Source organism: Pleurodeles waltl, chromosome 1_1, assembly GCF_031143425.1.
Source record: "Pleurodeles waltl isolate 20211129_DDA chromosome 1_1, aPleWal1.hap1.20221129, whole genome shotgun sequence".
Lineage (NCBI taxonomy): Eukaryota > Metazoa > Chordata > Amphibia > Caudata > Salamandridae > Pleurodeles > Pleurodeles waltl.
In genome coordinates this window covers 99,045,413-99,333,770 of record NC_090436.1, presented here as the reverse complement: position 1 = coordinate 99,333,770, position 288,358 = coordinate 99,045,413, and positions in this window count along the sequence as shown.

Here is a 288,358-nt window from a genome sequence, read left to right as displayed (position 1 = left end):
TGAATGATGCAAAAATAAGAGCACCTGCTCGGTTTCCAGGAGTAAATAGTACTAAAACACTCTAAATTACACTGATGACTCCATATGAAGAAATAACATCTCTATAATAAAAGGGGCTTCTCAAGCACACTACATGCTTGATCACTCTGAAAGCAGGCTATGAAAATTATAGTCTTCTATCCAAGTGATAAGGATCAGCAAACATTTAAGATCATATAATGTCACTGCAGGTCTGGGGTGTGCCCTATTATTGGGCAAACAGGTCACTAAGACAATATATACATTTAAAAGTTAGAAAGTGAGAGCCGTCGAAAGATCTACTTACGCAAAAAAACGTATGCCTGAGAACAGTAGTACCAAAAAGGGTCTATCTCATCTTTAAATTCTCAATATTCCTTTAAAAAGTTGCTGCCAAAAGTCAACTGAACTAGAAACCATGATCAAAACATTAGCAAATAAAATCAAATATTTCAACACCTAAACAAGGAGCCAATACAAATTAATGCCTACCTGCTTCTGTCTAGCACTGAATTTGCTACGTTCCTGTCTAATCTACAAGACTCTGGAGTGTTTTGTATGCAAAGTCGCTAAACACATATAACTGTTAGCCTTTCAGATTTATTGCAAATCAATGATCAACCTTTTCACTGCTAAAGTGAAAACTTTAAAGATTTCTACCTCATACTTCCTCACATGTTTTGCCATCCTGTGACCCAGCCCAGTCCTTCCTGGCTCACATCTTTCTCTCTAGATTTCTCTTGTCTTGCAAGTTATCTTTCTGCCCAGTCTCCAGGGTGAAAAACTATTTTCTGCCTCTCTCCTAGTCCTAAAATTACACATTGATCTCAACTCAAATCCAATTCAGAAAGAGCACACTTCAATACAAATCAAATAACAGACAAGTCCAGAAATGTCAGCTAAAATCCTTCTTCTCATGTTTTTTCACTCTTGTGCATTTGTGACTGATATCATACTGGGTATGCTGCACTTACAGCTTTATTATTACATGAATGGATATACAAAGAGATTTGGTTACATATGAACACTATTGATAGTTGAACACGTCGTACTGCACTTGCACCCTGAAGAAGTTCCATAATGTTAAAGGAAATGCTAAAGAAACAAAACACATTGGAAATTATGCTCGTTATGAGAAGAAAAATAAAGATGAAGGATTTTAAATGACACGTTTGGACTTATTTCTTATTTGATTTTCATTTAATGTGTGTTCTTTGTCAATTGTCTGTGTGGATAGGTTTAATTTACGGATAGGTTTGCAGCAGTGCTCTTGGCAGATGAGCACCAGGACAATGAGCAGCTGATTTTGGGATTTACAAAAAGACTGGTGTGTGCTGGGTGCCTCCTTTTGCCACAACTGTTTGCATTGCGTATACATTGAACTCAGCTGTTTAGCAGCTTCTTATAATGTGATTTCTGACCTCATAGCTTCATGTCTACCATATCTGTTTATGAATGTCTTTTCTCCTGTAAGGCCATTGACAGACACATTTTTAGGTGGCATGTGCATTACCTCAATATGCCTAGCCTCTAAAAACTTTTGATTGAGCCTTTCTGTTAATCAAATGGCCACCCACACATTTAACTCAATAACTTTAATGTACCAGAGCAATCTCAGATCCATTCTTAACTTCATCTCCATGGCTTTCTTGACTCAGATGAACATAGCCCAGTCCTCAATGTATAATGTAAGCATCCTGGCCTTATCTGGCTATCTTTACTACTAGAAAACTTATCAGAAGGACTTGTCTTGCACTTCCCCTTTACTTCCTCTACAGAACATTTGCCAGAGATGACAGCATCTTTCTGTTTCTCTTACAGACGCCTTTATTGTTCATGATATTTAAACCCTGCTGACTCTTTCCACTATCCCCAAGATAGCTATTCCCTGTCTTTATTTTGCCTTCTTACTCTACTCAAATCATTGTAATCATGTCCGCATCTTTCCACATGATTCAGTTTTTCCTACAGTATTACAATCTACAGTCTGCTCAGTTGAGTCGTCAAGATGCATGGTCCAAGGCAATGGAAATTAAATGATTGTAATCTCTGAGAACTGCCATGGGTTGACTCAGACCCAAGGCCTGAACTTTGGCTTGAACCTCAAATCTTCACTACCAATAAAGCAATAAACTCAGTGCTCAATAGTATTAGTAACTAACAATAAGAGATTTGAATTGTGTTTCCTTCCTTCGATCCATTTATTGATTGGGAGTGAGCTAAAGAAATATCATCCCCCAGTGCCTCAGAAATCCCATATGCTAGTTACTTTGAGGTTGGAATCAGTCAGCCCCTAGTCAAGGTGGAAATCAGTCAGCCCCTCTAACATACACCCCATCTTGAAAGCAATCTTCCACCGTCCTGTGGAATTCTCGGTTAAATGTATGGTCCTCTAGTTCATAAATTATTCAAACTGAAGCAAAATCTTAAAATATATCTGCAGAGACTGGTTGGAGAATATGGTGCACATTTAAAGTGGCCTCATAATTCTGATTTTGGAAGAAAAAAAAGAGTATCCACTCATATCAGTATTACAGATGATGTGCTGTTTTCACATGTGGCCTTGGGTACAAAAATTGATGCTATTTTGTCAACGGGAAAAAACGAATCTCTGATCAAATAACTCTAAATAGGAGGTCAAAGTTGAAGAAGTTGACAAAAAGGGGGAGGGCATATAAAAGGCATATAAAAGGCATGCGAAAAGAAAGAAAGAAATATAGCATAAGAACTTGCAAAACAAATGTAGGCGGTGTGAGAATGCCACCCTCATCCAGAAATATCCCTCAGGTTCACAGTGACCCTAGAGAGGCAAGAAAAAGCATCAAAACTGATGGACAGACTACCAACTAATACCCACCCTCTCCTTCAGGTCTCCAGACATTCTGGAATACATGGCAAACCAGTGCTCTCCAAAGCAGTGAATTTGAAAATTATTTTTTAATTGATCTATAATAACAGCAGTGAAATCATGGACCTAATTTTGACTTTTCTTAAGTGTGAGCAGTGAACAGCTGCTTTGGAATCTGATGTTTTCTGTCTACCAAGTAATATGTATGTCTGCACGTCTGTTTGATTAGGGTATGAATGACAATGGAAAACTGTACATAGTGGGATACTTGCATTAAATACTGGAAGAAGGTTGTATGAAAAGGTAACGTAATGCATATGACAATGATTATATCTTAAACTTAAAGGCAGCAGTATATGTATTATTAATGACAGAATGGTACTATTGCAGTGCATGGGAATTTTCTCATTTCAGAAAGGTATTGTTTATTGTAGAAGAAGGTGGGAATACTTTGTCACAAACGTGACAGATATTCTGCCTGCCATATCACCATCCCCATAGGATATAATGGGATCATAATATGGCGGATGGGATATCTGTCACGTTTGTGATGGAGTATCAGTGATGTAACAAGCCCCGTGGTGGGGGTGCAGAGGAGGGGAACATCCAGGGGGTCTCCTCAGCAGAATAGACTGTGCACAAGCATCAGGCCTTTGAATGAGTCCAGGGAGGAGGGGGCTCCCTCCTGGTACTTTGCAGGGGCCCTACTAAATGTTGTTACTCCAGTATGGAGTTTTCTCTTTACCAACATCTAAATCAGGCCCATTGCCTTTGCCACAATGTTGGGCTCAATGTTACAAAAAATTGTTGGAAAGCTGGAGCAGCTTTAGTTTATCACCTTAGACAGTGCTTTCAAGAGGAACTTTCAAGGCATGTGCTGCTTATAGTTGGAAATATAGCAGCCTTTGACTATAAGACTATACCATACACCAAGCAACATAGCAATAGAATTAAAACACGGCAGGGCACAACGCAGCCAGAGTCGAAACAGAGCACAACAAAACAAACACACAGCACCATCACATTGCAATAACAGAGCACAAAACAACAACCACAGTACAACACAGCAGCATCACAATTCAATAATTTGTCACATAACTGAATAGAACAAAACATCAACAGATCACATCACCACCACAACAAAATATCACACAACAATTGGGCACCAACACTCTTGACACACATTCCCCTCTCCAAAAAATGTATTTCATAATACTGTGGTAAAAAGTGTTTCCACCAAGCACTATCTTAGCTTACCGCCAAGAACATGAAATAACATCAGGCAAAAATATTTTGTGATTCATCCCCTAGATGAGTATTTGGGGACTCACACTTCGTTACTGCTCCGTTACTGCTGACGTTTGCAACAACATTGGTCGTGACGAAGAAGAAGTAATTCAACGCTGTGCACATGGTCAGGCGTGATAGGCTGCAAAATTAACAGGCAAGAATGTTGCATGAATGTTTGTGAGTTTGCGCTACACTCTAGTTCAACACTCACACAAATGGTGCTCTCAGCCTCTGTAGACTTATGCTCGGTTATAAAAAGGCAGGGGTAGTCGACTCGTCAGATAGCAAAATACTGCCTGGATTGAGGAATATTAAAAAACAGCTATTAATCTCATCGAATTTCAATATGCATAAACTGCCCTTATAAGTATTAATTCTGGGTTCTCCGGAACTGGATTAAGGTACTAGTGTTGGAGTGTGACCTTTTATAATCAATATTAACATGAAAAGTTTGCAAATTAATGTATAATGAAGCTGCATAGAAACATGTTAGAATAATATTAATGCACACGTTTGAAATGTGCCCACGGGGTGTGGCCAACAATGTATACGATGACTAATGAAAGTGACTAATAATGAATTAATAATGTACTCATGTATGATTTTGCATTAGCATTAAGAGTTATTTATTAAGGTCTTGCTAAATTAATCACTAGGCCTTAGTTAGCCAGGGTTCATGCCTAGCTGCTTGTTCTCATATTAACTGTGTTTTCTAAAGTGCAATGTGCTGTTTCCTGAAGGACACGAAGCTGTACTTTTCCAGAAGCTAGAGAAATGTGTGTGTAACCGTAGCCATTTCTTTCTCATGGGACCCGACTTGCTCAAGGAGACATTCTTACCGAATGCAACAGTGTAATTCGCAACAGGTACAGGGTCGCCTAAACCAAGTGAAGACAATAGAACTACTGACTGGAGTGACTAGTGTAACTTTTGCTACCTGACATTCTACCCGCTGAAGACGTCAATCACAGGAGCCAATAAACTGCATGCAACCTGTCTTAGATGAAAATTCTAGTAATGTGAGCGACGGATTATTGGACAAAGATAACAATGCACCAAATATTGCCCAATGGGAATTTAGAGACTTGTTCGACAACTTTAATATAACGATGCGACACAAGGAGAATTCAGCCATTACTGGACATTCACAAGACCCGTTACCTTGCCATCCTTTGCCCTTCTAAAAGACTTTGGGGGTCATTACAACATTGGCGGTAAATGCCGCTTACTGCCATGCAGAAGACTGCCAACACACCGCCGCGGCCACGGAATTCCGCCACAGCTATTACAACCCACAGCTCGGAATCCGCCAAAATCTAGACACCCACACAAGTCCGCCACACCATAGGTCAATGATAAACTGGTGATAACAAAACCTCCACCGTCACGCCAACAGGAATACGCCCACACTATCACGACCCACGAATCCACGCGGCGGTATTTCAACCGCGGTATTCCATTGGCTACCACATTGGACAAATCGAAATACACACACCTGATACACATACACACACCACTCCCACACACCCAATACAATATAAAACACACACCCACATTACCCACAAACGCTTACTACCACAATTGCGACTGAAGGCCAGAGAGAGACACAAATAAGCATCAACAGGCACTCGATACCATCACTCACATAACATCCACACACAAAACACCACACACCCCTAAACATCACCCCACACATCACCCACACCACCCCATGGCACTGCAAAGACACCCCAAGTTTTCTGAGGAGGAGCTCAGGGTCATGGTGGAGGAAATCATCCGGGTAGAGCCACAGCTATTTGGAGCACAGGAGCAGCACACCACAATAGCTAGGAAGATGGAGCTATGGCGCAGAATCGTGGACAGGGTCAGCGCAGTGGGACAGCACCCAAGAACACAAGATGACATCAGGAAGAGGTGGAACGACCTACTGGGGAAGGTACGTTCCGTGGTCTCAAGACACCAGATTGCAGTTCAGAGGACTGGCGGTGGACCCCCACCTCCTCCCCCAGAACTAACAACATGGGAGGAGCAGGTCTTGGCTGTACTGCATCCTGAGGGCCTCGCAGGATTAGCTGGAGGAATGGACTCTGGTAAGGCAAAGCTTTCACTACTTCATCCCCCACCCTACCTGCATGCTATCACATACCCCCACCCTCGCCCTCACCCCCATCACTCCACCTCCTCACATATGTCCCCCCTATCACAAACCACACGTCCCAACACCAAGCCCTGCATGCAACAACAGAGCATGGACACCCATCACCAATGCATGGCCACTGCACATACCCACACACACCCCTAAATATTTAGCACACAAGGTCCTACACAAGAATGCAAGCACTGGGGTACAGGGTCACCCTCCCATTGCACACCATGGCACACACAGATGCAATAATCATGCCTTTACACCCCTGCAGGACCCCTACCCAACGTCACCGGACAGGAGGGTCCAGACATGTCCACTCCACCCACAGAAGAGGCCCACAGTGATGACAGCTGCTGTGTCCAACTGGATCTAGATGACCAGCCCGGCCCATCTGGGACCTCGAGACAGTCGGTTCCCCTCACACTGGCATAAGCCACAACAGAGCCTCCCCCCTCTGGAAACACCAGCACAGCACCCATCCAGCGGACCCATACCTTCGTCCCCAGGACACGTCAAGCAGCAGTGTGTCCACCACTACAGGGAACCCAGGCTAACGCACCACCCCAACCTCACCAGGGACCTGGGGCAGTGGCAGTGGGCACACGGTTCAGGGGACAGAGGCACAGGAACACAGGGGAACTGGGAGGGCTGCTGTGCGACAGGGGGAGGACAGGCCCAGGGAACCCACTCTCCACGAGGGAGCCTACCACCATTCCCAGGAGATGATGGCAACGGTACTGGCCAAGTTTCAGGAGACCCAGCGGCTGCAGGAGGAACAGTATTTGGAGTTCAGGGAGGAACTCAAAAACATCAATACCACCCTGGGCACCATTGTAGGGATGCTGAAGGAACTCGTCAACACCAGGAGGGACACTGTGGCACAACAAGGGGCCCCTGACACTAGCCTGGATGATGAACTGCCCACCACCTCCGCTGGCGCTAGTGGACAGGAGGCACCACCACAGGACCACAACACCAGCACCCCACCCCCTGCAGATGGAGAACCACCCCGCAAACGGTCCCTGAGATCCAGGGCAAAGACAGAGAACAATGCCAAGACCCCTGCCAAGAAATGAGACCACCCTGATTTTCATCCTTTTGTCCCACTTTGTCACCCTGTCCATCCATCAACTGCCCCAGCTCCACTTCCTATGCCCCTTTGGACAATGCACCTGTGAAACAAATAGACTGGACTCTGCCATGGACATTCCTCCACCATCACCCCTGACCATTTTAAAACACCCTCCAATATTTTGCACTTAAATAAACTACCTTAAATCACAAAACAATGTCAGTCTGTGCTTTCAAAAATATGTATTTACAATAACTGTGGAAAACTGCTATATTCATTGTATTGTCAACATACCTATGTCACACAGCTCTAGTCCATGAGGAAACAAAGCAGATGTCACACAGTGGGACCCACATCTGTGAAATGGAAAGGTAAAATGACAACTCAGTGACCATACAATGGGTGAAAGTGACAGACAGATGAGAGGTAGAACAAGGGTATCATATGCAGCATGCAGTGATGTCTTCTGACCTGTGTCTCACTGGAAGTATTGATGAATCACGTGTTTCTGTTGTCGATATCCTCTTCTTCTGGCTCCTGTTCTTCACTGTCCACAGGCTCCACAGCTGCCACAACACCTCCATCTGGACCATCCTCCTGCAGAAAAGGCACCTGTCGTCGCAAAGCCAAGTTGTGAAGCATACAGCAGGCCACGATGATCTGGCACACCTTCTTTGGTGAGTAGAATAGGGAACCACCTGTCTTACGGAGGCACTGGAACCTGGCCATCAGGAGGCCGAAGGTCCTCTCTATAACCCTAATAGTTCACCCATGGGCCTCATGTAGTGTTCCCCTGCCCTTGTCCTGGGATTCCTCTCTGGGGTAAGTAGCCATGACAGGTTGAAATAACCAGAGTCACCTGCAAATGTCGAGGGACAACTGTTAGACACACACTAACTCTTAGGGATATCCCCAGACCCAGAAACCTAGTCACACTGTATAGGGTCCATGTCCTCACCTAATGGCCACACACGGTGCCTCTGGAGTTGCCCCATCACATAAGGGATGCTACTATTCCTCAGAATGTAAGCGTCATGCACAGAGCCAGCAAACTTGGCATTCATATGGGAGATGTACTGGTCGGCCAAACACTTCATCGAATGGTAACTCTTCCGGTTTCTGTACTCCTGTGGGGGGGACCAAGGCCACATGTGTCCCATCAATGGCACCAATGATGTTGGGGATATGTCCCAGGGCATAGAAGTCACCTTTCAGTGTAGGCAAATCCTCCACCTGAGGGAAAACAATGTAGCTGCGCATGTGTTTCAGCAGGGCAGACAACACTCTGGACAACACGTTGGAGAACATAGGCTGGGACACTGTAGCTTGAAAAGACCCACTTGCCAGGAAAGCTGACAGCACCTGCACTAGAGGGGGGAATTCCTGTGGGATGGCGGATAGCTGACATCACGTCTGGCTCCAACTGGGTACACAGTTCATGGATTGTGGCACGGTCCAGTCTGTATGTGACAATTACACGTCGCTCTTCCATTGTCGACAGGTCCACCAGCGGTCTGTACACCGGAGGATGCCGCCATCTCCTCACCTGCCCCAGCGGACGTGCTCTATGGAGGAGAACAGCGAACAGAGTCAGCCAACATTGAGGTACGAAAACACAACTTAATTTAAAAAAAAAAAAAATCTGCTATGTGCCTGCATTAGTTTGTATGCAAGGCCTAGATATGTGTGACACATTTAAAATAAATGCCATGTGGCCCCCTGAAATGGCGGCTGGCTGACCTGTAATGTGGGACAAGGGGATATGAGGTAATTGCGCTGGCGTTGTACACCGTCGCAGTAGGCGGTCGAAGACCGCGGTGCAATCCTGCATTGGTTAACATTGGACCCTATGGGTCCCAGGAGCCAATGACGATGTACGCCGTCGGTGACGGTACACACCGCCGCGTACCTGACCGCCATTTTCTATCTGTTCACTCACTTCATACCTGATCTTCGACAGGAGAGGACCTACACTGTAAGTGCTGCTGTGACCTCAGTCTGGAAGAGACAATGGCTCATGTGCCTGGGGAAAGGGCCCCTGCTTTGAGCACAGAGGAGTTGGAGAAACTAGTGGATGGGGTCCTCCCCCAGTACACTGTGAGCATGCTGAATGGGCAATGCCTGTGTGGAGTGGTGTGGATGGAAGATGGGGGGGGGAATGAGGCGTGCATGAAACGACGGTGAGTGCATGTGCGTCATGGCAAGGGTAGGGATGCAGGCCAATGACTGTGACGGTTCGGAGGGTTATATCTTCTCCTTTTCCCCTGTACTATTCCTGTAGGTCAGCGCCCACCAGAAGAAGGATGTTTGGTGTGCCATCGCCAAGGAAGTCCGGACCCTGGGGGTCCACCACAGAGGGAGCACCCACTGCCGGAAAAGATGGGAGGAAATTCACTGTTGGAGCAAGAAGACGGCAGAGGCCGAGCTGGGGATGGCGTCCCAACGTGGGTCGCACCATGACCCTCCTGATGTTCTGGATCCTGGCGGTGGCGTATCCGGAGTTGGATGGGCGCTTGAGGGCATCACAGCAGCCACAAGGGGGTGAGTACACTCTCATTCAGCTGATTCTGAGCACATTGGAGGTGTCTGGGTGGGGGAGGTGGGCTGTAGGTTCCCCTAGGCCAGGGCGAGGCCGAGCTGGGGATGGCGTCCCAACGTGGGTCGCACCATGACCCTCCTGATGTTCCGGATCCTGGCGGTGGCGTATCCGGAGTTGGATGGGCGCTTGAGGGTATCACAGCAGCCACAAGGGGGTGAGTACACTCTCATTCAGCTGATTCTGAGCACATTGGAGGTGTCTGGGTGGGGGAGGTGGGCTGTAGGTTCCCCTAGGCCAGGCGAGTTTAGTAGGCAAGATCCCTTCGTAAGGCAGGCCATGTGGCACCCCACCCCACCTGTGTTCAGAGCCAACTACACCTACACAGTCTCCTGTGACTTCCATGTGTGCAGCAATCGGGCATAGACCTTGTAACACATGTCACTGTGATTAATTAGGGAACTCAAAGTGCATGGCGTAGTGCAGGGGGCTTCTGTGTCTGTAGTGTCCGCCAACGGTAGCGGTATTGCATGCACTCAACATGTCTTTCTTCTTTCCCCCCCCCCTTTTTTCTGGTCTCCCTGTTCTTGTGTGCATTAGCATCATCAGGCGGAGGAGCAGTGGCACCGAAGCAGGAAGGAGCTGCATCCCACATGGCCCTTGAGGGTGACACAACTGAGTCTGAAGCCACCAGTGGGACTGAGGGCGAGGGGAGCTCCACGGCGGGCACAGGAGCTGAGACCAGCGACACTGACTCCTCCTCTGATGGGAGCTCCCTTGCGGTGGCGGGCCCCTCTGTGCCCCTGCATCTACAGGTACAGCCGCCACCCCCCCTACCAGCACAGCCCTCCCAGCAGCCCCTCACCGTGTGCCCCGTGGCCGCTCACCCAGTAGGGTGGGCATCTCCTTCGCCCCAGGCACCTCAGCCCTGCTGCCCTCAGTGAGGAGGCCATTGACCTCCTAAGGTCCCTCACTGTTGGGCAGTCTACCATTTTGAATGCCATCCAGGGTGTAGGGAGGCAGTTGCAACAGACAAATGCATGCAAGCTTTTCAGACTCTGGCCTCAGCACTGATGGCAGCCATTGTCCCTGTGTCCAGCCTCCCCCCTCCAACTTCCTCCACCCAGACCCAAACACCTGTACCTCAGCCTATCCGAAGCACACCCTCAGACCAGCATGCACACACCTCAACACACAAGGGAAGCTCTGGCAAACCTAAGCACCACACATCCCACAGGCACTCACACAAGCATCATACCCATGCAGATATACCAACAGCCCCTCCTCCTTATCTCCCTCCTCCCTCCCTGTTTCGTCTCCACTCACACCTGCATGCACTACATCTACAGCCACTATGTCCATCACCGGCACACCCATCACCACACCCCACTCATGTGCACTCACCACCCCCACTACCATTCACACATCCCCTGTGTCCTCTCCCAGTGTGTCTGTGAGCCCACCTCCCAAGGTACACAAATGCAGCCACACACCCACCCAACAGCCATCCACCTCACGACAGCCTCCAGCCCATGCACCTTCACCCAAAGTCAGCAAATGTACACCTCCTACAACCACTACCTCTTCCTCCACTCCCAAACCCCCTCCATCTACCCGTCCCAGTGTGTCCCAAAAACTTTTCCTGTCCAACCTTGACCTCTTCCCCTCACCTTCCCCACCCCTTCAGTCCCCTAGGGCCCGCCTTTCCAGGTCCCAACCCAGCATCTCAGCCACCACATCAGCGGGAACAGTGGTGCCATCTGTAACCGGCTTCTTGAGTGCGCCAAGCAGCAGGGCAGCCAGTGTGCCAAGGAGCCAGACCACGGACAGTCCCCCACCTCAGAAGCATAAAAAGTTGGCCACTGCCCGGCGGGAGAAAGGCAAAACCTCTGTCACCAAAGGCTCTCCCAGGAGTACAGTTGGGAGTGGGAAGACAGCTGCACCACCATCCAAGGTGGGGAAGGGGCACAGAAAGAAAGGCAAGTCACCGCAAACCTGCACGGCGGACAAGACCGCCACCAGCACCGCTGCCAAGGACACCACCGCCACAAGCACCGCTTCAGACAACACCGCCGCCACAAGCACCGCTGCCAAGGACACCACCACCACAAGCACCGCTTCAGAGGACACCGCCACCACAAGCACCGCAGGCCAATGAGCGCTGAACGCTCCGATGCTACTGAGGCCACCACAAGCAGGATGAAGCACTCTGGGCACAAAGCCCCCTCCAGAACAAGTGGAGAAAGGCATCCACTACCTCAGTCCTTGGCAGGATGAAGCACTCGGGGCACAAAGCCCCCTCCAGAACCAGTGGAGAAAGGGATCCACTACCTCAGTCCTTGGCAGGATGAAGCACTCTGGGCACAAAGCCCCCTCCAGAACCAGTGGAGAAAGGCATCCACTACCTCAGTCCTTGGCAGGATGAAGCACTCTGGACACAAAGCCCCCTCCAGAACCAGTGGAGATAGGCATCCACTACCTCAGTCCTTGGCAGGATGAAGCACTCTGGGCACAAAACCCCCTCCAGAACCAGTGGAGAAAAGCATCCACTACCTCAGTCCTTGGCAGGATGAAGCACTCTGGGCACAAAGCCCCCTCCAGAACCAGTGGAGAAATGCATCCACTACCTCAGTCCTTGGCAGGATGAAGAACTCTGGGCACAAAGCCCCCACCAGAACCAGTGGAGAAAGGCATCCATTACCTCAGTCTTTGGCAGGATGAAGCACACTGGGCACAAAGCCCCCTCCAGAACCAGTGGAGAAATGCATCCACTACCTCAGTCCTTGGCAGGATGAAGAACTCTGGGCACAAAGCCCCCACCAGAACCAGTGGAGAAAGGCATCCATTACCTCAGTCCTTGGCAGGATGAAGCACTCTGGGCACAAAGCCCCCTCCAGAACCAGTGGAGACTTATCCACTTGAGAGACTGTGGCCTTGCACTCCCCAGGATACAGCAGTGGGCAAACCACCCACTGGAGAGACTTGTGAGACTGTGGCTTTTGTGGCTTTGCACTCCCCAGGTTACAGCAGTGGGCAAACCACCCACTGGAGAGACTTGTGAGACTGTGTATATATTTGTTTATAGTGTATATATATTTTTGAGTACTGGATTTTAATAGCTTACAAATGTTCAAATAATTTCCTTTTGTCTTTGCATTCTTATGGGGGGGTTAGGGTGTGTAACTGTAATGTTACATGATGTATTAGTGTGTGTGTTGTAGTGGGTGAGGGTGGGGGTTGGGGTTTTGTGTGTTGCGTGTGTGTGTCACTTTCTTTTCCCTCCCCCCTCCCCTGTGTCGTAGGTGCAGTACTCACCATGGTCTTCGCCACCGGCATTCGTGCTCCTGGTAGAGGAGCAGGGAGACAAAGGCAGGGAGTATCTGGGTTCCGGTTCCATGTCATCCTGGTTCCTCATGGGGTGTGTAGAGGTGAGCGTTTTCCCTTTCAAGTCCTGTTTCCGCCGTGTTTTTGTTCACGGTGAATCCGCTCCGGAAAAGGTGGTGGATTGGCCTGTTGTTTTACTGTGGGCGGTACATTGTTCTCCGCCTGTCTGTTGGCGGTTACTGCCGTGGTGTTTGTTTGTACCGCCGTGACGGTCAGAGTGTTAAAGTGGCTGTCTATGTTGGCAGTTTCCGCCACGGTCGTGATTCCTTTTTTTTTACCGCCGGCCTGTTGGCGGTTTTACCTCCGCTTTAACACCGACCGCCAGGGTTGTAATGACCACCTTTGTCTTTTACTCTTAACCATCATCGCCGTACCCCTTGCCTGATTTGTACTTCTCCTCTTTATGAGGGAAGAGCCCTTTGCTATACCTTGCTGAGCCTTACCTTGCTTATCCTGGCTGATGGCGAATCGACTGCTGTCCTGTTGAGGAAGACTGTCACTGTATGCCGCCCCATTTGGATCGGTAACTATCTGATGATGAATTGTAATTGTCTGTTTGCCTTCTCTTACTAGGTACCAACTGCTCTTTTGACAGAGGCCATAGTTAGATGCTTTCTAAATTCATGTTACTAAATTGTTTTGCATGAAGCCCAACATGCTGATGCTAATTAGTGGTTAGTTAAGGAGGTCACTAAAATTGGGTGCAAATAGACAAATGACTGAATCTTTGCTTTGTGGAATAATGTACTATTAATACTTTGCTAAAGTTTGATTCATGTTGACTTCCTGCTTTGTTCTAATGTTCATGATCTTTGCTTTGATAAAGTCTTACTCGAGTTGCCATATTGTAGTTTTGTTGAAATGCTTATTGGTAGTGAGACTAATGAATATGCTAGTAGGTTGTAACTAATAGGGAATAAATATCCAAAATTTTACTAGATTTGTGTGGTTATTCAATGCCCGAAAGGTCATGGCGTGTTCCGTTCTTATTGAATGTTGATGATTAGTGTCATCGATTAGTTATTGTGAATATCAATTTGATTATTCATATATCAAGAGGATGTTAAATAGATATCTCATCCTGAGGAGTCTCCAATCAGGGTCAAAGGATTCATTGGCCTAAAACGAGTCCCATTTTAAGTAGATTATCAAAGCTAGTTGCTCAGTCAGTAAGGTCAAAGCTTCATATCACTTGAAATTGTACGAGAAGACGAACTCTCCAGATTCAAACGAAAACTACACTTTTGCATTATTAGTTTACCAACGTTATGAGGTCTCGTTCCTAAAACACACAGCATGCGTCATCAGTAAGGCGAATATTCAGTCTCTGTCACATGATTTCATTGGTCATCAAACAAAGGTCTGGCCTTGTGCTAACGAATCATATTTGTTTCTACACTTAAACACGTTCTCCCTTCATCTTCGATTCCAGAAGTTTTCTCATCCCGTTCCACTTGTCCGACTGATGCGAATGCATTTTGACATCAGCAGGACACTGAGACCAGGGTCACTTCCCTTGGCTTTTTCAATTACACAACTTGCTGTGAGGGGCTGATTCAAGCATGAAAGGCATCCTGCTCTTGATGTCTAGATGTGCTCTTTGCCCGGCCCATGGCATTTAAGCATCTTAAATTATGAATGCCCTGGCAGTCACCAACTCTGCTCGGAGCCCTTTTTGATGAAACAGAGAATCACACGTGGAATTAAGGTTGCAAGATAATATACCAAATTTTAATCAAAGGGAATGTAGGTACAGTTACCCAAATGTGTAGACGGAACCAAACAAAACAAATTATCATTCCTTTTTTAAAGTTATCTCTATGTACAAATGCTAACTATTACCTGTAAATCGGTTGAATGCAACATTAACGTTAAATAGCTTACACAACAGTAAAAGTAATATGAAACACAATTGAAAAAGCAAACAATTCATTCAAGAGGCAGACTAGATGTGGAATGTTAAGGTATTCGGTGGAAATAACCATGATCTTTTAAAAGCGAACTTTAAAGTGTATTTGTTAAACGCTTTAAAAAATATCACCATTTAAGAAAAATAAAGCCAGGTGAGGGAAATGCACTTCATGCCACACTTGTAATCTCAGATTCCCTTTACTGTTTGTTTGTAATCATACAACTCGTACAAAACGTTTACACTAAAAATGATCAATATTAACACATTGTTTATTTATTTATTACATCTGTTCCAGAGACTAAATCGTACCCGTGCATGAGAGACATCACAGCACAGAGACAGCAGAAATCCAGGAATTAGTGGCGGGGGAATCAGCTTTTTAACAATTTCCTAGAGACTCAAAAAATTAATGTCCTGCAGCCGGAGTAGAAATTAGTCAGGGCCACATGTATAATTATTTTGAATAGCGATTACCTAATTGCGATTTTCTGGCTCGCAAATCGTCCTACCTCATTAAGGGCCAGATGTAGCAAACTTTTTGCGACTCCGCAAAATCGGAAATGGGATGCAAAAATCCTATTTCCGACTCGCAAAATGCGATGCGAGCAGTTACCGACTCGTAAAATTTGCGACCCCATTTTGCGACCCGCAAATAGGAAGTCGCAATTTGCGAGTCGCAAACCATATGCAATAGCAACTCGCAAATTGCGACTAGTCGCAAAAAGCCCATTTTGCACTTCCAATTTACCACTAACTCAGAGCAGGTGGTAACCATAACCAAAGTATAAAAGGAGACCCAGAAGGCATCTGGGTTACTCAAAATGGCGGAGATATACCTGATAGCAGTGAGGAGGAGAGCCCACGCCGCACAGCAGAGGAGGAGCAGGAGCCAGAGACAGGAGAAGATATACAGAACAAGGCAGTCACTCTTCCAGCAAACTAAGGAGGAAATTTATGACAAATATAGACTTAGCAAAGCAGCTATACTAGATTTAATAGATTTACTCAAACCACAGCTACAACGCCAGACTGTGCGCCGCTGCGCCATTCCTACACATGTGCAAGTGCTATGCTCACTCCACCTCTTGGCCTCGGGTAGCTATCAGGGGGTCATTGCTGTGGCAGGTGGGGTATCCTAAAGTGCACTATCACGGTTCTTTAGGGCATTCCTAGACGCCTTACTCACACACATGTCCCGATACATATACCTACCCAGGAATGAGGCAGAAATCAACAGTACAAGTTGTAATTTTACCGGATTGCCAACTTCCCCCATGTCATAGGGTGTGTAGATGGGACACATATTCAGATATGCCCTCCTGCAAACCTGGAATATCTGTTCCGCAATAGGAAGTGAACCCACTCACTCAATATTCAGGTGGTATGTGACGCTCATTATATCATCACTGACATGGTTCCCAAATTACCAGGCAGTACCCATGACTCCTACATATTTAGGCACAGTGGGATACACCAACGCCTGGAGCGTGGGGAGTTTGGAGACGGATACCTCCTAGGTAGAGCTGAATACACCTTGTAGACATGCACACAGGTCAATGTGCAAAACACACATGCCTTGCTAGCAGTGTACGTTTTGTGCCCAACAGGTGACAGTGCAGATGCACTACGTCCATGGATACTGACTCCGTACTTAACACCCAGCAATGATTACGAGAGGCGATACAACAGTGCACATAAGAGGACCAGGAACATCATCGAACGCACCTTTGTACTGCTGAAAGCAAGGTTCAGATGCCTCCACCGAAGTGGAGATGCCCTCCAGTATACCCCAATGACGGCATTCAAAATAGTTGTTGCATGCGCTATCCTGCACAACATTGCCACCAGACGTGGGCTACCTCTCACCCCTGAAGACCCAGATTCTGAGGATGAAGAGCAAGAGCAACCACATAGCTATCATGGGGATAGGAGCATCGCAAATCAAGGCAGACTGAGACGGGAACACATTGCAAACCAATACTTTGGAAGGTACGTGCCAACTTCTACCATACTCACCAATATAACAAAGAGTCCATGTGTTAAGTGGAAAGAACAAATTATTTAATAAGTGCAAATACCAAACTATGTACATGAGAAACAGTTCAGGGGCTTCAATAGTCCACCTGGCATGGGACACATTGACATCATGTGCCCCAACCCCCGGGACAGTGTGGAGCTCGCACCCTACGGCGGCCTCGGCCAGCCTGGCTGGTACTAGGTGGGTCAGCAGTGCTCTGCCTTGTGCTTCCACTACGTAGCACCCTGGTGTCAATGGCAGAGACACTGCTGACAGTGGAGCCCTCCTCACTGTCCTGTGGCGTGTCGCCTGTGCCCCTGGCCACCTGCCGTGCCTCCATGAGGTCTATTGCATGGTTGATCCAGCCCAGTCCCCGTGCCACATCACCCGCAAAGTGGCCCATGTCTACCTGGAGGCTGACTGTGCGCCTAGACAGCCCAGTTGTGTTGACAGCCAGTCTAACTATAGAGGAGGCCATCCTGTCCAGGCGTTGCAGCAGCTGGCGGTCCCTGCGCCGTGCACTGTCACTCTGCGTTAGCAGTCCTGCCACCAGTTCGCGCATAGACAGTGCAAGGTCACCCGTGTTGCTACCGATAACCTGCAATTCCGAATGCACCTGCTGCATACTGATGGCATGATTTCTTTCAAAGCGCTGCAACACCCCACTAATCCTCCTTAATTGTTGATTTTGCAGGCGCTGACCCCGTAGCTGTCACTCCGCGGCTCCCGCGGCTGCAGGCTCGGGTCGCTGCTGCGCGGCATTCTGTTCATACAGCGGCCTGTGTGGGGGCCGCGGGAGAAGTCGCGGCTTGCACACAGGCCGCAGGAGAAGCCGCGGCTTGCGCACAAGCCGCGGGAAAAGCCACAAGCCTGGTCAGGGGTCGCGGCACTCGCCGCGCCCCCTTCTTTCAGTTCTGCCGCAAAGGCACACGCGGCAGGGCTTGTGACCCCAAGTGGGTTTCAGGCCTGACCGCGCATAGCGCCTTTAGTGAGCTTTACATTTCAGACTAATTATTATAAACATCTGCTCACCACTTACCAGTGTCTACAGGCAAAAGCCGAATACCTGCACATGGTGGTGTTTTTATGCCTGCCTTTTCCCTTTCCCAGCATGCTGCCCACTTCCTCTCTTCCCAGCTTGCATTGTTTCTCTTTGTTTGGACGCATGTACTTTATTCACTATTATACTCTTTTCCTCAATCCAAGATGGTGGTGTTTCTACTTCCTGTTTCCTACTTCCTGTCTAGGGTTATATAAGGGGAATTCAGCTGCTTGTTTATTGCGTTGCAACACTCCTTTGGTGGTAGTCACGCTCCGGCTGGTTTCTTCTTGTGAATCCAGTATTTCCTGACCTGTCTTCGTCTCCAGTCTTCCTGTACCCTCGGATCTTCAGCTCTAACGCCTTGGTGTCCTCCTTCTGTTTCAGGGAGTTCCTGTTGGAGGTTTTTTACCCTATTGGGGTTTTTCCTCTGGGACTCCTTCTGGAGGGCATGGACTGTAGTGGCTTGCTATTGTCAAACAGCGCCGTGGCTACCGGAAGGGGTCACCCCTACCTCGGCCAGAGCAGAACCTGCCGGAACCGGGGGCGTTCCCCAACCCTCATCAACTTCAACGGTAAGCCCATTGAAAACCGTGACACATTGCAACGCCCAAATATCCAGTTGCAGTCCAGAACCATGGATAATCCAGTGGCAAATACGGAACCCACTAGTCAGACCCTGCGCATGACAATACAACAACAGGCTCAAGAACTCCAACAGCTACGTACTGAAAATACCGTCTATCGACAAGCATTTGCATCCAGGACTACTGACGTCCCCTCAGTATCTGCCACTACACACCCGTTTCTCCGGGGAGCCTAACAAATTGAGAGAATTCCTGGATGCTTTGACGGTTTACTTTGCCTTTCGCCCCTCGCAATTTGTGCAAGACAAGACCAAGGTGGGGTATTTGATTAGCACCTTATCAGGGCCAGCCTTGGCTTGGGCCACTCCTTTAGTGACAAGAAATGATCCCTGCCTGTCTAATTATTCCACCTTTGTCACTACCTTTAAACAGATGTTTGTGCGTCCTGGACTCGAGGCTTCAGCAGAAGAAGCTCTTTGTGATATCCAACAAGGGAATCAAGATGTATTACAATACATCACCCGTTTCAGACAATTAGCAGCAGAAACATCCTGGGTGGAACGTACCTTGGTGACACTGTTCCGTAGAGGTCTCAGAGAGGACATTAAGGACGAACTGGTGCACTCTGCTAGAATAGAGAACCTTAAAGGATTGATGGATCAGACTCTGACTATAGAATATCGCTTGAATGAACGAAGAATGGAGAAAAGGAAGAGTCGTTTGCCATCACACTCAGTGACATCTCAAACCTTCTCTCATCGTACTGAGGAAGTCCGTCCTGAACCCAAGGGAGCCACCGAAGAAGAGCCAATGCAAATTGATACGGCTCGAGGACCTTTATCAGTTAGTGAAAGAGAAAACAGACGAAGAAAGGGACTTTGTCTATATTGTGGTGCAGCTGGTCACCTAATTCGCACCTGTCCCATTCGTCCCACCAAGCCTTTGGGAAACGCCAACTCCCGTCCTCAGTGAGGAGGGTGAGGATGGGATATCGTGAAATACCTTCCATTTGTTCTTCCAGGGATGAAGGAACTGCTCTTTTTCTTTTACCAGTTATCCTTCACTTGACTGATGGCAGAGAAGAAAGAACCCTGGCTTTATTAGACTGCGGAGCCGTTGGCATCTATTTAGATGAAGCATGGGCTAAAGAACGACAGATAGCACATCTACCTAAGGAAGTACCAGAACAAGTACACACGGTGGATGGGTCACTCTTGGCCTCAGGACCCGTACAATATACCACCCCTACTTTCTGCCTACAGTTCGGAAACACCAAGAAAACCTTTCATTTGATTTAATTTCATCACCACACCACGTCATGATCCTGGGCATTCCATGGCTCACACGACACAACCCTTACATCAACTGGGAAACAAGAACTATTTCTTTATCCTCTCACTTTTGCCAGCACCACTGCTACCTAGCAGGAGATTATTGGTCCCCAAAAGGTCTTCTAACCGCACCCCCTAAGGTGGGATGCTCTATTAACGTTCTACAGGGAGTTCCCAAGCAATATCAGGAATATGCCGACATATTCCAGAAGCCAGAAAAGCCTGAACTGCCACCCCATTGAGAATACGATTGCTCCATTCCTTTAGAACCAAATACAGTGGTCCCTTTCGGGCGGATGTACTCTCTCACAGAACCTGAGAAGCAGATTCTTAAGGAGTACCTTGATGAGAACCTACAGAGCGGGTTGATTGTTCCCTCCTCTTCACCTGCAGGGGCCCCTCTCTTCTTTGTTCCTAAGAAGACTAAAGATTTGGGTCCTTGTATTGATTTTAGAGGATTAAACAGAATCACTATTAAGGATCGGTACCCGTTACCCTTCATTAAGGACATCCTAGAAGCAGTCAGAGGGGAAAAAAGATTCACCAAGCTGGATCTCAGAGGAGCCTATCATCTTTTAAGAATTAAAGAAGGTGATGACTGGAAGACCGCTTTTAGAACACCTTTTGGTCATTACGAATATCGAGTAATGCCATTCGGACTCACCAATGCACCTTCCATTTTTCAAAGGTTTATGGATTCTATCTTTTTGGATCTTTTACAACAAACAGTGGTGGTTTATCTCGACGATATTTTAATTTTTTCTGTTCACCCAGAGGAACACTCTAAACATGTTCGCCAAGTTCTAGAGCGACTCCGACAACACCATCTATTCTGCAAACCGGAAAAGTGCGAGTTTGATCAGACGGAAGTAAAATACTTGGGGTATTGCATTAACCAAACCGGAGTCGCCATGGATTCAGACAAGGTGCAAGCTATATTGAATTGGCCATCTCCTTCTTCCATCAAGGAGACTCAGGGGGTCATTCCGACCCTGGCGGTCCATGACCGCCAGGGCCGGGGACAGCGGAAGCACCGCCAACAGGCTGGCAGTGCTTCCAGGGCCATTCTGACCGCGGCGGTAAAGCCGCGGTCAGAAAAGGGCAACCGGCGGTTTCCCGCCGGTTTACCCCTGGCCCAAGGAATCCGCCATGGCGGCGCTGCTTGCAGCACCGCCATGGGGATTCCGACCCCCTTCCCGCCATCCTGGTCCCCTATTGGGGAACAGGATGGCGGGAACGGGTGTCGTGGGGCCCCTGGGGGCCCCTGCACTGCCCATGCCACTGGCATGGGCAGTGCAGGGGCCCCCTCACAGGGCCCCATAATGATTTTCAGTGTCTGCAAAGCAGACACTGAAAATCACGACGGGTGCCACTGCACCCGTCGCACACCAGCAACTCCGCCGGCTCCATTCGGAGCCGGCTTCATCGTTGCTGGGGCTTTCCCGCTGGGCCGGCGGGCGGCCTTTTGGCGGTCGCCCGCCGGCCCAGCGGGAAAGCCAGAATGGCCGCTGCGGTCTTTTGAGCGCGGTGCGGTCATTCGCCGGCGGTGACCGCCTCAGTGTTTTTGGGGATTAGCCAATTTTTATCGACAATTTATAACAGACTTTGCACAGAGAACCAGTTATATTACTTAAACCCTCAAGAAAGACCATCTAAGAAAGGGCTTTTGTTGGACACCAGAGGCAGAGTTAGCCTTTCAAGACTTAAAGAAAGCCTTTATCCAAGCCCCTATTCTACGGCACCCAGACACCAGAAAGCAATTCATTGTGGTCGCAGACGCATCCGAAAGAACCATTGGGGCTGCCTTACTGCAAAGACAAGACGATGATGATTTAAAGCACCCAGTATTCTACCTTTCCCATATCCTATCCGACTCAGAACGGAACTATTCCGTGCTAGAACGTGAATTACTCGCCTTAAAGACCGCATGCACAGAATGGAGACACTTTCTGATGGGCTCGAAAGAACCTTTTGAAGCCCGGACAGACCACAGAAATCTACAGTGCCTAAGAAACTTTCAGTGTCAGAATAGCCGGCAGGCTCGATGGGCCTTCTTTTTTAGCCAATATGACTTTTATATCACATACATTCCTGGTTCTCAGAAAATCCTGGCGGATGCCTTGTCCCAACGTTACCCTGAGTGCAGTGATTCTCCGGTTCAGAACCTATTTGATAATAACAAAATCATTGGTTTTGTACAGACCTTTTTAGACCAAGTCAGGTCTGAATACGCCCGTCTAGAATACACAGAATTGAATAAGTTGCCGCCGCAACTTCATGTAGAGCAAGGGTATTACTATCATGATAAGGCCCTGTTCTTACCCCCTAAACGAGTACAGATTGAAGCCTTACGTATGTGCCATGATTCCCTCATCGCAGGTCATCGAGGAATGAAAGCTACACAAGAACTTCTGATTCGCTCCTTCTGGTGGCCAACTCTCAAGTCAGATACGGAAGAATATGTATCATCCTGTCCTACATGTGCTCAAGCCAAGACACCCCGTACTAGACCAGTAGGGTTACTTCGCCCACTACCAGTTCCCCCAGGTCCATGGCACACCATCTCCACAGATTTCATGTGCTCATTACCCTCTTCAATGGGAAATCACGTAATAATGGTGACCGTGGACTCTTTCACTAAAATGGCTCACTTCACGGCCTTAAGAAAGTTGCCAACAGCAAAAGATTTAGGTCAAATCTTTACACAAGAAATCTTTCGACTTCATGGATTACCTCAGGTCATTATATCGGATAGAGATCCTCAATACATCTCCCGATTCTGGAATCAATTCTGTAAGACATTGGGAATCAAAGTGGCCTTATCATCAGGGTTCCATCCTCAAACCAACGGACAGACGGAACGACTCAATCAAGGTCTCGAACAATATTTACGTAGCTTCTGCAATGCTACGCAGAGTAATTGGGCTACCTATTTACCGCTTGCAGAATTCTCCTATAACAACTCCATACACATCGCCTCGAAGCTATGGCTCCTACGGTTTCCATCCCAAGGCCTTTCCAACTCCCCTGAGAGATAATTCCAATCTTCCTGCCATTTCCTCCTATGTTCGACAGCTACGGGGTGTCCAACATGTTATCCATTCCAACCTTGTGGCCACTAAGTCCCGCATGAAAAGGATAGCAGATAAGAGACGTTGTGCGGCTCCTCAATACAAGGTCCATGATAAAGTCTGGCTCTCCTCTAGATTCCTACCTCTCTGACTCACTCAGAACAAATTCAAACCCCGTTTTTATGGTCCCTTCCTGATTCTCAAAAAGATTAACCCAGTATCTGTGCGTCTTCACCTGCCCCGGACGTGGAAAATTCACCCTGTGTTCCATGTCTCTCAACTTAAACCTTACATTCCTGATCCTTTTCACAGACAATTTTCCTGTCCCCCTCCTCTGTTGGTTGATAATGTGCCCGAGTACGAGGTCCAGGAAATCTGTGACTCTCGGTTTTTCCATGGGCGCCTCCAATATCTTATTCATTGGAAAGGCTACCCTATGAGTGAGTGTTCCTGGGAGGATGCCCCTTCAGTTCATGCCCCTCTTTTGGCTGTCGCTTTTTTCGACTCTTCCCTCACAAACCTGGGGCCTCGGGGGGGGACCTACTGTCACGCCGCGGCTCCCGTGGTGGCCGCGGCCGCAGGCTCGGGTCGCCGCGGCACGGCATTCTGTTCATACCGCGGCCTGTGTGCGGGCCAGAAGTCGCGGCTTGCACACAGGCCGCAGGAGAAGCCGCGGCTTGCGCACAAGCCGCAGGAGAAGCCGCGGCTTGCGCACAAGCCGCAGGAAAAGCCGCAAGCCTGGTCAGGGGTCGCGGCACTCGCCGCGCCCCCTTGTTTCAGTTCTGCCGCAAAGGCAGACGCGGCAGGGCTTGAGACCCCGAGTGGGTTTCAGGCCTGACCGCGCATAGCGCATTTAGTGCGCTTTACATTACAGACTAATTATTATAAACATCTGCCCACCACTTACCAGCGTCTACAGGCAAAAGCCGAATACCTGCACATGGTGGTGTTTTTATGCCTGCCTTTTCCCTTTCCCAGCATGCTGCCCACTTCTTCTCTTCTCAGCATGCATTGTTTCTCTTTGTTTGGACGCATGTACTTTATTCACTATTATACTCTTTTCCCCAATCCAAGATGGTGGTGTTTCTACTTCCTGTTTCCTACTTCCTGCCTAGGGGTATATAAGGGGAATTCAGCTGCTTGTTCATTGCGTTGCAACACTCCTTTGGTGGTAGTCATGCTCCGGCTGGTTTCTTCTTGTGAATCCAGTATTTCCTGACCCGTCTTCCTGTACCCTCGTATCTTCAGCTCTAACGACTTGGTGTCCTCCTTCTGTTTCAGGGAGTTCCTGTTGGAGGTTTTTTACCCTATTGGGGTTTTTCCTCTGGGACTCCTTCTGGAGGGCACGGACTGTAGTGGCTTGCTATTGTCAAACTGCACCGTGGCTACCGGAAGGGGTCACCCCTACCTCGGCCAGAGCAGAACCGTCCGGAACCGGGGTCGTTCCACAACCCTCATCAACTTCGACGGTAAGCCCATTGAACACCGTGACAGTAGCAGTTGGGCCTCTGTTGGTGTTGTGAAAGCATGCCCTGACTCTGCCTGCTGCTCTGCTGTTGCCATCCTACGTCGCCTGTGCAGCGGTGGAGGCCCTGTATTGTCTGCCGTGGCACTCTGGCTTGTACCTGGTGCAGGCTCGCACACCACTGTTGCAACCGGTGTTTCCAGAGAGGGCATGGTGTTGGTGGTTCAGGTAGCAGTGGTGGCTGGTCCTGTTGTCTGCTGTGTGTGCTGGCTGACCATTGGCCCCTGGCTGCTTGGGCTGGTGGGGGTGTCTTGTGGGAGACCTGTGGGACACAGGGAACACACTGTCAGTGTCTACTATCTGTTAAAAACTTCCTAATAAACTATTGCCTATGAACTGCCTACTTGACTACATTGCCCATAATGCATCATTCTGGTGTTTGCTACTCTGAAATGGAGCTATCTTGGTTGTGCATGCCCCTGTGTACAAGGTGGGTGGGGGTATGGCATTGATAGGGGTACATGCATGCCACATGGTACTCACCGGTTGATGGTCCTGGCTCAGAGGTGTCCAGATCTCCCATTTCACTCAGGCTCAAGGGTCTCCTCTACCCTTTCCTCCAGGGGTGTGGGTGGTGGTACCGTTGATGGTCCCCCTCCTGTGCCTCTCATCTCCCAGAGCCGCTCTGCCACCCTCTCCTTGGTCCGGGAGCGCAGGTCATACCACCTTTTCTTAAGTTCTTCCACACTCCGGTGGCTGACCCCCAGGGAGTTGACCTTGTCCTGCTTTTCCTGCCAAATTCTTTTCTTTTCTGTGCCTGGCACAGTGAGGGCTGCCCTGCCAAACAGCTCGTCATGGTGCTGACAGCACTCATCTGTTAGCACCTCCAACTCCTTCTCTGCAAACTTTAGCTTCCTTTTCCTAGGAGTGTCAGCCATGGTTGCAGGAGCTCTGTTTGTTAGCTGTGCTGAAGTTGAAAAGGGTGTGGTCCTCCCTCCTCCCAGGTGTATTTGTAAACTTCCTGGCTGTGATGTCATCATCATGTGCCAGGAAGTGTTTTCCTGAGTGTTCTGCAGCACCTGCTTTCAATTTTCAGCAAAGTCGCTATTTGCGACACCCACTCGCAAATTGTGAGTCCGTTTATTGCGCGGTCGCAAAAAGTGACCTCGCAAACAGCGGACTCGCTATCTGCGGTGCGACTCCGTGTGCGAGTCGCAAATTGTCCTCGCACTTTCTACTTGCATTGCAGGTAGCGACTCGCAAATTGCGACTCGCACATACTCGCAATTTGCGAGTCGCTATTTTTTCCCTACCTACATCTGGCCCTAATATTCTTGACCACCATGTCTGTGATTGTTTTTAAATAAATAAATCTTTTTTTTTTAATGCTGACATTTTTCTTTAAGGAAAACAGGATGCATTTAAAAAAGAAAAAGAAAAAGTCAGTGGGACCACTGGCTGCTCTTAAGAAAAGTGTTTGCATGCATTCATGTTTGCAAATGGGTTACCACCTACTCTAGGTGGTAAAACGCGAATGTTTTGCAACTGCATTTGGGTCACACAACATTACCTACATACTGCTACGATTCGGTATTAGGAAGGGACGCCCTTTGCACGCCCCTTCATAATACCGAATCAGTATGTATGCACAATTCCAAATTGTTACTGAATTGCAAATTGGAATTCATACATATCAAAATCCATTTTTGCGGTCTCACATGGGCTGTTTACGACCACAAAAATGAATAAAACATATGGCCATAAGTCTTCATACTGAGAATGTCGTGTCTTCTTAAGAACTGCAATTGCTTGTTTCTTCACTATCATACATCTATACCCTTGCTTTACTGTTAAATCTTGAATGGTCTTGGCTGGGTGGATCTTTACTGGTGATTCAATAGCCACCATGAGTCAGAGATGTGTCCTTTCTGTAGGTAATTGTCTCTATTCGTGGAGCTGTTGCTATGTTCTCCCGACCTCTAGCTGGTTCATCTCTGGCTGTCTTTGATTCACTCGAGTGAATATATATACATATGCATACATGCATACATATATATAAATAAATATATATAGAGAGTCCATGTTATCCTGATTGGGTTAATGGGATGCTGCAAAATGTGCTTACCCTTTTGACCCTGTGTTTGCTGCGATATATACATATATATGTATATATCAGGATAACATGGACTCTGGCCAACTGTGCTCACCAAACCAATTTTATTGTAACTTCGTAGTGACAGCAACAAACAGAACCTTTATTCACTATCCTATCTAGGGCGAAGAACCTTAGAAGATCCCTGTTACTCTGACGTACAAGTTCAAAATGATATGCTGCTGGATATTGCTTATCTTAAAATTGTATAGCCTTCATGTGTACCAGCACTTGTTTTTTAACTGGGAATATTGTGATGCCAACATAGATTCTTTCACATGGACAGATAGGTGCATATACACAAAATTCTGAGGTGTATGTTAGATGTTTTTTAATGCATTTGTACATATTACTCATGGCATAGGACCACATTTATTTCATGGATTTATTTGTACGAATAAAGGATACACTGAAGATTATAATCTAATTCTGAGGGTATATTGTGTGACTATAGGTGGACATTAATGATTGGATTCATATTCTGATATAATTATTTTGTTTATATTTTCAGGATTTGGCCATTTAATAATTTGAACTATAATTGTTTCATTATCCTCATACATGAGGGAAAGCCAATCTAAAATGGCCACCACACTACAGCCACCCCTGCATTGTTTACACTAAGTTGTCTGTCTTTTACTATTATGTATAGTTTCACTCTTTGTATAGCATTTGAAAGAGGACTAGCCCACCCATGATCAAGGCAATGTTTTTTGCCGAAAAACGTTGGCTTTTTGCAAGAGTATGCCTGAATACATTTTTATTACCTTTCATTGATTTTATTAGTGAGGAGATGTAATTTTTGTCCATTGGACTGTGAGACGCTTTGAATACGAAGAACAAGGAAGCTGTGGTGTGGATATATATATATAAATAAGAGAAGGGGAGAAATAAAAAGATCAGGAGAGGTGGTATGTCAGCAAGAAAGAGAGAAATTGGATGGCAAAAATACACAACAGAACAGAGAAAGAGATAATCAGTGACAGTAAATTGACTATTGTCAATATCTCATCTCACCCATTATCTCAGGACGAACGAACAGTATTGGAATTAGGTTTATCCTTCTGCCCGACAGCCAATTTCAACTATACCAAGACACAAATTGATATTTTCCACTTTATCAGGAAATTAAAGTTAATGAAACTTTTTGCGCAACAGAAAGACCAACCCACAATACAGAACGAAAATGTGGATGATTTAGATGTTTCAGAATTGACCATTAGTGATATAGACAGTCTAGCTGCTCTAAGAGAATTGGAAGTAGGGGAAAGAACTTGGGCAACAGAAACTGAGTTATTGGATGATTTGGGTTTGAAGACAGGAAGTATGAGTGGTAGCAAATTTAAATTTAAATCAAGATGTAATCCAATTTTACCACATGATAACATTGATGCTTTTCATGAAGCCGTGACCTTTGATAGTCAGATTATGGAGGAAGGCTGAAGATGTTTTTGCACAAAACCTTACTCCAGGTCAACGATCAGCTTTAGTGTCTTTGAACAAAGCAACTTCATTTGTAATTAAGCCAGCTGATAAAGGGGGGGTAACGTGGTGCTGTGGGATTTACAGAAATAACAACAGGAAGCGAGAGGACAATTGATGTATTCGAATTGTTATGAGGAATGTTAACGAGAATCAATAACTAGGTTTCATGATTTACTCTCTGAAAGTTTAGACAGAGGTTTGATGAGATTTAGTTTTTACTGGTGAGGAAACCATTGGCACCTTGCTTTTATATGTTACCCAAGATCCATAAGGATATCCACAACCCCCCAGGACGACCCATAGTATCAGCGAGAGGGAGTCTCTTGGAAAATGCCTCTATTTTTTGGATAATTTCTTATGCCCATATGTATTTAGTTTGACCTCATACTGCAGAGACACTACAGATTTTTTTATGAAAATATATGATATTCCGTGGCAAACTCACTACATTATGGCAACTATAGATGTTGTATCATTATATACTTGTATCCCACATGAAATGGGAATTCAGGCTTGCAGGCATTTTTTCAGGGACAAACCTATAAGACTTTTAGATCATTCTGAGTTGCTTTTGAAAATGTTAAGATTTTGATGGGAAAATAATTTTTCCACGTATGAAGATCATTGGTACAACCGGGACTGCGATGGGGAGTTGCTTCGCCCCAAGTTATGCCTGTCTGTTCATGGGATGGTGGGAAACGCAGTTTGTGATGGTGGATGAGAATGCTAAGTGGTTTCATCATATCATTTTCTGGACAAGGTATATCCATGATATATTCATCATTTAGGATGGTCCTGAACCTTTGTTACATGATTTTTTGAATTGGTTACCGAAAAAAAGTTTGAATCTAAACTTCACATACAAAATACACAAACAGGTTATGGAATTTTTAGATGTAGAGGTCAGGGTTGAAGCAGGTTCTTTACATACTAGATTGTTCAGAACACCTACGGCTGGGAACAGTATTTTACATGCCCAGAGTCACTATCCACCCAGTGTGAAATGGAGTACACCATACAGGGAATTACTGAGGGCGAAGAGAAACTGCAGCACACCGCAGAGTTTTGAAAGGGAACAAGAAACAATGATTCAAGGGTTTAGATCCAGGGGAAATCCAAATAAGATTTTTAAGGATGCTTGCCGTAAGGTAGAGGAAGTTCAGAGAGCCACTTTGCTAGTTCCAAAAAACAAGGGGACTGACACAAATACCTTGAGATTTGTGACTACTTTTAATGCGTATTCGTTGGAAGTTAAAAAGATCTTGACCAAATATTGGCATTTGATTAAGACAGATAAGGTGATTGGTCAGCTAGTTAGTCCTCTTCCTATGATAACTTAGAAGAAAAGCAGTTCACTGAGGGATATCCTGGTACACAGTTATGCACTTAAAAAGAGAGGAGCCTTCTTGGACAAACAAGAAGGGTTTTATAAATGTGCCAAGAGCAAAGCACGTAGACACAGTACAAATCGCAAAGATTATGTGCTACCCACTGGGAAAAAAGAGAGCATTAAGAAATTTTTGAGTTGCACCTCAGATTTTGCCATCTACGTTATTGTGTGCCCTTTCGGGCTACAATATGTGGGAACACTATTTTCCCCCTAAAAAAACGGATTCCTGAACATTGGAGAGCAATCATAAACAAGGATGCGACGTACCCGGTAGCTCACCACTGCAATTTGGTACATGGAGGGATGGTGGAAAAAATGACATTTTTTGGAAATGATAGAGTGTTGGGTACCCCGAGGGGGGATGACAGAAAGAGGCAACTAAGAAAGTTGGAATCCGAATACATTATTTGACTAAATAGCTGACATCCTTGGGGATTGAACAAGGATGAGGAACTTTATGTTCATATTGGTTAGTTAAGGCAGCAGATACAAGGTAGTGTTTAGCTGTTCAGGGCTTATTTCAATTTGAATTCTAATTTTAATTTTAATTTGTTAGTATTGTCCATGTGGCCATCCAATCAGCCAAATAAGTAATGTTGTGGGTATGTTGTTATTTTTGTCATTGGGACACATGAAATCAGAAAAAAAAAAAAAAAAGATTTCTTCTATGTTCATGATTTGCAAGAGTTGTCATATTGGAAATAGGAGGGGCCACATGGTTTGTGCATTTTTTCCTTTGTGGGCCAATGAAGAAGACCGTGATGGTTGAAACGCGTAGCCCCATTCTTGTTTTTGGAAAAAGGTGAATATTTTGACATGATATGGATTTTTTGGTCTGAATAAATCATTTCTTTTGCATGGAGTGCCAGCGTTTGAATCGTGTGTGGCGGAACTTATTAAATGGGTCCTGCGCCCATATTGGAGCACCAACCTCGCCAGGCGAGCGCAGGAAGAACAGCAGGACTTTTTCTCAGTGATATATATATATATATCTATATATAGATATATATATATATATATATATATATATATATATATATATATATATATATATATATATATATATGTGGACTGCCACCTTCCCAGGGCTTTCATGTGATAGGTGGGGAAGGCCCTCTGTCCCCCGCTGATCTGGGGGGATCCACCACCTCTCGGGATGTTGAGGTAATTTTATGCTGGGAGGGGCCTGTGGGATTCCTGCGTCCCTGGGACCACCACCATGGGGGCAAAATGCTTTGTATTTGTCCGGGGGCAGAATGGCTCCCCTCTGCTGCCCCGGGAACCACCACCCCCAGGGTAAATGTTTAAAAAAAAGAAGGGACCCCCAAACCCAGGGGACCACCAATCCCTGAGGCTTCTATATGCCCTCGCACTCCGGGGACCACCGCCCTTCCAGGACAAACAATAAAAAATTGAATGGGGTTCGCTTTCAGACCCCCGTTCCCCAGGGACCACCACCTCCTGAGCTATTCTCGTTGAAGGGGGGCCCCCCTCATGGAGCCACATGGTCCCCCTGGTTTAGCCACAGATGGCCCTGGCCATCCCCCAGGGCCAGCTCCTGCTATGTCCCGGGGGAGGGCACCCTGAGGACATAGCTGTTTGCTGTGGCTTGGCTGCAGCACTGCAGCTACAGCCAAGCCACAGCAAACACTCTGCCAGTGTTTGACAGGTCCTGCTGTCAAACAGCAGAGCTTTCATCTCTTTCCCCTGCACACTTGCAGGGGACAGAGATGAAACTCTTCAGCAAGCACAGAGCTGCAGTGTCAGGTTGCCCTTATATAGGGCATTTTATTAAAAAATGTTTTTAAATAATATAAAAATAAATAAGGAGGGACTGCGAGGGAGCCCTGAAGGTTTCCCTCATGGTCCCAGGTGCCTGCCAAGGGCATTTTAGGTACTTTCTTTTTTTAATAAATAAGTTCATGAAAAGGGACCATGTCAGTCCCAGATAGCCCATAAAGGGCCAAAAAAAAAAAAAGTCATAGCTCAGTGTGAAAGTCTGTGACCTTCACACTGACCTTAAAGGGTTGAGTCCAGCTGGACTCATTCAAAAAAAAAAAATATTATAAAAACTATTATATTTAACAAAAAAATTACCTTTTTGGTTTTACATTGGAAACAAATTACTCTTTCTATGTTTGTCAGACATCAAAGACTAAAACACTCTATCTTTCTCCCTCTCACTTTCTTTTGCTCTCTTTGTCTCTCTTTCAATTAATTCTACCACTCACACACCCATTCAGACACTTACAAACCCACTCACAGACCCCCTCAGACATTCACGCACAGACTTGCAGCCCCACTCAGATCCTCATGCACTCACTCACAGCCCCAGTCAGACCCTCACGCACACACTCAGACCCAGGCAGTTATGCACCCACTCACCCACCCACTCAGACTGTCACACATCCACTCACAGACCCACTGACACCCTTATGCACCCACTCACAGACCCGCGCACACACTGACACACCTACTGATGTAGGCACTCTCACACCCAGACAGTCAATCCGACAGCAACTCTTAGGGTGCAAGCTTGGATGCTTTTAGGGGGTAAGCCTCAGGGCCTGGTTGCAGGGGCGGTGGTTGGTTTAATATATGGTAACTAAAATTACTATATGTTAAAAAAACATAGAAATTCACTGAAAAAAACAAAGGTTACAGGGATGTTATAGTATAAATTCACTTATAGTTAGAGTTACGTCAAGTGACTATAACTTGTTCCCTAAGGTAACTATAACTTGCATCAATGAATGTTAGAAAGTGGATTACTGGTCAGTGCAGGCATGAATTTTTAAAGCTTTTATGTGTTCTAGCACATAGAAACTAAAAGTGCCAATCTGGTCATCTGGTTGCACTTGAGCAGGGCAAAATTTGAGGACAACCATGATGGATCCTTGCTTGGCTACAGCAAGCGAGAGGCCTCGGTCATAAATGTACCTTTGGACTTAGGGGTATGTTTAAGGAAAGTGGCGCTGCGGTCAGTGATCAGTGATCACTGTTCGAAAAGCCAAGTTTTTATGTCCCTTCCTGAAGAGAAGGAGGTCTTGGGTCTTGCGGAGGTGGGTGGGGAGGGAGTTCCAGGCTTTGGGGCCCAGATAGGAGAAAGATCTGCCTCCAGTGGTGGTGTGTTTCATGCGGGGGACTGTGGCGAGAAAGAGGTCGGCGGAGCGGAGGTGGCGTGTGGGGTTGTGGAAGGTCACTCTTTCGTTATTGTAGGATGGGCCGGTGTTGTGGAGGGATTTGAGTGCGTGGATGAGGAACCTAAAGGTGATCCTTTTGTCTATGGGGAGACAGTGGTTGGATTTGAGGTGTGGGGAGATGTGTTCATGGCGGGGGAGGTCGAGGATGAGTCGTGCTGCTGAGTTCTGGATTCGCTGTAGTTTGCACTTGAGTTTGAGTGTGGTGCAGGCGTAGAGTGCGTTGCCGTAGTCTAGCCTGCTGCTGATGAGTGCATGGGTGACTGTCTTTCTGGTCTCTGTGGGGATCCATTTGAATGTTTTTTTCAGTGTGCGGAGTGTGTTAAAACATGAGGAGGTGATGGCGTTGATTTGTTGGGTCATTGAGAGGGAGGGATCCAGGATAATGACGAGGTTGCGTGCGTGGTTTTCGGGGTTGGCTGCGGGGCCTAACATGGTGGGCCACCAGGAGGAGTCCCAAGCGTTTTTGTGTGGGCCAAAAATGATTATCTCGGTTTTGTTGGAGTTGAGTTTGAGGTGGTTGGCTGTCATCCAGGCAGCGGTGTCAAGGAGTGCAGCGTGTAGGTTGGTTTTGGCGGTGGTGGCGTTGCGGGTGAGGGAGAAGATGAGTTGTGTGTCATCAGCGTATGAGAGGATGGTGATACCGTAAGGTTTGAGGGTGTTGGCTAGTGGGGCCATGCAGATGTTGAAGAGTGTGGGGCTGAGGGAGGAGCCTTGTGGGACTCTGCAGGTGATTTAGGTGGCGGAGGATTGGAAGGGTCGGAGATGGACTTTTTGGGTTCTGTCGGTGAGGAAGGAGGTGAGCCAGTCAAGGGCTTTTTGGCAGATCCCAGCGTTGTGAAGGCGTGTGCGGAGTGTGTGGTGGCAGACAGTGTCAAGGGCTGCGGAGAGGTCCAGGAGTATGAGTGCAACGGTCTCGCCCACGTCGACTCTGGATCTGATTTTGACGGTGACTGCGATGAGAGCAGTTTCGGTGCTGTGGTTCTTGCAGAACCCAGAATGGGATGGGTCGAGTGTGTGGTTAGCCTCGAGGAAGTGGAATAGGCGGGAGTTGACTAGTTTTTCTGTGACCTTGGCTGGGAAAGGGAGGAGGGAGATGGGGCGGTAGTTGGAGAGGTCATCAGGGTCGGCTTTGTTTTTTTTTTAGGAGAGCGGTGACTTCCGCGTATTTCCAGGAGTCTGGGAAGGTGGCGGTTTCGAATGAGCTGTTGATTATGGCACGGAGTTTGGGGGCGATGGTGGGGCTGGCTTTGTTATATATTCGATGGGGGCAGGGGTCGGAGGGGGAGCCAGAGTGAATGGAGTTCATTGTCTTTTCAGTTTCTTCATCAGTGGTGGGGGTCCAGGTGGTGAGTAGGTTGGGGTGTGTGTGTGGTGGAATTGTGTTGGGCGGGTGGAGGTTGTGTGTGGAGGGTGTGTGTGGTATGAAGCTGTTGTGTATGTCCTGGATTTTGTGGTGAAAATGATTTGAGAGGGAGTTGCAGAGGGTTTGTGTGTGTGGGGGGTCTAGGTTGCTGGCTTTGGGTTTGGAGAGCTCTTTGATGATGGTAAAGAGTTCTTTGCTGTTTTGGGAGTTGTTCTCAGTAGTGTGCTCTTTTGGTGGTGCATATGAGTTGGTGGTGGTTGCGTGTGGTGGTTTTGAGGGCGGAGAAGTTTGTGGTGGAAGGTTCTTGCTTCCACGTTTTCTCTGCTTTGCGGCATTTGCGTTTGGATTCTTGGAGTTCAGTGGTGAACCATGGGGCGGGTGGTGATGTTTTTTCTGAGGGGCGCAAGAGAGTCTGCACAGGTGGTGATCTATTTGTTGAGGTTGCATGCGGCGGTGTTGGGGGGTGTTGTGACAGTTGGGATTTCAAGCGCTCTGTGGGGATCTTGTCCCACATGCGGTAGGGAGTGGAGTGTTGGTGGTGGTGTGTGGGTGGTTTGTTGTAGGAGAGGTGGACGCAGTGGTGGTCCATCCATTGGAGTTTGGTGGTGTGGGTGTGGGTGTAGGTGATGTGTTTGCTTGAGGTGAAAATTGCGTCGAGTGTGTGTCCAGCCGAGTGGGTGGGGGTTGTGACCAGTTGTTTGAGTCCAAGGTTGGTGAGGTTGTCTAGGAGGGAGGAGGAGTTGTGGTCGTGAGGGTTTTCCAGGTGAAAGTTGAAGTCGCCGAGGAGTATGTAGTCTGTGGAGATGAGAGCGTGCGTGCTGATGGTGTCAGCGATGGTGTCACAGAAGGAAGGGCGTGGTCCTGGGGGCCTGTATACAAGTGTGCCTCTGAGGGTGGTGGTGTTGTTGATGTGGATAAGGAAGTGCATGTGTTCTGCGTTGTTGAGGGTGTCGAGGGTGTTGGTGGTGACCTTGATGGTGTCTCTGTGAATGATGGCGATGCTGCCTCCTGGTTTGTTAAGGCGGTATTTGCGCTGGAGTTTGTAGCCCTCCGGGGTGGCTGTGGCTACATCTGGCTCGGATGAGAGGTTTGTCCAGGTTTCTGTGAGGAAGACGATGTCCGGTGAGTGTGATGTGATGAGGTCCCAGATTTCAATGGCATGTTTGTGTAGTGACCGGGTGTTTAGTAACAGGCAGCTGAGATGGTTGCGAGTGGTGTGGTTGTTGTGATGTGTGATTGTGTTGGCGGGGGTGCTTGAGGTTTTGCTGTGGTTTGAGGTGGTATTGGCGTGGGGCGTGTGCAAGTTATGGGGTTTTTTGGTGGGTGCGGATGTTGTTGTGTGGGGGTTGTTGCATAGGGTCTCGGTGTGGGGTGCATGGGAGGTGGAGCAGGAGAATAGGCAGGTGCGGCAGGAGAAGGGGCCTTGTGTGTGTGTGTGTGTGTGTGGGGCTGGTTTGAATGCAGGTGGGGCGGGCTCAGGGGTTGAGGGATTGGAGGGAGTGGGGCTGGTAGTGTTGTCTGGGGGGAGTTTGGCTAGGAGGGCTAGGGGGCGCAGTGACCGCCATTAAGAGGGGGAGGTGGGAGGGAGGAGCAGCTGGGAGGCGGGAGGCGGGCGGGAACAGGAGAGCGAATGGGGGCAGGTGGGGGGTGGGGCCGCAGGGACGCAGGGACAAGGGTCAAAATGGCCCAAGATAACGGCAAAACAGGGGGAAATGGCTACGGTGACCAAAACAAAAACAGTGAGAGGCGCAAAAACACAATGCGGTAAGAGAGACTGATGGTTTGTCTCCTTAAGAGCTTGCCGTACATGACCATTATGAAGTGCCGGTGTTAACAGAGAATAGCAGCAGGATTGAAGGTCCCAGAGTGGGTAGCAGAATTCATTATTTTTGAGATTTGGATTCTGTTTTTCAATTATGATAATTGGAAAGAAAATGATGTTACCTTAAGTCCAGAAATGACTTTCCCAGATCCTGGATCCTGCTAATGGTTGTTTGAGGATGTTCCCTGTGTTCTAGTGACAGGGTGAATGAAATAGGTTGCGCTTGCCCAGTGTTAGAAATGCGATCTTTGGTTGGCAGTCAGTTTACCCCCTGTCCAAGCAGGGGCCCTCACTCCAGTCAGGGTTAGTCACACACAATTAAAATTATCCTGTGCCCACCCTCTGGTAGCTTGGCGCTGAGCAGTCAGGCTTAACTTAGAAGGCAATGTGTAAAGTATTTGTGAAATAGATCATACAATAACACCATATAGCACCACAAGAATACCCCACACAGTGTTTAGAAAAATAAATAATATTTATCTGATAAGTTGCAGGACAAAATTATTAAAATGCAATCAGTATATGTTGAGATATCACTGTAAAAGTGATATAAAGGGGGTTATTACAACTTTGGAGGAGGTGTTAATCCGTCCCAAAAGTGACGGTAAAGTGACGGATATACCACCAGCCGTATTACGAGTTCCATAGGATATAATGGACTCGTAATACGGCTGGTGGTAAATTCGTCACTTTACCGTCACTTTTGGGACAGATTAACACCTCCTCCAAAGTTGTAATAACCCCCAAAGTGTCTTAAGTCTTTAAAAAGCAATCAAAGTCTCTTTCAAGCAGAAAGAAACTGGTTCACGTGAAAAATCTCTGCAAAGAACCGCAGAGGAGGAGAAGCATGGAAACAAAGGGGTGTGCATCGAATTCTCGGGCCGCACACAGCTATGCGTTGTTTAGTTTTCACACAGGGACGGCTGTGCGTCAATTTCCGGTGCTGGGTCGTGGATCCTCTTCGGGTTGCACGGTTTTCGATTGCCCCGTGGATTTCCTACGCTGGCAGGACGAAGTCACAGGAGCTGCGTCGATTCAGTGGGCTTTGGGTCATATTTTCTACCGCACGACAGGAGCTGCGTCGATTCCTCTCTGGAAGTCAGGCTGCGTCGTTCCGGCTCGGCGTCGATCCGGTGGTCCGTATATTAAATTTCCACTCACTACGCTGGCGCTGCGTCGATCTTCTCGATGCGAAGTCGGGCTGCATCATTCCAGTTCAGCGTGCAGTGAAATTTTCACCGCAGTGCAGGCTTCGCGTAATTTCTGCAGGCTGTGCTTCGAACTTCACATAACAAGGAATCCTTCTTTTTTAGATAAAGGGGGTCATTCTGACCTCGGCAGTAAAAGGCTCTTACCGCCGGTCAGAAGACCGCCATCATACCGCCGCGGCCGCGGTAAACCGCCACGGTCATTCTGACTCACAACTGCCAAATCGCCAAAAACCCGACATCCACTGAAGGCCGTCTCATCAGCGGTCAGCGATAAACTGGAGATGACCAAACCTCCACCGTCACGCCAACACAAACACGCCCATGCCATTACGACGCACAAATCCACGCGGCGGTCTTTCAACCGCGGTATCCCATTGGCGGTACACACCGCCGCGGTCAAAATACACACACATTTACAAAACACAACCACATTGGACAATTCGAAATACACACACCTGATACACATACATACACAACTCCCACACACCCATCACTATATAAAACACACACCCACATCACCCACAAACCCCCACAACTCGAAATTCAGAGACAAGGTGCAAAACACAGAGAGAGAGCACAGGGAACGCAAAGCACAACACACACAGGAACCCAACATCATCACCCACACCACATCTACGCACAAAACACCACACACCACCGCACTCATCACCACAAACACCACCCCACACCTCATCCACACCACCCCATGGCACCCCAAAGACACCCCAGGTTCTCGGACCAAGAACTCAGGGTCATGGTGGAGGAAATAATGAGGGTAGAGCCCCAGCTCTTCGCCACACAGGTGCAGCACACCCCAATAGCCAGGAAGGCGGAGCTATGGCAAAGGATCGTCGACAGGGTCAACACTGTGGGGCAGCATCCCAGAAATCGGGAAGACATCCGAAAGCGCTGGAACGACCTACGGGAGAAGGTGCGGTCGATGGTGTCAAAACACAACATCGCTGTGCAGAAGACTGGCGGCGGACCCCCACCCACTCCACCCGAATTCACAGCATGGGAGCAAGAGGTCTTGAACATCCTGCATCCTGAGGGCCTCGCTGGAGTAGGGGGAGGAATGGACTCTGGTAAGTCTAATCTCAACTACTTCACCCCCCCCACCCACCAGCATGTCAACCCACACCCCCACCCTCACCCCCAACCCCCCAGCACACATCCTCCCTGTTAATGTCTCACCAGCACAACCCACCCAACCCAACACCAACCCCTGAATGGCGAACACAAACCATGGACACCCATCACCTAAGCATGACCACTGCACATACCCATCCCCCCCCCCAAACCACCCTCACAACTCCTCCCACAAGGGACTGCCAGCACTGGGGGACAAGGGCACCCACAAATCGCACGCCATGGCACACACAAAAGCAATAACCATACTCTTTTACCCCTGCAGGGCCCGAACGCCAACACACCGGCCAGGAGGGTCCAGATTTGTCCATCCCACCCCCAGAACAGGCCCCCAGTGATGACAGCAGCTCTGTCGACCTAGAACCTGATGAGCAGCCCGGACCATCGGGGACCTCTGGACAGTCGGTTACCCTCAGTCAGCCACAGGCCACAGCAGACCTACCCCCCTCTGGAAACACCAGCACAGCACCCACCCATCGGGCCCATGCTTCTGTCTCCAGGACAGGTCAAGCAGCGGTGTGTCTACCAGTACAGGGCACCCAGGGTAACCCACAACCCCAACAACAACAGGGACCTGGGGGCACTGGTAGTGGGCACACCGTCCAGGGGACAGAGGCCCAGGAACAAAGGGGAACTGGGAGGGCTGCTGTGCGACAGAGGGAGGACAGGCCTAGGGAACCCACTGTCCAAGAGGCCCTCACCACCATCATGGGAGCGTACCACCACTCCCAAGAGACGATGGCGACGGTCCTGGCCAGGTTCCAGGAGATCCAGGCCATGCAGGAGGGCCAGTACATGGGGTTCCGGGAAGAACTGCGCAGCATCAGTTCCGCAATGGGTACAATCGTGGTGGCACTCAACCAGATTGTCACCACATTGCGGGACCATGTGGCCCCCAAAGGGCCCCTGCCACTAGCATGGAGGAAGAACAGCCCACCACCTCCGCCGGCGCTAGTGGTCAGGAGGCCCCGACACAACAGCAACGGCCCACCCGGACCCCACCCCCTGCAGAACAAGAACCACCCCGCAAGAAAGGCCTGAGATCTAGGAAGAAGACAGAGTAGGATGTCAAGACCCCCCCCATGCACGGAATCCCCCGGATGTCATCCCACTGTCCCACTTGTTCACCCTGTCCAACCTTGAACTGCCCCTGCTCCACCTTCCACAGGCATATGGACAATGGACCTGTAGGAACAACAGTCTGGACACTGCCATGGACATGCCTCCACCATCACCCATCACCCTTTTAGAACTATACACCTATTTGAAAACTACAATAAACACATTTTTTGCACAAAAACAAACTGGATTCTGCTATCTATTTATTTAAACCAAATGTATTTGAGATAACCAACAAAACTATTCTATTAACATTGTGATGACAACATACCAGTGTCACACAGCGGTAGTACATGGGGAAAAAAACCAGAGGGCACTCCGTGGGGATCAGATCACTGAAATAGGAAGTGAAATACACAACTAAGTTACCCTACATTGGGGTGAAAGGTCAGACAGTAGAGAGCCTCTACAGTTACAGATATAATACAATGCAGGAGTAGATTCTTACCTGTGTGTCACTGGAAATACTGCAGTATCACTCTGTCCCTGTTGTCTGTGTCATCCTCTTCGTCTTCCTCCTCTTCACTCTCCTCAGGCTCCACAGCGGCCACAACACCACCATCTGGACCATCCTCCTGCAGGAAAGGCACCTGGCGTCGCAAAGCCAGGTTGTGAAGCATGCAGCAGGCCACGATGATATGACACACCTTCTTTGGTGAGTACATTAGGGATCCACCTGTCATATGCAGGCACCTAAACCTGGCCTTCAGGAGGCCGAAGGTACGCTCAATCACCCTCCTAGTACGCCTATGGGCCTCATTGTACCGTTCCTCTGCCCTGGTCCTGGGATTCCTCACTGGGGTCAATAGCCAAAGCAGGTTGGGGTAACCAGAGTCACCAATTAGCCACACACGGTGTCTCTGTAGCTGTTCCATCACATAAGGGATGCTGCTATTTCGCATGATGTACGCGACCCTGGGAACTTGGCATTTAAATGGGAGATGTACTGGTCAGCCAAACAGACCACCTGAACATTCATCGAATGATAATTTTTTCGGTTCCTGTACACCTGTTCATCGTCTTTTGGGGGAACCAAAGCCACATGGGTACCATCAATGGCACCAATGATATTGGGAATGTGTCCAAGGGCATAGAAATCACCCTTCACTGTAGGCAAGTCACCCACCTCAGGGAAAATGATGCAGCTCCGCATATATTTCATCAGGGCAGACAACACTCTGGACAACACCTTTGAAAACATAGGCTGAGACATCCCAGATGAAATGGCCACTGTAGTTTGAAATGATCCACTGGCAAAAAAATGCAGTACTGACAGCACCTGCACTAGAGGCGGAATCCCTGTGGGTTGGCGGATGGGTGACATCAGGTCTGGCTCCAGCTGGGCACACAGTTCCTGTATAGTGGCACGGTTGAGTCTGTAGGTGAGTATGACGTGTCTTTCTTCCATTGTCGACAGGTCCACCAGCGGTCTGTACACGGGAGGATTCCTCCATCTAATCGCAAGTCCCAGCGGACGGTGCCTAGGAAGGACAACATGGAGCACCGAGTTAAGCAACCCACAGGTAAGTGCCCACAGCATGCACAGTACACGAATCTCTCGGTATTGAATGGCTAGTATGAATGTCGGTGCAAGGCCTAGCCATGTGTGACGCAGTAGGAATTAAGCCATTTGAGCCCTGGAAATGGCGGCTGCCTGACCTGTGAAGTGTGACAATGTGAAGTGAGGTAATTGCGCAAGCGTGGCACACCGTGGCGGTAGGCGGTCGCAGTCCGCGGCGCAAAGCCGCATTGGACAACATTTAACCCTATGGGTTTCAGGAGCCAATGGCGGTGAGCGCCGGCGGTCGTGGTACGCACCGCCGCGGTACGCACCGCCGCGGTACGCACCGCCGCGGCCGTAACCGCCATTTTCTCTATGCTTATTCACACGAGACCTGATCATCCACAGGAGAGGACCTATACTGCAAGTGCTGCTGTGACCTCGGTCTGGAAGTGACAATGGCTTCTGCGACTGGGGAAAGGGCCCCCGCCTTCAGTTCCGAGGAGTTGGAGAAGCTCGTGGACGGGGTCCTCCCCCAGTATGCGCTACTCTACGGGCCTCCAGACCAACAGGTGAGTACACGGGGGCAATGCATAGTGCCCAATGCCTGGGTTGAGTGGGGAGGATGTACGATGGAGGCGAGGGCAGCGAATGACGAATGCATGGCACGACAGATGAGAGCATGTGCCACATGGCAAGGTTGGGGAGGTGGGGCCACTCACATCGAGCATGCAGAAAAGTGATGATGTTTCTCTTCCCCCCTGTACATGTCACATAGGTCAGCACCCTTCAGAAGATCGACATTTGGCGTGCCATCGCCAAGGACGTCCGGGCCCTGGGGGTCCACAACAGAAGGTGCACCCACTGCCGCAAGAGGTGGGAGGACATCCGCCGCGGGAGCAGGAAGACCGCGGAGGCTCTGCTGGGGATGGCCTCCCAACCTAGGAGGGGTGCCAGTTGTACCTTGACCCCCCTGATGTTCCGGATCCTGGCGGTGGCCTACCCCGATTTAGATGGGCGCTTGAGGACATCACAGCAGACACAAGGGGGTGAGTACCAGCACATTCGGCTATTTAGCGCGCAGTGGAGGTGCCTGGGGGGGAGGAGGGCTGTGGGTATCCCTAGGCCAGGGCGATTTCTGTAGGATAGGCCCGTCCGTGAGGTATGGTCCTGTGCCCCCGCCCCCCACCTCTGTAGGGTGCCTAGTAATGCGATTCATGGACCAGTGTATACTGTGTGAGCAGTTGTCGCCCATAGGCTTGTAGGGCATGTCCCAGTGAATGAGTAGTGTACCCCAAGTGCGCAGCGTAGTGCAGGGGGCTTCTGTGTCTGTCCTCTCCGCCAACGGTGTCCCCAATGCATGCACTCAACTTGTCTTTATGTTTCCCACCCCCCCCCATTTTCTTTGTTTTTCTGTGAATGTGTGCATTAGCATCATCAGGCGGAGGAGGAGTGGCATCGGCGCAAGAGGGAGCTGCATCTCACATGGCCCCGGAGGGCCATGCAACTGACTCCGACATGACCAGTGAGACGGAGGGCGAGGGGGGCTCCACCACGGGGACCCGTGGAGACGTCATCGACACCGACACGTCCTCGGAAGGGAGCTCCCTTGCGGTGGCGGCAACATCCGTGCCCGCCGATCCTACAGGTACAGCCGCCACCCAGCGCACCAGCTCCGCCCTCCCAGCAGCCCCTCGGCCTTCGGCCTTCGGCCCGTGCCCGCAAGGCCAGGAAGCCGGCCATCTCCTTCGCCCCAGGCACCTCAGGCCCTGCCCCAGTCACCCCTGCTGCCCTCAGTGAGGAGGTCATTGACCTCCTGAGGACCATCATTGTTGGGCAGTCTACCCTTTTGAATGCCATCCAGGGTGTGGAGAGGGAGGTGCATCAAAGCAATGCATACCTGGAGGGCCTTCATTCGGGTCAGGCTGCCCATCAACGATCGTTCAACGCTCTGGCCTCAGCACTGACGGCAGCGATTGTCCCTGTCTCCAGCCTCCCTCTTCTGACTCCCTCCACCCAGTCCCACTCCCCTGTTCCTCTGCCTATCCCATCCACACCTACAGACCAGCCTGCAAACACCTCAACACCCAAGGGCAGCTCATCCAAACATAAGCACCACAGAACACACAAGCATTCACCCAAGCAACATCCAGATGCAGACATGCCAACAGTCACTACCTCCTCTGTGTCCCCCACCTCCTCGTCTCCCTCCTCCTTCCCTGTGACGTCTCCACACACACCTGCAAGCACACCACCATCAGCCATTGCACCCATCACCAGCACACCCTCCAGTACAGTCCGCACACGTGCAGTCACCACCCCCACTGCCATGTACACATCCCCTGTGTCCTCTCCCAGTGTGTCTGTCACCCCCGCTTCCCAACCACACAAACGCAGGCAGGCACCCAAACAACAGACATCCACCTCACGTCAGCCTCCAGCCCAAGCACCTGCACCCAAAGACAGCACACTTGACTCTCCTACAACCACATCCTCTTCCTCCACTCCCATACCCACTCCAGCTACCCTTCCCATGGCTCCAAAGAAACTTTTCCTCTCTAAACATGACCTCTTTTCCTCACCTGACCCACCCCCTCCATCCCGTAAGAGTTCCACAAACACCTCAGCCACCACCAGCCCAGCAACTCCCAAGAACGTCGTGCCTGGTTTTTGGAGTCCGCCCTTTCCTTGGACAGAGACATCGTCCAGCAGCAAAGGCACAGCCAGCCCCCCCCTGGGAAGAGGAGCAAAAAACTCAAGGGCAGGCGCGACAGGCCTGATACACCTGCCCCCAAGGAGGGTAGCCTTACACCGTCACCTGCCACATCGGGTAAGGGAGCCAAGGGCCACGGACAGTCTGCCAAGGAGGGCAAGGGCAGCAAGGAGCAAAAGGCAGGGAGCAGCCGACCTGGCCATGAGGGCCCCACCAGCCCCATTCCGGGGGTATCGGAGGAGACACAGGGCCCGAGGGCTCTATCACAGGAGGGCCCCGCAACGGAGAGGTCCGATGCAGACTGAGCGGCAAGTATTGGCCAGGTGTGGTTCACTGGAAACACAAGACAGGCACCGCTGAACAGGGCACCGCCGTCTCAAGCACTGCTGAACAGGGCCCCGCTGTCTCAAGCACCGCTGAACAGGGCCCCGCCGTGAGAAGCACCGCTGAACTGGGCCCTTCCTGTCAAGCACCGCTGAACTGGGCCCTTCCTGTCAAGCACCGCTCCGCTAGGCCCTTCCTGTCAAGCACCGCTCCGCTGGGCCCTTCCTGTCAAGCACCGCTCCGCTGGGCCCTTCCTGTCAAGCACCGCTGAACTGGGCCCCGCCGTCTCAAGCACCGCTGAACAGGGCCCCGCCGTCTCAAGCACTGCTGAACTGGGCCCTTCCTGTCAAGCACCGCTCCGCTGGGCCCTTCCTGTCAAGCACCGCTCCGCTGGGCCCTTCCTGTCAAGCACCGCTGAACTGGGCCCCACCGTCTCAAGCACAGCTGAACAGGGCCCCGCCGTCTCAAGCACTGCTGAACTGGGCCCTTCCTGTCAAGCACCGCTCCGCTGGGCCCTTCCTGTCAAGCACCGCTCCGCTGGGCCCTTCCTGTCAAGCACCGCTGAACTGGGCCCCGCCGTCTCAAGCACCGCTGAACAGGGCCCCGCCATCTCAAGCACCGGTGAACTGGGCCCTTCCTGTCAAGCACCGCTCCGCTGGGCCCTTCCTGTCAAGCACCGCTCCGCTGGGCCCTTCCTGTCAAGCACCGCTGAACTGGGCCCGCCATCTCAAGCACCGCTGAACAGGGCCCCGCCGTCTCAAGCACCGCTGAACTGGGACCTTCCTGTCAAGCACCGCTCCGCTGGGCCCTTCCTGTCAAGCACCGCTCCGCTGGGCCCTTCCTGTCAAGCACCACTGAACTGGGCCCCGCCGTCTCAAGCACCGCTCCGCTGGGCCCTTCCTGTCAAGCACTGCTCCGCTGGGCCCTTCCTGTCAAGCACCGCTGGCCCATTGGCAGTCCCGGTTCTGTGTCGGGCAGGCCTTCACGACGCACTCTGCCCACCATGCCTCCTCCATGACCAGTGGTCTCTGTAATCCACCTGATGGACTGTGGCTTTGCACTCCCCAGGATGTAACAGTGGGCAATCCACCCACTGTAGAGACTTGAGAGACTGTGGCTTTGCACTCCCCAGGATGGCACAGTGGGCAATCCACCCACTGTAGAGACTTGAGAGACTGTGGCTTTGCACTCCCCAGGATGGCACAGTGGGCATGGAGGCCCTTCATGGATCTGGCGTCGTGGACTCATGTGGCTGAGGTGTCCCCCCTTCCCTTCCCCCTGAAGTGCCTGTTTTATCTTTTTGTGATGCCCCAGCAGTGTTCTCTCCAATGGACTCGTTCTCGTGTGTGGGCTTTGCCCATGTGTTGCTGCACATTGGCCCACGGACATTTGGACTTTGAAAGACTGGGCCGGACTTTTGCTACTTGTATGTATATAGTTCTAGATGTGTATTTATTATTCATATATTGCTAAGATCGCTATACTTTATTGTTGCAATAATATAGTTCTACTTTTACATTCATTGCCTTTTGTCTTAGCTTTTTGGGGGGGGTTTGGGGGTGTCACTCTGACTTTTTATATGCATAGGTGTGTAGGTATTTCGGTCGGGGTGAGGGTGGGGGTGGGTGTGTCGCGTATGTGTGTGCCCGTAACCTTTCCTCCTCCCCCCTCCACTGTGTCGTAGGTGCAGTACTCACCGTTGTCGTCTGCGGCGAGGTTCGTGATCCTGGAAGAAGAGCAGGAAGGCAATGGCTGGGAGGATGTGGAGTTCGGGTTCCATGCTGTTCCGATTCCTCGTGGAGTGTGTCGAGGTAAGCGTTTTCCTTTAGAAATGTCTGTTTCTGCCGTGTTTTTATCGGCGGGGCTCCCGCCCCGGAAAAGGTGGCGGATTGGTGAGTCGTGATAGGGTGGGCGGTACATTGTCTGCCGCCTGCCTGTTGGCAGTGACCGCCGCGCTGTTTGTTTGTACCGCCGTGGCGGTCGGAGTGTTAATGCGGCGGCCTGTGTTGGCGGTTCCCGCCAGGGTCAGAATTCAATATTTTTGCCCGCCAGCCTGTTGGCGGGTTGGCCGCTGCTTTAACACTGACCGCCAGGGTCAGAATGACCCCCAAAGTCTTTTTTGTCCTGAGACTTCAGGGAACAGGAGGCAAGCTCTATCCAAGCCCTTGGAGAGCACTTCTTCACGACAGACAGAGAGCAGCAAGGCAGCAGGGCAACAGCAGGGCAACAGGAAGGCAGCAGTCCATCACAGAAAGCAGACAGGTGAGTCCTTTGGGCAGCCAGGCAGTTTTTCTTGGCAGGATGTAGGTTCTGGTTCAAGTTTCTTCTCCAGGAAGTGTCTTAGTTGGTAGGGGCAAAGGCCCTGTTTAAATAACCAAGTGTGCCTTTGAGGTGGGGGAGACTTCAAAGAGTGGCTTAGAAGTGCACAAGTTCCCATTTCAGTTCAATCCTGTCTGCCAGGGTCCCAGTAGGGGGTGTGGCAGTCCTTTGTGTGAGGGCAGGCTACTGTCCTTTGACATGCAAGTGTCAGGCCCTCCACCCTCCCGGCCCAGGAAGACCCATTCAAAATGAAGATGTATGCAAGTGAGGCTGAGTATCCTGTGTTTGGGGCATGTCTGAGTGAATGCACAAGGAAGCTGTCAACTAAACCCGGCCAGACGTGGATTGTAAGGCACAGAAAGATTTAAGTGCAGAGAAATGCTCACTTTCTAAAAGTGACATTTCTAAAATAGTAATATTAAATCCAACTTCAAGAGTCAGCAGGATTTTATATCAGCATTCTGGCCATACTAAATGTGACCTTCCTACTCCTTTCAGATCAGCAGATACATCTCAAACAATGTATGAGGGCAGCCCCAATGTTAGTCTATGAAGGGAGCAGGCCTCACAGCAGTGTAAAAACAAATGTAGAAGTTTTACACTACCAGGACATGTAAACTACATAGGTACATGTCCTGCCTCTTGCCTGCACAGCACCCTTCCCTATTGGTTACCTATGAGTTACCTAGGGCATACCTTAGGGGTGTCTTATATGTAGAAAAAGGGGAGTTTTAGGCTTGGCAATTACTTTTAAATGCCAAGTCGAATTGGCAGTGAAACTGCACACACAGGCGTTGCAATGGCAGGCCTGAGACAACGCTAAGGAGCTACTTAAGTGGGTGGCACTATCAGTGCTGCAGGACGACTAGTAGCATTTAATCTACAGGCCCTGGTCACATATAGGAACTTATAAGTAAATAAAATAGTCCAATTGGGTATGATTTAATGTTACCATGTTTAAATGGAGATAGCATATGCACTTTAGCACTGTTTGGCAGTGGTAAATTGCGCAGTCTAAAAACCAGCAAAAACAGTATCTAAAAAGTGGAGGGACCAGGCAAAAAGTTAGGGGTGACCACCCTAAGGCTGTCAGGTCTAACACCCAGCTTATGCAAATCGTAGGTGAATTGTGAGGTTTGTGAGGGTTTTAGGGAGTTTGCGTACTCTAAATGAAGTTGTAGAATGAGTGCATACTCCGCAGTGTGAGAGTTGGGAAGTCATCAAACTTCATATGAGTGTGCTGTTTTGTGCTAAAAAAAATTGCACATGGGTGTTGATGTATGGACTCGGGAATATATTGAAAAGTGTACAAGACATTTGGTTTTATGTTGGAATCTGTTTGGTTTAGTAGGTTGATCAGGCATGGTCAACAAGTCAGTTCATGAATTGAAATTAGGGAAAGAAATTTTGACTGAGATTTGTTGAGTCCTATGTGCACCAGGACAGTCGCATTGCTCAGTTGAGATTAAAATTTGCAGGTTGAATTTTGCTTGCGAATCTGGGAGACCGAGAAAGAAGGAGTAGCTGTAAGTGCAGGAAGAGCCATCAGTGAAAAATCTGCAATTGTGTTAACCTTTGCTGTAGTAAACCAGCAGATTTGTTTTAATTTTTTTGTTTTTTGATTAGTGCTCACAATATTTTGCATTAGATTGTGTGAATTGGAGAGAAGGAGGACAAACAGCACGACTTTGTCAGCCACAGTATGTTTGAGTGTGACACAACAAAAATAATGGGGATGAGGAGGATTAAAGGTCCAGTGTATACCCTCCAATACATGTGACTTATAAAGTAATACACTGTTCCTAAGAGGTCAGGGTGAGCTAAGGAAAGTACTCTAGGATCCTAATAAATAGGAGCAAGAGTCCTCACACACCCAAATGGGTGTCATGCTTCATCATCGGACAAGCTCCTCGTCAGACCGGCGCTGCAATGTCTGACGGGCACCACCCATAGGGGGGCTCTTTGCCGGAGATCTTTTTTCGATGATGCCTCACTGTCCCGCAAATGATTAGGGAGGAAGAAAAGGGGAGAGTTCAAAAAGATGAAAAGATAGAAATAAAATTGGCTCAGGACCCTTGATAAATGCTGATTTTATTCTATTTGTGTAGGGTGAAGGCCAAGGTTAAAATAACAGAGAAAGTGAGGTAGAGGTAATGCTCAACCACTTTCAACCTATGTGTCTAATGGTAGGAGGGTCAGGACACTGCGAGACCCTACCTCAAAATAGGGTCGACATGTTTTGCGTCCCGGTGGTCCAGGATGGATCCAGTGACGCTTCTTCAGGATCTAGTGTAAAAGAACTTCTCCAATTTTAAAGCTAAGTTTAGCTGTTACGTAGTGTTGCTAATAGTCAAAAGAAGTAATCGTCAGTCACTTACACAAGTCTATTGTGACCAAGTGTATAGTTCCTAATCGTCACCCCTCCCAGATTGAGTAGGGGCTTCATGGGATCACGTGGGCCATAAGCCAGATCAGCACAACATACTTTGTTTATGGATCTGGTGGAGGGCGGCTCGACCTACCCCATGGACGCGCTCCCGGATGTGTTTGAGTGTGACGTCATTGGAGCTGCACTGGGATAGGTTGGTTATTGAGAAGGGTCGCACACGGATTGGCAGCTGTCCGTGAGAGACAATTGGTTGAGAAACGTAGGTGAAATGAATCTTGGGATTAAAAGTCAATTCCTGATCTGATTTTTATTAAATAATAAAAGGTAGAAAAGATGCAATTTTTCAAAGTGTTAAAAAAGTGCCCTAAGGTGAGATACGTATATTATAATGAGTGTGGACGAGGCTGCACCAGCAGAAGGTACATCAGCGTACATTGTAATGGAAGAGAAGGGTGTCACGCCATGTCTTTGGCTAAAGCAATGGTGCAAATTTACAGAAAAAGATGGGAACTTAGGCCCGTATTTATACTTTTTTAGCGCCCCATTTGCGCCGCTTTTTGACGCAAAAGCGGCGCAAACCTACAAAATAACATTGTCTTTTGTGAGTTTGCGCCGCTTTTGCGTTAAAACATGACGCAAATGCGGCGCTTAAAATGTATACATACGGGTGTTAGTGTTTCCTACATTTGGGACATTCAATTTGTGGGTTTTTGGAGCATTTACAGATGGTGCTATGTGAGTTGAAACCCCTTCTGAGACCAAGACAGTTTGAGGCATTAGCGATTTGGGGGCAAGTAGCCAGACAGCAATAGCAACCGAAATTCCAGAGGAGGATGAGAAAGGCAGAAAAGACTCTAGCGGAGGCTAGATGGGACTGTGTTCAGAAAGCAAGGAGAATGGTGACTTTGCAAGGAATACAGGGCCAGATGTAGGAAGGCTTTTGCGCCTCGCAAACGATGAAAAACGCCGTTTGCGAGGTGCAAAAGCCCTCACGCAATGCAGAAACACATTTTGCGAGTCGGTACCGACTCGCAAAATGTGTTTCCTACTCGCAAATAGGAAGGGGTGTTCCCTTCCTATTTGTGATTTGCACCGCAATGTAGAATTGATTTGTGACTGCGAAAGTTGAAGTGGATGGTAACTCATTCGCAAACGGGAAGTGGTCCCCATGGGACCCCTTCCCCTTTGTGAATGCTCACAAAATAATTTTTTCAGAGCAGGCAGAGGTCCTATGGACCACTGCTTACTCTGAAAAAAACCGTTATTTTTTCTATTTGCAGCTCGTTTTCCTTTAAGGAAAACGGGCTGCAAAGAGAAAAAAAAAACTGCTTTATTTAAAAGCAGTCACAGACATGGTGGTCTGCTGTCTCCAGGAGGCCACCATCCCCGTGAGTGCCTAGACTCGCTATAGGGTCGCAAACTGCGACCCACCTCATAAATATTTATGAGGTGGGACCCCATAGCGAGTCGCAGAAGGTGTCTGAGACACCATTCTGCATTTCCTTTTGCGAGTTGCAAATTGCGAGTCGCTGGGACTCACAATTTGCAACTCGCAAAAGGAAATCTACCTACATCTGGCCCTAAGTTGTTTCCGGCAATTACGCAGGAGAATGAGAAGGAAGGAAAGAAAGCTACTAGGATAACTGGTAAAAGTCCATCCGAGAGTAAGGAGGCTAGAAAGTCTTCAAACAAAGAGGATGACTCGGACTATGAGGAGTTTATTACATAGTTATTGAGAGATCGACCACCACCCTATACAGTACATGAGAGTGGTCCAAGTACCAGTGTTAATCCGACACAGGTTAATGGGACAATGAGTCTGGTGCAGGTTAATGCTAGCCTGACACAGAATGCGATGCAAAGTGGTCTTAATGTGCCTACCACTCCTGTAGTACAGACCCAGATGCAACCACCACAGGTGCAAAGAATTGATCCTGATGTGCCCATTATGGAAATGACTTCGAACTTAGTGGTGCCAATGGAACAGGCCTTTCTGAGACCGATACTGGTTCAAACTGAGCCGACTCCGATTTTATTACCCCAAGTGCCGCCGCAGGTAATGCCAAGATATACTCCAGTGACAGGGACATTTTCAGATATGACTCTGATGATGAATCAAAATATGAGAGTTACTCTCCCATGGAGCGTAAGTGCCAGAGCAGCACTGGATCTTACATTGCTACCTATTACTGTTGGTCCAGCGGTACCATTATTTGCACAGAAGAAGCTGACTGTAGGTGAACAGGGAACAATGTCCCAGAACCTACTGAGGGGAGGACATAATGAAAATGCTTGAATAGTCTCTCCTGTGGGACAGACTTTTAATGGATTAAGATCATTGCCAGACCATAGTCCATTTGTTGCACTTCCAGATACGGTGACAGGGCCAAACGTTAGCCAGAGCTTGAAGTTATTGACACCACAGAATGTAGTTGCACAGCAGGTGACACAAATCCAAGCTAGTAACATTTAATTTCAAGGTTTGACAGTTTAACAATTACCTGAATGGTTAGACAAGCTGAATACCCCACAGAGTGCCCTAAAAGAGAGAAGCTTTGAATTATACTAGGCTACGCATGGAAGCGGGTGAACTCATTGAGGGAACGATGGAGGTCAATAGGTTGGAATCCTACACTGAGGCAGAATTGAGTTATCTGTGCCCAAAGATTATGAGAGAGTTGATCAATGTGCACCAGAGATTAGCAGACTTGGCAGAGAAGTGCTCAGACCTGGGGACCATTAGACGAATGTAAAGGCAGATGGGTAAAGAAAAGAGATAATAGAAAAAGGGATTCTTTGGAGCTGACTAAAAATGTGCAGCAGGATAAGGATCCAGTAAAGATTCTACCAATGAGATAGATACCAGGGGGTAATTTTGTTCATGTAGCAGAAGTAACATTCTGTCGTTTACAAATGATTATCCAAAATTGAGAGAAAAGCTAGTAGAATGGTATTAGCAGACAGATTTGTAAAACGTGCAAAGTGTTTGTGGGAGGACTTGAACACATTACTAGAGATACTGGTCCCACTGACTTGTAGATCGAGTGTAAGAGGAGTGTAGACTGGCCAACAAGTGAACCGGAGAGAGACAAGAATACAGGTGCACCATCTCCTGAGGTAATTAAACATTACTATAAGGTGATTGGGTTTCTGAAATTGAGAATTTAGCCCAAGAATATTGATTGGCAGAGGATTGACAGGACAGCTCAGGAAGCAAAGGAGTCAATACATGCGTATTATGAGAGACTGTTGCAGGCATTCAAGCATTACAGTTGTACAGAGTCAATTGAGGTGAAAGGCATGCTTTATTTTGTGTTCAGATTTGTGGAAGGATTGAGACCTGAAATTAGCCAGATGATTAAGAGTCATTTGTTTTGCTGGCTGGCAAAGCCGATTGATGAGGTGTTGTAGTATGCAAAATACTGTAGTGACGAGATTGAGTTGAAGCAGAAAAAGCTAAAAGAGAAGGCGATGGTGATGCAGATTAAGGCCACTCAAACAGGAGTGCAAGGGTCCAGATTTGAATACTGTAGTAGTTCAGAATGATGTACAGGGAATGAAGAAGCTACTGCCATGTCACATTTGCGGAGCCATTGGACATTGGAAATGGGAGGTTCCCATAATGGTGCAGGAAGATGTTGTTCAGCAGAGTAATGACATCAATTTGTTCCAGAATGTGTGAGGACCGAGAGTGAGATGTCCTACTCCAAATTTTCAGAATAATGTGAGTCAAATGGAGAATTTCCAGCCCATGCAGCAGGTGCAAATGTCCTTAGAAGTAGATCAAAGAGGACCCTATGTGAAGGGAAAGGTTATTGGTCACAAGGTTTCATTCTTGGTTGACACAGGAGCTACACGCTCTACAGTGGAAAGTGCAGAAATTCAAAATGTGCCCCTTTCAGGTAGAACAGTTCAAGTCATGGGAGTAGCAAACCAGTATTTGACAAACCCAATTACAGATCCAGTTCAAGTTGAGATTGGCAACTTTCAGGGATTGCATACATTTGTAATCTGCAATTCGAGTCTGGTATCCCTACTGGGAAGAGACTTGTTGTGTAAAATAAGGTGTTTGATTACTTGCTCAAATGATGGAATTGAGATTCAGAGGAATAGTATTAATGAAGGAAAACAAGCCCTAGAGATAGAGGGGGTCATTCCGACCCTGGCGGTCCATGACCGCCAGGGCAGAGGGCAGCGGAAGCACCGCCAACAGGCTGGCGGTGATTCCTGGGCTATTCTGACCGCGGCGGTAAAGCCGCTGTCAGAAAAGGGGAACTGGCGGTTTCCCGCCGGTTTTCCCCTGGCCCAGGGAATCCTCCACGGGGATTCCGACCCCCTTCCCGCCAGCCTGTTTCTGGCGGTCTTCACCGCCAGAACCAGGATGGTGGGAACGAGTGTCGTGGGGCCCCTGGGGGCCCCTGCACTGCCCATGTCACTGGCATGGGCAGTGCAGGGGCCCCCTCACAGGGCCCCATACAGATTTTCACTGTCTGCTTAGCAGACAGTGAAAATTGCGACAGGTGCCACTGCACCCGTCGCACCCCTGCAACTCCGCCGGCTCCATTCGGAGCCGGCTTCCTCGTTGCAGGGGCTTTCCCGCTGGGCGGGCGGACGGCCTTTTGGCGGTCGCCCGCCGGCCCAGCAGGAAAGTTGGAATGACCGCCGCGGTCTTTTGACCGCGGGGCGGTCATTCGGCGGTAACCGCATGGCGGGCGGCGACCACCGCCCGCCTCGGTCAGAATGACTGCCAGAGTGTGAAACTACAAATGAGGAGTACCCTTTGATTGAATTTTTGCCGATGTTCACACTGAAAGAGCTTCATCCTGATTTGCAGGGAACAGTTAAGGAGAAAGTGTGGGATTTGGCAGGAAAAGAAGTATGTTTGATAAAGGGAGTGGAGCCAGTCAAACTTACTGTGAAGCTGAACGCAGTTTTTTCTCAGCTTCCAAAATACCACATGCCGCAAGATGTCCTTATGAAAGTAGCTCAAATAATTGCAGACTTTGTAAAGCAAGGGGTTCTGAAAGAAGTATTGAGCAGTCCATGTAACTCACCAATAATGGGTTTGAAGAAGCCCTGTGGCATGTTTTGAATTGTTCAGGATTTGAGAAAAATAAATGAGATTGTAGTCAAATGTTGTCCTGTGGTGCCAAATCCAGCTGTGATAATGTTCCAGATTTCATGTGATTCTGAGTGGTTCACTGTCATCGACTTGTCAAAAGCATTCTTTTCTGTGCCTCTTCATGAGGATAATCAATTTCCTTTCTGTTTCAAATTCCTGGATCAAGTTTATTGCTGGTGCAGAATTCCTCAAGGGTTTTCAGAGTCACCCTCCATATTCAATCAGATTTTGAAAAATAATTTGGAGTCACTGGAATGGCCATTCCAATCCACCTTGGTGCAGTACATTGATGACTTACTGATTGCGTCCAGAACAAGGGATGAGTGCCAATATGATACGATTGCCCTGTTGGACAATTTGGGGAAAAATGGTCACAAAGTGTCTCCGCTTAAATTACAGTATTGTCAGAAAGTAGTTAAATATTTGGGTCACAAGATTGAGAAGGGTTCAAGAAAGATATCAATCAATCAATCACAATATTTATAAAGCGCGCTACGTACCCGTTAGGGTTTCAAGGCGCTGGGGGGGGGCTGCTATTGGTCGAAGAGCCAGGTCTTGAGGCGTCTCCTGAAGGTGAGAAGGTCCTGGGTCTGGCGCAGGGGGGTCGGGATGGAGTTCCAGGTCTTGGCGGCGAGGTAGGAGAAGGATCTGCTGCCGGAAGTCTTACGTTGGAAGCGGGGAACGATGGCGAGGGAGAGGTTGGCAGAGCCGAGTTGTCGGGAGGGGACGTAGAAGTTAAGTCTGTTGTTCAGGTAGGCACGTCCGGCGTTGTGGAGTGCTTTGTGTGCGTGGGTGAGGAGCTTAAAGGTGATCCTCTTGTCCACGGGGAGCCAGTGGAGGTCCTTCCGGTGGTGGGAGATGTGGCATCGGCGGGGTACGTCGAGGACCAAGCGGGCAGAGGCGTTTTGGATGCGTTGGAGTCGTTGGATGTCTTTTGCTGGGATGCCTGTGTAGAGTGCGTTGCCGTAGTCAAGTCTGCTACTGACGAGGGCCTGGGTCACCGTTTTTCTAGTTTCCGTCGGGATCCATTTGTAGATTCTACGGAGCATGCGGAGGGTGTTGTAGCAGGAGGAGGAAACTGCGTTGACCTGTTTGGACATGGTGAGGGCGGAGTCGAGGATGAAGCCGAGGTTGCGCGCATGGTTGGCTGGTGTTGGGGGGGGTCCCAGCGCGGTGGGCCACCAGGAGTCATCCCAGGCCGAGGGGGTGCGTCCGAGGATGAGGACCTCCGTCTTGTCGGAGTTCAATTTCAGGCGACTGTTCCTCATCCACTCGGCGATGGATTTCAATCCCTCATGGAGGTTGGCTTTGGCGGTGTGTGGATCTTTAGTGAGGGAGAGGATGATCTGGGTGTCGTCAGCGTAGGAGAGAATGCTGAGATTGTGCTGGCGGGCCAGTTGTGCGAGGGGTGCCATGTAGACGTTGAACAGCATCAGGCTTAGCGAGGAGCCTTGGGGGACGCCGCAGATGAGGTTAGTGGCTTCGGAGTGGAAGGGTGAGAGTTGGACTCTCTGGGTTCTTGCGGAGAGAAATGCGATGATCCAGTTGAGGGCTTTGTCTTGTATTCCGGCTTCGTGGAGGCGTGTTAGTAGGGTGCGGAGGCAGACTGCGTCGAAGGCAGCGGAAAGGTCCAGAAGGATGAGGGCTGAAGTTTCGCCGTTGTCCATCTGCAGTCTGATGTCATCTGTGGCGGCGAGGAGAGCAGTCTCGGTGCTGTGGTTGCGTCTGAAGCCGGACTGGGAGGGGTCTAGGATGGAATTGTCCTCGAGGTAGTGGGTGAGCTGGGTGTTGACGATCTTGACGATCTTCTCGATGACCTTCGCTGAGAAGGGGAGGAGGGAGATCGGGCGGAAGTTTTTGAGGTCGTTGGGGTCGGCCTTGGGTTTCATGAGGAGGGCTTGGATATCGGCGTGCTTCCAGCTGTCCGGGAAAGTCACGGTTTCGAAGGATAGGTTGATGATCTTTCGAAGTTGGAGGGCGATGGTGGAGTCGGCTTTGTTGTAGACGTGATGTGGGCAAGGGTCTGAAGGGGATCCTGAATGGATGGAGTTCATGACCTTGCGAGTTTCGGCGTCGTTTACGTGGGTCCAGGTGGTGAGGCGGTTGGCGTGGGAGGAGTTGTCAGGGGTGGGGTCTGGCGGAGGAGTGGTGTTGAGGCTGTCGTGGATGACAGCGATCTTCTGATAGAAGAAGGTGGAGAGTGCGTCGCAGAGATTCTGTGATGGTGGGACGTCGTAGACGTTGGCGCTGGGGTTGGAGAGCTCCTTCACGATGCAGAAGAGCTCCTTGCTGTCGTGTGCGTTGTTGTTTAGGCGTTCTGTGAAGTGGGAACGTTTGGCGAGTCGGATTAGTTGGTGGTGCTTGCGGGTGGCATCCTTGTGGGTTGTCAGGCTGTCGGGTGTGTGTTCGAGAAGCCAATTCTTCTTAAGTTTCTGGCAGGTGCGTTTGGAGGTGATGAGTTCTTCTGTGAACCAGGCTGCTTTTTTTTTTCTTGGTTGACGGTGGGCCTCTTGAGTGGTGCGAGGGTGTTTGCGCAGTTGAGGATCCACTGTTGGAGGTTGATGGCGGCGGTGTCCGGGTCGGTAGGGTCGGTAGGCGGGTTCTGGGCGAGGGTGCTGGTTAGTTGGTCTTCGTGACTTTGCTCCAGCGGCGGTGAGGAGGTAGTGGGGTGCGGTGGTGCTTGGTGTGTTTCTTGAATGTGAAGTGGACGCAGTGGTGGTCGGTCCAGTGGAGTTCGGTGGTGTGGCTGAAGGAGACGTGGTTGCTTGCGGAGAAGATTGGGTCGAGCGTGTGGCCGGCGATGTGGGTGGGTGTGTTTACCAGTTGTCTGAGTCCGAGGTTGGAGAGGGTGTTGGTTAGTGATGCAGTGTTGGCGTTATTGTTGTTCTCCAGGTGGAAGTTGAGGTCTCCAAGGAGGATGTAGTCCGTAGAGGCGAGGGCGTGGGTGCTTGCGAGGTCGACAATGGTGTCACTGAAGGGGGCTCTTGGTCCTGGTGGTCGGTAGATGAGTGCTCCTCTGAGGGTGGTGTTGGGGTTCGTGTGGATCCGGAAGTGAAGGTGTTCAGCTGTCTTGAGGGTGTCGTCCGCGTGGGTGTGGATCTTTAGGGTGGATTTGTGGACGATGGCTATTCCTCCTCCGATTCCGTTGGTGCGGTCTCTTCTGGTGATCTTGTAGCCGTCAGGGATGGCGATGGCGATGTCAGCGGCCGAGGAGTCGTTCCACCAGGTTTCGGTCAGGAATGCTACGTCTGGGGCGGTGGTGTCGAGCAGGTCCCAGAGCTCGATGGCGTACTTTCGAGCGGAGCGAGTGTTGAGGAATACGCAGTGGAGGTGGTTTGTGCTGGTTGTAGCAGGTTTCCTTGTTCTGTTGCATGTGAAGTTGCAGGCGAGGCAGGCGAAGGGTCCTTTGGTGTTCTTTGGTGTGGCCTGGAAGCAGGCTTTGGAGGAGCCGGGGTTGAGGGCGAGGAGTTCGCTGGTTGAGTAATGAAGTCTGGTGGTGCGTGGGTGCGCAGGCCAGGGGGAGAGGCACAAGTCAAAACAGTCACAAATACGGTAAATGGCACAAAGTACAAGCAGAATACAGCAATCAGAAGGGGCACAAATGGGGGCAAGAGCACAGGGAGGCAAGGTGCTGAAAAGTAAAAACACTTACAGATACGGCGAAAGCGGCACAGTGCACACGGGTCTAGCGAAGCTTAATAGAGCCCACTAGACACCAGGGATGAGGCGCAGGAGGATGCCTGCGAGTGGAGGAGGGCTTCGAACAAGCTAGCAGCAGCGTGGGCGGGGGTCAGGGACACGAGACAGCAAGGTGGTGCTGCGGACGTGGGGGGCGAGCTCTAGACCAAAAACAGATCAGAGGTCGCTCACCCTCGATGCGCAGAGCCAGCCATTAAGAAGGGAGGGGGGAGCAGCTGGGAGGCGGGAGGCGGGAGGGAGCGGCGAATGGGGGCGCGAGGGGGTGGGGCCGCGGGGAGGCAGCGGCAGGGGAAGCAGCAAGGGGGAGCGCCTAAGGAGCGAAAACCAAGCTGAAAAAGGCACAAAAGTGAGAAATAGAGCACAAGTCAAAACAGTCACAAATACGGTAAATGGCACAAAGTACAAGCGGAATACAGCAATCAGAAGGGGCACAAATGGGGGGAAGAGCGCAAGGAGGCAAGGCGCTGAAAAGTAAAAACACTTACAGATACGGCGAAAGCAGCACAGTGCACACGAGTCTAGCGAAGCTTATCAGAGCTCACTAGACACCCGGGATGAGGCGCAGGAGGATGCCTGCGGGTGGAGGACGGCCTCGAACACGCTAGCAGCAGCGTGGGCGGGGGTCAGGGACACGACACAGCAAGGTGGTGCTGCGGACGTGGGGGGCGAGCTCTAGACCAAAAACTGGTCAGAGGTCGCTCACCCTCGACGCGCAGCGCCAGCCATTAAGAAGGGAGGGAGGGAGGGAGGAGCAGCTGGGAGGCGGGATGCAGGAGGGAGCGGCGAATGGGGGCGTGAGGGGGGCGCGCCGCAGGGAGGCAGTGGCAGGGGTAGCGGCAAGGGGGAGCGCCTAAGGGGCGAAAACCAGGCTGAAAAAGGCACAAAAGTGAGAAATAAAGCACAAGTCAAAACAGTCACAAATACGGTAAATGGCACAAAGTACAAGCGGAATAAAGCAATCAGAAGGTGCACAAATGGGGGCAAGAGCACGAGGAGGCAAGGCGCTGAAAAGTGAAAACACTTACAGATACGGCGAAAGCGGCACAGTGAACACGGGTCTAGCGAAGCTTATCAGAGCCCACTAGACACCAGGGATGAGGTGCAGGACGATGCCTGCGTGTGGAGGAGGGCCTCGAACACGCTAGCAGCAGCGTGGGCGGGGGTCAGGGACACGAGGCAGCAAGGTGGTGCTGCGGACGTGGGGGGCGAGCTCTAGACCAAAAACAGGACAGAGGTCGCTCACCTTCGATGCGCAGCGCCAGCCATTAAGAAGGGAGGGGGGAGGGAGGAGCAGCTGGGAGGCGGGAGGCAGGAGGGAGCGGTGAATGGGGGGGGGCGAGGCCGCAGGGAGGCAGCGGCAGGGAAAGCAGCAAGGGGGATCGCCTAAGGGGCGAAAACCAAGCTGAAAAAGGCACAAAAGTGAGAAATAAAGCACAAGTCAAAACAGTCACAAATACGGTAAATGGCAAAAAGTACAAGCGGAATACAGCAATCAGAAGGGGTACAAATGGGGGCAAGAGAGCAAGGAGGCAAGGCGCTGAAAAGTAAAAACACTTACAGATACGGCGAAAGCGGCACAGTGCACACAGGTCTAGCGAAGCTTATCAGAGCCCACTAGACACCAGGGATGAGGCGCAGGAGGATGCCTACGGGTGGAGGAGGGCCTCGAACATGCTAGCAGCAGCGTGGGCGTGGGTCAGGGACACGAGACAGCAAGCTGGTGCTGCGGACGTGGGGGGGCGCGCTCTAGACCAAAAACAGGTCAGAGGTCACTCACCCTCGACGCGCAGCGCCAGCCATTAAGAAGGGAGGGGGGAGGGAGGAGCAGCTGGGAGGCGGGAGGCGGGAGGCGGGAGGGAGCGGCGAATGGGGGCGCGATGGTGGCGAGGCCGCAGGGAGGCAGCGGCAGGGGAAGCGGCAAGGGGGAGCGCCTAACGGGCAAAAACCAGGCTGAAAAATGCACAAAAGTGAGAAATAAAGAACAAGTCAAAACAGTCACAAATACGGTAAATGGCACAAAGTACAAGCGAAATACAGCAATCAGAAGGGGCACAAATGGGAGCAAGAGCGCAAGGAGGTAAGGCGCTGAAAAGTAAAAACACTTACAGATACGGCGAAAGCGGCGCAGTGCATACGGGTCTAGGGAATCTAATCAGAGCCCACTAGACACCAGGGATGAGGCGCAGGAGGATGCCTGCGGGTGGAGGAGGGCCTCGAACATGCTAGCAGCAGCGTGGGCGGGGGTCAGGGACACGAGACAGCAAGGTGGTTCTGCGGACGTGGGGGGCGAGCTCTAGACCAAAAACAGGTCAAAGGTCGCTCACCCCCGATGCGCAGCGCCAGCCATTAAGAAGGGAGGGAGGAGCAGCTGGGAGGCGGGAGGCGGGAGGGAGCGGCGAATGGGGGCGTGAGGGGGGCGGGCCGCAGGGAGGCAGCAGCAGGGGAAGCGGCAAGGGGGAGCGCCTAAGTGGCGAAAACCAGGCTGAAAAAGGCACAAAAGTTAGAAATAAAGCACAAGTCAAAACAGTCACAAATACGGTAAATGGCACAAAGTACAAGCAGAATACAGCAATCAGAAGGGGCACAAATGGGGGCAAGAGCACAGGGAGGCAAGGCGCTGAAAAGTAAAAACACTTACAGATACAGCGAAAGCGGCACAGTGCACACGGGTCTAGCGAAGCTTAGTAGAGCCCACTAGACACCAGGGATGAGGCGCAGGAGGATGCCTGCGGGTGGAGGACGGCTTCGAACACGCTAGCAGCAGCGTGGGCGGGGGTCAGGCACACAAGACAGCAAGCTGGTGCTGCGGACGTGGGGGGGGCGAGCTCTAGACCAAAAACAGGTCAGAGGTCGCTCACCCTCGACGTGCAGCGCCAGCCATTAAGAAGGGAGGGGGAGGGAGGAGCAGCTGGGAGGCGGGAGGCGGGAGGGAGCGGCAAATGGGGGCGTGATGGGGGCGAGGCCGCAGGGAGGCAGCAGCAGGGGAAGCGGCAAGGGGGAGCGCCTAACGGGCGAAAACCAGGCGGAAAAATGCACAAAAGTGAGAAATAAAGCACAAGTCAAAACAGTCACAAATACGGTAAATGGCACAAAGTACAAGCGGAATACAGCAATCAGAAGGGGCACAAATGGGGGCAAGAGCGCAAGGAGGTAAGGCGCTGAAAAGTAAAACCACTTACAGATACGGCGAAAGCGGCGCAGTGCATACGGGTCTAGGGAAGCTTATCAGAGCCCACTAGACACCAGGGATGAGGCGCAGGAGGATGCCTGCGGGTGGAGGAGGGCCTCGAACACGCTAGCAGCAGCGTGGGCGGGGGTCAGGGACACGAGACAGCAAGGTGGTTCTGCGGACGTGGGGGGCGAGCTCTAGACCAAAAACAGGTCAAAGGTCGCTCACCCCCGACGCGCAGCGCCAGCCATTAAGAAGGGAGGGGGGAGGGAGGAGCAGCTGGGAATCGGGAGGCGGGAGGGAGCGGCGAATGGGGGCGCGAGGGGGGCGGGCTGCAGGGAGGCAGCGGCAGGGGAAGTGGCAAGGGGGAGCGCCTAAGGGGCGAAAACCAGGCTGAAAAAGGCACAAAAGTTAGAAATAAAGCACAAGTCAAAACAGTCACAAATACGGTAAATGGCACAAAGTACAAGCAGAATACAGCAATCAGAAGGGGCACAAATGGGGGAAAGAGCACAGGGAGGCAAGGCGCTGAAAAGTAAAAACACTTACAGATACGGCGAAAGCGGCACAGTGCACACGGGTCTAGCGAAGCTTAATAGAGCCCACTAGACACCAGGGATGAGGCGCAGGAGGATGCCTGCGGGTGGAGGACGGCTTCGAACATGCTAGCAGCAGCGTGGGCGGGGGTCAGGGACACGAGACAGCAAGGTGGTGCTGCGGACGTGGGGGGTGAGCTCTAGACCAAAAACAGGTCAGAGGTCGCTCACCCTCAATGCGCAGAGCCAGCCATTAAGAAGGGAGGGGGGAGGGAGGAGCAGCTGGGAGGCGGGAGGCGGGAGGGAGCGGCGAATGGGGGCGCGAGGGGGGGCGGGGTCGCAGGGAGGCAGCGGCAGGGGAAGCAGCAAGGGGGAGCACCTAAGGGGCGAAAACCAGGCTGAAAAAGGCACAAAAGTGAGAAATAAAGCACAAGTCAAAACAGTCACAAATACGGTAAATGGCACAAAGTACAAGCGGAATACAGCAATCAGAAGGGGCACAAATGGGGGCAAGAGCGCAAGGAGGGAAGGCGCTGAAAAGTAAAAACACTTACAGATACTGCGAAAGCGGCACAGTGCACACGTGTGAGAAAACAGGGCTGATTGCAGAGGCCCCATAACTTTTTGCCCCCATTTTCCTCTTTTTGCTGGTGTTTTCCTGACTTTGTTGGTGCCCTGGGCACTGCTAACCAGTCCCAGGGCCTGTGCTCTGTGTAAAATGGATATGCAAATTAGGCTAATTATAATTGGCTAAGTTAACCTACCTATAAGTCCCTAGTATATGAGTATATGGTAGGGCATGTAGGTTTAGGGACCACAGCATAGGTGGTGCACACCTAGGTGCACTGCTGAGGTGCCCAGTGTCATTTTAAAAGCAAGCCTGCCTTGCTGGCTGCTTTTCAAATTAAAGTTATATGCAAATTCGACTTTGGAATTAAAGGTACTTCCAAAGTCTTAAACTACCTTATTTGTACATATAAGTCACCCCTAAGGTGTGCCCTATGTGCCCCTAGGGCTGGGTGCCATGTAACTATAAGCAGGGACTTTATAAAAATAGATTTATAAGCCCTGGTGAGGTAAAAACAGCCAAATTCGTTTTTCCCTCATTGAAGTAAATGGCCTTCATAGGCTAGAATGGGCAGACTTTATTTTAAATTTTAAAGTCTCCTTAAATGTTACATACCGAGAATTTGGTATCAAATTAATTGTTGTAATAAATCCCACAACTTCCAGTTGTTGGATTTAATATAACTTGTTCAGGTAAAAAGTTTTGACTTTACCTAAAAAGTTGCCAATTTCAGCTCTGCATTGTTTTTGCTGCTGTGCTCTGATTGGCCAGCCTGCAGCAGCTTCTGCCAGGCTGCCTTGATGAGGTGTGAAGTGGCCTGGCTTCACACAAAGGAATGTGCTTGGGGGAGAGAATCTCCCCTCAGCAGATGGTGAGGCAGGAAGGGGGAGGGCTGCCAAACTGGTCTTCAAAGGCAGAGAAGGACATTTGCAGCACCCAGCAACACCCCCACATCCTGCAACCCCAGACAATTAGGTGCCCCCTTGATTAGATTAGGAGAGGGCAGGAGAGGGGTGTGTTTATGATTTTTAGCCACACCAGTGGGTGGGCTCAGCCAGATGTAACCTCCAAAAATCAGATTCATCCATGTTGGATTTTTAGAGACTGTTGCCTTCTGGGATGGATTTTTGCCACACTTTCCAGGAAGTGGTCATCACAGGGGGACAACCCTGTCCCTGATTGGAGAACCAGGGCCCCCCTGCTTTTCACCCAGGAGCAAGGATAAAACTGGCAGACCTGCACCCACGCCTCAGATCCCCTCCAGAATTCAACAAGAAAGGAACTAAAGAAGAAGAAGGACTGCCCTGCTGGACCCCTGGCCTGCACCTGGACCCTGCACTCAGAAGGACTGCACCAGCTGCACACATGGGCTTCACCACAAGAAGGACTTTGCCAGGCTTCAACTGGTTCAAGGAGGGACTCCCTGTTTGCTACAGGTGAAAAATTGCTAAACCAGAGTCCCCTGCACCAACTCCTGAAGAAAGCGACCAGCTGACCACTGTCCAGTGGCCAAAAAGGAGTTTGTGCCAGGTGCATTCTGGGAGTTGAAGTCCGCACCCCCCAAGGACCATCACAGAACTTCTGGACCCTTGGGGTGAGCTGTGGACCCCAAAAGAACCTTAAAAGAACATCTGGGTGAAGCCCCAGAAGTTTGGAAAAGATTTGAGAATTTTTGGAAAAAAGCTCCAGAGAGGGACCGACCCACCGCGGAAATTCTAGCCGGCTTGCCTCAACCGCGACCCGGCCTGACTTCGTGGTTCGTCCCGGTAAAGAAAAACATCCAAAAAAGAGACTAAGTCCGAAGGTAAAAAGTTGACCGGGACCTCCCGGCCATCGTATCCGAGAAGGGCTCCATGGACGTCGGATCAAGATCCAGGTTTACCCCGGTCGAAGGATTTTCATCTCGAAAAAACGACTAAGTCCGAAGGTAAAAGTCTCCACCGAGGAAACCCACATCGCGTATCCGGACAAGGGCTCCAGGAGGTCGGATTCAACTGGCAGGTTCGTTCCGGTGAAGAAAAACTTCAAAATAAAGACGAAGTCAGAAGGTAACTTTTTAACCGAGGCCTCCCGCGACCTGTAGCCGAGCAGGGCTCCATCGCGGTCGGACTGAAACTTTGACTTTGCCCCGGTCCTGGTGCAACCAGATGACCCGATTGGCGCTTTTTGTTTCTAAGCGCTAGAAAAATAGTAATTCTTTAAAAATTCATATCTCCGGTTCCCCTGAACCGATTTTAATCGTTTTTGTGTCATTTTAAAGATAAAAATATAAACTATTTTAATAAATTGGTTTTGGATTTTTAAACTGTTTCCTGTGTTTTATTTGATTACTGTTTTGTGATATTTGAATGCTTTACACTTTGTCTCCTAAATTAAGCCTTGACGCTCGTTGCCAAGCTACCAAGGGTTGAGCTGGGATTAATTTACTGAGACCTAACTGTACCCAGGTGGAGGTTAGTGGCTTGTTGCTAGGTGTAGGTACCTACCTTCCCTTACCAATAACCCATTTTCCAACATAATTGGAAGCAGCGACGGGATCCTGTACTTGTGTTCAATATCACATTACAGTTTTAGGTAAAACAAATTAAAAATCCTTTAAATTGTCCTAGTGCAAAAATTGTTTTTAATTTTTAATTTGGATTAATTTCAATTATTGAATTTTTGTAATTTTTCTAAATTCTTGTTTCCAATTTTTGCAAAAAGTTTTTGTTGACACAAAACTAGGGAACCATGGAGCTTGATCTGGCTAGCCTACCCACACTGACAGTAGTCCAGCTTAGGGGGTTGTGTATTGAAAGAGGGTTGCCTGCAACCACTGATCTCAGGAAGCAAATCCTGATCACATCCCTGACAGCATGGGCTGAGGCCCAAGAGGTAGAGTCAGAAGAAGCTCCAGAGGAGGGAGAAAGAAGGGAGGATGCAAGCTCTAACCACTTAGGGGAGGGAAGGCATCTGAGCCCAAGTGAGGACGAGGAAGAACGGTCCTCAGTAAATACAGTCACTAGGGGCAGATCCAAAGCTAGTGGTGGGAAGGGGGTCCTTTCAGGAGGAGAGAACCCATCCATCAGAGAAAGAGAGCTGGAGGCCCAGCTAGCATACATAGCTTTGGAAGCAGAGAAGCTGGCCCTAGAAAAGAAAAAGTGGGCATACAAAGAGAAAAGAGATGGAGGCAGCGATAAAGAAGCTGAGGTGTCCATGGGTGGGGGAGTTTGCCCCAGATTACCCAAGGGGGTGGTTCCTGCTTATGTAGAGGGGGATGACATAGATAAGTGGCTGGGGGCCTTTGAGAGGGCACTCCAAATGAGAAGGGTTAGGCCTCAATACTGGGGTTCCCTTTTGTGGAAGTTGGTCCCCAACTCAGGGAGGGATAGGCTTCTGACCTTAAGGGGGGAGGAGGCAGATTCATACCCTAGTATGAAGAGGTGCTTAGCCAAGAAGTTTGGTCTGACCCCAGAGCAATATAGAATGAAGTTCAGGGACACCCAGAAGGTCAGTACCCAGTCTTGGGTTGACTTTGTGGACATTTCACTAAAGGCACTAGAGGGCTGGATTATTGGTAACAAAGTAGATACTTATGAGGGGTTATACAATCTGATCATGAGAGAGCACATCTTGACCAATTGTACCCAAGAAAGGTTACGCCAGCATCTAGTGGACTCTAAGCAGACCAACCCTAGAGAGCTAGGGGAGGCAGCTGATGAGTGGTTTAGAACCAGGGGGGTTGTCAAGTCCCAGGGGGGAGACTCCAAGAAGGGGGGGACAGGTCCCCAAAAACCTAAGGAGGGAGGTGGTAAGCCCACCACAGAGACTCCCTCTGTACCCCAGAACCCTAAGAAGGAGGAGAGTAAATCCCACTCTGACCAGCAGAGACAGTTAGACCCAGGGTTAAAAAAGCTCTTGGACAGTAGGGCTTGCTTTGACTGTCAGCAGACAGGTCACTTCAGAGGAGATGCAGCCTGTCCAAAGAAGGTGGTTAGCACTGGGCTGTCCAGTGTAGCCATAGAGGAGGATTCCTCAGATGATGAAGTCCTCCTAGCATTGTGCTGGGAGACAGGACCAGATGGTAATCTGGTGATCCCTGAGGGTGGGAGTAGGCACTTCCACCACATTCAAGTGAATGGGATCCCTACCACTGGCCTGAGAGACACCTGTGCCAGTCACACAATAGTGAGTGACCGGTTAGTGACCCCAGACATGTATGTCCCAGGAAAGACAAAGAAAGTCAGGATAGCCACAGGGGAGGTCACCTCCAAACCTGTAGCCATAGTGCCCCTAGAGAGGGAGGGTATCCTTGACTGGATTAGGGTGGTAGTCAGTGCTGACCTTCCCCTAGATTGTATCCTGGGCAATGACCTCCCAGAGGTGAGTCTGGTCACAGATGGGGTGGTCGCCCAGGGCGCCCCCCCAACCCAAAGTCCTGGGGAGTCAGTCCCTACAGTTAGGAGACAGGGGTCCCCAAGAAAAGGAAAGAAGAAAAGGAAGGGTAGGCCACTCTTAAAGAGAGTTCCAGGGAGCCAAGGGCCTACTGCCCCAGTAAGGGGGGAGCCCAGAGTTGGCACTGGTGAGGCCTCACCTGACCCCAAGGAAGTCCTGAGTAGTCAGGCAGCTGTCCAGATGCAAAGTGTTGCCCCTGCACTGACAGAAGGGAGAGTGGAAGGAGGGTGTCTGCCACAGGAGGTGGTAGCCCCCCACTCTAGACAGCAAGAGGGGTGCCAGGACCCCAAAGATGCCCCTAAAGCAGCTCAGCCACCTGTCAGTGGAGAGCTTAGGGTGTGGTTCTGGGTACTGACAGCTGTCAGTAGCCTCTGCTGGGTGCTAGCCTTCCTGGCAGCAATATACTTGGCCTGGGAGGCAGACCCCAGGGCCAATAGCAAAGTAGGCCCCCTGACCCTATTGGTCATGGTGGGGTTGCTCAAGTGTTGGGTGACCTCTTTGGGTAAGCTAGGTGTTGCCCTAGCAAAGTTTGGAGTAGGGGAGGTGGGCACCTCACTACCCAAGTTGGCAGAGAGAAAGGAGGAAGACCCCCCTAGAGGAAAGTTTCAGTTTGAGTTGGGTCCTTTTACTGTTGGGATGGCTTCACTACCCATAGGGAGTGACCCTAACAGGAGGATATAAGGCAGAGTAGGCCCTGCAAAGGGAGAGACAGTTTTCTTCACTGTCTTCCTCGCCTAACAAGCCAGGAAGACTCTCCCAGGGTTGGGCTGTCTCTCCTGGGCGTGTGGGCTGGGGGGGGGTTGTGTGAGAAAACAGGGCTGATTGCAGAGGCCCCATAACTTTTTGCCCCCATTTTCCTCTTTTTGCTGGTGTTTTCCTGACTTTGTTGGTGCCCTGGGTACTGCTAACCAGTCCCAGGGCCTGTGCTCTGTGTAAAATGGATATGCAAATTAGGCTAATTATAATTGGCTAAGTTAACCTACCTATAAGTCCCTAGTATATGGTAGGGCATGTAGGTTTAGGGACCACAGCATAGGTGGTGCACACCTAGGTGCACTTCTGAGGTAACCAGTGTCATTTTAAAAGCAAGCCTGCCTTGCTGGCTGCTTTTAAATTAAAGTTATATGCAAATTCGAATTTGGAATTAAAGGTACTTCCAAAGTCTTAAACTACCTTATTTTTACATATAAGTCACCCCTAAGGTGTGCCCTATGTGCCCCTAGGGCTGGGTGCCATGTAACTATAAGCAGGGACTTTATAAAATTAGATTTATAAGCCCTGGTGAGGTAAAAACAGCCAAATTTGTTTTTCCCTCATTGAAGTAAATGGCCTTCATAGGCTAGAATGGGCAGACTTTATTTTAAATTTTAAAGTCTCCTTAAATGTTACATACCGAGAATTTGGTATCAAATTAATTGTTGTAATAAATCCCACAACTTCCAGTTGTGGGATTTAATATAACTTGGTCAGGTAAAAAGTTTAGACTTTACCTAAAAAGTTGCCAATTTCAGCTCTGCATTGTTTTTGCTGCTGTGCTCTGATTGGCCAGCCTGCAGCAGCTTCTGCCAGGCTGCCTTGATGAGGTGTGAAGTGGCCTGGCTTCACACAAAGGAATGTGCTTGGGGGAGAGAATCTCCCCTCAGCAGATGGTGAGGCAGGAAGGGGGAGGGCTGCCAAACTGGTCTTCAAAGGCAGAGAAGGACATTTGCAGCACCCAGCAACACCCCCACATCCTGCAACCCCAGACAATTAGGTGCCCCCTTGATTAGATTAGGAGAGGGCAGGAGAGGGGTGTGTTTATGATTTTTAGCCACACCAGTGGGTGGGCTCAGCCAGATGTAACCTCCAAAAATCAGATTCATCCATGTTGGATTTTTAGAGACTGTTGCCTTCTGGGATGGATTTTTGCCACACTTCCCAGGAAGTGGTCATCACAGGGGGACGACCCAGTCCCTGATTGGAGAACCAGGGCCCCCCTGCTTTTCACCCAGGAGCAAGGATAAAACTGGCAGACCTGCACCCACGCCTCAGATCCCCTCCGGAATTCAACAAGAAAGGAACTAAAGAAGAAGAAGGACTGCCCTGCTGGACCCCTGGCCTGCACCTGGACCCTGCACTCAGAAGGACTGCACCAGCTGCACACTTGGGCTTCACCACAAGAAGGACTTTGCCTGGCTTCAACTGGTTCAAGGAGGGACTCCCTGTTTGCTACAGGTGAAAAATTGCTAAACCAGAGTCCCCTGCACCAACTCCTGAAGAAAGCGACCAGCTGACCACTGTCCAGTGGCCAAAAAGGAGTTTGCGCCAGGTGCATTCTGGGAGTTGAAGTCCGCACCCCCCAAGGACCATCACAGAACTTCTGGACCCTTGGGGTGAGCTGTGGACCCCAAAAGAACCTTAAAAGAACATCTGGGTGAAGCCCCAGAAGTTTGGAAAAGATTTGAGAATTTTTGGAAAAAGCTCCAGAGAGGGACCGACCCGCCACGGAAATTCTAGCCGGCTTGCCTCAACCGCGACCCGGCCTGACTTCGTGGTTCGTCCCGGTAAAGAAAAACATCCAAAAAAGAGACTAAGTCCGAAGGTAAAAAGTTGACCGGGACCTCCCAGCCATCGTATCCGAGAAGGGCTCCATGGACGTCGGATCAAGATCCAGGTTTACCCCGGTCGAAGGATTTTCATCTCGAAAAAACGACTAAGTCCGAAGGTAAAAGTCTCCACCGAGGAAACCCACATCGCGTATCCGGACAAGGGCTCCAGGAGGTCGGATTCAACTGGCAGGTTCATCCCGGTGAAGAAAAACTTCAAAATAAAGACTAAGTCAGAAGGTAACTTTTTAACCGAGGCCTCCCGCGACCTGTAGCCGAGCAGGGCTCCATCGCGGTCGAACTGAAACTTTGACTTTGCCCCGGTCCTGGTGCAACCAGATGACCCGATTGGCGCTTTTTGTTTCTAAGCGCTAGAAAAATAGTAATTCTTTAAAAATTCATATCTCCGGTTCCCCTGAACCGATTTTAATCGTTTTTGTGTCATTTTAAAGATAAAAATATAAACTATTTTTATAAATTGGTTTTGGATTTTTAAACTGTTTCCTGTGTTTTATTTGATTACTGTTTTGTGATATTTGAATGCTTTACACTTTGGGGGTCATTCTGACTCCCGCCGGGCGCGGTCACCGCGCGCCCGGCGGGAGCCGCCAAAATACCGTACCGCGGTCGGAAGACCGCAGTGGGTATTTTGAGGTTTCCCCTGGGCTGGCGGGCGGCCTCCAAAAGGCCGCCCGCCAGCCCAGGGGAAACCGTCCTTCCCACGATGAAGCCGGCTCGTAATCGAGCCGGCGGAGTGGGAAGGTGCGACGGGTGCTGTTGCACCCGTCGCGTATTTCACTGTCTGCCAAGCAGACTGTGAAATACTCGTAGGGGCCCTCTTACGGGGGCCCCTGCAGTGCCCATGCCAGTGGCATGGGCACTGCAGGGGCCCCCAGGGGCCCCGCGACCCCCCCTACCGCCATCCGGTTCCCGGCGGGCGGACCGCCGGGAACTGGATGGCGGTAGGGGGGGTCGGAATCCCCTCGGCGGCGCAGCTAGCTGCGCCGCCTTGGAGGATTCAAACGGGCGGCGGCACACTGGCGGGAGACCGCCAGTGTTGCCGGTCTGACCGCGGCTTTACCGCCGCGGTCAGAATGCCCTGCGGGGCACCGCCGGCCTGTCGGCGGTGCTCCCGCCGACCCTGGCCCCGGCGGTCTAAGACCGCCGGGGTCAGAATGAACCCGTTTGTCTCCTAAGTTAAACCTTGACGCTCGTTGCCAAGCTACCAAGGGTTGAGCTGGGATTAATTTACTGAGACCTAACTGTACCCAGGTGGAGGTTAGTGGCTTGTTGCTAGGTGTAGGTACCTACCTGCCCTTACCAATAACCCATTTTCCAACAACACGGGTCTAGCAAAGCTTATCAGAGCCCACTAGACACCAGGGATGAGGTGCAGGAGGATGCCTGTGGGTGGAGGAGGGCCTCGAACAGGCTAGCAGCAGCGTGGGCGGGGGTCAGGGACACGAGACAGCAAGGTGGTGCTGCGGACGTGGGGGGCGAGCTCTAGACCAAAAACAGGTCAGAGGTCGCTCACCCTTGACGCGCAGCGCCAGCCATTAAGAAGGGAGGGGGGAGGGAGGCTCAACTGGGAGGCGGGAGGCGGGAGGGAGCGGCGAATGGGGGTGCGAGGGGGGCGGGGCCGCAGGGAGGCAGCGGCAGGGGAAGTGCCAACGGGGAGCGCCTAAGGGGCGAAGACCAGGCTGAAAAAGGTACAAAAGTGAGAAATAAATCACAAGTCAAAACATTCACAAATACGGTAAATGGCACAAAGTACAAGCGGAATACAGCAATCAGAAGGGGCACAAATGGGGGCAAGAGCGCAAGGAGGCAAGGCGCTGAAAAGTAAAAACATTTACAGATACGGCGAAAGCGGCACAGTGCACACGGGTCTAGCGAAGCTTATCAGAGCCCACTAGACACCAGGGATGAGGCGCAGGAGGATGCCTGCGGGTGGAGGAGGGCCTCGAACACGCTAGCAGCAGCCTGGGCGGGGGTCTGGGACACGAGACAGGAAGGTGGTGCTGCAGACGTGGGGGCGAGCTCTAGACCAAAAAAAGGTCAGAGGTTGCTCACCCTTGACGCGCAGTGCCAGCCATTAAGAAGGGAGGGGGGATGGAGGAGCAGCTGGGAGGCGGGAAGCGGGAGGCGGGAGGGAGCGGAGAATTGGGGTGCGAGAGGGGCGGGGCCGCAGGGAGGCAGCGGCAGGGGAAACGGCAAGGGGGAGCGCCTAAAGGCTGAAAACCAGGCTGAAAAAGGCACAAAAGTGAGAAATAAAGCACAAGTCAAAACAGTCACAAATACGGTAAATGGCACAAAGTACAAGCGGAATACAGCAATCAGAAGGGGCACAAATGGGGGCAAGAGCGCAAGGAGGCAAGGCGCTGAAAAGTAAAAACACTTACAGATACGGCAAAAGCGGCACAGTGCACACGGGTCTAGCGAAGCTTATCAGAGCCCACTAGACACCAGGGATGAGGCGCAGGAGGATGCCTGCGGGTGGAGGAGGGCCGCGAACACGCTAGCAGCAGCGTGGGTGAGGGTCAGGGACACGAGACAGCAAGGTTGTGCTGCGGACGTGGGGGGCGAGCTCTAGACCAAAAACAGGTCAGAGGTCGCTCACCCTCGACGCGCAGCGCCAGCCATTAAGAAGGGAGGGGGGGAGCGAGGAGCAGCTGGGAGGTGGGAGGCGGGATGGAGCTTGGAATGGGGGCACGAGGGGGGCGGGGCCGCAGGGAGGCAGCGGCAGGGGAAGCGGCAAGGGGGAGCGCCTAAGGGGCGAAAACCAGGCTGAAAAAGGCACAAAAGTGAGAAATAAAGCACAATTAAATACAGTCACAAATACGGTAAATGGCACAAAGTACAAGCGGAATACAGCAATCAGAAGGGGCACAAATGGGGGCAAGAGCGCAATGAGGCAAGGCGCTGAAAAGTAAAAACACTTACAGATACGGCGAAAGCGGCACAGTGCACACGGGTCTAGCGAAGCTTCTCAGAGCCCACTAGACACCAGGGATGAGGCGCAGGAGGATGCCTGTGGGTGGAGGAGGGCCTCGAACACGCTAGCAGCAGCGTGAGCTGGGGTCAGGGACACGAGACAGCAAGGTGGTGCTGCGGACGTGGGGGGCGAGCTCTAGACCAAAAACAGGTCAGAGGTCGCTCACCCTCGACGCGCAGCGCCAGCCATTAAGAAGGGAGGGGGGAGGGAGGAGCAGCTGGGAGGCGGGAGGCGGGAGGGAGCGGCGAATGGGGGCGCGAGGGTGGCGGCCAGCAGGGAGACAGCGGCAGTGGAAGCGGCAAGGGGGAGTGCCTAAGGGGCGAAAACTAGGCTGAAAAAGGCACAAAACTGAGAAATAAAGCACAAGTCAAAACAGTCACAAATACGGTAAATGGCACAAAGTACAAGCGGAATACAGCAATCAGAAGGGGCACAAATGGGGGAAAGAGCACAGGGAGGCAAGGCGCTGAAAAGTAAAAACACTTACAGATACGGCGAAAGCGGCACAGTGCACACAGGCCTAGCGAAGCTTAATAGAGCCCACTAGACACCAGGGATGAGGCGCAGGAGGATGCCTGCGGGTGGAGGACGGCTTCGAACACGCTAGCAGCAGCGTGGGCGGGGGTCAGGGACACGAGACAGCAAGGTGGTGCTGCGGACATGGGGGGCGAGCTCTAGACCAAAAACAGGTCAGAGGTCGCTCACCCTCGATGCGCAGAGCCAGACATTAAGAAGGGAGGGGGGAGGGAGGAGCAGCAGGGAGGCGGGAGGCGGGAGGCGGGAGGGAGCGGCGAATGGGGGCGCGAGGGGGGTGGGCCGCGGGGAGGCAGCGGCAGGGGAAGCAGCAAGGGGGAGCGCATAAGGGGCGAAAACCAAGCTGAAAAAGGCACAAAAGTGAGAAATAAAGCACAAGTCAAAACAGTCACAAATACGGTAAATGGCACAAAGTACAAGCAGAATACAGCAATCAGAAGGGGCACAAATGGGGGCAAGAGCGCAAGGAGGGAGGGCGCTGAAAAGTAAAAACACTTACAGATACGGCGAAAGCAGCGTAGTGCATACGGGTCTAGTGAAGCTTATCGGAGCCCACTAGACACCAGGGATGAGGCGCAGGAGGATGCCTGCGGGTGGAGGAGGGCCTCGAACATGCTAGCAGCAGCGTGGGCGGGGGTCAGGGACACGAGACAGCAAGCTGGTGCTGCGGACGTGGGGGGTGAGCTCTAGACCAAAAACAGGTCAGAGGTCGCTCACCCTCGATGCGCAGCGCCAGCCATTAAGAAGGGAGGGGGGAGGGAGGAGCAGCTGGGAGGCGGGAGGCGGGAGGGAGCGGCGAATGGGGGGGCGAGGCCGCAGGGAGGCAGCGGCAGGGGAAGCAGCAAGGGGGAGCGCCTAAGGGGCGAAAACTAGGCTGAAAAAGGCACAAAAGTGAGAAATAAAGCACAAGTCAAAACTGTCACAAATACGGTAAATGGCTCAAAGTACAAGCGGAATACAGCAATCGGAAGGGGCACAAATGGGGGCAATAGCACAAGGAGGCAAGGCGCTGAAAAGTAAAAACAATTACAGATACGGCGAAAGCGGCACAGTGCACACGGGTCTAGCGAAGCTTATCAGAGCCCACTAGACACCAGGGATGAGGCGCAGGAGGATGCCTGCGGGTGGAGGAGGGCCTCGAACACGCTAGCAGCAGTGTGGGCGGGGGTCAGGGACACGACACAGCAAGGTGGTGCTGCGGACGAGGGGGGGCGATCTCTAGACCAAAAACAGGTCAGAGGTCGCTCACCCTCGACGCACAGCGCCAGCCATTAAGAAGGGAGGGGGGAGGGAGGAGCAGCTGGGAGGCGGGATGCGGGAGGGAGTGGCGAATGGGGGAGTGAGGGGGGAGGGGCCGCAGGGAGGCAGTGGCAGGGGTAGCGGCAAGGGGGAGCACCTAAGGGGCGAAAACCAGGCTGAAAAAGGCATAAAAGTGAGAAATAAAGCACAAGTCAAAACAGTCACAAATACGGTAAATGGCACAAAGTACAAGCGGAATACAGCAATCAGAAGGGGCACAAATGGGGGCAAGAGCGCAAGGAGGGAAGGCGCTGAAAAGTAAAAACACTTACAGATACGGCGAAAGCGGCGCAGTGCATACCGGTCTAGCGAAGCTTATCGGAGCCCACTAGACACCAGAGATGAGGCGCAGGAGGATGCCTGCGGGTGGAGGAGGGCCTCGAACACGCTAGCAGCAGCGTGGGTGGGGGTCAGGGACACGAGACAGCAAGGTGGTGCTGCGGACGTGGGGGGTGAGCTCAAGACCAAAAATAGTTCAGAGGTCGCTCACCCTGGACGCGCAGCGCCAGCCATTAAGAAAGGAGGGGGAGGGAGGAGCAGCTGGGAGGCGAGAGGCGGGAGGGAGCAGTGAATGGGGGTGCAAGGGGGGTGGGCCGCGGGGAGGCAGCGGCAGGGGAAGCGGCAAGGGGGAGCCCCTAAGGGGCGAAAACCAGGCTGAAAAAGGCACAAAAGTGAGAAATAAAGCACAAGTCAAAACAGTCACAAATACGGTAAATGGCACAAAGTAAAAGCGGAATAAAGCAATCAGAAGGTGCACAAATGGGGGCAAGAGCACAAGGAGGCAAGGCGCTGAAAAGTGAAAACACTTACAGATACGGCGAAAGCGGCACAGTGCACACGGGTCTAGCGAAGCTTATCAGAGCCCACTAGACACCCAGGATGAGGCGCAGGAGGATGCCTGCGGGTGGAGGAGGGCCTCGAACATGCTAGCAGCAGCGTGGGCGGGGGTCAGGGACACGAGACCGCAAGCTGGTGCTGCGGACGTGGGGGGCGACCTCTAGACCAAAAACAGGTCAGAGGTTGCTCACCCTCGACGCGCAGCGCCAGCCATTAAGAAGGGAGGGGGGAGGGAGGCTCAGCTGGGAGGCGGGAGGCGGGAGGGAGCGGCGAATGGGGGCGCGAGGGGGGCGGGGTCGCAGGGAGGCAGCGGCAGGGGAAGCAGCAAGGTGGAGCGCCTAAAGGCTGAAAACCAGGCTGAAAAAGGCACAAAAGTGAGAAATAAAGCACAAGTCAAAACAGTCACAAATACGGTAAATGGCACAAAGTACAAGCGGAATACAGCAATCAGAAGGGGCACAAATGGGGGCAAGAGCGCAAGGAGGCAAGGCGCTGAAAAGTAAAAACACTTACAGATACGGCGAAAGCAGCACAGTGCACACGGGTCTAGCGAAGCTTATCAGAGCCCACTAGACACCCAGGATGAGGCGCAGGAGGATGCCTGCGGGTGGAGGAGGGCCTCGAACATGCTAGCAGCAGCGTGGGCGGGGGTCAGGGACACGAGACCGCAAGCTGGTGCTGCGGACGTGGGGGGCGACCTCTAGACCAAAAACAGGTCAGAGGTTGCTCACCCTCGACGCGCAGCGCCAGCCATTAAGAAGGGAGGGGGGAGGGAGGCTCAGCTGGGAGGCGGGAGGCGGGAGGGAGCGGCGAATGGGGGCGCGAGGGGGCGGGGCCGCAGGGAGGCAGCGGCAGGGGAAGTGCCAAGGGGGAGCGCCTAAGGGGCGAAGACCAGGCTGAAAAAGGCACAAAAGTGAGAAATAAAGCACAAGTCAAAACATTCACAAATACAGTAAATGGCACAAAGTACAAGCGGAATACAGCAATAAGAAGGGGCACAAATGGGGGCAAGAGCGCAAGGAGGCAAGGCGCTGAAAAGTAAAAACACTTACAGATACGGCGAAAGCGGCACAGTGCACACGGGTCTAGGGAAGCCTATCAGAGCCCACTAGACACCAGGGATGAGGCGCAGGAGGATGCCTGCGAGTGGAGGAGGGCCTCAAACACACTAGCAGCAGCCTGGGCGGGTGGTCTGGGACACGAGACAGGAAGGTGGTGCTGCGGACGTGGGGGGCGAGCTCTAGACCAAAAAAAGGTCAGAGGTCGCTCACCCTCGACGCGCAGCGCCAGCCATTAAGAAGGGAGGGGGGAGGGAGGAGCAGCTGGGAGGCGGGAGGCGGTAGGGAGCGGCGAATGGGGGCGCAAGGGGGGCGGGGCCGCAGGGAGGCAGCGGCAGGGGAAACGGCAAAGGGGAGCGCCTCAGGGGTGAAAACCAGGCTGAAAAAGGCACAAAAGTGAGAAATAAAGCACAAGTCAAAACAGTCACAAATACGGTAAATGGCACAAAGTACAAGCGGAATACAGCAATCAGAAGGGGCACAAATGGGGGCAAGAGCGCAAGGAGGCAAGGCGCTGAAAAGTAAAAACACTTACAGATACGGCGAAAGCAGCACAGTGCACACGGGTCTAGCGAAGCTTATCAGAGCCCACTAGACACCAGGGATGAGGCGCAGGAGGATGCCTGCGGGTGGAGGAGGGCCTCGAACACGCTAGTAGCAGCATGGGCGGGGGTCAGGGACATGAGACAGCAAGGTTGTGCTGCAGACGTGGGGGGCGATCTCTAGACCAAAAACAGGTCAGAGGTCGCTCACCCTCGACGCGCATCGCCAGCCATTAAGAAGGGAGGGGGGAGGGAGGAGCAGATGGGAAGTGGGAAGCGTGATGGAGCGGCAATGGGGGCGCGAGGGGGGCTGGGCCGCAGGGTGGCAGAGGCAGGGGAAGCGGCAAGGGGGAGCGCCTAAGGGGCGAAAACCAGGCTGAAAAATGCACAAAAGTGAGAAATAAAGCACAATTCAATACAGTCACAAATACGGTAAATGGCACAAAGTGCAAGCGGAATACAGCAATCAGAAGGGGCACAAATGGGGGCAAGAGCGCAATGAGGCAAGGCGCTGAAAAGTAAAAACACTTACAGATACGGCGAAAGCGGCACAGTGCACACGGGTCTAGCGAAGCTTATCAGAGCCCACTAGACACCAGGGATGAGGCGCAGGAGGATGCCTGCGGGTGGAGGAAGGCCTCGAACATGCTAGCAGCAGCGTGGGCTGGGGTCAGGGACACGAGACAGCAAGGTGGTGCTGCGGATGTGGGGGGCGAGCTCTAGACCAAAAACAGGTCAGAGGTCGCTCACCCTCGACGCGCAGCGCCAGCCATTAAGAAGGGAGGGAGGAGCAGCTGGGAGGCGGGAGGCAGGAGGGAGTGGCGAATGGGGGCGCGAGGGTGGCGGGCAGCAGGGAGACAGCGGCGGGGAAGCGGCAAGGGGGAGTGCCTAAGGGGCGAAAACCAGGCTGAAAAAGGCACAAAACTGAGAAATAAAGCACAAGTCAAAACAGTCACAAATACGGTAAATGGCACAAAGTACAAGCGGAATACAGCAATCAGAAGGGGCACAAATGGGGGCAAGAGCGCAAGGAGGCAAGGCGCTGAAAAGTAAAAACACTTACAGATACGGCGAAAGCGGCACAGTGCACACGGGTCTAGCGAAGGTTATCAGAGCCCACTAGACACCAGGGATGAGGCGCAGGAGGATGCCTGCGGGTGGAGGAGGGCCTCGAACACGCTAGCAGCAGCGTGGGCGGGGGTCAGGGACACGAGACAGCAAGGTGGTGCTGCGGACGTGGGGGGTGAGCTCTTGACCAAAAATAGTTCAGAGGTCGCTCACCCTCGACGCGCAGCGCCAGCCATTAAGAAAGGAGGGGGAGGGAGGAGCAGCTGGGAGGCGAGAGGCGGGAGGGAGCGGTGATTGGGGGTGCAAGAGGGGTGGGCCGCGGGGAGGCAGCGGCAGGGGAAGCGGCAAGGGGGAGCGCCTAAGGGGCGAAAACCAGGCTGAAAAAGGCACAAAAGTGAGAAATAAAGCACAAGTCAAAACAGTCACAAATACGGTAAATGGCACAAAATACAAGCGGAATAAAGCAATCAGAAGGTGCACAAATGGGGGCAAGAGCACAAGGAGGCAAGGCGCTGAAAAGTGAAAACACTTACAGATACGGCAAAAGCGGCACAGTGCACACGGGTCTAGCGAACCTTATCAGAGCCCACGAGACACCAGGGATGAGGTGTAGGAGTATGCCTGCGGGTGGAGGAGGGCCTCGAACACGCTAGCAGCAGCGTGGGCGGGGGTCAGGGACACGAGACAGCAAGGTGGTGCTGCGGACGTGGGGGGCGACCTCTAGACCAAAAACAGGTCAGAGGTTGCTCACCCTCGACGCGCAGCGCCAGCCATTAAGAAGGGAGGGGGGAGGGAGGCTCAGCTGGGAGGCGGGATGCGGGAGGGAGTGGCGAATGGGGGCGCGAGGGGGCGGGGCCGCAGGGAGGCAGCGGCAGGGGAAGTGCCAAGGGGGAGCGCCTAAGGGGCGAAGACCAGGCTGAAAAAGGCACAAAAGTGAGAAATAAAGCACAAGTCAAAACATTCACAAATACGGTAAATGGCACAAAGTACAAGCGGAATACAGCAATAAGAAGGGGCACAAATGGGGGCAAGAGCGCAAGGAGGCAAGGCGCTGAAAAGTAAAAACACTTACAGATACGGCGAAAGCGGCACAGTGCACACGGGTCTAGCGAAGCTTATCAGAGCCCACTAGACACCAGGGATGAGGCGCAGGAGGATGCCTGCGGGTGGAGGAGGGCCTCAAACACACTAGCAGCAGCCTGGGCGGGGGTCTGGGACACGAGACAGGAAGGTGGTGCTGCGGACGTGGGGGGCGAGCTCTAGACCAAAAAAAGGTCAGAGGTCGCTCACCCTCGACGCGCAGCGCCAGCCATTAGGAAGGGAGGGGGGAGGGAGGAGCAGCTGGGAGGCGGGAGGCGGGAGGCGGTAGGGAGCGGCGAATGGGGGCGCAAGGGGGGCGGGGCCGCAGGGAGGCAGCGGCAGGGGAAACGGCAAGGGGGAGCGCCTAAGGGGTGAAAACCAGGCTGAAAAAGGCACAAAAGTGAGAAATAAAGCACAAGTCAAAACAGTCACAAATACGGTAAATGGCACAAAGTACAAGCGGAATACAGCAATCAGAAGGGGCACAAATGGGGGCAAGAGCGCAAGAAGGCAAGGCGCTGAAAAGTAAAAACACTTACAGATACGGCGAAAGCAGCACAGTGCACACGGGTCTAGCGAAGCTTATCAGAGCCCACTAGACACCAGGGATGAGGCGCAGGAGGATGCCTGCGGGTGGAGGAGGGCCTCGAACACGCTAGTAGCAGCATGGGCGGGGGTCAGGGACATGAGACAGCAAGGTTGTGCTGCGGACGTGGGGGGCGATCTCTAGACCAAAAACAGGTCAGAGGTCACTCACCCTCGACGCGCATCGCCAGCCATTAAGAAGGGAGGGGGGAGGGAGGAGCAGATGGGAAGTGGGAAGCGTGATGGAGCGGCAATGGGGGCGCGAGGGGGGCTGGGCCGCAGGGAGGCAGAGGCAGGGGAAGCGGCAAGGGGGAGCGCCTAAGGGGCGAAAACCAGGCTGAAAAATGCACAAAAGTGAGAAATAAAGCACAATTCAATACAGTCACAAATACGGTAAATGGCACAAAGTGCAAGCGGAATACAGCAATCAGAAGGGGCACAAATGGGGGCAAGAGCGCAATGAGGCAAGGCGCTGAAAAGTAAAAACACTTACAGATACGGCGAAAGCGGCACAGTGCACACGGGTCTAGCGAAGCTTATCAGAGCCCACTAGACACCAGGGATGAGGCGCAGGAGGATGCCTGCGGGTGGAGGAGGGCCTCGAACATGCTAGCAGCAGCGTGGGCTGGGGTCAGGGACACAAGACAGCAAGGTGGTGCTGCGGATGTGGGGGGCGAGCTCTAGACCAAAAACAGGTCAGAGGTCACTCACCCTCGACGCGCAGCGCCAGCCATTAAGAAGGGAGGGGGGAGGGAGGAGCAGCTGGGAGGCGGGAGGCAGGAGGGAGTGGCGAATGGGGGTGCGAGGGTGGCGGGCAGCAGGGAGACAGCGGCAGGGGAAGCGGCAAGGGGGAGTGCCTAAGGGGCGAAAACCAGGCTGAAAAAGGCACAAAACTGAGAAATAAAGCACAAGTCAAAACAGTCACAAATACGGTAAATGGCACAAAGTACAAGCGGAATACAGCAATCAGAAGGGGCACAAATGGGGGCAAGAGCGCAAGGAGGCAAGGCGCTGAAAAGTAAAAACACTTACAGATACGGCGAAAGCGGCACAGTGCACACGGGTCTAGCGAAGCTTATCAGAGCCCACTAGACACCAGGGATGAGGCGCAGGAGGATGCCTGCGGGTGGAGGAGGGCCTCGAACACGCTAGCAGCAGCGTGGGCGGGGGTCAGGGACACGAGACAGCAAGGTGCTGCTGCGGACGTGGGGGCGAGTTCTAGACCAAAAACAGGTCAGAGGTCACTCACCCTCGACGCGCAGCGCCAGACATTAAGAAGGGAGGGGGGAGGGAGGAGCAGCTGGGAGGCGGGAGGCGGGAGGGAGCGGCGCATGGGGGCGCGAGGGGGGTGGGCCGCAGGGAGGCAGCGGCAGGGGAAGCGGCAAGGGGGAGCACCTAAGGGGCGAAAACCAGGCTGAAAAAGGCACTAAGTGAGAAATAAAGCACAAGTCAAAACAGTCACAAATACGGTAAATGGCACAAAGTACAAACGGAATACAGCAATCAGAAGGGGCACAAATGGGGGCAAGAGCGCAAGGAGGCAAGGCGCTGAAAAGTAAAAACACTTACAGATACGGCGAAAGCGGCACAGTGCGCACGGGTCTAGCGAAGCTTATCAGAGCCCACTAGACACCAGGGATGAGGCGCAGGAGGATGCCTGCGGGTGGAGGAGGGCCTCGAACACGCTAGCAGCAGCGTGGGCGGGGGTCAGGGACACGAGACAGCAAGGTAGTGCTGCGGACGTGGGGGGCGAGCTCTAGACCAAAAACAGGTCAGAGGTCGCCCCAGAGAAAGGATTACAACCATATTGCAGAGAAATCCCCCGACTACACAGAGATATTTCAGGATGTTTCTAGGGATGGTAGGCTATTGCTGCCAATGGATTCCAAATGTTTCAGTCATTTCAAGACCATTGCAGAAGCTGACTCATAAGGAAGTCACTGATCCCATAGTGTTAGACCAGGATGAAATTAAAGCATTTACTGGATTGAGAGAGAGTTTGTGCAGGGCTCCAGGGTTGGGGATTCCTGATTACACTAAACCTTTCACATTGTTTTGTCATGAGCGTGATGCATGTTCTTTGTCTGTCCTGACACAGGTCCATGGAGGTGTAAACCACTCAGTAGCATGTTTTTCAGCTACTTTGGACCCAGTTGCAGCAGCCTTACTGTGTTGTTTGCGTGCAGTTGCAGCAGTTGGTCAGACCCTTAAACAGTGTGAGGGCATTGTGATGGGACATCCCCTGACTGTAATGGTCCCTCACTGTATTGAGATTCTACTGAAAAGGATGAAAACCCAATATTTGACTAGTGCAAGGTTGATTAGATGTGAAATGAGTAGTCTTGGGTCACCAAATGTGTCATTGAAAAGATGTACAGTGCTGAACCCGGCAACCTTACTTCCGAGTGAAAATGCTGAAAATGAGAAAGAGGAAGATGTTGAGAATGATTGTCTTGGAGTAACTGACTTATGTACAAAATCTGACATTAGAGATACCCGATTGGAAGAAAATTACCAAATTATCTTTGTCATGGTTCTTGTCTGTGAGATAGTACAGGGACACTGAGAGCAGGATATGCTGTGTGCACATTTACAGGTACCCTAGAAGCTTCTTGGCTTCAAGGAGTGTATTCTCCCCAAGTAACGGAACTGGCAGCCCTTACTAGATCGTGCTATGTTTCTGCTCAGCTGAAAGTTACAATCTATACGGATAGCCAGTATGGATTCGGAATAGTCCATGGTTTTGGCCAGTTGTGGTCAAAGAGAGGTTTGATGACCTCTTCTGGCTCACCAGTGAGAAATGGTGAGAGGATTAAAGAATTGTTACATGCTGTTCAAATGTCTGAAAAGATTGCCGTGGTGAAATGCAGTCCACCTCTGAAGTCGAAGGACTATGTATCATTGGGAAATGGATGTGCGGATCAAGCCGCAAGGTTTCCCGCATTGAACTGTATTTCATTCAAGGACAAGTGGGAACTGTTACTTGAAGAAGACAAAACTTGTACAAGCTATGTATTGAAAGTAATTAAGACTTTTGAAGAATTAAAAGCATTGCAGGATAATGTTGACAGTGAGGAAAAACGTTCATGGAGCAAAATGAAATCTTTTCCAAGGCAAGCCGAATTGTGGGTTTCCCGAAGAGGGTCAATTGGTTTTGCCAAATAGTCTGTTGTCTCAAATGCCGAGGTACTATTATGGTCAAGCACATATTGGGAGGGATGCAATGATTAGTTTGTTCAAACATGAGTGGTTTAACCCAAAAGTTTAGGCAAGTTGCTGAAGCAGTTTGCCATCGATGTGTCATTTGCCAACAACTAAACGCAGTGAAAGGGACAGTGGTTCATTTGAGCCACTTTGGAAGAGCGGGAGGTCCATTCAGCAGAATGCAAATGGATTTTATTGAGATGCCTGTGTGTGGAGGGTTGAGATATGTGTTGGTGATTGTCTGCATCGTTATTCATTGGATTGAAGCGTACCCTACACGAAGAAATGATAGCCTCGCGGTAGCAAAACTACTGCTTAGGGAACTGATACCACGTTTTGGATTTCCGAACTTTAGAATCAGATAGGGGAAGTCACTTCAATAATGAAGTAGTTAAATTACTGTGTGCAGCATTGAACATTGAGCAGAATTTGCATTGTAGTTACCACCCTGAAGCATCAGGATTAGTGGAACAGTTGAATGGTACATTAAAGTCAAGAGTTGCAAAGATGTGTGTGTCCACAAATGGAAATGGCCTGACGCATTGCCTTCAGTGTTGATGTCATTGAGAAACACACCTGACAGAAAGACAGGATTGTCGCTGCATGAGATCCTCATGGGCAGAGCAATGAGGTTGCCAGTGGTGCCCGAAAATGCACTTGACAACATTACAGATGATGTGGTGTTGGATTACAGCAAAGGTCTAGCTGATGTGGTACGCTCTTTTTCTCAGCAAGTGGAAGCCACCACACTGCCACCGATCCATGACCCAGGGAACAACCTGAGAGCTGGGGACTGGGTTGTGGTCCAAAAGCATGTGAGAAAGACGTGTTTGGAGCCCCATTGAAAGGGACCTTATCAGGTAGTTTTGACAACTACCACAGCTGTGAAGTGTGCTGGAATTCTAAATTGGATTCATGTACGTCCACTGGATCATGAAGAAGCGTTGTTGAGAGTACCAACAACAGTGAGACAAGTCACAGGGCTGGAAGGAGAACAAAGGGTAACTGAGACCCAATCTGAGCCCATTGAGGGAGGTTCAGTCACTCCTGTGAGAGACGAGGGAGGAGACCTCCAGGAGGATGACGGAGAGCCTATCTCAACTGAGGCAGTAGGACAGCTTAGTCCGAGGAGGGCTTTCCCAGAAGCAGGCGATTTTGAAAGGCAAACAGAGCAATTGCCAGTCCCAGAAGGCAAAGGAGTTGAGGTGGATCAAAGTCAATGTGATCTGACTCCTCCTGAACCGGTTGCAGGTCCATCAAGAGAAAACACCACCGAACAAGGAGAAGGTTCAAGTTCGACTCTGAAGAGAACACTGACAAAGGGTCTACTGAAAGAAGGTAAGTGGCCGGAGTCACAAGTGGAGAAAGAGAAAGAGTTGGTTGTTGAACCAACAATCGAAGAAGAAATAGATGCCACAAGAAGAGAAGATCTAAGTGAAGGAGAGCTGAATGATGATCGAAAACTGAAAAGAAAAGGGAATAGCAAGTCAAAGATACGCAGTTCCAGAATGGGCGTATGCAACTACGAACATGTTTATGTATTTTTGTTTTGATAGAGGGATTCCGGGTCAGTATTTTGGCACGTAAAGGAAGCAACTGAACTGTTAAAACAATCTGAGAGAAAGTTTTGAAAAATAAACTGTTGAAAGTAACCCAAAGAGACATTGATAACCTGATTTGACTTATGAAACCTGATTTTGACAAAGCTGCGAACCTATTTTGACAAGGGATCCTGGAAGTAAAACTGAACTGCTGAAAAAAGAGTTGTCTTTTTTTGATTTGCAGTTTTTCTAAATCTTGTTCTGCGTTCTGATTCTTTACAGATCGTGAGTAACATTAATCAACAGGGTAGAGATGCTAGGTGCTGTAAATATATGAGCATTGGTTTGCCGATTATGTATGGGATATGGTTTGTGGTGTTGATTGTGGGTATGTCTGTTCTTGATAAGAGAGAAGCCAACCATACTTCTGCTTCTGGGATAACTACTGCACTAGCGGCAGTATAGAAGTTTAGGTTTGATGAGAAATATTTGCATGAGGATACTAATGCGCAGGGAGAACTTTCTTCCAATGTTTTCTATTGCTTATTGAGTGAATGTGAAGAACCCTCAAACTTGCCATGTAATAACAATTAAAAGTAAAGGAAAAGCAATAGGAGTGCTGATAAAGAAGTATCCACAGAGGAAAAAGTGATGTCCTTATTGGAAGACAGTTTGCTGAGTCGTGCTACATACGTTGCAAAGAAAATGCAGATGAAAGGAATCCGAGATGGCAGACGAGAAGTTCAAATGTGACCTGGCAGGAATCCAGATGCATTGAGATAGCGCCTGTTGTGAGGTAACTGATTTTTTGAGGCAAACTTGGCTTTGCATGCATTTCACAGGCTACACGAGTTAATCACAGATAATATTCCATTGTTTAGAAGCAAATACAGTGACAGAAGGTTTTCGCAGCATATAAGAGAGTCTCCGGCTGGAATCGACTCTTATGAAGATTCAAAGAATATAAAGATCTTATCAACATCCAATTTGATAATCTCTTATCAATATTCAAAACAACCAGCGTTCACAAAAGTTACTGAAGAATGTTAGCACGATGATTTTAAAGAAGCATACAGATTATTATTAACAGAAAAGGTTAATATAACAAAGACAACAGGAAATAAATACAATTTTCACACATTATACTACCATATTTATATATATATATATATGGCACTAATTCAAAATTATTTAAGAACGTGCAGACAAACAAACTCAAAATATATATCAGCAAAAAGGTTGAGAAGCAAACTAATCTTCATATATAATGGAGAACAACTTCTAAGAAACTCATTTACTATTAATTCCTAATAATTCAATATCCAACAGTTATAGAGAAAGAGATAGGCAAATTGCTCAGGGAACTCAGGGTAAGACAGTGTGATATAATTGTCAGTGAAATTAATCATTAGTAAATGTTAAAGGATGATGTATTTAAACAGTGTGCCCCTAGTAATTGTAATTGTGATCTTGCAGGTGCTGTTATCCAGTTAAAACAAGAAGTGAGTGGCAGACTGAGTATTTGAAGACACACCATCTCTGAGGCAGTCTCTTCAAATCCCATTCCCCTTTCCCCCTCCAGGGTGCTCAAAACAGATATTCTATTTTGTTGCACGTAGTCTGGGTTGGGACTGAGGATTTATCTTCTGCTCCTGAGGGAATCGAATCAAGGTACTCTGACAGAGAGTAAGTTTAGACAATGGATGCAAAGAATTGCTTTGTATGTATGTAGATTCCTTCATCAGTCGAGGAAGGAGTCACCTATCATAGTCTGCCTTTAACCTACGGGATAAGTTGTAGTCTGTTACTAGCAAGATTTTATAACCAGGAGTACATTCAGTACTTTTATTCTAATTATGATGTTGTGTTTTCGTTTGTTCCTGTAATTAGGTATAGGAGTAGAGTAGCTAAGGATAATGACTTAGTAATAGTTAGAGGTTTCTTTGAACCTGCATTGTTGTTTGGCACAGCTTATGCACATATAAATAATTTGACATGCTTGCTTACACCTTTTGAGAAAAGCTTCTTAGATCATACAGATGACAAGAGAAAGACATTAAAAGAGAAATTAGAAAAAGGCTTAGAGAAAATGACTTACAAGAATGATTATGCTTTTAGTGCAATTAAATTGCAAGGGAAATTAGCATTAGATGCACAACACATAGGGAAACTTTGTATATATAGACCTAAATCGCGCACTGACACTTTATTTGTGGGACCGAGTGAATGTCGGCATGTGTTTTTGTTTCAGAGTAATGGATGTTTACATTGAATGAACATCACCCTGCTATTCCAAAGATTTTACTATATCTGTGGTCTTAATACTTATTACTGTCTTACAAGAGGATAGTATGGGACATGGTATTTGGGGATAGTTTTCCCAAAGATTTATCATATGAAGGATCTGAAAAAGTTTCCGAAAGTGACTGAATGACATCATAAGAAACAGAGGAGGGAGTCCTCTTCTGCTATAGTGGGAGATAAATGTGGAGCAGTGATTCCTTCAGTGGGAGTCATTCTGAATTTGATTAAGATTTGAAAGTTGTCTACTATTGTGGATAACATGCTGACAAATTTTTCAGGAGCCATACTCCTGATAGATACAGAATTAGCTACTGATAGAGCCATGACTCTTCAAAATCTTCTTGCTTTACACATTCTTTTAGTGAAATATGGTGGAGTATGTAGAATGATTAATTCTATGCATTGTTGTTCATATATACCAGATAACAGTAAAGAGATAAGAGACTTAGGGCCAGATGTAGGAACCAGTTTGCGACTCGCAAACGGCAAAAATTGACGTTTGCGAGTCGCAAACCGGAGTTTCCTATGCAGAAATGCATTTTTCGAGTCGGGACCGACTCGCAAAATGCATTTCCGACTCGCAAATAGGAAGGGGTGTTCCCTTCCTATTTGCGACTCACAGTGGTATGCAATTCCATTTGCGACCGCGTATGCGGTCGCAAATGGAGTCGCAGTTACCATCCCATTTGTAAATGGACCCCAAAATATTTTTTCAGGGCAGGTAGTGGTCCAAGGGACCACTACCTGCCCTGAAAAAATACCGAAACAAAAGGTTTCGGATTTTTTTTTAAGTGCAGCTCGTTTTCCTTTAAGGAAAACGGGCTACACTTGAAAAAAAAAAACTGCTTTATTAGCAAGCAGTCACGGACATGGAGGTCTGCTGACTACAGCACGCCTCCATGTCAGTGAGTGCCCATAGTCGCTATGGGGCCGCAATTTGCGACCCACCTCATTAATATTAATGAGGTGGGTCTTAGCGACCCCATAGCGACTCGTAATTTGCTTTGTACCTACATCTGGCCCTTACTTACTAATCTGACTAATGAAAGTGCTGATTTGAAAGTATTGAAAGAACCAGATGTTTGGGGAAAGGTTGGCAATGGGGAAATTGGCTCAGCAACATTTGGAATGGGATTCTATTGAAAATATTACAGAGAATCTTAATTGTTGTGGTATGTCTATTGAGAATATGGGGATTGTGTAAATTGCACAAAAGAATTAAAATGAAAAGGTCAAAGAATACTCAGAGGAGGGAAGAAAAGAAAAGGGAACAATTGTATTGGGAACATTCAAAGGGGAAACAAAAGTATGAAGGGATTGAATTGACAGAATTTTAGCTGATGCAAATATTTCTGGGCAATAGTTAGCGTGATGACGCATTCAGTCATCAGGGGAGGGATTGCTAGCGCAGGTGTAATAATACAAATGATTAATTAGTGTTTATGTATTCTGAATAAATAAGTCTACGTAGAAAATAAAATAATGTAGAAAAATAATGCACGCATTTGAAAATGTGATCACGAAGAATGGCCACCAATGTTAATGATTTAATATTATGAAATGTTGAATATATGTTATACTAATGTAGTAATGTAGTAATACATCATATTAAGGATTATGCAATAAGCTATAGCTTTATTAATTGTAGCCCTTAAATTAGCAAGTGTCATGGCCTACTTTCCAGGCCTCATGTAAAAAGCTGTGTTTTTTAGCGTTTAATAAAATAGCTGACCAAGAAAGTTAAACTGTGAATTTCTGTTGCATTGTTTAAATGTGCTCATTATGGAAGCTTCCTGTGTGAACCGACTGCTAGGAGATGATGTTCTTACTAATGCAACATTGTATGCGTAATGTGTGGGAGACTTACTTTTCCAGGACAAGAACAATGAAGATGCAGACTAGAGTAGAATCTGCAACAATATTGTTACCTGACCAGCCGGATGATGAGGACATTGCTAGACAAACCATTCAACGATATGTGAACGGAGTAATATTAGAATTCATAGATTTGGGATTTTAGTTTTATTGGACCGAGTGTGAACATACGACTAACTGACCAATATCGATTTGGGGGATAGTTTTACCAGTTTTGACCTAACAAGACTGCACAGAGAGAAGACAGCTTTACTGCCCATTTTTCCTGACTGAGAGTTTACTACTTTCTGGTGCGTCTTGACAAGAGACATGCTTAAATTTAATGCTTAAAGACTTTGCCTTTCCTGAACTTTGATGCCGAAGCCTGATGCCTTGCTGATGGATCAATGTCCTGAGGATGAAGACTGATTCTGCTTTGCTGTTCCACCCTGAGGATAGGTATATCCAAATTGTGATGATCATGCATATTTGCTTTTTCTTTCTAGGTACCAACTGCGCTGTTTTGATAGATCCATAGTTAGATGTTTTTCCAAATTTGTGTTACTAAATTGTTTCGCATGAAGCCCAACACGCTGATGCTAATCTGATATTAGTTAAGGATCCCCACTAATGAATACTTATAACAGAGACTAATGCTTGATGAATTTCTCTGCTAAACTTTATGTACATCATAACATTGATTCAGTTGACTTTGCTATTGATTTGCACCATAACTTTAGAATGTGTTGTAGTTCAAGCTTTGATTAGATTATGTTTCTTCCGACACCTTTCACAACCAGTATTGTTTCTGTATGTGTTTCATTTGATATTGAGATTAATTTACATGACCTTAGCATTGTTAATATAGGGAAATAAACATTCTAACTTGTCCTAAATGTGTGGTTATTCATGGCTGAAAGGTCATGGTGTGTGAAATTAAAGACCCCCTTGATTATTGATTGCTAATGATTATTGATTATTGTGGATTGATTATTGATTCTGTACTGGAGCTATGGTAAGAACATCTTAATTGCGAGTCAAAAGGTTCATCGACCTATTCGCGTCCCCTTGTAAGGTTACTTATTAAGGTCAGGTGCGCTAACAAGGGTCACAAAAAGGACAATGTATAAAAAGTGGTAACAGATATTAGTCACAATGTAAATCATTTATTGATCGTACTGTACTAGTTTTAGGAACTGTGGTGTATTCAAGGTGATTTTACCGTGCCAGGATTTCATGAATCATGTTTGAGAGAAAACAGTTTTCTCAATATTTTCCCAAAGACGTTATAGAAGGTGCTTCAGAAGCTAGAATGAGAGCATTTTTTGTATAAATTCACACTATCTTTTTCAGCCACATGAGATTGAAGTCTGGAATTCTATGTCAGGACCGGAGGCTCAGATTATGCTTCTCTTTCTTTACTATTCAAATATCAGCAGCCAATCAAAATACAAACTACATTTCCCACAAACCAAAGCAATAAAATGTCCACCAATCAACAGTCCTTTACTCATATTAGAGTCCATCAACGTCCAGGGACTTCCTCTTTCTTTGCTGCTCCTCACTGAGTCAAGTGCTTTCTTCGTTGCTATTATGTGAAGGGCGCATGGGTGTCTTTTTCTTTTAGCTTCGGCGTCGCCTTTCCTTTCCTGTGCAGTTTTGGCGTGCCGAGCGGAGCGGACTCCCATTTCGGGAGCCTCCGCTCGCGTTTCAGTTTTTCCCCAGGGTTTTACTTTCCCTTCAGGGTTACCCCTGGTGGCTTCTGCGTGCAAGTGGAGCGGACTCCCATTTCGGGAGCCTCTGCTGGCGCTTCGGCTTCCCACTGTGTTATTCCCTTCAGATGCTTTGTCCCCTCGCAGTAATTATTAGCGCATTGCACTTGATCGGTGCCTCCCCTTGTGCAGCCCGAGTATGAGAGCACGACGGTGCATGTAGCCCAAACCCTACTAGTTTTACTGGTTGGGCTACATGCATTCCGTTGTCAATTTCTCCTCCTCCAGCCGTTGACAGACCGTAGGATTCATGCGTTCGGCATTCCTGACGTGTCTGTCATTGGCTGCTCCACGCCTGGCTCTGGCTGTAATAATTGAGCCTTGCCCTGCATTTTAGCAGTGTGCACGCTATTTAGATACTATTGTTGGCTCTCATATATGCCCCAGGCTGCGTTTTTAGCGGGGCTGCAATAATTATACTATGGCTGTGCCGAGGAGCCTGATTACTTGTTTTTACTTGCACTTGGGGTTGTCTCCCTCCCGCCTGGATTCAGTGTTCAAACTGAATTTTTGAGAAGTTTGCTCTGGCAACCTGGTGGAACCATGACCGATTGGCTGCCCTTTGAGGAGGAGGAAATGGGGCATGGTTTTCAGGACGCCCTCGGTCCCCAGTTGGGAGCAGGTTTGTCTGAGGTAATTAATGCCTCAGTGCAACAGTCTTTGAGCGGGGCACTGGCGGTGTCTGTACCGCAGAGGATTAACCAAGCTATACTTGCAGCTCTCAAGCCCATCACTCAGCAATTTGATCCTTTATCAAAAAGCAAGGGTTGGCCAACTTGCCAGAGGAGAAGGTGATGCAAGGCCCTGAGACAGCGACTACTCCCCAGGTCTCTTCTTGGCCGCATGATGGTGCCTTGTCAGCGTTGGCTAAGGCTTCTGCTGACCATGTGTATTGTTCCTTGCCGTCTACATCCAAGGGCTCTCTTCTAGAAGCGGCAGATTCATCTGATTCGGACTCAACCTCCTCTAAGTCCTCTCACTCCAGCAGTACTTTGCGTAAGTGCAAGAGAGCTCGTAAATCCAGCTCTTCTCAGGGCAAGGAAAGTTCTCACTCGCCCTCTAACCCTTTCAATTCAACCCAGAGGACATTATTCACCCTTGCTCTGCGGATTGGGCCCCAGCACAGGCCATGGCAGATTACCTCCACGACAAATTGAGAAAGGGTTTTGACAAGGCGGTCCGAAATAGATTGTGGGCTGAGTGCCCCAGGCCCGAGATCCCGGATAAGGTGGCAGAGACGCCGGATATAGACCCCAGCATGCTGACCTTCCTTAAGAAATTCACCAAGGACCCCCAGAAAGGGATCGACAGGGCCTGGTGCTCATGCCAGGGCAAACTTTTGGACCTTGGGGGTCCCTTGGCAAAAAATTTGGAAATGGCCCTGAGTGCAAAGGAGTCTGGTGAGCCGATTGACCCCCATACACTAGCTGAGTGGACTCAGAGGGCGATATGTTTGTTGGGGAATGCGAACTGCGCCATCTCTTCTCAGTGTCGGAAGTCCCTCCTCATGAGGATTGATCCGACATTGACGGAGTTGGCGGCGGCGGATGCAGGCCCCCTGGCAGATGGTCGTCTTTTTGGCGACAAGTTTGTCAAAGATGTTGCCAAGTATGCAACTACTTTTACAAACCTGGATAAAACCCAAGTGAACCTTAAAAAGGTTTTTCACTCTGGTGTTTTTGGCTGGGCCGGACGAGGTAGGGGACGCTCGTCAGGCTGTCTCTCCTTCCAAGGCTCCCAATGTGGGTCCTTCCGGGGCCAAGATTATAACCGAGGAGGTGCTTTCTTCCACTCACGCTCCCGCTTCACCCGGTGGCGTGGTCAATGAGGCGGTGCCAGTTCCATCTCCCAGTCAAGCTTCTCTACAGGTGAAAATGCTAGACGATTCCTTCATTCAGTTGGGGGGTCGGGTTCAGTTTTTTCTCCACAATTGGTCTCGTGTGACTCAGAATGCATGGGTGTTGCAAACCGTTCAAGGTTTTCGTCTGGAGTTTTATCAGACTACACTGCAGGAGAGTGTTCCTCCCCCTCTCCATTTTTCCCGACAAGATGCCAGCATCATAGACTCCGAGATTCAAATGCTGCTCCAGAAGAAAGCCATTGCTCCTTGTGATCCCCATCCTTTGGGTTTCTGCAGCAATATTTTTCTAGTTCAGAAAAGGGGAGGAGGTCACTATTTAGTCATAAATCTTTGAGATTTCAACGCTTTGTCGTTTACCGACATTTCAAAATGGAGAGTCTTCATCTCTTACCAGACCTCCTTCAGCCGGGAGACTGGCTGATACGACTGGATCTCAAAGATGGCTATTTGACGATCCCCTTCTGGCATCCCCATAGGCGTTTCCTCCAGTTCAGGTGGAGGGATGCTTGGATGGAGTACTTGGTCCTGTCCTTCGGGCTCTCTTCGGCGCCTTAGTGTTTTACCAAGCTGCTCAAACCAGTAGTGGCGTTTTTGAGGGAGAAAGGGATTTGTTTGATCGTCTATCTAGACGATATCCTGATCATGGCTCAATCCCAGGATCTGCTGAGGCAACATGGGCTCACAACTGTAACTCTTCTTCAGGATCTCGGATTTGTCATAAACGACAAGAAATCAGTCCTGGTTCCTTCCAAGACTGTAGAATTCTTAGATTTTCAGATAGACTCTGACAAATCTCTCTTGGTCCTTCCCAAGGCCAAACTTTGGGCCATCAAGAAAGAGCTTCAGGTGGCCTTGTCCAAGACGTCATTGTCCCTGAGAAAGATCGCTCGGATTGTGGGTCTCCTGGCAACCTCAATCCAGGTGATCTTTCCAGGTCCCCGCCACTACAGAGCGTTACAGAGACTCAAGATACGTCATCTCCAACGGGGCTTGACATATTTGGACTTGGTCCCGCTGACGGAGGAAGTCCGTACGGAACTCAGCTGGTGGCTGTCCCAAGTCGAAGCATGGAATAGCAGAGCCATCTTCAGCTCCCAACCCGAGACGGTGATAGAGTCAGATGCCAGTCTTTGGGGCTGGGGCACGAGATGCAGGGACATCTCGACGGGGGGAGATGGTCTTCGCAGGAACTTCAGTTGCATATCAACTGCCTGGAGTTATTAGCGGGGTCATTTGCAATAAAGACCCTGTCACCCAAGAGGGTTTCGTGTTCCATTCTCCTTCAGATGGACAATGTGGCGGCCGTCAGATATATCAACAAGCTGGGGGGCACACGTTCGTATTTCCTAGTGGAGATAGCCAAAGATTTTTGGCATTACTGTCTGGAACATCACCTACAAGTGAAAGCGGAATATCTGCCGGGTCAGATCAACGTGGTAGCGGATTGGCACTCTCGCTATCTCACGGATTACAGCGACTGGAGGCTTCGTCCTCAGTTGTTTCAGTTGACTCAGCAACTGTGGGGTCAATGCAGAATAGATCTCTTTGCCTCTCGCCTAAACAAGCAGCTTCCGATGTTTTTCAGTTGGAGGCCGGATCCGTTGGCGACAGCAACGGATGCATTTCTTCAGGATTGGTCAGGATCCCTCAACTATGCATTTCCTCCGTTCGCCATGATTCCGAGGGTAGCGTTGCAAATCAAACGCCAGAAAGCGGAAGTGATTTTGATTACTCCGCTCTGGAAGGTGCAACCATGGTTTCCGCTGTTGTTGGAGCTTGTGTGCGACTATCCTCTTCTTTTGCCTTGGTCGCCGGACATGCTTCAGGGGCCGCAGGACGAGAGACACCCTCTAGTTCTGGACAGGCAGTTGCAGCTGATGGCCTGGAGGCTTTCAGGCAACAGTGGCACTTGCCAGGAATTTCGCAATCAGCTCAGAAATTTATCAGTGGGGCTTGGGTGCCTTCCACTAGAAAGAGGTATCTCTCCGCTTGGAGAGCATTGAGCAGTTGGTGCCTGGAACGGTCTTTGGATCCCATGGCAGCCGAGCTTGCCCACATTGTGAATTTTTAATCGCAGAAAGCCGACGATGGATTATCTTACAGGTCAGTAAATAATTTTCATTCGGCTATTTCGGCTGGCCATGTTAAGGTGGATGGTGTTTCGGTAGGTTTGCATCCGTTAGTCATTAAGTTGTTAAAAGGAGTCAGTGTTTCTAAGACTTCTTCCTCCAAATATGCTTCCCCTTGGGATGTGAATCTGGTTATTCATCTCTTTGAAAGATGGCCAGATAATCCTGACCTTTCTAGAAAGCAATTATCGGCTAAACTGGCCATGCTGCTATGCCTAGCAGCTTGTTGACGTTCTTCGGATGTGGTAGCCTTGGATCTTGCAGGTAGAGTTTTTACACCGGAAAGTGTCTGTTTTTCCATGTCTAGAAAAACAAAAACAATGTCTTCCTGTATGGATTACTTTGCTTTTCCTTTTTCTAGGAAAGTGTGTGTCGTTGCTTGCCTAAAGGAATATGAACAATGTACTAGATCCCTTAGACAGAGTCTGACAGGTCAATTATTGATCTCTCTCTGCAAACCTTTCAAACCTGTGTCTACGGCTACCATTGCCAGATGGTTGCGTTTTGTCATGGCTGAAGCAGGAATTGATACCCAAGTATTTGGTGCGCACTCAGTTCGGGGCTCGATGGCTTCGAAAGTTGTAGGTTTGGGTATGTCAGTGCTGGACATTATGAAATCAGCAGATTGGTATTCAGATTCCACGTTCAAGCAGTTTTATTATAAACCTGTGGGTGACTTTGCATCCAGTGTGTTTCAGGCAGTTATGAACTAGCATAATCTGAGCCTCCGGTCCTGACATAGAATGAAAAATTGGCTAGCATTCGCACCAAGACTTTTCAATTCTATTAAGGACACGGAGACAAAGATTATTCCGCCCAAGGGTTGTGTTTGTTTAAGCAATCATTTTCTCGTTAAATACAGTTTTCTGTTGAGATGTGTTGTCATGTTCCCTCCCAAATTTATCCTACTGTTATGTAGATAAACTTATTGATGCTAATAATATTTTTCGCTAGTTTGATTGTTATTATCATTATTGTTGTTATTATTATGATCTTTCTTGTCTACCTAGGATTGGAGCAGAAAATGAAGTAGGACAGAGTACCACCGGAAGCTCTCTGGCTTTGTCTGCTGGAGGAATGTTATCTTCAGTCAGCTGTTAATGTTCTCAGGCATTCATCAAGTTCGTGTTTAGGAAATCTTACTATCCAGTTCGTGACGCAAAGAAAGAGGAAGTCCCTGGACGTTGATGGACTCTAATATGAGTAAAGGACTGTTGATTGGTGGACATTTTATTGCTTTGATTTTTGGGAAATGTATTTTGTATTTTGATTGGCTGCAGATATTTGAGTAGTAAAGAAAGAGAAGCATAATCTTCGCCTCCGTGTCCTTAATAGAATTGAAAATTCTTGGCGCGAATGCTAGCAAATTGTTTATTCTCAGTAAAATATGTACTTCAAACAGAAGCAGTATGTCGGTTGATTCCACTGTGTTGTACTGCAGCCTCCTAGAGTGTTCTAAAGAACAACTGGAGCGCTAACAGTCTTATTTATGACAAAAGTGTGGCACACCTGAAGCCATCTTGATTGAACCAAACTGGTAAAACTTAAAACGTTTTATTTAGAAAGGATTACAATGGGGGGGGGGTCATTTTGTCATAGAAACTATGGTTAGTGCTGTAAAAAGAAAAATAGGACACATTTTAAGTGAGTTGTAAAACATCTTCCTGTTGTGCTTCCAACAGGAGCAGCCTGTCCGTTGATTTCCTTGTATTCTACTGCAGCCTCCCAGAGTATTCTAAAGAGCAACTAGAGTGCTAACAGTCTTCATTTTGACAACACTGTGGCATACCTGAAGCCATCTTGATTGAATCAAACTGGTAAAACTTAAAACATTTAGGCCCTCATTACAACCCTGGCAGTCGGTGTTAAAGCGTCGGTAAAACCGCCAACAGGCCGGCAGTAAAAAAATTGGAATTATGACCGTGGCGGAAACCGCCATCAAAGACAGCCACTTTAACACTCCGACCGCCACGGTGGTACAGACAAACAGCGCGGCGGTCACCGCCAAAAGACAGGCGTAGGACAATGTACCGCCCAGAGTATCACAACCTACCAATCCGCCACCTTTTCTGGGGCGGATTCACCGCGGATAAAAACACGGCGGAAACAGCCACTTCAAAGGGAAAACGCTCACCTCTACACACTCCATGAGGAACGACGACACCATGGAGCTGGAACTCCATATTCTGCCAGCGATAGTCTTCCTGCTCCTATACGAGGATCATCAACGCCAGCAGCGAAGACCACGGTGAGTACTGCACCTACGACATAGGGGAGGGGGAGGAAAAAACACAGGGACACACACAACCAACATCCCAACCCCCACCCGACCCTCACCCACTACAACACACACACCAATGCATATCCAAACATTACAGTAACAACCCCCAACCCCCCCGGAAGAATGCAAAGACAAAAGGAAATTAGTTGAACCATTGTAATATATCAAAATACAGTAACCAAATATATACATATATATATATATATATATATATATATATATACACATTAAACAAAATACACATCACAATTAGTAGTGCAGGTAATGCACCATTCATTGTCCGTGGACCTCTGGGCCCAAAATGCATGGGCGAGGCCCACACTAGATACCTGATCAAAACGGAGAGAACACTGCAGGGGCATCAGATAGAAATACAACAGGCACCTCAGGGGGAAGGGAAGGGGGGGCCGGATGAGTGCCGGATGAGTGCACCACGCCAGATCCATGAGGGGGCTCCATGCCCATTGATGTATCCTGGGGAGTGCAAAGCCACAGTCTCTCAAGTCTCTACAGAGGGTGGGTTGCCCACTGTACCATCCTGGGGAGTGCAAAGCCACAGTCTCTCAAGTCTCTACAGTGGGTGGGTTGCCCACTGTACCATCCTGGTGAGTGCAAAGCCACAGTCTCTCAAGTGGATGCATGTCTCCACTGGTTCTGGAGGGGGACTGGTGCCCAGAGTGCTTCATCCTGTGCAGGACAGACGGAGTGGATGCTGTTCTCCAATGGTTCTGGAGGGGGACTGGTGCCCAGAGTGCTTCATCCTATGCAGGACAGACGGAGTGGATGCTGTTCTCCACTGGTTCTGGATGGGGACTGGTGCCCAGAGTGCAGCACTCACCCCGTGACGGTCCCAGTTGCATCACTGCCCCTGCCGTTAATGGGCTAGCGGTGCTCGCCTTGGCGGTCTTTGCCCTGTACAGCGGTGCTTGCCATGGCGGTCTTTGCCCTGTTCAGCGGTACTTCCCATGGCGGTCTTTGCCCTGTTCAGCGGTGCTTGAGTTGGCAGTTTCTGACCTGTTCAGCGGTGCTTGCCCTGTTCAGCGGTGCATTCCATGGCGGTCTTTGCCCTGTTCAGCGGTGCTTGAGTTGGCAGTTTCTGACCTGTTCAGCGGTGCTTGCCCTGTTCAGCAGTGCTTGCCATGGCAGTTTTTGCCATGTTCAGCGGTGCTTGAGTTGGCAGTTTCTGACCTGTTCAGCAGTGCTTGCCCTGTTCAGCTGTGCATTCCATGGCGATCTTTGCCTTGTTCAGCGGTGCTTGAGTTGGCAGTTTCTGACCTGTTCAGCGGTGCTTGCCCTGTTCAGCGGTGCTTGCCATGGCGGTCTTTGCCCTGTTCAGCGGTGCTTGAGTTGGCAGTTTCTGACCTGTTCAGAGGTGCTTGCCCTGTTCAGCAGTGCTTGCCATGGCGGTCTTTGCCTTGTTCAGCGGTCCCTGGCCTGTTCAGCGGTGCTTGCCAAGGCGGTCCTTCATTGCCCAGTGGGTCTGTGGCTGGCGGTCCTTCATGGGTCAGCTGGGCTGTGGTTTGCGGGGCCCTCCTGGCCAGTGACTCTGGTGCTGGCGATGGCCTCCTGGGCAGTGACGATGGGGCTGGCCTCCTGGGCAGTGACTCTGGCAGTGGCCTCCTGGCCAGTGACGATTGGGCTGGCCTCCTGGCAGTGACTCTGGCGGTGGCCTCCTGGCCAGTGACTATTGGGCTGGCCTCCTGGGCAGTGACTCTGGCGGTGGCCTCCTGGCCAGTGACTATTGGGCTGGCGGTGGCCTCCTGGGCAGCGGGGATGATGGCGGTCTTCACCGCCGTGCTGCTCCTCCCAGACTTTGGAGATTTCTTCTGCCCCTTCCCCACCTTGGGAGGAGTAACAGCTGAGTCGACACTCCCCCGGGACCCTTGTGAGCGGCTTTGCTGGCTGGAGTCTTCCCCCTCTCCCGCCGGGCACTGTCCAACTTCTGGTGCTTCACGGGGGGGACTGGCTGTGCTGTGGCTCCGTGCCACACTGGCTGTCCTGGTGGCCGGTGCACTCCACATAACTGTAACAGGCACCACTGGTCTCAGAGATTTTTTGGCTGAGGCGCTAGTACGGGACCTATGAGTTGGGGGGGGTGGGAAAGAGGTCAAGGTTGGCCAGGAAAGGTTTCTTAGGAACACTGGGACGGTTAGCTGGAGGGGGTTTGGGAGTAGAGGAAGAGGTAGTGGTTGTAGGAGGTGTACGTTTGGTGACTTTGGGTAAAGGTGCATGGGCTGGAGGCTGTCGTGAGGTGGATGGCTGTTGGGTGGGTGTGTGCCTGCGTTTGTGTATCTTCAGAGGGGGCGTCCCAGACACACTGGGAGAGGACACAGGAAACGTGTAAATGGGAGTGGGGGTGGTGAGTGCACGTGAGCGGGTGTGGTGGTGGGTGTGCTGGTGCGGGACGTAGTGGCTGTAGTGGTAGTGCATGCAGGTGAGAGTGTAGACGAGACTGGGAGGGAGGAGGGAGACGAGGAGGAGGGGGACACAGTGGAGACAGTGGATGTTGGTGTGTCTGTATGTGTGTGATGCTTGTGTGAGTGCCTGTGGGATGTGTGGTGCTTATGTTTGCCTGAGCTTCCCTTGTGTGGTGAGGTGTGTGCAGGCTGGTCTGATGGTGTGCTTGGGATAGGCTAGGGTACAGGGGATTGAGTCTGGGTGGAGGAAGTTGGAGGAGGGAGGCTAGACACAGGGACAATGGCTGTTTCGATGAAGGGCAGCCTTACCAGAATGAATGCCCTCCAGGAATGCATTTGTGTATTGCAATTCCCTTTCTACACCCTGGATGGCATTCAAAATGGTAGACTGCCCAACAGTGAGGGACCTGAGGAGGTCAATGGCCTCCTCACTGAGGGCAGCAGAGGCGAAGGTGATGCCCACCCTCCTGGGTGAGCGGGCACGGGGCAAAGGCTGAGGGGCTGCTGGGAGGGCGGTGCTGGTAGGGGGGGCCACCACAAGGGAGCTCCCATCGGAGGACGAGTCCGTGTCGCTGGTTGCACAACCTGTGACCGCCGTGGTGCTCCCCTCGCCTTCTGTCCCACTGGTGTATTCTGAGTCCGTGGTGTGGCCCTCCATGGCCATGTGGGATCCAGCTCCCTCGTGCTCCAGTGCCACTGTAACTCCTCCTGATGATGCTGATGCACACAAGAACAGGGAGACCACAAAAAGGGGGGGGGGACGACAGAAGAAAGACAGGTTGAGCATGGCTTACCGCTACCGTTGGCGGACAATACAGACACAGCAGCCCCCTGCGCTATGTCGCGCTATTGGGCTCTACAGATGCAATTCCTGGGATATGTCCTACATGGCTATGGTCGACATCTGCACACATAGATGACACAGGGGCATGTATATCTGTACTTGGCACTCTACAGAGGTGGGGTGGGGTGCCACATGGCCTGCATTACGGAGGGGCCTAGCCTACGGAACTCGCCCTGGCCTAGGGAAACCCACAGCGCTCCTCCCCCACCCAGACACCTTCACTGCGCGCAAAGTCAGCTGAATGATGTTGTACTCACCCCCTTGTGTCTGCTGTGATGCCCTCAAGCACCCATCCAACTCAGGGTAGGCCACCGCCAGGATCGGGAACATCAGGGGGGTCATGGTTCGACGGGCACCCCTCCCACGTTGGGAGACCATCCCCAGCTGAGCCTCCGCTGTCTTCTTGCTCCAGCGGCGAATGTCCTCCCATCTTTTCCAGCAGTGGGTGCTCCGTCTGTGGTTGACCCCAAGGGTCCGGACGTCCTTGGCACGCCAAATATCCTTCTTCTGGTGTGCGCTGACCTACATGACATGTACAGGGGAAGAAGAGAAGTCATTACCAACTGCACCGTCGAAGTGAGTGGCCCACATCCCTACCCTGGCCATGTGGCACATGCATTCACAGTCCTTCATGCAAGCAGAACTGTGCCCCTTTCCTTCATACAACCAGACCTCTCCACACAGGCATAGCCCATACAACGTGCTCCCTGTGTACTTACCTGTTGGTCTGGAGGACTGTAGAGTAGCGTGTACTGGGGGAGGACCACATCCACGAGCTTCTCCAACTCCTCTGCAGTGAAAACAGGGGTCCTTTCCCCAGACGCACGAGCCATTGTCTCTTCCAGACCGAGGTCACAGCAGCACTTGCAGCGTAGGTCCTCTCCTGTCGAAGATCAGGTATTGAGTGATTGAACAGCTAGAAAATGGCTGTCACGTCTGCGGCGGTCACGTCCGCGGCAGTGTGTACCATCACCGCCGGCGTACATCGTCATTGGCTCCTGGGACCCATAGGGTTAAATGTTAACCAATGCAGCATTGCGCTGCGGTCTTCGACCGCCTACCGTGATGGTGTACAAAGCCAGCGTAGTTACCTCACATCCCATTGTCCCACTTTAGAGGTCAGGCAACCGCCATTTCAGGGGCCCATATTGCCTAATTATCAACTGCGTTACACAGCCCTAGGCCTTGTCGCACACCACAAATACAGGCCAGATTTTGTGTATGAATGGTGTTCTGTGTAGACTGTGGGTACATACCTCTGAGTTGTTTGACTCTGTGGTCGCTGTTGTCATTCCTAGGCACTGTCCGCTGGGACATGTGAGGAGATGGTGGAATCCTCCGGTGTACTGACCGCTGGTGGACCTGCCGACAATGAGGAAAGACATTTGATCATCACCTACAGGTTTGACTGTGCCACAATCCAGGAACTGTGTGCCCAGTTGGAGCCAGACCTAATGTCAGCAATCCACCATCCCACAGGGATCCCCCCTCAAGTGCAGGTGCTATCAGTGCTCCAATTCCTTGCAAGTGGGTCATTTCAAACAACAGTGGCCATGGCATCAGGGATGTCCCAGCCTATGTTTTCCAACGTGTTGTCCAGAGTGTTGTCTGCCCTGCTGAAACACATGCGGAGCTACATCGTTTTCCCTCAGGTGGAGGATTTGCCTACAGTTAAAGGTGACTTCTATGCCCTTGGACATATCCCCAACATCATAGGTGCCATTGATGGGACCCATGTAGCTCTGGTCTCCCCCCCACAGGAGTGAACAGGTGTACAGGAACCGGAAGAGTTATCATTCGATGAATGTACAGATGGTATGTTTGGCAGACCAGTACATCTCCCAGGTAAATGTTATGTTCCCTGGCTCTGTGCATGACGCCTACATCCTGCGGAATAGCAGCAGCCCTTATGTGATGGGTCAACTCCAGAGGCACCGGGTGTGGCTATTAGGGGACTCTGGTTACCCCAACCTGTCATGGCTACTGACCCCAGTGAGGAATCCCAGGACCAGGGCAGAGGAACGCTACAATGAGGCCCATGGGCGGACTAGGAGGGTGATCGAACGCACCTTCGGCCTCCTGAAGGCCAGGTTCAGGTGCCTCCATATGACAGGTGGATCCCTATTCTACTCACCAAGGAAGGTGTGCCATATCATCATGGCCTGCTGTATGCTTCACAACTTGGCTTTGCGACGACAGGTGCCTTTTCTGCAGGAGGATGGTCCAAATGACGGTGTTGTGGCAGCTGTGGAGCCTGTGGACAGTGATGAGGAGGAAGCAGAGGAAGAAGACATTGACAACAGGGACTCAGTTATCCAGCAATATTTCCAGTGACACACAGGTGAGAACACATTCCTGCCTACTGCAAGTACTTTCACACTTCTACCTCTATCCTGTCTGTCGATTTCAACCAGTATATGGTAACTGAGTTGTACATTTCCCTTACGGTTTCACAGGTGTGGTTTCCAACGTATGTCATCTGCTTAGATTCCTCATGGACTTGAGATGTGTAACATAGGTATGTTGACATTACATTTGAAAACGCAATTTGTCACTGTCATTGCTAATACACATTTTCGAAACCACAGACTGACTCTAGATTGTTTTGTGCTTCAAGGGTGTTTATTGAAGTGCTCAATATTTGAGTCCAGTCTCACAGGTGCATTGCCCATATGGGCATAGGAAGTGGAGCTGGGGCAGTTCCAATATGGACAGGGTTACAAAGTGGGACAGTAGGATGACAATCAGGGTGGTCTCATTTCTTGGCGGGGGTCTTGGCATTGTGCTCTGTCTTGTTCCTGGATCTCAGGGACTGTTTTCAGGGTATTCTCCTGTGGCGGGGTGTCCTGTCCACTAGCGCCGGCGGAGGTGGTGGGCAGTTCAACGTCCATGCTAGTGTCAGGGGCCCCTTGGAGTGCCACAGTGTCCCTCCTGGTGTTAAGTATCTCCTTCAGCACCCCTACGATGGTGCCCAGGGCGGAGCTGATGGTTCTGAGTTCCTCCCTAAACCCCAAATACTGTTCCTCCTGCAGCCGCTGGGTCTCCTGAATCTTGGTCAGGACTGTTGCCATTGTCTCCTGAGAGTGGTGTCATGCTCCCATGATGGAGGAGAGGGCCTCGTGGAGAGTGGGTTCCCTAGGCCTGTCCGCCCCCGTCGCACAGCAGCCCTCCCAGTTCCCCTGTGTTCCTGGGTCTCCCTCCCCTGGACCGTGTGCCCACTACCATTGCCCCAGGTCCCTGTTGTTGTTGGGGTGGTGGGTTATCCTGGGTTCCCTGTAGTGGTGGACACACAGCTGATTGACGTGTCCTGCGGACGGAGGTATGGGCCCGCTGGGTGGGTGCTGTGCTGGTGTTACCAGAGGGTGGAAGGGCTGTGGTGGCCTGTGACTGGGTGTGGGGAACCGACTGTCCCGAGGCACACGATGGTCCGGGCTGGTCATCTGGATCCAGTTGGACAGAACTGCTGTCATCACTGTGGGCCTCTTCTGTGGGTGGGGTGGAGATGTCTGGACCCTCTTGTCTGGTGACGTTGGGTAGTGGTCCTGCAGGGGTGTAAAATCATGATTATTGCATCTATGTGTGTCATGGTGTGCAATGGGTGGGTGACCGTGTCACCCAGTGCTAGCATTCCTGTGTGGGGGCATGTGTGATGATGGTTGAGGGGGGTGTTATGGGTATGTGCAGTGGGCATGCTTTAGTGATGGGTGTCCATGCTTTGTTGTGTCATGCAGGGCTTGGTGTTGGGATGGGTGGTTTGTCTTATTAGTACATTTGTGAGGAGTTGGAGTGATAGGGGAGGGGCGAGGTTGGGGGTCTGTGATAGCATGCAGGTAGGGTGGGGGATATGATACTAAAGATTTGCCTTACCAGAGTCCATTCCTCCACCGACTCCTCCGAGGCCCTCAGGATGCAGAATAGTCAAGTCCTGCTCCTCCCATGTTGTTAGTTGTGGGGGAGTAGATGGGGGTCCGCCGCCAGTCCGCTGTACCGCGATGTTGTGTCTTGAAACCACGGAACGCACCTTCCCCCGTAGGTCGTTCCACCTCTTCCTGATGTCGTCCCGATTTCTTGGGTGCTGTCCCACTGCGTTGACCCTGTCGACGATTCTTCGCCATAGCTCCATCTTCCTAGCTATGGAGGTGTGCTGCACCTGTGATCCAAATAGCTGTGGCTCTACCCGGACGATTTCCTCCACCATGACCCTGAGCTCCTCCTCTGAGAACGTGGGGTGTCTTTGCCGTGCCATGGGGTGGCGTAGGTGATGTGTGGGGTGGTGTATGTGGTGATAAGTGTGGTGATATGTAGTGGTGTGTTGTGTTTTGTGCGTGGAAGTAGTGTGGGTGATGGTGTTGAGTGCCTGTGGCTGCTAGTTTGTGGATGGTGGTGTCTCTCACTGGCCTTCTTTCTGAAATTTTGGTCGTAGGGGTTTGTGGGTGATGTGGGTGTGTGTTTTATATTGTATTGGGTGTGTGGGAGTGGTGTGTGTATGTGTATCAGGTGTGTGTATTTCGAATTGTCCAATGTGGCTGTGTTTTGTAAGAGTGTGTGTATTTTGAGCGCGGCGGTGTGCACCGCCAATGGAATACCGCGGTTGAAAGACCGCTGCGTGGATTCGTGGGTCGTGATAGCATGGGCGTATTTCTGTTGGCGTGACGGTGGAGGTTTTGTTTTCGCCAGTTTATCACTGACCTTTGGTGTGGTGGACTTGTGTGGGTGTCTGAATTTTGTCGGATTTTGGGATGTGGGTCGTAATAGCTGTGGCAGAATTCCGCGGCTGCAGCGGTGTGTTGGCGGTCTTCTGCACGGTGGTAAGCGGCTTTTACCGCCAATGTTGTAATGACCCCCCTAGTTTATAAAGGAGCAAAATGAGGAGTTTCAATTTGTCATAGAAAATATGGTTAGTGGTGTGGAAAAGAAATTAGGGCACGTTTTAAGTGAGTTCTCAGATATCTATCTCATCAATTTCATTAAAACATTCTGTTATGTAGACTAAAACATGCACTTTCAACACCAGCAGCAGACTGCCAGTTAACTCCCTGGTGATCAGCAGTTTACTACATTGTTCTAATGAGCAAATAGAGTGCTAACATTCTGAATTCTATGTCAGGACCGGAGGCAAGGATTTTGCAGTTCTTTCTTCACTCTTTATTACATAGCAAGTTTAAAGTTCAACAAAAAACACATAAAAAAACACAAGTCCCATGAGTCCACTTCCATAGCAACCATTGTCCAATGAGACTCCGATGTTGACAACTGTATACATGCCAAAAGACGCGATTCTGGAAGGAGACCCCTGATGTTTCCAAGACTAAAACATTTTTATTGTATCTGTCTCCTGACTAAAACGTCCTCTTTTTCAACATAAGTCAATGGGGAAAATCAATTTCCACGTTTTTGTTTTTCAAAACCTCACCCTTTCCAAGTTCAAAATGGAGAAAGAGGCAAGGGCAGCAAGCTGACCATACTGGACAGACAGGAGGGAGAGTTGCAGCATAACCAGCCATGAAGGAGCAAGGGCATGACAACAGATCAGACAAGGCAGGAGGGAGAGTATAGGGGCCTACACATGGAAAACGGAGGGTGGGGGCCACGGGTGCAGGGCCAGACAGCAAGCTGACCATGGACAACAGGCAGAAAGGGCAATGGAAGCAAAACTCACCATGGAGGGCAACAATGAGACTTGGCATACACACAGACAACGGAAGAAAGGCTGTGATGGCAGGAGCACTAAGCAGACCACAAAGGGCAGGTGGGAGGGGCTGTGGCAGCACATTATACCATGCATGGCAAGCAGGAGGGTTAGTGGCAGCACATCGGCCATATTGGACAAGAGGGAAGGGACAGGGACATGCAGAAAAGAACATGTGTAGGAAGTTGACTCTGTAAATACTATTTCAAAGTAAGAAATAGTGTGCACAGAGTCCAAGGGTTCCCCTTAGAGGTAAGATAGTGGCAACATTAGATAATTCTAATGCTCTATTTTGTGGTAGTGTGGTCGAGCAGTAGGCTTATCAGAGGGTAGTGTTAAGCATTTGTTTTACACACACAGGCAAAGACTTAACTCCAGTCCAATAGTTTTTATATAGAAAAATAAGTTTTCCTAATTTATTTTTAGAACCACAAGTTCAAGATTTGAAGTAAATACATAAAATGCAATGTACTCCGCACAGGTAAGTTAGGAACTTTGAATTGCAACAATAACATATACAGTTTTTGTTAAAATGGCAATAAGCTATTTTAAAAGTAGACAGTGCAAAAATCAACAGTTACTGGTGAATATTGGTTAGATTATGAGGTAAGTAAGACACTTAAAAGTCTTAGTTCCTGGGCATAGGCTGCCCACCACTGGGGGTTCAGGGCAGCCCCAAACTTACCACACCAGCTGCTCCGGGGCGATCAGGTGTAGAGGTCAAATTGTTGCCCAAACACACATAGGCCCCTATGAGAACAGGTGTGCTCCGGTTCCGGTCTGCCAGCAGGAAAGTACCCACGTCCTCGGGAAGCAGACCAAAGGGGTTTTTGTAGAGCATTGGGGGGGGCACAAGAAGGCAGACAAAACACCCCCTCAGCGGCACAGGGGCGTCCGGGTGCAGTGTTTAAAGCAGGCATCAGGTTTTGAATAGGAAACAATTGAGGGACCCGGGGGTCACTCTGATGGTGCAGGCAGGGCACAGGATGGCTTCTTGGGCCAGCCACCAACTGGGCTAGGCAGAGGGTCGCCTGGTGGTCACTCCTGGACTGAGGTTCAGTTCCTTCTGGTCGTGAGGGCTGCGGGTGCAGTGCTTGGTCCAGGCTCGGGTCCCTTGTTACAGGCAATCGCGGTCAGGGGGAGCCTCTGGATTCTCTCTGCAGGCGTCACTATGGGAGTCCAGGGGTTCGTCTTGGGCTACTCACGGGGTCGCAGTCGCTGGGGAGTCCTCCCTGTGGTGTTTGTTCTCTGGATCTCGAGACGGGGTTGTCGGGTGCAGAGTGTGAAGTCTCACGCTTCCGGAGGGAAGAGTGAGGTCTTTAAAGTTGAAGAAAAGTTGCAGGTTGTTGAGAGAGCCGCTGCTCACAGGGATTTCTTGGTCCTGGGGTCAGGGAAGTCTTCTAAGGCTTCAGAGTTCGCTGGTCCCTGTTGGATGTGTCGCTGGTTGCAGGTTTTTGACACAGGAGACAGGCCAGTAGGGCTGGGGCCAAAGCAGTTGTCGTCTTCCATCGCCTCTGCAGGCTTTTAGGTCAGCAGTCCTTCATCTTTAGTTCAGGTTGCAGGAATCTGATTTCCTGGGTTTTTGGGTGCCCCTAAATACTACATTTAGGGGTGTGTTTAGGTCTGGGAGGGCAGTAGCCAATGGCTACTGTCCTGGAAGGTGGCTACACCCTCTTTCTGCCTCCTCCCTGTGGGGAGAGGGGCACATCCCTAATCCTATTTTGGGGGGGATTTTTTAAAGGCAGGGGTCACCTCAGCTCAGGGCACCTTAGGGGCTGTCCTGACTGGTGGTTGACTCCTCCTTGTTTTCCTAATTATCTCCTCCAGCCAAAAGCGGGGGCAAGGCTGGACATCTCCAGTAGCTGGGATGCCTTGGGGCGCTGTAACAAAGGGGGTGAGCTTTTGAGGCTCACCACCAGGTGTTAGAGTTCCTGCAGGGGGAGGTGGGAAGCACCTCCACCCAGTGCAGGCTTTGTTCCTGGCCACAGAGTGACAAAGGCACTCTCCCCATGTGGCAAGCAACTCGTCTGTTTGTGGCAGGCTGGCAGAAACTGGTCAGCCCCACACTAGAAGTCAGATTGGTATTAAGGGGGCATCTCTAATCTTGCAATAAATTGCACACTGGCATCCATGTGCATTTATTGTGCTGAGACGTTTGATTCCAAACCTCCCAGATTTCAGTGTAGTCATTATGGAACTGTGGAGTTCGTGTTTGACAAACTCCCAGTCCATATACTCTTATGGCTACCCTGCACTTACAATGTCTAAGGTTTTGCTTAGACACTGTTGGGGCATAGTGCTAGCCTGTGGTATATTGCACCCTGCCTTAGGGCTGTAAGGCCTGCTAGAGGGGTGACTTACCTATGCCACTGGCAGTGTGAGGTTGGCATGGCACTCTGAGGGGACTGCCATGTCAGCTTAGTCATTTTCTCCCACCCGGCACACACAAGCTGTGAGGCAGTGTGCTTGTGCTGAGTGAGGGGTCCCCAGGGTGGCATAAGACATGCTGCAGCCCTTAGAGACCTTCCCTGGCATCAGGGCCCTTGGTACCAGGGGTACCAGTTACAAGGGACTTATCTGAGTGCCAGAGCTGTGTGACTTGTGGAAGCAAAGGTACAGTTTAGGGAAAGAACACTGTTGCTGGGGCCTGGTTAGCAGGGTCCCAGCACACTTTCAATCAAAACTTAGCATCAGCAAAGGCAAAAAGTCAGGGGGTAACCATGCCAAGGAGTCATTTCCTCACACCATGGATGTCTGAAGGAATGGGTGGGGGCTGCACATAGATTAGAGTGGGCTGGGAAAGGGCCTTCACAACAGATCACATGCAGTAGGCAGTGGGAGTAGTTGCATCACAACAGAGCATCGAGGTAAATTAAACACAGCTCAACCCTTGGTAGCTTGACAACGAGCGACAAGGCTTAACTTAGGAGACAAAACGTAAAGCATTCAAATATCACGAAACAGTAATTAAATAAAACACAGGAAATGGTTTAAAAATCCAAAATCAGTTTATAAAAATAGGAAATATTTTTAGCTTTAAAATGACACCAAAACAAATAAAATCGTATAATGGGAATCGGAGGTATGAATTTTGAAAGAATTAATGCTTGCTAGCGCATAGAAACAAAAAGCGCCAATCTGGTCATCTGGTCGCACCTCGACCGGGGCAAAGTCAAAGTTTAAGGCCAACAGCGATGAAGCCCGGCTTAGCTACAGCCCGCGGGAGGCCTCGGTCAAAGGTTTACCTTAGGACTTAGTCGTTTTTTCTGAAGATTTTCTTCAGCAGGACGAACCTGCCAGTCCAATCTGGACTTCTGAAACCCATCCTCGGATATGCGCCGCGGGAGCCCTCGGTGGAGATTTCTACCTTCGGACTTAGTTGTTTTTTCAAGGTGAAAATCCTTCGACCAGGGCAAACCTGAATCGTGATCCGACCTCTTTGGAGCCCTCCTCGGATACGCTGGCTTGGAGGTCCCGGTCAACTTCCTACGTTCGGACTTAGGCCCTCATTTCAACCCTGGCGGAAGCACCGTCAGCCAGGGCTATTCTGACCGCGGCGGTAAAGCCGCGGTCAGAAAAGGGGAACCGGCGGTTTCCCGCCGGTTTTCCCCTGGCCCAGGGAATCCTCCATGGCGGCGCTGCTTGCAGCGCCGCCATGGGGATTCCGACCCCCTTCCCGCCAGCCTGTTTCTGGCGGTTTTCACCGCCAGAACCAGGATGGCGGGAACGGGTGTTGTGGGGCCCCTGGGGGCCCCTGCACTGCCCATGCCACTGGCATGGGCAGTGCAGGGGCCCCCTAACAGGGCCCCATACAGATTTTCACTGTCTGCTTTGCAGACAGTAAAAATCGCGACGGGTGCCACTGCACCCGTCGCACCCCTGCAACTCCGCCGGCTCCATTCGGAGCCGGCTTCCTCGTTGCAGGGGCTTTCCCGCTGGGCCGGCGGGCGATCTTCTGGCGAAACCGGTCCCAGGATGCTTGTTTCCGGTCCAGTGAAGACCTGGCTTGGCAGTTCGGGCTGGACTGTTCCCATGAGGAACAGCGTCAAGACTGATTTGCATATGGCTGGGTCCAAACTGGGGTGGCATGGTGAGCAAAAGAACGATGGATTAAACCCAGATCTGTGACTGGGGGTGAGTGTTCGACAATGTTCAGCATTCCGTCCATCACTTGTTGTTTTTGCTTTGATCGCCCGCCGGCCCAGCGGGAAAGTCAAAATTACCCCCGCGGTCTTATGACCGCGGTGCGGTCTTTCAGCGGTTTCCTACCGGCGGGCGGCGCCCGCCGCCTGCCGAAGTCGGAATGAGGGCCTTAGTCTCTTTTTTGGAGATTTTCTTCACCGGGACAAACCTGTAAGTCAGGCCGGGTCGCGGCTGAAGCAAGTCGGCTAGAGTTGACGCAGTGGGTTGTTCCCTCTATGGAGCTTTTTTCAAAAAGTTCTCCAAAGTTCTGGATCTTCTTCCAGATGTTCTTTTAAGATTCTTTTTAGGTCCACAGTTCACCCCAAGGTTCCAGAAGCTCTGAGATGCTCCTTGAGGGTGTGGACTACAACTCCCAGAATGCACCTGGCGCAAACTCCTTTTTGGCCACTGGACAGTGGTCAGCTGGTTGGATTCTTCAGGAGATGGTACAGGGGACTGTGGTTAGCAATTTTTCACCTGTAGCAAACAGAGAGTCCCTCATTGAACCAGTTGAAGCCAGGCAAGGTCCTCATTGTAGTGAAGCCCAAGTGTGTAGCTGGTGCAATCCTGTAGAGTGCAGTGTCCAGGTACAGGTCAGGGGTCCAGCAGGGCAGTCCTTCTTTTTCTGTAGTTCTTCCTGGTAGGGATCTGGTAGGTAACTGAGGTGTGGGTGCAGGTCTGCCAGTTTTATCCCTACTCCTGGATGAAAAACAGGGGGGTCCTGGTTCTCCAATCATGGGCAGGGTCCTTCCCCCTGTGATGACCACTTCTTGGGAATTTTGGCAAAAATCAATCCGAGGGACTAACATTCCTCAAAAATCCATCATGGCTGAAAGTGATTTTTGGAGGTTACATCTTGCTAAGCCCACCCACTGGTGTGGCTAAAAATCCTAAGCACACCCCTCTCCTGCCCTCTCCTAACTTAATCTAGGGGGCACCTAATTGTCTGGGTTTGCAGGATGTGAGGGTGTTGCTGGGTTGCTCCAAATATCCTTCTCTGCCTTTGAAGACCAGTTTGGCAGCCCTCCCTCTTCCTGCTTCCCCATCTGCTGAGGGGAGATCTCCTCCCCCCCGGCACATCTCTTTGTGTGATGCCAGGCCACTTCACACCTCATCACAGCAGCCTGGCCAATCAGAGCAAAGCAGCAAAAATACTGCAGGGCTGAAGTTGGCAACTTTTCAGGTAAAGTTTAAAACTTTCTACCTGAACAAGTTATATTAAATACCACAACTGGAAGTTGTGGGATTTAATATAACAATTAATTTGATACCAAACTTCTTGTATCTGTTACTTAAGGAGATTTTTTAAATTAAAATAAAGCCTCCCCATTCTAGCCTATGGAGGCCATTCACTACAATGAGGGAAAAACTAATTTGTTTGTTTTACCTCACCAAGGCTTATAAAACTATTTTTATAAGGTCCCTGCTTATAGTTACAGGGCACCCAGCCCTAGGGGCCCATAGGGCACACCTTAGGGGTGACTTATATGTAAAAATAAGGTAGTTTAAGACTTTAGAACTACTTTTAATTCCAAAGTCAAATTTGCATGCAACTTTAGTTTAAAAGCAGCCAGCAATGCAGGCCTGTCTTTAAAATGACACTGGGCACCTCAGTAGTGTACCTATGGGTGGAATACACATGCTAGGGTCCCTAAACCTACATGCCCTACCATATACTAAGGACTTATAGGTAGGTTGACCTAGCCAATTATAATTAGCCTAATTTGCATACTGATTGTACATAGAGCATAGGCCCTGGGACTGGTTAGCAGTACCCAGGGCACCAGCAAAGTCAGGAAAACACCAGCAAAAAGTAAAAAATGGGGGAAAAAAGTTAGGGGGCCTCTGCAATCAGCCCTGTTCTCTCACACCTTTCACGTGCAGGTGACATCTCCTCCATCCCACTCTAGTCCAGGAAGACTCATCAGGAAATGCAGGACACACCCAAGCTTCCTTTGTGTCACTGTCTAGAAGGAATTCACAAACAGCCCAACTTGCAGTCTGACCCAGATGTGTTTTCAGCAGCCAGGCAGAGGCACAGAATGGTTAAGCAAGAAAAAGCCCACTTTCTAAAAGTGGCATTTTCAAACAGACAATCTAAAAAAACAACTTTATCAAAATGGGTATATTTAGATTGTGAGTTCAGAGATCCCACACTGCACTTAAAAGATATTTAAAGGTAATCTGTATGGGAAAGATAGGCTTTGCAATAGTGAAATGGATTTTGGCAGTATTTCACAATCAGGACATGTAAAACACACCAGTACATGTACTACCTTTTAAATACACTGCACCCTGCTCATGGGGCTACCTAGGGCCTTTGGGGTGACCTATATGTAGTGAAAGGGAAGGTTTGGGCCTGTGAGTGGATACACATGCCAGGTTCAATTGGCAGCGCAAACCTGCACACACAGACACTGCAGTGGCAGGTCTGAGACATGTTTACAGGGATAATCATGTGGGTGGCACAATTAGTGCTACAGGCCCACTAGTAGCATTTGATTTACAGGCCCTGGGCACTTCTACACTCATGGGATACCGGAATTCTAAGATAATGGCCCCTTCAAGATCATGAACTCTCCATGCAGCTGTAACACGTGGATATCATGTTCCCAAAATATTACACTGTGCAACCTCAAGTACATTATATGTACATTGCAGAACTTCTGCAAGAAAACAGACAATGTTGAGTATTTGGAATTGGTCCTGTGTTGATTCCTGTACGAATATTCACACACTCTCCTCATCTCTGCTCACAACAGTCCACAATTACTATTGTTTAGGAGACTAGTGAAATACACTATACCACATAATCCTGTTGGGACCCTCCAGGATGCGTTAGGAGAAGTTGTATGATGCTGACAAATGAGCACAAAAAGAGTGGCATCTAACTGATTTGTGATGTGTTTGTTTGCAACTGATATTCTGAGGGCAAATTCTGAAGCCCATTTGTACCCACTCCTTGGACAGCAGTATCACTAAATACCATGATGTTATGTATGTGAAATGGTGATGACCCCACATCTTGGAACGTGTCATACTTCAATAGCTTTCGACCAGGTGTCCCCAACCAGTCAGGTACCTTCAGAGAAGCTCAAAGTATTGCGTTTATTTTTAAATAAGCACAAGGTCACATTCTCCTTTTAAAGTTAAGAGAAGGATATGTCTATTTTACATTAATATCTTTTGACTGCAGATAGCAGGGCCTGATAATGAGTAGTGCTCAGTCAGATTTATGACGCAGGCTGCAGCACAGAGGTGAAGAACTACGATACTGACATATTGAACTCTTAAACACAGGTCCTTGTCAACTCATTATAGGAGCATGAGAATATTTTTTTTAATTCTTTTAAATGAAAAGTTACTCAATGATTAATTAACTCGTCATGTTCATTTTCTCCCATTTCAAAGTGTTGCTTTTACCAGTAGCAGGCCTCTTTCTCTCAGTGGCCTGTAGACACTGTGCAATATTTATAACTGAACAATTGAAAAATACAGTAATTATTTTAAATTGGGGGAATTCAAAATAAAAATTGAAGAAACTATTTCTATGAAAAATTCAAGGCAGATGAAATATAAATATGATGGACTATAATGGGATTTAGATTTCAGCAGATGGGATATTTGTCACCGTTGTGACAGATTAACCTACTCAACAAGTTCTAAATCCGGACATAAGTCTTAGGGGGTCATTACAACATTGGCGGTAAAAGGCGCTTACCGCCGTGCAGAAGACCGCCAACACACCGCCGCGAAGGCGGAATCCCGCCACAGCTATTATGATCCACATCTCGGAATCCGCCGAAATTCAGACACCCACACAAGTCCGCCACAACAAAGGTCAGTGTTAAACTGGGGAAAACAAAACCTCCACCACCACGCCAACAGAAACACACCCATGCTATTACGACCCACGAATCCATGCGTAGGTCTTTCAGCCGCGGTATTCCATTGGCGGTACACACCGCCTCGCTCAAAATACATATACATCTCCAAAACACCGCCACAGTGGACAATTCAAAATACACACACCTGACACACATACAAACACCACTCCCACACACCCAACACAATATTAAACACACACCTACATCACCCACAAACCCCTACAACCAAAAAATAGAGACGAAGGCCAGAGAGAGAGCACAGAATAGACAACCCCACCACACAGAGGCACACAACACCCTCACCCACACAACATCCACGCACAAAACACCACACACCACTACACATCACCACACTCATCAACACATTCTCCACCCCACACATCACCTACACCACCCCATGTCACGCCAAAGACACCCCCGGTTTTCTGAGGAGGAGCTCAGGGTCATGGTGGAGGAAATCCTACGGGTAGAGCCACAGCTATTTGGCTCACAGGTGCAGCACACATCAATAGCCAGGAAGATGGAGCTATGGCGCAGAATCGTCAACAGGGTCAACGCTGTGGGACAGCATCCAAGAAATCGTGAGGACATCAGGAAGAGGTGGAACAACCTACAGGGGAAGGTGCGTTCAGCGGTCTCCAGGGACAACATTGCGGTTCAGCGGACTGGCGGTGGACCCCCACCTCCTCCCCCACAACTAACAACATGGGAGGAAAAAAGTCTTGACCATCATGCATCCAGAGGGCCTCGGAGGAGTCGGTGGAGGAATGGACACTGGTAAGTCAAATCTTAACTATCATATCCCCCACCCTACCTGCATGCCATCACACCCCCCCACCCTCACACCCTCCCCTATCACTCCAACTCCTCACTAATGTACTAATAACACAAACCACACATCCCTACACCAAGCTCTGCATGATATAACAAAGTATGGACTCCCATCACCAAAGCATGCTCACTGCACATACCCAGTACACCCCCCCAACCATCATCACACAAGCCCCCCCACAGGAATGCTTGCACTGGTGTACACGGTGAGCCACCCATTGCACACCATGACACACACACACATGCAATAATCATGCACTTATGCCCCTGCAGGATCACGAACGACCGTCACCACACCGGAGGGTCCAGACAACTCCACTCCACCCACAGAAGAGGCCCACAGTGACGATAGCAGCTCTGCCCTACTGGATCCAGATGACCAGCCCGGACCATCGTGGGCCTCGGGACAGTCGGTTCCTTTTGCACAGGCACAGCCCAACACTGACCTTCCACCCTCTGGTAACACCAGCACAGCACCCACCCAGCGGGCCCATACCTCCCTACCCAGGACACGTCAATCAGCTGTGTGTCCACCACTACAGGGAACCCAGGATAACCCACCACCCCAACAACAACAGGGACCTGGGGGCAGTGGTAGTGGGCACACGGTCCAGGGGACGGAGGCACACGAACACAGGGGAATTGGGAGGGCTGCTGTGCGACAGGGGGCGGACAGGCCAAGGGAACCCACTCTCCACGAGGCCCTATCCTCCATCATGGGAGCATACCACCACTCCCAGGAGACGATGGCGACGGTCCTGGCCAAGTTTCAGGAGACCCAGCGCCTGCAGGACGAACAGTATTTGGGGTTCTGAGAGGAGCTCAGGACCATTAGCTCCGCCCTGGGCACCATCGTAGGGGTGCTGAAGGACATACAGCAGACCTTGAGGGACACCGTGGCACTCCACGGGGCCCCTGACACTAGCATGGACGATGAACTGCCCACCGCCTGCGCTAGTGGACAGGACGCCCACCACAGGACCACCACACCAGCACCCCACCCCATGCAGACGGACAACCACCACGCAAGCGGTCCCTGAGATCCAGGAACAGGACAGAGCAAGGTGGCAAGACCCCCGCCAGGAAATGAGATCACCCTGATTGTCCTCCCACTGTCCCACTTTGTTACACTGTCCATACTTTAACTGCCCCAGCTCCACTTCCTTTGCCCATATGGCCAGTGCACCTGTGTGACCAATGGACTGGACTCTGCCATGGACATTCCTCCACCGTCCCCCATCACCATAGTACAACACTCCTCCATTTTTGAGCACTTCAATAAACACCCTTGAACCACAAAAACATCTGGAGTCAGACTGTGATTTGGTAAAATGTATTATCATTGACAGTGTCACAATGCGTTTCTAGTTGTAAAGCCAACATACCTATGTCACACATCACAAGTCCTTGAAGGATGCAAGCAGATAACACACATCTGTGAAACCATAATGGAAAGGTACATCTCAATTACCAAATAATGCTATGAAATGACACACAGGATAGAGGAAGAAGTGTGACAGTGAATGTAATGGTAAAAATGAAAATGTTCTCACCTGTGTGTCACTGGAAATATTGCTGTATGACTGACTCCCTGTTGTTGTTGTCTTCTTCCTCAGCTTCCTCCTCATCACTGTCCACAGGCTCCACAGCTGCCACAACACCGTCATCTGGACCATCCTCCTGCAGAAAAGGCACCTGGTTTCGCAAAGCAAGATTGTGAAGCATCGAGCAGGCGATGATGATCTGGCACACCTTCTTCGGTGAGTAGAATAGGGAACCACCTGTCATATGGAGGCACCTAAACCTGGCCTTCAGGAGGCCGAAGGTCCCCTCGATCACCCTCCTAGTACGCCCATGGGCCTCATTGTACCGTTCCTCTGCCCTGGTCCTGGGATTCCTCACTGGGGTCAGTAGCCATGACAGGTTGGGGTAACCAGAGTCACCAATTAGCCACACACGGAGTCTCTGAAGTAGTTCCATCACGTAAGGGATGCTGCTATTTCGCATGATGTACGCGTCATGCACTGACCCAGGGAACTTGGCATTTACATGGGAGATGTACTGGTCAGCCAAACAGACCACCTGGACATTCATGGAATGATAACTTTTTCTGTTCCTGTACACCTGTTCACTCGTGCTGGGGGGGACCAAAGCAACATGTGTCCCATCAATTGCACCAATGATGTTGGGAATATGTCCAAGCACATAGAAATCACCCTTCACTGTAGCCAAATCGCCCACCTCAGGGAAAACAATGTAGCTCCGCATGTATTTCAGCAGGGCAGACAACACTCTGGACAACACCTTGGAAAACATAGGCTGAGACATCCCTGATGAAATGGCCACTGTTGTTTGAAATGACCCACTTGCCAAAAAATGGAGTACTGACAGAACCTGCACTAGAGGGGGGATCCCTGTGGGTTGGCGGATGGGTGACATCAGGTCTGACTCCAGCTGGGCACACAGTTCCTGTAGAGTGGCTCTGTCAAGCCTGTATGTCAGTATGACATGTCTTTCTTCCATTGTCGACAGGTCCACCAGCGGTCTGTACACGGGAAGATTCCTCCATCTCCTCGCAAATCCCAGCAGACGGTGCCTAGGAAGGACAACATGGAGCACTGAGTCAATCAACCCACAGGTACGTTCCCACAGCTTGCACAGTACACAATTCTCAATGCATTGAATGGCTTGTATGAGTGTTGATGCAAGGCCTAGGTATGTGTGACGCAGTAGATTTTAAGCCATGTGGGCCCTTGAAATGGCGGCTGCCTGACATGTGAAGTGCGACAGTGGGATGTGAGGTCAATGCGCTGGTGTGGCACACCGTGGCGGGAGGCGGTCGAAGACCGCGGCGCAAAGCTGCATTGGTTAACATTGAACCCTATGGGTCTCAGGAGCCAATGACGATGTGCGCCGGCGGTCGCGGTACGCACCGCCGCGGGCGTGACCGCCATTTTCTATCTGCTTAATCACTCAATAACCTGATCATCCAGAGGAGAGGACCTATACTGCAAGTGCTGCTGTGACCTCGGTCTGGAAGAGACAATGGCTGCTGCGACTGGGGAAAGGGCCCCTGCCTTCACTTCTGAAGAATTGGAGAAACTTGTGGATGGGGTCCTCCCCCAGTATGCGCTACTCTACGGTCCTCCAGACCAACAGGTAAGTACACTGGGACCATGCTTTGTGGCCAATGCCTGGGTTGAGTGGGGTGAATGATCGATGGTGGGGAGGGGAGCGATTGAGGCATGCATCAAACGACAGATGAGAGCATGTGCCACATGGCAAGGGTGGGGATGGGGGGCCACTCACATCGAGCATGCAGAAAATGATTGTTTATTTTTCTCCCCCTGTACATGTCACATAGGTCAGCGCCCATCAGAAAATCGACATTTGGCGTGCCATCGCCAAGGACGTCCGGACCCTGGGGGTCCACAACAGACGGGGCACCCACTGCCGCAAGAGGTGGGAGGACATCCGCCGCGGGAGCAGGAAGACCGCGGAGGCTCTGCTGGGGATGGCCTCCCAACGTAGGAGGGGTGGCACTCATCAATTGACCCCCCTGATGTCCCGGATCCTGGCGGTGGCCTACCCCGATTTGGATGGGCGCGTGAGGACATCACAGCAGACACAACGGGGTGAGTACAAATACATTCTGCTGACTTTGCGCGCAGTGGAGGTGTCTGGGTGGGGGAGGAGGGCTGTGGCTAACCCCAGGCCAGGGCAATTTCCGTAGGCTAGGCCCCTCCGTTAGGCGTGGCACTGTGCCCCCACCCCCCACCTCTGTAGGTTACCTAGTACAGCTAATCATGGCCCTGTGTCACCTAGGTGTGGATTTGTCTTCCATAGGCTTGTAGGCCATGTCCCACGGATTGAGTAGTGTACCCCAAGTGCGCGGCGTAGTGCAGGGGGCTTCTGTGTCTGTCCTCTCCGCCAACTGTGTCGCCAATGCATGCACTCAACATGTCTTTATTTCTCCCCCCCCCTTTTTTGGTGGTCTTCCTGTTCATGTGTGCATTAGCATTATCAGGCGGAGGAGAAGTGGCATCGGAGCACGAGGGAGCTGCATCTCACATGGCCATGGAGGGCCATGCAACCAACTCGGAGTTCACCAGTGAGACGGAGGGCGATTGGAGCTCCACAGCGTGGACACGTGGTGACACAAGCGACACAGACACGTCCTCGGAAGGGAGCTCCCTTGTGGTGGCGGCAACATCCGTGCCCACCGCAACAACAGGTACAGCCCCCACCCAGCGCACCAGCTCCGCCCTCCCAGCAGCCCCTCAGCCTTCGCCCTGTGCCCGCTCACCCAGGAAGGTGGGCATCTCCTTCGCCCCAGGCACCTCAGGCCCTGCCCCAGTTACCCCTGCTGCCCTCAGTGAGGAGGTCATTGACCTCCTGAGGACGCTCATTGTTGGGCAGTCTACCCTTTTGAATGCCATCCAGGGTGTAGAAAGGGAGGTGCACTGGAGTAATGCATACCTGGAGGGCATTCATTCGGGTCAGGCTGCCCATCAGCGATCGTTCAACGCTCTGGCCTCAGCACTGACGGCAGCCATTGTCCCTGTCCCCTGCCTTCCTCCTCCAACTTCCTCAACCCAGTCCCACTCCCCTGTACCTCTGCCTATCCCAGACACACCTACAGACCAGCCTGCACACACCTCAACACCCAAGGGAAGCTCATCCAGACATAAGCACCACACATCACACAAGCATTCACCCAAGCAACAGCCACATGCAGACATGCCAACAGCCACTGCCTCCTCTGTGTCCCCCTCCTCCTCGTCTCCCTCCTCCCTCCTTGTGACGTCTCCACTCACACTTGCATGCACAACATCATCAGCCACTACGCCCATAACCAGCGCACCCACCAGAACACTCCGCACACGTGCAGTCACCACCCCCACTACCATTTACACGTCCCCTGTGTCCTCTCCCAGTGTGTCTGTCACCCCCTCTTCCAAACCACACAAACGCAGGCAGCCATCCACCCAACAGCCATCCACCTCACGACAGCCTCCAGCACAAGCACCTGCACCCAAAGACACCAGACTTGACTCACCTACAACCACATCCTCTTCCTCCACTCCCATACCCACTACACCTACCCTTCCCACTGCTCCAAAAAAGTTTTTCCTGTCCAAAATTAACCTCTTTCCATCACCTGACCCACCCCCTCCATCTCATAAGACTCCAACCAGCACCTCAGCCACCACAAAACCTGGACCTACAAGGACAATAGTCCAAGGATTTTGGAGTCCAACACCTTCAAGGCCAGCTACTTCGGCTAGCAGTAAAGATACAGCCAGCCCACCCCCTGGAAAGAAAGCCAAAAAAGCCAAAAAAGCCCGGCGCGAGAGGCCAGAGACAGCAGGCTCCAAGGGCACTACCCTGGCACCGTCATGAAGTGGGGTGCCACCTGGCACACCGACAAAGGGAGGAAAGGGCCACAGAGGAGCAGGGAAGGGTGGCAAGGGCAGCACGCCTGACAAGTCCGGCAGCAGGCGAGCTGCCCAGGAGGGCCCCACCAGCCCCATTCCAGGGGTGAAGGAGGACACCCACGGGCCCGGGACGGCAGCACAGGAGGGCCCCGCAAGCGAGAATACAGATGTGCATGAAGGGCACGGCAGCCACATGTTGGGTGGCGAGTGAGATCCATGTCATGGCCAGATCTGGTGCCCTGGAGACACATGTCAAGCACTGCTGAACAGGGCCCTTCAAGTCAAGCACCGCTGAACAGGGCACCGCCGTCTCAAGCACCGCTGAACAGGGCCCTTCAAGACAAGCACCGCTGAACAGGGCACCGCCGTCTCAAGAACCGCTGAACAGGGCCCTTCAAGACAAGCACCGCTGAACAGGGCACCGCCGTCTCAAGAACCGCTGAACAGGGCCCTTCAAGACAAGCACCGCTGAACAGGGCACCGCCGTCTCATGAACCGCTGAACAGGGCCCTTCAAGGCAAGCACCGCTGAACAGGGCACCGCCGTCTCAAGAACCGCTGGACAGGGCCCTTCAAGGCAAGCACCGCTGAACAGGGCACCGCCGTCTCAAGAACCGCTGAACAGGGCCCTTCAAGACAAGCACCGCTGAACAGGGCACCGCCGTCTCAAGAACCGCTGAACAGGGCCCTTCAAGTCAAGCACCGCTCCGCTGGGCCCTTCAAGTCAAGCACCGCTCCGCTGGGCACCGCCGTCTCTGCACCACTCCGCTGGGCCCTTCAAGTCAAGCACTGCTCCGCTGGGCCCTTCAAGTCAAGCACCGCTCCGCTGGGCACCGCCGTCTCTGCACCGCTCCGCTGGGCCCTTCAAGTCAAGCACCGCTCCGCTGGGCACCGCCGTCTCTGCACCGCTCTGCTGGGACCTTCAAGTCAAGCTCCGCTCCGCTGGGCACCGCCGTCTCTGCACCGCTCCGCTGGGCCCTTCAAGTCAAGCACCGCTGGACAGGGCACCGCAGTCTCATGCACCGCTGGCCCATTGGCAGAAGGGGCAGGGCCGGATCTGTGTCGGGCAGGGCTGCACGAAGCACTGTGGGCACCATACCTCCTCCAGAACCAGTGGAGTCTGTAATCCACTTGATTGACTGTGGCTTTGCACTCCCCAGGATGGCACAGTGGGCAATCCACCCACTGTAGAGACTTGTGAGACTGTGGCTTTGCACTCCCCAAGATGGCACAGTGGGCAATCCACCCACTGTAGAGACTTGTGAGACTGTGGCTTTGCACTCCCCAGGATGGCACAGTGGGCAATCCACCCACTGTCTGGACTTGTGAGACTGTGGCTTTGCACTCCCCAGGATTGAACAGTGGGCATGGAGGCCCCTCGTGGATCTGGCGTCGTGGACTCATCTGGCTGAGGTGCCCCCCCTTCCCTTCCCCCTGAGGTGCCTGTAGTTTTGCTATCTGATGCCCCTGCAGTGTTCTCTCCAATGGATTCGGGTATCGTGTGTGGGCTTTGCTCATGTGTTTAGGCCCATTGGCCCAAGAACAATGGCTGATACCCAATTTGCACAGGACAATTTACATTTGTATATATAGTTATAGATGTTGGATATATTTTTTTACTTAGCCATTCAATATACTTCAAAATTCATGTACATTTTATTTTGTCTTTGCATTCTTCCAGTGGGTTTGGGGGGTGTCACTCTGAGTTGTTGCTCTGCATTGATGTGTATGTAGTTGTGGGTGAGGGTGAGGGTGGGTGTGTCGCGTATGTGTGTGCCCGTAATTTTTTGCCTCACCCTCCCCTGTGTCGTAGGTGCAGTACTCACCGGTGTCTTCTGCGCCGGCGTTCGTGCTCCTGGTAGAGGAGCAGGAAGACAATAGCTGGTAGGATGTGTAGTTCGGGTTCCATGCTGTCCAGATTCCTCGTGGAGTGTGTAGAGGTGAGCGTTTTCCGTTCGTAATGTCTGTTTCCGCCGTGTTTTTATTGGCGGGGCTACCGCCCCGGAAAAGGTGGCGGATTGGTGGGTTGTGATAGGGTGGGCGGTACATTTCTCCCGCCTGTCTGTTGGCGGTGACCGCTGCGCTGTTTGTTTGTCCCGCCGTGGCGGTCGGAGTGTTAAAGTGGCGGTCTCTGTTGGCGATTCCCGCCAGGGTCAGAATTCCATTTTTTTTACCGCCTGCCCTGGCGGGTTGGCCGCCGCTTTAACACCGACCGCCAGGGTTGGAATGACCCCCTAAGTGCCCAGTCTAACACTCTGGCCCTCATTACAACATTGGCAGTAAAAGCCACTTACCGCCGTGGAGAAGACCGCCAACACACCGCCGCGGCCACGGAATTCCGCCACAGCTATTATGACCCACATCGCGGAATCTGACAAAAGTCAGACACCCACACAAGTCCACCACACCAAAGGTCAGTGATAAACTGGTGAAAACAAAACCTCCACCTTCACTCCAACAGAAATACGCCCACACCATCACGACACACGAATCCATGCGGCGGTCGTTCAACCGCGGTATTCCATTGGCGGTACACTCCGCTGCGCTCAAAATACACACACTCTTACAAAACACAGCCACATTGGACAATTCGAAATACAAACACCTGATACACATACACACACCACTCCCACACACCCATTACAATATAAAACACACACCCACATCACCCACAAACCTCCACAATAAAAAATACTGAAAGAAGGCCAGAGAGAGACACCACCAGCAAGAACAACAGCATCCACAGGCACACAACACCATCACCCACACAACTTCCACGCACCTCACACAACACACCACTACATATCACCACACTTATCACCACACACTCCACCCCACACATCACCTACACCACCCCATGGCACGGCAAAGACACCCCAGGTTCTCGGAGGAGGAGCTCAGGGTCATGGTGGAGGAAATCCTCCGGGTAGAGCCACAGCTATTCAGAGCACAGGTGCAGCACACCTCCATAGCTAAGAAGATGGAGCTATGGCGCAGAATAGTGGACAGTGTCAACGAAGTGGGACAACAACCAAGAAATCGGGAGGACATCAGGAAGAGGTGGAACGACCTACCGGGAAAGGTGCGTTCCGTGGTCTCAAGACACCACCTGGCGGTTCAGCAGACTGGCAGCGGACCCCTACCTCCTCCCCCACAACTAACAACATGGGAGGAGCAGGTCTTGGCGATTCTGCATCCTGAGGACCTCGCAGGAGTAGGTGGAGGAATGGACTCTGTTAAGTCAAAGCTTTCCTATTACATCACCCACCCTACCTGCATGCTATCACATACACCCACCCTCACCCTCACCCCCAGCACCCCAACTCCTTACAAATGTCCCAACATCACAAACCACTCATCCCAACGCCAAGCCCTGATTGCAAAAACAAAGCATGAACACCCATCACCAAAGCATAGCCACTGCACATACCCATACACCCCCCTAAACCACCATCACACAAGCTCCCACACAGGAATGCTAGCACTGGGGTACACGGTCACCCACCCATTTGCACACCATTACACACACAGATTTAACAAACATCCTTTTATACCCCTGCAGGACCCCTACCCAACGTCACCGGACAGGAGGGTTCACACCACCAACAGAAGAGGCCCACAGTGATGACAGCACCTCTGTCTAACTGGATCTAGATGACCAGCCCGGACCATCGGGGACCTCTGGACAGTCGGTTCCCCTCACACAGACAGAGGCCACCACAGACCTTCCCCCATCTGGAAACACCAGCACAGCACCCACCCAGCGGGCCCATACCTCCGTCCCCAGGACACGTCAATCAGCTGTGTGTCCACCACTACCGGGAACCCAGGATAATCTACCACCCCAACAACAACAGGGACCTGGGGGCAGTGGTAGTGGGCACACGGTCCAGGGGACGGAGTCACTGGAACACAGGGGAACTGGGAGGGCTGCCGTGAGACAGGGGGCGGACAGGCCAAGGGAACCCACTCTCCACGAGGCCTTCTCCTCCATCATGGGAGCATCCCACCACTCCCAGGAGACGATGGCAACGGTACTGGCCAAGTTTCAGGAGACCCAGCGCATGCAGGAGGAACAGTATATGGGCTTCAGGGAGGAACTCAGAACTATCAGCTCCACCCTGGGCACCATCGTAGGGGTGCTGAAGGAAGTACTCAACACCAGGAGGAACACTGTGGCACTCCAAGGGGCCCATGACACTAGCATGGACGATGAACTGCCCACCACCTCTGCCGGCGCTAGTGGACAGGACGCCCCACCACAGGACCACCACACCAGCACCCCACCCCCTGCAGAGGGAGAACCACCCCGCAAACGGTCCCTGAGATCCAGGAACAAGACAGAGAACGATGCCAAGACCCCCGCCAAGAAATGAGACCACCCTGATTGTCATCCTACTGTCCCACTTTGTCACCCTGTCCATAATTAAACTGCCCCAGCTCCACTTCCTATGCCCATATGGGCAATGCACCTGTGAGACTAATAGACTGGACTCTGCCATGGACACTCCTCCGCCATCACCCCTCACCATTTCACTACCCGCTCCAATATTTAGCATTTAAATAAACGCACCTAAAGCACAAAATGATCTGGAGTCTCTCTGTGATTTCGAAATAGTGTATTAGCAATTACAGTGACAAAATGTTTTTGAAATAGTAATGTCAACATACCTATGTCACACATCTCTAGTCCATGAGGAATCTAAGCAGATGTCACCCATGGGACCCACATCTGTGAAACCGTAAGGGAAAGTGACAACTCAGTGACCATACACTGGGTGAAAACGACAGACAGGAGAGAGGTAGTAGTGTTAAAGTACATGTAGTAGTCAGGATTGTATTCTTACCTGTGTCTCACTGGAAATATTGCTGGATCACTGAGTCCCTGTTGTGCATGTCTTCTTCCTCTGCTTCCTCCTCATCACTGTCCACAGGCTCCACAGCTGCAACAACACCGCCATCTGGACCATCCTCCTGCAGAAAAGGCACCTGTTGTCGCAAAGCCAAGTTGTAAAGCATACAGCAGGCCACAATGATCTGGCACACCTTCTTTGGTGAGTAGAAAAGTGATCTACCTGTCATATGGAGGCACCTGAACCTGGCCTTCAGGAGGCCTAAGGTCCGCTCGATCACCCTCCTAGTTCGCCCATGGGCCTCATTGTAGCGTTCCTCTGCCCTGGTCCTGGGATTCCTCACTGGGGTCGGTAGCCATGACAGGTTGGGGTGACCAGAGTCACCTCCAAATGGTGAGGGGCAACTGTTAGACACACACTAACCTGGAGGGATAACCCCAGACCCAGACAACCATTACCACTGACTTGCTTCCAGGTGCTCACCTAATAGCCACACACGGTGCCTCTGGAGTTGACCCATCACAGAAGGGATGCTGCTATTCCGCAGGATGTAGGCGTCATGCACTGAGCCAGGGTACATGGCATTCACATGGGAGATGTACTGGTCTGCCAAACATACCATCTGTACATTCATAGAATGATAACTCTTCCGGTTTCTGTACACCTGTTCACTCCTGTGGGGGGGGGACCAAAGCCACATGTGTCCCATCAATGGCACCTATGATGTTGGGGATATGTCCCTGGGCATAGAAATCACCTTTCACTGTAGGCAAATCCTCCACCTGAGGGAAAACGATGTAGCTTCGCATGTGATCAGAAGGGCAGACAACACTCTGGACAATACGTTGGAAAACATAGGCTGGGATATCCCTGATGCCATGGCCACAGTTGTTTGAAAAGAGCCACTTGCAAGGAAATGGAGCACTGACAGCACCTGCACTTGAGGGGGGATTCCTGTGGGATGGTGGATTGCTGACATCAGGTCTGGCCCAACTGGGTACACAGTTCCTGGATTGTGGCACAGTCAAGTCTGTAGGAGATTATCAAATGTCGCTCCTCCATTGTCGACAGGTCCACCAACGGTCAGTACACCGGAGGATGCCGCCATCTCCTCACATGTCCCAGTGGACGGTGCCTATGAAGGACAACAGCAAGCACAGAGTCAAACAACTCAGAGGTACGCACCCACAGTTTACCCAGAACACCAATCATACACAAAAGGTGGCCTGTATGTGTGTTGAGACTAGGCCTAGGTATGTATGACGCAGTTGAAAATGAAGCCATGTGGGCCCCTGAAATGGCGACTGCCTGACCTGTAAAGTGGGACAATGGGATGTGAGGTAACTGCGCTGGTGTTGTACACCGTTGCGGTAGGCGGTCGAAGACCGCGTCGCAATGCTGCATTGGTTAACATTGGACTCTATAGTTCCCAGGAGCCAATGACGATGTACGCCAGTGGTGACGGTACGCACCACCGCGGACGTGACCGCTTTTTTCTATCTGTTCAATCACTCAATACCTGATCTTTGACAGGAGAGGACCTACACTGCAAGTGCTGCTGTGACCTCGGTCTGGAAGAGACAATGGCTTGTGCGTCTGGGGATAGGGTCCCTGCCTTCACATCGGAGGAGTTGGAGAAGCTCATGGATGGGGTCCTCCCTCAGTACACGCTACTCTACAGTCCTCCAGACAAACAGGTAAGTACACAGGGAGCATGTTGTATGGGCTATGCCTGTGTGGAGAGGGCTGGATGTAAGAAGGAAGGGGGCAGAGTGCTGCGTGCATGAAAGATGGTGAATGCATGTGCCACATGGCAAGGGTAGGGATGGGGACCAATCACTTTGACGGTGCAGTTGGTAATGACTTCTCTTCTTCCCCTGTACATTTCATGTAGGTCAGCGCCCACCAGAAGAAAGATATTTGGTGTGCCATCGCCAAGGACGTCCGGCCCCTGGGGGTCTACCACAGACGGAGCACCCACTGCCGGAAAAGATGGGAGGACATTCGCCGCTGGAGCAAGAAGAAGGCGGAGGCTCAGCTGGGGAAGGCCTCCCAACGTGGGAGGGATGCCCGTCGCACCATGACCCCCCTGATGTTCAGGATCCTGGCAGTGGCCTACCCAGAGTTGGATGGGCGCTTGAGGGCTTCACAGCAGACACAAGGAGGTGAGTACACTCTCATTCTGCTGACTGCGCGCAGTGGAGTTGTCTGGGTGGGGGAGGAGGGCTGTGGCTTTCCCTAGGCCAGGGCGAGTTCCGTAGGCAAGGCCCCTCCGTAAGGCAGGCCATGTGGCACCCCAGTCCACCTCTGTAGAGTGCCAAGTACAGCTATTCATGCCCCTGTGTCATCTATGTGTGCAGATGTCGTCCATAGCCTTGTAGGCCATTTCCCAGGAATTGAACTGAGGTGCCCAAGAGCGCGGCGTAGTGCAGGGGGCTTCTGTGTCTGTCTTGTCTGCCAACTGTAGCGGTAATCCATGCACTCAACATGTCTTTCTTCTGTTGCTCCCCCCCCCTTTTGTGGTCTCCCAGTTCTTGTGTGCATTAGCATCATCAGGTGGAGGAGCAGTGGCACCGGAGCACGAGGGAGCTGCATCCCACATGGCTCTGGAGGGCGAGACTACGGACTCGGAATTCACCAGTGGGACGGAGGGCGAGGGGAGCTTCACGGCGGGGACAGGAGCTGAGACCAGCGACACGGACACGTCCTCTGATGGGAGCTCCCTTGTGGTGGTGACAACATCTGTGCCCCCCGCATCTACAGGTACAGCCGCCACCCCCCTACCAAAACCGCCCTCCCAGCAGCCCTCAGCCTTCGCCCCGCTCACCCAGGAGGGTGGGCATCACCTTCGCCCCAGGCACCTCAGGCCCTGCCCCAGTCACCCCTGCTGCCCTCAGTGAGGAGGCAATTGACCTCCTCAGGTCCCTCACTGTTGGGCAGTCTACCATTTTGAATGCCATCCAGGGTGTAGAAAAGCAGTTGCAAAAAACGAATGCATTCCTGGAGGGTTTTCATTCTGGTAGGGCGGCCCTTCACCGAGCTTTTCAAACTCTGGCCTCAGCACTGATGGCAGCCATTGTCCCCTCCTCGTCGTCTCCCTCCTCCCTCCCAGTCTCGTCTACACTCACACCTGCATGCACTACCTCTACAGCCACTACGACCCTCATCAGCACACCCACCAGCACACCCCGCTCACGTGCAGTCACCACCCCCACTACCATTCACACGTCCCCTGTGTCCTCTCCCAGTGACCTTTTTCCCACACCTCCCCCTCCCTGTCCATCTCATAGGTCCCGAACTAGCACCTCAGCCACAACATCTCCGGGACCAGTGGTGCCTGTAGTCACCGGTATGTGGAGTGCACTGGCCACCAGGACAGCCAGTGTGGCACGGAGCCACAGCACAGACAGTAGCCCACCTGTGAAGCATCAGAAGTTGGCCAGTGCCCGGCAGGAGAGGGGGAAGACTCCAGCCACCAAAGCCGCTCCCAGGGGTCCCGTTGGGAGTGTGGAGTCAGCAGTGACACCTTCCAAGGTGGGGAAGGGCCACAAGAAACCCGGCAAATCTGGGAAGAGCACACGGCGGAGAAGACCGCCATCATCCCCGCTGCCCAGGAGGCCACCGCCAGCCCAGCTACCCAGGAGGGCACTGCCAGCCCCGCTGCCCAGGAGGGCACCGCCAGCCCCAGCCCAGCTGCCCAGGAGGCCAGCGCCAGCCCCAGCCCAGCTGATCCATGAAGGACCACCAGCACCAGCCCCGCTGGGCCATGAAGGACCGCCAGCACTAGCCCCGCTGGGCCATGAAGGACCATCAGCTCCAGCCCCGCTGGGCCATGAAGGACCGCCATCTCAAGCACAGCTGAACAGGGCACCGCCAACTCAAGCACCGCTGAACAGGGCTCCGCCAACTCAAGTACCGCTGAAGAGGGCACTGCCAACTCAAGCACCGCTGAACAGGGCACCGTCAACTCAAGCACCGCTTGCCCAGGAGCGGCAGGGGCACTGATGCAACTGGGTCCGTCACAGGGTGAGTGATGCACTCTGGGCACCAGTCCCCCTCCAGAACCAGTGGAGACATCCATCCACTACCTCTGTCCTTCACCGGATGAAGCACTCTGGGCACCAGTCCCCCTCCAGAACCAGTGGAGACATCCATCCAGTACCTCTGTCCTTCACAGGATGGAGCACTCTGGGCACCAGTCCCCCTCCAGAACCAGTGGAGACATCCATTCACTACCTCTGTCCTTCACAGGATGGAGCACTCTGGGCACCAGTCCCCCTCCAAAACCAGTGGACACTGTTATCCACTTGAGAGACTGTGGCTTTGCACTCCCCAGGATTGAACAGTGGGCAACCCACCCACTGTAGAGACTTGAGAGACTGTGACTTTGCACTCCACAGGATGGAACAGTGGGCAACCCACCCACTGTAGAGACTTGAGAGACTGTGGCTTTGCACTCCCCAGGATGGGACAGTGGGCAACCCACCCACTTGTGAGACTTGAGAGACTGTGGCTTTGCACTCCCCAGGATGGAACAGTGGGCAACCCACCCACTTGTGAGACTTGAGAGACTGTGGCTTTGCACTCCCCAGGATGGAACAGTGGGCAACCCACCCACTTGTGAGACTTGAGAGACTGTGGCTTTGCACTCCCCAGGATGAAACAGTGGGCCACCCACCCACTGTAGAGACTTGAGAGACTGTGGCTTTGCACTCCCCAGGATGGAACAGTGGGCATGTGGCCATCTTGTGGATTTGGCGTCGTGTACTCAAGCGGCTGAGGTGCCCCCCCTTTCCCTCCCCCTGAGGTGCCTGTTTAGTTGCTGTCTGATGCCCCTGCAGCAGTGTTCTCTCCGTCATGGTCGGGGATCTTGTGTGGGCCTCGCCCATACCGTGTGGTCCCAGTGTTCCACAGACTTTCTTTGTGCAGTACCTGGACTTCTATGCCTGGTATATATATTTTGTACATGGTGTATATATATATTTCTGCCTACTTGTTTGTAATATATTCTGATGGTTACACTCATTTTCTTTGGTCTTTGCATTCTTTCGGGGGGCTTGGGGGGTGTAACTGTGATGTATTGATGTGCATTAGTGTGTGTGTTGTAGTGGGTGAGGGTGGGGGTGTTGCGTGTGTGTGTCCCTGTTTTTTGCCTCCCCCCTCCCCTGTGTCGTAGGTGCAGTACTCACCGTGGTCTTCGCCGCCGGCATTCGTGCTCCTGGTAGAGGAGCAGGAAGACTATCACAGGTAGAATTTGGAGTTCCGGTTTCATGGTTTCCTCGTTCCTCGTGGGTTGTGTAGAGGTGAGCGTTTTCCCTTCGAAATTCCTGTTTCTGCCGGGTTTTTATCCGCGGTGAATCCGCCCCGGAAAAGGTGGCGCATTGGCCTGTCATAATAGTGTGGGCGGTACATTGTCTCCCGTCTGTCTGTTGGCGGTGACCGCTGCGCTGTTTTTTTGTACCGCCGTGGCGGTCGGAGTGTTAAAGTGGCTGTCTTTGTTGGCGGTTTCTGCCACGGTTGTAATTGCAAATTTTTTACCGCCGGCTTGTTGGCGGTCTTACTGCCGCTTTAACACCATCCGCCATGGTTGTAATGACCACCTCTGTCTCTATGTTTCAGTATCCTGAGGAGCCTGACAATGTATATCCAAATGAAATAGAACAATGGTCCTTTTCCCTCTATGTGACAAAGCCCTTTGTTCTTATCCACCAGAGAAATGGGCACTTACACAAGCCTTGATTCAACCAAATTGCTTAAAAATGTGGACCGTTTCATAGGAAGTGAGCATTAGGAGTGCTAAGTGAAGACCCTGCCACAATTGTGGGTTGCCTGGTGTGTTCAGTAACTGAAGAGCTGGAGCAGTGCTATTTTTCAACCTTGGACAATGGTAAATGGTTGCTTTTCACAGAAGCATTCAAGTCATGTCCTGCATTTAACTGGAAATGTAGCAGCATGTGTTAAGTATGTAAACAACAGAACATAACACAATAACACCCAAAATATCAATAACAGCAAGTATCGACAAAAACACAAAACATAACATGAGAAATTACAACTAAACAGTCCAAACAGACCGCAAGACAACAAACACAGTAAGATATAACAAAATAACTTTGCAACAATACAAGCGAAAAAGCAACAGAACACATCACCACCACAACAAAATCCCACACATCAAATGCACACAAACTTTTCCACCTCTAGAATATTGTTTTTGGATACTATAGTCACAGGTGTTTGGAGCAAGTACTACTTTAACTTACCACCAAGGACACGAAACAGCCAGTCAAATATGTTTCGTGATCCAGTCATTTGACCTGACACACACACTGTAGGAAATTATCATTGTTAGGCTACTTTTAAAAATGCTAGAATTGGGGAGGTATCTTAATGGCTCATATTTATCCAGCATATCCTCTGTAAGCCAGAGCTGTGAAGTGGCTGAAAGGCCATATGCTAGCGCTCTATGAAAATGCACGTAATAACTTACCAATTAATCAATTAATACTAGGTCGAAGCATGCAAATGAGTGCTCTGTCACTGAAATCCGTTGCCTCTCCTCTTTCCCAGTAAACTGTCTGAATCTGACTTTCTCGTCCTCACACGAGTGCCCTACTCTGAAAGTGACTCTCACTTGCTGCCCAATAAAAATTGCAATAATTAGGCCCTGTGAATTGAAGCAAGGTCACCTCTCTTTGCCTAATACATCCATTCAGACATTTATGGCTAAACAGAGCCCGCGATGGCTGGTGGGAACACAGGGAGAGAATTAAAATCAGCAAGTGACAATGAATGATTGGTCTGAAATCATTCGCTCGATCTGCTGCTCCTTTCCTGTGAGGAATCATATCTGACAAAACAATATTTTCTGAGAAAAGTAACAATCTATCATCTAATGTTTGTAATAAAATGTTCAGGGCTCTTTATAATACCTCCTTAAAATGAAATGGTCAGTTTTAAACATTTTATCATAAGATACAGAAAGGCTCCGTATTGAAAATAATTTCCTATTTTCTGACGGAGGAATTATATGGGTCATTTATGTCATGGGGGGGAGGTAGGTGCATGCTTTCTGTTTTACTGCAAACCTGGCCTGACTTTCTACCATGCTGAGCATGTGTGCACTTGAAGCCAGACTCCGAAACCGTCCTCAGCACTCCAAGAGGAGTGCAACCAGTTGCTGTGTTGCGTCAAATTGAGCGTATACAAAAGACGTGATGGATGGAATTACTTGAATTAATCTCAGCCACTGGTAATCCCTCAGGCTGCATCCCAATCTATCGTTGGTTTGCACATACGCCACCTCAGTTTGGATCACGCCATATGCAAATCTGGCTGAACCATGCTCAATGGGAACAGTCCAGCATGATATGCCATGACCGGTCCTTTGTGAACCAGAACACACAATCCAGGACTAGTTTCACCCTACCCGAGAAGACTTTTGGCAGCATTTCCAGCAACCCCACAGACAAAGCTGCTGTCTGCTGATGAAGGGCTGAACCCAGAAACACGTGTCCAGAGATTTACAGCACTTGCTGCACCCACTAAGGTGAAAAACGTTATGTATACAAAACAAACTTGTGCTGCATTTACCATGATGTATTGGGGCTGATTACAGAGTGATCCCTTTCTATTTTTCCTAATTTTTTACAGTTCTCTGTGTCTGTTCGAACACGCTCTTCTAATCGGTCTTACGCCACTTGCACACCCTTCCATCATAAGGCAGGGGTATGTGCATTACATCTACCATAGATTTTGTACTTTCCTACACAAAATACTATGCTGAGTCCTAGTTTATTACATTTCCAAGTTTGAATGTGTGCTATGCAGTACAACACATGTGCCTAGTTAGAAAGGTTAGGAGAAAACACATGCAAAGTTGGAAAACTTAGAAGAAAACACTGGGCCATATTTATACTTTTTGACGCAAAACTGCGCTAATGCAGTTTTGCGTAAAAAAAATTTGCGCCGGCTAACGCCATTCTGAAGCGCCATGCGGGCGCCGTATTTATTCAATGACGTTAGCCAGCGTTAGCCGCCGGCGCTGCCTGGTGTGCGTGAAAAAAAACGACGTACACCAGGCAGCGCCGGCGTAGGGGGATATGGAGCTTGGGCGCCCAAAAATGGGGCAAGTCAGGCTGAGGCAAATTTTTCGCCTCAACCCGATTTGCGCCATTTTTTTCGACTCCCAACCCCCATTGAAATGACTCCTGTTTTAGCAAAGACAGGAGTCATGCCCCCTTGCCCAATGGCCATGCCCAGGGGACTTCTGTCCCCTGGGCATGGTCATTGGGCATAGTGGCATGTAGGGGGGCACAAATCAGGCCCCCCTATGCCACAAAAAAAAAAAAAAAAACTTACCTGAACTTACCTTAATGTCCCTGGGATGGGTCCCTCCAGCCTTGGGTGTCCTCCTGGGGTGGGCAAGGGTGGCAGGGGGTGTCCCTGGGGGCTTGGGAGGGCACCTCTGGGCTCCTTCCAAGCCCACAGGTCCCTTAACGCCTGCCCTGACCAGGCGCTAAAAAACGGCACAAAAGCAGCCGTACGTCATTTTTTTGACCCGCCCACTCCCGGGCGTGAATTTTGCCCGGGAGTGTAAATACGGCGCACATGCCTCGGAGTCAATTTTTTAGACGGGAACACCTACCTTGCATATCATTAACGCAAAGTAGGTGTCCACGCAAAAAAATTACGCAAACTCCATGGACTTTGGTGCTAGACGCGTCTAACGCCAAAGTATAAATATGGAGTTAGTTTTGCGTCGGAATTGCGTAAAAAAAAAACACGCAATTCCGGCGCAAACAGAGTATAAATATGCCCCATTGTTTTTCCAATGTTATGCCCGCCTTGCCAAGGAATAATTTTGTTCACACAAATCTCCATCTACTAATGTATTTAGAGATTTGCACCAAAACACATGGGTGCTCCCATGGGAACGTTCATGTACCATCCATGGGTCACCATTAATGCAAATTAGCATTTTGCCTTAATTTTCAGGAACTTTTTGTTAGCAGCAAATAGGTTGTGGGTTGCAAAATAATTCCGAAATCTACAGTTTTCAGTTAGGTGCATCATTTCTGAGATGCAACACCAGCTCAAAGTATATCGGGATCTAGGTTCTTACCTCCATAGGCCAAAAGAAGACAAAAGCAGACTGCTGGGAGAATCTAAAGCTAAAATAGTAGAAGCCTAAATATGAAGGACCCTGTGAGCAGCTCTGTCAGATTTAATAAAATGAACTCACCTGCATTACAATTGCTGTAAGTTAGAATTCCTTTAATGGGTTTTTCGTTATCCAGTGGTTGAGGGAAGTTTCAATTACTGAAAAGGAAGGAGAAGTTAAAATGCTCAAGCAAAAATGATGGATGCAAATGGAATTTATTTCAGGTCCGTAATATGTGGATATGGCTTTCTGTCACTGTAGAGATACCATATGCCATTTGCTCTACCTCAAAGGGCTTTACTTTTCTGCATGCCTAATTTTGACCTGAGTCCGAACTGTCTACAAATGTGCTTTGTTACTGCCCTAAACAACATGAATTTACCCGCTCCTATCATCTTCGAAGTGCTTTACCAACACTAATTACAGTTGTTAGAAATGGGGTTTCTGGTTGGCTAGGGCATGCACCTAAGCCAGGCAGAACCAACCCACTCTAGTCAGGGCAAGGGAGTTACACATCCAAGATAACCCCTGCTCACCCCCTTGGTAGCTTGGCACGAACAGTGAGGCCTATCCCAGAGGCTGACCCTGCAACAAGGGGGGGGCACAACAATGCCCCCAAAACAATGATAGGGGACCCGGCTGCGTGGGGAGCCTCCGATGAGGCTTCCACCCCGCCCGCTCCTCTGAATGAACCTCACCCTGGGGGCACCGTTAGGAGCATGCTTGCTCCGAGTTCCTTCTTTAGTATTTTCCTCATGCCCCGGGGGGCACAAAAGCAGCGCATCTCCGATGCGCTCGGATAATTCATGAGCCCGTATTTCGGCGGTGAAATGGGGCACAGGGACACGCTTTCCAAAGCGCTGAGGCATCGTAAGAAGCCAGGGTCGCAGTGGTGAATTCCGGCAACAAGCGTTTTTTAAGCGCTAGCTTCTAAGAAGAAGCAGGGCAATCAGTATAAAGTGCTTTCCAAAGTGCTGGGGCAAAATGAAGCACTTTTCATGCTGTAAATAGATGCAGGGGTCAGGGGCCACAGCACCCTGCCCCTGGGGACAGAGTATAGGGAAAAAGAGCACAGGGGGCAGTGCCCAGCAGCATGCCAGCGCAAGGGGGATGTAGGCAGTTCCTTACTGTGAACAAGCAGGTCACAGGTCAGCACAGCAACAGCAGTCCATGGCGGTTCCTGGTGAGTCCTTCCAGCATTCTGTGTCCAGTTCCAAAATGTCACCCACGTGTGGGGTAAAACTCCCCTGTACTTATACTCAATTTCCACAGAGTTTTACAAAGGAAGAGGAGAGGAGGTTCCAGCCAGTTACAACTGGTTCTGGGAGTGCCCTCTCACTCCTCCAGCACAGGCTCCAAACATCAGTTGGGGGTGAAAGACCCTATTGTGTGAGGCCAGGGCACAGCCTATACTAATGTAGGTGTGCCCAGCCTCTTCCTTCTCCCAGCCCAGGAAGACTATTCAATATGCAGATGCACCTCTGTGACACTTCCACCCTCCCTGTGTACCGGATGTCCGAAAGTATGCACAAAGCCCAACTGTCACTCTGCCCAGACATGGATTGGAGTCAAGCTGCAAAACACCAGAGTCATAAGCACAGAGAAATGCTCACTTTCTAGAAGTGGCATTTCTGTAATAGTAATAAAACATACACCTACACCAGTAAGCAGCATTTCTTACCACCATTACAACCATACCAAACATGCTTACGCTACCCCTCATAAATTAGACAATACCCCCTACATATAAAGCAGGGCATTTCTAATGCACTCCTATGAGAAGGCAGCACTGACAGGCTACTTCAGTGGGTGGCGCAAGCAGGGCTGCAGGCCCACTTGTAGCATTTAATTTACAGGCCCTGGGTATAGAGATACCACTGTACAAGGGACTTATAGGTAAATTAAATATGCCAATTAGGTATAAGCCAATCATACCAACTTTAGATGGGAGAGCACCTGCACCTTAGCACTGATCAGCAGTGACAAAGTGCTCAGAGTACTAGAGCCAGCATCAGCGAGAGGTCAGAACAAATAGGAGGAATTAGGCAAAAAGTCAGGAGGTGAACCTGCCACAAGGGTCAGGTCCAACACCAGTGCAAAGAGTTTTAGAGCCCCAGCAAAAAATAATTCCAGTCTTTGCACCTTCTGTCCACTAGCAACTAAGGTCAAGATTTATGGGGATTTGGCGCAGGGTAGCTCTGAAAGTCACCTTGCTGTGCTGCCCTGCATAAAAGTGAAAGGGCAGGAATGTGGGGACTCTTTGGCATGTAGCCCATTCCTGTCCTTTTCCCCTGCACAGGTGCCCTTTCTGCAGCCTAGCACCAACACAGACACCCTTGCACCATAGTGCAAGGGTGCCTGCATTGCATGCAGGCTTTTTTTGTGCAGCACATAAAGAAAGAGGAAAAAAAGGGGGAGAATAAAGATATTTCTCCTCGTTGCACCTCCCCAGGGGAGGCAAAAGCTTTTGACGCATTCCCAGGTTTACATGGCCTTGTAAATCTGGGGATGTGTCACAAGCCACGGGTTTTGTGTGGGTACACCAACCACAATGCTGATGGAATGCCTCCTTCATGCAGAGTAAGGCAACACAACGATTTGCACTGCCTTGCCTTACTCCATTTTTATGAGGCCTTTCAAAGCCACGGAAAGTGAACTTGCCTCATAGATATGGTTGAAAGGTCTGTGTAGCCGTTGCTTCACTAAAAGTGACACAATGGTGGTGCAAGCCTCTGGTAAACATTCCCGAAAGTCTGTGCAAAACTACAAAACTTCACTTTTTGAAATGTCACAAAACAACATTTCATGGTATCTTGTATGAAAATTGAACATAACGCAAACCTCACATTTAAAACCTCACAAGACAAAAAGCAATGGGACTAGTTAAAGGAGAAAATGTCTCTCACAAGACAAGTTCGGCTTGAACCACACTATCACTGGAAAAAGCATGAAAATATATGCCATTTCTCAGCTGTGCATCTAGTGTAATTTTTGTGAATTTAACACCAAATTGGTTAAACACATTTTGCTGACATAATGAAAAATCTGCAATAGCCTACTAGTAATAAGACCACTTCTGTGTCCATTTCTTGCAATCTGATCTCTTACTACAGCCTCTCGGGGTATTAGACCGGTCAATCTTAGAGTGGTTGTACCCCAAACATTTTGCCTCATCTTTTGCTGAATTTGTTTTTGTTGGACTTAGTACTCTGTGCACCTTACCACTGAGGGCTAGTGCTAAAGTGCTTGTGCTCACTCCCTAAAACATGGTAAAACATGGCAAAATAAGTATCTTTCCAAGCTATCTGCTTGACATGCTCCCCCTTGATCATATATTTGTGGACCACTCCATTAATTGGCTACAGCCATGAACTTGGAGCCTGGCCACATTCAAGTGTGTTCTTCCAAAATGATTTGCTCTTTCAGTGCACACTGTAGTATAAATGACCTGACATATATCACAATGCAAGGCTGACACAAGGAGTTCTAAGTCAGAAATAAATTATAACATTTATATTATATTAATAACTTAACAATACAGTGTTGGCCAGGTAGTGCGGCAAGTCTGTTGTCCCTGCTGCCTCCCTAAATTACTACTGTCACTTTAGCTACAAAAAGCCAATCAGCATGGCCTCAGCCTGCATTTCTCTGAAGGTATTTTTCACTTGACTGTGTGGTGTGATCCTCAATGGCCGATTGCAGTAAAAAAAATCATTGCATATTCACATTTTAAATGCAGAGACATAATTTGGTTCAAATGTTCTATTGTACAGTTAAAAGGTGTGTTACATGTCTTGCTCTACAAACTAGGTAAATATTAATGTAGGAACTATCAACTATAAGCTACGGTGAAGCCCAATTGGTTCATTTGAACAGCCAAGAGTGGCAATCTGCTGAGCTCTCAAATTTCAAACAGCTCCCTCATGAAAAGTAGAACTTAGGAGGAGTTGCTGATGAACGATGCACCTTGGGCACTAGATTGTTCCCAGTCTCCTCTCAGTTCTCAGAGCAGTTTTCAGCCACAAATACTCAAAGCCCCAAGTTTTGGATTTTGGCTTTCTGGCCACCTTGAAGTACCACTTAGAAAGGTCCAGGAGATGGGAGGTTGGAACCTTTTCTGTCATAGAGGCTCTGATCAGGAGGTCAGGTAACTAGCCTTTGGAGTCCCTATGGAAGTCCTGAGTTCAAGGCTCAGAGCTCAAAAAGCAGGACAAGCCTCTGAGGGTTTAAGACAGGTTTCAGTTAGGAGAGCAGTCCTCCTAGGTGCAGCAAAGCAGCCCACTGAAGTACACAGCAGGCCATAATAGCAGGCAGTCTTCTGAGAGTCTTTCTGCAGGTCTAGAAAGTGAATGGAAGGGTGGGTCTTTGGGTTCTATTTTTATAACTAGTGCCTTCTTTGAACTAGGATATATTTTTTGAAAATTTTCTTTGAAGCTCTTGAAGTTTCCTATCTGCCCTATCATGGCTCCAAACTGGCCGTACTTACAATGAACTTGTGACAAGTCCTTTGAATAAAACCGGGCGCAGCCTACTGATTTGCAAGTGGGGCTATGCCCAGCTCCACCCACACTGCCATTCTGTCAGTGATGACTTATCCAAGAACACCTAATCCCTCTAGTGTGTGGCTGTCTGGGAGGAAAAACAAAGTTCAGCTGTCAACTAAACCCCATCATATGACCCAGGAACACACTGCAGACATCAAACGTGAAGTCTTTACCAGTTCCTTATCAAACATTAGCACTTAGTAAATGTAACAAGGTGCCCCAATATTATCCTAGAAGAGAGGTAGGCCTCATAGTAGTGAAAAACAAATGTGTGATTTTTTCATTACATTAACATGTAAAACTTAAAGGTACATGTCCAACCTTTATTACAAAGCATTCTGCTGTTGGCCTACCTACGGCCCACTTTACGGGTGTCATGTGTAATGAAAGGGGAGTTTGAGGCTTGGTAAGGGAGTTATTGAGCTATGTTGACTTAGCAGTTTAAAACTGCATTCAGGCTCCAATGGCTGGTCTGGGACATGTTTTAAGGGGCTATGTAAGTGGGTAGTCCAATACATGCTTCTTAGAAATTGGGTAACTGGTTGACTGGGGTGTGAGCCCTGGTCAAGCAACAACCACAATCCTAGTCAGGGCTAGGCACAAACAAACCCCAAATTAACCTGTGCTCAACACCAAACAAGGGATTGAATGATGTTAATGATATGCACAGATTATCGCTGGTTCATTTTTAATAGGTGTACTGCTAATCTGATGTGACTATACCTCCTGTACTCCGCAATGCTTGTTTCACTTTGTTCTGTTCGACAATTGCTGTATATTGACATGGGACTTGCTGGTATATTGGATTGTCTTAGGCTACTTTGCAACGGGTGATCATACCATTCAACTGGGTTTCAGCGTGTTTTTGGGCAAAGCCCTTATTAGCAGCTATATAGTATTCATGTTGGGGATGCAGATGTGGGTACTGTAACACATCCCAGACTCCCTGCCTTTCTCCCATCTGACGTATTTGATTCTTGTGTACCACTTGCCATAGTTGCCTAGTGGGCACATTTGGAATATTTTTTGGCAGTCTTAAAATTCCCTTGATTTTTTGGAGTTGTCTTGCTAGTGATGTGCCCCCAAAGAAGGCAGCTGCCTGCTCAACCGTCCACTGTTTTTACGCAGATCGGTATCTCCCAACAGATAAGCTGTGCAAACCTGCTGCCTCATCTTTTTGGCCTGAGAGACGCATGCAGGAAGATGTATGCAAGGAGCACTGAGAGCTCCAAATGGGTGAGTTCAAGTTGCTTGGGTTGCAGAGCCCCCTCCATAGTGTTGTTCAGTAGACCAATACATTTGTAACTTTATGCCTTCCTTTTATTTAGGTTTGCATTGAAGGGGTGAATTTAGGAGCACTTTGTTGCTGTAATTCTGGCCTGTACACACCGCCATCTACATTGGCCAGTGAGCAGGTCACCGATGGCCTTCATTACAATTGGAGTAACAACCTCATTAAGAGGTGGCAGTTGGACCACTGTGGCTGTAGTGGTCCGACTGCCACATTACAAGACTCACGGGGACCTGCCTAAAGACTGCCGTCCCCTCTAGGATCAAAGATCCCAATGGGGTGACAGTGACGTAGTTGGACTCTTGCTCCCAGGTTAGACTGCTGGTTTAAGGATGACAGCACTTTTGTTTGTAGGTGACCAGAGCTTTCCTACAGGTTCAACTGTCGGACCAGCCCTCCTGGCTCACAAGCAGAACCTCACCAAAAACCAAACAGTAAAAGGTGACTTCTGGCAGCCTTATGCATGGACTCTAGAGTGCAACATCTCAAGGGAGTCATGGTGGAAGGGTAGCTAGCCTTTTTTCTCATTAGCAATACGTCTTAGTTACACACACGCATTAAAGGAGATGTGAGATAGTTTTCAATATATTTATTGTAAAGGCTACAATCTATGATAAAGTGCATGAGCTGCAATGATTAGGATAATGCATAATAAAAGAACCATGATTGTAAAGATGAGAGTCTTGAATACAAAGACACCCACCATATTAAAATAAATATTAAATGTAAAATCCCTAACAAATAGAACCTAATCCCTAACCTAAGGAGAGCTAGGTGTGATAAACCTAATCTTCCAGTACAATGTCCAAGAGAAGCGCCCCCCCAAAACCCTTGTTATCTTGGAATGAGGTCTAGATCAGACTTAGTGGTGACACGAAGGCTAGGCCTTCATTGAAGTGATGTACGGCATACATGGCAGTGATAGCTTCTGGTAGGAATCACTCTGATAACCTTTCCTGTGTGAGATGTATTGAAAAAGATCTTGTAGGACCCCTGATGCAGTTATGTTCCCATACTATAGATAAGGGGGCAGGCTTGTGGCGGCACTTATGCAAACAATTCCTACCAAAAGTACATTATGTTGCTGTCACACGTAAGTGGGAGAGGGACATGATGTGAATACAAATGTACATCACTTAATTTTGATGCTGATAGTGACACCTTCACAAAGTGGAACTGATAACTCTAAACAAAGGCAGCCAACTTAAAAGAAATAATGAAATAAATAGGCAAAGACAGAGGAGTCTACGTAGAATAAAAGTCACTTGGTGAAGGGGGCAGAGGCCTGCAAGCCAGAAGGCTAAGCTAAACTCCTGAGACCCATTAAAACTAAACAGGATCCACTACACCCTTCCCATTGCCAGAACAAGGATGACGCCACATTGATGCCATCATAGAAAGTGTGTGGACATAAGCTAAAATGCTCTGAGCTAAAAACATGTTAAAATCGTATTAAAAACTACCTAAAACATACAAAGAGATAAAATGTCGACCATGACAATCACAACAGGCCACATTTAATCTAATTGAAGTAGGCAATTTGGTATAACTTTTTGAACTGTGTAATAAGACAATGGTCAAATTAGTTAACAATAATTGTGAACTTGAAGAGTGTCTCCAAATTGATCGAATAGGGGCACATCAAGGAATGGTTCCACATCGTCAGATGTCAAATTGATGAGAGGATTGGCAGACGGATCCACAGAGCAGAAGTACGCAGAAGTCTCAACCGCAGGCTCACCCTCAAAGGCAGCACCAACCAAAGTGCTTAAAGGAGCCAAATAGCTCACCAAGGATGGCTCATAGGTGGCTTTGCGAATCCGCCTTTGTCTTATGTGGCACGACCATGAATGAACCCTCATTTGGAACATCAGCAGTTCCTTGTCCACAAGAGGCAGTGGCAGAATGGCAAGACAGTGATGGTAGACACTTGAAGAGGCATCAGGTGCAATGAAAGACAGGTTGCATGCACCACAGGACTGGTCTTAATGACAATGTCCAATCATGCTTCAATTCTTACAGCAACGGAGCACCAAATCAATCAATCAATCAAAGAATTTGTAAAGCGCAGTACTCACCGTGAGGGTCTCAAGGCGCTGATGGGGGGGCTGCTACTGATCGAACAGCCAAGTCTTGAGGTATCTCATGAAGGTAAGTAGGTCCTGTGTTTGTCGTAGGTGGGTGGCAAGAGTGTTCCACATCTTGGCAGCGAGCTGGGAGAATGATCTTCAGTCAGCGGTCGTTCCGTGGATACGCGGGACTGTGGCGAGGGCAAGGTCAGCAGAGTGCAGCTGTCGGGTCGGGGTGTAGAAGGCGAGCCGTCTGTTGAGGTATTCTGGTCCGGTGTTGTGTAGTGCATTGTGAGCATGGGTGAGGAGTTTGAACATGATTCTCTTCTTGATGGGGAACCAGTGCAGGTCTCTCAGATGGGCTGTGATGTGGCGGGGGTGTCCAGGATGAGGCGTGCAGAGGTGTTCTGTATGCATATCTGTAAGAACTGTACCATGTGATCACAGCACAGCTGGACTGGTGGTAGTATCTCCATCACTCCCCTTAGCTGATAAGGCACAATTACTGCGTATTGGCAACAGCAGGAGCAGTACCCAGCCAATCAGTCACCCAAAAGCCACAAAACATACTTGAGAAGAGTGAATGGATAGCCGATGGAATGATTCTGAAGACAGTCTGGAAGATGGAAATAAATCCAGACCCCACAGCCTTAAAGGAATGTACAATCCCGGTAGTGCTTGAAGCATTGAATATTCTGAAAAACAGCTCTCCAAAGTGCTTGGGGGAGATGGTATTTGAAAGGGATTGTATTTCGGTTGATGATCTTGCTATCTGGAGAGCATACATCTCTCTGACCGATGTGAACACTACTTGTTTTTAGAACAGTAGCGCCATTAGTCTGCTCACCTTGTCATAACATACATTAGTAGTATCAATGTGAGGCTACATTTCTGCTACTCTTGATCTCAGCGCTGCCTGGCTCATTACTGACCCCCTTTCCACCAGCCTTTTCATGGTGGGGACCCTGCCATAAAAAGGCTGGTGAAAAGCCAGTGACAAGAGAAACAGAAGGCCCCAGCACTGCCTATGGCACGGGCAGTGCAGGGGTCCCCTTCCCAGCACCGTCAGAATGCCCACTGTCTGCTTTGCATTTCCGGTGCACATTCCAAAGGTACTGGAGTGTTACGATATTACGATGTTCATGCCAGTCAGCCCGGCAGGAACATTGTAATGGATTTAGGGGGAACAACATTGCTATAGCAGTGGTGTCCTCCCTATGAGTTTGGTGGTCCTGTGGTGGGACTGTCAAACTCATAATGAGCCCCTAAGTATTGTTCATGTGCAATGTGTGAGACTATGGTATACCTCGCACTTGCTTCTGTGCACTTTTGGGGTGCAGTGTTCTTAATCGTTAAGGCAGTAGCCACAGTGATGGATTTTTCATTTGGGTGCAGTGTCAGGGTGCATGGTAAAAGTTTTTGATGAGCCCCACACCCCATTTTGTTGCATAGAATGATATATTCCCCACCTTAGACCTATATGATTTTAGTAGTTGGATTTAGCACCAAGAGTGAGGCCTCAACTAGTGATGATGAGAGACAACACAGTCCAGTGAATGTTAAAGAAGAGAGTCTCTGTCTTTGGGGAGATGACCCTCTGGATTGATATCCTATGCTGATGGACTGAAGCACCTTGTTGTGTTCCTGCATGTACAGCACAGAATGATTACTACTATATTTTTAAAAGTTAGGGTGTGGTTTGACTAATGATGCACCCGTTTCTTATTTGTAGTTTCACCTGGTCCCTCCTGGTGTTGACTGAATACATGCAGACTGTGAGTTGTGAGTGTTCCATTTGAAGTACAGTTTTCAAGGGCACTTAGCTGTAGGCATGATTGTTTCTCTCCTTCCATCCTCATAGGTGTGGTAGTCTGATGATGGCATCCTGAGGAGACCCCTGGAATTTGTAAGGGATCAAACCGTCAACAATATTCCCTAATAGTGGATAAGAGTGTGGTCAGATCAGTTCAAACCCAGATTTTAGGACTTATGGACTGTGAAGTGTACACCATCATGGGGTTAATCTAGTGTTCCAATATTTGAATGATTGTCCTTTTTTTAACTACTTTTGTTGTTGTCATCAGCTCTATTGATTCACACTGTCACAACCTGGTAAATGCGTATGAAGATAATACATATAGAAATTGTTTTTGATCCAGCACCTTTAATATTGTGTCTTTCTCTTTTTGAACACATAATGCTGATTGTTCTGTCAACAGTGCACATTTAAGACTGTTCTTAACCAATTGAGATATTGGATCAAATGAAATACATCAAAAGGTATGAAACCTCTAAATTACATATGAGTTTTGAAACAGTGAATGAGCCCCACGTGACATTGTTTGATTTTCAACTTTCTAAAAGTGGGATTTTTAGAACCGTAATTCAAAATCAGACTTCCCCATAAATTAGGATTTGAAATTAGGATTCCAGAGAGACCAAACATGAATCAGTCACCTTTTCCCATTTGAAAATTACACTTGTGAAATGTAATGAGGTAATTCCAAGCTAGTCTATTGGATAGGTAGGCCTTGCAAGAGTGAAAAATGAACTTAAAAGTTAAATGTTTTTCACTACAAGGACATATAAAACTTAAAAGTACATGTTCAGTACATGTTGGTATTGGTGGACTATGCCACCCGGTATCCAGAAGCTATTCCCATTTCCAGAATGCACACGAAAGCCATTGCACAAGCGTTTATAGAATTCTTCTCCAGGGTGGGATTTCCTAAAGAAATACTAACCAACCAAGAGACCCCCTTCATGTCCAGACTCATGACAGAGGTGAGCCGATCACTCGGGGTGAAACAAATCGTACATCAATTTATCACCCTCAAACAGATGAGTTAGTAGAGAGGTACAATAGGACAATTAAGTCCCTCCTCAGAAAAAGCATTTCCGAGGCGGGAAAAGATTGGGAGAAAAAACGACCTCTTGTATTATACGCCATACGTACCCATGTTCAGACCTCCCTGGGACATAGCCCCTTCGAGTTGTTGTTTGGTAGACAGCCCCGTACCCTGCTCGAAATGTTGGCTGAACAGTGGGAAGAAACAGAGGAAGAAGTAAAAGATCTCTTAACGTATACACGTGACTTAAGAGAAACTCTCCATACGGTGTGGGAAGAGGCCCACACCGCTTTAGGAGAAGCCCAGATGAAACAGAAGCAGGTGTATGACGCTAGAAGTGTTTTTTGTAGTTTGAAGGTAGGAGACAAGGCGTTAGTCCTGCTCCTTAGTAGTGAAAACAAACTGTTGGCCCGGTGGCAGGGGCCTAATGATGTTATTGATCATATCAACCCCACTACCTATAAACTAGCCATTCCACAAGGAACCGGAAGGGGGCAGATCTACCATATTAATCTCCTTAAGAAACGGCAAGAACCCTTGTGTGAGCAACCCGCCAGGTATATTACACACAATACCACAGAGGAGATCCCCTACCCCTCCTTCCCCTCCAGAACCCCCTATGGTACTCAGACCCCATGGATAAACCCCATACTAACAGAATCCTGTTGTAGACAACTCACCCAACTGATAGACAAAAACACAGACGTCTTCTCTAAGTGTCCAGGTAGAACAGATCTAGTGCTACACCCCATTCGGCTTAAAATAGATAAAGTATCCCGGCAGCAGCCATATAGTATCCCGGAAACCAAGAAGATGATAATAGAACAGGAAGTCCAGTCCATGTTAGAGGCCGGCATTATTGAGCCGTCAGCTAGTCCCTGGTGCTCCCCAGTTGTACTAGTACCCAAGACGGACGGAAGCACCAGTTCCTGTGTAGATTACAGACGGGTCAACGGCCTGACCCACTTTGATGCATACCCCATGCCACGTATTGATGAACTGATTGAGAGACTAGGCCAAGCCCGGTACTTGTCCACCCTTGACCTAACAAAAGGATATTGGCAAATACCCATGAGACTAGAAGACAAAGAAAAAACTGCCTTCGCAACCCCTTCTGGATTCTACCAATTCACGGTCTTTCCCTTTGGACTTCACGGGGCACCAGCCACCTTCCAGAGACTCATGGACAGAATCCTACGACCATATCGTCAATATGCTGCGGCATATCTTGATGATATTGTCATATACAGTAGGACATGGGGAGACCAAATGAAACATTTAGACGACGTTTTACAGGCAGTGAGAACAGCTCAGTTAACAGCGAATCCGGAGAAATGTCGGTTGGGACAAACCAGTATCAAATATTTGGGCTATGTCGTGGGAGAAGGCCAGGTCAGACCACAAGTAGAGAAAATAGAAGCCATCATGAACATACCCTTTCCAAGGAAAAAAAGACGTTAGAGCCTTCCTAGGTTTGGTAGGCTATTACAGACATTTCATTCCTCAGTTTTCCACTTTAGCAGAACCTCTTACTAATCTGTTACAGAAGTCGTGTCCCAATAACCTTTCCCCTCCCACTGAGTCAGAACGACAAAGCTTTGACCGACTAAAAGCCACACTAACTTCATGTCCGGTGTTATGTTGCCTGGACTTTCAGAAGCCCTTCATTTTACAAACTGACGCCTCCGATGTGGGTCTTGGGGCGGTACTTTCCCAGACACAAGGTGATGGGACACAACATCCCATCCTATATATCAGCAGGAAGCTCCTACCGAGGGAAAAACACTATCCCACAATTGGAAAAGAATGCTTGGCGATAAAATGGGCAGTAGAATCATTAAAATACTATCTCTCCGGCAGGTCATTTACCTTGGTTACCGATCATGCTCCCCTCACCTGGCTCGCTCATGACAAGGAAACCAATTCCCGTATTCTGCGGTGGTTCCTTTCCTTACAGCCTTTCTCCTTTCAGATTCAACACTCCCCGGGTAACCAAATGACGAATGCTTATTTCCTGTCCAGATATCCGGCGACCGAGCGTCTCGAGCAGCCGCTCTCTAGGGGGAGTGTATGTGACGGGCTGGCCGTATCCCACCCGCACATGAGCCTGACTTGTGCTGACGCTGCCGGGGCTGCTCCGGAACATCCCAGCGTCACCACCAATGAGTGGCAGGTTTCGGAAACGACACGGGAAGAATGAGGGTTAAAAGGGTCAGCGTCAGCAACAGAGGGAGAGGAAGAAGACTGCGCGAGAGAAAGACGACACGGCGAAAGGACGGAGGACGAGGAGACCCAGCGAGACGAGAGGATTTGGATGGCGGGAGAGCGGCTCCTTCCCAACCGACAGGAAGTGATCAACCTAGCGGCAGACGGGGTCCAAACACCACAGTAGCCCGGGAAGACGGAGCGCTGGATCCCGCCACGCTTCTGGAGAAGCGTGGCAGTTCCAGTTGTGTGGGGAAACTGCCCTGAGGGTCAGGAGGACAAAAGGGGAGACACGATAACTGCACGGGGAAAGGTGGGGTGCCATAAGAAATTAGCACTTAATTGTAGAAGAGTAGCACCAAGGCACCGCATACGAAAAGAGCACTTAATTGCATAAGAGAAATAACAAGGCACCGCGTAAGAAAATATTCTGTATTTGAAGAAGAGAAGTGACAAGGTCACAAGAGGAAGATAGGGAAAGCCCAGCCTTAGAAGACAGAGCACAGAAGTAGAAAAGAGATTAGAGAAAGGAAAGACAGGAAAAGACTGAGACAGAATCACTGGCAGAAAGGGGAAGAAAAGAGAAAAATCCCACAGTCCAAGAGAAACATAGGAAAAGAAAGGAAATGACACCAGGAAAGAAAAGAACGAAGCAGAAGAAGGAAAGTCAGGAGGAGATAGAAAAGGGAAGATACAAAAACAAGTGTATTAAAAATCACTTACCGTTATCTCTTTGTTTCTCTTCGCATGCGCTTCCCCAGAAACCTATGAGACGAAGGGAAACAAGGAGAAGAGTGAGAAGCAAGAACTTGCATAACAACATCAAACAAAATCCAGAAGAAACAAAGAGGAGAAAACACTAACCACAAGAGCAGAATTCCAATTTATACCTAATAAATACCACTTATATACCTGACGACCGACTCCTGCGTGATTACTGCCCTTCATTATCGCTACAAAGACCTACCTTAGGGATGACTTATGTATACTAAAAAGTAAGTATTGAGCCTGGCAAAATATTTATTTTGCCAGGTCGAAATGGCAGTTTAAAACTGCATACACAGGCTCTGTAATGGCAGGCCTGAGAAATGTTTAAAGGGCTACTTAAGTGGGTAGCACAATCAGTTCCACAGGCCCACAATTTACAGGCCATGGGGATTTGCAGTACCACTTTATTATGGACTTATATGTAAATTAAATATGTCAGTTGGGTATAAGCCAATATTACCATGTTTAAGGTGAGAGTACAAGCACTTTAGCGCTGGTTAGCAGTGGTAAAGTTCACAGGGCCCTAAAGCCGATAAAAACTAATTTCTCAAAAGCGGAAGGCAAAGGCAAAAAGTCTGGGGATGACCTTTCAGAAAGGGCCACGTCCAACAAGGCTGAAGGCCCACCAGTACAATTTCATTTACATGCTCCAGCTCACACCTACCTCGACTGGTCCTCCTACCAGTCTATGGGCCAGATGTAGCAAAGGGTTTGCGCCTCGCAAACGGCGAAAAACGCCGTTTGCGAGGCGCAAAAGCCTCTCTGCTATGCAGAAATGCATTTTGCGAGTCGGATCCGACTCGCAAAATGCATTTCCGACTCGCAAATAGGAAGGGGTGTTCCCTTCCTATTTGCGACTCGCAATGCTATGCAATTTCATTTGCGCCCGCGAAAGCGGTCGCAAATGAAATCGCTGTTACCATCCACTTGAAGTGGATGGTAACCCATTCGCAAACGGGAAGGGGTCCCCATGGGACCCCTTCCCCTTTGTGAATGATCACAAAAACTATTTTTCAGAGCAGGTAGTGGTCCTATGGACCACTGCCTGCTCTGAAAAATACCGAAACAAAAGGTTTTGGTTTTTTTTCTAAGTGCAGCTCGTTTTCCTTTAAGGAAAACGGGCTGCAGATAGAAATAAAAAAAACTGCTTTATTAAAAAGCAGTCACGGACATGGTGGTCTGCTGTCTCCAGCAGGCCACCATCCCCGTGAGTGCCCATACTCGCAATGGGGTCGCAAACTGCGACCCACCTCATAAATATTTATGCGGTGGGTCTTTGCCACCCCATTGCGAGTTGCAGAAGGTGTCTGAGACACCTTTCTGCATAGCAAATTGCGACTTGCAATTTGCGAGTCGCACAGACTCGCAAATTGCAAGTCGCAATTTGCTTTTTTCCTACATCTGGCCCTAAGAACCTTTTAGACCAGTCATCGCTGACTTGAGACCCCACCTTGTTCTGCACTCCCTCTCGCTTTCTGATCCTTTCGCTTGCCTTTCTCTCTGTCTTTTTCCTCTCTCTTTATGTTTCCTCTCTCTTTATGTGTATTTTCTACTTTCTGCTGTGTTCCTGGACCTCTTTGTGCCCGTTTTCCACTTTCAGTTTTTGTGCCTCTTTGTTGCCTGCATTGTCCTTCTTTGTGCCTCTTTGTGCTCCACCTTTTCGTCTTTGCACTTTCACTTGTTGTGCCTTTTAATGCCTATTTTTGCAGTTTCTATTTTTACTCTGTGTGCCTCTTTCTGCCCCACTATTTCACGTTCTCCCATGCTTTCCTGACTCCTGCCTGCCTCCTTCCTCTGTCCTTAACTATTCACCTTCTCTTGCCTCCTGCACAACACCTTTCCCTAGTGCCATACTCTGCCCCTGCACTCTACCTTCCCAGGGCATACTTAATGGTGGCTGCTGCACAACCTCATTGAGCAAGTGCCCAGGCCCCAGTACCTACCTACCTAGAATAGTCCTCCGACCAGTCAAAGAGCCGTCTCGGACCCAACCTTGCTCCCTCCAGACCCTGAATTATTCTTTCCCTCCCTCTTCTCTCTCGCTCTCTGCTCCTCATCCTTGTCCTTCTCTCTGTCCTTTCCTCTCTCCTTGTGCCCATTTTCTACTTTTCACTTCTTTCCTGGGCCTCTTTGTGCCTGTTTTCCCCTTTCCTCTCTCACTCTTTGCACCCATTTTCCCACTTTCACTCTTTGTACCTTTTTGTACTCCACTTTTTCCTCTTTCCACCTTCACTTTGTGCCTCTATGTGCTGATTTTCTACTTTCCACTTTCACTCGTTATAGCCCTTTGTGCTCTGCCTTTTCATACATGTTCTACCACCCCTTCCTGCCTCCCGTGCTTTTGCTAGCTACTCACGTGCCCTTGCTTCTTACCTGCTTGCCTTCACCCACCTCCTGCACCCGCCCTTCCTAGCCCCACCCTCTGCCTTGCACACCCCCCTTCCATGACCTACGTAATACTGGCTGATGTGCGACTGCGCCGCTGGCGTGCCAAAGGCAGGCCTGTCTGTGGCCGTCCCTGCCTGAACTACGGCCAGTGCCACGCAACTTGGTCTGACCTAATGCCTCCACTCCAGAGCATCCAAACAACATGCTCTCAATACTGGACACGCCACATCAGCTGCTTCTGTGCCTCAGCTTGTTCCATGGCAGGATCATTTGCATGCACTCACTGCTATGTAACCTGCACTAACTCATACCACTCACAAGAAACTCCTTCTCAGACAGTTCAACAGCAGAACTCTCAACAAGCACGTCAACATGATCTGGGACACTATTGAGACATACTCCCTTGATATCTTCTTTCTGAAAAAGACATGTCTGAACACTACATCAGCACCCACCACCACCACAGCCATTCCATTGAGCTACAGGATCTTCTGCCAGGAAAGACCGATCAAATCAGGAGGAGGGCTCACCATCATCCACAAGTATTTTGTCACTTGCACCACCCTCACTGACGAGGGCACAACATTCATGTAACACATGCCATTCTGACATCAGTCTGGCAACCACACCTCCATCAAAGGCCCCCTAGCCTATTGACCACCCAGATCCCACGCCACCTTCAGCACCCTCCTCACAGGCTTCACTGCCCCCATCACTATCAGCTCTAACAAATTCATCCTACTCTGCAACCTCAACTTCGATCTCAATGACTGGAAAGATCCCTACTCCACTGCCCTACTCAAAAGCCTCAAGACCCAAAGACTCACCAAGATCATCTAGGGTCCCACCTACAATGCAGGACACACCCTTGATCCCATATTCAAAGCCAGCAACAAGGTCAATTTCAGCCACTTCATTCCTGTGACCTAGACAGACCACTTAATCATTTACTTCTCCATCAATGCACCCCAATCCCTCTCAGCCAAAGTAACCTACAACCTCAAGGGCAGCTGTTAGAGGATAAAGGACACACACTGGACCAACACCCTCACTGCCCACCAACCAAACCTAATTGGCAACTTGCATGCTGACATTAAAGCTTTGAAAAACTGGATCACCACAGGAGCAGACACCTTAGCCCTCCAATGAACTTCAGACACTCAAGAACTAACTCACGTGTCAACTGGCACACCGAATACCTTAGAAACTCCAAATGTCTCTGCAAACAGTCGGAGAGAGGATGGGGAATCAGTTGGGACAACACTGCAAGAAACACCTACAGTTCTACACTCAGGAAATACCACACCCAACTCAATGAAGGAAATTAAAGAGCCCTAGCTCTCAGACTTGAAAACAGCTTCAACAACTGCAAAGAGCTCTTCAACATTGTCAAAGAATTCTCAAACCCCACAGCCACCAACTCCATCACATCTTCACAAACATCTGCGACAATCTCTTTAACTATTTTCACAACAACATCCTCAACATCTATAGCAACTTGAAACCTGCAACGCAACACACTAAAACTCATCAACCAGCTGCCAAACATGACCTTATAAGATCACTAGATAAAAAACTGGAAAACCCTCACTGCAGAAGGCACTACTGAAATTAGGAAAACAATCCATTAAAGAGCCCCTACGGACCCCTGCCCCCACTATATCATCAACCAAGGAGGAACTATGATTAGTTCCCACCTCACCACCATTATCAACACCTCCATCTGAATTGTAACCTTCCCAGACAACTGGAAACACACAGAAATCATGGCCGTCCTGAAAAAGAAACATGTCAACGCATATCAGACTCTATAGAAAGACATCAGCAATTTCTAACCCACCTCACTACTGCCCTTCCCATCCAAAGTCATGGAGAAAGCTATAAACAAACCACTGTAACCATCTTGAGCAACCCCAGATACTAGACATCTCGCAGTCTGGATTTGTAACAGCACAGAAACCAAAGTCGTAGCTGCAACCATCAACATCCAGAACATCATGGATAAAGTAGAAATGGCCGCACTCATACTACTTAAGCTATCTGCAGCCTTCAACACTGCTTCCTACAGCACTGTCATCCCAAGACTCCACAACTCTCGCCCTGAGCTGGATGACCTGCTTCCTTTCCGCCTGGACTCAGTGAATCAGGCTCCCAACCTACACCTCCGAAACTAAGAACCTTATCAGCAGAGTCCCTCAAGGTTCATTGTTGAGCCCCACCCTCTTCAATGTGTACCTGGCGCCACTCACCCAAATCATTAGATCCCATGGAATCAACATTGTATCCTACGCAGATGATACCCAACTTATTCTCTTCCATACGCAGCACTCCACTACATTGGACCTGGCTATCCTAACAACCACCTCAGCTTCCACCAACTCACTAGAAAACTGCACTGAGCCTCACTCCTCTTTGTGCAAATACCCCAAATTCAAAGGAGTAAGGCAGGAGGATGCTCCTTTTCCCTCATCGCCACCAAATCCTGGAACTATCTTCCATACCACATCAGGACCTCTCCATCCCTTCTCAAACTCTGCACGAAACTGAAGACCTGACTATTCAACTAGGACCCCCATCGATCTACTTATCTACTCCAGCACCTGAATATACCTTGGGTTACATTCTCGCTATACGAATTCTCTTTATATAGCACAACAGGCCCTGGGTATATGGTTTACCATTTTAATAGTGACTCATTAGTAAATTAACTATGCCAATCAGGTGTGGACCAAAGTTCCTATGTTTTAGGGAGTGAACACAAGCACCTTAGCACTCGATAGCAGTAGTAAAGGGCACATGGTCCTAATGCTAGCAAAAACGAATTCTGAAAAATATTAGGGTGAAGGCAAAAGGTTTGAGGAAGACCACTCTAAGGCTGGTTCTAACATTCAGTATATATATGTGTGTGAATTCTGTTGCTCCCCGAAACCTGGCGTGTGAGCTAGCAGCTTCAGAGAGAAGCAGTCTGCGGCATAGGAACTAGTTAGAATGCCTTCTAACAATTTCATTAAGTAGAAAGCTAATCTCTCTGCATATAGATGACGACACATTCATCGCCACCCCTTCAATTAGGAGAGACTGTACAGGAGTCCTTGAATCCTATCCTCAAGAATTAGGTATTTTCATCAAAGTCGTACTGCTACTAGAAATGTCTTTGAAGTTTGTTAAAAACAAAACTTGGAAGACCGGGAACAACAAGAAGCATCTAACCAAAGTCGAACTCCCACTGAGAGGTTCTAGAGCCAACATTGAGGTTCCAGCGGTGTGTCAGAGAGAGGCAATTCAACCCTGATGTGTCTGTCCTATTGGACCTGTTTTACCTGTGATCAGTTTGCCTCTCTAAACTTTTAAAAGCTCCAAAATAATTTGTGTCAAGAGAAATGTCCAGGGCCGTTGTGTTAAATATGTGAGATGTCTTAATTATGTTGCCTCTTACACCCACGACAAATATGTCCATCAGGATAAAACTCTGAAAGTAAAATTTTTGTCCAAACCATCAATAGTTAACATGCAAGGAAGTATTAGTGGCCTTATAAGTTCCTTTGCGTTTTGCTTGCCTGCATCCCATTGGCATTCATTGAACTATGCTTTACCATTGTTTTCTATTAAATGGATTTCTTTACTCCCCAAATCTATGATCACTTTATGAAATGGTCATAATATGTGTGCCATTTTGAGTATTAAATAGCTATTGTTTACCTTTAATCTGATTTTAAATGAGTTATTTTACATTTTCTATGAGGGCTACCTTTTATTCAGGTCGATGCGACCATAGTGAGCCTACGATAGCTTATTATAACCTGTTTAAGCAGTGTGAACATTCAGGTCCCCAGGAAACACATCTCAGCCTCTCACCATTAATCTGCTGTTCATTTCCAGTCAGTAGCCATAATGCGACTAGGTAGTTTGGCATTGAAACCAGGAACAGCAAAATAAGTATTTGGTAAACCAAAATGTCAAATGCGAAATCTCGCATTATTTAAACAATTTTGAATGAAATCTACAGGAACCATACTGAAGTGCTTGTCATGGCCCAGAAATGCTCCTGAGGTTCCACAAGAACATAAAGAACAAGAAGGTCAGAAGAAACCGCTGGCAAGTAGGTTTCACTGCTGCTAGGCCCTGGATAATGAGAGTGGTTGAGCTTGTCCTACACTGACTAGTGGATTTCCCTTGCAAAGTGGACACTGTAATTGTGACCAGGAGAAATAATTATAACAACCAAAAAAGAAATAGCTTATCACGAAAAGCTCAAGATAAACGGGCAAGAATTTTAGATTGTCCAGCCCAGGACGTTTGGCCTGGGAGAACTGATTTTTGCACCCAAGGCATCTAGCCCCATTGCAACCTGCCTGACTACAGCTTCCAGCCCTTCCCTGGTGCCGGATTTCAAGCACCAAAAAAGTAACAAAGTCCCAGTGGGCAAATGTGGTAGTGCAACAGCAATCCGACCTTGGTATCTATAATTTCAATGGAGCCCACTCAGAGTCTTTGGCACCACACCTGAAGGCTTTGGGACGACCCTAGAGAAGAAGCATCCAGCGTTGTGGAACTCTGGACAGCCACATTATCTTGCCTTACACCACTGAGGGATTCCAAGCTCGGAAATATGGCAAAGTACCAACATTGCCATTTTTCTGGAGCTCAAAATTTCAACATTGAGTCCTAATAACTGCTTGTGTGCTGTGAAAGTACCCGCCATATCCAAAGAGCTACCTGTCGGGCACTTATGACTTCACTTTCTATGCACCTACCCAGGGACAACTCATACAATCTTCTCCAGAGCCGCCCCCACTCTCAACAAGAGTCTCAACAAGAGCAGAAGTATATTTGCACCAGGTTATGATGTTGAGGTATCCGGCACATGATGTGCTCTTGCTATGAGATGCTCTCACTTGCAAGCCCAGCAGCCAGGAAAGCAATGTCTGGTTTTCATGTGAATGTAATATGAAAGAAAACTGCCTCTTCTATGTGCTCAAAGAATATGGTGACTGTTAGACCTGACAGCCTTAGGGTGATCACCCCTAACTTTTTGTCTGCCTCCCTCCACTTTTTGGACACTGTTTTTGCAGGCTTTTAGACTCTGCGCACTTTACCAATGCTAACCAGTGCTAAAGTGCATATGCTCTCTCCCTTTAAGCATGGTAACCTTGGATCATACCTGATTGGACTATTTAATTTACTTATAAGTCCCTAGTAATGTGCACTATAGGTTCCTAGGGCCTGTAGATTAAATGCTACTAGTGGGCCTGCAGCACTGGTTCTGCCACCCACTTAAGTAGCCCCTTTACCTTGTCTCAGGCCTGCCATTGCAAGGCCTGTGTGTACAGTTTCACTGTCACCTCTACTTGGCATTTAAAAGTACTTGCCAAGCCAAAACCTCCCCTTTCTCCACATATAAGTCACCTCTAATGTGTGCCCTAGGTAACCCCTAGAGCAGGGTGCTGTGTGGGTGAAAGGCAGGACATGTACCTGTGTAGTTTACATGTCCTGGTAGTGTAAAACTCCTAAATTCGTTTTTACACTACTGTGAGGCCTGCTCCCTTCATAGGCTAACATTGGGGCTGCCCTCATACAGTATTGAAGTGGTAGCAGCTGATCTGAAAGGAGTAGGAAGGTCACATTTAGTATGGCCAGAATGGTAATACCAAATCTTGCTGACTGGTGAAGTTGGATTTAATATTACTATTCTAGAAATGCCACTTTTAGAAAGTGAGCATTTCTTTGCACTTAAATCTTTCTGTGCCTTACAATCCACATCTGGCTGGGCTTAGCTGACAGCTCCTTGTGCATTCACTCAGACACACCCCAAACACAGGGTACTCAGCCTCACTTGAATACATCTGCATTTTGAATGGGTCTTCCTGTGCTGGGAGGGTGGAGGGCCTGCTCTCACACAAAGGACTGCCACACCCCCACTGGGACCCTGGGAGACAGGATTGAACTGAAAGGGGACCTGGTACACTTCTTAGCCACTCTTTGAAGTCTCCCCCACTTCAAAGGCGCATTTGGGTATAAAACAGGGCCTCTACCCTACCTAATTAGACACTTGCTGGAGAAGAAACCTTTCAAAAACTAAGGGCCAGATGTAGGTAAGTTGAGAATTGAGACTTGCAATTTGCGAGTCATAGCGACTCGCAGATTGCAACTCGCAATCCGAGATCTCAGACACCTTCTGCGACTCGCTATGGGGTCGCAACGACCCACCTCATTAATATTTAGGAGGTGGGTCACAATTTGCGACCCCTTAGCGAGGCTAGGCACTCACGGGATGGTAGCCTGCTGGGGACAGCAGACCACCATGTCCGTGACTGCTTTCTTAATAAAGCATTTCTTTTTTTTTCTTTTTGCAGCCCGTTTTCCTTAAAGGAAAACGAGCTGCAAACAGAAAAAATACCGAAACCATTTGATTTGTTTTTTTCAGAGTAGGCAGTGGTCCATAGGACCACTGTCTGCTCTGAAAAAATATTTTTGTTTGCATTCACAAAGGGGAAGGGGTCCCATGGGGACCCCTTCCCGTTTGCGAATGAGTTACCATCCACTTCAAGTGGATGGTAACTGCGAGTTGATTTGCGACCGCTTTCGCAGTCACAAATCAACTCTACATAGCGATGCGTTCGCAAATAGGAAGGGAACACCCCTTCCTATGTGCGAGTCGGAATCACATTTTGCGAGTCGGTACCGAGTCACAAAATGTGACTCTGCATCGCGCAAGGCCTTTTGCACCTCGCAAACTGCGTTTTTCACCGTTTGCGAGGCGCAAAAGGCCACCTACATCTGGCTCTAAACCCTCACTCAACATGTCTCTGGCTGGGTCTCAAGTAGGAGATTTGGACCCAGCCCTGTTGGAGACATATACTGTCAAACAGCTAAGAGGGTTCTGCAGGGTGTTGAGAGTACCCACCCAAGGGGCCTCCAAAAAGGAGGACTTTCAAGTGGCTCTGAGGGCCTGGGCAGAAGCCCATTTAGAGGAGGATGAGGAGGAAGAGGAGCCAGAAAATGGCCTCTCAGAGGATTTATTGCCATCAGTGGGTAATGTTACCACTGCAATTATGCCCCCTTCCAGACCAGGGAGCAGTGTCTCTGAGCAAAGCCTGACCGCAGAGGAAAGGAGAGAAGAAAGGGAGTTCCAATTGCAAATGGCAAAACTGAAAATTTAAGCCAAACAAACTGAGGCTGAAAGAGCAGCCAAACAGGTGGAAGCTGAAAGAGCTTTGGCTGAAAAGAAACTATTGTTGGCTCATGAACTGAGTCTCAAGGAGCTGGACATCAAGGCGAGACAGTCTGAATCCAGCAATAATGGTGGCAGCATACAGACAGGACCTGCTGGAGAAAAGAAGGTTTGTATACCCAAAAATGCGGTGCCCAGTTTTGGGGTGGGAGATGACATAGATAAATGGTTAGCTGCTTATGAAGTTGCACTAAGGGCTCATGAGGTTCCTGAAGGGCAATGGGGGGTAGCTATGTGGGGTTATGTGCCGCCATTGGGGAGGGACACACTTCTCACATTGGATCAACCTGATCAAAACACATACCCACTTCAGAATGCCACTTTACTTGCCAAGTTTGGGCTGACCCCTGAGGGATACCGTCAGAGGTTCAGGGACAGCACCAAACAAACCACACAAACATGGGTAGATTTCTTTGACTTTTCCAGTAAGACACTGAATGGATGAGTGCGGGGCAACAAAGTAGATAATTATAAAGGGTTATATGACTTGATTCTGAGAGAGCATATGCTCAATATTACTTTTACAGAGTTGCGCCAGCACTTGGTAGATAGTAAGCTGACTGATCCCAGGAAGCTTGCTGAGGAGGCGGACCTCTGGGTTAGCACCAGAGTGTCCAAAAAGGTACCTGGGGGACACACCCATAAAGGTGGTCAGGGTTCCCAACAGAAGAAAGAGGGGGGAGATAAACTTACAGATAAGGAACTCTCCAAAGGTCCCCAAAAGAATTCCCAGGGAGGGGGTGGCAACCTTTCCTTTTCCAGATTTGGGAAAAAGCCAGGGACTTATGATAAATCAGGGAGATCCAACCCCAAATGCTTAGAGTGCTGCCAATATGGTCACTATAAAGGTGACCCCCAGTGCTCCAAGAGGGCACCGTCCACTACTGGACAGACACCTGGGTTGACTAGTGTAGCGCTCGGGGGGAGATGGACCCAGATAGCTTTGGGGAGCAGGTAGAGATTTCCCTAGTGTCCCTGTGAGAAGGAGAAATGGTGCCCAAAGCCCACATGCCCCAAAATACTTCCAAGTACAGGCAGTGGTTCACCATTGATGGGCAAAAGGTGGAGGCTCTGCGTGACACAGGAGCCAGTATGACTACTATCAAGAGTGAGCGGGTGTCAACAGAGCAGAGAGTCCCTAAAACATTCCACCAGGTCATAGTCGCTGACAATCGTGCGAGTCACCTACCGGTGGCTCTGGTTCCCTTTGAGTGGGGGGGGTCTCTGGTACTCTGAAAGTAGCTGTGAGTCCTGCCATGCCTGTAGATTGTGTGTTAGGCAATGATCTTGGGCATACTGCTTGGAAAGAAGTAGAGCTCAGATCTCACCTGGAGATGTTAGGGTTACCTGAGTGGGTCTGCATGACCACACGGTCCATGGCTGACCGAGAGGGAAGTCAAGGGCGTCTGGAGCCTGGAACAATGGCCCAGAGAACTGCCAAGAGGAGGGGAAAGGGGCGCGGGAAACCGGTCCCAGAAGTTCCCGCAGTGGTTGACGGGGTTCCTGAGGAGGAGGCTCCCGAGCCAACTGGGGAAGACATTGCCACCCTAGGTGATCTACCTGAGCTTGCTGGCTGGCAAGTTGAGGGTGGACCCACCAGGGAGGAATTCTGCAAGGCGCAGAAAGAATGTACCACTCTAGAGGGTATGAGGAAGCAAGCCTCAGCCCAGGCAGCAGGTGAAGCCTCTGGTGATCACCACATATATTGGGAGAATGATCTCCTCTACAGTGAGCCTAATGTTCCGGTCATTGGGGCAGCGCGTGCACTGGTGGTCCCCCAGTGTTACCGAACCTTCCTACTGGGTCTGGCTCACGACATTCCCCTGGTAGGACATTTGGGGCAAGACAAGACCTTTGACAGGCTTGTCACCCACTTTTATTGGCCCAGAAAAAGGACAAACTCAGATACGTTCTGTAGATCTTGTCCTCCCTGCCAGGACAGTGGTAAAACAGGAAAAAGGGTTAAGACCCCCCTGATTCCACTTCCTGTCGTTGGCACCCCCTTTGAAAGGGTGGGCATCAACATTGTTGGTCCATTGGACCCCAAAACTGCCCTAGGCAACAGGTTCATCCTGGTTTTGGTGGACCATGCCACCCGTTACCCAGAGGCAATCCCTCTGTGGACCGTAACTGCACCAGTGGTGACCAGAACTCTGATGGGGATATTTACCCGTGTGGGATTTCCAAAGGAGATAGTGTCTGACAGAGGCACTAACTTCATGTCTGCATACATGAAGTTTATGTGGGATGCGTGTGGTGTAACCTACAAGTTCACCACACCCTATCATCCCCAATCTAATGGTCTTGTGGAGAGATTCAACAAGACCTTGAAAGGCATGATTGGTGGCCTCCCTGAGGCCCTGAGGCGTAAGTGGGACGTCCTCTTACCATGCTTTCTCTTTGCTTACAGAGAGGTACCCCAGAAGGGGGTAGGGTTCAGTCCCTTTGAGCTTCTCTATGGGTACCCTGTCAGGGGACCCTTAAGCATTGTCAAGGAGGGGTTGGAGAAAGCTCCAAAGGCACCCCCTCAGGATGTGGTCAGCTACATGTTGGCCCTCCGCAACCAGATGACCCGCTTCTGGAAAGAGGCCAAAAGTAACCTTGAGGCCAGTCAAGAGGTAATGAAACGCTGGTATGACCAGAAGGACACCCTGGTAGAGTTTTAACCTGGAGACAAAGTGTGGGTAATGGAGCCAGTAGAGCCTAGAGCTCTCCAGGACTGCTGGTCTGGCCCATTTGAAGTAAAGGAGCGGAAAGGGGAGGCCACTTACCTAGTGGACCTCCAAACCCCTAGGAACCCCCTAAGGGTGCTCCATGTCAACCGACTAAAGCCTAATTTTGAGAGGTCTGAAGTCAACATGATTCTGGTCACAGATGAAGGAATGGAAGAGGAGAGTGAACCTCTCCCCGACCTCTCTGCCCAAGAAGGTGATGGGTCAGTGAAAGGTGTCATTCTCTCTGACTCCCTGACTCTAAACCAGAGAGGAGACTGCTATGAGCTGTTGGAGCAGTTCTCCCCCCTGTTCTCCCTTACTCCTGGACTGACCCACCTCTGTGTTCATGACATTGACACAGGTGACAGTATCCCTGTGAAGAACAACATTTACAGGTTATCGGATAAGGTAAAGGCCAGCATCAAGGAGGAGGTCTCCAAGATGTTAGCTTTAAGGGTTATTGAGAAATCCAGTAGTCCCTGGGCCAACCCTGTGGTGTTGGTCCCTAAGGCTACTGCCCCAGGTGCGAAACCAGAACTCCGGTTCTGTGTGGACTACCGGGGTCTCAACTCAGTCACACGGACTGATGCTCACCCCATCCCGAGCGGATGAGCTAGTTGACAGGCTGGGCGCTGCCAAGTTGGTGAGTACGTTTGATCTTACTTCAGGGTACTGGCAGATTGCCCTGACTGAGGGGGCTAAAGAGAGATCCGCATTTTCCACACCTGATGGCCATTACCAGTTCTGGGTGATGCCATCTGGGTTGAAAAATTCCCCCGCTATCTTCCAACGGTTGGTTAACGGGGTCCTAGCTGGCAAGGATGCCTTCTGTGCAGCCTACCTGGACGACATAGCTGTCTACAGTTCCAGCTGGGAGGAACACCTGCTCCACCTCAAGGAGGTGCTTCAGGCCCTGCGACAGGCAGGCCTGACCATCAAGGCTAGTAAGTGCCTGATTGGGCAGGGTTCCGTGGTGTACTTGGGACACCTAGTGGGTGGTGGCAAGGTGCAGCCACTCCAGGCCAAGATTGAAACTATCAAGGCCTGGCAACCACCTAGAACACAGACTGAGGTGAGAGCCTTTTTAGGCCTCACAGGATACTACTGCAGATTTGTCAAGGGCTATGGTACCATTGTGTCACCCTTGACAGAACTCACTTCCAAGAAAACCCCTAGGTTGGTGAATTGGACAGAGGCTTGTCAGAAAGCCTTTGACTCTCTGAAGGAAGCCATGTGCACGGCCCCCGTGCTCAAGGCCCCTGACTACTCCAAGGAATCTATCGTGCAGACAGACGCTTCAGAGCATGGCATAGGGGCGGTCCTAGCCCAGCTAAATGAGGAGGGCCTAGACCAACCAGTAGTCTTTATTAGCAGAAGGCTTTTACCACAGGAACAGAGGTGGAGTGCTATTGAGAGAGAAGCTTTTGCTGTGGTCTGGGCACTGAAGAAGCTGAGGCCATACCTGTTTGGGACTCACTTCCGGGTTCAGACAGACCACAGGCCCCTCAGATGGCTCATGCAGATGAGAGGTGAGAATCCAAAACTCTTGAGGTGGTCCATTTCCCTACAGGGGATGGACTTTACGGTGGAGCATCACCCAGGTGTTGACCACGCCAATGCTGATGGTCTCTCCAGATACTTCTGCCTTAGCGATGAGAGCTCCCAGGAGGTCGGGTAGCTCTCCCCACTTTCAGCTGGGGGGGACACATGTTAGACCTGACAACCTAACTTTTTGCCTGCCTCCCTCCACTTTTTAGACACTGTTTTTGCTGACTTTTAGACTCTGCACACTTTACCACTGCTAACCAGTGCTAAAGTGCATATGCTCTCTCCCTTTAAGCATGGTAACCTTGGATCATACCTGATTGGACTATTTAATTTATTTATAAGTCCCTAGTAATGTGCACTATAGGTGCCTAGGGCCTGTAGATTAAATGCTACTAGTGGGCCTGCAGCACTGGTTCTGCCTCCCACTTAAGTAGCCCCTTTACCTTGTCTCAGGCCTGCCATTGCAAGGCCTGTGTGTGCAGTTTCTCTGTCACCTCGACTTGGCATTTAAAAGTACTTGCCAAACCTAAACCTCCCCTTTCTCCACATATAAGTCACATCTAATGTGTGCCCTGGGTATCCCCTAGAGCAGGGTGCTGTGTGGGTGAAAGGCAGGACATGTCCCTGTGTAGTTTACATGTCCTGGTAGTGTAAAACTCCTAAAATTAGTTTTTACACTACTGTGAGGCCTGCTCCCTTCAGAGGCTAACATTGGGGCTGCCCTCATACAGTATTGAAGTGGTAGCTGCTGATCTCAAAGGAGTAGGAAGGTCATATTTAGTATGGTCAGAATGGTAATACCAAATCCTGCTGACTGGTGAAGTTGGATTAAATATTACTATTCTAGAAATGCCATTTTTAGAAAGTGAGCATTTCTTTGCACTTAAATCTTTCTGTGCCTTACAATCCACGTCTGGCTGGGCTTAGCTGACAGCTCCTTGTGCATTCACTCAGACACACCCCAAACACAGGGTACTCAGCCTCACTTGCACACATCTGCATTTTGAATGGGTCTTCCTGGGCTGGGAGGGTGGAGGGCCTGCTCTCACACAAAGGACTGCTACACCCCCTACTGGGACCCTGACAGACAGGATTGAACTGAAAAGGGACCTGGTGCACTTCTTAACCACTCTTTGAAGTCTCCCCCACTTCAAAGGCACATTTGGGTATAAAACAGGGCCTCTGCCCTACCTCATCAGACACTTGCTGGAGAAAAAACCTGAACCAGAACCTGCATCCTGCCAATAAGAACTGCCTGGCTGCCTAAAGGACTCACCTGTCTGCTTTTTACAAAGGACTGCTGCCTTGCTGTTGCCCTGCTGCCTTGCTGAACTCTTGTCTGGCTGTAAACGTGCTCTCCGAGGGCTTGGATAGAGTTTGCCTCCTGTTTCCTGAAGTCTCAGGACCAAAAAGACTTCTCTTTTTCGTGCTCCGAAAATTTCAACGCACAGCTTGCTCCGTTGCGAGAAAATCGCTGCATACCGACGCTGATCGACGCAACACCTTCGGGGTGACCGGAACTTCGTTGCACAGCCACGCAAGGAAAACGCCGCCCGACTCCCAGAGGGGAAATCGACACGACGCCTGCCGTGAGAATGAGAATTCCACGCACAGCCTCCCGTAACGACGCGCAGCTGGAAAACAAGCCGAAGAATCCACGCACAGACCCCGGGACATCTGGTAATCCCGCGACCCACAGAAAGAGACTGTCCGTGCGCCGGAAAACGACGCACGACTTCCTGCGTAAATAATAACAATGCAAGTCCGTTTGTGCAGGGGAGAAATCGACGCACACACCATTTTTCCATGTATCTCTTCTTCTGCGGCCCTTTGCTGAGATTTTCCACTTTAAACCAGGTACTTTGTGCTTGAAAGAGACTTTGTTTGCTTTTTAAAGACTTAAGACACTTTATATCACTTTTCAGTGATATCTCTACAATTTCACATTGCATCTTTATTCGTTTTGACCTACAATTATCCTGATAAATATTATATATTTTTCTAAACACTGTGTGGTGTATTTTTGTGGTGCTATATTGTGTTATTGTATGATTTATTGCACAAATACTTTACACATTGTTTTCTAAGTTAAGCCTGACTGCTCGTGCCAAGCTACCAGAGTGTGGGCACAGGATAATTTTGGCTTGTGTGTGACTTACCCTGACTAGAGTGAGGGTTCTTGCTTGGATAGAGGGTAACCTGACTGCCAACCAAAAACCCAATTTCTAACAGTTACCACAAGAACGGTATTGATGGAAAGCTGACACTTACTTAAATTCCAACCTATAACAAGGTGGCACTGTAAATCCAACCTTTCCTCAGCTCTAAGGACAATATCAATCAGCTGATCTGATTACTCTATGTGGAACTGAAGTAAACATTGGCTTGGGTAAAAAGGTGTTTTTCCCCTGGGAATTATACAGTTGCAAAAGTGCCGTATTCCCTTCTTTTGCAAGAAAGGGAACGAGGAGAGCTGTGCAGTCGGAAAGTCAAAAACTCTACCTTTCATTCAGTATCACTCCCATTGCTATTATCGTTTTCTTTTCTGTGGTGCTTGTTTTTAAGACCTGAATTACTATCGTAGAAGTATTGTGGGTTTTATTGATGTAATTTGTTTGTGTGGATTATGAGAGTGCATTTTTTATTTTGAATATTCGTTTTTATTTTTTTACTACTTGATGCTGACACGAATCAGCATTTACAAATTGTCTGTCAAATCTGATTGGGTTTGTCATGTTTTACTTGAGTAGTTAGTTTTCGTGCTTTCTGTTTGTTTAATTCTTGTCTTCTACTTTTTTTAATTTTAAGTTCCAGATTTGATAGACGTCTGTTCTCGCAGGTTGACTGCTGAGCATGCTCCTCGACTCCGTCAAGAACATTTCCATCTGTGTATAGTCCTATCATAATTCTGCTTCCAGTAACAAAGTGACTAAGCCAAATATTGCATAAGATGACCAAAAGGTGCAAGTTCAAGTTTTAAGGACAGACATATCTGGATATATCTAGATCTTACCACTTATCTTTAATGGGAAACATCCTTAACAAAGCATCCTTAAGAACGTGGACGTTTCCCACCCAAGCATAACCACGCTTGCCTGAACTACGCATGGCTTATTCTGTGCCTTAACCAACCATATGCTGACCTACGCATATGCGTGGTAAAGGTACAAAAAAAGCAATGCGGTGTTCGGGAGAGGACGCGGAGGACTTGGTGAGGAATTTTTTTTAAGGGGCAGGAGTGGGGGCTTGGGTATTTTTTTAAGGGATTAGGGTGGGGGTCTGGGTATTTTCTTTTTTATTAGGGGTCGGGGTGCGGAGTTTGGATTCTTAGGGTGAGGGGTGGGGTAGATTTTTTTTAAAGGGGAGGAGGAAGCTTTTGGAAAGGGTGGGAGGAGAGAAGAAGAGGAAGGATCGGGGGAGGACACAGTGAGGTAAGAGGGGTAGTTTTTAGTGGTGGGTTGGATTTAAGGCTTATGTTGGGTTAAGGGCGTGGGGCTACTTTAACTATTAGGAGCAAGGGTTGGGGTATTTTTTTTTAGGGCTCAGGGTGGGTGGGGGGGTCGGAGTAATTTACGGGCAGGGTAGGAGAGTTGGGATAGTTTTTTTTATGGCTTAGGGTAGTGGGCTTTCGGGGTAGTTTACTTATTAGGGGAAGGTTTTAGGGCTCAGAGCAGGTTGGTGTTGTCGGGGCACTTTAGTTTTTAGGGGTGTGGTGGTTTTCTTTTTTTTTGGGCTCAGGGTGGGTGGGAGTCGGGTTTGTTTTCTTTATAGGGGCAGGGATGGGGAGGTGGGGCAGTTTTTTTCTTTTCAGGGCTTAGGGCGGGTGGGGGTGTAGGGTAGTTTAGTTTTATGGGGTAGGGGTGGGGGTCTAGTTAATTGTTTTTGTAAGGTTCAGGGTGAGTGCGGGGTCGGTGTGCTTTAGTTTGTAGGGGTGGGGGGTTTGGATAGTATCTTTTTTAGGCCTCTGGGTAGGTCAGGGCGGTCAGGGTAGGTTAGGTATTGGGCGTGGAGTCGTTTTGGGCCTCAGGGCAGGTGGGCAGGTTGCATGACAGAACCATGCATGCCGTTTCACATGTATTTCTACACATGCTTTTACTAGGCATGCTTTTATAACAACATTCATTATAAAGGCATTTGTGGAAACAATGCGGTCGTGATTCCCACCATGTTGTTAATGCATGCGTTGTTCCATCATGCGTGGTTCCATCAAACAACTACCTTTAATAGTTAAGTCAATTAAGCAAAGGAAGAGAATCAATATTGCTAGATTAAAACCTGTTCTTTCTTCATTTATTTTAGTTTGAAGATAGTCTGCAAATACATATATTATGCTTTCCCTGAATATTTCAAAATTATTGATGATGAGCCTTTTAGGCAAGTTGATGCATTAAACTGATCTGTATGCTGAGCAGGACTTGATGGGCAGAGTATAAGGCAACTGCCACATCTAGGCAACACTGATGTACTAATCTCTATAAGCAAAAATATTTGGGGTCTCCCACTGCTGATGCACATAAGCAATTTGTGTCCTCATAATAATCTTATGGCCCACGCTGGTTTCTAGGCATTCATTTATATAATTACTCTTGTTTATCATAGGTAATTCCTAAATCTTTCACCTCATATAAAACAAATACTAGGTATTGAATACCAGAGGTACAGGGAAACAAACCAAAACAGAATAAACCTTCTTGGTGCTAAGTGTAATAAGGCTAAGTAACACTGTGCAATATGGTATTAGGTTTGAGTATGCTCATGTCTTCTTGGGAGCATTCAGTTCTGCAAGTCCCCAACGTCCTTTTAGGATGCACACCAAAGCTACAAAATTAGCAGTAATATTAGTTACACTATGCACAGGTTATCATTTTGTTTCCGGTCCTAGGATATCATAATACGCCTACTATGAAACCCCAAAATTGTCAATATCAGACCAACCACAAAATATCAGTAGGTTATGCTTAAGTAGGCCTTATGACCCATAAGACAATGTGCATGGTATTTAGAAGTAGGACAAGTGGAAAGTGAGTGGTAGTTCAACGCCAACAGGAGAGAGAGGTCCTAAAGATATTTTCTTTTATTCTCAATGATCAACAAAATAGCACATATGTTAGCTAGAGAGTAGTGCTAGTCTAATCTGTTGTCACCAATTGTGAGACAGAATATCGTATTAGGAAAGCAAGACCATTACCCACAAAATTGTGGCATGCTTCATCACTGGACTTCCCATGTCTTGATTCGTAAAAGTCATAGTATGCTTCAAGTACCAAATGATGGGAGCAAGGGTTATTCATTATGGTAGAAGCAATAGAGGCTGGCATCAGGGAAAAGTGCTGAGGCAATGCGGGGGGACAATAACAACAAAAAGAAGTTACCTGCCTCCGGCTAGCTCACTGCTCTTCTGCTTCTCTGACAGTGCACAGGTTGAAGCCCCAAACTCCCCTATGGATATGCTCTCATGCTGGTAATACTATTATCCAGCATGATAGAAGCACTGGGATTGGCCTGAGTGGGCTGGTTTTGCACTCCCACAGGGGCTGGGAGCCTGTGCCTGCTGTTCTCCACCTGTCAATGCAGCTCAGTTGGAGAGATATCCGTTTGCATGTCAGTTTGCATGTCTGCTTCCAGCAGGCAGGTCACTCGTCGCTACTCCGCGCCACCTCCTCACCGTCCGTTCCTCTTCTTTTCTTTTAAATCCCCAGCCCCTCCCCTCCCACCGAGAAGAAGGACATCCTCTCCACTATGCAACCCCACCTTCTACATGGGTTTATTGTTAAAGCTAACAATAACGTGGTGGTTGTTTACATGGCTGTGAGGATTAAACCAAAATGCCCTGAGTATTATTATAGGCACGGCAACGCAGGTCCTCCCAGCACTTATGGAAGTGTTTCCCTGGTGTGCGCACCCACTGTACTGCAACACGTGTCAATATCTCTCCATATTGTTTACCCACACTGCATTGCTCAACTGGTTTCCTCATACCTTCTACAGCTGAGGATACTTGGCTATGCCCCCTCACTTGTGATATTTAATTCTGCCTCAGAAAAAAGGAGGGCCTACCCCTTCAGTCTGCCAGAAATTGTGGCTGTAACAATTCTAAATGGCACAGCAGGATGGAGGAGGATGCTTCTCTGATTTCAGGATGGCTCAGAATGATTTTAAAATGGCTAAATTCCTCCTCCTATATGTCATTTCCTCTTCCTCTTCCTATATTTCTTTTCCCGTGTTCACAGTAGTCAAAGACCTATGTTCCAAGTGCGGAGACTCCACCCCGTGTGCAGGCAAAATCCTCTGCACATGAGGCTGGGCTCTGCGCGCAGAAGACAAATACCATACATGTATTAAATCTGCAATATAATACATGAACTGCATATTAATGTAAAAATATGTGATCTAAATTGACTAATGCATGTGTAAAAACATTAAACCCAACAGGGCCACATTCTAAACTATTGAGCCATGTATTTAGGTGACATGCTATAAGCAGCTGGAGGAGATCTTTCTCAGGATGGCATTTATTGACAGCGTGTTACATGCCCTACATTAATAATTTACACCTCATGCATCTCAAGAGAAAAAAGATTAGCCAATCGCTAACTAGATGACTCTGTTTGGTCCAACATCCTAGATACCTGGATGTGGACGAAGGTGTGGGTGCACGCCAATATAATCCCTGTTGTACACACACACATCAGGCTACAATAATCTTCACACAACTGCAAGGAAGTACACCACCACACCCCCTACATGGTCAAGACATCTGAAACATGAGTTAAGTGTATTCTATGATGGTGATGGCTGGGGTACAAATGTGTGCCTAATTGTACTTCCTCTAAGATACTGTGTTTGAAACTCTATAAAAAGTAAAGAGATGAAGAGGAAGATTTTAAGCTGCATCACCTAAAGGGGAAAAGCAAACAAGTTACAGTGCCCTCTGTTCTATTTGTAGTTCATTATCTATATACACAAATATACATATGGGTCAGTCTGATGTATGTTGCTTGTGTTTAAGTAATGCTTTAATACTGTTTTAAAACAATTACCAATAGCAATACTAGTTCTGTATAGTCATTACTTACCAAGAAGCTAAATGTGACTAAATTCACCAACAACCACACAATGTGCAATAGGTGACTGAAATGAAGTTGTTGTGTGTGTTGCCAGGAAACACAGCATACACATCTGTGAAGCAGCCCCTGGCATCACAGACAGCTTGCATGTTGACTAGATGGTGAGGGTGTCTGCTGTGGGAAAGGTGTGCCATTTGGTGAGGTGGCTAGGGCGCCACACGGGTGCAATCAATGGTACTTAGCATACCAGGTGTTAGAAATTGAGTTTCTGGTGGGCTTGGGTATGCATCTAAGCCAGGCAGAACCCACTACTATAGTCAGGGTGAGGGAGTTGCATGCTCATGGTAGCTTTGCATGAGCAGTCAGGCTTATCCCAGAGGCAATGTGTAAAGCGATTGCACAACAAACACAACACATGTGATGCACTATCCCCACCAAAAAGGAAACACAACACCAAGTTATATAAAAATAAACTGCATTGTAGACAACATTATTAGACCTAACACAACATGTCATTAATACCCTGCTACTTAAGCAGTTGTCAAAACATTGCACCATACTGTTACTCTGCGAAAGCCAGCATAAGTCACATACAACACATAGGTTACTGGTCATCCTGCAACATAAGCAGTAGTAAGGTAAAAATTACGAAAAAAATGCACATGTCATAATAAACATATGATCATCATTGCCAAAACATTATCATGACTGTGCATAGCATGACACAGCATGACACAGCACAAAAGCTCATGGCATTATCATACAGTAAAACAATTTCATGACTGCAACAACAACGTCATGAATGCTCATAATGCAATAGACAGATCATCAGAAATGCACATATCATTTTACAGTATTCTCACCAGGACTGGTGAGTAAGATCTGCCATCCACACTAGGCCCCAGAACACGAAACAATGCAGGAAAAATGGGGACATCTGTGTCCCAATCTCGGTGCTCCTGCGATCCAGTTATTGTGCGGTACTTGCATGGCAGGGGACTTCCATGAAGGGACACTACCCTGGCCTGCTTGTATGCCACTGAAATGCCTTTGGGGGGGCTAGCAGTAATGGGGTGGACCTCCAATGAGGTTTTAACACCCAAGAGCCTCAGCAAAACAACAGGGGGCCCAGCTGTAACATGGGGGGACCTCCAATGAAGTCTCCCTCCCGATTGCGATCCACCGCAGTAGGAAAGGGGCACGGCAGGGTGAGCCTCCTGGCTCGAAACCCTACCGTCACATTTCTAATGTCCTCTGGTTGTACCGGGACTGAGAGAGTCCACAAACAATCCTCTGGCGAGCAAGGTGTTTGTTGAGGAACCACTGCAGCTGCCACGCGGCCTCTGGTTCTCACCCATCTTCTCTTGGGGCCGCAGAGGTGATGCACCAAAGTAGGTGCCTGACGGTGCTCCAGGGGGACTGTCCTCATTGCTCCTCGCCCCGGGTGCACCATAAAGAGCACGCTCGCTCCAGACTCCTCGCACCCTCATTTGTCACACCCTCCCGCCTCCCAGCTGCTCCTCCCTCCCACCTCCCCTTCTTAATGGCGCCCGCTGCGCACTGCCCAGAGTGACCCCTGACCGGTATTAAGGCCAGGAACCACTCTGTGCGACAAGCAGCTCCACCGGACTGCCCTCGTGCTCCTGACCCCACCCTCGCTGCTGCCGTGAGTTCGAGGCCCTCCACCACCGGCAGGCACCCGCCTGCGTCTCATCCCTGGTGTCTAGTGGTAGGCGTAAGTATTGTGTGTTAGTCTTTGCCTTTTTTCCTGCTGTCTCTGCCTTTTTTTCTGCCCATTTCTGCTTGCTGGTTCCTGCCCGGTTTCCTCGTCCCTGCCGCTGCGTTCCCTGCAGCCCTGTCCCCCTTACCCCCCCCATTCGACACACCCTCCCTCCTCCCAGCTGCTCCTCCCTCCCACCTCCTCTTCTTAATGGCAGCATCTGCGCGGCTGCGTGCCAGAGGCAAGCCCGTCTGCACCCATCCATGCCTGGACTGCGCCCAGCGCCCATCCCCCTGGCCTGCGCACCTCCCACGCCTCAAAACGCCTCTACACCACCACAGAGCTCCACGTACTCAACCACGGCCGGCCCACCACCTGCGCCCAGGCTGACCCCAGGCACACCCACGAACCCTTTGCCTGCTGCTCATGCCGCATATCCTGCAATCAAGCCACCAAGCACCAGAGCAATGCCAGACACCCCAACCATCTCAGCTGGATCCTCCTCAACACCGGCTCCATCCACAAGCATGCCATCAAGCTCTGGGACATACTTACGACAGCCTCCCCTTTCATTGCCTTTCTCACTAAAACATGGATGAACTCCTCATCTGAACCAGACATCGCCATAGCCATCCCGGAGGGCTACAATATCACCTAAAGAGACCTTATAAAAAAAACTATAAGAGGAATCGCTATAGTCCACAGAAGTTTCATCAGGATCTCCACCAACACCAACGACACCCTGGATGCCGCAGAGCACCTACACTTTCAGATACACATCAATGCCAACACCACCCTGAGAGGAACCCTAGTCTGCAGACCACCAGGCCCGCCCCCAATTCTGCTATGCCATCGCCATCACAATCAGCTCCCACGCCCTCGCCCTCGCCTCCCTGGACTACTTAGTCCTCTGTGACCTAAATTTCCACCTGGGGAGCACCAGCGACTGCAACTCCGCTGCCCTATTGGACAATATCGCCAACCTCGGCCTCAAGCAACTGGTCACCTCGCCCACCCACTCAGCCGGGCACACGCTTGATGCCATCTTCTCCTCCAGCAGCCACATCACCTTCACTCACACCACCGAACTCCATTGGACCGACCACCACTGAGTTAATTTTTCCTTCCTGAATCCCACCACCCACCACCAACAGCATCTGATCCCTCACCGCAAGTGGAACAAGATCCCCAAGGAACAGCTGATCTCCAACCTCGCCCAATCCCTACCACCCAAAACCAACGACCCCAACACCGCCGCCCTCAACCTCAAACAATGGCTCGACGACTGCGCCAACACCCTTGCTCCACCCAAGAAAACCAACAACACCCGCATCAACAAGAAAGCTCACTGGTTCACCGCAGACCTTCAGGCCTCCAAACGAGAATGTCGGAAAACTGAGAAAACCTGGCACCAAGAACAATCAGAGAGCAACTTGACCGCCCTCAAATCAGCCATGCACAAACACCACAAGCTCATCCATACCACCAAAAGGTCCTTCTGCAAAGAGTGGATAGACAACAATGTACACAACAGCAAGGAACTATTCAACATCATCAAGGAACTCACAACCCCAAATCCTGCTCCATCGACCCTCCCCACTCACAAGACCTCAGTGACTCCCTCTCCATCTTCTTCCACCACAAGATCACAGACATACATGGAAGCTTTGCAATGCCGTCCCCCACCACCACAACCAACACTGACATGGTCAACCCAATCGCACCCTGCTGCACCAACGTACTGAGTACCTGGACACCCACCAACGATGAAGAAACCACCAAAACCATGAGCACCATCCACTCCGGCTCTCCCACAGACCCCTGCCCTCACCACGTCTTCAATAAGGCCAGCTAAATTATCGCTCCCCAGCTCCAGACCATCATCAACAGCTCCTTTGAGATTGCCATTTTCCCAGAAAGCTGGAAACACGCCGAAGTCAACGCCTTGCTCAAAAAGCCCAAAGCCGACCCCGAAGACCTCAAAAACTACCGACCTATCTCCCTACTCCCCTTCCCGCAAAGGTCATAGAGAAGATAGTCAACAACCAACTTTCCCGCTTCCTGGAGGACAACAGCCTACTTGACGTCTCCCAGTCTGGATTCCCCAAAAACCACAGCACCGAGACCGCCCTCATCGCCTGCACCGACGACATCAGTACCAGGCTAGACAAAGGTGAAACCTCATCCTTCTCGACCTTTCCGCAGCCTTCGACACAGAATGTCACCAAACCCTTCGCACAGACCTCTTCGACGCCGGAATTCGCCACAGAGCCCTGGACTGGCTCACCTCCTTTCTCTCCGAAAGTACACAAAACGTTTACCTCCCCCGTTCCAGTCAAAGGCCACCAGGACCATCTGAGGAGTCCCCCAGGGTTCCTCACTCAGCCCCACCCTCTTCAATATCTACATGGCTCCGCTCGCCAGCACCGTCCTACCCCACGGCCTCAACATCGTTTCCTACACTGAAGAAACCCAGCTCATCCTCTCCCTCACGAGGAACCCCACAACCGACAAGAACAACCTCCACACCGGACTTCTCACCATCGCCAACTGGATGACAGCAAGCCACCTCAAGCTGAACTCAGAAAAAAACGAGATCATCATCTTCGGACACAGCAAGTCAGCATGGGACAACTCCTGGTGGCCGGTCACCCTGGGTCTGCCCCCAGCACCCACCACCTACCCACGCAATCTCGGCTTCATACTAGACTCTTCATTTTCCATGACCCAGCAAGTCAATGCCATCTCGTCCTAATGCTTCAACACTCTTCGTATGCTCCGCAAGACCTTCAGGTGGATTCCCGTGGAAACCAGAAGAATGGTCACCCACGCCCTCGTTATCAGCAGACTGGACTACGGCAATGCCCTCTACGCAGGATCATCAGCCAAGCTCCAGAAAAAACTCCAGCGCATCCAGAACACCTCAGCACGTCTCATCCTCAACCTCCCTCACCACAAACACATTTCCACCCACCTCAGAGCCCTACACTGGCTACCCGTCAACAAAAGGATTGGCTTCAAACTCTTAATCCACGCTCACAAAGCCCTCCATGACACCGGACTTGCCTACCTCAACGATCAACTCAACTTCCACGTCCCGACACGCCAGCTCCGCTCCACCGACCTCGCAACAGTCCCTCGCATTCACCGTACCACAGCCGGCGGCAGGTCCTTCTCCCACCTCACCGCCAAAACCAGGAACTCCCCCCCACCAACCTACACAAGACCCAGGACCTCCTGACCTTCAGGAAGCGCCTCAAGACCTGGCTCTTCGAGCAGTAGCACCCCTCCTCCACCCCAGCGCCTTGAGACCCTACCGGGTGAGTAGCGCACTCAACAAATCTATTGATTGATTGTTTGATTGACTCCTTCCTCCCCGCGCTCATGAAAATTTCACACCCTGTCAGCTCTTCCAACGTGCTGAAAGCCAATAAAGCAAGGATCTCCTCATGCGCCATGCTACAACACAGGAGCGTCCAAATATAGTGCTGTCCTTGCGCCTTAAGAAGGGAGTCCTCAATGCTTCTCTCACACTGAGGAAGCAGAGAATGCAGCACTCTGCTAGCGCAGTGAAGCAGGGAACAGGGGCCTCATCACCCAGCCCCTAGGGACACTCAAAGGTAGGACAAGGCAGTAGAGCCCAACAAACAGGCCAGTGCCAGGGGTTGCAGTCAGTGGCAGTTCCTCCCAGTGACCCAGCAGGCCACAACAGCAGCAGATCAAGGCGGTTTCTGGTGAGTCCCTCCAGCAGCAATCCATGTCCAAATTATTAGTCCAAAAGTGTCTCTCATTATATGGGGAAAACCCACTGTACTTATAATGAGTTTTGGATAACTTTTACAAAAGGGGGAGAAGAGGTTCCAACCAGTTCCAACTGGTTTTAGGAGTGTCCCCTCTCTCCTCCAGCACAAGCTCCAGACATCAGTTAGGGGTAAACGAGCCCTTTGTATGAGGCCAGGGCAAAGTCATTACAAATGCAGGTGTGTCCCTTCTCTCAGCCCAGGAAGACTATTAAATATGCAGATGCACCTCTGTGACACCTCCACCCTCCCTGTGTACAGGCTGTCTGAAAAGTATGCCCAAATCCCAGCTGACACTCTGTACCCAGACGTGGATTGGAGTCAAGCTGCAAAACACCAGAGTCATAAGCACAGAGAAATGCTCACTTTCTAGAAGTGCATTTCTCTAATGGTAATCAAAAATCCACCTACACCAGTAAACAGCATTTCTCACTGCCATTTCAGCCATATCAAACATAGATCAAACAAATACCACCTAGACATAAAGCAGGGCATTTCCAATGCAATCCCATGATCAAGGCAGCACTCACAACAGTGAGAAACCAAATAGGCTGTTTGTCACTACCAGGCCAGGCCACACAACCAGGCACATGTCCTACCTTCCACATACATGGCACCCTGCCCATAGGGCTAGCTAGGGCCTACTTTAGAGGTGACTAACATGTAGTAAAAGGGAAGTTTCGAGCCTGGCAAGTAAATTTAGATGCCAGGTACCTGTGGCAGTAAACTGCATATGCAGGCCCACACTAGAAAATCTGAGACAGGTTTCAAAGGCTGCTTTTGTGAGTGATGTGAGCAGCACTGCAAGCCCACTAGTAGCATTTGATTTGGAGGCCCTGGGTAGAGAGATACCACTGTACAACAGCCTTATAGGTCAATTAAATTGTCTAATTAGGTGTAATTAGGTGTAAGTCAATCTTGCTAACTTTAGAAGGGAAAGCACCTACACTTTAGCACTGATCAGCTGTGATAAAGTGCTCAGAGTCCTAGAGCCAACAGCAAGAGATCAGTAAAAATAATAGGAGGAAGGAAAAAAGGTTTGGGGATGGCCCTGCAAAAAGGGCCAGGTACAAAACCAGGGAAGTGAGAAAGGGCATACAAATCGCTAGAAAATCTTTGCCTTTATCACAGGGCCTGGTCCTGTACCATAGCAATGTAGAGATGCACACTTAGGGAGATGTATCCAGGGCCATAGCTATGGTGGGGCAAGTGGAGCCCGGCAACCCTAAATTTGCACGCAGTGTCCATTGCTCTAAGTGTTGTAGTCACTGGAGGACACTATGGTGACACTCCTTCACTCAGGCAATAAGGGAAGGGGAGTGTCGCAGTATAGAGAAGAAACACAGTGTATGTGTGGAGCCTGTGCCGGTGCTAATCAAGTTGCCTTATTATCTTCTTTTCCCTTTACTACGGCAGCAGTGATGTCTGGAAGTCTGAGTAAAGTTGTGTCCGCGCCCTCTCACAGTAGTGATTTTTGGACAGCCAAGAAGAAAGACGATGTAATGCACATTGAGAGGTATAAGAATGCGAGTCTGCTACATGTGAGGGAAAATGCAAATCAAAGATTAATTCTAAGCAAGCATTGTCGTATAGTGCAAACGAATATTCGGTGAGGTGAATGAGGCGTTGGTTTTAGAGTGAAAGTAATGTGGGAGGGTGAGGGGTGGGGTGTCATCAGTGACAAAAAGAAATTGTGAAAAGTTAAAAAACATCGTTGTGAGCCTTCTGTGTCTGTCTAAAGAAGTCACTGTGTTGCAGAAAAAAAAATTGAGAGATGCTTCCGATAAATCAATACCTTTAATAAATGCCACGGAAACGGCCAATTAACAACACAAACGCCAGTCCCAGTGAGGAAGTTTAAGAGGTTGAGTGTCTGCTGCTGTAATCTGTGAGTAACATACAGGATTCAGTTTGCAATATCGGCAAAGGTTTTTGGAGGGTTAATGCACCTGCTGCATACAGTATCTGGAATAAAGAGGTCTTATGTTTTATATAGTTAAAACCAAATAGGAGAGGTGAAGCACTACAGAAAAGTTATTTTCATTTGAATTTATTAAAGAACAAAACAGTAGAATCACCAAAATGTAGCACAGATATAGATCTCATACAGCCTGGCACAGCAGTTCTTTTTTTAACAAATCCAGCACTATAGCAGCTGAGGAGGTACACAGTACTCCACATGACGACCCCATTACCAAAAATGCCCACTAAGGAATGCTGGAGGGGGAACAAAAGGCAAGAAAAGGGGACGAGAGAACAGAATTTCCAAGAGAAAAGGCTTTTGGGGAAGTGCTTTGGGGCCAGATGTAGGTAAGTTGGGTTTTGCGACTCGCAAATTGAGGGTCAGAGCTACTCGCAATTTGCGAGTTGCAAGACCCTATGCACAACATTGTCCCTGACACTGTTTGCGATTCGCGGGGGGGTCGCAAATGCCCACCTCATGAATATTCATGAAGTGGGTCGCAATTTGCGACGCCCTTGAGACTCGCGGCACTCACAGGGATGGTGGCCTGCTGGAGACAGCAGACCACCATGTCTGTGACTGCTTTTAAATAAAGCAGTTTTTTTTGTTGTTGTAATGCAGCCCGTTTTCCTTAAAGGAAAACGAGATGCATTACAAAACCAAAAAATTAAACGTTTTCGTTTCATTTTTTCAGAGCAGGCAGTGGACCACTGCCTGCTCTGGAAAAATGTTTTTAATGCCATTCACAATGGGGAAGGGGTCCCATTGGGACCCCTTCCCTTTTGCGAATGGGTTAGCACCCATTTGAAATGGGTGCTAACTGCAATCGGTTTGCGACCGCGTTCGAGGTCACAAAGCAATCTGGCATTGCACTGAGACTCGCAAACCGTTTTGCGATTCAGTAACCAGGTTACCAAATCGCAAAACGGGTTTTGTGCATTGCATAGTGCAGTTTGCACATCGCAAACAGTGAAAATCGCTGTTTGCGACGTGCAAACTGTTTCCTACATCTGGCCCTTAGTCTTTTGAGTGCTCAGCCAAACTAGTGTTCCAATCTGATCTAATTATCTAGAGGCAGGAAGAGAATTTAGGAGGGAACATATGGTCGGAAGTATTTTGGTGTTCTGCGTGGTGAGTCATTGAAAGCCTTCCTCGTGTTGCTGCTCTTATGCATAAAATGGAATGAAGTAGTGTTGAACATAGATGCACATGTGAACTTTCCCACCCTCCTAGTCAGAGGAAGGTTTACAGTTCTTGGTTGGCTTTCGGCAGCAGAAGAAAAGCACAAAAGAATGCCCTGGATTACAGCGCAGCCAGAGTAAATGCCTTTTCTAGTGTACATAAAAGCAACAAAGGGCAACCTTAATGGCATGCACTGGATACAGGCAATCAAATGAAATGTCTTAAAATGCCAATTCAAGATTGACAAATGAGAAATGCAGCAGTTCATAGGCAGCCATGGTAACTGCTTATTCAGGTCCACCCATAAGCAATATGGGGCAACTCTGGCGTGCACAAGGCATAGGCTGGACGTCAATGGACCTGAATAGTCTGCCCATGATATCAGTGTTGGTGATATATCAGTGCAGATTAAGGAATATGATTAATAGGTTAGATAATGCGGAGGAGAAGATGAGTTCAGCATAGGAGGGATAACAAGAAGTCAGGGGCCTGGCCATAGTCTGGCCCTAGTTCCTATCATAACATAAGAGGCACAAACAGAGAAGATGCCAGAGGAAGATGCCATTACCTTCCAGCCTTTCATCTGCATGACTGGCGTGGACACATTGAGAACAGAGGTAATGTTGGTGTTTTGAGATGATAACTTGGTTCCTGTGAAACCAATCATGTGGGATATTGGGAAATGGAAGTGCTTCTAGGGTAAGAGATACGTGAAAGCAAAATAAAGAAGGAAAGGGAGAAACCAGAAAAGCAGTGAAAAACAATCTGATTCGAATCATGCGCAGAATCATGTCATATACAATTATTCAGTTAAATGTTCGCAATGTCAACATTTCTTTCAGTACTTTCATTAAATTATCTTGGCGACTTTGTGCATTACTGTCAATGTACGTGGCCCCTTTGTCCTATGTGAAGGCGGTGGGGGATCAGGTGGTGGTCCTAATCGCCTCTCCTCCCTCTCCTCCCTCTCTACCTTTGTTCTAATCATCAAAGTAATAAAAACAAGTGAAACATCTTCACTTACAGAAAAAAAGTTGGGAAGCATGGATTTTAATGTGGACATTTTTCTGCATTAACCCTTGCAGAGCATCCAGTTTCACTGCATGTTAATCACTATGTTCATATTCTCTGCAGGGTGTGGTGGAGTAATGGTTGGCCTGAAGAAACTTTTAAAAATTCAGACATAAACAATCTGAGTCGGAACATAGCAAAGGTTTAAGGTGATAGGTTGCTGTATCTTGAGTCAAGCTGATCCCAGGGGAAAACCCACCACAGACATTGCCCAACGTGATGCAGAGCATCTGACCCATCTATCAAACTGAAAATAAATTTAAGAAGAAGTGACTGACCATTTTCCCATGACAATATGTAACTGTGAGTATCCCTTATTTTGTGTGACAGGATTACAAGCACTATTGTAGTAAATAATGGCAATAATCACACCTCACCACCCTATGCTACTGTAGCTATTATCCAAAAGCAGTTTGCCGACTGCCACATCAAAAGGGATGTGTTTGGAGGACTGCCCCATGGACACTCACACCTTCTCTTGTCCCTTGAGCTGCTTGGTGATGTGAAAATGAACAAGCTGCCTACAAGATAAATAATGTTTGCTCTTTCTTCCAAGTGGTCATAAATGGAGTGAAAGTGGGCATGTGATGAAGATGTAGACAAAAGGACTTTGCCCCTGATTTACACTTTTTAACGCAAACCTGCATTAGCGCATCAAAAAGTATACCGCCGGCTAGCGCCATTCCTGGACGCCATCCGGGGGTCATATTTAAGGATTGATGCTAGCCGGCAGCAATGCCTGATTAGAGGAAAAATAAGTTACGCTAACCGGGTGGGGGAGGCGTATTGGAAACAGGAGGTTGTGCGTCAAAGAATGGCGCTAGTCAGGTTATAGTCATATTAAAAAAGAAATGCCTAGTGTTAGCATACCAATTACTATTGACTGAAAACCCAGAACTGTTGAATGATACAGAGACACATAGGGCCATATTTAAAAGTAAGTGGCGCATCACTAGTAACCTAGTTTGCCCCACCTTGTAAATATGGCGCTATGGTAGTGGCTTGTTAGCATCACATTTGCAGCAAGAACTGTGCCGCAAATGTGGTGCAAAGGGGTGCAAGGGCCTTGTAAATCTGGCCCTTAGGCCCACATTCTTCACTGCAAGCTTTCAGAGCCCCTTCAACTGGAATTATCGCTTTCTGAAACTCCGGACCCCATAACTGGAACCAGAAACACCAGACTCAGAGCCAAATGAGTAGCCGTGTGCTGCTGCATTCATGCTACAGTAAGGGGGTAGCAGAAAAAGCTCCCTGCAGCTGAATTCAAATGAGCTGCGTCCTTCCACCACACCTGCCCACTCTTCAATAAACCTAGGGCAAAAAAGGACCAGTTTGGGCCCTTTTTTCCAGGTTTGAGGGAGGGAGAACATACAAGATTGGGCCTATTATTGCTGGGTCTACAAGCTATTTATCCATTCAGGATGGAAAATGTGTAATCCTCATTTTTTTTAGGGGAGATACTGGTCAGTATTGAAAATTCCAATGCTGCTATCTCCCTTCATAAAAAATGAGGAACTTAGAATGAGGCCCTTAGTGTTTTCACTATTTGGAAAGTTGAACACTTCTTCTGAGGCCGGACTTGGTTATACACACAATAGGCAGGTCTGTGTGCTGTGCATATGTCACAGGCAGTTCACTTTTAATATACCCAAGGAATGCATTCTTCTTATATACTAGCGACTGCTTATTGTGTATAATAGAAGCCTGCCTGCATACTGTGCATTTGTGACGGTGCACCCGATACATATTGGCCAGGTTGACAGAACTGCTATTCATAATGAATCCACCGTTAGTAAAGTTAAAGCATCTATTCACAGAGAGCTCCCAGGGTCGTACCAAATGCTTTGCAGATAGGTTGCCTAGCAAAATTTCAGAACCCTAAATATCACCTTTTTGAATGAGAAAGAGTGAGAACAATATTTCCCATTGAAAGTTGCATTTTAAGAGCAAGATAACGCAAACATTGGTTTTGAATATTCGATGTAGCACAGACAAGCTCAAAGAAGCAGCAGGCTGCTTTGCAAAGGACATTTGGAGTATGGCAGGAGCAACTCCAGCTTCAGATTCTATTCTAGGACATTACCATGTTTGGGGTTTTGATGACACTGGATTACAGAAACCTGGATTTTGTGATAGGGGAGAAAATGGGACTTGATATTTTAGAATATACACTGTGCAATTGTTCTTTTCAAATGTTTACATTGACCAGTTGCAAATATTTATAATTTAAGGTACCGGAAGAAAAATGTATTTTCTCCGATTCCCACAACCTTTCGGTCACTTCTGAATCAAGAATCTTCCAAGATGCTCTGACTGCACCTTTGTAAATTTGTTCATACATTACGATTAGATTTGACCAATGTACATTAAAATGCAGCTTTTAACATATTTAAAAACGTCTTTGACGGTGAATAATTCTATATTCAAAATAGAAAATGCAATGTGTGCATAATAATCTATTGACACATTGTATAATTCTTTCACAACCATTCCTCTTCCCTATACTTCTGAACTTTTATGTTGTTGTCATCACCCCTCCATGTGTATAATACATAATCAAAGTGTGGCATAACAATCTAGTCCAAATCAATTGTCCATTTCAGTGTTCATCCGTTATTGTTGTTGAGCATCACAGCAAAAGATATCCTGAATAAATGAAACCCACCAAGTCACATTTGCATGAAAGCATCACTTTTGAAGAAAAAATGTAGAACATCAATCTCACGTTTACGTGGCAGAACGCCACAGCCAACGCGTATTTGGGACTCCATCTTTTCTTCAGGGCTGTCTATCACTGCTTATCCTCTTATTACTAATATAAGTATACCAATATTTTCGCTGGTCCAAGTATGAGTCACGGTCCGACCCACACTGTAAAGAAAACTCGTATCCCAAACAACATCAAACTCAAACCTTCAATCTGTAGAACTGTCCAAAATACCCCAAAAAACAGTACACCCTCTCTATCAGCATTTCTGCTTGCTACATCCACTCCATAACCATAGATCGATATGAGTTTTTTTAACCTTGTAAATCAGACCGTGACTCAGATGGAGGTGGTGGTCCCTGGAGCTGCAGGGGGCCAGGTAAACCCCTGCATTTTGTTTACTTCAAGCCCCAGGGAGGTGGCAGTCCCTAGTGCTATGGGGAGGCTGGATGACCCTCCTGCATTTTGTTTTCAAAAGGTTCCAGGGAGGTGGAAGTGCCCAGGGCAGTTAGGAGCCACACAGCCTCCTCCGCTTTCCATTTTAGTAATGCACTGGGGATGTGGAGGCCCCTGGGGCTGCGGGTGTATGCAGCCACCCCTTTTAATTTTATTAATACCCTGGGGAGGTGGTGGTCCCCAGGGTTGGAGCGGGCCAGGTGACCCCAGCGCATTGAGTTTTATTAAAGCCCCTGGGATGTGGCAGTCCTCAGGGCAGCAGGGGGGCAGGCACCCCCCACCTCTTGTTGTCTAAAGGCCATGGAGAGGTGGTGGTCCCTGTGGCTGTGGTGGGGGCGACTGGTCCCCACATTCTATTATATTAAAGCCCATGGAGGTGGCAGTACCTGGATTTGAGGGGGGTGCCGGAGGCCCCCCTTATTCTATTTTGTTAATGCCCTAGACAGTGGTGGTCCCCAAGGTTATAATGGGGGCTGCAAAGACTCCCCCGCATTCTATTTTATTAATACCCTGGGGAGGTGGCAGTCCCTGTGGCTGTGAGGGGGGGCTGAGTGCCTCCCTGCATCTTGTTTTACTTCAAGCCCTGGAAAGGTGGTGGTCCCCAGGGCCATGGGGGGGACTGCCCGGCCCCCTTTATATTTTAATAATTCCCTGGGAAAGTGGTGACCTCCTGAGGGTTCGAGGGACCAGATGGCCCCACATTGTGTTTTATTAAAGCCTGGCTCCCGCATTTTGTTTTCTTGAAGCCCATAGGTATTCCCTGGGACTGCGAGTGTGCCCAGCACCCCCTGCATCTATTATATTAATTCCCTGGGGAGGTGGTTGTCCCTGGTGCTTGGCACCACCCCACATATTTACCTAAAATCCCGGGGAGGTTCCAGTCCCTGGTGCTGTGGGGTTTGGGGACCCTCCCCACATCAAAAATATCATTGCCCCTGGCACCTGGCCAACCCGGGGGCTCCAGTGAAACAAGCTCAGGAGCCCACACTATTTCTTTTTTTTTTTTTTACTTTCAGTGGATCAATTGATCCACTGTGGCTCCTGCCAAAAATGTGGAACAAATCCTTTTTTGACCCTGGGGGGTGTTCTGGGACCCCACCACCAGAGGAAAGGGTTCAGGGTGTCTCTACCGTAGCCCCCTTTTTTTTTCTTCTGGGCCTCAAATGAAGCCAAGTCCCAGCATGGCTGACAACAATTATTGGTTGAAGTGTTGTCGGCCAATAGGATCTCAGCAAGAGATTGGGAGAGTTCACTGACCCTTAGCGTCCCTAGATATACAAATTTGGGTTTTCTTTAGTTACAAAAAATCTACTGAACAGATGTACACCAAATAACAAAAAGTCGCTTTCTGGACCAAGAGCTACCTTTCTGATAAATATGGTGTAATTCAGTTCAGTGGTTTGGGCTCTATCACTGTTTAAATTCCCTCTGGAAAAATAAATTGGGAAAAAGCGTTTTGTGATCTCCCTTTTTTGTCGGCCCCTGCTTGACAGATCACCCCAAAACTTTACAGACCGTAGCTCACATGAGCGTGAAATTTTTTAGGAACATTTGTGAAGATTTATCAACCGGCACAAGCGATATAGGCCAGTAAAAAAATGTTTTATATATAAACTAGGTCCTAACTATAACTACCTATTGGCAACCGCCGCTAGGAAATATATGTATACCCACTTGGGATATGTAAATAGTGGTTTCATTACCTTATAAGTGCTGGTTAGGGTTAAGTTACTGTCAATTCCCAGTTTTGTATTGGACATTTTAAAAGTGCGACGGATTAGCAGGCTTGTTGTAATGGTCCCACTTATGAAGCATGGATTGCGATACCAAAGGCATCTATGACTCCATACTTTAGCTGCAATCCACCACTGATGGAAGCTCTCCTACTTAGGGAACAGTCATTTTCCAAAGACATACTAGCATTCACTGTCTAGCCTTAACTTTTCCTTACAACACACCTATACATTGAACAGTTTCACCATACGCATAGAAATTTGGATGCTTGTAGTGAGCATGCACTGTATATATTGAACAGGGTGATATGACATTGATTACTAATGACTGTGGCAATGTTTGGCATGATCCACCAGTTTCGCCATAATGATTCATTCATGTTTAATGGATGTACTGCTATACAGAATGTACTGTTTTCATAAGATAAATAATGGAATAGAGTGATTTGACATGTTACAAGATGGCAATTGTGATGAACTGTTTTAATGACACCACTCTTTGTTTGTTTTCACGGTTTATGCCACGTGGCACGATATAACTAGTAAGAGTAATGGCGCTCACTGTTGTGAACAATGTTGTAACTGAACAACCGAAAGGCATAGACTTTTTTTTTTTAATATATCTTTTATTACTTTTATACAGGTGATAACATGAATCAAAACACTTTGTGAAATTCCCCGGTAACTTGAACCCTCCCGCCCCCCATCGTGCACTAAGTGCTTCAATATATTTCTTATGATGAAAAGTCTCAAAAGTCTTGAGGTAGGTTAATGCTCCGGCGTTGTTATTAAGTAGTAGTAATGTCGTGTTCGGAGTCTGAATTCGATAAAGAGTTGTCTTCATCTGAGGAGGTGGCATTGGTTGGTTTTAGGTTTTCAAGCAGTAAGTCACATTGCGTAACACTCTCTCTGGGTCTTTGGCCTCGGGATGCTTCTCTCATTAATACTGTGCTCTCTATTTCAGCCCATTTTACCAGTGCAACTAGCCATCTAATTATTAGTGGGTCACCTGGGTCCTTCCAATGTAATGTTATTTCTCTCCTCGCTAATATCAAAGCTAGGTCTATGAATTTGTTTGACATCTTATGTGTCGATGGGCGTGGGAAGTCCCCCAGGATTGCTGCTATCGGGGTAGGTGATAGCGTTCTATCAGTGCAGCCAGCTAGCTTCCCGAATACTTCCGACCAGTATGCGCTTATAAGGGGGCATTTTCAAAACATATGTATTATGTCTGCTGCTGGATCGGAGCAACGTGGTTAATCAGATTTATTTGTATTATATATTTTGGCTATCCTTTTAGGAGTTAGGTAAGCTCTGTGGAAAATATACAAGTTTATCAATTTAAATCTTGCATTTCTAGAGATAGTGTAGACGTGGGATGTAATTCTGTCCCATTGGCTGTCTTCTAATATCATGTCAAGGTCATTTTGCCATTTTATCTTCAGTTTATTTAGCGGAGTGGGGGTGTCACCTTTCAAGAGTTTGTATATACCAGAGATTAACCTCCTCTGCTCGCCCATTGAGCATAGGAGTTCGCATCCCTTATGTGCTGGGGGTTCACAGGTTCCCTTGCCCCATATTTTTTTAATGCTTCTTACAATGGCAGTGTGTGTGAGAAACAATCCAGGAGGGAGATCAAATTGTTCTTGCAGCTCCACATAAGGACGAAGTTTCCCATTACCATACAACTCACCTATTTTCGTGATGTTGAACGGGGTCAATTTGTTAATTTGGTTGATGATTTGTTTATTTGGGAAGCAATTCAGAGCCTCCAATGGGATTTCAGGAGCATAAGGTGTTTTTAAACTGGAGCGTTGGAGGTACTGTTCCCAGCAGTGTCTGATGGATTCCCATTCTATAGGAACCGGTTCTTTCTGTTTTCTGGGGATCAGTATTATTTGCAGGATTTTGCTTAATGGGCATGTTAATGGTATTTGTAAGTCAGCAGCGATTTGTGGTTTACTAATCAGTCTTGCTAACCATTGTAATTGTCCCGCCCAATAATAGATTTCTAAGTTAGGTGCAGCTAGTCCCCCTTCCGAGGTAGGTCTTTGGAGGGTCCGAAGTGCTATTCTGTGTCTACTGGGACCCCAAATGAAGCTTGCTATTAATGATTCAGCACTTTTAAATATCGAGTTGGGAATTATTAGGGGAAGCGTGGAGAAGTAGTATAGAAGCCTGGGCAGTACTATCATTTTAATCAGTGCAATTCTTCCAGCGACTGTAAAGGGTAAGGTGCTCCAGAATTGCATGCTAGCTTTAATTCCCCTGATTGCGCTTTGTATGTTCCCTTCTAGTAAATCTTCTACTGAATGATAGATATTGACTCCAAGATATTTGAAGGTGGATGAGGCCCAGGGCAAGCCCTTAGTGTCAGGGGGTTTTGGGGTGTCTTTGGAGGTTGGGAAAATAGAGGATTTTCTCCAATTAATCCTAAATCCCGAGGCCGAGCCGAAATTGTCTAGCATTTCTATCACCCCAGGGAGATCCGCCACCAAGTTTTTAAGAAACAGTAGCATGTCATCGGCATATAGCGCGATGTGGTGTGTCCAATTGTTAATTGGGATGCCTTCAAAGTGACCTTTGGATCTTGCAGTCTGTGCAAGGGGTTCCACTGCGATTGCGAATAAAAGAGGGGAGAGTGGGCAGCCTTGTCTAGTCCCTCTTCCCACCATGAATGGCTCAGAGAAGGTATTGCCCGTACGTACTCTTGCTGTGGGGTTTGTGTATAGCAATTTCATCCAGCGGACGAAGCCCTCTCCCAGTCCAAGTTTTAGCATGACTTGCTCTAGATAATCCCATCTCAAGGTGTCGAAGGCTTTTTCAATGTCTATTGAGATTATAGCAGCTTGTGTTACGGTGCCAGGTAGGGAATGAAGAAGTGATATTAATCGCCTGATGTTTAGTGCTGTGCTGCGCAGTGGAATAAATCCTGATTGATCCTGTTGAATCAAAGAGGTCATATGTGGTAGAAGTCTGTTAGCAAGTACTCTACTTAATATTTTACAGTCTAAATTCAGAATTGAGAGCGGACGGTATGAGCGGACATCAGTAGCAGGTTTGTCTGGTTTTAATAAGGGAATCATTATGGCCTCATTAGTGGATTGCGGTCATTTGTTATTTTACCAGGCTTCTGTATATAGTGTGCAAAGTCTGGGTGCTAAAGTGTCCTGATATAGCTGATAGAACTCTGTTGGGAGGCCGTCTGCTCCTGGTACTTTACCCTTTGCCATGCTTTGTATTGCAGTTTTGATTTCTACAATCGATATAGGGGCTGCTAGGGTTGTACTTTCTGTAGCTTCCAATCTAGGGAGTCTCAGTGACTCCAGTTCTGCGATTTGGGTACAATTAATTGCGTCGGAAGGTGGGGCGTATAGAGAGGAGTAGTATTCAAAGAAGCAATTATTAATTTCTTTTTGGCTAAGTACTCTGATCCCTGGATCTATCTCTATTTCAAGTTTAATAGTTGGGTGTTTGGGGTGTTTAGCTAGCCAAGCAAGAAGATCGCTTGCTTTATCTCCTTCTGCATGCTGTCTACTTAAGTATTGTTTATAGTTGAAGCAAGGGAGTCTAATGTTCTCCTCTATTATTTTTGTTTTAGTTTCCCTCAAAAGAGAGGATAGTTCAGGGTTAGTGGGGAGCTTGCACTCAATATCTCTTAGGGAGTCTTCTAATTTATTAAGCTCTGTTTCGATGGATCTGCGCACTCCGATACTTTCCCCAATACAATTACCCCTAGTTACTATTTTAAAAGTTTCCCATTCAATTGTTCTAGAGGATACAGTTCCTGCATTTAGTTTAAAATAATCGTTGATACTATTGAGAAGGTGATGTTTAAAGGCCTTGTCCTCTAATATTTCAGTACTGAGTCTCCAAGAGAGTATTACTGTTTTTTCTTTATGCCAATTAATTGATATTATTAGGGGGTTGTGATCTGATATGGTACGGCTCAGGTATTCAGCTGAAGTTACAACGGGTTGCAACTTCAGTGAGACTAGTATTGCATCTAATCTTACGTGTAGATCATGAACCGCAGAATAAAAGGAATATTCTCTATTATGTGGGTAGAGGTGTCTCCAGCAGCCTCTGATTTGGCAGCCTTGTTGCCATTCTGAAAGGGCCTTGGCTGCTTTTATTGATTGAGTCTGTGAGAGGGGGGGGTGTGATCTGTCCATCGCAATATCAGAAATGCAGTTAAAGTCACGTCCTATAATTTTCGGATTCGCCAGAATCGGACTTAGTTCCCCAGACATTTTGTCAAAGAATTTCTTCTGGGCTTGGTTCGGGGCATAGAGGCCTCCAATGGTTATTTCTCTCCCGTCTAGCCTGCCCAAAATGACTACATATCTGCCTTCTTTATCTATGTATGTATGTAATGCTTGAAAAGGGATGCCAGGGCGTAACCAAACCAGTACTCCTCTCGCAAATGCTGAGTAGTTAGTGGCAAATATTTGGCCTCTCCGCCTTTTCCGTAGCGCTGCCACTTCCTGCTCTATCTAATGGGTTTCCTGTAAAATAGCAATATGTGCCCCTCTGCGTTTGATGTAGTTGTGTACCTTATATCGCTTAGCAATATTATTTAACCCCCTAACATTCCAGGTTATTAGCTTGTAATTTGAAGTCATGGATTTGGTTCATTAGTTGTTGGTGAATAATGTAGGTGTGTTTTAGGGTGTTTTTTCCCTACAACTTTCTAGTAAAAGTTTGGGACTAGATATGTCTTTCATTTTAGGTCTCAGTGCACGAAGTACCCTTATAACTAATTGAAAAAACAGGAATCCCAACTCCCACTCCCCAGGACCGGTTACAGAAACTTTTCCTGTCCAAACTGGTAGCATTCAGTTCTAATATCCTATAGGAGGGTGGCGTGGAAGAGACCGAGAGTGCGCGCCCCGTGCCGTCCCCGGGGCCCGGCCTCAGATTGGCAGGATCAGAGTAATGTGCTCTTTTGTCCCAAAAATCAACGATTATTGTCCCAGTCCGACTGCTGGGTAAGGATCCTAACCGTGTTTATAAGTTTTTCTCTTAAGTACTCACGGTTCAGTGGACCCACTCTAGTTGGCGTCAGACGATTTCTTCAGATGTTCCTGGAGTTATTCTAGGTAGGCTTGTGGCCGTGTCTCGAGAGGATACGGAGGTGCCCTCTCCGCTGGAGTCAGTATCTGACAAGTTGCTCGATGTTCGGTGTCTAGGGTTAGGACCTTTGCTGAGGGCCGCTGCTGCTTCTACGGCATTTCGCATTTCCTGTAAGGATTGGTGCTTAGGGGGAGCTGCCTCGGTGAACCGTTTAGATGATCGACTGCGCTTCTTCTTTGGGTTATTGAGTGGGCCGGAGTGCATCGTCGATGGGGTCAGGTTCATTGACTCTAGCCATTCCTCCCCCAGCAGTGGTGATGAGGAAAAACGTGTTTTGCCTTCGTGTTCTATTCTGAGCTTGGCAGGGAAGAGCATTGCATATTTAATCCCATTGTCTCTTAGAGTGCGTTTATGCCCGTGGAAGGAAGCCCTCTGCATCTGTGTCTCTCTCGTGAAGTCTGGGAAGATCATGACCCGTTGGTTGTTGCATAGTATTTCTCCTAGTTGTCTTGACTGGGCGAGGATGTGATCTCTGTCTTTGTAGTGCAACAGTTAACTATGATTGTGCGCGGTCTAGCCCCTGGGGGCGGTGCTTTGTTGGGGATCCTATGAGCTCTTTCTATTGCGAAGTATGCCATCAGGCCCTCAGGTGCCATACTAGTTCTAATCCACTCCCCCAGAAAGGCCTCAATGCTGGTTGCTGAGGATTCCATGCCTTCCGGTATTCCAATAAGTCTAAGGTTATTCCTATGTGCACGGTTTTCGGCATCTTCCGCTCTGGTTTCCAATGTCTTAATTCGGGAAGTCAAATGAACCATTTCTTTAGATGCAGTTTGTTGCTTGAGGTCGATATTAGTTAACGATTTTTCACTTCCGTCCACTTTTTCTTTCAGTTTGCGGTGATCGTCTCTGAGTAGTGAGAGTTCAGATGTGAGGTGGTCGATTTTCCCCTGGAGTGCTTCCCGGGATTCTTTGATAGCCAGGAGTATCATGTCCAAGTTGCTTCTTGAGTGGTAGGGCAGTGTGAGGAGTTCTGGCTGGAGGACTGGGTGGATTGATGTACATTTGTACATTCCGTTTGGGCCTGGTCGTCTCGCTTCTTGGGTTTCCCCATGGTTGGAATTGTACAATTGATAAAGTGGACGGGTTGTGCAAATTTTTCAGTGCAGGGGTCTGGCTTAGTGGTTTCAGCTCTGATTGCCTGTCTTTTTCCCCATCCAATCACCACTGATCACAAGTTTCTATCATCGGTAGGAGGAGTGTTCTGGTCTTCTCCGCCTTTCATTCTGCACCCCCCCTGCACGATCTGTTTGGGATGTTCATACAGGGTCTGATTTCGTGGCGCAGGTTGGGGTGTATCGGGCGTTTTATAGTTGTTTACTATTGGGATCTTTCAGTGTAGACCCTTTGCTGTTAATGATTACTCCCTTTGCTTTGACTCGTCAGTTATCTAGTGTGCCTCTGGGGGGGTCTGCTCCAACTTTCAGGGAAGGATCTGAGGGCCGCGTCCGGGACACTCTGCTGTGCCTCACCTCTCGTTGATGCGTTTGTTTCTCGGCGAAGCTAGCATGAGGTTCTGAATCAGAGCTGTGAGTCAGGTGAGAGGACCCACGAGTCGTGGGTTCGCCCCAGTGAGTAGAGTCTCAGGTTCTTTATCGCTCAGGTTCCAAAGCAGGAGTATTTTATTCTAGCTTCTCTGACCCTTCTTCATCTACTGAGTCATGCAGGAGTAGTGGTTCGTGGGTCTGATTCTTGAAATGGGGGGTCCCCGCTTTGCTAGCGGTTGTTAGTGGTCCTTCGATGGGATAGTTCAGGTTTTTCCCCCGCCTCTACTAGCTAGTGATGGGTGATCTTCGCTCAGTGCAGATTGGAAATGCGGCGGTGGTTCATCGAGTATTCCCCTGTGTCAGACCGGTCTTGGGGGTCAGCTATTTCTTTACTTTTCCATACCCCACTCCGACTGAGGCCCTCCGTGCTCTCCCCATTCTCCGGCGGCGTTGCACTGCTCTCTTTTGCGCACGCCCTTCTTCACTCACCGGGTTCTCTGTTGCACTTTTTTGGACCCGGCTTCAGGTTCCGGTTTCTGCGTTTGCTCAGGGGTTACCTCTCGTTCTCTGGCCTTCCATGGGTGCCGCGTAGGACGCGGTCGCCATTTTGTTTTCGTGCAACTTTCTCCAGCCGACCAAGAGTTTCATAAAACTCTCCTCTAATAGGATGCAATACTCAAGAAAAAGTAGCACATCTAGGATCAGGTGAACTCCGGAAGGGCCCACGTGGTCTGCTGTTAAATTATTGTATTCAGTGCGGAAGATATGCTGGCCGGGCCACGTCCCCAGCACCGAAAGGCATAGACTTTTTGCTCTGTCCTGCAATAAACCAGTTCTGGGATCCACAGTTTGGATTGCCACTCTGTTTTTCTAATTATAAAGATGAGACTTGAGTATATATATTACCTAGTGGCGGATGCCGCTAGGTAGTTATAGTTAGGACCTAGTTTCTATGGAAAAGGCTGTTATTTCCTTGCCTATATCTTTGGGGCCACTTGACTCAGCTTCACAAAATTTTCCCCAAAAATTCAAAAGCCATGTGAGCTGCTGTTTGGAAAAATTGGAGTGATTTGTCAAGAGGGGGCTGCGATAAAAGTGGGTGAAATTTAGAGTGCTTCCAATGTTAATTCCCATAGGAAAAATTGAACAGCAATAGCTCAAAAAACATTAGACAGAATTACACCAAATTTGACAGAAAGGTATCTCGTGGTCCAGAAAGAGCCAGCCCTTTTTGTTATTTGGTGTAAATCCATTCAGTAGTTTTTGAGAAATTTAAGGAAATCCAAATTTGTATATCAATGGTCGCAAAGGATTTGCGACCCCTCTCGGTCTCTTGCTGAGATCTGACTGACTGCCAACACTTCAAACACGGAAGTGTTGGCAGCATCTTGGTACTCGGCTTGAGCTGAAAAAAAGAATAAAAAATGCAAAAGGGGCCAGGGTATGAACACCGTGACCCCTTAGCTCTGGTGCTGGGTTTCCAAAGGGACACCCCCTAGGCCTAAAAGCATTTTTTTTTATTGTTACCATGGAATTGTGGTGGTTTTCAAAAAAGCTCCCGGGTGGTCCAGGTCCTGAGGTCACTCTTTTCGAATCCAGCCAGACTTGTTCCCCTATTTTTTTTTTAAGTAAAAATGTTTAAGACTCATACTGAATGGTGATCTTACTCTTTCTAAATAACAAATACATTTTTCTTTTCAAATTGTGCAGAAATATCTCATTATCAGTATATTATACATCAAAGCCTAAAAAGCTCGCTATCTTGCTTCCTCTCATTTTCTCTCTCTCTCTCTTTCAGTCTTTCCCCGCTCACTCTCCCAGTCAGACACTTACGCACCCACTCACAGACCCACTCAGACACTCACACGCGCACTCACAGACCCACTCAGACCCTCATGCACGCACTCACAGCCCCAGACTCTCACACACCCACTCAGAGACCCACTCAGATAGTTATGCACCCAATCACAGACCCACTCAGCCACTGACACACCCACTCACAGACCCACTCAGACCCTTACACACCCATTCACAGACCCACAGTGACATATCCACCCACAAACCCACTCAGACATTGATGCACCCACTCACAGACCCAATCAGACCCACTCAGACAGTGATGCACCCACTCACATTTCCTCATGCACCCACTCACAGACCCATTCAGTCCCTCACTCAACCACTCACAAATTCACTCAGATCCTCATGCACCCACTCACAGACCCACTCAGCCACTGTCTCACCCACACAGACCCTCAAACACCCATTCACAGACCCACACAGACATTGACACATCCATTCGCAGACCCACAGTGATGCTCCCTCTCACAAAACCAATTGGACCCTCAAGCACACACCCGCTCACAGACCCACTGAGACACTGGTGCACCCACTCACAGACCCAGTGAGACAACAATGCATCCAACACAGACCCACTGAGACACTCATACACCCACTCTCAGACCCACCCAGACAATGACACACCCACTAATACACTGATGCATGCACTCCAAACCAAGACAGAGACTCTCACAGCCACTCCCATCCCAGATACACCCTTTTACACCTATTCTCACTCCAAGAGAGATAAGCTGCTGCCAATTCCCTTTGGCCATGGGCTGCAGTGGTTTGATTACCATACAGTGATGAAAATAACTATAAGTTAAATACAATTGAGAAATTTACTGAAAGAAATCAAGGTTACAGGGTTGTTATAGTTAGGAAATAGCATTTAAAAATGACAAAGGTTACAGGTACATTATGGTTGGGTCCTGAATTTACTTCCACAAAACTAGAGAAATTCAGCAGTTATAGTTACCTGAGCTAAATAGGGCATGGCCTGGAATGATCTTGTGCCACAAAATATGTGGTGAGGTGGCTGAAGTACCAAATGGGTGCAGTCAGTTTCACCTAGCACACGGAAGAAGTAGGAAATAGGCATAAAAATCCCTATCAAACATTTTCCTTTTTGACAGTGCCTGTAGCATGACAATGTAGAGACTCATTGTTGATGCATCTCAGTACCTGATTGTTAGATGGCACAGGACATGTTCTAGAATGACCCTTTGGCAAAAAACAATAAATGCAGCATAACTGTCACATAGGCTGGCACAGTCTTGAAGCAGACTCAAAGGACAAAGTCAAAAACAATACTTTGAAAGGAGGGAAAGAGCTAGTTGCTTTGTGTTTCTTATTCTTGGATCATGACTGTCTGTGTTTGGTTGTTAGCGTAACGACATTCAGATGGAGATACGTGCTGGACATGTGAACAAATATAAAATATATGAATACATGAATGCTCAATAAGTATCCTTATTTTATTAGCTACAACAGAGAAGTAAAACTATTATAAAAAAAATAAACTATTAAAAACATTATTACTATGTTTATTTGATCTAAGCAGTCAGATTGAAGTGTCCCTCAGGAAAGGGTCCAGCAGCCATTATTTCATATGCGAGGTATTATATTTACCAACAAGCCACCATGTGTGGTGCCAGAATTACAGATTAAAATATATTTAAAATAGTAACTATAAACCTACATTTTGCAATGTACATATTTCTTAGTTGATGAGTGGCTTTCCCCTCTAAGCCCCTCCGTGAACATCCACAAACCTCTCCTTACTCCTCCCCATTCCCCTCCCATTGTAAAATTATTTTGCAACTTTTTCCGCTCACTCCCCAGTTTCCCTCTTACATTTACAACTAAAAGGTATACTTTTATGTATGGAGACTCCAAAGTCAGTGCAGAGAACTCCATACATAAGACAATAGGGTAGGAAGAGTTCTAAAGCTCCCCATGTAGTTTGAGAACAGCATTTGTACTACAAAATGTAATACAAAGAGCAATTTTTTGGATCAGGCCCTATGAGTACAAAAAGAACATATGAGAGTGCCCTATGCCTAGTACACACTAGTTTGTGGAAACAAAAAAACAATGTAAAATTGAATTTTCCACGCTGGATGTTTTTTCCAAAATTCACAGATTGCTTAAAGATTATCAACAAACCTTGTTCATGGTGCACTTAGTAGAAATATGTTAATGTAAGTAAATGTTTAAAGCATTTTCCAAAATCTAGACAAAACAATACCTAAAATATTTTAATAATGTCTTAACCAATTTTTTAACCAGTGAATGGGGCTAATTTACTACTATAACACCACCGGGGGCATCCCCGACGGCAGCTACTGGTCAGTGACAGGGGGGCTTATTTACTATTCTAACTCCACTGGGGGCATCCCTCTGGGCAGTTGCTGGACAATGACTGGGGGGATAATTTACTATTCTATCTCAGCTGGACGCATCCCTCAAAACAGGTGCCAGACATAGGCAGGGGGAATAATTATCTATTCTAATTCATTGGGGGTTCCTTCAGGGCATGTGCCAGACAGTGACTGGGGGTATAATTTATTATTTTGATTTCACTGGGATATCCCTCAGGGCAGTTGCTGGACAGTGACTGGGGGGATAGTGTACAATTCTAACTCCACTGGGGCATCTCACAGGGAAGGTGCTGGAGAGTGCCCGAGGGGATAATTTACTATTTTAACTCCACTGGGGCCATCCCTCAGGTCAGGTGCTGGACAGTGGCCAGGAGGATAATTTAGTTTTCAAACTCAACTGGAAAGGTGCTGGGCAGTGACTGGGAGGATAACTTACTATTCTAGCTCTACTGGGGGCAAAATGTCCACTGGGGGCAAAATGTAAGGCCTCTTTACATTTTGGCGATTGGACGGCCAGTCACTGCAGAGTTGGTGGCCTTTCGCACACCCAATCACGATGCAAATAGCAACCGCAGCAGTGGTGTGTGGCCCACTAGCGAAGCAGCAGACTTGCATGTTGTGCATATGTACTCTGTTGCCATCAGATCAGCATGTTCCTGCTGACCAGATTACAAAAACACAGTGGCATTAGCTGTCGCATGGTGGTCGGCGCTGATAGTGGTCAACCTATGTGGTACACGCTCAGCATTTCACCAGAACAGTGACCATTGCATGGAGAAAAATACAACACAATCTTGTGAGGATTGATTGGACATGTGACACATGTTCCTGCAGATTGTCAGAGAATGTCAAGATATTGTCAATGTACACTACAGTGAATCTATCAAGATATTCTCATAATATATCATTTACAAAGAGTTGAAAGGCCGCGGGGGCATTACATTACCCTTATGGCATCCCTTCATATTCAAATAATCCATATCGAGTTTGGAAGGCTGTTTTACATTCCTTGCCAGAGAACACTCAAATTAAATGATATGCACCTTGCAAATCTAATTTGGTGTATATTTTAGCATTTTTCACTTGATCAAGGAGAATTGACACCAGAGGTAGAAATATCTGTTTTTGATAGTAACCTGATTGAGGGCTCAATAGTGTATGCAAGCCCGAAGACCCACACCCTTCTTGGAAATGAAAAACAGTGGGGAAGAGACTGGAGATTGAGAGGGGCGAAATAATTCATTGGCTAAGTATTGATCTAAATATTCTTTCACATGGTGATTTTCAGCTTCAGTTAAAGCATATATTCAACTGCATGGCAGTATTGCTCCAGGTTCCAACTCAATTTTGCAATCATTCGGTCGATGTGGTGGCAATTTCTCTGCCTCTTTCTTATCAAAGACTGTAGCTAGATCCTCATATTCCTTTGGAATTTCTGTGGTTTCAAGAACACAAATCATAGGAGAATGCAATGCTGAAGCCTTTCCATCAATTCCCTCGGCCATTCTGCTCAGGAGGTAATCTAGATTCCAAGTAAATACTGTGGGACACTTCAATCTGTCATGATACCTTGGTTTGATTCCCTCAGGAGCAGAAGAAAGGTCCTCAGTCCCGACCCAGGCTACTCACAACAAATGGAGTTCTCCATTTCAAGCACCCTGGGGGGGAAAGGAGAATGGGGAAAAAGAGAGACTGCCTCAGAAATTTGCTTCAGCTCTGCCTGTCAAACGCTTCTCAAATTATCTTGGAAGTGGCACCAGAAAAGATTACAACCACAATTACTAGGGACACACTGCTTTCTACAATCCTACAGCATTCAACTAATAATTAGTTATGTTTACTTCTGCTTTTTACCTCATAACACTTTACCTGAATTTTCTGAGGAATTTGCCTCTCTCTTATATGGTAATTGTTAATATTAGTAAAAGGTTGCTCAGAGGATGTTCTTTAAACTTGAAGTAATAATCAAATTGATTTTGTTGAATTTTGCTTACTCCTTGCAGGTATATGTAATCAGTTTGTTTTGCCTTCACTTCCTCTGTTTAAAATTGCTGCTATATATATATATATATATATATATATATATATATATATATATATATATAGTTTAATATAGCCATGTGACTTATAAAGATGTGCTAATTGCTGGCAGTCTTTTTTCATTAACTTTTATCAGGTAACAATATCCTTGTATTCCATACATGAGTGTTGCAGAAAATACCTCTCTCAATTCAGACAAATGAAGTAATTTAATATGCAGTCTCAAACGCGAAAGAAAATTACTAGTCTCTGATTTCTGAGATTACTTGGCCTTCAAAGAATAACACCCGCTGAATACTTCAGAACTTTTATTGTCTTCGAGCCCTTACAAATATTGTCTGTGGCTTACTTGCATGGTCCTTGCAATTTCCAGGTAGCAGGGACTTTGCTGGAAACTTTTAATAACACTGCCAAATACTTCAGAACTTTTATCAGCTTCGAACAGTTACAAATATTGTCTGGGGCTTACTTGAATGGTCGTGGCAATTTCCGCGTAGCAGCGACTTTGCTGGAAACTTTTGCCTCACGTAATGAGCTCTCTCCAAACACCTCTGGATTTCAATCAGAACACAGATGAAGTGCGCAGCACCTCAGCTGCGCGCACATATTAACAACATCTCAAACTCAGGAGAGCAAACACTAGACCTGTAAACTTGTAACTGAACAACCTGGCAGCCGTCTTGGATTTCTCTCGCTGTTCTTTCCTTGTAATGTGTCTAATATAATTTGAAGAACAATCTGCCAAAAAGGACATCGCCTTTTCCACTGTGGATACTTCTTGACCTGCAAGTATTTTGCGTTTTTTTTCATACTTTACAGGAGTCAGGACATTGCAACTCTGAGAGTTCTTGACACCCGATGAGCAACTGCAAAGTGGAAACACCTGAAAATCACGTTTTAAAACACACCCCATTCCAGAACTTGATCCTTTTCCATTCAACTGCAGCACAGCTATTCTGACAGTGCATCTTGTTGGGAGTAGGCAGGCCTTTTATCCAATCCCGCCCTTATTACTGGTCACCACACACCTTGCCAGCACCCCTTTTTTTAATCACCCTTTTGTGTAGATTTTTCACTTCTTTTGTTGCACTAGCACGCTATCCTGGGGATATATCACAGTCCAAACCCCCCCCCCCCCTTTTCAGAGTCATGGTGGATGATATCATGAAAGTAGAGCCACAATTGTTTGGAGCCTAAGGCCAATATACAACTTTCAGTCCGAAAAGGGAAATGTGGTCTGGAACAATAGACAGGATGTTTGCAGTAGACACCACCTTGCACATACACGAGGAAATTAGGAAGAGGTGGAATGACATGAGGGGAAGGTGCATTCCCTGGTCTCCAAGCAACAAGTAGAGGCCAATAGGACTGATCATGAACCTTCCAGCAACCCTATCAGATGTTTCCTATGGAAGGAGAAAGTCTTGGCCATCCTGCATCCTGAAGTCTTGGTAGGAATGCATAGAAAAGTCAACTCTGGTAAGTTATAGCTCACTAAGGTCAATATTTATGGATGGTTAGCGTTGTATGGTGCCATTTATTTAGCCAATAAAATGGCTCTAACTTAACTCCATATTTGTATTTTGCCGCTAGTTCCATCTAGACCCATCTAGCGTCTAAATATTAGAGTTAGTGCCATGTTTAGGATGCGTGAAACCACCTTGCGTCAATGAGATGCAAGGAAGGCATTTCCGTCCTAAACATGACGCTAAACCCCATTGCCCTATTTATCTCCAGGTGCAAAAATTATGCGCAAGGAGGAGGTGGGCCTTAAAAATGGTGCTAAGCCCGCTTAGCGCCATCATTTAACACCTGGGTCACACTAGGCGTTTGGGTGCAGGAGGGCCCATTTCCATGGCAAAACACCATGGAATGGGCACAAAGATGCCCAATCCAAACCCCAGCAACACCACCACCCACACCACAGGAACACTACGGGTGGGGGGACTCCATCCCAGGTAAGTTTAGGTGAGTATATTTTATATACTAACATGGGGCCACCTGCATGGCACTGGGTATTTTGGGCTTGCCCAGGGGACACTGGTTCCTGTGGTGGCCATTGAGGTGGAGGCCATGACTCCTGTCTATACTTAGACAGGAGTCATTATTTGGCTGCTTGTGTCTCAGAAAATAATGCTAGGATGATTAGCGTCAGAGTTTTTTGCTGCTAACCAGCCTAACGTCATTTCTGACCCACTATCCCCATTTCCCCTAATGCCAACCTGAAAGACATTTCTGCCTACTCTGCTTCATGTTCTCTGGTCCCCTCAGTTGAAACAATTGATAGAAGGACTGACATTATTACAAGTGTGTATGCCAAAGTTTGGCTAGGTATGACGTCAACTCAGTTCTCTGCTAATTAAAGGTGAACCATTGTCACAGCACCAGCCACATGATGAGTGTTGTAAAGTGCCCTTTTAGGATGGTCACCCCCCCCACACTTTTTGCTGCTTGATGCTGTTGTTTTTGACCTGTTAGGGTACTGAGGCCTGCTAACCACACTTCAGTACTTATAATCTTTCCCTTAAGCCACATGTCAAATTACATAGGCCAACTAGCAAGGACTTTACCACCCCTGTAAGTCCCTAATAATTCGTACCAGGGGTACTGAAGGCAAGGGTAGTAAAAGGGTCACCACGTTGCAACACTAATTGTGCCACCCTGTGTGACCCGAGTAAAAGTGAAACTGCAGAGCTTCCATGTCAGCATGCACGAGCAGCCTGCACACACCAGCGACAGGCAGAGTCCATTTACTGCCCATAGTACAGGTCAGTCACCCCTAAGGCAGGCTCCTATAGTACAGATCAACACTGACACATCTCATTGCAGAGGATGATACCATACCTCAACACCAGCTGTCTGTCGTGGACTTCTCCGATGACGGCGATGACCAGCTGAAAAGCATCAATCCTGACACTCTCCAGCAGATACTGGGCGCCATCCATACACCAGGGTGGACACACAGGAGTGCGGGGGTCTCAAGATTACCCACCGAACAGAGAACACACACCACCTACCAGCTCACCCAGAGCCGTAGACTCCCAGGACCCAGGCATCATTTTCCAAACTACAGCAGTAGGAGTCCAGTGGGAGCTGGCACGGCAAGTGGGGATGGAGACCATGGCAGGCAGCCTAACGGGAGTCCATAGTTGCCTCAGTCCGAATAAGGACAACTCTGCTGCCATCTTTCCACAGATGACAGCTGTCGGGACCTTGGAATCCACATCTCCAGCCCCTGATGTGTGTGTGCCTCCCTCCACTTCAACACCAGCACTTCCTAGCATTGAAGGCATGCACACATCAGAGAATGAAGATGTGAAAAGAACATGTTTCACCCGCAAAACCACTCATTAGCTTCAGTGTGTGACACATGTTCTGGCTCTGTGCTTAAGATCATGCCAGTGACAACTATCACAGTCCCCTCTTCACTTTCCCACTGTTGACCAATCACATATGTGGATTGACATTGAGCCAATCCTACCTAATGGCAATGTGATCACCTCCTCACTGATGCACTCCTCTCCTGCACGTTCCATGACATATTTTCCCCTCCCAGACTCTGCCTGGACATCCAATGGCTTGGGATCTCTCTTGGGGTCATTCACCTGTGTACTGTACTACGTATATAATTGTTGCATGTTAGAAATGGGGTCTTTGGTTGACAGTCAGGTTACCCCCTGTTCAAGCAAATACCCTAACTCCAGTCATGGTAAAAGAGAATCAACTTCAGCTAACCCTGCTTACCCCCTTGGTAGCTTGGCAGAGCAGTATGCTTAACTTCAGAGTGCTAGGTGTAAAGTATTTGTAACAACACACGCAGTAGCTTAATGAAAACACTACAAAATGACACAACACCAGTTTAGAAAAATAGAAAATATTTCTCTAATCAAAACGACAAAAATCCACAATACACAAGTCAAGTTATCAATTAAAAAGCAAAAAGAGTCTTTATGTAGTTTTAAACACACACTAACACTGTTAGCGTGAAAAAGTACCTTGGGTGCATCAAAAATAACCCCGCACGGGCAAGTGTGCGTCAAAAAGGGCTTGCGATTCATCGATTTTGACTCATAAGCGAGACCTTGCATCATTTCTCCTTTCGTCGGGTCGGGGTGCGTCGTTTCTTCTATGCGCAGGAGAGCGATGCATTAATCCGGTCAGCACTCTCGGGTCTGGGCAGGCCTTGCATTGTTTTTACATGCCCGGCGGTGTTTGCATTGGAAATCCAGCCGCACGATGATCCGAAAACCACGCAGCGCATGTTGCGATCTCCCAGCCTCCGTCAGCAATGCTGTGCGTCGTTTCTCTAGCTCCGTGCATTGATTCTTCGGTCGCATTTCCGGCAAGCATTGATTCGCAGCCGCAGAGCCGGCGGCGCGTCGTTTCTTCAGCCACAGATCGGAGTTGCGTCAATCTTCTCCCCGCACGCGCTCTGTGCGTAGACGTCCTCCTCTCAGGCTGCCAGCTTCTCCTTTCAGGGTCCCAGGAACTGGATGGGCACCACAGGGCAGAGTAGGAGTCTCTCCAGAGACTCCAGGTGCTGGCAGAGAGAAGTCTTTGCTGTCCCTGAGACTTCAAACAACAGGAGGCAAGCTCTAAATCAAGCCCTTGGAGAGTTCTTCTCAAGATGGAAGGCACACAAAGTCCAGTCTTTGCCCTCTTACTCTGGCAGAAGCTGCAACTGCAGGATAGCTCCACAAAGCACAGTCACAGGCAGGGCAGCTCTTCTTCCTCAGCTCTTTTCCAGGCACAGGTTCCTCTTGCTTCCAGAAGTGTTCTAAAGTCTGTGGTGTTGGGTGCCCTTCTTATACCCAATTTCTCCTTTGAGGTAGGCCTATTTCAAAGTAAAGTCTCTTTTGCATGTGAAATCCTGCCTTGGCCAGGCCAGGCCCCAGACACTCACCAGGGGGTTGGAGACTGCATTGTGTGAGGGCAGGCACAGCCCTTTCAGGTGTGAGTGACTACTCTTCCCCTCCCTCCTAGCACAGATGGCTCATCAGGATATGCAGGCTACACCCCAGCTTCCTTTGTGTCACTGACTAGTGGGAGGTGAAACCAGCCCAACTGTCAAAACTGACCCAGACAGGGAATCCACAAACAGGCAGAGTCACAGAAAGAGTATAAGCAAGAAAATGCTCACTTTTTTAAAAGTGGCATTTTCAAACACACAGTCTTAAAATCAACTTTACTAAAATATGTATTTTTAAATTGTGAGCTCAGAGACCCCAACCTCCACATGTCCATCCGCTCCCAAAGGGAATCTACACTTTAATCAGATTCAACGGTAGCCACTATGTTAAACTATGAGAGGGACAGGCCTTGCAACAGTGAAAAACTAATTTAGCTATATTTCACTATCAGGACATATAAAACACATTACTATGGGCCTCATTACAACCCTGGCGGTAAGACCGCCAACAGGCCGACGGGAAAAAAAAATGGGATCACGACCACGGCGGAAGCCGCCAACATAGACAGCCACTTTAACACTCCGACTGCCACAGCGGTACAGACAAACAGCATGGTGGTCACCGCCAACAGTCAGGCGGAACACAATGTACCGCCCACACTATTATGAGAGGCCAATCCGCCACCTTTTCCGGGGCAGATTCAACGCGAACAAAAACACGGCGGAAACAGGACTTGGAAGGGGAACACTCACCTCTACACAACCCATGAGGAACCAGGACACCATGGAGCCTGAACTCCAAATACTCCCTGCAATTGTCTTCCTGCTCCTCTACCAGGAGCATGACCGATGGCGGCGACGACCATGGTGAGTACTGTACCTACGACACAGGGGAGGGGGGAGGGAAAAGAGAGTGACATACACACGCAACACGCAACACTCCCACCCCCACCCTCACCCACAACAACATACACACCAATACGTGCTGAAACATTACATTTACACCCCCCCCATCCCCCCTGGAAGAATGCAATGACAAAAGGAAATGAGTTGAACGATTGTAATCATGTAAAATCCATTAAGCCAAAATTTACATACACTATAAACAAGTATGTGCAACAAGATTTCAAGTCCAGGTACTGCAGCAATAAAGTCCGTGGAACACTGGGCCCAAAATGCAAGGGCGAGGCGCAGACTAGATACCCAATCGAACTGAAGAGAACACTGCAGGGGCATCAGATCGAAAAAAAACAGGCACCTCAGGGGGAAAGGAAGAGGGGGCACCTCAGCCGGGTGAGTGCAGGATGCCAGCTCCACGAGGGGCCTCCATGCCCATTGATGACTCCTGGGGAGTGCAAACCCACAGTCTCTCAAGTCTCTCCAGTGGGTGGTTTGCCCACTGCTTTATCCTGGGGAGTACAAAGCCACAGTCTCTCAAGTCTCTCCAGTGGGTGGTTTGCCCACTGCTTTATCCTGGGGAGTGCAAAACCATAGTCTCTCCAGTGGGTGGTTTGCCCACTGCTTTATCCTGGGGAGTGCAAAGCCACAGTCTCTCAAGCCTCTCCAGTGGGTGGTTTGCCCACTGCTTTATCCTGGGGAGTGCAAAGCCACAGTCTCTCAAGTGGATGCCTTTCTCCACTGGTTCTGGAGGGGGCTTTGTGCCCAGAGTGCTTCATCCTGCCAAGGACAGAGGTAGTGGATGTTTTTCTCCACTGGTTATGGAGGGGGCTTTGTGCCCAGAGTGCTTCATCCTGCCAAGGACAGAGGTAGTGGATGCCTTTCTCCACTGGTTCTGGAGGGGGCTTTGTGCCCAGATTGCTTCATCCTGCCAAGGACTGAGGTAGTGGATGCCTTTCTCCACTGGTTCTGGAGGGGGTTTTGTGCCCAGAGTGCTTCATCCTGCCAAGGACTGAGGTAGTGGATGCCTTTCTCCACTGGTTCTGGAAGGGGCTTTGTGCCCAGAGTGCTTCATCCTGCCAAGGACAAAGGTAGTGGATGCCTTTCTCCACTGGTTCTGGAGGGGGCTTTGTGCCCAGAGTGCTTCATCCTGCCAAGGACTGAGGTAGTGGATGTCTTTCTCCACTGGTTCTTGAAGGGGCTTTGTGCCCAGAGTGCTTCATCCTGCCAAGGACAGAGGTAGTGGATGCCTTACTCCACTGGTTCTGGAGGGGGCTTTGTGCCCAGAGTGCTTCATCCTGCCAAGGACTGAGGTAGTGGATGTGATACTCCGCTGACGGTGGGGCAACATGGAAGCTGCCCAGGCCCCTGGAACTGACCACAAGCCTCGTACGAATGACCACTGGGGATGGCAGTCATGTCTGCGGTGGTGCCGTTGGCTCAGGATGTGGCCTGGCCACTGGCGGTGCTGGCGGAGGGCTCAGTAGTGGTGGTGCTTGCGGCTGTAATTGGGCAGCGGTGCTGGTGGCGGGCTCATTGACCTCAGTGCTGGTGGCGGTGTCATGAGCGGCGGTGCTGGTGGGGGGCTCACTGTCCTCGGTGCTGGCGGCTGTGTCATGAGCGGCGGTGCTGGTGGGGGGCTCACTGTCCTCGGTGCTGGCGGCGGTGTCATGAGCAGCGGTGCTGGTGGCGGTCTCACTGATCTTGGTGCTGGCGGCGGTGTCATGAGCAGCAGTGCTGGTGGCGGCATCACTGACCGCGGTGCTGCTGGAGGACACAGTGTCTGCGGTGCTGGCGAAGGGCTCAGCATCTTTGGTGCTGGTGGCGGTGCCCATGGCGTCGGTGCATGTGGCGGTGCCGGTGGCCGTCTGGTCCACCGTGCAGGTTGGCGGCAACGTTGACTTGCCTTTCTTTTTCAGGCCCTTTCCCACCTTGGATGGTGGCGCAGCTGTCTTGCCACTCCAAACTGTTGTCTTGCCTGAGCCCTTGGTGGCAGGTGTTTTGGCTTTCTCCCTCCGGGATGTGGGCAACTTCTTCTGTTTTGGAGGTGGGGGAATGTCCTTGGCCTCGCTACTTGGGACACTGGCAGCCCTGCTGCTTGGCGCACTCCAGAAGCCGGTTAGTGCTGGCACCACTGTGCCCGGTGATGTGGTGGCTGAGGTGCTGGCTTGGGACCTGGCAAGGCGGGCCCTAGGGGACAGAAGGGGTGGGGCAGGTGAAGGGAAGAGGTCAAGGTTTGACAGGAAAGGTTTTTAGACACACTGGGACGGGTAGATGGAGGGGGTTTGGGAGTGGAGGAAGAGGTAGTGGTTGTAGGAGGTGTTCGTTTGCTGACTTTGGGTGAAGGTGCATGGGCTGGAGGCTGTCGTGAGGTGGATGGCTGTTGGGTGGGTGTGGGACTGTGTTTGTGTAGTTTGGGAGGAGGGCTCATAGACACACTGGCAGAGGACAGAGGGGATGTGTGAATGGTAGTGGGGGTGGTGATTGCACATTAGCGGTGTGTGGTGATGGAGGTAGTGGCTGAGGATGTAGTGCATGCAGGTGTGAGTGGAGACATGACAGGCAGGGAGGAGGGAGGCGTGGAGGAGGGGGACACAGTGGAGGCAGTGGATGTTGGTATGTGTGCAAGGGTATGATGCTTGTGTGAGTGCCTGTGGATGTGTGGTGCTTATGTTTGCCAAAGCTACCCTTGTGTGTTGAGGTGTGTGCATGCTGGTCTGATGGTGTGTTTGGGATAGGCTGAGGTACTGGGGATTGGGTCTGGGTGGAGGAAGTTTGAGGGGGGAGGTTGGACACAGGAACAATGGCTGCCATCAGTGCTGAGGCCAGAGTCTGAAATGCTCGCTGTTGGGCTGCCTGACCAGAATGAATGCCCTCCAGGAATGCATTTGTCTGTTGCAGCTGCCTCTCTATACCATGGATGGCATTCAGAATGGTACACTGCCCAATAGTGAGGGATCTCAGGAGGTCAATGGCCTCCACACTGAGGGCAGCAGGGCTGACTTGGGCAGGGCCTGAGGTGCCTGGGGCGAAGGAGATGCCCACCCCCCTGGGTGAGCAGCCATGGGGCACACACTGAGGGGCTGCTGGGAGGGCGGTGCTGGTAGGTGGGGTGGCTGTACCTGTAGATGCGGGGGGCACAGAGGGGCCCGCCACTGCAAGGGAGCTCCCATCAGAGGAGGAGTCGGTGTCGCTGGTCTCTGCTCCAGTCCCCGCTGTGGAGCTCCCCTCGCCCTCCGTCTGGTGAATTCTGAGTCCGTAGTCTTGCCCTCCTGGGCCATATGGGATGCAGCTCCCTCCTGCTCCAGTGGCACAGCTCCTCGGCCTGATGATGCACACAAGAACAGGGAGACCACAAAAAGGGGGGGAAAGAAAGTAGAAAGACATGTTCAGTACATGCAATACCGTTACCGTTGGCAGACACTGCAGACACAGCAGCCCTCTGTACTACGCCATGCACTTAGAGTTCCCTAATTCCTCACAGGGACATGGGGTACGTGGCCTATGACCCATTGCTGCACAAATGTAAGTCACAGGTGTAGATGGCTCTGACTACTGGTGGGGCTGGGGTGCCACTTAGCCTGCCTCACAAAGGGCCCTTGGCTACAAGGCTCGCCCTAGCCTAGGGGAACCCACAGCCCACCTCCCCCACCCCAACACCTCCAATGCGCGCAGAGTCAGATGGATGTGACTGTACTCACCCCCTTGTGGCTGCTGTGATGCCCTCAAGCGCCCATCCAACTCCGGATACGCCACCACCAGGATCCGGAACATCAGGGGGGTCATGGTGTGACGGGCACCCCTCCCACGTTGGGAGGCCATCCCCAGCTGGGCCTCCGCCGACTTCTTGCTCCTGCGGCGAATGTCCTCCCATCTTTTACGGCAGTGGGTGCTCCGTCTGTGGTGGACCCCCAGGGCCCGGACGTCCTTGGCGATGGCACGCCAAATATCCTTCTTCTGGTGGGCGCTGACCTACAGGAATAGTACAGGGGAAAAGGTACAACATTTTCCGTCCGGACCGTCACAGTCATTGGCTCACCCACCCTTGCCTGACGCACATACACTCACCGTCGGATCATGAACGCCTCATCCCCCCCATCTCCTATCCACACCACTCCAAACAGGCATTGCCCATACAGCATGCTCACAGTGTACACACCTGTTTGTCTGGAGGACCGTAGAGTAGCGTGTACTGGGGGAGGATCCCATCCACTAGTTTTTCCTCCGATGTGAAGGCAGGGACCTTTTCCCCAGACACATGAGCCATTGTCGCTTCCAGACTGAGGTCACAGCAGCACTTGCAGTGTAGGTCCTCTCCTGTTGAAGATCAGGTATCAAGTGAGTGAACAGAGAGAAAATGCCGGTCACGTCCGCAGCGGTGCGTATCATCACTGCCGGCGTACATCGTCATTGGCTCCTGAGACCCATAGGGTCCAATGTTAACCAGTGCAGGATTGTGCCGCGGTCTTCGACCGCCTACCGCGATGGTGTACAACACCAGCGCAGTTACCTCATATCCATTTGTCCCACATTACAAGTCAGGCAGCCGCCATTTCAGGGGGGCACATGCCATTAATTTTAAATGCGTCACACATATCTAGAACTTGCATACACACTAAGACAGGCACATAGCGGATTGACAAATGTGTGCAAAAAAGTTATTTTTTTAGAACCTCAGTGTTGGCTGACCCTCTGATCTCTGTTCTCATCCATAGTGTATGTCCGCTGGGGCACGTGAGGAGATGGTGGCACACTCCGGTGTACAGACCGCTGCTGGACCTGTCGACAATGGAAGAGCGACATGTAATTGTGACCTACAGACTTGATCGTGCCACAATCCAGGAACTGTGTGCCCAGTTGGAGCCAGACCTGATGTCAGCAATCCGCCATCCCACAGGAATCCCCCCTCTAGTGCAGGTGCTGTCAGTACTCCATTTCCTGGCAAGTGGGTCTTTTTAAACTACAGTGGACAAAGCATCAGGGATGTCCCAGCCTATGTTCTCAAATATGTTGTCCAGAGTGTTGTCTGCCCTGCTGAAACATATGCGCAGCTACATCGTTTTCCCTCAGGTGGAGGATTTGCCTACAGTGAAAGGTGACTTCTATGCCCAACATCATAGGTGCCATTGATGGGACACATGTGGCCTTGGTACCCCCCGCAGGAGTGAACAGGTGCACAGAAACCGGAAGAGAAACCATTCTATGAATGTGCAGATGGTGTGTTTGGCAGACCAGTACATCTCCCATGTGAACGCCAAGTTTCCTGGCTCAGTGCATGACGCCTGCATTCTGAGGAATAGCAGCATCCCTTATGTGATGGGGCAACTCCAGAGGCACCGTGTGTGGCTATTAGGTGAGGAAAATGACCCTATACAGTGTGATTAGTTATCTGGGTCTGGGGTTGTCCCTAAGGGTTATTGTGTGTCTATCAGTTGTCCCTCGACATTTGCAGGTGACTCTGGATACCCCAACCTGTCATGGCTACTGACCCCAGTGAGGAATCCCAGGACAAGGGCAGAGGAACGCTACAATGAGGCACATGGGCGAACTAGGAGGGTTATAGAGAGGACCTTCAGCCTCCTGAAGGCCACGTTCCGGTGCCTCCATATGACAGTTGGTTCCCTATACTACTCACCAAAGAAGGTGTGCCAGATCATCGTGGCATGCTGTATACTGCACAACTTGGCTTTGCGACGACAGGTGCCTTTTCTGCAGGAGGATGGTCCAGAAGGAGGTCTTGTGGCAGATGTGGAGCCTGTGGACAGTGAAGAAGAGGAGGCAGAAGAAGAGGACATAGACAACAGAAACACTGTGATCCAGTAATACTTCCAGTGAGACACAGGTAAGAAGACATCACTGCCTCCTACATCTGATACAATTGTTCGACCTATCATCTGTCTGTCACTTTCACCCAGTGTATGGACCCTAATTTGTCACTTTCCCTTTCGATTTCACAGATGTGGGCCCCACTGTGCGACCTCTGCTATATTACCTCATGGACTAGAGCTGTGTGACATTGGTATGTTGACATTACAATGGACATTGCTATTTCCCTCAGTTATTGCAAATACACATTTGTGAAAGCACAGACTGACTCCAGCTTCTTTTGTGATTCAAGGGTGTTTGTTTAAGTGCTAAATTGTGGATGGGGTTTTAAAATGGGCAGGGGTGATGGTGGAGGAATGTCCATGGCAGAGTCCAGTCTATTTGTCTCACAGGTGCATTGTCCAAAGGGGCATAGGAAGTGGAGCTAGGGCAGTTTAAGGATGGACAGGGTGACAAAGTGGGACAGAAGGATGACATTCAGGGTGGTCTCATTTCTTAGTGGGGTTCTTGGCATTGCTCCCTGTCTTTGTCCTGGATCTCAGGGACCGTTTGCGGGGTGGTTCTCCATCTGCAGGGGGTGGGGTGCTGGTGTCATGGTCCTGTGGCGGTGCCTCCTGTCCACTAGCGCCAGCGGAGGTGGTGGGCAGTTCATCGTCCAGGCCAGTGTCAGGGGCCCCTTCTTGTGCCATAGTGTCCCTCCTGGTGTTCACGAGGTCCTTCAGCACCCCTACAATGGTGCCCAGGGTGGTATTGATGGACTTGAGTTCCTCCCTGAACCCCAAATACTGTGCCTCCTGCAACCGCTGGGTCTCCTGAAACTTGGCCAGTACCGTTGACATCGTCTCCTGAGAATGATGGTACGCTCCCATGATGTTGGAGAGGGCCTTGTGGATAGTAGGTTCCCTGGGCCTGTCCTCCCCCTGTCGCACAGCAGACCTCCCAGTTCCCCGATTTTCCTGGGCCTCTGTCCCCTGAACCTTGTGCCCACTGCCACTGTCCCCAGGTCCCTGCTGTTCTTGGGGTGGTGGATTAGCCTGGGTTTCCTGTAGTGGTGGACACACTGCTGCTTGACATGTACTGGGGACAGAGGTATGGGCCCGCTGGGTGGGTGCTGTACTGGTGTTTCCTGAGGGGGGAGGGTCTGTGGTGGCCTGTGACTGTGTCAGGGGAACCGACTGTCCCGAGGTCCGAGATGGGCCGGGCTGTTCATCTTGATCCAGTTGGGCAGAGCTGCTATCATCACTGTGGGCCTCTTCTGTGGGGGGAGTGGACATGTCTGGAACCTCCTGTCCGGTGACGTTGTGTAGGGGTCCTGCAGGGGTGTAAAGGCATGGTTATTGCATCTGTGTGTGCCATGGTGTGGAATTGGTGGGTGACCCTGTACCCCAGTGTTTACATTATTGTGTAGGACCTTGTGTGATAATTGTTTAGGGGTCTGTGTGGGTATCTGTAGTGGACATGCATTGGTGATGGGTGTCCATGCTTTGTTGTTGCATGCAGGGATTGGTGTTGGGATGTGTGGTTTGTGATAGTGGGACATATGAGAGGAGTTGGAGTGATGGGGTGAGGGCGAGGGTAGTGGTATGTGACAGCATGCAGGTAGGGTGGGTGATGAAGTAGTTAAAGTTTTGACTTACCAGAGTCCATTCCTCCAGCAACTCCTGCGAGGCACTCAGGATGCAGTATAGCCAAGACCTGTTCCTCCCATGTTGTTATTTGTGGGGGAGGAGGAAGGGGGTCCGCCGCCAGTCCTCTGATGCAGAATGCAGCACACATTGAAAAAGCAAATATGAGCAGACATATAAGTATGATTGAGGTGACTGATAGCTATGTGGACTATAAAGTTTTACCTGAGGATCCAAGCATGGCATGTGGCAGTTAGCAGGCATGTATTACTGTATCTGACATCAATCACTGCACAAGTGGCTGGACCAAGCAAGGATGATAGCACCAGTAAAACGTTGAGGTGACAAATAAATGATGCATGTGTAAGACTGTGAGGGGCAGCCATGAGTGTCTCACTAACAAAATCTAGATTTGGGGTAAGTGCAATAATAACAACATAAAGACAGTGCTAATCACATTACTTCACAAATCAAAGAAATGGTGTCTTACGAAGTGTATCCATGCACATCCAGAATGTCACGTACATTGCTGAATAATGTCTACATTTGCTGATGTAATCCCATTGCCAACCTGACAGGTAAACAACCATAAGGGATACACATAGTCGCACATGTAACTTACTAGTGTTTGCAAAGGCATATGCGTAACATGATCACCTAGACAGTAAATCATGATGGAGAAAATACAGTAGGAAAAAACAAGATTTAATCAAACCACAAATCTTAGCCTAAAAAACCCTAAAATAACTAACCTGCCTATACTAAGCTACCCTCCACTATCTTATCCTAACATATTCCTACAACTAACTTATCTTAACTTATTCCATACATCTAACAACAGCCTGTGAGGGGAGCTCCGCTCTGCTGGCAGAGCCAACGGAGTTTGTGGAATTCCGCACTCATCTTGGAGTGTGGAGTTATCCAGAAAACTCAGCTAGCCCCGCCAGCAGAGCAGAGGTCACCAGTTGCGCGTGTGAGCGCGTCTGACCTTATTTGGTCTTTTAGAATGTATTTATAAAGGGACACGTTAGAGGTTCGATAGATCTTTTGACTGCGCTTAGAGGAATCTCACCATCATTACTCTCATCTCTCCCCCACAACTAAATCTAATGACAACAACATATACAACAATCTGTCATAACCTTCAGTCAGTAAAGTTCACGCATCATAACCTATATGGCCATGAATAACCACACCGTTTAGTAAAAGTTAGAAAGTGTATCTCCCTATATTAACAATGCTAACATCATGTACATTAGTCTAAATACCAAATGATCAACATAGATGAATATCACTGGCTGACCAAATCTTCTAAAGAATCTCAATTTAACTAACGTATTCACAACTAAGCTTTCAAGTGTCACAGTACAAATCAATAGTAACAATAACTGCAAAATAGAAATTACATACATCTGATTTCAGCAGGTGAACGAGATTGGTATCTCCAGCCCGGTGACCGTTACCGCCGCGGAGGTTGGTGTGGTGAAGCCAAACCGCCAATGTCATAATATGGAGGAAAGTACCACCAGCCTGTTGGCAGTACTTTCCTCCATATTACTGCTGACCGCCGGGGTCATACTGACCCCCACAATCTTGTGTTTTCATGTGTGCACTGTGTTTCACCACAGCAATCTTCTCAGGCATTTGTAAAACTTGTAACAAATCATGGATTCTTTCACCATTTCTAACTGGCGAACCAGAAGATGCCATAAAACCTCTATTTGACCATTTCTGGCTAAAGCCATGGATTATTCCAAATCCATACTGGCTATCAGTATAAATGGTAACTTTAAGTTATGCAGAAATATGACATACTCTAGAAAGAGCCTCTAATTCAGCCAGCTGGGCGGAATACACTCCTCGAAGTTAGGACGCTTCAAGTATACAGGAAATTGTGCACACAGCATATCCTGCCCTCAATGTTCCCATGTTATCCCTTAAACAGGATCCATTGACAAAAATAATTTGGTTATTTTCTTCCAATCGAGTATCTCTAATATCAGGTCTTGGTTTTGTGCACAAATCAGTTACCTCCAGACAGTTATGTTCAAATTTCCTTCAATTTATTAATTTCAACATTTTCGTTTGGAAGCAAAGTTGCTGGGTTAAGCACTGACCACCTTTTCAGTGTTACATTCGGAGAACCTACAATTACAGTTTCATATCTGGCCAACCCACCATTGGTTAGATGTTAGGTCTTGGTTTGGGTAAGCAAAACTTCAATTGATGAGGGACCATAACGATTAAAGGATGTCCCATCAGAATCCTCTCACTCTGAGTGAGGCTCAGTCCAATAACTGCTGCTGTTTGTAAACAGCCAGGTAATGCTGCTGCGACTGGGTCCAAAGTAGCTGAAAAACATGCTACTGGGCAGTTTACACCACCATGGACTTTAGTCAAAACAGACAATGAACATGGATCACGCTCATGACAAAACAACATGAAGGGTTTTGTGTAGTCAGGTATTCCCAAAGCTGGGGCTTTGCACAGACTCTCTCTCAACTCAACAAAAGCTTTCGTGCAAGCTTGATCTAACGCTAAGGGATAAGTAAGTTCTTTGTAAGTCAGTTTCTGTAATGGCTTTCAAATGATTGAAAAGTTGGGATCCACTGGTGACGTTTGCTCACCATTCCCACAAACATTCTGACATCTCTCTGTGTGATAGGTGGATTCATCTGTAATATAGCTGTAATTCTCTCCCTAGAAATTTGCCTAGCACACTTCTCAATTTGGTGACTCAAATACTTTACTTCTTTCTGACAGTACTGTAATTTATCCAGGAACACTTTGGCCCTCATTACAACCCTGGCGGGAAATGCTGCTTACCGCTGAGCAGAAGAGCGCCAATATACCGCTGTGTCCGCGGAAATCCGCTACAGCTATTACGACCCACAGCTCGGAATCAGCCATAATTCAGAAACCCACACAAGTCATGGTCCACCGTTGCGCCAACAGGAATACGCCCACACTATCACGACCCACGAATCCACGTGGCGGTCTTTCAACCGCAGTATTCCATTGGCGGTACACACTGCCACGCTCAAAATACACACACATTTACAAAACACAACCACATTGGACAATTCGAAATACACACACCTGACACACATACACACACCACACCCACACACCCAATCCAATATAAAACACACACCCACATCACCCACAAACCCTTACTACCAGAATTCTGATACCACGCAAGAGAGAGACACCACCATTAACAACACCAGCATCCACAGACACACAACACCATCACTTACACAATGTCCACGCACCTCAAACAACACACAACACATTCCCTCACACATCACAACACACACCACCTCACACATCACCCACACCACATCATGGCACTTCAACGACACCCCAGTTCTCTGAGGAGGAGCTCAGGGTCATGGTGGAGGAAATCGTCCGGGTAAAGCCACAGCTATTCGGATCACAGGTGCAGCACACCTCAATTGCAAGGTAGATAGAGCTATGGCGCAGAATTGTCGACAGGGTCAACGCAGTGGGACAGCACCCCAGAACACGGGATGACATCAGGAAGAGGTGGAACGACCTACGGGGAAAGGTGCGTTCCGTGGTCTCCAGACACCAGATTGCTGTACAGAGGACTGGCGGTGGACCCCCACCTCCTCCTCCACAACTAACAACATGGGAGGACAGGTCTTGGCAATACTGCATCCTGGGGGCCTCGCATGAGTAGCAGGAGGACTGGACTCTGGTAAGTCAAATCTTTACTATTATATCCCCCACCCTACCTGCATGCCATCACATACTCCCACCCTCACCCCCATCACTCCAACACCTCACATATGCCCCACTATCACAACCCACCCATCCCAACACCAAGCCCTGCATGCAACACCAAAGCATGGACACCCATCACCAAAGCATGTCCACTACAGATACCCACACAGACCCCAAACCAAATATCACACAAGGACCAAGACAAGAATGCAAGCACGGGAGTACAGGGTCACTCACCCATTGCACACAATGGCACACACAGATGCAATAATCATGCCTTTGCACCCCTGCAGGACCCCAACCCAACATCACCGGACAGGAGGTACCAGCCATATCCAGTCCCCCCACACAAGAGACCCTCAGTGATGACAGCAGCTCTGCACAACTGGATCAAGATGACCAGCCCGGCCCATCAGGGACCTCTGGACAGTCGGTTCCCCTGACACTGGCACAAGCCACCACAGACCCTTCCCCCTGAGGAAACACCAGCACAGCACCCTCCCAGCGGGCCCATCCCTCCGTCCCCAGGACATGTCAATCAGCAGTGTGTCCACCACTACAGGGAACCCAGGCAAACCCACCAACCCAAGAAAATCAGGGACCTGGGGGAAGTGGCAGTGGGCACACGGTTCAGGGGACAGAGGCTCAGGAAAACAGGGAAACAGGGAGGACTGCTGTGCGACAGGGGGAGGACAGGCCCAGGGATCCCACTCTCCACAAGACCCTCTCCAACATCATGGGAGCTTACTATCATTCCAAGGAGACGATGGCAACGGTACTGGCCAAGTTTCAGGAGACACAGCGGCTGCAGGAGGAACACTATCTGGGGATCACAGAGGACCTGAAGTCCATTAACAACACCCTAGTCACCATTGCAGGGGTGCTGCAAGACCTTGTCAACACCAGGAGGGACATTGTGGCACAACAAGGGGCCTCTGACACTAGCCTGGACGATAAACAGCCCTCCACTTCCGCCGGCGCTAGTGGACAGGAGGCACTGCCACAAAAACACGACACCAGCACCCCACCTCCTGCAAATGGAGCACCACCCTGCAAACGGTCCCTGAGATCCAGGAACAAGACAGAGAACATTGCCAAGACCCCGCCAGGAAATGAGACCCCCCTGAATGTCACCCTTCTGTTTCACTTTGTCACCCTGTCCATCCGTCAACTGCCATTGCTCCACTTCCTATGCCCCTTTGGACAATGCACCTGTGAAACAAATAGACTGGACTCTGCCATGGACATTCCTCCACCATCACCCCTGCTCATTTTACAACCCCCTCCACTTATTTGCACAGAAATAAACACACTTCAATCACAAAACAATCTGGAGTAAGTCTGTGCTTTCACAAACGTGTAACTGCAATAACCATGGAATATAGCAATGTCAATTTAATTGTTCACATACCGATGTAACACAGCTGTAGGGCTGGAGGAAATATAGCAGAGGGCACAAAGTGTGACCCACATCTGTGAAATGGAAAGGCAAAGTGACAAGTCAGGGTCCATACACTGAGTGAAAATGACAGACTTATGCTAGCTCCAACAACAGTATGAGATGAGGGAGGCAGTGACATCTTCTTACCTGTTTCTCACTGGAAGTATTGCATGATTCTGTTGTTTCTGTTGTCGATATCCTCTTCTTCTGCCTCCTCTTCTTCACTGTCCACAGGCTCCACAGCTGCCACAAGACAACCAGCTGGACCATCCTCCTGCAGAAAAGGCACCCGTCGTCGCAAAGCCATGTTGTGCAGCATACAGCAGGCCATGATAATCTGGCACACCTTCTTTGGTGAGTAGTAGAGAGAACCACCTGTCATATGGAGGCACTGGAACCTGGCCTTCAGGAGGCCGAAGGTGCGTTCAATCACCCTTCTAGTTTGCCCATGTGACTCATTGTAGTGTTCCTCTGCCCTTGTCCTGGGATTTCTCACTGGGGTCAGTAGCCATGATAGGTTGGGGTAACCAGAGTCACCTGCAAATGTCGAGGGACAACTGTTAGTCACACACTAACCCGTAGGGACAACCCCATACTCAGACATGTATTCACACTGTATAGGGTCCTTGTCCTCACCTATTAGTCACACAGGGTGCCTCTAGAGTTGCCCCATCACATAAGGGATACTGCTATTCCTCAGAATGTAAGCGTCATGCACTGAGCCAGGAAATTAAGCATTCACCTGGGAGATGTACTGGTCGGCCAAAAACACCATCTGCACATTTATAGAATGGTAGCTCTTCCGGTTTCTGTACACCTGTTCACTAATGCGGGGGGTACCAATGCCACATGTGTCCCATCAATGGCACTTATGATGTTGGGGATATGTCCCAGGGCATAGAAGTCACCTTTCACTGTGGGCAAATCCTCCACCTGAGAGAACACGATGTAGCTGTGCATGTGTTTCAGCAGGGCAGACAACACTCTGGACAACATGTTAGGGAACATTGGCTGGGACATCCCTGATGCAATGGCCACTGTTGTTTGAAAGGAACCACTTGCCAGGAAATGGAGTAATGACAGGACCTGCACTAGAGGGGGGGTTCCTGTGGGATGGCGGATAGCTGACATCAGGTCTGGCTCCAACTGGGCACACAGTTCATGGATTGTTGCACGATCAAGTCTGTAGGTGACTATTACGTGTCTCTCTTCCTTTGTCGACAGGTCCACCAGCGGTCTGTACACCGGAGGATGCCGCCATCTCATCACCTGCCCCAGCAGACGTGCCCTATGGACGAGAACAGCGAGCAGAGAGTCAGCCAACACTGAGGTATCACAAAATGTCATTTTCACACATTTATTCATCTGCAATGTGCCTGTTACTGTGTGTATTCAAGGCCTACATTGGTGTGACACAGTTAAAATTAATGCCATGTGGCCCCCTGAAATGGCGGCTGCCTGATCTTTTAAGGTCGGACAAGGGGATATGAGGTAACTGCGCTGGTGTTGTACACCGTCGAGGTAGGCGGTCGAAGACCGCGGTGCAATCCTGCATTGGTTAACATTGGAACCTATGGGTCCGAGGAGCCAATGACGGTGTATGCCGGCGGTGACGGTATGCCCCGCCGTGGACGTGACTGCCATTTTCTGTCTGTTCACTCACTTGATACCTGACCTTCAACAGGAGAGGACCTACACTGCAAGTGCTGATGTGACCGTAGTCTGGAAGCGACGATGGCTCATGTGTCTTAGGAAAGGGCCCCTGCCTTCACTTCGGAGGAGTTGGAGAAACTAGTGGATGGGGTCCTCCCCAGTACACACAACTGTACAGTCCTCCAGACCAACAGGTGTGGTGTGTACACTGTGAGCATGCTGCATGGGCAATGCCTGTTTGGAAAGGTGTGGATGGAAGATAAATGGCGGGACTGAGGCCTGCATGTGCGGACGGTGAGTGTGTGTGCGTCAGGGCAAGGGTGGGAACGTGGGCCAATGAGTATGAGGGTCCGGACAGGTAAAGATTTTCCTTTTCTGCTGTACTATTCCCCTAGGTCAGCACCCACCAGAAGAAGGCTATTTGGCGTGCCATCACCAAGGACGTCCGGACCCTGGGGGTCCACCACAGACGGAGCACCCACTGCCGTAAAAGATGGGAGGAACTTCACCGCTGGAGCAAGAAGATGGCGGAGGCCCAGCTGAGGATGGCCTCCCAACATGGGAGGGGTGCCCGTCGCACCATGACCCCCCTGATGTTCCGGATCCTGGCGGTGGCGTATCTGGAGTTGGATGGGCACTGGAGGGCATCACAGCAGCCAAAAGGGGGTGGTATACTCTCATTCAGCTGACTCTGCGCGCATTACGAGGTGTCTGGGTGGGGGAGGTGGGCAGTGGGTTCCTCTAGGCCAGGGCAATCTTGGTAGGCAAGTCCCCTTGTGAGGCAGGCTCAGTGGCACCCCAACCCCACTAGTGGTTAGTGCCATCTACACCTAGTCAGGCTCCTGTGACCATGTGTGCAGCAATGGGGCTTAGGCCTTGTACCCCATGGGCATGTGATTAATCTAGGAACTCTAACTGCATGGCATAGTGAAGAGGGCTGCTGTGTCTGTAGTGTCCGCCAACGGTAGGGGTGTTGCATTCACTGAACATGTCTTTCTTCTGTCTCCCCCCCTTTTTGTGGTCTCCATGTTCTTGTGTGCAATAGCATCATCAGGCGGAGGAGCATTGGCACCGGAGCAGGTGGGAGCTGCATCCCACTTGGCCCTGGAGGGCGAAACAACGGAGTCTGAAGCAACCAGTAGGACGGAGGGCGAGGGGAGCTCCACGGCGGGGACAGGAGCAGACAGCAGTGACAGCGACTCTTCCTCTGATGGGAGCTCTCTTGTGGTGGCGGGCCCCTCTGTGCCCCCCGCATCAACAGGTAAAGCCGCCACCCCCCCACCAGCACCGCCCTCCCAGCAGCCCCTCAGCGTGTGTCCGGTGCCCGCTCACCCAGGAGGGTGGGATTCTCCTTGCCAGCAACTGCGGGGTCATGGAGTGTGCCAACCATCAGGGCTGCCAGTGTGCCACATAGCGAGGGCAAGGACATTCCGCCATCTGCCAAGGTGAAAAAGGTGCCCACATCCTGGTGGGAGAGGCCGAAAACACCTGCCACCAAGGGGTCAGGGAAAACGAAAGGGGATATTGGCAAGACAGCTGCGCCACCATCAAAGGTGGGAAGGGCCAAAAACTGGAGGGCAGGTCAGGAGAGGACATGGTGGCACTGACTGAGGAACCAGTGTCACACCTTCTAACCACGTCGACGCCAACTTCTACAGTGGAGAACACCACCACCTGCACCGCCACCTGCACCGGCACCTGCACCAGCACCTGCATCGCCACAGACCCCGTCGCCAGCACCGCCGCCACAGACCCCGCAGCCAGCACCACCGCCACAGACCCCACAGCCAGCACCACCGCCACAGACCCCGAAGCCAGCACCGCCGCCACAGACCCTGCAGCCAGCACAGCCAGGACTGACACCGCCGCAAGAACCGCCAGCGGCCCGCGACATCCTCAGACAGTGGCACCACCGCAGACATGGCTACCATCCCCATTGGTCAGTCGTCCAAGGCTGGTGGTGAGTTCCAGGACCCTGGCCAGCTTCTATGAAGCATCACTGTCATCACACTTGTCACCTGCATATGGAATGCGAAGCCGCAGCAGTGTGGGGTATGTCTCTGCCTCCATGGCGTATCATCCTACCTGTACCTCGGCAATCTTGTGGCACACACACCCAGGCGAGTGTATTATTCCGGCCACAATGCACGTGGAGCACTCTGGGCACAAAGCCCCCTTCAGAACCAGTGGAGAAAGGCATCCACTACCTCAGTCCTTGGCAGGATGAAGCACTCTGGGCACAAAGCCCCCTCCAGAACCAGTGAAGAAAGGCATCCACTAGCTCAGTCCTTGGCAGGATTAGGCATTCTGGGCACAAAGCCCCCTCTAGAACCAGAGGAGACTGTTATCCACTTGAGAGACTGTGGCTTTGCACTCCCCAGGATAAAGCAGTGGGCAAACCACCCACTTAAAAGACTTGAGAGACTGTGGCTTTGCACTCCCCAGGATAAAGCAGTGGGCAAACCACCCACTGAAAAGACTTGAGACACTGTGGCTCTGCACTCCCCAGGATAAAGCAGTGGGCAAACCACCCACTGAAAGGACTTGAGAGACTGTGCCTTTGCATTCCCCAGGATACATCAATGGGCATGGAGCCCCCTAGTGGAGCAGTAGCGTCGTGCGTTCATCAGGCTGACGTGCCCCACCTCCCCCTCCCCCTGAGGTGCCTGTATATTTTCTATGTGATGCCCCTCCAGTGTTCTCTCCGTTTGGAGTCATGTATCATATGTGGGCCTCGCCCATGCATTTTGGGCCCAGTGGTCCACGGACAATGATTGGTGCACTACCCGGACTTGTGTAGTTGGTGTACATAATTATATATACTGGATTTTGACTTTTGACTAATGGATTTTTATTGATTACAATTGTTACAATCATTTCCTTTTGTCCTTGCGTTCTTCCAGGGGGCATGGGGGGGTGTATATGTAATGTTGCAGCATGTATTTGTCTGTATGGTGTTGGGGGGGAGGATGGGGATGGGGGTGTTGCGTGTCGCGTGTGTGTGTGTCACTCTCTTTTCCCTCCTCCCTCCCCTGTGTTGTAGGTGCAGTACTCACCGTGGTCGTCGCTACCGTGGTTGGAGCTCCTGATTGAGGAGCAGGAAGACCATCGCTGGCAGTATCTGCAATTCGGGCTCCATGGCGTCCTGGTTCCTCGTGGGGTGTGGAGAGGTGAGTGTTTTCCCTTCTGTGTACTGTTTCCGCTGTGTTTTTATTCGCGTTGGTTCCGCCCTAGAGAAGATGGCGGATCGCGTGTTGTGATAGGGTGGGCGGTACATTGTCTCCCACCTGTCTGTTGGCGGTGTCCACAGCGCTGTTTGTTTGTACCTCAGTGGCGGTCGGAGTGTTAAAGTGGCTGGTTTTGTTGGCGGTTTCCGCCACAGTCGTAATCCCATTGTTTTTCCACCGGCCTGTTGGCGGTATTACCGCCGCTTTAACACTGACCGCCAGGGTTGTAATGAGGGCCTTTATGTCCACACTTTCCTAAGTGATTTACCAAAGCAATAGTATCATACTTGCATGCCTCTCTTGACTTTGAAGCAATCAACAGGTCATCAATGTACTGTACCAAAGTCAATTGAAAAGGCAATTCCAAAGATTCCAGGTTTTTCTTCAGTATCTGATTAAAAACGGATGGTAACTCTGAAAACCCTTGAAGAATTCTGCACCAAAAATAGACTCTGTCGATGAATTTAAAGTAAAAGAGAAACTGGCTATTCTCATGAAGAGGTACAGAAAAGAATGCTTGTGACAGGTTCACTACGGTGAACCACTCAGCATTGCATGGGATCTGAATCAGTATCACTGCTGGATGTAGCAGCACAGGACAACATTTAATCACAATTTCATTTACTTTCCTCAGATCTTGTCGATTCAAAATTTCCCACAGGGTTTCCGTAATCCCATTATTGTTTGAGTTACATGGGCTGCTCAGTACTTCTTCTTGGTTTACAAATTCTGCAATTATAGGTGTAATCCCTTCAATTGTGTCCTGTGTCATGTGGTACTGGGGTATCTGGGGAAAAATCACATTTAGCTTGACTAGGTCCTTAACTGGCTCAACATCTTTAATTAGACCAATGTCTTTCCCTGTAAAAACCCACACTTTCATTTTAACTGTTCCCTGTATATCAGAGGGTAGATCCCGTATGTAAAGACTGGAAAGAATCTGATCAATGGGCACTCTTCATTCACTGTGTCACAATCTGTTCCTACAGGGAAGTCATCTTCATCATCACTGTTAGTCTGGATGGCAATGCCATCCTTCGAGCAAGTGATCGAACATCTTGTTTCACACAGCGAGTCTCTCCCTAGTAAGGAAACCGGACTTGAGACTCAAACTACAAACTTGTGTAATCCATTAAATTTTCCAATTTTAACCTAAACTGATTCTGTAATCGTATTTGTCAAATTCTGGCTTGCAACTCATACGATCTGTACTGTTTTCCCTGAAAGAAGCAAATTCACCGTAAAGCATGTAGCTCTTGTATAAACTAAAAATGAGACCTTGTGATCCATCACCTTTCCCTACACGCATGGACACTTCTGAGCTACTTCTAATAAAGCTGCTCCAATGCATTCCTTCTCATCTGAACTCTCACTCACCCAATCATCATTTGCTTCATCCTCACTGTGTAGTGGGTAGTGGTGTATCGTGTTATTACTCTGGTTAAGCCTTTGACTTGTGACCTACTGAGAAAGCATCACCTGCTGGTGTTCCATTGGGGCTTGAGGTATCTCCATTTGTTGTCTAGGTACTATTTGAACTTGAGGTTGTGTTTGCTGTAACTAGGGCATCTGCAAATGTGGCATTTGCATTTTTTGCATAGGCTGAAAACCTTGCATCTAGTTCAAATTACTTTGAAAATTTGGATTTTGACCTCTCATTCTTGGTCCTCTCATGTTTGGATTAGAATAGATTTCATTTATCTGCTGAACAACAGCTTCCTGACCTACCATCGGACACTCCCACTTCCAATGTCCAAGGCCTCCGCAAGTGTGACAAGGGAATATCCTCTTCATCCCTTGCACGTCATTTTGAACGTCCACAAATCAGGACCATGGTTCACATTTCCAATTCCACAATGACCTCTACCTTTCGCTTGGTTCTGCAACCACGCTTTTCCCCGCTGCTGCTGCGGAACCTTTCCTGCATTCCTGATTGTGCTGCTTTAATCGGCATTACCATCGCCTTTTCTTTCAACTTTCCCAGTTTCAGCTCAATCTCATTGCTACATCACTTTCCATAGTGCAACACTTCATCAATCAGATTTGCTTGCCAACAAATCAAATTACTCTTAATCATCTGGATAGTTTCAGGTCTCAACCCTTCAACAAACCTGAAGACAAAATTAATCATGTCTTTCGGCACAATTGTTTCTGTCCCACTATAATGTTTGAATGCCTGCAACAATCTCCCATAGTACGCATGTATTGACTCTTTCTGTTCCTGAGATGTCCTGTCTATTCTCTGCCAATCAATATTCTTGGGAGAAATTCTCATTTTCAAAAACTCAGTCACCTTATAGTAATACTTCATTACATCAGGAGATGGTGCACCTGCAGCCGGATCTCTCCGAGTTTCTCTTGTTGGCCAAATCTACACTTCTCTTCCATTCGACCCATAAGTCTGCTGGAACTACTATTTCTAACAGGGTGTTCAAATCCTCCCACAGGCATTTTGCGAGTTTCACAAACCTATAAGCTGATACCATTCGACTGGCTTCTTTCTCAACCTGGGATAATCGTTAGTAAACGATAATATGTCACTCCTGCTCCAAAGGACATGAACAAAATTCCCTCCCGAAATTACCCTCATTGGTAATATTTTTACTGGGTCCTCAATCTGCTGCACATTTGCAGTAAGATTCCCAGAATCCCTTTTCTCCTTGTCTCTTTTCTTCAGCCATCTGCCTTCCCACTTATCTATTGCTCTCCATGTTTTAATCTTTTGAATTAATTCTGTAAGATGAATTTTCATTCCCAGTATTCTCATGTTCTCAAAGTCCTTTGAGTCAAGCTCTAACCTGTAACTCCTCTTTAAATGCTTTGTGTTCTCAATTTCTACCTCAAATTTCCCTGCCAGATCTGCAAATTTCTGATGCACTAGTCCTGCTTTGTTGATGATCAGTTTGCACAAATAATGCAACTCCTCTTTATGGTATGAGTCAATTCTGTTTATTTCCATTGCTCCTTCAATTAAGTCTTCTGCTTCTAGTCTAAGCCTGGTCAAATTCAGAGCACTTCCCCCACTGGTATCCCCTTGTGTGCTACTCAACTTTTCTAACCATTCAGTTAGCTGCTGAGCTGTCAAACCTTGTAATGAAATGTTATTATTGCTCATACCGGACACTTGCTGTGCCGTTAAGGTCAAGGTTTCTGGTGTTACCATGCTTGGATTGCAACCTATGTTGGATCTCCTCTGATTATTTGAAGATGTCCTAATAGAGCTCAAATCTATCAACAGACCTGTTCCATCAAATGTCGATCTCATGAGAGTCATCATTCTTGCGTTTTCATTAGCCCTCTCCCTTGCCATGCATGGGTTCAGTATTTTTTGTTCACTGCTCTTATCGTGTCTCTGGGCAAACAATGGTATAAATGGACCTATGGTAACTGGTACTGACACGGCATCTGGCCTTGGTCGGACATTTGGACCTCTAGGGTACATTATTCCTGTATTCTGACTCCAAATGTGACCCTGTTATGGGGTGTATCTCGGGATCGTCTGTGTTTGCATTGAAGACATTACATTTGGGGTATCTGGCTCAATGTCAGCTTCTGATAATGTCCTGTCGGCATCACAAAGTTTATTGGGGTATCCATGATAGGTACATCTGGGTAAATTCTTGGTATGTCAATCTGCGGCATAGGCATTTGAATCGCAGAAGTGGTAGAGACATTATAACTAACCTGTATCTGTCTCTGTGTAGCTTCAATAGACATCTGAGCTGTAGGGTCTGCACTAGCCCTTGAACCTAACTCACACACTGCATATGGTGGGGGACGATTCCTCAATAATTGGAAAATAAACTCGTCATCATCTGAGCCCTCATCAAAAGTCAAGTTCTTCTAGACTCGGCCGGTCTCTGCTCTATGTCATCAGAATGACAGGAATCCCTCTTCTTAGTACTTTTTCTAGCCTCGCACTTGTTCTCTTGTGTAATTGCAGGAAACAACTTAGGGCCAGATGTAGGAAGCCATTTGCATGGTGCAAACTGCGAAAATCGCAGTTTGCGCCATGCAAACAGCCTAACGCGATGCTCATTCACAATTTGCGAGTCGGTTACCGACTCGCAAATTGTGAACGCGACTCGCAAATAGAAAGGGGTGTTCCCTTCCTATTTGCGACTCGCATCGCAATGCAGAATTGCTTTGTGACCGCGAATGCGGTCGCAAAGCAATTCGCAGTTACCACCAGTGTCACACTGGTGGTAACTCATTCGCAAAAGGGAAGGGGTCCCCATGGGACCCCTTCCCCTTTGTGAATGTGGACAAAAAGGTATTTTCAGAGCAGGCAGTGGTCCAATGGACCACTGCCTCTACACTTAAAAACCAAAACCAAATGGTTTCGTAATTTTTTTCATTTTGCAACTCGTTTTTCTTTAAGGAAAACGGGCTGCAAAATGAAAAAAAAAACTGCTTTATTTAAAAAGCAGTCACAGACATGGAGGTCTGCTGACTTCAGCAGGCCACCATCCCTGTGAGTGCAGGGACTAGCTATGGGGTCGCAAAATGCGACCCACCTCATTGATAATCATGAGGTGGGTCTTTGCGACCCCATAACGAGTCGCAGACGGTGTCTGAGACACCATTCTGCATCCGATATTGCGACTCAGAAGTTGCGAGTCGCACCGACTTGCAATTTCCGAGTCGCAATATCGGACTTTGCTACATGTGGCCCTTAATTCCCTGTAAAGTCCCAGTTCTCCAAAATTTCTGCTCATTAGCCCGTCTCGCCTCAGTTAAAGTCTTTTCAGCCTTTTTTATCCTCCTCCCAACTTTTTGTTGCTGCTGCTGTCTGCCCACTAATTTCCAAATAGCTAATGCTTCAAACTGTGCAGGTCTCGGAGGAGGTTTTGAATCATACACTACTCTCCTGAAATTCTCTAAAATTCTCAAATTGAATGTTCCATGGACAGGGAATGCTAAGCTCCCATCTCTCTCTGTTTCTTTGCACCATTGTGTCAGCCAAAGACAGCACCTTGTTCTTCAAATACCTGATAGGTGGGTGTACCTTTTGGCGGTTTAATTTCTCCTATTCTAGCTGGAATGAACGCATCTCCCCTTAGGGCACTCTTTCAAGCTTTGAACAATTTAATTCTCTGTATTTATGCTACTTCAATCGAATCAGGAAGTATATTTCAGTCACAAAATCCTTTTCGTCCTTTTCATAATTTTTACATGTTCACAGTCATGTGGATTGTTGTGTTGCCTATGAATAGTTGTGTTTCACATACTCCTCTCTTTCCATGCCATGTGTCCAAGGTATGTCCTGTAAGTCTACATGGTGATGGTACATGCCTTACTAGGATCAGACAATGCATAGGCCACATTTCCTATGATTCATGGACATGACAACTTCAGAGGTTTGCCTCATGTGCCAACTATGGGGCATATTTATAAGCATCACGTGTCCCTTGGGGCTGGCATGGCATCATTTATTTTTACGCTATGGTCGCACCAAAAAGGCCCTCACCCTGTGCCTTATTTACAAAGTGGCGCAATGCTAGCATTGCGCCATTTTAAAAACCCTTGCGCCACATTATACCTGCACCAGGTATTATGCATGCAAGGAGGCATTCCCCCAGAGAGAGGTCCAAAATATTGGCACAGTAAAATTCACAAGATTTCTCTGCGTCAATCTAGTATAATGTTTCACACCTCCTCATGCATGCATTGAACTGACACTAGTGCTTTATTCTATGGGCCTACCTGAGCTTTGTTGGAGTAGTGCCAGAATTTTTGGCACTAGTCCAGCAAGCACCACAACTGCACCAAACGTTTTTGAGCAGTTGTTCTAATGAGCGCCATGGTGCTCTGTATTGTAAATGCAGCACTACCATGGTGTTGTTAGGGGAGCACAAGGCAGAGCAAGGAAACTGGTGCATCAGAGCTGATGTGCCAGTTCCTTGTAAATATGCCCCGATGTGTTGACAAGTCAGTCCATTGCTTAGTTTACCCCCGGGGATGACATATCAAACAATATGTCCTGCGTCCCAAAGTACAGACAGCAGGTTGTCATGCAAGTGAGGGTGGTTACAATGTGCGTTACAGGCAAGTGTTGTGATACTTAGGCTCTCATTTACAAACTGCTAGCTCCACGGAGCTTCACTATTAACCACCTTCCTGGCTTCCAGGTGTACAATATGTTTAATGTGAGTGTACATATGTGAGGGTACATGCATTATTTGGGTCAGGCTACACAGATACCACATGTCCACAGTTTGTGTATCCAGCTTAGGATAGCTGACCCATGTGCTCAATATGTTCATGCACATGATACCCTTGCTAAGTGTGTATCCAGGGATGATGTTGACTTTCCCTGGATTGGGGCCAGCTAACACACTCCTGTGACAGTGCATTTCAGTGACAATCTAATGTGTGTCCCAAGGGGCAGACATCAGGGAGTCATGCATCATGAGTAACACAGTTCCCCATGAGGGCAACTGTTGGGATGTGCTGGACAGACATGTGCCATGGATGTGTTTTTATCATGCCATGCATGTGGGTGGTTTCTGTTCTTCATTTGTGATTTTTTATGCCCACTACAGTGGTGTGTTCAGGGATATCAGTTCAACAATCTTAATGATCCATTCATGGGTCATAGCGCTCCCTCACAGCAATATCTTTACTCAAATCAGTGAAAAACTTGTTACTCTCTGTAGATACATCTCTACTGTATGTAAGTGTTAAGAGGTGGTTCACCAAACACCAGGCACTATCATGCATCTTTGTCCATGCTCAAAGTTGTGGGCCACCAAGACCTTGAGCACCTGGGGGGGGGGGGGGCATTAAGGTTGCATTTTGAGACAATGGTCTTTGCACATACACTTTGACTGTATATATCCTCACCATGTAGTTTTGCACAGACTTCCCTTTTAGCACACAGTCTGCATGACAGGGCTGCCGTCAGACAGGGATAGCAGGCTGCACATCAGTGCACACTCAAGTGCAGGTATCCAAGTGTGTGACTACACCTGCCTGCCCTATCATCTACTAGGGACTTACAGATGATTTATGTCAGCCTTGCCCTATTATCTACTAGGGACTTGCAGGTTCCTGATGTCAGCCTTGCCCCATTATCTAATAGGGACTTACTGTTGATTTATGTCAGCCGTGGCCTTTTATCTACTAGGGACTTACACGAGTCTGTGAATTGGGATGGTATTTGTGCCTTTACTGCATTGGCACTCCATTGGGAAATAGTGGGACAGGGACATGTCTGTAGATCCAGGCTACAGACTCATGCCTGTTTGTGCTGGGAAAGTACACAGGTTGAGTTGCTGATAGTGTGACTGGGATGTTAAGTAGCCTACACAATGTGTGTGCTTATGTGTGTGGTCTTACATATCTACAGTGTTGTTTTGAAGAGTGATTTGTTTACGATTGTGTAGTCATTACCACATGTTAAAGCCAGATTGTGTACTGTAGGCCTCAAGTGCCACTCTGCTGACACTGTTTGGACAATTTGTATTTGCTTCTCATGTTCCTCATCCTCATTGTCCAGTCCTTCATGCATGTCACAGTATTTTGTCCATGCAATATTTGACAATGGACATTGATTCTTCTACAAGGCGAGCAATATTTGCTGTAGTATATCCATTGTATGCAACATGAGTGACTAACACCCCCACATCTCCGAAATCTAGCCACAGTACTTGTGTAGTTTGTGAGGCACCTCCACAAAGTGGTTGTGCCAGTTCATTACTGGAGTGTCTCAGCTGTACTTCAATATGTGTGTGTTTTACATGGGCACTTCACACAGCTGCAGGCAAATTCCTTTGTCAAATGTACAATCAGTGTGGGTGGATTGTATGAATATTCCTGACAGCTGTGAGTACAACATGCATGTGGAAATATGTTTGTGCCCTGATTGACACATGGAGTTTGCCAAGGGTATGAGACATGCTAAGACATTGTTTGACATACATGCGAGATGACAACTGATTTGAGTAAGAGAGACGTAGACATATTGGTTCAGTCTTCTGCATGTCACATACTATTTGTCATACATGTGAGTGCCACTGAGGAGTATGTCATGAGTTGTCACCTGTGATTATGACATGAAGAAATTGTGTTGTCACATAGCTGACACAGACCTACTGTTGTAGGTAGTGGCTATTCTTGTTCTACGAAGGCCGGACATATGGACAACATTCATCATATGGAGTTCCTATTTGGCTTCTGTTAAATTTCAGCCAGATAGACTTGTGTGAGATGTGGGTTGCTATGCAAAATGTATGTTAAACTGGCAATGCATACATTACACCTGCACATTCCTTTATCAGTGCTTTGTGTGTAGTTTTTTGGTGTTCAAGAGTATGTTCCTTCTTGATTTTCCACTGTTGTGGCCTAGTCTTGCTTTCCTAGATGTAGATGAGTTGCTGTTGCATTTGAATGGGACATATACTCCAAGACAAATGCATGATTAAGTGATTAATTTGCAAATTGTTGCAATGTGAACTAATAGTTACAATACTCAGGCAAAGAAGTTGGGCACACTATGTGCACGTCTGCATGCCCCAACAGCAGTATTTTGTGTTTCCCCATCCTGAGGTGGGGCATCGTTGTCCTCATCATCCTCCCTAGGACGTCCATCTGCTTGTCCCAGGGGACGTTAGTTCAGACACAAATATAGTGCAAAATGGCACACGTCAAGATAATATTGCAGACAAAAGGCAGTGAATATAAGAGTCTCCCCCTTGATAAATCAAGGCATCTGAAAAGTGATCTCAGGATACCTAATGCCCTTTCAAAAACATTCCGGGTCCGGATCCTGATTGTATGCCTTCTCTGCGTCACTCTGTGGGTTTCCATATGGTGTCATGACCCATGGCTGGATGCCATATCCTTCGTCCACTGCAATTGAAGAGGAGCAACTTGCCATTGTGTTTCTTTCCAACTGGCCTTGCAAATATTTGTCTACGAAGTAGAGATTCGGACTTGCATCTGCTGTTGTGTTGTTCCTGTTTACATGCATGATTGTAGTTGTGTGTGGTGGTGCACCTTCCAGTCAAGGGTACAGCCTCAGGAGCATGTTGAGTGTGTGATTTGTGTGGCATGACATGTCATCCATGCTGAATGTGTGTGATGTTGCATATTATTGTACATTTTTCTAGTAACATTTGACCTGCTGATGGGCCATGTCGTGTGAGTTTTCACATAGTTTGTGTGGTGTGTGCCATGATACGGGTGTTGTGCCCTGTGTGTTGCAAGTGAACTCCACCCCGTGGACATGGTACACCTCCCTTGTGCACAGAGCTTTTATCCATATTTCCTGGCTGACATGCATGCGTATATGTAAACATCATGAAAAGTGTGGCATAGTAGTATGTATTGCCATGTATGTGACTAATTTACAAGCCCCTGTGGCACAAGACAGGGCAGGAATCGTCTTCCTGCGCCACCCTGCACCAACAGGGAAGGCCAACAATGTGCCATATCTACTAGATACTGTGCATTTCTATCCTCCCCACCTGCGCTGGCACTGAGTCGGCTGCCGAGCTCCAACATGGGCACACGCACCATGGTGCACAGATGCCTGTTTTGCAGGGGAGATGTCCCTTCCTGCACATAACCAATCAATTATCACAATTTACTCTTTCTATATGTGCTGCAGAATGCAGCACGCATAAGAAAGGCAAAGACAATGACAGAATCAAGTATTTCTCCTTGTTGCACCATGGTAATGCCACCCCAAGGCTGGCAATATATTTTGGTGCTGCCTCAGGGTTACAGTTTCCCATAAAAATAGGGCTACGCCAAAATGTAATGTGTGTTAAGGTGGCATGCCCACAATAACACCAATTGCACGCCCCTTCCTTACTAAGTGATGTGTGTGAAGGGGCTGCATTTACAAGGCAGCGTTTAGACACAAAAAGTGGCTTAGCACTGCCTAGTTAATGTGGAGTGGGCATTGCTCCACTGGAGCATCAGTAATAGTCCAGTGGTGCTAGGGGCTAATACATAGCCACTATGTGAGGGTGATGTGCATTGGATGTGTGGAGTGATACATGTTGCATATGTGTTGATCAGCAGTCATCCATGAATATCTATCCATGTGTGCAGACTGTGGTGTGTGTATTTTCCCCCCCATATGTCTCATTTGTTGTATGTGTTATGTAGTGTCTGCTTGCCTACTTACGAGTCAGCCATTGCCATAATGCCCATCCTGGAAGCGTTGGTTAAAAATGGAGTGCTGGAAGATATAATCACCATGCACGCTGCCAGGATATTTTGCCAACACATGGATAAAGAGCCCCATACAGTCCACAATGGCCTGCACATTGATGGAGTGTGTGTGCTTCCTGGTCTGATGTTCTGTTGCAGCCAGAGGTACGAGTTGCACATTTGTGCAATCCATCGCATCCATCACATGTCGAAACTCAGCAATTACATAAAATCCTTGTTTTGTCTTCTGCTGCAGTTGCTGGGAGTTGGGGTAGAGGATGTGGTGGGGAGTAAGGCGGATGATGACGTCCAGTACAGATGGCATGAAGACAGAGAAGGATGGCTGTGATATTCCACCCTCTCGTGCTGCAGTGGTCTGAAAGGAACCAGAGGCCAGCATGTGCAGCACAGCCAGGGCTTTGTCAGGAGTGGTATATTTGTCAGCCTGTCAACTCTTGCAGTGATTCTGGGTGCAATATGGTGGAGTAGCTTAACAATGGAGTCCTGCTTCAGACGGTAATATTTGATGACATCTTCTTCTCTGAGGCCAGCGATGGATGTCCTTTGGCAATGGATTTGCTCACTTCTCCTGCACTACCTTTGTGGTTGCTGTAGTGGTGATGGTGCGTGATGCTGTGGTGCTGATGTTGCTGATGGTGCTTGGAGTCGTCACTGTTGTCGTCTCCGTGTGCCTAGCTGGATCAGTAGCCGGTCCATGTTGTCCTTTAGGTTGTCGGAGTGCCTTGTGTGTCTATTCCTTATAAACCTGTGCCTGTGTGTCATTTTAACACCTGGTCCAACCAGGAGTTAAAAAATGTACGCTAGTCAGAGCTGGCGTAATATTTTCTTAGCGTGCACCCTTCTTTGGGAGGCTTGTAAATCTGACGCTAGCTGGTGTAGGAGGCTGGCCTGGTTTGTAGTGGGTACCTAAGTTACTTGCACCTTATACGAGGTCCAGATATCCCTTATTAGTGAAACGTAGACAGAGTCTAGAAGCCATGCTCTCAAGGGGTATTGTGGGTGAGCAGCCAAGGCCTAACTAGGAGACATGCAAAGCTCATGCAATACAACTGTAGTCACACAGTACTCACACATGAAAGAAAATACTCAGTGTTACAGAAATAAAAGTACTTTATTTTGGTGACACAATTGCCAAAGATATCATAGATACTATACTCCCCTGGGAGGTAAGTAATACACAAATTATAAACACCAGTATGCAGATTTTTTTTTAAAAACAGTTAGAAAACAGTGCAAATAGTAAAAATCACAATAGTTAAAAATGGGCATGGGAGAACACAAAGCATATATTAAGAAAGTGGAATACGAAAGTCGGTTTCCCATCTAGGCAAGTGTAGTGTGCAGAGGGGCGTTTGGAGCATTAGAAAACACCAATGGTAAGTAATAGAACCCACCCCAGAGCCCAGGAAACCAGGAGTAAATCACAGTAACACACAAGAACACAAGAAAGAAGATTATGCAAGAATCAGAAGAGACTGCAGGGCCCCAACAATGGATTCCTGGACCTGAGACCCTGTGGAAGAAGGGGACCAAGTCCAAGAAGCACTGAAGAGTCTAGGGAGAACAGGAGCCCCTGCTAACCTGGATGAAGTTGCAAAAGCAGAACCATGGGTGAAGAACAACAGTCAGTATGGCCCCCAAGAAGATGGATGCGGGTTCCTGGTTGGTGCAGATGATGTCCGAGGCCGGATGCATGATTGCAGTCTGGCTTGCATCGCTGGATTCTGCCAACAAGCCTTGGCACACGCAAAGCTTGCAGTTAGTGGAAAATGGTGCTGCCTGGGACCTGGGGGGACCTGGTGGACTCTACCCAGGAGGGGTAGCCAGAGGGGCTATCAGCAACTCAGAGAGCCCTCAGAAGATCAGGCAGGATGCAGAGGAGTCCCACAGCATGGGGACAAAGAAGGTGCAAAAGGCGGCCCACGCAGCACCACACAAAGGGATACCACGCCGCTGGAGAAACATGCAGGAGGCTGTGCATCACAGGAAGGAGTACTGGGGGCTGGAGCTGTACGGTGCACAAATAATTTCATGGAAGGATGCCAACAAGCCTTGTCAACTGCAAAATATGTGGTGCACGGGGGTACTGTCTTGCATGGGGAGGCAAGCTCTTACCTCCACCAAAGTGGGACAGCTGGACGTCAGGACCATCGGGACCACTTCAGTCCACCACCCGTGATGCTGGAATCATGCACTTCATCAGGAGAGGGGACCCAAGCCACCGGTCATCGCTGCAGGGGAGTGCCTGCTGAAGCAGGGAAGTGACTCCTTCACTTCAGGGGAGATTCCTTCGTTCTTCCGCTACAGGCTGAAGACAGGCTGTCCTCTAAAGATGCATGAGCAGGAAACAGTTACAGTTGCTTGCAGGAGCTGAAGATACGATGTTGCAGAAGTCGTCTTTGCTTCTCTGTTGCAGTTGTAATGTTTCTGGAGGGTCCAGATGCAGCTTCTTTGGTAAGAAAGTGAAGTAAAGGATGTCTTGCAATCCGAATCTGAAGAACCACCCAAGAGAGAGACCCTAAATAGCCCTGAAAGGGGGATTGGTCAGCTACACAGGTAAGCACCTATCAGGGGAGGGCTCTGATGTCACTTCCTGGCACTGGCCACTCAGATGCTCCCAGGGTTCTCTTGGAATTCAAGATGGCAAAACCCAGGGAGTCTCTAGAGGAGCTCTGAGCACCACCCCTGGGGTGGTGATGGACAGGGGAGTGGTCACTCCCCTTTCCTTTGTCCAGTTTTGCACCAGAGTAGGGACTGGGTGTCCCTGAACCGGTGTAGACTGGATTATGCAAGGAGGACACCATATGTGCCCTTCAAAGCATTTCTCGTGCCTCTAATTGACAATTATATACATATGTATTGGTGTAAGTATGGATATGTTGGACATATCCAAGGTTTAGTTCAGGAGAACAACCAAAGATACATATGTGTTTACCCATATATCAACTTAATTACATTGCAGCAATAATAGTCTGACAAGGGAATTCTTCATTAATGACCCCAATAGACATAGGAGTGCCACATTGTCTGATCACAGGACTGGTCCAATCAACATTCCCAGTATCTTGTGGAATGTCAACAACAAATCTCTGTGTTGTGCTACAAGCAACTTTACCTACATTGATGAAATATCAACAGTTATAGACACATCACACACAATGAAGATTTAATCAATCTTGAGGAAGAATAGCACTTTTGGGCTTCAACACAACATGTTGTTTCAGCACATGTTGGCACACAAAGTGCACTATGACCACCACGTGACAAGGAACAAGGCCAAAAGGTCTATGCCTTACCTCCAAAATATCACTGTGCAAGCTGCCCTAATCCCGGATTCGTACATCCACAGAGCTACCAATGTCCACATTATACATCATCACAGCACCAAACACCACAGAGCTACCAATGTCCACATTATATATCAAACACCTTCAACCAGGATTAACATGAGCTTTCCCTCCATGATATTTCCCCTCAACATACTCCTTCCATCATCACTACAACAGTAGGTGGCACAGTCCAAGTCATGACATATTGACAAAATCTTACACACATGAGAAGAAGTTGCTTATGAGATCTTGAGTGAAGGCAGCTCCTTCCTCTTCACCATTAGCATCGTAATTTGGCATTTCATCATCCTCACCCGGTGGTGCTTCAGGCTCTCTGTCCTCTGCGATATAAGGGGAGTTCTAGCACATGGCTAGGTTGTGGAGCATACAGCAGGCTACGGTGATCTGACAGACCTCCCCAGGTGAGTAGAGGAAGACTCCTCCGGTTTTGTCCAGACAGCGGAATCTGACTTTCAGGAGCCCAAAAGCCCGCTCCAGTGGCTGCTGTATCCTTCCATGGGCCTCATTGAAGCAGACTTCCCTTGGTGTCGTAGGATTCCTCAGGGGGGCCAACTGTCATGGCCAGTTTTGATAGGCTGAGTCTCCTAGGAGGACGACAGTCAGAGGCACAACAATAAATTACACATTTCCTGTTTATACTACCTCACATCACCCACACAAAGTTGGCTCACATCATACTGACCAACAAGCCAGACCCTCTCTGGTTGGAGTTGTGACATCAGCTGAGGTGCGGTGCTGTTCAGCATGACAAAGAAATGATGGACAGATCCAGAGAAGCGGGCAGAGGCACTGGAAATGTACACATCAACCAAGCAGATAACTTGGAAGTTGACAGAATGGAAGTTCCTCCTGTTGCGGTAAACTTGTTCTCTGTAATGTGGTGTTACTAAGGCAATATGGGTGCCATCAATGGCTCCCACAAAATGTGGTATCCTTGTAACTCCATAGAATTAGGCCTTCACAATAGCTAAATCCTCATGCCTGGGGAACCAGATGTAGCTGTCCAGGTGTCGCACCACTGCTGAAAGCACATCTCTTAGCACAAAACAGACCGTTGATTGTGACATACCACCACAGAATGTCATGGTGTATTAAAAGGAACCTGTTGACAGGAAATGCAATACTGCCATCACTTTCACTAGAGGTGTTGAACATGTGGGATTGGTGTTTTGAGGAAGGAGATCAGGTTGCAACTGATGACATGGGTCCAGTATGGTTTGCCTGTTCAATCAAAACTTGCGGATGATGTACCTTTCTAACATAGTGTGAAGGTCTGGGAATGGGCGGTACACAGGAGACTGCAGTCCTTACCCTCTCACAGGGTACTCATGTGTGAATTGGAAACAGTATATGAAGGTTGGTCACAATGTCCACAGTAACGTTTGTGAATAGTAAGTGAAACATCATGTGACAGTACATAACACTCAGATTTTCAAAAATATATTTTCATCTAAATTGGATACCGTCAACAATGGTGTGCAGTGCATCACGCTAATCAATACAACAAGCACTCTAAGACACCAGACACATAAAAGGTTAAATGAAAATCCTTGTCAAAAGTAATTTTCAGAATTACAGATGTACCCCATCATTTATAGTGGCGGTGATGCAGATAAAAGTCTCCATTAGAGCATTATCAGCCACTAAAATGGTGGCTGCCTGAACTTGCATATTGGACATTGTGCGTCAGACGCCGGCGGCGGAAGTCACCCGGACAGTAGACAAATGAGCACACAATGGACACAGCCATAGGCTAACACTGTTGACCGTGGTGTATGTGGGCCAATGGCTGTGTTTGTATACGCTGATGACTGCGTATGTCACATACATGTATGCCTCCTGGCACTGCTGCTATCAAGACCTCCTCACTACAGTGCCTCGGAAGTCCTGCCACAGAATGAGTTATGAGTACTGTGTCCCCGACATCCATGACAATTGGCTCCAACTTCGCCGTGGCATCTGTGTATTCGCGACTCCTCATTTCTTGACCTGCTGGATTTATCGTCACTGCTAGTGTCCTTAGGAACCAACGCCTCACTACCAATGCCGCATTACCTCCACAGCAACCATAAGGAGCCAATGCCTCAACTCCCCTGGCTCGCAATGAGGAACCAACGGTTCACCTCCCCTGTAGCAGCAAGGAACCAACGCCTCACTGGCTCCTGTGACGCCTCATCTCCCCAACTCCCTGCAACGTTTTTGTTTCATCTTTTACCAAAAGTACTACTGTGACCAGCCTGAACTTCCTTGCAAGTGGTGTTGGATTGTTCCAAACAACTCTGTCAGCAACATTGTGTTAGCCCACTTGGAACTATTGTGTTTCTAAGCGCTTTATTGAGATTTAACCTTTAAAAATGTGAATCTTTGCTTGTGTATGTTGGAGTTTTGTCATTTTGATCTTGTTTTACTCAGATAAATATTGGCTATTTTTCTGAACTGATATGGGATACTTTTGTGGTGTTTTCACTGTGTTACTGTGTATGTGTGTGCAGGTGTTTGTGTGTGTGTGGGTGTGTGTACACAAATACTTTACAAATTGACTCTGAGATTACCCTGACTGTTTGTGCCAAGCTACCAGGGGATAAGCAGGGGTTATATTAGCTGTGAGACTCCTTTACCATGACTAGAGTGAGGGTCCCTACTTGGACAGGGTACAAATCACTGAGAACTAGAGATCCCATTTATAACAGTCAACCAATGGCAGTCCAAACCACGGAGGTCCGCGATCACATAAGTAATACACAACAGCACATTGGATGAATTTGAGAACAACACAGCTGACACACATTGCCACACTGGAGAAACCTACAAATGACACTATAAACACATGCCTTCACAGATCACAATCTTTTGCATTTACACTGCAACACACACAAGCCAGAGTGAATTATTTACCACACAGTACAGATACCAGGTACCCCTTTTTTCACTGTCCCCACTGCCGCAGTAGGGTGCACTGGCATCTTCACAAAGCCCATTGTCTGCACCGGGGGACCCCTGCACTGCCCATGCAAAGTGCATGGACAGTGCAGGGGGGCCCCTGTAGCCCCCTGCACTTGTTCTCCGCCAGCCTTTTCATGGCAGTAAAACCGCCATGAAAATAAATGCTAGCGAAGAACAAGGTCGTAATCAGCAGGGCAGCACTGCATGCAGCGCCGCCCTGGCTGATTGCGATCTCTGCCACACCGTCGGGACATGGATTCCGGCGGTGATGGCAGTACCCCGGTGGTCTAATCGCTAATGTGGCAGTCAGACCGGCACAGCAGCGGCAGTCCTGGCCACTACCGCGAGACTGGTGGTCTTAAGATGGCCAGCCTCATAATGAGGCCCTCAGTGCCTTAGGCACCACCCTGTGCACAAAGGAAATCATTAGGAAGAGGTGGAAAGACCTCAGGGGTAAGGTCCGTTCCCTGGTCTCCAGGCATCAGCTGCAGGCCAAGAGACTGGTGGTGGTCCTCCCAGTGCTCCATTCCATCTCTTTCCCTGGGAAGAAAAGGTCCTGGCCATCCCTTATCCTGAGGGCTTAACAGGAATGCTGGGGGAGTGGAGTCTGGTAAGCCACAACACTAAAAATGTCACAAAAATGTTATGTCATGCATGCTCAAAGCTCAGCTTTTGCCTCATTTACTGTTACTCAACTCACCAGCCTAGTGTTCACCTGTTCGAAGACCTCTATTAGGCAATGCACATTTCAAGTGTGCTCATTTGGGGATATGACATTTGTATAGTGTGTGTGGTACAGGGACCGACAGGACTCCAGCTCCCAGCAGGCACTGTTCTATAACTCCAAACACCAGACCAGTGTCCACTTCTCCAAGTGGTTTTCGGTACATATCAATTTAAGAGTACACACCTGGGGAGATAACATTGGTATAGTGTGTGTAGTACAGGCACTGGCCCTGTAACTACAAACACCAGCACAGTGGTCACAAGCTACAATACATCTGTTAGTGAACTCTCACCTGGGGGGAGAACATTGGTCAAGTGTGGATACTTGAGAGAGTGACCTGACTGCAACTGACAGGAGGCACTGTTTCAGCAACTCCAAACACCATAACCGTGGTCACTAATATAAAGACCTCTGCCTGGCAACTCACAATTTAAGTTTACTCAGCTAGGAGGATACCATTTGTCAAATGTGGAAGTAGAAGGAGTGACATGATTACTAAGGCCAGGAAGGTCCTGTGTGTGTAAAACCAACCACCAGCCCAATGTTATCTTGTCCAAAAACCATTGTGTGGTAACTTTCAATTGAAGTGGACTCAATTGGGAGGACACCATTTGTATAGTGTGTAGTACGCCTCCTGGGATATGCAGTCATGTAACCCCCTTTACATGACTGCATCTCCTAGGAGGCTCTCTTATTGTCACTTCAACCACCAGTCTAGTGTCTTCTTCTCCAAAGACACCTGTTTGGTAACTCACACAAGATGTGTGCAGACCTAGAGGGATAATATGTGTATAGTGTGTGTTCTAGAGAAAACATGGCTGTGGCTCGCAGCAGGCCATGTATCTGTAACTCCGAATGCCAGCACAGTGTAATCTTGTCCAAGGACCCCTGTGTCTCAACTCTCTATTTAAGTGTATTCACCTGGAGGATGGTATTTGTATGGTGTGTGTATTACAGGGACTGACATGACTGCAACTCGCAGGAGGCCCCGTTTCACTCACTCTGACCATAGCCCAGTGTGCTCTTGTCCAAAGACCACTGTTTGTCAATTCACAGATAACATTTACTCACCTTGGGGAATAACATTTGTCAAGTATTGGGGAATAGTGAGAGTGACCTGACTGCAACTCCCATGAGGCACTGTGTCATTAACTCCAAACACCAGACCAGTGTTATTTTCTCCAAAAACCCCTATGTCTTAACTCGCTATTGAAGTGTACTCACCTGAGAGGATGATATTTGTACAGTGTGTGTAGTACAGGGAGTTTCATGATTGCTAAAGCCAGCAGGCACTGTTTCACTAATTCAAAACATCAGTGCAGTGTACAGTTCTCCAAATACCCTTCTTTCGAAACTCACAAATGAAGTGCACTCATCTGTGGGGCTGAGGTTCATCAAGTGAATGAAGTGGAGGGAGTGACAGGACTGCTAAGGCCAGAAGGCTCTGTCTCTTAAACTCCAAACACAAGCCCAGTATTCTCATGCCCAAATATCCCTGTGTCTTAACTCTCAAATAAAGATTACTCTTCTGGAAGGATAGCATTTGTATGGTGGTCAGAAGTAGAGGGATTGACCAGAATGAAAAGCCCAAAAGGCACTGTGGGGGTCATTCTGACCTTGGCGGTAAAAGGCGCTTACTGCCGGTCAAAAGACCACCATAACACCGCCGCGAACGCGGTAAACCGCCACGGTCATCCTGACCCGCATCTGGCAAACCACCAAAAACCCGACATCAACAAAAGTCCACCACACCAACGGACTGCGAAAAACTGGCGATGACCAAACCTCCACCGTCACGCCAACAGAAATACGCCCATGCCATTCCGACCCACAAATCCCCGCAGCGGTCTTTCAACCACGGTATTCCATTGGCGGTACACACCGCCGCGGTCAAAATACACACACCTTTACAAAACACTACCACATTGGACAATTCAAAATACACACACCTGAGACACATACACACACCACTCCCACACACCCAATAGAATATAAAACACACACCCACATCACCCACAAACCCTTACGACCACAATTGCGACTGAAGGACAGAGAGAGACAGCACAGAATAGAGTAGACGATCACACAGAGGCAAATCACTACATCACCCACACAATATCCACGCACAAAACACCACACACCAACACACTCACCACACTCTACAACACATACCCCACCCCACACCTCATCCACACCACCCCATGGCACCCCAAAGACACCCCAGGTTCTCTGACGCAGAACTCAGGGTCATGGTGGAGGAAATAGTTCGGGTAGAGCCCCAGCTCTTCGGGACACAGGTGCAGCACACCACCATTGCCAGGAAGATGGAGCTATGGCAAAGAATAGTGGACAGGGTCAACGCTGTGGGACAGCATCCACAAAATCAGGACGACATCAGGAAGCGGTGGAACGACCTACGGGGGAAGGTGCGTTCCATGGTATCAAGGCACAACATTGCGGTGCAGAAGACTGGCGGCGGACCCCCACCTACACCCCCAGAATTTACAGCATGGGAGGAGCAAGTCTTGCACATCCTGCATCCTGAGGGCCTCGCAGGAGTAGGCGGAGGAATGGACTCTGGTAAGTCAAATCTTCACTACTTCATTCCCCCCACCCCACCTGCATGCCAAATCATACCCCCACCCTCACCCCCACCCCCATCACACCAACTCCTTGCAAATGGCTCACCATCACAACCCACCCATCCCAAAACCTAGCCCTGCATGCGTCCCCAAAGCATGGACACCCATCACCAAAGCATGCCCACTGCACATCCCCATCTCCCCCACAAGCCACCGTCACAACAGCCCCCACAAGGGAATGCCAGCACTGGGGTACACGACAACCCACCCATTACACGAAATGGCACACACAGAAGCAATAACCATACTCTTATACCCCTGCAGGACCCGAACGCCACCACACTGCCCAGGAGGGTCCAGAGATGTCCATCCCACCCCCAGAAGAGGCCCCCAGTGATGACAGCAGCTCTGTCTCCCTAGACCCAGATGACCAGCCCAGCCCATCGGGGACCTCGGGACAGTCGGTTCCCCACAGACAGCCACAGGCTACAGCAGACCCAACCCCCTCTGGGAACACCAGCACAGCTCCCACCCAGCGGGCCCATGCCTCTGTCTCCAGGACAGGTCAATCAGCAGTGTGTCCACCACTACAGGGCACCCAGGTTGACCCACCACCCCAACAACAACAGAGACCTGGGGGCAGTGGTAGTGGGCACACGGTCCAGGGGACAGAGGCATGGGAAACAGGGGAACTGGGAGTGCTGCTGTGCAACAGGGGGGGGACAGGCCCAGGGAACCCACTCTCCAAGAGGCCCTCTCCTCCATCATGGGAGCATACCACCGCTCCCAGGAGACGATGGCTACGGTACTGGCCAGGTTCCAGGAGATCCAGGTACTGCAGGAGGAACAGTACATGGGGTTCAGAGAGGAACTGAGAAACATTAGTTCCGCAATGGGGACCATCGTCGTGGCTCTTAACCAGATAGTCACCACATTGCGGGACCATGTGGCACCACAAAGGGCCCCTGTCACTAGCATGGACCAAGACCAGGCTACCACCTCCGCCGGCGCTAGTGGACAGGAGGCCCCCACACAACGACAGGCCACCAGAACCCCACCTCCTGCAGAAGAAGAACCACCCCGTAAGCGGTACCTGAGATCTCAGAAGAAGACAGAGTAGGATGCCAAGACCCCCGCCAGCAAAGGATACCCCCTGATGTCATCCCACTGTCCCACATTGTCACCCTGTCCAACCTTAAACTGGCCCTGCTCTATCCTTCCACAGGCATATGGACAATGCACCTGTGAGACTGAAAACTGGACTCTGCCATGGACATTACTCCACCATCACCCATCACCGTTTTTCAACCATGTCCCTAAATTTAGCACTTTAATAAAATCACTCATTGCACTTAAAAAATCTGGAGTCTGCTTGTATTTTTAACAAATGTATTAGACATAACGGTGCCAAAATGTTCAGTTACATTGTGATGACAACATACCACTGTCACATAGCTGTAGTCCATGGGGAAACAAAGCAGAGGTCACGCAGTGGGGCCCACAGCTCTGAAAACGGAAGGGAAAGTCACAACTCAGTTAACAGGAACTGGGGGGAAACACAGACAGTAGAGAGGCAGGAGACTTTAAGTAAATGTAAAATGGCGGGGTTGATTCGTACCTGTGTGCTACTGAAAATACTGTTCTATCACTGTGTCCCTGTTGTCTGTGTCATCCCCGTCGTCTTCCTCCTCTTCACTCTCAACAGGCTCCACAGCTGCTACAACACCACCATCTGGACCATCCTCCTGCAGGAAAGGCACCTGGCGTCGCAAAGCCAGGTTGTGAAGCATACAGCAGGCCACGATGATATGGCACACCTTCTTTGGTGAGTACATTAGGGATCCACCTGTCATATGCAGGCACCTAAACCTGGCCTTCAGGAGGCCGAAAATCCGCTCGATCACCCTCCTAGTCAACCCATGGGCCTCATTGTACCGTTCCTCTGCCCTGGTCCGGGGATTCCTCACTGGGGTCAGCAGCCACGACAGGTTGGGGTAACCAGAGTCACCAATTAGCCACACACGGTGTCTCTGTAGCTGTTCCATCACATAAGGGATGCTGCTATTTCGCATGATGTACGCGTCATGCACTGACTCAGGGAACTTGGCATTACATGGGAGATGTACTGGTCAGCCAAACAGACCACCTGGACATTCATCGAATGATAACTTTTTCTGTTCCTGTACACCTGCTCACTTTCACTGGGGGGAACCAAAGCCACATGGGTCCCATCAATTGCACCAATGATGTTGGGAATATGTCCAAGGGCATAGAAATCACCCTTCACTGTAGCCAAATCGCCCACCTGAGGGAAAACATTGTAGCTCTGCATGTATTTCATCAGGGCAGACAACACTCTGGACAAAACCTTAGAAAACATAGGCTGAGACATCCCTGATGAAATGGCCACTGTTGTTTGGAATGATCCACTTGCCAAAAAATGGAGTACTGACAGCACCTGCACCAGAGGGGGAATCCCTGTGGGTCGGCGAATGGGGGACATCAGGTCTGGCTCCAGCTGGGCACACAGTTCCTGTATAGTGGCTCGGTCAAGTCTGTATGTCAGTATGACATGTCTTTCTTCCATTGTCGACAGGTCCAGCAGCGGTCTGTACACAGGAACATTCCTCCATCTCCTCGCAAGTCCCAGCGGACGGTGCCTAGGAAGGACAACATGGAGCACAGAGTCAAGCAACCCACAGGTACGTAACCACAGCTTGCACAGAACACGATTTGCTATGCATTGAATGGCTTGTATGAGTGGCAATGCAAGGCCTAGGCCTGTGTGACGCAGTAGAAATTAAACCATGTGGGCCCTTGAAATGGCGGCTGCCTGCCCTGTGAAGTGTGACAATGGGATGTGAGGTCAATGCGCTGGCGTGGCACACCGTGGCGGTAGGCGGTCGAAGACCGCGGCGCAAAGCAGCATTGGTTAACATTGAACCCTATGGGTCTCATGAGCCAATGACGATGTGCGTCGCGGGCGTGACCGCCTTTTTCTATCTGTTTAATCACTCGAGACCTGATCATCCACAGGAGAGGACCTATACTGCAAGTGCTGCTGTGACCTCGGTCTGGAAGAGACAATGGCTGCTGCGACTGGGGAAAGGGCCCCTGCCTTCACATCTGAGGAATTGGAGAAACTTGTTGATGGGGTCCTCCCCCAGTATGCGCTACTCTACGGTCCTCCAGACCAACAGGTTAGTACACTGGGACCATGTTTTGTGGGCAATGCCTGGGTTGAGTGGGGTGAATGAACGATGGTGCGGAGGGGAGCGTATGAGGCATGCATCAAACGACAGATGAGAGCATGTGCCACATGGCAAGTGTGGGGATGGGGGGACACTCACATCGAGCATGCAGTAAATTCTGATATTGTATTTTCTCTCCCTGTACGTGTCACATAGGTCAGCGCCCATCAGAAAGTCGACATTTGGCGTGCCATCGCCAAGGACGTCCGGACCCTGGGGGTCCACAACAGACGGGGAACCCACTACCGCAAGAGGTGGGAGGACATCCGCCGCAGGAGCAGAAAGACCGCGGAGGCTCTGCTGGGGATGGCCTCCCAACGTAGGAGGGGTGCCACGCGTCAATTGACCCCCATGATGTCTCGGATCCTGGCGGTGGACTACCCAGATTTGGATGGGCACGTGAGGACATCACAGCAGACACAAGGGGGTGAGTACACTCTCATTCTGCTGACTATGCGTGCAGTGGAGGTGTCTGGGTGGGGGAGGAGGGCTGTGGGTATCCCTAGGCCAGGGCGATTTCTGTAGGCTAGGCCCCTCCGTAAGGCATGGCCCTGTGCCCCCGCCCCCCACCTCTGTAGGGTGCCAAGTACAGCTATCCATGGCCCTGTGTCACCTATGTGTGCAGTTGTCGTCCATAGGCTTGTAGGCCATGTCCCACTGATTGAGTAGTGTACCCCAAGTGCGCGGCGTAGTGCAGGGGGCTTCTGTGTCTGTCCTCTCCGCCAACTGTGTTGCCAATGCATGCACTCAACATGTCTTTATTCTTCCCCCCCCTTTTTTGGTCTGCTCTTCCTGTTCATGTGTGCATAAGCATCATCTGGCGGAGGAGAAGTGGCATTGGAGCACGAGGGAGCTGCATCTCACATGGCCCCGGAGGGCCATGCAACGGACTCTGATTTGACCAGTGAGACGGAGGGCGAGGGGGGCTCCACAACGGGGACAAGTAGAGACATCAGCGACACCGACACGTCCTCGGAAGGGAGCTCCCTTGTGGTGGGGGCAACATCCGTGCCCACCGCAACAATAGGTACAGCCACCACCCAGCGCACCAGCTCCACCCTCCCAGCAGCCCCTCAGCGTTCGCCCCGTGCCCGCTCGCACACCAAGGCGGGCATCTCCTTCGCCCCAGGCACCTCAGGCCCTGCCCCAGTTACCCCTGCTGCCCTCAGTGAGGAGGTCATCGACCTCCTCCGGACGCTCATTGTTGGGCAGTCTACCCTTTTGAATGCCATCCAGGGGGTGGAAAGGGAGGTGCATCGGAGCAATGCATACCTGGAGGGCATTCATTTGGGTCAGACTGCCCATCAGCGATCGTTCAACGCTCTGGCCTCAGCACTGACGGCAGCCATTGTCCCTGTCTCCTGCCTCCCTCCTCCAACTCCCTCCACCCAGTCCCACTCCCCTGTTCCTCTGTCTATCCCAGACACACCTACAGACCAGCCTGCACACACCTCAACACCCAAGGCCAGCTCATCCAGACATAAGCACCACTAATCACACAAGCATTCACACAAGCAACAGCCACATGCAGACATGCCAACAGCCACTGGCTCCTCTGTGTCCCCCTCCTCCTCGTCTCCCTCCTCCCTCCCTGTGACGTCCCAACTCACACTTGCATGCACCACTTCATCAGCCACTACGTCCATCACCAGCACACCCACCAGAACACTCCGCACACGTGCAGTCACCACCCCCACTGCCATTTACACGTCCCCTGTGTCCTCTCCCAGTGTGTCTGTCACCCCCTCTATCAAACCACACAAACGCAGGCAGCCACCCACCCAACAGCCATTCACCTCACGACAGCTTCTGTCACAAGCACCTGCACCCATAGACAGCACACTTGACTCTCCTACAACCACATCCTCTTCCTCCACTCCCATACCCACTGCACCTACCCTTCCCATTGCTCCTAAAAAGTTTTTCTTCTCCAAAATTAACCTCTTTCCATCACCTGACCCACCCCCTCCATCTCGTAAAAGTTCAATCTGCACCTCAGCCACCACAACCCCTGGACCTACAAGGACCATAGTCCAGGGATATTGGAGTCCCCCACCTTCGAGGGCAGCCACATCGGCCAGCAGCAAAGGGACAGCCAGCCCACCCCCTGGGAAAAAAACTAAAAAAGCCAAGGGCCGGCGCGAGAAAACAGAGACGGCAGCCTCCACAGGCACCACCCTGGCACCGTCAGGGAGTGGGGTGCCACCTGGCACATCTCCAAAGGGAGGCAAGGGCCACAGAGGAACAGGCAAGGATGGCAAGGGCAGCACGGCTGACAAGTCCGGCAGCAGGCGAGCTGCCCAGGAGGGCCCCACCAGCCCCATTCCGGGGGTGAAGGAAGACACCCACGGGCACGGGACACCAGCACAGGAGGGCCCAGCAAGCGAGAAGTCGGATGGCGAGTGAACACCATCTATTGCACGGATCTGGTGCCCTGGAGACACCGATGAACAGGGCCCCGCCGTCTCAAGAACCGCTGAACAGGGCCCTTCAAGACAAGCACCGCTGAACAGGGCCCCGCCGTCTCAAGAACCGCTGAACAGGGCCCTTCAAGACAAGCACCGCTGAACAGGGCCCGCCGTCTCAAGAACCGCTGAACAGGGCCCTTCAAGACAAGCACCGCTGAACAGGGCCCAGCCGTCTCAAGAACCGCTGAACAGGGCCCTTCAAGACAAGCACCGCTGAACAGGGCCCGCCGTCTCAAGAACCGCAGAACAGGGCCCTTCAAGACAAGCACCGCTGAACAGGGCCCCGCCGTCTCAAGAACCGCTGAACAGGGCACCGCCGTCTCTGCACCGCTCCGCTTGGCCCTTCAACTCAAGCAAAGCTCCGCTGGGCCCTTCATCTCAAGCACCGCTCCGCTGGGCACCGCCGTCTCTGCACCGCTCGGCTTGGCCCTTCATCTCAAGCACCGCTCCGCTGGGCCCTTCATCTCAAGCACCGCTCCGCTGGGCACCGCCGTCTCTGCACCGCTCCGCTTGGCCCTTCAACTCAAGCACCGCTCCGCTGGGCACCGCCGTCTCTGCACCGCTCCGCTTGGCCATTCAACTCAAGCACCGCTCCGCTGGGCCCTTCATCTCAAGCACCGCTCCGCTGGGCCCTTCATCTCAAGCACCGCTGACACATTGGCAGAAGGGGCAGGCCCGGATCAGTGTCGGACAGGGCTGCACGATACACTCTGGGCACCAAGAGTCCTCCAGTACCGCTGGAGTCTGTCATCCACTTGTGAGACTGTGGCTTTGCACTCCCCAGGATGGCACAGTGGGCAAGCCACCCACTGTAGAGACTTGAGAGACTGTGGCTTTGCACTCCCCAGGATGGCACAGTGGGCAAGCCACCCACTGTAGAGACTTGAGAGACTGTGGCTTTGCACTCCCCAGGAAGGCACAGTGGGCAAGCCACCCACTTTAGAGACTTGAGAGACTGTTGCTTTGCACTCCCCAGGATGGCACAGTGGGCAACCCACCCACTGTAGAGGCTTGAGAGACTGTGGCTTTGCACTCCCCAGGATTGAACATTGGCCGTGGAGGCCCCTCGTGGATCTGGCGTTGTGGACTCATGTGGCTGAGGTGGCCCCCTTCCCTTCCCCCTGAGGTGCCTGTAGTTTTCCTATCTGATGCCCCTGCAGTGTTCTCTCCAATGGATTCGGGTCTCATGTGTGGGCTTTGCCCATGTGTTGAGGACCATTGGCCCACGTACAATGACAGAAAGCCAATTCTGACGGGACAAAATACATATGTGTATATAGTAATGGGATGTTCGTCTTACTTATTTACTTTGCCTTACAATATATTTGTATTACAATTACTTATTATTTTGTCTTTGCATTCTTCAGGGGGGTTTGGGGGGTGTCACTCTGAGTTGTTGCTCTGCATTGGTGTGTAGGTAGTTGGGGGGGGGTGTCGCGTATGTGTGTGCCCGTAATCTTTTCTCCTCCCCCTCCCGTGTGTCGTAGGTGCAGTACTCACCGTTGTCTTCTGCGCCGGCGTTCGTGGTAGACAATAGCTGGTAGGATGTGTAGTTCTGGTTCCATGCTGTCCAGATTCCTCGTGGAGTGTGTATAGGTGAGCGTTTTCCCGTTCGTAGTCTGTTTCCGCCATGTTTTTATCGGCGGGACTCCCGCCCCGGAAAAGGTGGCGGATTGGTGAGTTGTGATAGGGTGGGCGGTACATTGTCTGCCGCCTGTCTGTTGGCGGTGACCGCTGCGCTGCTTGTCTGTACCGCCGTGGCGGTCGGAGTGTTAAAGTGGCGGGCTGTGTTGGCGGTTCCCGCCAGGGTTGGAATTCCATTTTTTGGCCCGCCAGCCTGTTTGCGGGTTGGCCGCCGCTTTAACACCGACCGCCAGGGTTGGAATGACCCCCTGTGTCTCTAACTCCAACCACAACAACAATTTTCACTTGCCTAAGTCTATCTCTTTATGAACTCTCATTTGAAGTTTATTGACCTGGGAGGATAACATGTGTCAAGTGTGTGTTGTATGGAGAGTGACAAGACTGTAACTCCCAGAAGGCACTGTTTCAGGAACTCCAAACACCAGAACAGTGGTCACTTGTCCAAGTCCCCTTACCTTCTATCTCTCAATGGAAGTTTACTCACCTTGGAGGGACCAAGATACAGATCATGTTCTACTCTGAGATGTGCCACCTAGCTCCATCTTGACCAGCTAACCCAAGATGAAACTATTGAGAACAGGAAGGACAGCGTGTAAAATAATGATCCCAAAGGCCTCAAGATTCATCACCAGAATGGTATTGACTACAGACACATTCACAGTGCACTGACTACATGATGACTTCAGTCACATATACAACATACTCCTTGGTCTGCCTGCATAACAATAAACTAGGCCTCAAAATGACCAAATACATATCTTGCTGAGCCAAAGTTTTGCCTGCACTGGTGGCAAGATGGCACTGTCAGGCCACCCCCCCAAGGGCTAATGATCTGCTCATTTTAGTAGCTGCTTGACTTAGATGGAATCAGAATGCTTCATAAATGTCAAGTCAATACAACCAATGTCAAGGCTACTAGCCGCAATAAGATTAACGGCAAAATAACTTTGTACAAGGACTAAGCTTAATGTGACACTAAATAGTTGGTAGTAGATGTCTCAATACTATCAGTGACATTGTATCTTTCAAATCAACACGTCGAGCTGCCACTGGGCACACATAGGTCACAGAAGAGACTGCCACTTACCCTCTGGATGGAGCCCTTAGTGAATAAGACATGCCTGGAGGCCTGGGCATAGAGGATGATTCTGACCCATCTGGGCAACCAAGACTGAGGCGGTCATTCTGACCGCGGCGGTCACCGCCCGCCAAGCGGTTCCCGCCGAAAGACCGCACCGCGGTCAAAAGACCGCAGCGGACATTCCGGCTTTCCCGCTGGGGCGGCGGGCGATCGCCAGAAGACCGCCGGCCGGCCCAGCGGGACAGCCCCTTCAACAATGAAGCCGGCTCGGAATGGAGCCGGCGCAGTTGAAGGGGTGCGACGGATGCGGTGGCACCCGTCGCAATTTTCACTGTCTGCTAAGCAGACAGTGAAAATCTTTGTGGGGCCCTGTTAGGGGGCCACTGCACTGCCCATGCCAGTGGCCCCCCCCAGGGGCCCCACGGCACCCGTTCCCACCATCCTGGTTCTGGCGGTGGACACCGCCAGAAACAGGCTGGCGGGAAGGGGGTCGGAATCCCCATTGCGGTGCTGCAAGCAGCGCCGCCATGGCGGGTTCCCTGGGCCAGCGGGAAACCGGCAGGAAACCGCCGGCTCCCCTTTCCTGACCGAGGCTTTACCGCCACGGTCAGAATGCCCCAGGAAGCACCGCCAGCCTGTTGGCGGTGCTTCCGCCGCACTCCGCCATGGCGGTCATGGACCGCCAAGGTCAGAATGACCCCCTGAGTCTCACTGTGGCCATAACCCAGCCCGGTTGCCTCTACATCACAGGCAACCATTCAACCCCAACCTGTGTTCCAAGCACAGTGTCTGCCATCTCGTGGCATCCAGTCCTGCATCTTGAGTTGCAATGCAACACTTCCAGCAATGAGGGTCCAGGACTCAGTGGGAGAGGGCACCCTGTGGCAAGGACACAGGGCTATGGGGTAGGGTGCATGGGAGGGATGCGTTGGGCCAGGTTGGTGATACCACTGGGGCTGCTCATGGCCAGGACACCATCAGCCACGTCTTGAGGGGTCTATCAGGAGTCCCATGGCATGATAGGCCAGTTCTTAACTGAGCTCTGGGGAAAAAAAGCAGCTACAGAGGGACACCCATCCCAATATGCGTGAGCAGTGGAAGGCTCACAGTACTAACATGGCCTCCTTAAAAGGGGTCATGAGGAACATTAAAACAACACTGAGCAGGGCTCTACAACACCACTCCTCCCCTTCCTTTGGTGCATCAACACCATGCCTTTCTTCATTGGTGCCAGCTACTGGATGGGAGACCCTGGCAGAGGAACAAGCCCCAGGCACCCCCGCTTCTGTAGTAGCAGATCCCCCACCTCTACCACGCAATTGGGGAGGTCCAGTTGTTGTAGTTTAGCAGCGATTAGATTAAGCATTAGCAGAAGACATCTTGTATTTAGTAACTATTGTGAACATTTCGCAGAATCCATTTTGTATTCATGGCAGCCATTTTCTCTGCCACATGCTGCCATGTGCTTACCATGTGCTCTGTCCTACCTTTCTGTTAACTACTCTTGAAAATCTGCCTAGTGACAAGTTATATTTAGCATCTCCCACTTTCGCACATGCTCAGTAAGGTCTGCAGCTGTTAGTCCTTGAAAATTGTTAGCTCCTCCTACCTGTCGACTGTGCATTTCCACATGACCTTATATGTATAGAAGTCTTGCTTCTATAATTGTACCACCTCCTTTTAGCCCCTGTGTGGGTATAAAAGGACCATGCTCTCTCAGTTCAGTGTGCTACTTCAAACATTACCGAAGGGTGCTGTTTGAACTGTAGTACCACCTCATGAGGTTAATAAACTTTGTCTTTTATTTCAGTTTCTGTGCCAGCTTCTTCCTACATGGTCTGAGGACTTTGTGCAGAGAAAGGTGAACCCCTTGCACTAGTAGGCCTTGCTGAGGCTTACTTCAACAAATTGGCGCCCGAACAGGGACTCATCGGTGACTCGGACGCCCAACGGATTGGTCACGACGAAGGATTGGGATCTCGCTGCGCACGATCAATGCCTGAGGAGACCCGAGTCTTGGCAACCACAGCGTTTTTCCCTTCCTTCTGATTTGACCATCCAGGTGGCGCCGGTCCTCGACTGAGTTCCTTTTTGTTCATTCGTCATGCAGTGAAAATTTGGTCGATTTTAGAACTTGGCAGTTGGAACCTGGACACCCTGTGATTGGTAAGAGCCGTTTTACGGCACTTGCTGTGGGTTTTGATGCCTTTGTTTGGTAATGTAGTTTAGCACTACTTACTGTGGCTCTCGGAATCAGGCGTTTGGTGAAATTATGTGTTGCAGCAGACCGTTTGCGAGAGGAGAAAAGGGCCGTGGACGTAGTTGCACGGACATCTCAGACCGGCGGGGTGCAAGCTTCCATCTTTGGAACAGATAAGATTATGATAGTTCACGCAAAACCAATGCGAGAGGCTGCGCCTTTGTATGTTCCTCCTAAAGGATCGGGTACAAGTGATGATAAAACTTCTGTTGATGCTAAGGGTTATTTTATTTATAATTGGGTGTATACTCCTTGGAATAGGGCAGATGTAATGGCACTTAAAACAGCATTACCTGACCTGCGGAAAAATACAGCCGCCTTTTATGAGGAAGTTGAGGGAGCAATTAGTTCTTGTACTATGACTTTGGACAACTTGATTCTTTTGTTTAGCCTGAAGGTGTGGCTCTCATACAATATGTCGATGATATTTTGTTGGCAGCTGATACCCCTGAGCAATGTGAAAAGTGCACTTTGTCCTTACTTTTCTTACTTCACACCATCATAAAGTGTCACAAAAGAAATTGCAATATTGCAGACCAAAGGTAACCTATTTAGGTCACCTTTTGTCTAAGGAGGGCCGTGCACTTACATCAGATCGTATTCAAGCGATTTTAGACACACCATTACCCTCAACTCAGAAAGATGTTCGTGCATTCCTTGGTCTTACTTCTTTTTGTAGGCAATGGATATTAGGGTTTTCACACATTGTCAAACCTTTGCTAGCACTTTTGACTAAAGATACTCCAATGCCCCTCCCATGGACAGATGTATGTGAGACTTCCTTCCGGCAGCTACAACAAGCCCTTTGTTCAGCACCAGTGTTAGGCACTCCAGATTACATGAAGCCTTTTGCACTTTACGTACATGAGAAAGATGTGCATTGTCAGTTTTAGTACAGACACATGGCGATAAGCAGCGTCCCTTTGCATATTTTTCAGCAGTACTTGATCCTGTCGCTCGAGCGTTGCCTGGGTGTTTTCGTTCAGTTGCGGCAACAGCTGTGTCAATACGTCAGAGTGAAGGGATAGTTTTCTCACATAAGCTGTTGGTGTTAATACCCTATGCGGTTGATGCTCTTTTAAATCAAACAAAGACGCAACATTTAACTAGCGCTCGCCTGATAGGCTATGAATTGACATTGCTGGCTCCTCACATTACACTGAAGAGATGTGCAACACTAAATCTAGCCACTTTGTTGCCATATCCGGTGACTCAGCCTCAGTCACAAGAAACACATGATTGTATATTCCTTAACGAAGAACAGACAGAGGGTCGTATTGATTTACAAGATACGCCCCTTCCAAATGTAGACGGGGAATTCTGGGTTGATGGGTCTTGTTTGAAGTTGCCAGATGGTACAACCTCAGCTGCATATGCAATCACCACAATACACACGGTAGTGGAGACAGCTCATATACCACAGAAGTCAGCTCAAGCAGCTGAACTAATAGCTTTGACACGAGCATGTGAGCTTAGTACTGACTTATGTGTGAACATTTATGCAGACAGCCGCTATGCTTTTGGAGTGGCTCATGATTTTGGTTTGCTTTGGAAGGAGAGAGGCTTTCTCACATCCCACGGGATGCAGATAATGCACAGAGAATTAGTGCACAACCTCTTGACTGCATTGACATATCCAAAGAAGCTAGCTATTGTGAAATGTAGTGCACACAAGAAAGTGACCGATAAGATAGGGCAAGGTAATGCTCTTGCAGACCACGTAGCACGTGAGACTGCGATGCAGCGAAGTACTACTTCTATGTATGTAGTGAAGTCACAAGCTGAACGTTGGCATGATGCTAGACAAGACGTATTAGATATACAGAAATCTGCTTCTGTGAAAGAACGTGAGCAATGGTCTGAAGAAGGAGAATTGGATGATGAGGGCTGTTGGCGGAATAAGCAGATGGATAAATGGGAATTGCCTATAGCTTTTGTACAACCTATGGTTCAGATGGCACATGGGCTGGCACATGTTAGAGCTTCAACAATAACGAAGTTGCTTACGCAAGTTTGGGAGCATCCAGAAATTTCCAGTACAGCTAAGAGAGTAGTACAGTCTTGTTTGATCTGTTTACAATACAATCCTGGAAAAGGGACACGTACTCCTGCGGGAGGGTTTGCTACACCAACTGCACCTTTTGAAGTTCTACAAATGGATTATATTCAGCTTGAACGCTGCAACAATTTAAAGTATGTCTTGGTGGTGGTATGTGCCTTCAGTAAATGGATAGAGGCGTACCCCACAAAGGATAATACTGCCATTACCACAGCGAAGGTGCTTTTGAAAGAATTTTTCCCTAGGTTTGGTGTTTGCAGACTTTTATGGAATGATAACGGACCTCATTTTGTTGGGGAAATTATTAAGTATGTCCTGAAAGGCTTAGGGATCAAACAGAAGTTCCATGCGGTTTTCCACGCACAATCAGCAGGGTTGGTGGAAAGGTATAATGCTACTTTATAGAGTGAAACAGGTTATTTAGCCCAATACAGCATTCCAGGCCGCCCAAATGGTGGCTGCCTGACCTACTGCCCATCTGTGCAAGTTAGACTACTCATGCCTGTTGTGTGCTTGTTATTGCAGTAAGGTTGGCATCAATGAGATGGACAATATACAGGTATTGGTGATCAGTGCCATATGTCCTATATCCTCTGTGTGTTGGATGCACATAACTAGGTAAGGAGACATTACTGCTATCCACTGACATCTCTTTCCTCATGATTGTTGTAAATGTCAGACAACATGTTTGTGCATGACAGCATGATCTATGTTTGCATGTTGTATGAGTCAGTTGAGAGTCATGTGAGCAATATGTATAGTACAACATCTGCCCTTGCTAAACTGTTGTGTGGAAGGCATTTTATGAGTCACTCTGCCTTTCAGGTTGACACACACACCACATGGCAAATTGCTGTTGGCTACATTATGTACTTTAATGCATGGAAGTGATGGGAATGGAGTGGCATGTAGGTTCTGTCAGCTCAGCCTGCAGAGACTAGGGCCTGTCAAATGTAGCTCCCAGTATGAGACCTAGTCTAGGCTGCGGTAGAGTTACTGTGGCTATGAAACTGTGGCACTGTACCCACTCCCTGTACCCCAGTAGATCTGTCATGTGGCAAATAAGAGGCTCTCGTGGCAAAACCTGCCCTGAAAGCCTCATTCCTTTGACTAGATTAGAAATGGGTTCAGAGGTAAATCATTAATCTAGTCCTTATGTGAATTTAGAATCATTGTCAATGGGTGTCACAGCTCTGTTGTCACCTTCACACAGGTCATATTTGTCCTATACAGGTGTATTGCATCACGGACAGTCCCACAGTGCAGACAGTGTGTTGATTCCTGGGAGGCCATGATATGTGACTCAGTAGCTTGGTCACTTAGCAGAAACTGTACAAAGCATGCCTTTGTTTGTTGGATCCCATCTCTGTAGGATGGAGACATATCTCCAAAGGAGTCTTCTGGTGTAGAGGCACATAGCACAGAGCCCCACCCCCTGAAGTAGCATGAGTCTGCATTTATTACACATAACCACACGTGGACAAGAAATACACTTTCTGTACCCACTATGCTAGCCCCTTGATTGTTACTCATGTGTAATGTTGTAGTTTGTACTCTGGCGGTTGCTCGTAGAGACTGCATGCAGTGAGTCATTCTCACAGAGTGTGAATGTGTTGGTCCATTAATGCCTAAGGAGTTTACCCTTTAGAAGCCACATAGGTGTGTAGTGTTTCTAAGTGGCTCACATCACAGTGCAGGTCGCTAGAGCATGGGCTACCTGATATCAATACGCTTGCTTAGTCATTGTAGGCCCTGAGCAGGGTTTATTCCTGTAGTCATGTCCCTGTACTTATTGGCTTGTGTGGTTCACACATAGGAAGCATTGACAACTAGAAAAGTCCTAGCATGATGTTATTGACATGTATGAGACTCAACCATTTGTGACGAAACTTGTGATTATAATCTCTTGATTTCAGGTGCAGACCCTTGGGTTCCACAGCCGGAGGAGCACCCATTGCAGGAAAAGGTGGGAGGATCTGAGATGCTGGGCACAGAAAATCACAGAGGTCTAGCTGGGGCTGTCCTCCCAACATGGGTGGGGTGCCCATCGGACCATGACCCCCTTAATGGCCCTCATTCTGGCAGTGACCTACCCAGACCTTGATGGGCATTTGAGGACAGCACAGCAGCCACAAGGGAATGAGTACAGGGAATATTCCTGCCTTTCACATTTCCAACTGAATGTGTTCGGTTCTGAGAGCTCCCCTGACAATTAGGGATGTGTAACCCAGTAGATGAATGATTGCTTGTGTAGACATGGCATGTGCTGTATACTGATGTGCCTTGCCTATTGGCCCAGGGACCTAGGACACAACTGTGTACAATCCACAAACAACTTGCTTTTTCAGGAGCCACATATGGCTGTGTACAGTAACCAATCAAGTTATGTTTGTTGTTGTAGTGTGTGTAAATTCTATGCAACAGACTACTACTCCTCAACGCTACAGGCCAGAGGTAAGGAAGTGATGGATCACTGTTCTCAGCCATGTGACTGGGTAAATGATTATATGGGCATCTGCCACCCAGAGACTAGTTGTCTTCAGCGTATGGCGGGTGCTAGTTCCTTACTACAGTTTGTAATGTGAAGATGGCTATCATACATGTGAAAGAGAATACATGTATTTTGGGCTCAGCTACAGATCAATACTTACCGTTAGTAAGTGGGGAATGTTGATTGAAGTGATTTATGTGTTATCACTGTTACCGACATTTCTTGTGCCTACATGCCAGCATGTGACCCTTTCTCATTGGCAAAACATTTGTAAGCTGCTGCTTCATACATTGGGCCTCATTCCGACCCGGACGGGCGGCGGACGCCGCCCGCCGGGCGGAAACCGCCCAAACACCGCCCCGCGGTCAGAAGACCGCGGGGGGCATTTCAACTTTCCCGCTGGGCCGGCGGGCGATCTGCAAAAGATCGCCCGCCGGCCCAGCGGGAAAGCGCCTTCCATGAGGATGCCGGCTCCGAATGGAGCCGGCGGAGTGGAAGGTGTGCGACGGGTGCTGTGGCACCCGTCGCGCTTTTCAGTGTCTGCTAAGCAGACACTGAAAAGCAATGTGGGGCCCTGTTAGGGGGCCCCTGCAGTGCCCATGCCATTGGCATGGGCACTGCAGGGGCCCCCAGGGGCCCCACGACACCCGTTCCCGCCAGCCAGGTTCTGGCGGTGTAAACCGCCAGAACCAGGCTGGCGGGAAGGGGGTCGGAATCCCCATGGCGGCGCAGCTTGCTGCGCCGCCATGGAGGATTCCCATGGGCAGCGGGAAACCGGCGGGAGACCGCTGGTTTCCCGTTTCTGACCGCGGCGTTACCGCCACGGTCAGAATGCCCATGAATGCACCGCCAGCCTGTTGGCGGTGCATTCGCTGCCCTCGGCCCTGGCGGATTCAATCCGCCAGGGTCAGAATGAGGGCCATTGTCTACCTGTTGATGGGATGATGTCTGTATTCCCTCACATATATGTGAGTGACAACCTATATGTGGAATAAGCCATTTATAATGAGTCTCTCCAAAATCCAAGGGACTTTGGCATCTACTGATGCACTCAGAATATGTTATTGTCAGGGGTGCCAGACATTAGTGGTGATTACCCTGGGGCTTGCTGATTTATTGTGTTGTGGATTTAGGGACACCTCTCTTTCTGACATATTGCACATGATATCTGCAGTGTCTCTTTCCATGCCATATATGTAGCCTATCTGAGCAACATTAGTACTACCTACAATGACTCCACTGGGACCAATATCACTTGGTGAAGTGTGCGTTCGTGGAATTGCTTCCAGGGTCACATACACAAATTCAGCCATGCAATTGTAGTTGTGTGAGATCCTGATGTTCCTGTGTGCAACTGTTGAAAGTTCAGATAGCATGCCTGCATATGTTATGGCACATGTATGGGCCACTTAGGTGGAGTTTGTTGCTGGTTCCTACTTGACATCATGGTGATGTTTGCTAATCAGAGCTGTTGTTCAAGTGTGATCATTGACATGTGATTATCCTATTTCTCTTTGTATTTGTAGCATCAGCACTGGGAAGCAAAGGAGACAGGACACAGCCAAGTGGGGATGCATCTGGCCACAGGACCTTGAGTCAAGACGTTACGGTTACAGAGGGATTCAATGGGCCAAAGGGTGAGGGGAGTGCCACGGGGGAGACCAAAACATCTTCATTATCAGAATCTTCCCCATGGTTGTGGACCTATCAGGGCATTCCCCTCGTATCATCCTTGCCAGCCACCCCCGTTCTATCACAACCCTCTCTGTTGCTCCCCAACGAGTTGGCCGTGCCTGTTCACCCAAGAGGGTGACCGTAGGCCCCTCCGCCCCAGCCCCTGTTACCATTGCTGCCCTCAGTGAGGAGCTATTGACACCTGAGATGTATCTCTGTGGGTCAGACAGCCATTGTGAATGCCATCTAGGGATTGCCAACCCAACTGCAGCAGACTAATGCATTTCTGGAAGGCACTCATAGTGCAATGTCCGGAATACAGAGATCTTTTCAGGCTCCGGCTTCCACACTGATGTCAGCTAGTCACACCCCACCTTCCGTCCCCATCCACCTCCCTCTTCCCAATCTAAATCCCCAATTCCCCTACCTACCCAAAGCACACAGACCGATTTACATGCACCCAATTCAACACACAAGAGCAGCACACACAGACACAAGCACCACAAAGCAAAAAACAGACACCCACTGACACATCAGTCACAACTCTTTCAGAAACCCCCATCACTCCCACTGGCCCACACACAACATCAAGCATACCCACAGGTACCACCACAACAGGTAGTGACACACCCACCACACCCAGCATATCCACTGACACCACCCCAACAGACACACAGACATCCACCACAATCACCCTACCTGCAGACACCACCCAAACAGACTCACAGACATGCACCACATTGAGCATACCTGCAGGCACCACCTTAACAGACACACACACACACACACATTCACCACCCTATCCCCAGCAGCTTCACCTCCCAGCCCCAAGAAACACAAATGCACACATGCACTCACACAGCAGACACCACCCAAACACAAGCATACATCCCACATGCACACACCCATGACATCCACACTGACACAGCAGACAACCACTCTCTCAACTTCCAAATCCCCACCCCCTTCTGCTGATCAATCCCTGTGTACCTACAAAGGTTTTTGTTTGACTTTGCCCTTTGCCCTGTTCCCTCCACACCGTCCCAAAGCCAAGAGGCCCCGACCCACCTCCCAACGCCTCCCTTCCACCTCCAAGTCCTCCCCTGTCACACCTGCCCCCTGCAAGCACCCACATCCCTCCCCCAAAGAAGAAGCCTACACCTCACAAGAAGCAGGCCACCCATCGCAAACCCAAGCAAAACTCACCAATCCCAAATCCGACACCCCCAGAGATGATCCCTGAGGTGCCTGCCTGCCCACTTGATGCTCTTTCCTGTGGAGGTTCAATGGCAGTTAGGAGTCAAGTGACAGCATAGTAATGTGCCTGTGCAGAACCATATGGACGGATGTTACTTTGCAGTATGGGGCAGATTGTTAGAGGTGAGTACAGATGGAATGTTCCAACTATTTCAAAGGCCCTATTTGGTTTATAGTTTTTGACTGGTCTATACTAATACAATTCTATTCGATACAAGGGAGTCCTATGTGACTGTTCTGAACACATATATTGTGAGCTTTAGATCTACTATAACGATGATGGTATACAAATGTCACCAATTAGCCATATTATGGCATCCAATGGTTAGTGATTATGGGGACCCCTATTGACAACCACATTTTAAATATCTTAAATATGACAAAACAAAGGGCAGCATTTGTAGAAATGTGCAATTTTAACTCTTTCCTGGAAATACCTTCTGCTCGAATACATTATTACATTGTTATAACGTGTAGTCCTTAGGTTCCTGCACTGGCTTGTGGATTCTTTTGGTTCACTATCGTACACTGAAGAACGAAGGGCCTCATCATGAGTCTGGCAGTCTTAAGACCGCCAAACTTGCTATAGGTGCACTCTTGGTGGTCCAACTGACAGATTATGAACCTGTTGGTTAGACCAACAGGGGAACGCTGTCACCGCCATGAACATGGCTGCAGACAGGGTGGCGGTGGTCGGAGTTATGGTCAGCCATGGCGGCGCTGAGTTCATCACCATTGTGCTGATCACGAGTACTCTTTCTACCAGCCTTTTCATGGTGGGGTCCCCTGGAACCCAAAAACACAAAAAAGTATGGGGTTCACTTATAATGAGGAGCTACACCCAGGGGAAGTTTTCCTGGTGCTCCTTAACCTAACTAGGTGAGTGAATGGTGAATGGGTGCTGTGAAGGGTCGTGAAGTGATGATGCGGGTGTTTCCTTTACAGACTAGGTGGTCTCACTCACTAAATAGTGTCATGCTTCATCATTTGACAACCCAGTACCACCCAGGTAGGACAATGCCACCTGGGCAGACTCAACCTCACTGTGAAAAGAACAGGAGGGAGTGTGTAAATTTTTACTTCTGGAAATTATGGGATCCAGCTGAACTAGGGAAAATATCAAAACCCCTAGGCAGTTACCTGTGTGAAAAGTACACTTTTAATAATGGTGTCTGCTGGTGTGTTAAAAACTAGGATGGGACACCTCTGTGAGAATAAGGACTCACTGGGTCACCTATCTAAAAATACATGGCCAACATGTTTCTGCCCTCTACAATGAGCCAAGGAAGGTCTAGGGGCCTTCTTCAGGGCCTAGGATCCCTTAAAATCATGCATTGTAAAAGTGTGGGTAAAATATAGTGCGAATTGATGCGGCTTTACCTGAAGCGAGGAACTACCTAGCGTACGCCTAAGAGAACAGAAACGAACTTAACGTTTTGGGACACACAGCACTGCACAGCAAAACACACACAGGGGTGACACAGCAAGCGAAAGTCATGCAAGAAATACGTGTGTAACATGTATCTACAATGTAAAAATCCCTCACCCAATTCTAAAGGCTACTTGCCCCAAAACTCCAGGAGGGGAAGTGTCCCGTGATAGTCACACACTAAGGAATTGGGAGAAAGGTAGGCAAGAACGGCAGTAAGTATATACAAGATAAAAATTCTATAGAGCGTCTGGCCAGAGGCTGGACTCACTGTGAGATGCGCCAGAGATCAAACTCTGCTAGATAGCGTGTAAAAATAGGTGAAGCTTAAACTATTAGTAACTAGCTCAGCGAGTACATATCAGTCACGGTGCAGCATAGAGAGTACCTATGGTAAAAGTAAGGTAGGCAATTTACCAAGTACAAGGTAAATATAAGGAAACAGTCTAATCAAACTAACACTAAATGATTATATGACTATACATATGACCCCCCTGGCGGAGTGTGGGCTGCCGGTTTAGAGAACACATAAACAAAAAAACAAACAATGAAGCTCTTATCTGTGTCGTGGAAGATGGCCTCTGGGGAAGAAGAAACGGAAAAAAAGGGAAGGGAAAATGAGTAAAAAGAAGAAGAGAAAAAAGAAAAAAGAAAGAAGAAAGAAGCAAAAAGAAAAAAGAGAGAAACAAGAAAAAATAAGAAAAAAGAGAAAGGAAAAGAAGAACAGAAAAAGAAAAGAAAAAAGAAAAAAGAGAAAAAAGGAAAAAAAGGAAAAGAGAAAAGAGAGTAAAGGACACAGAAGAGGAGAAAGAGTGGAGGAAAGGTGGGAAGGGGAACGATGAAACTGACAGAAGGGGGAAGGAAAGAAGGAGAAAAAAAGGGGAGGGAAGGGGAAGGAGAAGAAAAGAGAGGAAAGATAGAGGAGAGGAAGGGGAAGGAGGAGAGAACGGAGGAGGTGGAGGGCAGGGGATAAGAGAACCGAGACAGAGAGACGGGGGCACGGAAGGGGGGGGGGGAAGAGCAGAGGAGGAGGAGAAGCGGAAGGGGGGAAAAGAGAAAAGGGGGGTAGTGATAAGAAACCCAAGAAAGAAAGAGAGAAGGGAGAAGAAGAAGACACGGATGTACCCGGCCAGGAGTAGTTGGTGGTACTATGTTACAAGGATACCCAGATCAAGATGCCTCATCACTAGTGTGTGTCACATGGATGTAGTCATTTGTTAAGTGAGGACCACGGAATGTCGTCATTTAGTCCATTGGTGTCCTTGCGTAGTCTTCAGACCCAGCGTTGTTCATAGTAAAGTAACTTCTGTGACATGTTGTTAGTTGTGGGCGGCAATTGCTCTAAAATAGTCCATTTCAAATCATCTGGAGAATGATTTTTTGTGACAAAATGACTTGTGAGTTTTGTGGCGTCACGCTTACACCTGATGGTGCTCCTGTGTTCACAAATACGGGTTCTGACCTTCCTCGTTGTCATTCCAATATATTTGAGCTGGGCTGACCACTGGAAACCTCCAAAAATCTATTTGAAGTAAAAATGGTGTGGTGAAGACTGGAGATTGCAGGACAGGCTTAGAGGCTATTATACTTTTTAACTGGTCAAAGGTCTCAAGAGTTATGGTAGAAGGATGTACAAAGGCTCTGTTCATGTATTTTTTAGGGAGATCAGTTCACAGAGAGCATATTTTAAAATAATAAAGAAGACTGAGGAAGACTTTTATATCTTATTTGTTCAGTGGAAACAGGATACCAGTGATGGCTTTAGCTCTATATTCTTGGGGTTCAATCAGTCCATCCTCAAGCATGTATTCTAAATATTTGACCATATTATGAGCAAATTTGGATTTTTTTGCATGCATGTGGAGACCTGTGGTCTGTAATTCTGAAATACCAGCCTGTAAATGCATATGATGGCCTTCCCAATTTGTATTGAACATACCAATATCATCCAGGTATTCCAAGGGATAACTGTTGTGGGCTTTAAGAACATCATTCATAAACCATTGGAATGTGGCTGGAGCCTCACACAAATCCAAAGGGGAGAGCTGTAAATTGGAACAACCTATATAGGGGGTCATTCTGACCTCGGCAGTAAAAGGCGCTTACCGCCGGTCAGAAGACCGCCATAACACTGCCGAGGCCGCGGGAAACCGCCACGGTCATTCTGACCCGCAACAGGCAAACCGCCAAAAACCCGTCATTCACAAAAGTCCGCCACACCAACGGCCAGCGAAAAACTGGCGATGACCAAACCTCCACTGTCACGCCAACAGAAATACACCCATTCCATTCCGACCCACGAATCCACGCGGCGGTCTTTCAACCGCGGTATTCCATTGGCGGTACACACCGCCACAGTCAAAATACACACACAGCTCCAAAACACTGCCACATTGGTCATTTTGAAACACACACACCTGATACACATACAAACACCACTCCCACACACCCAACACAATATAAAACACACACCCACATCACCCACAAACCCCTACGACCACCATTTATTGACTAAGGCCAGAGAGAGACACCACCAGCTAGTACAGAGCATTCACAGGCACATTACACCATCACTCACAAAACATCCACGCACAAAACACCACACACCACCACACTCACCACACTCATCACCACAAACACCACCCCACACCTCATCCACACAACCCCATGGCACCCCAAAGACACCCCAGGTTTTCAGACGCTGAACTCAGGGTCATGGTTCAGGAAATAGTTCGGGTAGAGCCCCAGCTCTTCGGGGCACAGGTGCAGCACACCACCATTGCCAGGAAGATGGAGCTCTGGCAAAGAATAGTGGACAGGGTCAACGCTGTGGGTCAGCATCCACAAAATCGGGACGACATCAGGAAGCGGTGGAACGACCTACGGGGGAAGGTGCGTTCCATGGTATCCAGACACAACATCGCGGTGCAGAAGACTGGCGGCGGACCCCCACCTCAACCCCCAGAATTGACAACATGGGAGGAACAGGTCTTGGCGATCCTGCATCCTGAGGGCCTCGCAGGAGTAGGCGGAGGAATGGACTCTGGTAAGTCGAATCTCAACTACTTCATCCCCCCCCACCCACCGGCATGCCAAATCATACCCCCACCCTAGTCCCCACCCCCAACCCCATCACACATCCTCCTTGCTAATGTCTCACCATCACAACCGACCCGTCCCAACACCAAGCCCTGCATGCGACCACAAACCATGGACACCCATAACCTAAGCATGCCCACTGCACATACCCATCCCCCCCCAAACCACCGTCACAACAGCCCCCACAAGGGAATGCAAGCACTGGGGTACACGGGCACCCACCCATTGCACGCTATGGCACACACAGAAGCAATAACCATACTCTTATACCCCTGCAGGACCCGAATGCCACAACACCGCCCAGGAGGGTCCAGAAATGTCCATTCCACCCCCAGAAGAGGCCCACAGTGATGACAGCAGCTCTGTCTCCCTGGACCCAGATGACCAGCCCGGCCCATCGGGGACCTCAGGACAGTCGGTTCCCCTCAGACAGCCACAGGCCACAGCAGACCTACCCCCCTCTGGGAACACCAGCACAGCACCCACCCAGCGGGCCCATGCCTCTGTCTCCAGGACACGTCAAGCAGCATTGTGTCCACCACTACAGGGCACCCAGGTTAACCCACCACCCCAACAACAACAGGGACCTGGGGGCAGTGGTAGTGGGCACAAGGTCCAGGGGACAGAGGCCCAGGGAAACAGGGGAACTGGGAGGGCTACTGTGCAACAGGGGGGGGACAGGCCAAGAGAACCCACTCTCCACGAGGCCCTATCCTCCATCATGGGAGCATACCACCACTCCCAGGAGACGATGGCGACGGTCCTGGCCAGGTTCCAGGAGATCCAGGTACTGCAGGAGCAACAGTTTATGGGGTTCAGGGAAGAACTCAGAAACATCAGTTCCGCAATGGGCACCATCGTTGTGGCTCTCAATCAGATTGTCAGCACATTGCGGGACCATGTGGCACCACAAAGGGCCCTTGTCACTAGCATGGACCAAGAACAGGCTACCACCTCCGCCAGCGCTAGTGGACAGGAGGCCCGACACAAGAACAACAGGCCACCAGAACCCCACCCCCTGCAGAAGGAGAACCACCCCGCAAGCGGGGCCTGAGATCTAGGAAGAAGACAGAGTAGGATGCCAAGACCCCCGCCAGGAAAGGATACCCCCTGATTGTCATCCCACTGTCCCACATTGTCACCCTGTCCAACCTTAAACTGCCCCTGCTCCACCTTCCACAGGCAAATGGACAATGCACCTGTGAGACTGAAAATCTGGACTCTGCCATGGACATTCCTCCACTATCACCCATCACCGAATTGCAACCATTTCCCAAAATTTAACACTTTAATAAACCCACTTGTTGCACAAAAATAATCTGGAGTCTGCCTGTATTTTTGAACAAATGTATTACACAGAACCGTGCCTAAATGTCCAGTTACATTGTGATGACAACATACCACTGTCACACAGCTGTAGTCCATGGGGAAACAAAGCAGAGGTCACGGAGTGGGGCCCACATCTCTGAAATTGGAAGGGAAAGTCACAACTCAGTCAACATACACTGGGGGGAAACTCAGACAGTAGAGAGGCAGGAGACTTTAAGTAAAAGTAAAATGCCGGTGTTGATTCTTACCTGTATGTTATTGAAAATACTGCTGTATTACTGTGTCCCTGTTGTCTGTGTCGTCCTCTTCGTCTTCCTCCTCTTCACTCTCCTCAGGCTCCACAGCGGCCACAACACCACCATCTGGACCATCCTCCTGCAGGAAAGGCACCTGGCGTCACAAAGCCAGGTTGTGAAGCATACAGCAGGCCACGATGATATGGCACACCTTCTTTGGTGAGTACATTAGGGATCCACCTGTCATATGGAGGCACCTAAACCTGGCTTTCAGGAGGCCGAAGGTCCGCTCGATCACCCTCCTAGTCCGCCCATGGGCCTCATTGTACCGTTCCTCTGCCCTTGTCCTGGGATTCCTCACTGGGGCAGTAGCCAGGACAAAGCAACATGTGTCCCATCAATTGCACCAATGATGTTGGGATATGTCCAAGCGCATAGAAATCACCCTTCACTGTAGGCAAATCGCCCACCTCAGGGAAAACAATGTAGCTCTGCATGTATTTCAGCAGGGCAGACAACACTCTGGACAACACCTTGGAAAACATAGGCTGAGACATCCCTGATGAAATGGCCACTGTTGTTTGAAATGACCCACTTGCCAAAAAATGGAGTACTGACAGCACCTGCACTAGAGGGGGGATCCCTGTATGTTGGCGGATGGGTGACATCAGGTCTGGCTCCGGCTGGGCACACAGTTCCTGTATAGTGGCTCTGTCAAGCCTGTATGTCAGTATGACATGTCTTTCTTCCATTGTCGACAGGTCCACCAGCGGTCTGTACACAGGAAGATTCCTCCATCTCCTCGCAAGTCCCAGCGGACGGTGCCTAGGAAGGACAACATGGAGCACAGAGTCAATCAACCCACAGGTACTTTCCCACAGCTTGCACAGTACACGATTCTCAAAGCATTGAATGGCTTGTATGAGTGTTGATGCAAGGCCTAGGTATGTGTGACGCAGTAGAAATTAAGATATGGGGGCCCTTGAAATGGCGGCTGCCTGACCTGTGAAGTGCGACAGTGGGATGTGAGGTCAATGCGCTGGCGTGGCACACCGTGGCGGTAGGCGGTCGAAGACCGCGGCGCAAAACCGCATTGGTTAACATTGAATCCTATGGGTTTCAGGAGCCAATGAGGATGTGCGCCGGCGGTCGCGGTAAGCACCGCCGCGGTACGCACCGCCGCGGGCGTGACCGCCATTTTCTATCTGCTTAATCACTCGATACCTGATCATCCACAGGAGAGGACCTATACTGCAAGTGCTGCTGTGACCTCGGTCTGGAAGAGACAATGGCTGCTGCGACTGGGGAAAGGGCCCCTGCCTTCACTTCTGAAGAATTGGAGAAACTCATGGATGGGGTCCTCCCCCAGTATGCGCTACTCTACGGTCCTCCAGACCAACAGGTAAGTACACTGGGACCATGCTTTGTGGCCAATGCCTGGGTTGAGTGGGGTGAATGAAAGATGGTGGGGAGGGGAGCGAATGAGGCATGCATCAAACGAAAGATGAGAGCATGTGCCACATGGCAAGGGTGGGGATGGGGGGCCACTCACATCAAGCATGCAGAAGGTGATGTTTGTTTGTTTTTCTCCCCCTGCACATGTCACATAGGTCAGCGCCCATCAGAAAATCGACATTAGGCTTGCCATCGCCAAGGACGTCCGGACCCTGGGGGTCCACAACAGACGGGGCACCCACTGCAGGAAGAGGTGGGAGGACATCCGCCGCGGGAGCAGGAAGACCGCGGAGGCTCTGCTGGGGATGGCCTCCCAACGTAGGAGGGGTGCCAGTCGTACTTTGACCCCCCTGATGTCCCGGATCCTGGCAGTGGCCTACCCCGATTTGGATGGGCGCGTGAGGACATCACAGCAGACACAAGGGGGTGAGTACAAGCACATTCTGCTGATTTTGCGCACATTGGAGGTGTCTGGGTGGGGGAGGAGGGCTGTGGGTATCCCTAGGCCAGGGCGTTTTCTGTAGGCTAGGCCCCTCCGTTAGGCATGGCCCTGTACCCCCGCCCCCAACCTCTGTAGGTTGCCTAGTACAGCTAATCATGGCCTTGTGTCACCTATGTGTGGAGTTGTCGTCCATAGGCTTGTAGGCCATGTCCCACAGATTGAGTAGTGTACCCCAAGTGAGCGGCGTAGTGCAGGGGGCTTCTGTGTCTGTCCTCTCTGCCAACGGTGTCGCCAATGCATGCACTCAACATGTCTTTGTTTCTCCACCCCCCCCCTTTTTTTGTGGTCTTCCTGTTCATGTGTGCATTAGCATCATCAGGCGGAGGAGAAGTGGCATCGGAGAACGAGGGAGCTGCATCTCACATGGCCATGGAGGGCCATGCAACTGACTCTGATTTCACCAGTGAGACGGAGGGCGAGGGGAGCTCCACAGCGGGGACACGTGGTGACACCAGCGACACAGACACGTCCACGGAAGGGAGCTCCCTTGTGGTGGCGGCAACATCCGTGCCCACCACAACAACAGGTACAGCCGCCACCCAGAGCGCCAGCTCCGCCCTCCCAGCAGCCCCTCAGCCTTCGCCCCGTGCCCGCTCACCCAGGAAGGTGGGCATCTCCTTCGCCCCAGGCACCTCAGGCCCTGCCCCAGTTACCCCTGCTGCCCTCAGTGAGGAGGTCATTGACCTCCTGAGGACGCTCATTGTTGGGCAGTCTACCCTTTTGAATGCCATCCAGGGTGTAGAAAGGGAGGTGCACCGGAGTAATGCATACCTGGAGGGCATTCATTCGGGTCAGGCTGCCCATCAGCGATCGTTCAACGCTCTGGCCTCAGCACTGACGGCAGCCATTGTCCCTGTCTCCTGCCTCCCTCCTCCAACTTCCTCAACCCAGTCCCACTCCCCTGTACCTCTGCCTATCCCAGACACACCATCAGACCAGCCTGCACACACCTCAACACCCAAGGGAAGCTCATCCAGACATAAGCACCACACATCACACAAGCACTCACACAAGCAACATCCACATGCAGACATGCCAACAGCCACTGCCTCCTCTGTGTCCCCCTCCTCCTCGTCTCCCTCCTCCCTCCCTGTGACGTCTCCACTCACACTTGCATGCACAACATCTTCAGCCACTACGTCCATCACCAGCACACCCACCAGAACACTCCGCACACGTGAAGTCACCACCCCCACTACCATTTACACGTCCCCTGTGTCCTCTCCCAGTGTGTCTGTCACCCCCTCTTCCAAACCACACAAACGCAGGCAGCCACCCACCCAACAGCCATCCACCTCACGACAGCCTCCAGCACAAGCACCTGCACCCAAAGACACCAGACTTCACACTCCTACAACCACATCCTCTTCCTCCACTCCCATACCCACTACAACTACCCGTCCCTGTATTACTAAATTGCTTTTCCTTTCCAACCTTGACCTCTTTCCATCAACTGACCCACCCCCTCCATCTCATAAGGCTCCAATCAGCACCTCAGCCACCACAAAACCTGGACCTACAAAGACAATAGTCCAAGGATTTTGGAGTCCACCACCTTCAAGCCCAGCTACTTCGGCTAGGAGTAAAGAGACGGCCAGCCCACCCCCTGCAAAAAAAGCCAAGAAAGCCAGTGCCCGGCACGAGACAGCAGGCTCCAAAAGCCTACCCTGGCACCGTCAGGGAGTGGGGTGCCACCTGGCATACCGGCAAAGGGAGGAAAGGGCCACAGACGAGCAGGGAAGGGTGGCAAGGGCAGCACGCCCGACAAGTCCGGCAGCAGGCGAGCTGCCCAGGAGGGCCCCACCAGCCCCATTCCAGGTGTGCAGGAGGACACCCAGAGGCCCGGTACGGCAGCCCAGGAGGGCCCCGCCAGCCCCAGCCCAGCTGCCCAGGAGGGCCCCGCCAGCCCCAGCCCAGCTGCCCAGGAGGGCCCCGCCAGCCACAGCCCAGCTGCCCAGGAGGGCCCCGCCAGCCACAGCCCAGCTGGGCAATGAAGGAGCGCCAACTCAAGCAACGCTGAACATGGCAAGGACTGCCAAGGCAAGCACCGCTGAACAGGGCACCGCCATCTCAAGAACCGCTGAACAGGGCACCGCCATCTCAAGAACCGCTGAACAGGGCACCGCCATCTCAAGAACCGCTGAACAGGGCCCTTCAAGTCAAGAACCGCTGAACAGGGCCCTTCAAGTCAAGAACCGCTGAACAGGGCCCTTCAAGTCAAGCACTGCTCTGCTGGGCACCGCCGTCTCTGCACCGCTCCGCTGGGCCCTTCATCTCAAGCACCGCTCCGCTGGGCCCTTCATCTCAAGCACCGCTCCGCTGGGCTCTTCATCTCAAGCACCGCTCCGCTGGGCCCTTCATCTCAAGCACCGCTCCGCTGGGCCCTTCATCTCAAGCACTGCTCCGCTGGGCCCTTCATCTCAAGCACCGCTCCGCTGGGTTCTTCATCTCAAGCACCGCTCCGCTGGGCACCGCCGTCTCTGCACCGCTCCGCTGGGCCCTTCATCTCAAGCACCGCTCCGCTGGGCCCTTCAACTCAAGCACCGCTCCGCTGGGCACCGCCGTCTCTGCACCGCTCCGCTGGGCCCTTCATCTCAAGCACCGCTCCGCTGGGCCCTTCAACTCAAGCACCACTCCGCTGGGCACCGCCGTCTCAAGCACCGCTGGCCCATTGGCAGAAGGGGCAGGCCCGCATCTGTGTCGGGCAGGGCTGAACGAAGCACTCTGGGCACCATGCCTCCTCCAGAACCAGTGGAGTCTGTAATCCACTTGTGAGACTGTGGCTTTGCACTCCCCAGGATGGCACAGTGGGCAATCCACCCACTGTAGAGACTTGTGAGACTGTGGCTTTGCACTCCCCAGGATGGCACAGTGGGCAATCCACCCACTGTAGAGACTTGTGAGACTGTGGCTTTGCACTCCCCAGGATTGAACAGTGGCCAGGGAGGCCCCTCGTGGATCTGGCATCGTGGACTCATCTGGCTGAGGTGCCCCCCTTCCCTTCCCCCTGAGATGCCTGTAGTTTTGCTATCTGATGCCCCTGCAGTGTTCTCTCCATTGGAGCCGGGTATCCTGTGTGGGCTTTGCCCATGTGTTTAGGCCCATTGGCCCACGAACAATGGCTGATACCCAATTTGGACTGGACAATTTACATACGTATATATAGTTATAGATGTTTGATATATTTTTTTTTACTTAGCCGTACAATATACTTCAAATTTCATGATCATTTTTTTTTGTCTTTGCATTCTTCCGGGGGGTTTGGGGGTGTCACTCTGAGTTGTTGCTCTGCATTGATGTGTATGTAGTTGTGGGTGAGGGTGAGGGTGGGTGTGTCGCGTATGTGTGTCCCCGTAATGTTTTGCCTCCCCCCTCCCCTGTGTCGTAGGTGCAGTACTCACCGTTGTCTTCTGCGCCGGCGTTCGTGCTCCTGGTAGAGGAGCAGGAAGACAATAGCTGGTAGGATGTGTAGTTCGGGTTCCATGCTGTCCAGATTCCTCGTGGAGTGTGTAGAGGTGAGCGTTTTCCGTTCGTAATGTCTGTTTCCGCCGTGTTTTTATCGGCGGGGCTACCGCCCCGGAAAAGGTGGTGGATTGGTGGGTTGTGATAGGGTGGGCGGTACATTGTCTCCCGCCTGTCTGTTGGCGGTGACCGCCGCGCTGTTTGTTTGTCCCGCCGTGGCAGTCAGAGTGTTAAAGTAGCGGTCTCTGTTGGCGGTTGCCGCCAGGGTCAGAATTCCATTTTTTTTACCGCCTGCCTGTTGGCCGGTTGGCCGCCGCTTTAACACCGACCGCCAGGGTTGGAATGATCCCAATAGTGTTGAAAAGCTGGATCTGCCAATATCTCTTCTCTGGTTCTCTGCCAGGCATACTGAATGGTTAACTTATTTTATTGGGCTGCCCAAACGTTTCGATCCAGTTCCAAGGTCTCGTCAAATGCTAAGGCATTTTAGGCATCCTGCCAGCAATGGCCCACTTAGGCACACCAAAACCTCTATTGTGTGTGGCTTTCTAGGAGGAACAAACAAAGATCAACTGCCTACTACACAGTCATATGACCCGGAGAGGCACTAATTGACTAAGGTCTAACGACTTTGGCGGCCTAACCGTTGGACCACAAAAGCCACGGGGATCAAGCTGCTGTCAACATGGTAGCCTCACCCCATCAGATTACAATGTTTCCACTGGGCTGACCGGTGGAAACATTGTAATATGATGTTTCCACTGGGCAGTCTGGTAGAAACAGTTTGGCTGCATTGAACCAGCACTCTCAGAATGTGCATTGTCTGCTACAGTCATGGGCAGTCTAGTGGCCCCCTTGTGGCCCCCAGCACTGGTTGACTTCCAGCCTTTTGATGGCGGTGAAACTGCCATGGAAATGCTGGTGGAAAGTGAAGTTGTGATCTGCACAGCAGTGCTACCATGGGCACCACAGTGGCTGACCACTACTTTGACTGCCGGCACCCCATCAGGATCAATGATCTTGATGGTGGCCGCGGTGTCCTGGCAGTCCAACCACTGGGGTCGTAATCTATCAGTCGGACTGTCAGAACTGTGGTGGTCTGACCGCCACTGCAAGTTTGGCGGTCTGAAGCCTGCCAAACTCTTCATGAGGACATAAAGCAGGAATATGCCAACTTTCTAAAAGTACCATTTCTAAAATGTTAATAAAAAATCTTATGTCACCATTAAAGAGTATTTTTCATTTCACTACCAAAGACTCAAATGTAAGATTCTTTCACTATCAGGACCTGTAAAACTTATTGGTACATGTCCTACTTTTTTAATACTTTGCACGCTGCCTTAGGGGTGACAAAAATGTATGAAAAAGGCAGGGTACCTGGCAAAAGGTTTATTTTGCTGGGTCAAAATGGCAGATTAAAACTACACACATAGGCTACACCGGCAGGCCAGAGCCAAATTTGTAGGGCTACCTAAGTGAGCGGCACAACAAGTTCTGCAGGCCCAGTAGCAGCATTTATTTACATGCCTTGGACACATGTAGTACTATTTTACTAGGGACTTAGAGGTAAATTAAAGTTGCCAATTGGGGATAAGCCAGTGTTGCCATGTTTTAAGGAATGAGCACTTGCACTTCAGCACTGATTAGCAGTGATAAAGAGTAGAGAGTCCTAAGGCCAACAAAAATGTGATCAGAAAAATATGGAGAAGTAAGTGAAAAAGTTTGGGGGAAGACCAGCCTAAGGCTGACATGTCTAGCAATATATATTTTCAGAAAAATTACTTTCAGAAAGTTACCTTTTTCCTAGCTAAAGTTCCTGGAACCTGACCTGCATTAGCCTGCTGATGTCAAAACCCAAAGATCTAAGGGCCTCATTACTCCCGATTGGGTGGCCACCGCCTACGGGACAACCTCCCCGTCGGAGTTATTAAGAGTTTCCCGCTAGGTCAGCGGACAGAAAATTAAGTTCCTCCTGCTGGCCTACCGGGAAACAGGCTACAGCATTGTCACTCACTAAGTCATCCACTAACTGACTAATAAATACGCTATCACAGCTACTCAGTCCCCAATTAAACCTCTCACACATACAAAATTACCCATACAGAAACAGATCCTATTTCTTATGTGTTCACCTTCTCATACATACACTTACTGTTCCACACAAGAAGTAACAGAATCACTTACCTGTGGATACAGCCACTTATAAAGACATTTACTCATCCATGTTCTCAATAACAGAGTTATATACTTACACAGGTGATGAAACATACAGGCAGTACTCTATACGAACACTCATACACCCATTCTCTTAGCTATACAACTACTGAGACACCCACTCACTGTACCAATACAGACTATCACACAGCCACTTACTCATATATACACCTAGTAACACATCCACTTATGGTTTCATACAGAAACTAACTCAGCCACTAACTCACCAATACAAGCATTCACACCTTCAGTCATACATACATATAACTAATTACGGATTCTGGATGTCATCATCAGTGATGTCATCAGTGATGTCAATTGAGATGTAATCAATGATGTCATCAGTGATGTCTCCACCTATAGGCCTTATTTCGAGTTTGTCTTGAAAGCAGACAGTAAACATTGCAATGGTGCTGGGCAGGAGGGCCCCTGCACTGCCCAAGCAAAGTGCATGGGCAGTGAAGGGGCTCTCCTGTGGCACCCTGCACCTGTTCTCTGCCAGCCTTTTCATGGTGGTGTTATCGCCATGAAAAGACTGGCAGAGAACAAGGTTGGAATCCACAGGGCAGCGGTGCATGCAGAACTGCCCTGGTCGGTTAGGATTTCTGCCACCAACAGGATCCTGTTGGAGCTGGCGGTTTCCTGGCCGTCGGACGGATTGTAATGTGACAGTTGTACCATAACATCCGTGGCAGTCCTGATCGCCGCCACAAGTGTGGCAGTCATAAGATCGGCACACTCGTAATGACCCCCTAAGACTTTTTTCTCCTAAGGGATCAACAGGAATTTCAAGTACTGCTGGTCCAAAATTCCCCTTACAAACTGATCACACAAAGTGGTTATGAAACAATACGGTGTACCCAGTTAACCAGGGGAAAGCATGTTTAAATGTGAGAACAAAGAATGTGGTTTGTTTTACAGGCTGCAGTCCTCAGGTGCATTGTCTGATCTGCCCTCTTCAACCAAATGCCTTTAATCTTCTCAGTCTGGACATATTTCAATTGTAAATGTAGGAACGATAAGCTTTATCCCTAGTGACTACTTCTGTTAAGCATACTTTTAAACATTATGGGGGTCATTCTGACCCTGGCGGTAAATACCGCCAGGGCGGAGGTTGGCGGTAGCACCGCCAACAGGCTGGCGGTGCTCCTCCGGGCATTCTGACCGCGGCGGTACAGCCGCGGCCAGAAGCGGAAAGCCGGCGGTGTACCGCCGACTTTCCGCTGCCCATGGGAATCCGCCATGGCGGCGCAGCTTGCTGCGCCGCCATGGGGATTCTGACACCCCATACCGCCATCCTGTTCCTGGCGGTTCGCCCGCCAGGAACAGGATGGCGGTATGGGGTGTCGAGGGGCCCCTGGGGGCCCCTGCAGTGCCCATGCCAATGGCATGGGCACTGCAGGGGCCCCTGTAAGAGGGCCCCACAAAGATTTTCACTGTCTGCTGTGCAGACAGTGAAAATCGCGACGGGTGCCACTGCACCCGTCGCACCCCTTCAACTCCGCCGGCTCAATTCTGAGCCGGCTTCCTTGTTGACGGGGCTTTCCCGCTGGGCCGGCCGGCGGTCTTCTGGCGGTCGCCCGCCGGCCCCGCGGGAAAGCCAGAATGACCGCCGCGGTCTTTCGGCGGGAACCGCTTGGCGGGCGGCGACCGCCGACCGCCGCGGTCAGAATCACCCCCTATATCTATTCCTGATTGAAGACTAGCCTCCGTATCTAGCACTTCCATGTTCTGCACTGACTGTAGATATATTGTGATTGCTTCATGTACGTAAGCCTAAAAACACACAAAGTTAGTATTTCTTACACTTTCAATACTCTGTGCTCTATAGAATGTCTTTGCTTTAAGAGTTACCTGTTTACTTCACAGGACTATTCTCATTGAACTTGTCTTCTTGTCTTTTTGTATTTGCTTAAATTCCCTCATCTGTACAGTTAAGACTGGCTATGAATAAATTAACTTTCAATTGTCATCAGCAATTGCTCCTGAGTCTTTTATCTTGTGCTCTTGCAAATCACTGGTGCTTCAAAAGTGACAGGTTTAATATTCCACACACTTACCATTCATATGGGTCTACACTCAAACATTAATCCAGCTTAAATGTTTTACTGTGCATGCATACATTAATTCAAGTTCTTAATCTTTTTCTTTTCCAGGTTATTTTTTTTTCATTTCTGTTGTGAGTTTCCTGCCAAAATCCCCTTTCAAAACAGGTGAGTTTAGTCAACTCCTTTTACAATTAGTTGTAGTATAGACCACATTGCGTCTAGTCTTGTGTCTTCTAAATGGCCAAATTTCAGGCTAACAATGTTTTCTTTTCTAATAGAGGGCCACAGCACATGCCCTTTGGTCAAATGTTTACTGCTGGTGGAGGGAAGACAAATAAGTAAGTGTGTGCTAAGTTCACTCACACACAAAATCCTAGCTGCTCCTACCCCACCATATATCTGGATAACAAGTGAGGGAGATAGTTATGGGTCTGGCTTAAATACTCAAGCCACATTCAAAATGGCCTCTGGGTCCACAAGATAAATAAATCACATTAGATTCCCCTCTTTCTTGCACCATTCAGCATCTGGGGAGCAGAAGTCATCTAAGTGCTCAGGTGTCACACATAGGCCCATATTTATACTTTTTTAGTGCCACATTTGCGCTGTTTTTTTACGCACAAGGGGTGCAAATTTACAAAATACAACTGTATTTTGTAACTTTGCGCCTCTTTTTTATAAACAAATTATGCAAATGCAGCACTAAATAAGTATAAATTTGGGCCATGGTGCCCAGCCTTGGATGGAAAGGCAACCTCTTCAATTAAACTGGCCACCAATATAAATGTCTTATGCTAAATCCACCTCAGACTTCTGACCAGAAAGCGTAAATGAGCATTTACACTAAGAGTTTCTAGAAGTCTGGTCTCAGTCATTGCAAGTGCTTCACCTTAAGGAGGTGTGATAACCGCTCTCAGAGCAGCCCCAATGGATTAGGCTTTGTGACAGTGAGCCGAGGTGAAAATTGGGGTGCCGGTCAGCCTAGGAAGAACAGCTGGCATTTTACTTTACAAGAGTAAGGCTGAGACCTCTCCATTACCAGTCAAGTGTAAGTGGAAGCCCAGGGGAGGAAAGCCTTTGTTCTATGGGCCCTCTATAGTCAGCTGGGCAAACACCCAGTGAAGAGGGATTTGGTACCAGAACCAGTTTGGTGTAGCTGAGCAGGATGGATCTGCACATTTACCTAAACACACCCCTGGCTGACACACAGGCCCCCTGCAGGGGTGGAAGATCTGTGTCATCTTAGATTTTTCTTCACACTCTGGGTTAGTTCACAGTAAGGCAAACTGTATGTGCAGTAAAAGTGGATATGGTTGCCCCAGGCACTGGTTATTGAACTGTAAAAAAGGACTTCACCACCTATGCCTCAGAACACTTTTGGCCCTGCAGATAAAACAGTAGAGGACTGGACCTGCTGTTTGAGACATCTGTAGAGACTTGAGCTAGACCTGCTCCTATATATATCCAAGATTAAGAAGTGGACTCCAAGGTTCTACATAGCAACGGGGATGAACAAGCTGCAGGAGGATTATTTCCTAAAGTGCCCAGCTGGACCTTAACTGCACCCTGCTGATGGCCTGTGGTCCTAAGTGTTGTTTCTGGGGTTCTGTGAGTCTTAGGAATGACCAAGAGTAGCTGCTGAAAAAACTCTGAAAAGATGAGACTTAAAACATTTTTTAGCTTTTAAGATATCTGGAGTGCCAGCAGGACCTTGCAGCTAAAAAGGCTGATTTTGATGTGACTTCATCAGATATAGCTTCATCTTGCCCTGTTGGATAATTTTGAGTTCCAGGAAAAAAGAATAAGGGCATCATTATGAGGTTAGAGGGCCGACTGTCAGCCTGCCAACCCTGTGGAGAAGAGACAACTGCGGAGTTGGCAGTCTCCCCTCAGCCCAATTACAATTTTTACACTGGGCTGACCGGTGGAAACCTCCAAAAACTGAAATATTCACCTGTCAGCCCAGTGGAAACCATGCAGCGGCATTGGCCAATGCTGTCCCACAGAGGCCTTAAAAATACACACTATCTGCTGTAGCAGACAGTGTGCATTCTGAGAGTGCAGGGCAGGGGCACCACTGTGGCCCCCAGCACTGGGTACCCACAAGCCGACCCTGCCATGGAAAGGCTGGCAGAAATGGGAGTTGTGATCATCACAGCAGCGCTGAGTTCGTTGGTGCTGCGGCTGACCACGAGTCTGAACACCATCTACCCATCGGGAACCATGTTCCTGGCGGTGACTGAAGTCCAACTGCCAGGGTCGTAATGTGGCGGTTAGACCACCTGGAGTGTGGCTTTCTGAGCACCACCACAAGTCTTGCAGTCCTTGTACCGCCAGACTTTTAATGAGTACCTATGTCCAAGTATAGTTAGTTAATACTATGTAAAAGTCTTGATCGGGAAAAGGCCCAAAAAGTATCTACAACATGTAAGGACATTGCAGACCACAAAATATGAATTTATCGCGGTCTGAGCTTTGACCACGGAAACCAACAGCTTCAATAGGACCTCATCAAGTGACTATCCAGTTTCAAGAGGATTTTGTTGGGTACCGCCTTCAATCTTGCCCCACTGGAAGATTTTGACTTCAATTTCAAACATTGAGTCAGATGGTAAAGTCGTTAACCAGGATGATCCTGATTGACATATACAACTCACACTCCACTGCACTTGGTCTGATATTGCTTACAGGTTCCAGTCAAGTGCAAACAGTGACTATTAATACTTTTACTTTCCAAAATGTTTCTTCTCCTATCTCTAAAGATTCAAATCTCGGCTTCCCTTTATTGGATTTCTGCCATTTTTAAGTCATTTTGATAGTCACATTGTACTCTGGTTTTATCAATTGGATTTGGTTTTTTAGGGGTCTTTTTTTACTTTTAACTGTGTTGATACTTCTAAATGCTTTATACATTTTTGTTAAGTTAAGCTTGTCTTCTCTGTTCCATAGCTACCAGAGGTTGAGCTCTGGTGTAAATTATTGAAACCCATGTCTGGACCTAAAAGGTTAATTACTTTATTACTTCTGGTGAAAAGCCACCCATCCCAAATGATAACCCAGTATGTAATGGAAACGTTATTCCAAGTGTAATTGTGTTTTACACAGCTTAACAGACTCCTCTCCTCCTCCAAAGGTACAAGAATGGCATTACATTGACAAACTACTACAAAGAAACGCTGAAATGATCAGGGTACCCTAGTCATGAATTAATTAACAAGGATTAGTACTCTGTAGTTGTGCACTTCTTTGAAAGCCAGGCTTTCAAATAGTAGGAAAGAAGACTGTTTCTTCTTATAACTGAAGAAAACCAGGTAGAATTCGACTATACTCATCTCAAGATGCAAAAAGGCCCAACAATATTGTAACAAAAGACATGCCAAGAGGACCTGCTACCTGTGTAAAAAGCCTGCCCAAGTTTAAAGAAAATACTGCAAGTGCCCAGTTCCTCCAAGATAAAATGCATCCTCTATAACCTCTCTTTAAGGCCACTAACAGACCCTGAACATTTAGTAAAATTGCAATAAAAAAAGTAAGCTATATTTCAGAGCAGCAAAGGCCCAACTAAATAAACTGTAAAACTGCAGTAAAATCAGTGAAAATATCAGTTGTTTCCTCAGCTACCGTTTCAGAGTTTCGAGTTGACACATTGGGCATATGGTAGAAATCATGAAAAAAGTGAATAAATGTACACCCCAATACACACACAATTATATCACTGATGGGTGCCTGCTCCTGAAAATCCATTCAGTGTAGCTTGGCAATTAAAATGGTTTTTCCAGAGCTGCATACACAGTACGGTAGAAATAACTGAGTCAAGACCATGCTTAAGCACCTACCTTGTGAAACAAGCACACAAATGCTTATAGGCAATATGGGACCAACCCCCACAATCCATTACTAGAAATGTTATGTTATGTTATGTTATGTCAGCGCCGCTGTGCTGATCACAAGTCCTCTTTCCACCAGCCTTTAACAGTATACTTTTTCTCTTACTCAAGGGGGCACTGCAAATCTAGACTGCAGTCGACCAGAGACTTTTATTATACCATTGGTGTATTACCTTAATGGTGCGACTAAATTAAGGGTTTGGGAGGCAAAAATTGTGGGTTAGCAAAATGAACACCATATTTAGGGATCAGAAATGACCACATGCACTGGGAGGCTGCATGGTAGTCTCACAGTGCCCAAAATGAAAATGCAAAAACATCTAGCAAAGAGTGATGCAAAAAATTATTCATCCATCAGTACACCTGATAAAATATAAAACCAGTTTCACTTTAAAAGTGCATATACAGAAGAAGCATAAGTTGCATCTGAATTTAAGGGGAAACGTACAAAGAGCAGGTGTACAGAAAACGGGTGCATACCTCATACAATGTTTACTACCATGTGTAAATGTATCATATGAATACGTAAAACCTTTGCCCAGATGAACCAGATGAAAAGAAAGCAACAAAAAAAAATACACTGCAATTCACAAAGCCCTACATCTTACCCCAAGCACGGTATTAGATGTTTCTCATAGGAAGACAGTAGCCACCTGGTATATTCGCTTGATGCAATGCAAATAGCTTTCAAATTACCTCAACCTATGCAAGCACACTTTCTGGTTATTAGCAAGGCTCGGGTCTATTTTCAGCGATTAAATAAAAAGAAGTGTATTCACGCTTTGACGAATACTACCTTTCTCTTTACCTAGTTACTGTGGAGTAGACTAAATTACAATCTCCATACCCGCATCAAAAGAGTTCTCTTTTTGAAGAGGTTTTCTTTAAGCATCTATGCTATAAAAAATTAAGGGGCTGATTTAAGAGCCCTTAGCGCCATGCTAACGACACAGCGTAATGTTTTTACTCTAATAACACGTTAGATGGCCAAAAACTCTGCACCATATTTACAAACTAGAGCAATGCATGCATTACACCACTTTGTAACCCTTTGCGCTACATTATGCCTGCGCTAGGCATAATGTATGCAAAGGGGGCGCTCCTCCATTAGCAAGGCCAAAAACATGGCGCATGGAAATCTAGAGATTTCCTTGCACCATTTTTCTCTGCACTCTTAGGGGCGTGCCATTGTATACAATGGGCCCCAATGTACTCTGCCGGAGTAGCGGCAACATTTTGGCTCCACTCCTGCGTACTACATCAATAGCGTAGAAAAAAATGGCACTATTGCCCCCTACCCTGCGCCATGGTGCGCCGTATTTTAAATACGGCACACACATAGTGGCGGTAGGGGGCGCTAAGGGGCACTAGAAAAAAGTGGGTGCACTGGGTGCAGCGCCACTTTCCTTAAATGAGCCCCAAAGTGTTGTAAAGAAAAAAATAGATATGATTTGGTCACTTAGGTATTTAAATAGCATTTTAAATGTACATGTATTTCCGCTACTACTGTGTAAAAGTAGAACATCATTATGCAGTTATCAGAGATATATTGCCCTTCAAATCCACATTAGTTATTCAGGAAAGTTTGAAAAGATTTTCAGTGTGTAAAATTTACTGTACATGCTTGATGTGAACAGCCAGCTGTTAGTATATAATTTAACCATTTTATGAGTTGTGCCACTTCCCTCTGTGAAATGTGCTCTTTAGAACATTTGATTGTGTTTTTATATTAGATCATTCTATTTTTTAAAACCACTTTGTGCTTCAGCCTTAATGTACAGGTTTACGACTATCCATGTAAGAAAAGATTTCAATCGTTTATGAAAAATGTGCAGGTTATTTTACAGCCCTCTAAAATGAGAAGTTCAGAGTTACGCTTTCACTTTCCAAATTGGAGTTTGTTAGAAAGTTAGGATTTTCAACTGTTTGCATTCAACTTCTCAAAAACGTAACAGTGAGCTCAATTTGAAACATAGACAATTTAGATGAACTTTGGAAGTCTTTGAACTTGCCAGGTTTACATGAATTAGTGCTGCAAATTAGCATGGACGACAAAATTGACAATTACATTTGTTTTGAAAATGTCTGCTATAGCACATTAAATCAAAAACAGAACAATTGTGAAATATTGCACGCAAATGTTTCACATTTTAAACATACTTAAGAGGTTGGTGCAAGTTGTCTATGTCTGATCACCTGCATATCTTATCCATCTGCACATCAAACACCTATATGGATTTAAAGGAAGAAGAAGCAGAAAAGATAGTGGGGTTCAGAGATTATTGGCACCCACATGATATTTCCCATTTTCCAGTCGAATTCCTAAGCACACTTACTGATCACTCACTGGTGTATGGTTTTACGCCATGAAAAAGAATGTCAGAATGTCAGCATGTCAGTCCATCTTTCCCCTCCCAGTAGAGCACAGAATACTTTTTGTGTCTCTTGAGGGTAAGTATTGTTTCAAATGGGACCTATTTCTTGAATGAAATACTCATAGATGCCACGGTGCCACTGTGAGTGTTTTTTCTTCTGAAAGAGGGAAATGTACCAACTGGCGACATATTATCTACTGGGAAAAGCTGGCAGGTAGTTATCATTAGGACTTTGGCCCATATTTATGTAAAATGATGCACAATTGCGCTAACGTAGTTGTGCTGACATCATTCTACAGTGCCATCCATGCGCCATATTAAAAAAATGACGCACTATGGTGCTAAGGAATGATGGCGCTAGACCGTTTTGCTGCACACATTTATCACGCAAAATGGGTTAGCATCATTTTTTACCACTTTAGCATAAATAAAAATGCACAAGCAACAAAACATAAAAATGTAAACACAAGATGGTGATTGCAGGACAGGAGATACCCCAGGGGGACCCCAATCACCTAAGTACCATCCAGCAACTTCCCAGGAGAAGAGGAAGCGCAAGTGTACGGTGTTGTAAAATCCTCTCCCTCCTTCAGCGCTGCCTACGGGGCTGCTGTGGTGGTGTTTGGGGTTGCTACTGTGGTGGTGGAGGGGCCTCTTATCAGTGCTGACGTCTGTGGTGTGTCCCAAGCTGGAGCAGTGGCACTTCCATGTTTTTCTGGAGGTTGATAATGCTCCTTATGTGTGTTTTCCTTAAGTGGTGGTGTGTGGCCTCTCATTAACACCTGGTCTGACCAGGCGTTAAATTTTGATGCTAATCAGCCTTAGCGTCATTATTTAGGCCCGCCTCCTTAGTGTGCGCCATTTTTGCATATGGAGGTAAATATGGAGCTGAAGGGCTTGCATCATTCCTTGGAAGAGAATGCTACCTTGCATATCATTGTCGCAATGCAACACAAGGTGGGTTGGCGCTTCCTGAAAATGACGCTAACTCTGATATTCTGACACTAGAAGGGTCTAAAAACTAAATATAAACATGGAGTTAAATTAGCACCGCTTTAGCGTAAAAAAATGATGCTAAGGCAGCGTTAACCTTCCATAAATATGGCACCTGGTTTCCATAAGAAAAGCATTTTTTGTTTGCCTATACCTTTGGCTCCGTTTGACGAACCTACACAAAATTTTCAAAACTAGTACACTCCTAACTTCAGCCACCGTGTGGAAAGGTTCAAGGTGATTTGTCAAGTGGGAGCCGAGTCGAAGGGGGGCCCCAAAACATGTTTTCGCCCTGCAATTTCCTGTGGCGATTTTAGACATAACTACAATCAGAACCGCTAGATGAAATTACACCAAATTTGGAAGAAAGCTCGCTCTTGGTCTATAACGCACCCTTTTTTATATTTGGTGTAAATTTGTTCAGTAGTTTGGGAGTTAATAAAGGAAAAAGAAATATGGATGTCTTGGGATGCAGATCCTTTGCTGATTCACTCACAGGGGATCCGCGGATCCGGAGGAAAAGCAAAGCCCTGATTGGCTCGCTGCAACTTGGAAGGTAAGTTGCAGCCGCCATTTTGTTTCTCACATCAGCCCAGGGTAGGTTAAAATAAATTGTAAAAACAAATAAGACGTCAGGATACAGGTATCCTCACCCCATAGGACAGATGTAGGTGTCCCTGGGAGACCCCTCATGGGCAATAATTGCCCCAATATTATTTTTTTGGGCCGAACTATGGAGCTGCAGATTTCAGGGACAAGCATCAACGTGGATGTTGGAGCTTGCAGTGCCAGAGAATGATGAGTAAGAGGAGATGAAGGGAAGCAGGGCTGATTTCCTATGGAAAAGTAGACATTAACAGACAACTCCATTGCATTTCATGCTCAATCTCGTGCAGTGTCAATAGCTGGACATGTTATGAAGCACGACAGGGCCAGCCTAGAGCCTTCAGTTTAGATTGCACAATTTAACTTAGCCTTTCTTTTTCATGGTGACCTTCTACTCGATTTTCTGCTCATGCGCTAATGTACGGAGAAATCACTGAACATGCAGCAGGTTAATTTTATGTGTTGCGCATCCAGTCTAAGCATACAGAATATGATGCCCTAAGTATAATGTTTGTCTATGGAGACATTGGCTCTGCACCTCTGACACTGTGTGAATATTAACAGTGCTTTCATATACTGCCTCTGTGCTACATTCACCAGAGGCGCACTTCAGCTAGGATTATCCTGGAATGCAGTAGACTGTAGCCAAGATGCAGCCCTGCTGATTTATACCTTTACTCTGCAAGGGATGATAGTCTGCACTTCACCAAACAGGCATCCTGGCTTTCTCGTACATCTTACTCAGGTATTGTGGGGTTAGGCTATCCCAATTCATCTGGCAGACGGTACTCCCACTATGCTCTCGATAACGTCAGTATTAACAGATAGGAGTGTACCAACTTAATAACATTATCATGGTTGAACTGTTTATCTTTTTCACCATTTTCATAATGTTCGTTACCATGCTTCGTCCTGTTTGCCAAATAATTGCAGCTCTTGTTTTTTGCGCAAGAATATGATTGTTACAATATATGTCTGAAACAACATTTCTGCATTTTTCTTGTGTGTCATACTGAGTTCACAGTGTGAAAATGAAAGAGTAGATCTGTTTCCATGATTTTCCTGGGCATCTGGGTAGTCATGTTCGAGGTTACAGATACCACATGGTACACTGTTATGTTTAGGGATTTAGATGGGGCACTGTGAGCTAGCTAGGAACCATGTCAACATTTCCTGAGGGTATAGGTGGACTGAGTCCCCATATACTTACATTTATGTTGACTAGATACAGAGTCCTACTTGATTCATAAGAACCGTATAACAGACAGAACAGTCACACCTCCTTCTCTTGTCGAATATGCTAGACGTAAGTTTGATTGCTTCTTGTATCTATTGTGTTGAATAACACATAGGAATATCATGAAAAATTAACAAGTGTCTCTGGTCACTGATTGGATGAAAAAGCCAACCAGCTTAAAAAAAACCTCCAGGCAGACAGGATAACAAAGGTAGAGAATTGTGTAGGAACCTGGTAATCACAAACACCCAAACCCAAGAGGGTGAGAACAGGACCCAGCAAGAGCAGGATTTCAGTAGATAGAGCTTTGTTTCTATGAGATGAACCAGGAAATGGAGCGGTATTCCATGAAATGGAGCAGGAAAACCTTGGAAAGCAGGAGGAGGCAATCAAAAGGGAGATAACCTTTTCTGCAGTTACCATAGCATTTGCAATGCATATTAGTCATACTTTTAGCTCCTTATATAAGGACAAACAGGAAGTGAGTAAGAGAATCTAGTGGGTAGTGTATACAGGAAGTTATGCATCATGATGGATTGGGCTAATAGCAGATTTAACACAGAGTTGCGGGTCATGGTGGAGGAAATAGTCAGGGTAGAGCCACAGCTGTTTGGAGCACAGGTACAACAAATATTCATTGCCAGGAAGATGGAGCTATGGCGGAGAATCGTGGACATGGTGAATGCTGTGGGACAGCATCCAAGAACAAGGGAAGACCTCAGGAGAAGGTGGAAGGATCTACAGGGGAAGGTATGTTCCTTGGCAGCAAGGCACCAGCTCGCCATCCAGAGGACTGGTGTTGGACCACCACCTCCTCCCCCACAGCCCACAGCATAGGAGGAGCAAGTCTTGGCAATACTGCATCCTGAGGGACTCACTGGAGTAGTTGGAGGACTCAACACTGGTGAGTCATTATTTACTACGCGTCACCCCCATACCTGCATGCCATCGCACCCCCTCACCCTCACTCCCATCACTCCACTCCATCCTACACACTGCACATACACATCTGACTAACCCCAATGCCAAGCCCTGCATGCTATACCAACGTATGCACAGCCCTCCCAGCCCTGCATGTACACCCATAACCAAAGCATGCACAGCATGGAGAACTAACAATCCCAAAATACATCACCATACATAAACAAAGGTGGCAGGGCAACAACAACAATAGGGGGGAAGCTAGGGATGTACAATATGTCACAGACATGAAGCTTCAATTATATCCACACAGGTGCCCCAGCCAATCTCAGAGGCGAGGAGGTGCCAAGTCTATCCAGTCCCCCAACAGAAGAGGCTCTCAGTGATGACATTAACTCTGGACTTCAGGATCTGGACCCCAGCCCACTTACAGACCACCACAGAGCCCCCTCCATCAGTATCCAAGACCACAGCACTTACCCAATGTCCCCACACCTCTGTACTCAGGACACGTCAATCAGCAGTGTGCCCACCACTGGGACCCCAGTCCTCACCTCACCCACAAGACAATCAGGGACCTGGGGTCAGTGGCAGGCGGCACACCGTTCAGGGGACACAGGCACAGGGGGACAGGGACACTGGGAAAACCGCTGTGAGCCAGGAGGAGGACAGGCCCAGGGAACTGACTCTCCAGGAAGCACTCACTAATGTCTTGGGGGCTTACCAACAATCCCAGGACAAGATGGGCCAGACACTTACCAACATGCAGGAGAACAAGCGGTTGCAGGAGGAACACAATCAGATGATCAGGGAGGATTTGCAGGCACTCAACACCATCATGGTCTCCATAGCAGGGGTGCTGGCAGATATGGCCAACATCAAGAGGGAATCAACAGCACACCAGCGGGCCCCTACTGCTAGCCAGTCTACTGACCAGCCCACCACTTCTGCTGCAGCTAGTGGGCAGGAGGCCCTGCCACATGACCCACAGGCCACCAGCACCCCTCCCCATGCAGAAGATGAACCACCCAACAAACGTTCCCTGTGACCGAGACAGAAGCCAGATACACTTACCAAGACCACTGCCAAGTAATGAGATTCTCATGAATGTCCCCCTTGTGTCCCACCCTGTCACCTTGTCTACTTTGAACTGCCTTTGCACCCCTTCCTATGACCCCTTGGACACTGGACCTGTGCTACAAACATACTGGAACAATACCCTGGACTTCTCTCTACCATAACCCCATTCCATTGCATTAGTCCATCAATTATTTGCACTACAATAAACACCCTTGAACACAACTTGAATGATAGTGTTTTATGTGATGAGAATGTGCATTTATGGAAACAGTCACTTCTTGTGCAAACGAACTGAACACTGTGATAGCATGCAAATAATGACTTGTAGCTGTCTGTAGTCATCACATCGGTACACACTTGTTATATCACCAACATCTGCAAAATGAGAAGGCATAGGTGACAGTAAGCTGAGATTCAGAGGAAATGAATGCCATCCTGCTACAGCCAAACAGAAAGCATAAATATTCAGAGGAATGGTCAGTTGCACTGTCTCATCTGTTTGTCATTGGAAGTATTGATGTATAACTGATGTTCTGTTGTCCACATCCTCATCCTCATCCTCTGCCTCCTCATCTTCACTGTCCTCAGGGTCCACTGCTGCCACAGGGGCATGTCCAGTCTCCTCCTCCTGCAGATAAGGCACATGTCATCTGAGGGCCAGGTTGTGCAACATGCAGCATGCCGCTACTGTCTGGCAGACCTTCTCGGGTGAGTAGCACAGGGATCCACCTGTTAGATGGAGGCATCTGAACCTGCCCTTCAGGAGGCTGAAGGTCCTTTCAATAATTCTTCTGGTTCACCCATGTGCACCATTGTAACGATTCTCAACCCCTGCCCTAGCATTCTTCACAGGAGACAGGAGCCATGATAGGTTTGGGTAGCCAGACTCACCTGCAAGTATTGAGGGACAAACATTAGCCTTACACAATGGCATGGGTTAACACCAGAAGGTACACACTGATATACATTGGGTGGGAGTCAGGCTCACCAATTAGCCACACCCTGTGCCTCTGTAGTTGTGCCATCACATTTGGGATGCTGCTATTCCTCAGGACGAAGGCGCCACACACCGACCCAGGATGTGGGAGATGTAGTGGTCCACCTGGCACACCATTTGCACATTGAGTAGTGGAAACTCTTCTGATTCCTGAACACCTGTTCATTCTAGTGGTGGGGGGACAAACACAATATGTGTACCGTCCATCGCCCCAATAATATTGGGTATATGTACCATTGCATAGAATCCTGCCGTCACAGTGGCCAAATCTTCCACGTGGGGGAAAGCAATGTAGCTGTACATGTGTGTGACCAAGGAAGACAAAACCCTTGCCAGCACGATTGAGAACATTGGCTGTGACATTCCTGCTGCCAAGCCCACTGTCACTTGAAAAGAACCAGTTGCCAGGAAATGAAGCATTTATAGAACCTGCACAAGAGGGGAGAACCCAGTGGGATGACGGATAGCTCATATCAGATCAGGCTCCGATTGGGCACACAGCTCTTTGATTGTGGCCCTGTCCAGTCTATAGGTGAGTATTATATTCCTACCCTCCAGTGTAGCCAAGTCCACAAGGGGTCAGTACACGGGGGCTTGTCTCTTCCTCCTATTTATCCACAGTGGTAGGTATCTAAGGGACACAACAGTGAGTAGGCTGTCACAATTTGAGCAATGGAACCACCTCCTCAGTGTACATTGAGCATTGATGTGATGGACAATGGGAATATCAATGTATGTGCTTCCTGACTTTCCACAGGACAACACCTACACTGTGTGTGCTGCTGTGGCCTGTGTCTGGATCCTACCATGGCCTGTGTGACCGGGGAAAGGTCCCCTGCCTTCACTTCGGAGGAGTTGGAGCACTTGGTTGATGGGGTCCTATCCCAGTATTGTCAGCTGTATGGGTTTCCAGATCAACAGGTGAGTACACCTTGGGCATGATGCATGTGACAAGGTTGATGGAAATGTGTGTGCAAGAATCGTGTCATTTGGGGGGGCAAGATTGCTGGTGGTAGGGTACATGGTGGGCGCTGGGTGATGTGTGTGCCAATGGAGCTGGAAATGGGATTTGTGGGCCATATGTGTGACAGGCTCGATTGTATGTTTAATGGTGTTCTCCTGTCTGTGTTCCATCTGCAGGTCAGCGCCCATCCGAAGAAGGGATTATGGCATGCCATGGGACGTGCAGACCCTGGGGGTCTACAGCAGGCGGAGCACCCACTGTAGGAAAAGGTGGAAGGACCTGAGATGCTCCGCCCAAAAGACCTCAGAGGCCCAGCTGGGGATAGCCTCCCAATGAGGGTGGGGTGCCTGTTGGAACCTGACCTCCTTGATGGCACGCATACTGGCGGTGGCCTACCCAGACCTGGATGGGAGCTTGAGGGCATCACAGCAGCTACAAGAGGGTGAGTACAGTGGGTGTTACAACTATAATTGGTAGGTGGCATGGGATACTGGTGGTGGGTGTCAATTAGTGGGTGCCCCTTAATGCCCGGTCAGACAGTGCAGCGTGATCCAGCTCCAGGGTAATGGGTATCTGGTAACTAGCTAGGTTGCATTCCATGTCAGACAGGGCTTAGTGACTCCCAGGGGGGGTGCAGTTGGTGGTGGTTGGCTCACATGTTGCTGTGGTACCTAGTCAATGGAATTCCAGTGTGATGCATGGTACTCAATCCTGATCCCTGTGTGTGACAGTAATGTGTAGGCCATCTGTGGTGCTGGTGATGTAATTGACCCAGTGTGAGAGAACAGGGGTGATTGCGGAGGCCCCCTAACTTTTTGCCCCATTTTCCACTTTTTGCTGGTATTTTCCTGACTCTGATGGTGCCCTGGGTATTGCTAACCAGCCCCAGGGCCTGTGCTCTGTGTAAACTCAGTATGCAAATTAGGCTAATTATAATTGGCTAAGTTAACCTACCTATAAGTCCCTAGTATATGGTAGGGCATGTATGTTTAGGGACCCCAGCATAGGTAGTGCACCCATATGGGCACTGCTGAGGTGCCCAGTGTCATTTTAAAGGCAGGCCTGCCTTGCTGGCTGCTTTTAAATTAAAGTTACATGCAAATTCGACTTTGGAATTAAAAGTAGTTCCAAAGTCTTAAAATACCTTATTTTTACATATAAGTCACCCCTAAGGTGTGCCCTATGTGCCCCTAGGGCTGGGTGCCATGTAACTATAAGCAGGGACCTTATAAAAATAGTTTTATAAGCCCTGGTGAGGTAAAACAGCCAGATTTGTTTTCCCCTCATTGTAGTAAATGGCCTCCAGAGGCCAGAATGGGGAGACTTTATTTTAATTAAAAAAAATCCCTTAAGTAACAGATTCCAGTTGTTAGATTTAATATAACTTGTACTGGTAAAGAGTTTTAAACTTTACCTGAAAAGTTGCCAACTTCAGCCCTGCAGTGTTTTTGCTGCTGTGCTCTGATTGGCCAGCCTCTGGCAGCCTGGCCTTGATGAGGTGTGAAGTGGCCTGGGTCCACACAAAGAGATGAGCCTGGGGGAGGTGATCTCCCCTCAGCAGATGGTGAAGCAGGAAGGGGGAGGGCTGCCAAACTGGTCTTCAAAGGCAGGGAAGGACATTTGGAGCAACCCAGCAACACCCTCACATCCTGCAATCCCAGACAATTAGGTGCCCCCTTGATTAGATTAGGAGAGGGGTGTGTTTAGGATTTTTAGCCACACCAGTGGGTGGGGTCAGCCAGATATAACCTCCAAAAATCACGTTCAGCCATGATGGATTTTTGAGGAATGTTGCTCCCTGGGATTGATTTTTGCCACACTTCCCAGGATGTGGTCATCACAGGGGGAAGGACCCTGCCCCTGATTGGAGAACTAGGACCCCCCTGTTTTTCACCCAGTAGCAAGGATAAAACTGGCAGACCTGCACTCACACCTCAGATACCTATCAGATTCCAACAAGGAAGAACTACAGGAGAAGAAGGACTGCCCTGCTGGACCCCTGACCTGCACCTGGACACTGCACTCTGGAGGACTGCACCAGCTGCACACTTGGGCTTCACCACTAAAAGGACTTTACCTGTCTTCTACTGCTTCAAGAAGGACTCCCTGTTTGCTACAGGTACAAAGGAGCTGCCCGGAGTCCCCTGCATCAAGTCCTGCAAGCAGAGCCCAGCTGACCAGCGTCCAGTAGCCATTTGAGGATTCTGGCCAGGTGCATTCTGGGAATTGTAGTCCCAACTCCCAAGGAGCAACTCAGAGCTTCTGGAACTTTGGGTCAAGTTGTGGACACTTCAAGGACACAAAAAGGACATCTGGAAGAAGATCCAGAAGTTTGGAGATGTTTGTAGCAACTCTATAAGTTGAAGATGTGCACTGCGGGAGTTGTCATCCCAGACCCCAAGAGGCACACCAGAGCCTCTGAACCCTTGGCGGGTGCTGTGGATCACTTTCCTGAATCAAACAATTCTGAAAGTAAGTGTGACAGTGTTACCTCGTGGGTGGCCTGAACTCTGGACTTTGTTCCTTTCCAGTGTGACTTTTTTTAACCCTTTGAGCGCTAGTTGCTTCTAAGCGCTAGAAAGCATTAATTAACATTAACCTCAGCCCTTAGCAAAGCATACACAAACACTTAGTAAATCAGTGTACAGTAATTGCCCTTACTTTTGTTAGAAATTATGTTAGTCAAACACAACTAAACAAAAAACTACACAGGTACATAATGTACACTAGACCTTTCAAACGCTTCCTCCACCATAAATCTGTGCAAGACGTTCTCCCAGTTTTATATAGGCCTGGGTGGAATTTCAAATAATCAC